Raw genomic sequence first — 257,225 nt, 5'->3', positions numbered from 1 at the left:
TGTGTGATGAGGACCCCCAGGAGTAGAGCAGGATCTCAGGGCCAGCTTCTAGCACAGTCCAAAACCTTCAGAGGAATAAGCAAAGCAGGAATACCAGACTAAAAGGGAGCCTACAATTCTGCCACTCTAAAGAAGTACAGCTTCCCAAATGGTTAATAGCAGTAGTCTAGAAGCAGTCAACCGACCATTGCTCACATTCAAACTGAGGTCAAGAACTTTTAGAGCACAGAACAGGATGGGGGGGAGGGGGCAGTCATCAGACTTTTCCCTGTATCAGACCACTATGAGCTACTCCTGAGATCACACAATGTTCAACACCCAAGAAAGCAATGGAAAGTCCCACTCTAAAAAGCTAATATGCACTTGACGCTCACTAGCTGTGTGACCCTGGGCAAGTCACTTAACCTCAGTTGCCTAAAAAAATACAAATTAAAAAGCTAATATGATGGCAGAGATCCTCAAGACACAAACCTAGAAGAAAGAATGACCTGAAAACATTCGCAGGCAAAACCTCAAAGAAATTTAATTTGGAACAAATTCAACTACAATTCGGAAGAAATGGAATAAGTGTAAAAAAAAAGAATTTTTAAATATTTTTGTCAAAGAAATAAGAGCACTACAGGAAAAAAAATGGAAAATAAATGAGAGCTATAGAAGAAAAACTTAGAAAGGGAATTAGTACCTTGGCACTGGAAGTATAAAACCTCACCCAAGCAAAAAGACCTCCCTGAAACTTAGAATGGACTAAGTAGAAGCAAATGACTCCTTGAAACACTAAGAAATATTAAAGCAAGATGGAAAAAAGAGAAGAAAATTTAAGATATAGCAAAAACAACTGACCTAGAAAATATATCAAGGAGAAAAAAATTTAAGAATTAATAAACTATTTGAATATCATGACCAAAAAAAAAAAAGCTTAGTTATCATATTTCAAGAAATCTTAAAAGAAAACTACCCAGATCCCTCACAACCAGAAGACAAAGTGGAAATAGCATCTGCCGGTCAACTGAAAGAAACCTTAAAATGAAAACTCCCAGGAACATCAGAGCTAAAATCTAGAGCTTCCAGGTCAAAGAAAAAATACTGCAAAGCAGCCAAAAAGAAATATTTCAAATACAAAGGAGCAACAATCAAATCACATATGATTTGGCAGCTACCACTATGAATGAGTGGAGAGTTTGGAATATGATGTTCCAAAAAGCAACAGATCTAGGCTTATAACCAGAATAAATTACCCAGAAAAGCTGAATAATAGTACTAGAGGAGGGAAATGGACCTTTTTTTTCTTTTTAGGCTATACATTTACATTCATATTAAACATATTTTCACATTAGTGATGTTGTAAGTAAAAATTAAAACCAATGGGAGGAACCATCAGAAAGAGGAAACAAAACTCAACAGAAGAGAAAAAAAAATAGCAATTCGACTTCCATAGTTCTTTCTTTGGGTGTGGATAACATTTTCCATCACAAGGCCTCTGGAGATGTCTTAGATCCTTGTGCTGCTGAGAAGGGTTAAGTCTATCAATATTAGTCATTACACAATGTGGCTGTTATTGTCTACAACTTTCTCTTGGTTCTGCTCACTTCACTCAGCATCAGACTATACAAGTCTTTCCAGATTTTTCTGAAGTCAGCCTGTTCATCATTTCTTATAGCACAATAGTATTCCATCACATTCATATACCACAACTTGGGAAATGGACCTTTAATGAAATAGAATACCTCCAAGAATTCCTTATGAAAAAACCAGAGCTGTACAGAATGTTCAAACACAGGAGGTAAGATAAATATTAAAAGGTAAACACAAACAATGATAAACAACTGAGGGAGGATAAACAGCTTACATTCTAACATGAGGATATGATACATGTGTCCTCTTTGAACCTATCATCACCAGGGGTCATAGAGGAAGTTTAATTAGAGGACCTAAGGGTGTGTTTTGAGATCTTGCTTCCTACACCAATTGTGTTGAGATAGTCCGCTGTACATAGGGTTCCTAGTGACCTTTATTTTCTACATGTAACTGGGACTCGCAGTCCCCCACCCCACCCCACCCCAGCGTAGGTTTGGCTGTCAATAGGTTAAGTCCTTTTCAGTGTACTGAATTCAGGTGCTCAGAATAACCTGTAAAACAATGGGAATCAGTTTGATTCAATGCTTTATTGCAAGCAATAGGGAAGAGGGGGAAGGGGAAAGAGGAAAAAGGGACCTATCATACTACTCAGGTATACAGACTAACATAGAGTATAACTCACATAAGGGTAATGCTGTGTTGGACAACACAGAGACACAGGTCCATTCAGCAGAAAGGGAGTGCTCCAGTAGGAGTGGGCTACAGCAGGAAGGGGTACTCTTGCTTGAGGGTAAAGTGAGCTCCGGCAGGAAAGGATGCTTCTGTTGGAGGGGAGGGTATGCTCTAAAGTGCTTTTCTGAGGGTGAGGTTCTTCTACTATGATTTTGGATGACCTCCTTGGAACTGGCCAAATTGTGTATCAAGGGTTAGGGCAAAATATTATTGAGGTGGTGGGGATAATCAGGGAAAAAATGACAATTATTTTGGGGGTTTCAGGGGAGAAAACCAAGCCTGTATTAGATAAAATATTATTGGAGAGACACAGCTGTGCCAAACCTCAAAAATATTATTGTTAGTATTTTTCCATGAGTATGTTGTATAAGCTTACAGCCTCCCTTAAGGGGAGACTGTCATGGTGGCTTCAAATCCATCAGGCCTAATGTTATAACAATGGTTTTCATGCACAGATTCTATAAGTTATAGCTTCTCTTAAGGGGAAACTGTCATAGTGGTCTCAAGATCACTGGGCCCGATCTTATAACAGTGATTCTGTTATATTTTGATGATTTTAAAATAATTGTCTCACATAATTAGGGTCTGCAAATTCATATAAACAAGGAGGAAGGGGTAAGGGGAGTGGATAATACTTGAACCTCACTCACATCTGACCTCATCAAAAGAGAAGAGAATACATACACCCACATACACACACACACACACACACACACACACACACACACACGAGTTGGATACAGAAATAAATTTCATTAAGAAGGTAACAACCGGGAAAAGGGAAAAGGGAAAGGAGAAATAAGAAGACGGGTAAGTAAAGAAAAAGATTAGTCTCAAGCAAAGCAAGCTCCAACTAAGATTGTACAAAAATATTATAACAGCTTTTTGTGGTAGCAAAGAATTGGAAACTGATGGGGCTCCCATAACTGGGGAATGACTGAATAAGTTATAGTATACAAGTGTGATGTGAGAAATGATGAAGAAGATTGTTTCAAAGAAACCTGGGAACACTTGTATTAACGGATTCAGAGTAAAGTGAGCAGAACCAGGAGAACATTTTATACAGTAACCACAACATTATAAATACATATAACTTCGAAAGACTTTAAAGAATTCTGATCAGCATAATGACTAACCACAGTTCTAGAGGACTCATTTTAAAATATGCTATCTACTTCCTGAAAGAGAAATGAAGGATTCAATGCAGAATGAGACATTTTTTTGAACATGGCCTATATGGGAATTTGTTTTGTTTGACTATACATGTTTGTAATGAAAGTTTTGTTTTTATTTCTCAATTGAATAGAAAGAAGGCAGATTTTTTGCTGAATTAAAAAATAAAATTTAATTTTTACAAGTATTTGTAGATAAGATGGAGATATATGACATAGCTGATAGCATGGTAAAGTGTATTCAGAATTGGTAGAATGACTGAACCAAAGTTCTGTGATTGGTCAATGCTACCTTGGAGGAAGGCTTCTGATCTAATACCCAAGGATCTGTCCTTAACCCTATGTTGTTCAACATTTTTAGCAGGGACTTACTTTAATAAATCCGGGAATGGCTTATTTATCAAATCTGTAGATGACCAAAATTTGGAGGAATAGCTATTATTATTTTGGATGATAGAGTATATTCAAAAAGATCCCGATGGATAAGAATGATGGATCAAACTGAATTGGCTAAAATTTAATAAGGATAAATGTGAAGTTCTACACATGAGTTCAAATAATCAGCTTTATAAACAGGATAAGGAAGATATGGCTAGACAACAATTTATATGAAAAAGATGTAGAGATCTTAAGGGACTGGGATTAGAGCTCAATCTGAGTCAACAGTGTGACATGGTATGTAAAAAAGTCAATATAATCTTTGATATTTTGATAGATCAGTGGGCTCACTGGTGTGGGTACTCTTTCCACCAGTAAAGATTTCAATCTAGCCACACTTCAGCTTGTGCGATTCTTGTCTATGTCTACATAAATTCTCCATCGAAGACTCAAAGGTTGTACTCAAGGCCTGCCTCTGCTCCATTTATCATTTCACAGCTAAAACACTAGAGCAACCCAGGCAATAGGTGAATTATTACTCTTGCTACATGACCAGACTCCTTCCTTTTCTAATCACAGAATCAAATATGATCCCTTGTTTGATGACGTCTTTTATTCTATTTTCACACATCGATCTTTAGTGGCAATATGCTAGTGCCTTCCCTCTGGGATTATCACCAATTCACCCCTTTTATATCTTGTTTCTTATACAGTTGTTTACATGTTTTATTCCCCATTAGACTGTGAACTCCTTGAGAGAAGAGAGAAGAAGAGGAGAGAAGAAGAGAGAAGTTTTTGCCTTCCTTTGTATCTCCAGCACTTAGCATAGTGCCTGGAACAAAGTAGCCACTTAATAAATGTTTGTTTACCTTTTGAATAACATGAGTTTTTAAAAATAGATTTTCACTCATATATGTTGTTTTTACATTGCCCACATTTTCCCTTATGTTCCTTCCTTACTTTCTAGTAAGTCACCCCACAAATAATTTTTTAAGAGGAAAATTAAAAAAGTAACCAGCAAAAACAGTCAATATACTGAAAAAATAATTGACGTTATATACAATGACCCATACCTGTGAACACTTACTTCTGCAATGGAATGGAGGGAAGCTGCTTCTTATATCACCTCTTCAGGGCCAAGTTTGTTCTTTATAATTTCATGACATTCTGTTTTGAGTGCTTTGTGGTAGGTGTTTATATTTTTATTGTTGTAAACAATTTCTGCATTATTTCTTTGTCCTGCTTAGTTCATTTTGCATCAGTTCATAAAGACCTTTTCATGCTTCTCTATGTTCATCATTTATGTTGTTTCCTTCAACATCATCATATTCCATTTTATCCACGTACCACAATTGGTTTAGCCATTCCCTAGTCAATGAGGATCTACTTTGTTTCCGGTTCTTTTCTACCACAAACAGTGCTGCTATAAATATTTCAGTATGTATATGGAGCCTTTCTTTGTGTCAGTGATTTCCTTAGAGTATATGCCTAGCAGTGGAATCTCTGGGTCAAAAAGCGTAGGCATTTGAGTCACTTTATTTGCATATTAACAAATTGCTTTCCAGAATGGTTGGGCCAATTCATAGCTCAACTAGCACTGACTTAGTGTGCCTGGCTTTCTACAACCACTCCAACATTGACTCTTCCCATCTCTTGTCACCTTTATCGATTTGCTGTAAGGTAGGACTTAGGACTGTTTTAGTAAATATTTCTCTTATTATTAGTGGTCTGGAGCATTCTTTCATGTGACTGTTAATACTTTGCAATTCTACTTTTGAAAATTGTTTATTTATAGCCTTTGATCAACAAGCAGTTTTTATACTTCTATAGTTTTCATATTCCCTAATTCACAGCCATATGGTATCATCCAAAGAACACTAGTATTAAAAAGATGGTCTTGTGTGATAATAAACATCATGGAATCATTGAAAGTACAATGTAAGTTCTCAAATGATTTTGATTCAAAAATCCTACTCTGATACTTCATAGAATCATAGAATTTTAGGATTGGAAGTGTCCTTAGTTGCTATCTAATCCAACTCAATACCCTAAAAGCAATTCCTCTTCAACCTACCCAAAAAGTGGTTTTATCCAGCCTTTGCTGGAAGACCTCTATTGAGGGGGAATTCGTTTTGAAGCAGTCCATTCCATTTCTGAATAACTCTATTAGAAAGTTTTTCCTGACATTAATCCTAAATTTCCCTTTCCAGATTCCCTTTATTGCTTCTCATTTTTCCCCATGAAGCCAGGCACAAGAAGTCTACTCCCATCTTCATGATAGCTCTTCAAATATTTGAAGATATATATTACATTCCTTGTGCTACAACTTGGTTTGGCAGTGACCCTTTTTGTGCTAAAGTCATTAGTTCTAAACTGGCATAACAGTGAACTGGCCAATGAACCTAGCATGCTCATAGTAGTACTGATGAAATTCCCCATGTGGAAGAGAATAGAGAACCTGCCTGTGAAAGTCATGATAATGTGTAAAGGAAATACCTTGGAAAAACTTTGAAGCATGCATAAACATCCTATAACTGGTTCTGGTCAGCAACACTTGTGGTGGACAGCAACTTCTCTGAGTATAGGTGTAGATCTAGAACTGGGGAGGTCTTCAAAAAGCTTTGGTTGGCCTTAACATCTTAGTCTTCCATTTGGACTTCTCTTCATTTAACTCCTTTGCTGGAAGTGACTAGTGAAAAACAATGTTGTAAGAAGAGAGGTCTCTGGCCCTCTTCCAAGGGAGGCTACCATATTGTCTCATGAGTGCAGATATTGGTTCTCTTTCATTTCAGGTGAAGCTGGAGACTATAACCTATGAGTTTTAAAAAGTCAAGAAAATAAGTAATCTGGGAGTCAAATATAAGCCAGGTTTTGCTGCCAACTCAGTAGTGACCTTAAGGATGTCAGCCCAGACATATCTGAGTAAAGGACTCATCCCTGAGACAAGAACTCATCAAGCAGCAATGCTATATTTGAATGTAAACTTGATAAGACAAGTGCTATGTAGAAACTGAGTAAAGTCTGAGCCCACTCTCCTTGGGGATCAAGGCATTACAGGGTAGTGTGCTGCAAGGTATTGGAAGAAATGTTTGTACTTTTGTGCTTGCTATATATTTGAAGTAAATATCCTTTTGTAAAAGCTAATTGATGTTAATTGATTAAATGGAACTGGGGCACCAGTCACTGGTGGAAGGCAACACACCCAGTGGAGGGAAACCCACATGGAATGGGAGGTCAGGAACATTAGAGAAGATACCCCCCCCAACTACTCAGTGGTACCCCAGAGCCCTGATCAGATGTCACATGCCTCCTTCTAGGAGAATAAGGTCAGAGCATACTTGCTACAATGGAAATATTGGGAACAGATTGTATCTGCTTGTCTCAGACCAACCTATCTAAATACAAAGCAGTTGATTAGTGATTTACATTTTTGACCACAGCAATCCATGAATCATAGGATTATAGATTTACAACTGGAAAGGACCTTAGAGAATATCTAATACAATGTCCTCATTTGGCATATGATGAAACTGAGGCTGAGAGGTGGAGTGATTTGCTCAAGAATCACACAGGTAGTGTCAAAGTTGAGCTTTGACTCCTATCTTTCCTTTGACTCCAAATCCATTGCTCTTTCTAATGTATTACACTTCCTCAATAAAACTGGATTACCTTTGGGAATATAAATTTAGATTGCATAAACAGAGGCAGAATGTTCCAAGCAAAGAAGGTGATAGATAGGTGTGCTGTGTTCTGCCCTTATTAGACTTCGTCTGGAGTATTCTGTTCATCTCTGGGTGTCATATCTTAGGGAAATATTAACAAGCTGATCTATGTACAGAAGAGCACAACTAGGATGATGCAATGATGCAAAATCATGCTATATAAGCATAGGTTGAAAGCACTTGGGATGTCTTATCTGGAGAAGAGAAGACTTGGAAGCTGGGTTGAGGTGGGAGGGTCAGGTTATGATAATTTATGTCAAATATTTGAAGGGGTATCATATGGGAGAATTAAATATGCCTTGTTTGGCCTTAGAAGTCAGAACTAGGAAGCAATCAGTAGAAATTGCAGAAATGTTTCAGCAATTAGAATTGTCCTAAAGAGGAATGGAATACCTTGGGACCAAATACTGGAGGTATTCAGGCTAAGGCTGCATGACCACTTGTCAGAAATGTTGTAGAAAAATTTCAGTTAAGGTGTTTTTGAGCTGGGGGCAGCGAGGTGGTGCAGTGCATAGAGTGCAGGGTCTGGAGTCAGGAAGACCCATCTTCCTGAGTTCAAATCTGGCCTCAGACACTTACCAGCTAAGTGATCCTGGGCAAGTCACTTAACCCTCAGTTTCCTCATCTATAAAATGAGCTGGAGAAGGAAATGGCAAACCACTCCAGTATCTCTGCCAAGAAAACCCCAAATGGGGTCACAAAAAGTCAGATACAACTGAACAACAACCAACAACAACAACAACAAAAATATTGAGTCACAACCATGGAGAACACACCACAAAGGTATAGTGTCTAACTCCTGGTACTGGAAGTCCTTTCTTCCTTCATGTAGTCCTTGTGCAGTTCCTATGGTTGTCCTTGATACATCTTTCTATTCTTAGTTGCCCTGGCTTCATTTGTGCAAGAACTTTTTAATTTTATGTAACCAAAATTGTCCATTTATCTTCTGTAATCTTCTCTACCTCTTGTTTGGTCATGAACTCTTCTGTTGTCCATAAATCTAAAAGGTATTTTCTTCCCTGACCTTTATTTTGTTTATGATCTACATCATGTATCCATTTGGAGCTTATATTGGTATCTGCTAGGAAGTGCTGGTTATAGGCTATATTCTAAAGCTTAGTAATGAAAAGCAAGAGAGAGATGAGATAGATGGTATCTCAAGAGAAAAGGAGAGTTAAGCCAAAGAGTTTGGGACAACCTTCAGGAGGGAAAAAAGTTCTTTCCCTCTTTTTCCTCCCCAATAAGCATCCTTTTGTAGCTGTAGCTTTTGTTTTGACTATGGTTATCCCCTTTCTAACTCTATACTTCCTCTCAGAACTTCACTCTTCCCTATCCCTGGTCCATCCTATGCCTATTTACTTTAAATAGTATTTAATTTTTTCCCCAAATTCAAGTAAGGACAATTTTTAACATATATTTTTTAATAAAATTTTGAGTTCCAAATTTTCTCCCTCTCCCACTCCCCTCCTTCCTTCTGAAAATGGTACGCAATTTGATATGGGTTATATATGTGCAATCATGTAAAACATTTCCATATTAATCATGTTGTGAAAGAAGAAACAGAACAAAAGGGAAAAAAAACAAAAAAATAAAGTGAAAATAGTATGCTTTGATCTATACCTATTTACTGTACAATATTTCTACCATTATACATTCTTTTCTAACCTTTTTTTTTCTTCTTTGCCTAGTTGCAGGTAAGAGGTTCATGACATCTCCACTCCCTGCAACTCCACCTCCCTATTGGATCAGGTATCTTCTGTCACGTCCCAGTTAAAGGAAATAACTTTTTTCTTCCTAGAGTTTTTCTTTCTTTTTTTAGTCAGTCAAGAACAAGAAGCCTTCATTAAGTACTCTTAAGCACTCTTCTAGGCCCTGGGGGTACAAAGGCAAAAATGAAGAGCATCCCTACTCTCGAGGAACTTTCATCTATACCCCAATATTACCTTTACTCATGAACTCACTTCCCCCTGTTCTTTCTCCTACCTTCCTGCTCGTTCTTAGTCTCCTTTTCTGGATCTTTTTCCAGGCTGTGCCCCCTAACTTTCAGAGTCCCTGAAAGCTCTGTCCTAGGTCTTCTTCTCTTCAGCCTCAATGTAGTCTCATCAGCTCCTGTGGGTTTAATTATCTACACAAAGGATTCCTAGTTCTACATATTTAGCCCCTTAACCTCTCTCTCCTGAGATCCAGCATCTCATCACCTAATAGCCCCTTGAACATCTCTGAACTTCACAGATTGAAATCTTTCCCTGATGACCCCTAAGTAACCAGGTCTTTAGGATCCTAAATTCCTCACTGTCCCTCACCCCTCACCCCACATATCCATTCTGTTGCCAAATCCTGTCCTTTCTAGCCTTACAGCCTTTCTAGGTTTCTCTGCACTTCCACAGCCACCACCCTGGTGCAGACACTCACCACTTCATGCCTGGACTGATGTAATAGACTTCTGGTTGGCCTCCTTGCTTCCAGTCTCTCCCTCCTACAATCCATTCTCCACTCAGATGCCAAAGTGACTTTCCTAAAGAATATTTCTCCTACTCAATAAACTCCAGTGGCTCCCTATTACCTCTAGGATCAATAATAAAATCCTCTTTGGGGTTGTTAAAGCCCTTCACAGCCTGGCCCCTTGCTACCTTTCCACTCTTCTTATACTTTACTCTCCTCCATGTATTTTATGATCCAGTCACGTGAATTGATTTTCTTGCTGTCCCATGAGTCTCCTGACTCTGTGCCTTTTCTCTGGCTGTCCCCCATGCCTCTAATGCTCACCCCCCTCACTTCTGCCTTCTGGCTTCCCTGATTTCCTTTAATACTCAACTCAAACCCCACGTTTTGCAGAAGGCCTATTCCAGTTCTCTTTAATGCCGATGCCTTCCCTCTGAGCCTTCCCCTTCCATTTAAAGTATTTCTGTTAGTATGGACCTTAGTATTAATGCATATTGTCTTCCCTCATGAAATGTGAATTCCTTGAAGTCTGGGCCTGTGTTTTTTTTTTGCCTTCTTTTGCACTAAGTACAGTGTAGGGTACCTAGAAAGTACTTACTAAATGCCTATTAACTGACTATTGAGTAACACCATCAAGTGCAAATAATAACCAAGGGTGAATTCAAAAGTGTGAAATAAATCTATAAAAATCTCTGATATTTAACAGAATGCTAATGCCCAGAATGTGCTAAGACATCTTAGTCACTTCCTTAGTATAATTCCAACTAGCTTTCCACAAAGGTTGGACTAATTCAAAGCTCCACTAACATTGTACTGACGTGACCCTGTCTTTTCACATTTCCTCTAACAATGCATTCAGTCTTTTTATTAAATGTTCCCATGTGCTGACTTTACCATTCCTTTTATTCTGTAAATGCTAATCCTAATGAGAGACAGCATGTAGTCTCATTTCCTGTGTTGCCTAGCAGTGGTTGACATCAAACAGTGAGACTAAGAGGTTTTGCCGTGCACAGCACAGCTGCAGAAAAGAAGAAATGTTGTTAAAGGATATTTTTTCTCAATAGCATTTCATTCTGGAAAGAAAATTAAATAAAGACTTAAGCATTTAAAAAATTAAGTATTAGTAGTACTTGTAACTAGATTCACATACAATATAAATATTTTCAAAATGGCTTGTGAATGTATCTGGAAAGGAGTCACAGGTCCTACAATTTAAGGAAATATATGATATAATTTAAAATATCATATGTTTTAAAAAATTAATTAAAAACTTAACCTTTCTACTATAAAGTAGGAATAGCAGCATGGGATAATTTCTTCCAAAGACTGTACCCCTCAATCCTAATTCCCCAATCTATCCATGACAATTCAACACATATACATGGTTTAGATATATATGTAAGCTTTAGCATAGTTTGAAGCAATCTGGGTAAAAGCTTTAGCTGTACATTATAAAAACTTGATTTCATGATTCTCTTCGCAAAGGCTTAAATCACTAAGCAATCTTTTCCAGGTACTTCCTGTTGTTAATCTCTTTTAGTCTGACTCTTCTCTGGAGGTTATAATTCTTGGCAGTTATAGTTTTTTTTCTTTTTTCTTTCGTTTTTTTTTTTTTTTTTTTTTTTTGGTGAGGCAATTGGGGTTAAATGACTTGCCCAGGGTCACACAGCTATGGTTAAAGTTCTTTTGCAAATTGTCTACACTTCTACTTTGAGATTAAAGTATTGCCTTTAGGCTCACTTTTGAACTCCAAGGAGTAAGCTCTTTCTTCTTTTGGTCCAAAGTACACTCCTACTTAACTGGTAAAAAAAAAAAAATTGATGCTGACTTTAAGGCCACCTCCCTGACTAGCTCAATTGGTCTCCACCTAGTTGCCCTCCTAACCATCCTAAGTTTTCTCTTCTCTTTTGGCTTGTACTCTCTTCAAAGTTAACAATGATCTTTTCATTGCTAAATCTAATGGCCCTTTCTCTATCTCATCCTTTTTGACTTCTCTGCAGCCTTTGACACTATTGATCACCCTCTTTTCCTTAATACTTTTTTCTCCCCAGGTTTTCATGACTCTACTTTTTCCTGGTTCTCCTCATACCTGTCTGACTGCTCCTTTTCAGACTCCTTTTCTGAATCTTCATCTAGTTCATGTCCATTAACCATGGAAGTTCCTCAAGTTTCTGTCCTGGTCCTTCTGATTTTACTTGGTGATCTCATCAGCTCCCATGAATTCAACTATTATTTTTATCATGTGATTCTCAGATTTATTTGTCCAGCCCTACTCTCTCACCTAATATCTACTTTTACATCTCCAACTACCTATTCAACATCTCAAACTGAATGACATCTTAAATTCAAGAGGTCCAAAATTTAACTCGTTATGTTTTTCCCCAAACCCTTCCCTCTTCCTAACCTCCCTGTTATTGTGAAGGCTGCCTATTCTCCCAGTCATCTAGACTCCCAACCTATGTATCATTCACAATTCCTCATTCTCTCTCACCCTCCATATTCAAGCAGTTGCCAAGTTCTGTCTTTTCTACTTTCATAAGATCTCTCGTATGTATCCCTTTCTCTCCTCTAACACTATCACCCTCATGCTATCCTTCACCAAGTCATGCCCAGACTACTGTAATAACCTAGTCATCTCTCTCTCTATTCAAGTCCACCCTCCATTCAACTGTCAAATTGACCTTTCTAAAGAATAAATTGGACCATTATTCCCTTATTCCAACAAGTCCCAGGATCAAATATAAAATCTTCTATTTGGCTTTTAAAGCACTCTAGGCCCCTTTCTACCTTGCCAGTCTTATACCTTGCACCCCACCTCTATACTCTGTAATCTAATGACACCAGTCTCCTTGCTAGGCCTTATACATGATACTCCCTCTCTCAATTCCTCCTCATCTCTCCTCCCTCCCTCTTCCCCTCTCTACCTGCCCAGCCCTAGCATCCCTGGCTTCCTTCAAGTCTTGGCTGAAGTTCCACGTTCTACAAGAAGCCTTTCCCAGTCCTCCCTAATCTTAGTGTCTTCCCGCTGAGGTTATCTCCATTCTACCTTGGGTATATCCTGTTTGTACATTGCTGTCTGCGTGTTGTCTCTTCCCTTGGGCTGTGAGCTCCTTGAAAGCAAGAGCTTTTTTTTTTTTGGCCTTTCTTTGCATCTCCAACACTTAGCACAGTGACTATAAAATGGTAGGTGCTTAATAAATGCTAGTTGACTGACTGAATCCCTGATTTCAAATTATTCCTTAACCCTGTATTCTGGATCAAAATATTAGAGCTTTTCCCATAATTTCTCTATCCTCTTCCCTCCAGTTTGACACAGTCTCCTTAGAGGCTGTTGCTAAACTCTATACTTGTGATTTGCCATCTTGGACCTTTTAATTACTCTTTTTTTTTTGTCTCTTTCCGGTGTTAGACTATACTGGTTGGCTCTTTTCCTACCTCTTCATTTCATATCTGCTGCTCTTTAAATTTCCTTCTGTTCCAGGCTCAGTACTCTGTCTTATTCTTCTCTTTTCTTTCCAAATTCTCAATCCTCATCCTTCTCAACTTCTCTGTAACATTTGACACTGTTGATCATCCTTTTCTTCCTGGATATACTCTTTCTCTGGATTTCCATGACACTGTTGTCTTGGTTCTTCTGCCTGTCCACTGGTCACTAAGGATTTATTAAGCATTTACTCTGTGCCAGGCTTTATGCTAAATACTAGGGACATAAAACTTCTCAGTCTTCTCAGTTTTTGTGATTATCATCATCCATATGCCCTCTAACTCTTGGTGTATTCCCAAGGCTCTGTCCTGGGTCCTCTTCTTTCTACACTCTTAATGTGGTGAATTCATTAATTCCTACAGGTTTATTTATCATTTCCCTTCAGACGATTCTGAGATCTATCTGACCAAATACCATCTTTCTCTTGAGTTCCATTCAGGTACCACCAACTATCTATTAGATATTTTGAATTAGGTATATTATATACATCTCAAATTCCAACTCCAAAACAGAGCTCATCAGATAATAGAAAGGACCTCAGGGGATAATCAGGTCAGAACCCTCATTTAACAGACTCAGAATAAGAGGTTAAGTTACTTGTCTAGAATCATACAGATAGTAAGTAGCTGAGATAGGATTTTTTTCTTCTATGTCTTTTTTTCAGTCAGAGAAAAGGTGCCTTCTCATTCTCCTACCCCAACCTTCCCACTCACCCCCAAATTGAGAAAGAAAAAAAAAAGTTATAAACATGTATAGTCAAGCAAAACAAATTTCTGCATTGACTATGTCAAAAGAAATTGTCTTATTCTGTACTCTGAGTCCTTCACCTCTCTATCAATAGATGGGTATCATATTTCATTAACAAACCTCTAAATTCAGAGTCATTAATTACTCTAATAAGAGTTCTTAATTCTTTCAAAGTTGTTTATCTTTACTATATTGTTTTATTGTATAATTCATTCTATAAATTCTTTTCCTGGCTCTGTTCCTTTGCATCTGTTTATAGAAGTCTTCCCAGGTTTCTCTGAAACCATCTGCCTCATCATTTCTTACAGTACTATAGTATCCCATCTCATTTGTAAACCATAACTTGTTTAGACATTCCTTAATTGATGGGCATCCCCTCAGATTCCCATTCTTTGCAACTTCAAAAAAAAAAACTATACATTTTTGGTATATCCTTAGAATTTGTTTTGCTTAGGACAAATTCCTCTCTTAATCTCCCTTCCCTCTAATTCTCCCTTCTCCCTTCTCCCCTTTCTCCTATTTTTCTGTTGAGTGAAATGTATTTCTGAACCAAACTTGGTAGGGGTATTTTCCCCTCCTTTGACCACTTCAAATGAAAGTGAAGTTTAAGTGTCAGCCCCTCCCTTACTCCTTTCTCCTTGTTTGTATGGACAAGGGTTAGCTAGGTGAAGAAATAGATACAGCACTGTATCTGGAGTCGGGAAGACTTGAGTTCAAATTTGACTTCAAATACTTACAAGTTATGTGACCCTAGACAAGTCATTTAACCTATTTGCCTCAGTTTCCTCATCTGCAAAAGGGGGATCATAAAAGCACCGGCTTCCCAGTGTTGTCGTGAGGACCAAATGCAATAATAATTGGAAAAGTGCTTAGCACATTGTAACTGCTATATAAATGTTAGCTATTACTATTATTTCTATTTGCCTACTTTATTTATGTGAGATAAATTTCTTTAACTTTCTTTTGCCTTCTCTCACTATCCCCAATATATTCCTTTTCCCCTATCTTTCCATTCTTCTCTTAAGACAATCATGGTATAATAGAACCACTCCAAGATCTTCTATCTAATTAGACTCCCTCTGTGACCCCTAATGAAAGAAATTATTATTAATAACCAATGATTTGGGGAGATCCAGAGTTTCCCCCTTTTTCTAAAGTCTTGATTTCTAAGACTCACCCAGGTGGAGTAGCTATTGTATTTCTCAGGCTTGGGTGGGGCATAAATTCTTTTAATAGATTGCCCAAGGCTGGGGTGGGGGGGCTTAGAAATGGATGACAACCAAAGTTTAGGTCCAGCCCCTCATTGTAATATTCATTCTCTCACTAATTGTTAACCAATTAGGGTTGATTCCCAACCTGGGGAATACCTATTCTTTGAAGGGTATATAAAATGTGAGCCCCAAGGCACCATTATTATCTTTGGTCTAAAAGAGACAGCCAAATGACCATCATTTTATTAATCAATGTGCTGGTCTTATTAACAAAATTATTAAATTACCCAAAAACCATGTCTCTTGAACTTTTTAATCACCACGCTGATAATGATAGAATTAGAGCAGAGATAGAGAACCTGTGGCCTTGAGGCCACAAGTTCCCCACCCCTGATTTAGAGACTCCATACTACTCTTTCTATATTTAAATGTAAATAGTTCTGCATTATTTAGTCCTTTATCATTCATTCATTCAATATATATTAAGCCACCCTGAATACCCCCAATATATCCCACCTCAGATCTAGATCCCAGAAAGGAAAAACCCTGGACTTTCCCACAAGGCCAAATCTCTGTCATTCAGTTAAGGCTATAATCCCATCAACTGGCCTTTCATTGTGGCTACACCCAATCTCCCTTAACTCTGTTACCCTTACTCCCTTAATACTCCCTTAATTCTGTTACCCTTAACCTAGCCTAGCCCTCCATTGTTTTACCTCCCTATGGCCCCTGGTCGTTTCCCACCCTTAATCCTAACTAGGCTCCATCCTCCCTTGGCCTTTAATTAGGTCCAGGTCCCAAATGTTCTGTTCACCTCAGTTTACTGGCCACTTCCATTCAGATTTTCCTTAGACCTCTCCTCCAATCACCCCAAGCTACTTGACCACTCCTCCCACAATCTTTCTGTATATAAGGTCCACCTTGTCTCCATTAAGGTGCTCAGATTCTTAAAATCTAGCCAATAGCTTACTAATGTTCAGACTCCTTAAGAGTCTACTCAATATAACAGATTCTAATAAACCTTGTCTTTGGCTGAAAAAAAAAACCCCCCACCTCAACTCAAGTCTCTCCTATTTGATCTCCCCCAACTGCTAGTGGCCTTCCCTCTCAAAAAAATTGCCTTTTAATTTAATTTGTTTATGCATATTCATAAATATCTACGTGGCATCTTCCCCAATACCATGTAAGCTTTTTGCTCAGGACTGTTTCATTTCTGTCTTTGTTTACCCTACACAGGGAAAGGAGGCCAGATCTGTAATTTAATTCATAGAAAGAATTTCCAGGTAAGAAAAAGGCTTCTACCAATACAAGTCAGCATTTTGAAGACATCTTGGAGACAAGTTGCTAAGAGTATTGAGAGATTATTAATCAAAGTCTTCTTGGCTTTGAGGCTGGCTCTTTACCTACTATGCCAAATTGCCTCTAGCACAGAATAGGCACTTAATAAGTGATTGTTAATCATCGGAATTTCTATATATTACCAACAAAGCCCAACAGTAAGAGACAGAAAGAGAAATTCCATTTAAAGTTACTTTAGACTTTATAAAATATTTAGGAGTCTACCTACCGAAACAAATCCAGGAACTGTATGAACACAATTACAAAACACTTTTCACACAAATAAAGTCAGATCTAAATAATTGGAAAAACATCAGTCACTCATGGGTAGACTGAGTTAATATAATAAAAATGACAATTCTACCTAAGTTAATTTACTTATTCAGTGCCATACCAATTAAACTACCAAAAAATCATTTTATAGAGTTAGAAAAATAATAACAAGATTCATTTGGAATAACAAAAGGTTCATAATATCAAGGGAACTAATGAAAAGAAATGCAGGGGAAGGTGGCCTAGGCATTCCAGATCTTAAATTGTATTATAAAGCAGCAATCATCAAAACTGCTTGGTACTGGCTAAGAAATAGAGTGGTTGATCAGTGGAATAGGTTAAGTATGCAAGACACAGTCAATGACTATAGTGATATATTATTTGATAAACCCAAAGACCCCAGCTTCTGGGATAAGAACTCACTCTTTGCCAAAAACTGCTGGGAAAACTGGAAAAGAGTATGGCAGAAAATCTCACACTATATACCAAAATAAAGTCAAAATGGGTTCATGATTTAGATATAAAGGCTGATACAGTAAGCAAACTGGGAGAGCAAGGAATAGTTTACCTATCAGATCTATGGAGAACAGAAGAATCCATGACCAAACAGAAGATAGAGAACATTACGAAATGCAAAATGGATAACTTTGATTACATTAAATTGAAAAGTTTTTGCACAAACAAAGCCAATGCAACCAAGATTAGAAGGAAAGTAGAAAATTGGAAAATAATTTTTACAACCAGAGTCTCTGATAAGAGGCTCATTTCTAAAATATATAGAGAATTAAGTCAAATTTATAAGAATCAAAGTAATTCCCCAATTGATAAATGGTCAAAGGATATGAACAGGCAGTTCTCAGATGAAGAAATTAAAGCCATCTACAGTCATATGAAAAAATGCTCTAAATCACTATTGATTAGAGAAATGCAAATCAAAACAACTCTGAAGTACCATGTCACACCTATCAGATTGGCCAATATGACAAAACAGGAGAATGATAGATGTTGGAGAAGATGTGGGAAAATTGGAACACTAATGCATTACTGGTGGAGTTGCAAAACTATCCAACCATTTTGGAGAGCAATTTGGAACTATGCCCAAAGGGCTATAAAAATGTGCATACCTTTGACCTAGCAATAGCACTTCTAAGGCTATATCCCAGAGAGATCATACAAATAGGAAAAGGACCCACATGTACAGAAATATTTATAGCAGCTCTTTTTGTGGTGGCAAAGAATTGGAAATTGAGAGGATGCCCATCAATTAGGGAATGGCTGAATAAGTTGTGGTATATGAATGTAATGGAATAATATTGTGCTACAAGAAATGATGAACAGACTGACTTCAGAAAAACCTGGAAAGACTTGTATGGTCTGATGCTGAGTGAAGTAAGCAGAACCAGGAGAACACTGTACATAGTAACAGCCACGTTGTGCGATGATAGACTTAACCCTCCTCAGCAATGCAAGGATCTAAGACATATCCAAAGGTCTCATGATGGAAAATGCTATCCACAAAGAAGAAAGAACTATGGAGTTTAAATGTAGATTGAAGCATACTATTTGCTATTTTTTTTCTTCTGTTGTATTTTGTTTCTTCTTTCTGGTGCTTCCTCCTATTGGTTCTAATTCTTCCTTACAACATCACTAAGGTAAAAATATGTTTAATAGGAATGTATATGTATAGCCTATATCAGATTGTGGCCATCTTGGGGAGGGAGGTGAGAAAGGAGGGGAAAAAAATTTAAAACTCAAAAGCTTATGGAGGGGGCAGCTAGGTGGCACAGCGGATAGAACACCAGCCTTGGATTCAGGAGGACCTGAGTTCAAATCCAGCCTCAGACACATAACACTTACTAGCTGTGTGACCCTGGGCAAGTCACTTAACCTCATTGCCTAGCCAAAAAAACAAAAAACAAACAAAAAAAAAGCTTATGGAAATGATTGTTGATAATTCAAAATAAATTAATTAAAAAAATAAGTGGTGTTGATTGAGTGATCTTATAATAACTTTACCAAATAGTTTACTCAACAGACCTTTTGAAGACACCTAGATATCACAGTACATGAAACACTAGGCCTGAAGTCAGGAAGAATTGAGTTTAAATCTGGCCTCTGATATTTATTAGCTGTGTGGCCCTAGGTAGATCACTCAACCTCTATCATTCTCAGTTTCTTAACTGTATGCATGGGGATAATAATAGCACCTACCTCACAGGGTTGTTTTGAAGACCAAATGAGATACTACTTGCAAAGTGCTTAGCCTAGTGCCTGGCACATAGTAGGCCCTTAGCAAATCCTTGTTTCCTTTCTTCTTAAAGGTCCCTTTTCTCTCTTCCTTTTTGTCTTCACTCCCCCAATGCCCCCCTCTCCCATGCCTTTATATTATCCTAATTCAGGAATTCACTATGCATGTTTACATATTAATGGAAGCTGCTTAGGTTCCTGTTTAAGATAAGACTTTTTGCAATAATATGTCATTAATAAAAAGGTTATTTGAATTTCCCACACTTATAAGTTGAGTTAATAGTGGTCATTGTAAATTGAATTACTAATTCTCTTTCGTCAAAATGGAACTGTTCCTTTTCAGAGAACAGCAATTTTCCACAGGCAAGAGTTTCTTTATAAATCATATATAACAGACTTAGGCATGGTTACAATTTTTTTTTCCCTAAAAAGAGGGTTGCTATTGTTGATAGTCACAGAAGGAAGAAGATAGAATAGTCTATATTACATAGTCCAGCTGAGAGTAATCACTGTTTAATTCCTCCATACTCCTACAACACCATTTAAATAGTAAAATATCTAGGAAAAAAGGGAGAGGCAAAATAAGAAAGGAAAGATTTAGCAATACTAATTTGACAAAGAATTGTAAAGAGAAATACTTACCTAACAAAAAAGGCAAATATGGTGTAGTAGAAAGAATGATAGACTTGCAGTAACAGTAAAGACCTATGTTTGAATCTTTTTCTGCTTCTATCTGTGTGACTATGGGCTATCACTTAATCTTTCTGAGCCTTAGTTTCTTCATCTTTAAAATAGGAATGATAGTAACTGTGAGGGATTGTCTGATGTTGGCTACGTGCCACGTGGGGGTTGTGGCAAGATGGGATAGGAACTGGATACGGGGAAGTAACCAGAGCTCACGCTCCCAAGGCAGGGGGCTGTGCCATGTGGAGTTGTGGTGAACTGGGGTAGGAACAGGATATGGGGAAGTAGCCGGAGCATGTGCTCCTGAGGCAGGGGGCTGTGCCACATGGGAGTGGGACAGCAGAGAACGAGCTCCCTTTGTCACGTCCTCTCCCTAGGTGCAGCGCTAATCCCAGACGTCTCCTTCCGGTATCTGGGCCTAGCTTCCTTTGTCACGTCCTCTCCCTTGGTGCAGCGTTAACCCCAGACGCCTCCTTCCGGTATCTGGGCCTAGCTTCCTTTGTCACGTCCTCTCCCTTGGTGCAGTGCTAACCCCAGACATCCCCTTCTGGTATCTGATCCTACAATCAATCACTAGTAGGCGGGCTGAGGAGGAGGGGCTAGGAAAGTATATAAGGGGCGGTAGGATCGGAGCTCGCTCTCTTGCTCCTGCTCTCTTGCTCCTGCTCTTGCTTTCCTGCTTGGCCTTGCTGTGATGGCCTCTGAATAAAGTTCGAGTGCTTGCACCTCCCGATCGGCTAGTCTCTATGTTTATCCAGGTGGGCTCCGAAGACTGGTAAGTATGACCTTGGCAGCCTGCTCCTGTTAGAAGGAGAGTGCACGGGGCGACCGGCACAAGTAACAATACCAATAGTATCTACCATATAGGATTATTATGAGATCAAATGAGATAAAGAAACTACACAATTGAGGCTCTTGTCATTGAAATCCATCATCTTGGAGGAGCCAAGGGACAACAGGGAACTCTAAGCCCACCGAGTCATTTTAGGGCAGTCCCAAACCAGTGAATGAAACTTAATCAGGAGTTGGCCTTTGGACTCCTGACAAGGTGCCAGTGGAAGTGCCCACAAACTTTATGGGAAGAAGTATGGAGAAATAAAGATTGCAAAAAATGGCTTATCAGATTAACTCTAATTACTATTAATAAAGAAAACACATTTTTTTCCCAATACATTTAAGCATGCCTATTTATAGATTCTTCTTCTGAATTCATAGTTCTAATTGAGATACTCCCTGATCAAAAACCTTCAATGGCTCCCATTGCCAACAAAATAAAGTCAAAATCCCTTCTCTTGACATCCAAAGCCGTATGCAATTTGACCCCAATTTACCTTTCTAGCCTTATCTCATACGTGTCCTCTTCATGCACCACACTATCCAGTTGAACTCAGCATTCCTTGTACACCTCCTATGTTTCTACCCTCTTGAATTAATTGATATCTCTCCCTCATCTAAGGGTATTGGAGTTTGACTGGTCCCCTAAGGCCCTGTTCAATGAAGTCTTCTGCATCTCCTTCAGACTGACTTAATCTCATAACTCTTCTGAATTCAAGACAGAAATAGGTATAATTTGTGTACTTATAGTTATTTGAATATATCTCATCTCCCTTACATAGCACGGTAGTGGAAAGAATACTGGATTTGAAGTCAGAGGACCTGGGCTGGAATCCTTGTTTCATCACACTGAGTGACAGAGGGCAAATCATTTAACTTCTCTAGAGTTTAGTTTCTTCATCTATAAAATGAAGAAGTTGAACTAGATTATCTCTAAAGTCCCTTTTAGCTCTAAATCTTATAATATGTAAAATGGGAATAATAATTACCTTTATTACTTAACTCATGAGGTTGTTGTGGGGGGAAAATGCTTTAAATACCTTAAAATATGAAAATGTGAGCTATGAGCACTTGGAAGAGAAAGATCATGTTTTCTCTTTTTCTGTATCCTCTATATCAGAGGTATTACACATGACTTTCAGGCTATATGTAGCCCACAATACTCCAGACTATGACCAGAACCAAATTAAAATGTCATTGGAAAATATTTGGTATTCTAAGATTAAAAAAAATGATCCTTATGTATGATTTACTGGCTTATTTCTTCTATTTAAGTTTGACAGCACCACTCCACAACTGACTAAACCTGTTATAAAGTGAACATCAAATTGTATTCTTTTTTTTTTTTAGTGGGGGGAGGCAATCAGGGTTAAGTGACTTGCCCAGAGTCACACAGCTAGTAAGTGTCTGAGGCTGGATTTGAACACAGGTCCTCTTGACTCGGGAGCTGGTACTCTATCTACTGCACCACCTAGCTGCCCCATCAAACTATATTCTTGACAATATTATTCCCTATTTTCTCTTGCAAGCACATGTCAGAGGTTATAAGATCATAGACCTAGAGCTGAAATGGACCTCAGATATCATCTTTTTTTTGAGGCCCAAGGTCACACAGGTAATAGGAATGACAGGGACTTGAACCTTGGTCCTCAGACTACGGAGGTAGCATTCTTCCCATGATAAACTCATAATCTGAAATCTCATCATGGAGATCATTTCAGCTTTGATACTCAACACCTCCCCAGTGCCCTCAGTTCCCTCTCCCTTCTGATTGGTTCCTCCAAAGCCTCCCTTTATAAAGGGCTCAGAATTTTGCAGCAAGCTTCATTTTCCACCAGCTTATGTAAGGGCTTGGTTCCTACTCCAAAATTCTTTTGTGTTTGTCTTCTTCTATTAAATTACTCCCCCCCCTTCCTTGAGATCAGTGATGGTTTTCCTTTTTTCTTATTTCTATCCTCAGAGCTTAGCACAGTGTCTGAAACATAGTAGGCACTTAATAAATGTTTATTGACTATTGACTATTTTACCAAGTTCTGGAATCCTAACCCAAAAGAGCATTATTCCCTTTTAAAGTAATCCTCTCAAGAGTCCACGCCTTTCTTTGTTTCTGAGTCAGACTGAAAAATACTGTTTCATCATGTTAATATTTCTCTCAAACACAAATTTTGTTCCTCTTCCCCAGAAAGATTAAGAACAAATATCATTTCTTCATTGCTTCTGTTAGTCAAACAATGTGAAACAACCTGTTTAAAGTGATCCTATCACCCCAAATTTTCTTTCAGGTTGACTCTGCTAAAATATAAATCTCCCCAATTCTCATACTGCTCTAACATTTTTTTTCAGTCCTGTAAATGAGTTTAGAACTGCATTATGTATTATCTTTAATGTCTTTTTTTTTAAACCTTTTGTTATTAATCAGAAATCCCACCTCTAGATAGCACCTTTTGTTCCATACACTATCCCAGTGTTTCTAATCAAAAAAACTTTTCTCAGGCCACCCTAAGCCTTTGGTCTCCCTGACCAGACTGTAAGATCCTTACCAGCACAGACAGGCTACCTTTTCTATTTATCAAATTATTTGTATCCCTAGGACTTAGCACAGAGCTCTGAGAGTAAATGATTAATACATGCTTTTTTATTCATTCTTTGACTTTGCTAAACATATGTAACATCTAACATTATCATTCATAGACTTAACTACACTCAGAATTTCACACTGTCATTACCTGTTGCTTGGAAGACTATTCCAATAATCCCCTAATTGGGCTACTTGTATCTTGTCTCTCCCCTTTCCCATCCATTCTCTGTGCAGCTACTAAAGTGATTTTCCTAAAGCTCATTTATGAAGGTGTCACCCCTCTGATCACAAAACTATAGCAGTTTCCTCTTGGCTTTGGGATAAAATAAAACTTGTCTGTTTGGTTTTTAAAACTGGCCACCACCTGGATCTAGCCTATCTATACAGGGCTGACACATTTTCTTTTCCTTTTAACACACCTTAAGCTCTAAATTCCACTTTGTCTCACTAACTTCCTCCTCAAAAAGTCTCCTACTTTTCTGCAAAGTTCAGCTCAAATGCTGCCTCCTTATTTGAGCAGTTACTATTGTCCTGCCCTTGAAAATTATTTTGTCTATATTTTGTATTTAATTTTCTATACCCATTGCTCCCTCCCCTTCCTCACCCCTGGTAGTAGGGGCAAGGACTGGTTTTTGGTTTTTTGCCTTTGTATCCTCAGCACCTAGTACATTTGGACTAGACCTATGATTTTATTGATATGTGGAATTCCCCAACAGGAAACTCCTGCCAACGTAGATAACTCAGGTTATTAAATGCCAAAGAGAGGAGTTTATATTTGATCCTAGAGGTAATAATGAACCACTAGAGATTAGTGAGTGAAGAAGTGACTCAGGTCAGACCTTTGCTTTAAGAATAGTCAACTGCCCTACAACTTAGAAGGAGGGAATAAGCATTTATGTAGCACCTCCTATGTGACAGGCACTGTACTAAGTAGTTTTTACAAATATTATCTAATTTGATTCTCACAACAATCATGCAAGGTAGATGTGATTATTATCCCCAATTTATAGTGAGGAAACTGAGGCAAACAGAGCTTAAGTGACTTGATCAGGGTCACATGGTATCTGAGACCAGATCTGAACTCATGTTTTTCTGACTTCAGGCCCAGCACTCTATTCACTGTTCCATGAACATAGTAGTAATAAATGTTCACGCAATTGAATTTTTTTGTGTGTTGTGAAACAATACATGCTTATCTTAAAACAGTCTATGGCTAATCAACAAGCATTTCTTATATGCTTAAGCAATGAGTAGTGGACAAAGAGCTGGCTTCTGAGTTAGAAAGATCTGGGTTCATTTCCTATCTCTACTACATACTGGCTGTGTGACCTTAGGCGAGTCATTTAACTTCTCAATGTACTAGGCAGGGGTTCTCAAACTTTTTGGTCTCTGGACCATTTAACATTCCTAAAAAATATTGAGTACTTTTGAGTCCTATTTGACTAAAGACTATTGAGCCTTTGTCCATGTGGTTTATCAATATTTGCCATATTAGAAATTAAAAGTTATTCATTCTTCAATATTTAATTATTAATTTATTTAATATAGCAATAATAAACCCACTACATGCTAATATAATAGTTTTATTAAAAGTAACTATATTTTCCAATTGTTTTACATGTTTTTGCAAATCTCTTTAAAGTCAGATTTACTAGAAAGCTAGATTCTCATATCTGCTTCTCCATTCAGTCTGTTTCAATATGTTGTTTTGGTTGAGGTATATGAAGAAAATCTGGCCTCATGTCTCATAGTTTGAAAAGGGAGGAATATAATGGGCAATGTCTTAGTATTATTATGAAGATAGCTTTGACCTCGAGGATCCCCTAAAAGAATCTCAGGGATACCCAGGGGACCATGGATCACACTTAGAGAATCATTGCTCAGAGAAGGTGCCTACTTGCATTGGTAGAAGGAGTTTCCTCATCTGGGAGTTCCCTATATCAGGTAAATCACAGGGCCTTTCCCTACCTCTATTTCTATGTACCAGGCACTACAATAAGTCTTTGGGATATAAAGAAAAAGAGAAAGCAGTTCTGACCCTCAAGGAATTTACATTCCATTGAGGGAGACAATATTATTTAAATAGGTGTATAAGAAACAGGTGGCCCAGGGGATACAACACAGCCCCTGGAGTTGGGAGGACCTGAGTTCAATTCCAGCCACAGACACTTACTAGCTGGGTGACCCTGGGCAAGTCTCTTAATTTTATTTGTCTCAGTTTCCTTATTTGTAAAATGAGCTGAAAAGGAAATGGCAAACCCCTCTAGTATCTTTGGCAAGAAAACCCCAAATGGGGTCAGGGAGAGTTGGATATGACTGAAATGACTCATCATTGGACAACAAAAAAATACATATGGAGTAGATAGATAGTACCTTTAGAGGGCACATCCCTAAAAGCTTGGGTGGGGAAGAAAGTGAGTAAGAGGTGGAATGGGTAATGGGAAAAACATCTTATAGAAGGTGATGTTTGACCTGAGCCTTAACAAAGAAAACAAGGGATTGCTTCTAAGAGACAGAGGTAAGAAGGGAGAGCATTCTAGACATGGAAATAGCCAGTGCAAAAATCACCAAAATAGGAAATGGCATGTGTGAGTAAGTAAGTAGGCTAGTATGACTGGGCCTTAGATTACTAGAGGGAATGATGTATAAGAAGAATGTAAAGATAAGAAGGGGTTAGGTTGTGCAGGAGCTATTGCAATAGTCCGTGCAAGAAGAGATGATGAGATGCTGAACCAGGGTTATGGCCTTGTAAGTGGAGAGAGCAAGAGATGTCACAGATATATAAATACAAAAGCAATGTCACAGAAATCGTAAAATTTTGGATATGTGATGTGAGAATAGGCAGACCAAGATGACATTGAACTTGACAACCTGGGTAAGTAGGAGGATGGTGGTGCCCTCTACATTGATAGGGAAGTTCAGAAAGAAGCAGGCTTTAGAGGGGGAAATAATGAGTTATATTCTGGACAAGGGGAGTTTGAGATGTTTATGGGACATCCAATTTGAAATGACTAGTAGACAATTCACAAAGTAGTACTAGAATTTAGGAATTAGGAATTTAGGAATTCGGGATGGGGATATAATTGGGAATCATCTGTATATAGACAGGATAATTGATCCAATAGGAGCTGATGAGATCACCAAGTGAAAGTGTAAGGGGAAAAGGAAAGTAAGCTGGGTAAAGTGTTTTGGGAGTAAACCAACAGTTAGTGCTCATAATGTGGATGAAGGTCCAGCAGAAGAAAATGAAGGGTAGTGACCAAAAGTGACCAAAAGAAAGTCAATCCAGAGAAGAGGTGATCAACAATACCAAAGGATGCAGTTAGGTCAAGAAGTATGAGGATTGAGAGACTTATTAGAATTAGCAATTAAGAGATCATTGGCAACTTTGGAGGACAGAAGTCAAATTATATGTGTTTTAAATGAGAGGAGAAAAAAGTAGAGGTACTATTTTCTCAAGAAGTTTAACTGATCAGGGAAGGAGATATTGGGAGATAGCTAGAAGGGATGGTTCACTAACTGCTAGTGCCAGCACTGTGTCAAGCAGTGATACATAAATACAAAAGCAAAGATAGTCCCTGCCCTTAAGGAGCTTACAAATTCTAAGGGGAGAAACAAAACAAATAAAGGAATGGTGACCTGAGAGAAGCACTTTGGTCTTGAAAGTTACTGGAATGGTGAGTGGGGCCCTAGAAGAGTAGATGTCATACTCCATACAGAAACAATGGCAGTGTGGATTTGATTCTGGCTAATGGTCCCAGAAGTGGAAAGTGGGGCTAAGGGGAAAGAGAAGGGTCTATAAATGGGAGGTTAGGCTATGTAGCAAAAGAAGGAGTGAAGTGAAGCATAAGTGGAGCAGCTGTCAATCAAGAGAGTGAATTCCTCCTAGCAGAAATTCCTCCAGTGAATGGTATCTGGAAATGTGAGAGATGAGGAGGTTGGCATGAAGGAGGAGACAGTAATATATATTAAGGGTACAAGATAAATTGGAGCCATACTATAAATGGCACAAAAGCCAAACAAGAGGGAAGAGAAAGCTAATAGAGGTTTTTAACTGAGGAAGTGACATGTCTAGACCTGTCCCTTATGAATATAATTTTGATAATGGTGTAAAGCAATGATGTTCATGATATACAGGCATACACATTATATTTTTAGGCAGCTGTCAAGATTAAAATATGCTATAATAATTTATTATATATGGTTACTATGATATAATAGTTACTGTTCATGCATGTAGTAAAATCAATTATTTAATTATGATTATTTAAATCCTTGTTTATTAATTATAATTCAACATTATTAATTATTAAGAAAGAAAAGTAATAAGAAAAACAAATGACATACAATTAAGAGGATTTAGCCCGATTTAAGCCAGCTTTTGAAAATAAAAAATGAGAAATGGACAATAGAAATATAGTTTATCTATAATCATTTCATCTAGAAGTTAAGCCAACGCAAATTAATTGCTACCTGGAGACCAAAACAGCCCAGAAAGCCCCTTAATCAGCAAACATTTTATTTGTCAAACAGAGAGATAGCTGTCAAAGAAAGATAAAAGGTTACAATAAAAACTTATTTATAAAATCTTACAAAGAAAAATAATGGACCATTATGAATGGTGTAATTTCATAAAGGAGAAATAGTAGAGGATAAAAACCAGTCTAAATAAAGCTCAGCAAGATATTTAACTAAGCAAAGTCATCCCAAGGGCATTCAAGGTTATAGATAGAGAACTACGAACAGAAGAAAAGTGGAAAAGACTTGCAAAAATTATAACAATAAATGCTGTCTTCATCAAGAATAGAAGAATTACATCACTTGGAACCAAACATCATAATTCCTGAGGACTGCTTATAAAGGAAATCGTAATGGTACTAAAGAGAATGTAGATGGGAAAAGCAACTTGATTAGAACAAGTAGAGATTTGTGCTGAAGGAGATACAATTGTGAGGATGTAAAGGGATCAATTTATAAGGTGTTTTAAAAGGAAGGGAAGATAGTTGCATGCTTCAGCCAGCTTGTTCTGGCTTGAGAGAGTTTTGGGGAATTTGGTGACCTTACATTCATAAGACACAGCCAGAGCACACACAGTTTAGTCAACTCCTGTACCTGTAGTGTTATTTGTTGTTTTAAAAGAATTAGTGTCAGCCATAGCTGAATGTATTTTCAATACATTATGATCTACTTTAAATTTCTGCAGACTTAATAGTGAATAATTGAAAGTGAACTTACTTTTCATTTTGTACTGATGGTGCTAACACAATACTCAGAAGAAAGTCTGGAGTAGCTACAAAGTTGTAAGAAAAAATTTTAAATTATCATCTGGTACTGCATAAATCATTGGTTGTTATTATTAATAATGATAATAATAGCTAGCTTTTATGTAGTGCTTTTTTTTTTTTTTTTTTTTTGGTTAGGCAATGGGGTTATGTGACTTGCCCAGGGTCACACAGCTAGTAAGTGTTATGTGTCTGAGGCCGGATTTGAGCTCAGGTCCTTCTGACTCCAAGGCTGGTTCTGTATCCACTGCACCACCTAGCTGCTCCTTATGTAGTGCTTTAATGTCTGCAAAGCACTTTTCATATTGTTAACCCATTTAATCCTCAGGAGATAAGTACTACCATTATTTCACTTTTATATTTGAGAAAACTGTGGCACTTGAAGTTAAGCAACTTGTCCAGGGTCACAGAATGAGGGAATGCCTGAGGCAGGATTCAAACTCAGGTCTTTCCTGGCTCAGTCTTGTGCTCTATCCACTGAACCATAGCTACAATTATCACCGAATGATTCAATATAAAAAATAAAACAAGTTGATTGTTTTAAAATATTTCTGCATAAAATTTATTCTAACATTACCAGTCTAATAAAAATCAAAGTGAATTAGAAACTATAGCTAAATTATTTAATTTAGAATTATTAAAATTGATGGAATATGGGGCAGAGATGGGTGTCATGCAATTTGTGAGCTCCTACCACTGTATGGCATGAATGCCCTGCCTTATATGTGTTTCTTTCTCTTCCTTCTTATTCTGGATTGGCAAAAAGATGAGTTAATATTAACTTCTTGCAAATCCTCTCTTTATTAATTGACATTCTTGAAGAATTTTTCACTACTTTCAACTGCATTACAGTCAAGATCAAGTAACAGTTAGAAAGCAGAAAAATTAATTAAACATATTACAAGAACTTTGGAAATTTCAAAGATTGGTACTAGAATACATGACTTTCAGATTGAAGATTTTATTGTCAGGTAAATTTAGAGACATTGCATTTAATAAAAATAATAAATGTAATGTTCTTTTTAGGAATGTTACTAGAAAATATAATTCATCACATAAACTTACATCTTTTTTTGGACAGCAACATCAATAAAAGCATCTTTATTAGACCCATCTAATAAATGTTTAAGTGCCTTTTTGTTGTCATTACAGTTGTTTTTCAGTTGTGTTCAACTCTTCATAACCCCATTTGGGGTTTTCTTAGCAAAGATACTGGAGTAGTTTGCCATTTCCTTCTCTAGTTCATTTTACAGATAAGGAAACTGAGGCAAATAGGGTGATGTGACTTGCCAGGGTCACACAGCTAGTAAATGTCTGAGGCCAGATTTGAACTCAGGAAAATGAGTCTTCCTGACTCCAGGCCCAGTACTCAAGCCATTACACAACCTAGTTGCCCCTACTTGGCCTTATGAAAACCTAAATTCATCATGAATAACTGTTGAAAAAATATATATCATTTAAGTGAAATTATAAAAGATTAAATTGATTTAAACAATTTTCTGAACTTTGTAGATAATAATGTAGAATCAACTATTCCAATTCCTGAAACTTTACAAAAAGCTAAAAAGATAGTTAGCATGCCTTTGATTAGTAGTGCTGAAGCTAAAAGGTTTCTGAACATAAAGGTTAATGAATGCAATTTATGCAGGAGGACATGCTCCATGTTGACTCCAGATCCATGAGTTCAGCAAAAATCAAATGCACAAAAGTATCCTGTGAGAATCAACTGACTAAATGGAATTTATAATAAAGAGTGTTGTATGTTTTATTATTATTTGTAAATCATATACTACAGACTTTATATCAGTAAAATTTATAATAAGTATACATACATATATAAACATATATGTATATGTATGCAGTTTTTCAAGAGAGCCAGTTGTTAAACATTAACCAGCACACTACTGGAAGATACCAAAACTCAGAAAAATCTCTTACTTTTATTGACTTAATAAAAAGGTGATATAGGAAACATTAACAACCACCTATATGCCTATTTTCCAACCTATACAACATCTATATAAGGGTTATTTATACATGAACTGAGGGATCCTCAATGAGTAGGGAATAAGCAGGATTTCATAAATGACAATCATATCTTGATCTTCTCACAGCTGATTAAAAACAGAGAATATGAGATCTCATTTTGCTTCTTGTTTGTTGATTATGAAAAAGCAATCATTCAGTAGAAAAAAACACCACTTTATAACAGGATATTTCCCATTCATAAAGCAAAATCATTCAAAGATGATCTAACAGAAACAACCCTGTCCAATAACAAGATGACATATCCTCACCAAAAGTATCCATCATAGTGAAAAAGGAGATCCAGCTCTGAGTTCAGGTAAAGAAGGGATTCTTGTGAATGGTGAGGAGATATCCCTCTTTGGGAATGAGGTTGTGTTGATTCCATCAAGTCCTAGGACATTGCAGTCTCCTGGAAGAGATCTGTGTTGATTTGAAGGAGCTTGAGTCTTTCCATACACACAGGAAAGATCTTACAGATGAAGTATATCTATTGCCCAGAATTCAACATGCATCTGAATGCACAATCTATAGAGTTTTTACAATGGTATGTATATCTGCAACAAAAAAAAAATGTAGGTGGATAATGAGCTAAAAAGAAAGAGGAAAAAAAGTGAGCAGGGTTGATTTTGGTTCACTGAAAAGCACTTTTATTGATCCCAAGCTTCTTTAAACAGCAAAGGTGCATCTTTTTAATACAAAGACTTTACCAATGTTGCTATATGGCAGTAAGACCTATGACAACATTGTCTCTGAAGAACTCATCAGAGGGCAATGGAAGGGCGCATGGTGGATACGAGCAGCCTGCAAGAGCAAAGAGGAACTCTGAAGAAGAGCAAGATTAGGGGGTGTCACCCAGGACCTCACAAAGTTGGAGGGGCCAAGGAGCTTGATGTGTCATTGATGGTGTCATCCTCAAGCGTGGTAAGAGTGAGGGGTAACAAGTGGAAGTCGGAGTGTTCCACTGGTATGCTCATAATGCTGAGAGAAGAATGAGGAAGGCCTCCAGGATACTGGGTAGAATTTTTGTGAGGCTATAGATGAGAGTCACAGAGGACAGGCAGGCATGGATGGGTTGCAGTCCACACAGGTGGCAACTCCTGAATTGATAAGTTCCCAGATACAGTTGAATATCTGAATAAAAAATGGAGGGGACAAGAGATACTGATGGCAGGGAAACTCATTAAGACCCTCTCCTCTCCCCCTTTTAGTCTTCCTTTCAGAATCTGGAATTTTGTTTTGCTTGTAACTTGTGATGTTATTTCTTTCTTAACCCATTCCTTCCAGTGGTGGGAGCAATATACTAATCCCTTCGTCCATAGAAGTTAGGCTAGTTTTTTCTTAAAAGGTATTGAAACCATCCTTGAGATTTGATTGGCTCAGGGGACTAAAGACTCTGGCTATTGACATCACCTCCTAGTTACCTCAGTACAAAACAGCCATGAGGAACTCAGTTTAATCAACTCAAAATGTCCTCAACATCTATTCCTGGTTGAATATTCTTTTCCTAAGGCTAAGCAAATTTCCTTTAATTAAGTGTTGAATAATGTGTGAATGTCTAATTTTTCCCCAATATCAAACATAAAATAAAGAAGGACTGAACTGAATCAGGCTCAGCCCAGAATACTCCTTTATGATGCTTTGTTTCTCTGTTGAGTTTAATATATTTTTACATCAAATTTTGTGTCTGTGTGTTCAACCCTCCTCTATCGGTTTCATATAAGAGTCAGGTTCGTTTGCTCCTCAATCACCCTTAGCCCTTCCTCCATATTTTTATATTTATCTCACATATTCACTTGCTATGAGAAATAGCAAGTTCTACTCTGTTCTTCCTTATTTCTAAACTAGTATATTTCTCCTTTTACTTTTCCTCCTTCAAATTCTCAGTACAGAATCAACTTGTACCCAGGTTCTGTGTTTTTCTTATGTAACTCTTTTAATACTGGTTGAAGATGTCCTCAACACCATTTGAAGACATTATGATTCTGAAGGGACATTTGTTTCTACTCCCCCATTAGAATGTTAGCATTACATTATCAAGTGAAAAAAAAAAAAAGGCATGGTTTTCAGGGAGTCCAGTGATTCTTGACCTGTTTTCCAGGTCACTGTTTTTTTTGTATCAGATAGCTTATATTTTCTTCTACTTTTTAGTCTTTTGATTTTGTTCTAATATTTTTCACTATTTCACAGAGTCATTGATTTCTATTTGATCTATTCCAGCTTTCAAGGAGTCCCCTTACTTGAATAAGGTTTATAGACCTTTCTTTTCTAAGCTACTTATTCTCTTTCCAATTCTTCAAAGGCTATTCTTTCACTTTTTATCTCTTCTATCATTTCTTCTAGGTATTAGTGTATTGTGGAAAATCCATTTCTTTCCTTTGGATATCTGATTGCTGATGTCATGGAGTTATATTCACAATAACCTTTTTTTAATATTGGATTTTTAAAAATACTCATCTCCTGAGCTTTAGTTTATGAATTAGGCTTTATGCTATTACTAGACTCAGCCTTATGAAGCACTTTTGGGTAGGCATGGTTTACTCAACTTGATCTTGCCCTGGATCCCTTCAGTTCTTGAACTGATCTCTACCTCTCAGGGTTTAGCTTCCTTGGATATTCAAGGTTATCTCTGGACAGCATTATGGACTTTGGAGTTCTTGGGCCTACGTTGTCCAGATCTATGCTTTATAACACAGGGTGTGGTTGGTACCTAAGCTGGTTATTTCCCACTATGGCTCCCTGTGGTTTCCAGGGTCCATACCTTGAGGGTTTTTTTGATCATTCTGGGACTTATAAAGGGGAGGCTTATTGTAGCCCTTGGATACAGAGATTTGTAGGCTACCTATATCTGACCTCTGGTTATGCTGGTATTCATTTTGCCGGAGGGATTCCCTTTTCCTATTGCCTCTGGATTCCTGACTGATGTTTTATGCAGTTCAACAGAGGAAAATGTCATATACACACATTCTCATTAAAATTCTTGGTCATTTATTTGGTCTGGCATGAACTTCAGGTTTGTAATAGCCATTTGGCCAGAATATCAGTGGTCATTTCTCAGGTGATTGCCTCGGAACCAGATACTCATGGAAACATCAGTGGTAAAGTAGAAAGATCAAAGACCTAGGATCCAATCCTAGCTCTGGCCTTTCAAAATTGTTCTTTTGAAGGACACCAAAAAACTTCCTAATCACCAAATACAATAGCATTTTTCCAGTCCTCATCTTCCATGACTTTCCTACAGCTTTGACATTGTTGGTCCCACCTTTTCTTGGCTTTAAAAACACTACACTCCTAGTTCTCCTACCATCTAATTGTTCCTTCTTTGTTTTCTCCTTCTTTCACTAGCTTTTTATCCTTTTCCTGACATTTTAATGTTTTCTTCAAGTATCTATTCCATCTTCTGTCTCTCTGCCTTTGCACATACTTGGAATGTACTCCCTTCCTCACCTTGACCTCTTAGAATCTCTATTTTCCTTTAAGACTCAGTGAAAGTGCCACCTTCTATATGAAGTCTTTCCTGATCCCTCAAGAAGTTAGTACCTTCTCTCTCAAGTTGCCTTTATATTTATTTGGTATTGTTCGAGATGGGCCTTATGTTAGCACTCTCTTCAAGCTCAAGGATGAGATGAAATGAGGCACTTGCAAGTCATTGAACAGTTAACAAAAGGAGTTTTAATTTTTCCTAACACAGTAAGGATATACAAGGATACAAGGGCACTAGGCTTTTCTAGACATGCTGTCTCCCCTTCCTCTCCTTAACCCCCACCTCATCTCCATACAGAAAACTCTTCTGTCAATAGAACAGGGTATGGTGATTTGAGTGATCTTCAGAAATCCACCAAATTGGAGCAGTCAGACTCCCCATAAGTGGGACTTTTAATGCCCTCAGGTAACCAGGAAACTGTGTCAGAAGAGGCAGAGGCCAATCAAATCCCAATGACAGCTTTGTTGGCTGTCGTAGAAAACCAGTTCCTATTCATGGAAAAATAAAGAAACCTGGTTCTATCACACATGTATACCTAAAAGATATGTACATGTTTGTTTCTCCAGGTAAACTATAAGCTCCTTGAGGGCACGGATTGTTAAACTTTTATCTATGGATTTCCAGTGTTTGGCATTAGTGTCCAGCACATAATAAGCACTTAATAAATGATTGCTATATTCTCTCTTTGGCAATTGTCATTGTCTCCCAAAGTTTTAACTGCCATTTCCATAGCGATGACTCCCAAATATTTATTTCCAGTTCTTACTTCTCTTATGAATACCAGCCTAGTCCTGCACCTTCAACTGCCTACAGTATAGTTGATTCTCCTGATTTCAGTCTTTGTTCATGGCATTGCCCACAAACATGTTTGTAATATTGGGGTCGCCTTTGACTTTTCCTGCTTTCTACCTCTCCATATCCAATTACAGGTCTTACTGATTCATTTTCTCTAATTCTTGTAGGTGTGGCATCAGTTTCTATTCTTCTTGATGTACTGTTCTAGTACGAGTCTCCTTCCCTAGATCACTCTAATAGCCTCCTCTAGGTCTTCTTATGTTTGCTTTCTTCCTTATACAATCATACTTAGTGTAATTGACGAAATAATTTTTCTAATGCCATGCCATTTCTCAAGAGTTTACATTGGTTCCCTGTTCCCTACTTTATTCAAACTGCTTATCCTGGCACTTAAGGACCTTTAGGTATCACCTTATCTTTTCAGCCTCAAACAGAGTCTTTTTGTCCTTCCAAAACATTCACTGCACTGTCACACCTCTAGACCCCTGTTCATATTGTTTCCTATGCTGGAATTAATTCCCTACTTCTTATCACATATTGCTTATCATTTATAGCCTAACTCAAATGATTCCTCCTTAAGTAACCTTTCCCTGGTTTCTCCAGTTTGTAATGACTTTTTCCTTCAGATATCACAGAGAACTGTTCTGTAATTCCATAATGTACTTAGAGGTAATATATGGTAACAACAGATCCCACACTTGGGCCCAGAGGAGCTGAGGCACTTGCTTTTCCCCCAAAGGGGCTCCTAGTTCTCAGTTCGTGCCTGAAGATCAAATTCAGTCCCAGAGGAACCTGGCAGAGCTCTATAAACAGGGCTTATGCTCTTTCTCATTGTCTCTGGCTTTTTATGCTCCCACCCTGGAGTCCTGGGGAAAAATCACTTAAAGCTCAGGTATGGATCATATCTAGGATGTCCTCAAAAAGAGAATAAAAAGGTACTCAATGTTAAGTCAAGAATCAATTTGTTTGCCAAGTACTGTGTGGTTTAGGACAGTTATTTATCACCCCCTCACAAAAGAATGAATGCTTAATACACAAAAGACTCACAAGCATTAACTGATAAAGACTTAATGCATAATATGATACTCTGTGAGGGACTGTCACGTGCGGCCAGTTCAATACTCCATAATTTCTATTATACTCTCCCTGGGAGTTTGGTACTTTAAACATTAATCAATTAGTGAGATTACAGAGCAACTATTTCACCTTCACTTTGGCTTTAGACTTTAAAATCTACTGAGTGTGTGGTTCTTTCAAGTTCAGTGGTTCGTCTTTTTTTTTTTTTTTTTTTTTTGGACACCTGCATACTTTCCAGTCATTGGGAGAACAAATAATGGGATGATAGCAACCTAAAGAGAAGCCCTTCAGCACTGAGCCAAATGTATCGTTAATTACCAGGGGAGGAGCGCAGCTCAGTTCCAAGGCTTTGCCCTTGGTTCACATGCAATAATATATGATATCTGTTAGTGGTCCCCATACTAGGATAGTGGAAGGTCCTCAAGGGCAGAAACTGTCCTAGCCACATTTGGAATCTCTCTCAGTACCTAACTCAGTGTTCTGTACACTTAATGTTTGCTGCATAGCATTGCCAATCTATCTCAGCCTCAGTTTCATCTGTTAAATGGATAAAACACCCAGGCCACCTGCATTCCAGGGTTGTAAGAATCACATTCATGTATGTAGTAAACCTTAAGGCATTACAGAAATGTAAACTGTTAGTATCATTATGACAGGAACTTCTATCCATATTATATTTCAGTCCTCAAAATTGATTGGAAGTATCCACATTGATATGCCTCTGGGATCTTCCTAATATTAAGATAGCGTATGTGTATGTATGTATGTATGTATATATGGGGGAACTTATGTACATGGGTTATTGGGAGGGGTACATATGCACATGGGTTACAGCTAAAGAAGGTAGGACTGAGGGAGGGTAACTTTTACTTTCTTGTTCTTACGTTTTCAGTGTCTTCAAACAGTCCATGAGTTTATGGAAAAGCAGGGGGAAGAAAGAGAGATTAGTTCTACTTCTTGGTCACATTTTATTAATTTTAGAATAGTGGAGGCTATCCTTAACTAAAGGAACAGAACCCAGATTTTCTGAATCCTGGTTCAGGGCTTTCCACTATATCACTTTTGTCCTTCTCCAGCTACTACAACTTGAAACATGTTGGAACTTGTCCTTCATATCAACATTGCCTCCTTGGTTTCCATGAGTAACAAAAACTAGCTTCTTTTCTTCATGATTATAGCTTCTATAGTGAAGTACCATAATATGGCTTTCATGTTGTTAACTTCAAACATGTATATACCTATATACAAACCAAGTAAAACTGGATGAAGGTGTCATTCTAAAATAATTTTTAAAGCTAATATGAATCAGATTTTAAAAATATTTTCCCTCAATTACATGTTAAAACTATTTTTTACTTTTTTTTTTGTTTTGAGTTCTAAATGCTATCACTCCTCCTTACCCTCCTCCCTCTCTGAGACTGTAAGCAATCTGATATAGGTTATACATGTGCAATCATGTAAAACATTTTCATAGTTGTAATTTTGTACAAGAAGACTTTAAAAAAAAGGTTGAAAGAAAATGAAAAATAGTATGCTCCAGTCTGTATTCAGACAATATCAGTTCTTTCTCTGGAGGCAGAAAGTGTGTTTCATCATGATTTGTCTCAGAACATAGTATTGCTTAGAATAACAAAGTCATTCACAATTCATCATACAATATTGTTGTTACTATGTACAACTTTCTCCTGGTTCTGCTTACTTCACTTTGCATCAGTTCATGAAAGTCTTTTCAGGTTTTTCTAAAATCATCCTGTTTGTCATTTCTTATAGCACAATAATAAAGCTAATGAATCAGATTTCTAAATTAGTCATCAATCAGCATTTATTAATTGCCTACTATATGTTTGGCACTGTGGTAAGCACAGATGGGCTAGTTACAAAGACAGAACAATAGTGTCTGCTTTTATTGGGAAGAGACAACATGTACACCTAAAAATATATATGGAATGCATAGAGAAAAAACTTTTTATGGTGGGGAGGCATAGCAGCTGGAGGGACCAGGAAGGGTTTCATGTAGAATGTAGCATTCAAGCTGGCACCAGCTTGGGGGATACCCGATGCAAATGTATGGAGAAAGGAGATGTAAAGTTGTGTGAAGACTAGTAAAACTAGTTGGGTTGAATTGTAAAGATCATGAAGGGAAGTAACGTATAAAGCTAGAAAGAGATTGAAGCCAGGTAGGGAAGGGTTCTAAATGTTAAACAGAGAAGTTTTGTTTAAAATAAGACTGGTAACTTTATTTCTAATTACTTCATAGCAATATTGAAAAGGACAGGAGCTGGGCTGAGGCTGGGCTGGGCTAAATGTTTTAAAGAGGGGAGTTTAAGTACCATTTTTCAAATTTGTCTAGGTGCTTTGGGGTCTTCTCTAGGTTGAAGCTTTCCAGTTTAATGAGAAGAGTTACTAACAGATTAATTACTAATAAAAATCATTATGGTAGCTATTTGAAGCAGAAGAGAGATTTGAGGCAGGAAGACGAGTTAGAAGTCTTTTTCAATAGTTGAGTTGATAAGAGCCTAAACATGGTGGTGGCCCTATGAGTGAAGAAAAGGGGACAGGTGCTAAGTGTTTCTAAAATAAAAAAAAAGACGATTCCAAAGGGTGAACTTCTGAGGTCAGTTGTTGCCTTATGTGGGAAGAGTTCTTTGTGCTCCCACCATTTTGGCAAACCACTCTGTACTTTTCTATCTAATTGCCTAGAGTCTCTTTCTAAGGGACTACTCAATAGTTTAAGGACAGGAATAACCAAAGCAAATGATTTTAATCAAATTTGGTACACTTAGGGTAATAACTAAGGGTAAGATAACTTAGGTTTGATGTGTGGTTCAGTTCACTACCTTGAAACAAAATAGTTAACCAATAAACATTTATTAAGTACCTATTATGTACCCCATGCAGTTCCTGCCATCAATGAAGTCACATTGTAATGAGGGAGACAACAAATATGTACAAACTACATACAGAATAAATAGGAAATAATTAACAGAAAGTACACACTAGAATTATGAAGGGTGGGGAAAGGCTTCCTATATTAGATGTGATTTTAGTTGGGACTTAAAGGAAGCCAGGAGAAAGAGATGAGGAGGGAGAGCATTCCAGGCTTAGGGGAAGGCCAAAGAAAATGCTTGGGGGTGAGAGATGGAGTATAATTAAAGTTTGTGGAACTGCAAAGGTTTTAAGTAAAGTATGAGAAGATTAGAAAGGTTGGAGGAGACCTAGTTATGAAAGGCTTTGAATACCAAAGGATTTTATATTTGATCTTGGAGATGACAGGGAGCTGCTGGAGTTTTGAGTATTTACTTACTAATAAAAGTTTTCATTGTGCATATATCACCTATAATTTTAGCAGATCTATATTAAATTTGTCATGTGCACAAGTTAAAGAGATATCTTAAAAAAAAGAGAAAATAAGTACAAAGGACAACATACATAGTAGGTAAAAACTATTCCTTTAAATATTGTGATAGATTATAGGATCACAAATTTAGGATTGGAAGGAGCCTTAGAAGTCATCCAATCTAACCCCCTTATTGTATGTATAATATATATTATCCAGGGGTGGGGAACCTTCCTTCTCCAGGCCACATGTGGCCCTCTAGGTCCTCAAGCATACAGTAAATCTTCCTTACTTACAAAATTTGCAACACATGCCATTTTATGTGATCATACTAAATAATGTTACAGAGTAGTTGATAGAGATTGCAGAAGCTGTAAATTTTGGGGGAAACCTGTGTACTACTGAGCTCTAATTAAAAAAAAAAATTCTGAACTTAACACAAGGATTGCTTATGACCCTTCAGATCTCTATTATGTATCACTTTTTTCTAAGTATATAAGTTCAAATCATATCTTTCAAAGCTATCTTGCCTGTCTGTGCTTCTTTCTAATCTTCCTTTTGTTCTCTGCATTAAAAGTCTCAATGACAGTCTTTTCTTTTTTTCTTTGCTACTCTCTATCCCTTCTCATCCTTTTATCTCCCATGAAGATGGAAAAAGTCCTTGAAAAAATAGGCGCAGTTAACCAAAAAAAGTTCCATATTGGCTGTCTGAAAATGTTCTGTATTTTGAGTACATTTCCTGTTAAGTTGTGGGTAGCATACTTCATCATTACTCCTGTTAATAGTCAATAAACATTGAATACCTATTATATGCCACACACTAGGCTAAGGGCTGGAGATACAAATAAAGATGAGATCCCTGCTTTCAAGGAGCTCACAAGCTTAATGGTGGAAACAATGTGTGAACAACTGTATACAAGCAGACTATATATAGGATAAATAGGAAATAATGAACAGAGGCCAGACACTACAATTAAGAAAGATCAGGAAAGGCATGATTTCATCTGGGGACTAAAATTACCCAGCTAGTAGCCACAGTAGTCAGGAGGGAGAGGAAGGAAAGCATTCCAGGCTTAGGGTGGGGGTTGCAGGGTAGAGACATCCAGGGAAAATACTCTGGGGTGGGAGATGGGAGGGAAGTGTGTGAGGTACAGCAAGGAGGCCAGGGTCACTGGATGGAAGAGTAAATAGAGTTTGGGGGAAGGGGATTATAAGGTATAAGAAGACTGTAAAGTTGGGTGGGGGGCAGGGTAGATTATGAAGGGCTTTGATCGCCAAACAGAAGATTTTATATCTAATCCACTGGTGTTTACTCTTACTCTGGATATATAATTAATATAATATAACATAACATAACATAATATAATATGTGCATGAAAGAGACATGGTAAGGCCTGCATTTTATAAAGATCACTTTGGCAGTTGAGTGGTATGTGGTAGAATCATAACTTCTTGTTTTCACTGACCAGAATAAGCTGATAATGCAGTATTTATTTATTGTCGAAACAACTGGGATTAAGTGACTTGCCTAGGGTCACACAGCTAATAAGTGTTAAGTGTCTGAGGTTCAATTTTAACTCAGGTCCTCCTGACTCCACTGCTAGTGCTTTGATCCACTGCTCCACCTAGCCCCTAGAGCAGTATTTTCAATAAATATGATAGTTTCTTTTATTTTGAGGCTGGTTTGCAAACCTTACAACATAAAAAGGTATAAGTCTGCAGCTAGGTGAATTCAAATCCAACCTCAGACTCTCACTAAACTAAAACTGTGTGCCCCTAACCAAGTTACTTTACCTTTTTTTGCCCCAGTTTCCTCATCTGTAAAATAGGGATAATAATAACACCCACTTAATGGGATCGTGAAGATCAAATGAGATAGTAATTGTAAAATGCTTAGCACGGCACCTTCCACACAGTAAGCCATGTATAAATGTTAGTTATTATTACTACTAGTTGTAGTTGTGACTAGCTTATATTTTATAGTGGAAAATTCAACTTTAATATGAATGGCTTGCATATGTACGGTACTAGGCAACAAGGAAGGTTACATAGGAAATAAATACCACAGAGCTTTGTCTCAGAGAATTTATCTTCTCATAGAGTAAATGCAAATACAGGTAAATGGTAACTGCCAAAAGCAAATTTAAAAATACGATTGAAAACGAACAGTACAAACTTGCATACATTTATATAGGAAGATGTTTTCCAAACAATTCAGAATCTTAGCACATCAGGAAAATCGAAATTTGTTCGGCATCTGTTAAAATGTAGCAGACCTCTACAAGCCCCGACATATCTCGGACTGGTGCTTTGGGTATTTATATACCTATTTGAACTCATTCATTCGACAAAATAAAAACAAAACTGGCGCCTCTGTACTTCGTTATTTTGTCAAGTGGGCTTTCGTTGAAAAGACGGCTTATTGTTTCTAAGCGCTTCACAGCAATATTGAAAAGGGGCGAAGGTTGTAGTAAACGTTTTAAAAAGCCAAGTTCAAGTGCTTCTCCCACGATTTGCCAGAATGCAAGTAGGGCGATTTATTCGGGGCCAAAACCAAATGCAATAATGCGCTCAGTTTTGCCAATTCGATGTGGCCACGAATGACCAGGCAGTTTCTGCATTAAGGAGACTGAGGATAAGGCAGGAGCTACTCTTTAGAGTAGGAGATTTTAACCTAGGATCTGTGAATTTATGATAAAAGTAACTGGTTTCATCTGTAATACTGAGCATTTTATACATTTAAAAACATTGAGGCGTCCATAAGCGTCACCAGACTGCTAAAAGGGTCCACGAGACAAAAATACGTTAAGATCCTCTTGGTTTGGAGGGGCTGGGGTCACACCGGTATTAGCCAGCACGTGAAAGCGAGTTCACCTAAAAGGAATGCAGAAACACTGGGTTTCTCGGGAAAGGGCAGGTGAATGGGGATAATGGAGTTGTCTAAGCATCTCCCCCTTCCCCAAGGCGGGGCGGGGTCTTCTCCTGGATCCAGAGTCGGGAATGAAGCTGGGCAGTGGTGTGGCGGAGGAGTGGGGATGGGGTCACCGCCGGGATCGCGCCACGCCCCCATCCCCCACAGCTCCAAGAAAACGATCAAAGAGCCGCCATTGGGCGCAAGACGTCAGCGCCGGCCACGTGGCGTGGCAATGCTCGAGGCCGTCCGGGCGTCTCTTGCCCCAGCCAAATCAGGAGGCCGGGAGCGGCGAGCGAAGAGCCGGGCTGGAAGCTACGGGCGCCGGGGCCTCCGGTGGCTCGGAAATGTCGGGCTCAAGGCGGCTGGCCTCCCCTTTTCGGCCCTGGCCCTCCGCATCGCAGGATCCTACGCGCTAGACTGGCTTTGCCCTCCCAGCCTCGTGGGGCCGCGCTGCTGCCGTCTAACAACAACCTGTCATTCCCCTCTTGCTCCGCTAGGGTAAAAGGGGCGGGGCCCGCCAAAGCTCCTCCTCCTCACGGAGGAGGCCTAGTCTGGGCCTCCACCGCCCCTGCGGGGCCTGCGGGACTAGCTCCGCCCCTTCAGCCATCGCCGCCGCCGTGTCCTCCTGCGCCACAATCGGTAGCGGCCGCGCCCCCCGCCGCCTCCGCTAGGAACCTGAAGCTGACGCGCGTCCCGGTGCGCAGTGAGGTTCGGCCGCGTGCGCGTGGAGGCTTGGGAGCCCGTCGTCTCTTCGGATAACTGCGTTTCCTCCCCGCGAAGGAGCGCCGAGGGCGCGGAAGTGACGTGAAGAGATGGGGGAGAGACTCGTTTGAATCCGTTCCCGGGTGATCCTCGCCCGCCCCTTCGCCGCCGCTGCCTCTTCGTTTCCCTCCGGAAGGTCGGCAGCCGTCGCGTCGCCTCCGCCGCCAAGGCCGCGGGTCCTCGGTGGCTGGACCGCCGCTTCTCCCCCCCCCCCCCCCCCGCCCCTGCCACCGGCGGGCGGCTGGAGCTGTAACAGGCGACGCCGCGAGGGGAGCTCGAGCTGCGGCGCCACTGAGAGGGGCGGCCTCCGCCGCCGCCAGCGCTCCCGTCTTGTCTCCTCCCCCCAAATATGGCAGCGGCAGGCGGCGGCGGCGGCGGAGGCGGCGGCGGCGGCGGCAGCGGCGGCAGTAGCAGCAGCAGCGGCGGGCCGGCTGGAGGCGGCGGGAGCGGCCGCCGCACCGTGTTCCTGTTCGACCGGCGCGAGGAGAAGTCGGAGGTCGGGGAGCGCGCGCTGCACTTGGACGAGGGCGCCGTCTTCTCGAGCTTCCGCGGCGCCGTCTGTCAGGTGAGGAGGCAGCGCAGGAGGGGACGGGGCGGACGGGCGAATGAGGTGCGGAGCCAGGCTGCGGCCCGCGGAGCAGCCTAGCCGGGCCCGGGCCATAAACCTGTCACCCGTGGCATCCCGCCGCACGCCCCCGGGCCTGAGCTGCGGAATGCGCGGCGGGGAGAGGGAACCTGTCTACGTCCTGCGCGCCCCGCGGCCCCAGCGCGCCGAGCACACGGGTCTCCCGGCTTGGAGGTGGCGGGCACGCTTTGCACCTTTCTGTGGTGTATTGCGACCCTTGGAGACCTTGGGGGAGGAGAAGAAGTGTGCCAGATGAAGGGTGGCTTACCTCTTCATCCCGCGTGCCAGCGAAAGTTGTTTCTTGGAGGTGTCCCGACTTCAGCAAGTTGGCTTTTCTCGATTTAGCGAGCAACTTTTTCATCGAGTAAAGAGGAAGTTGATTTAGTCTGACTGAGAAATAAGTGTGATGTTGCCTTAAAAAAAGAAGGGAGGTGGTGTGTTTGGAGATTGAAAGTATCCCGTGGGTTCTCAACAGTGGTGGTTTTTTTGTTTTTGTTTTTTGTTTCCCCCCCCCCCATTACAGTTTGGAAGTTGCAAAATCCCTGTGAGGCATGTTTGCCACAGGGTTACTGAATGATGCTGTAATTTCTCCACTTTGCTGGGCCCATCAGGCTCTTGGGCCATCATCACCTTGCAGAGATGTCTTATGAAGGATAGAGGAAAAACTTTGTGAAACCTAGCACCATACTTGGGACCTTTTTAGAATCTGCAGCCTGATGCTAAGGTTTTCTGAAACTGGACGCTGCTTCACAAAGAATTAAATCCAAAAGTGTCCACAGGCAGCTACCCCTCTCCCCTAAAACCCAAAACAAAACATTGAATACCCATACGATCTGGTATTTATTTTGTGTTAAGAGTTGTTTAATAGAAATACCAAGTTCGCTGGTAGGCAAAGTGTTGAGGTGTTTTTGTATGTTTCGGTTTCTTTAAGAATAATTTTAAGCTTAAAACTTTCTTGTATTTCCATTACTTAAAAAAAAAACCTTGTGTTTTTAGACTTTAGAGGGAGTTTTCATGTTGCATGGTTTGTAGACAATAGCGTAAGATTTGTTTTTTCAAAACAGATATGTTGTATTATCAAAAAGGCTTACAAGGCCTTTGGATGTTAATTAATGCCAGTTGCTTGATTGGGCTCTATGAAAGATAAGGTAGGATTATGACTTTTGGAATTTTAAATTTAGAACACCAAGCTTTATGGGACAAATTTTGATGAAGTGAACAGCTACTACAAAAACCATGACCACGATTTTCAGCAGCCATTTTACCACCACCACCATCTTTTAAAATACAATATTTAATTCAACAAATGATAATACAGTAAAAATTTGGTAATATGCACAATCCCTTGGTCAGTAGGAATTATACTTTCAAACATGGATATGCAACTGCACACACATTGAATAATTTCTTATTGCATTTCAAGGGTTTTGGGGAAGTTTAGTCAGCAGTTGTCATTCTGCTAGGTCACACAGGCAAAAACAATCCCTGCCTTCAAAGAGCTCACTTTCTAAGGGCAAGAAATCACTGGTATCTTTGGAGAGAGCAGTTTCAGTTGAAAGAAGAGGTTGGAAAACAGGAGAAAGTGAGAGGAGAGGACAGGCAATCATTTAGTGTGGGTGGTCTTCTGAAGGAGTTTATCTGAGAAGGGGAGATAGGATATATAGGACAATAGTTGGTGGTATGGTAGAGTCAAGTGAGGGGTTTTTAAAGTTGAGGGAGAGACATGGACAATGTTATAGAAAGTAGGAAAGGAATCAGCATGTAGATAAGAGCTGGTACAATAATTATGGCAAGCTGCTGGAGAAAATAGGCAGAGATGGGACATGGGACTAAGGGTACAGGTAGAAGTGTTGGCATTCACAAAGGAAAAGGTCCACCTCATCATCAGACACTGAAGTCGAGGAGAAAATAATGGGCTAAGATGTCCTAGTCATGTGAGGGAGAAAAGAGTGAGCTTTTTGTGAATGACCTCAATTTTTTTCCCATGAAATATGAGCTTGTCTTCTTCTGAGAGGGTGGAGGGAGGAGGAGGTGAAGTGGGAGACTCTGAAGATAGAATAAAAGATTTGGAGTAGCCATTGTGTAGAGTAAGAGAGAGAGTCTATTTGGCGGGAGTAAGAGGATTGCCTTGATCCTTTGAGGGACCAGTTGAGGGGCCATATTTATATTGGATTCAGTCAGCATGGTTTTCTGATTTTTTCTAGTTTGGTTCAGCAGCTTGTGAGTAGGAGCAAAAGAGGTTATTGGTAGGAGTAATCCAAGAATAGTTTGTGATAGGACAAATGGGGCAGAAGATTCAAGAGTAGGGATTAGTGTAGAGTGGACCTGGTTTATTAAGGGGTCAATATGGGGAAAAGGAGAGAGTGTGTTATTGCAGGAGTTGTGGCTCTGGAAACAACAGAGGGGTATTGGGAATGGAGGTCTTGGTAAGGAGAAAGAACAGACTTAGGTATAGTTAGTAAGGCATATGGAAAGATGGAAATGATAAAATATGATCAGATAAAGAAATTTTAGAGTGATAGTAAGGCATATAGAAAGATGGAGTGATAATAAGATTATGAATATCAGATAATGTAATTTTAGAGATCATGAATCTAGAAGTAGAGAACTTCTGGATGACAAAAGCATATATTTTTGAGGTAGAATGGAGGAGTAGGTCATGTGAACTGGGAAGTTAGGGTATTTGAGGGAATATCAACATTAAAGCTCCGTATTATGAAGGCAGAAGTTGGGATGGAGCAAGCCACTGGTGTGAGTCAGGCACTGAACTCTGAATGAAGGAAGTACAATATGCTAGTAGTAGAGAGATAATCATCACTAGAATCTGGATAAGGTGATAAATTTGGATATTGAACCCCAAAGAGGAGAGATTTCTGAGTGGTGGTAGTAAAGAGGGAGAGGGTCTAGAAGTGTTCATGGGAAACAAGGAGTTTTCTGACCCTCCTGCTTGTGACCAGTGGATTGAGGTATGGGGGTAGGGAATGGGGCAAAGTGTAGACAGCACTGAAAAAGTAGTGAGACAGTTAGTGTCTCATCGAGTCCCTCATTGAGAGGGAGCCAGGTCTGAGTGAGCGCCAAAAATGGAAGGAGTGAGAAAGAATGAATTTTAAGATGAAGGGAGTTTGTTAATTATGGATCAGGTATTCCAAAATTCTAAATGCCACAGTGGAAGGAATAGTAAATGTGGAGTGGGACATTTGAAGGAGGGGGAGGGGTTGAAGGGGATGGGAATAAGTGAGTGGGCAATGAGGGCTGAAAAATGGAGGATGAGGAAAAGAGTTTGTGCAGTATTTAGCTGGGAGGGGTGTGTGTCAGAATCACTGGGATAGTGACAGTATAAGAAGATGAGACAGTATGCTAACCGTTGAGGAAAGATTAGTCCAGGCAGAACAGTATCACTGGTTGGAGAAAGATTCCTTTAGAGAGGCGGGCAGATGGTTATTGTTCAAGACTCCTTCAGGCAGGTAGTGATGTACTCTGTGAGTCCCACCTTAGAATAGCAGGAGCAAGAGGAGATTATACTAGGAATCTGGGGACCGTGGCAGGAAGCAGGAGATAGAGGTCCAAGGTAGACCTGAAATGGGAGAAGACCTTGAGAGGGCTGATTTATTTTGTTTTTGTTTTGGATGGTATATAAAAAGAAGGCATCCGCTGATTCTTGTTGATTTTTTTTTTTCATTTCTGAAAATGTCTCATTCTGTGCCTGTGGACTAATATCTTTCAAGAGGAGTAAAGCAATAGTCATCATCAGTCTTCAGGAGGCATAGTTGATCATTGCATTGATCAGAGTCGTTTTCTTTTACAGATGTTTCTTTACAGTATTGTAGTCATTGTATAAATTTTTCTACTGGTTCTGCTAATTTCATTGTATCATATCATACAAAGTCTTCCCAGATTTCTCTGCATCTGCTCTTTCTTGCCATCTTTTAAAATAAAATTTTATAAATGAGTTTATATTCTAAATTGGTGATACACTTGACTACCACTGACATATCTCTTTGCTTGGCAGATAGTGCAAGTGTTTGCTGACTCTTGCTCTGCATGCTTCTGTTAATGCTACATTCTATAATCATAATAGTGATAATGATGGTGATACAGCTCAAGATTGTATTAGATTTTTTTTTAGCTGTTATGTCATACTGTTATGTCTCCTTCAGGGAAGGAGAAACCAGAGTGTTAACATTTTTTTTCCCTAGGCAATTGGGGTTAAGTGACTTGCCCAGGGTCACACAGCTAGTAAGTGTCAAATGTTGGCCTGAGGCTGGATTTGAACTCGTTCCTCCTGACTTCAGGGCCGGTGCTCTATCCATTGCGCCACCTAGCTGCCCCCAAGTGTTAACATTAAAACGCCATATTATGAAGGCAGGATCTGGGATGGAAAGAGCCACTGGTGTGAGCCAAGTCCTGAACTCTTGATAAAGGAAGTAGAATGTTTTGGCAGTGGAGAGATAATGGTCATTAGAAGAAATAATATATGGTAGAAATAAAAATATGAATATAGTGTCACAGAAGTTAGAGGGGAAACTATTATTAAGAAATGGGTGTTGGTAGATGATGTTGTCCAATGCAATAGAAAAGTGAAGGGATAGAAGGTTACTGATTATTTTTGAGAGAATAGTTTTAGTATTGTTCAGTCAACGTCTGACTCTTTATGACCTCACTTGGGGTTTTCTTGGAAAAGATACTGGAGTGGTTTGCCATTTCTTTTTCCAACTCATTTTACAGATGAGCAAACTGAGGTAAACAGGATTAAGTGACTTGCCCAGGGTCACACAGGTAGTAAATGTCTCAGGCCAGATTTGAACTCAGGAAGATGAGACTTCCTGATTCCAGACTGAGCACTCTATCCACTGTGCCACCTAGCTGCCACTAGTTTTAGTACTAGCTGAATCTTAAATTTGTGGAGTGAGAAGTAGAGCTATCTAGCATAGGCTTTGTTTTCTAAATTAAATTATACTTATTTTTTCAGTTAACAAGCATTTTCCCTTTATCTCACCCCTCCACCCTGGGGAAAAAGAAAAAGGAAAATACTTGTAAAAATCATCTATATAAGGGGCAGCTAGGTGGCGCAGTAGATAGAGCACCAGCCCTGGACTTAAGAGGACCTGAGTTCAAATTCGGCCTCAGACAAGTAACACTTACTAGCTGTGTGACCCTGGGCAAATCATTTAACCCCATTGCCTAGATTTAAAAAAAAAATTATATAGTCAAAGCAAAACAAATTCCCACATTAGCCATGTCCAAAAATGTATGTCTTACGATGTCTCCTTACCACTGCCTTCAAATATATTCACGGATACCTCATCCATAAGAAACCCTTTATTAGATCCCACCACTTCCCAGAACTATCATTTAATATTTCTCCTCTCTCTCAGACAAATTCCTAGGAAAAACAAACTGTCCACTGCCATGACTTCCTTTCCTCTCACTCACTCCTCAATCTTTGCAGTCTAGATCCTGATCTCATCACCAAATGGGAATTGTTCTCTCTTCAAAGTTCAGTGATCATTGAGGTGTTGAATCTGATGTTCTTTAATCAGTCTTTATCCTTCTTGTTTGGTTAATTGCTGCATTTGACACTGTTGATCACACTCTCTTCACTGGATTTTTGTGACACTCCTTTTTCCTGGTTCTCTTCCTTATGTGATCATTCCTTCTTAATCTCTTTTGCTTGTTCATCCTCCCTATTAAATACACCTAATTATGGGTGTTCTTCAAGGCTATCCTAGGCTTTCTTCTCTCTACTTACTCTTTCTTGGTAACCTCATTTGTTCTCTTGGGTTTAATTATCATCTCTTCAGATGACTCACATCAGCCCTAGTCTCCACTGAGCTTCCCCTCTGTATTACTACTTGCTTATTTGGGCATTTTCAACTGGATGGTCTGGACACATGTCTAAAACAGAACTCATTTTTCCCTCAAAACCCAACCCTCTTCTAAACTTCCCTATTTTTTCATCCTCATTTTTCTATTTTTCTAGTTGGGAAGTCAACGGTATAGCCTTTATATAGTGCTTAGTTTTAAGGTTTTGTAAAGTACTTTACCTAGGTTATCATATATCTTCATCAATCTGCCTTTCTTCTAGTCAGCAAGTCAGTAGTAAGCTAGCATTTATATAATGCTTTTTAAGGTTTGTAAAACATTTTACTTGTGTTATTTATTTAATTTGATCCTCTCAACCACACTATTAGGTAGAAAGGAAGGAAACAGGCACTTACTATATGCTAGGGATTGTGCTTTACAAGTATCTCACTTAATCCTTATAACAGTCATTAAGGGAGATGTTATTATTGATTATCCCCATTTTACTATTGAGGAAGCTGAAGTTGAGAGAGGTTAAATGACTTGCATATGGTCACACAGCTGGAAAGTGTCTTGGGCAGGTCTCAAAATGGTCTTGACTCCCAAATCCAGTCCATAGTGCTTCCTAGCTGCCAATATGCATTTATTCAGTGTTTACTGTGTGTCAGGCACTATGCCAAACTCTGGTGAAATAAAGAAAGGCAAAAACAGCCCCTGCCCTCAAGGAGCTCACATTTTAATGGTTCATAAATTTATTTTATACGTCATCACTACTCACTCTCCCTTACACTAAATATCCAGTCAGTTGCCAAATCTTACCCTTTTTATCCCCATAAAATCTCTTATATATGAACCATTTTCACTATTCACAAATCTACCACCTTACTTCCAGCCCTTATTATTTCTCACTTAGATTTTTGTAACATTACTAACTGTTCAAGTAAAATTACTAGCTGGTCAGCTGCCTCATCCAAGTTCTTTTCTATGAGTGGCAATTTGATCATATAATTTCTCTACCTACTCAACTCCAGTGGCTTCCTGTTGACATTAAAATGAAATAAAAAGTCCTCTGTTTAACTTTTAAATCCCTTCATAAATTGGCCCTGACTTAATCTTCAGCCACACTACACTTTACTCCCTTTCCCTCACACTCTGATCAGCCAAACATGTTCTGTTTCTTACACATTGCACTTGATTTCCCCGTTTTTGTTTTTTTTTTAATTATCCCTCTTGACTTATTTGCACTGTCTTTTCCCCTCAGTCTTATAAAATTCTCTTCAAGATGTCACTCAAGTTCTGCCTTCTCTCTTTTTTTTCCAACATTGAGATAAGGATAAACTTTTAAAAGAAAATAAATACTTTAAAAATATTAACTGTAACAAATGTTTTCATTTCACTTTTATTTGCTTTCTAATGTCATATTTACTCCCATGCCATAAGCTTTTGTTTCTTCAGTTTCTTCTGGGATATCTTTTTCTTTTGAGCGACCTCCTCTTCTGATTTAGGAACAATTTGTTTCTTTTCAGTAAGTATCATCTCAGTATGGCAAGGAGAACTCATCTATGGGTTGATCTGATCATGAGCCCTGTAAGTATGCCATCGCATTTTAGGAGCCTTGTTAACCTAGATATGCTCAATGACTAGAGAATCCACATCCAAACCCCTCAGTTCTACGTTATTCTCTGCATTTTTAAGCATATGCAGCAAGAATTCAGCACTCTTTTTGGGCCAATGACCCTGTGTCCAATCCCACCTGCCAATTCCACCATTATATTGTCTGAAGGGAGCACATTGTTTCTTCAATGTGACATCTTTCAAATACCTGGTAGCTTTTCGGATATGCAGGCCCTTGATAGCTTGGGCTGTTTCTTAGGTGTTCTTGAAGTGGACCCGGAGATTTGAACCCCCCTCATTTGCATGATTTTGTGGGGTTCTGTGGACCAAGAGAATACCTCACCATTTTAAATGATTACCTAGGAAGGGTCAAAGGAAGAGCCTGAAACCTTTTCTGATTTTCACTCCCTCCACTCCCCCCACCCCCTTCACAAGTGCTAGGTTACCTTCTTGCCAAAAAATGTTGTATTTAACTTTTTTATTTACAACTAGTTCTTGCTTAACTTAATGGGACATTCCACAGATCTCACACAGCCCAGAGTAGCTTCAATGGCTGGGTCCCCTCTGCAGCTGGAGCTGCTTCAGTACCTGGAGAGAAGGACCTCTAGTGCAGTGTGCTGCTGCTGATGCTGCTGTTACCGCTGCCACATCCTGCCAAGAGCAGAGACCTGTCCCAAACCCCTCCCTCCCAATTTTAATTTGCATAATGAGAATTTATGCAAGGGAGAACTATTTATATTTATTCTCTTTGTATTTGGTATATTCTACATATGTTTGTTTCTCTATTAGGATGCAAGCTTCTTGGGAGAAGTGATTGTTTAATTCTTTGTATCTCTAACACTGCTTAGCACAATGTGTTTGATGTTTTTTGATTAATTGCTGCCTTTGCCTTTCAAAGACTATGTCAGGCTCAGGAATGGTTGGAATTCTTTCAGATGATTTCAAGAAAAATCAATTTCTTCCCATCTAAGATGATGTTTAGATTTGCAGAATAAGTTAATTTGGGGCAGAAGCTCTTTTCCTTTGCTTTTTTGGAATATTGGGTTCCAGGCTTTTCTATCCTTTCCCTTACTTGATGTGGAGTCCTTTATGATTGTCTAAGATTTTTTTTTAAAATTAATTTATTTTGATTTATCAACAATCACTTCTATAAGCTTTTGAGTTTTAAATTTTTCTCCCCCTCCTTCCCCACCTGTCTCCCCACCTTCCTCCCCAAGATGACACGCAGTCTGATAGGATTTTCTTTATATATGATCTTTTCCCTCTTGGTTGCTTGAAGAATTTTTTTTTTTTTTTTTTTTTTTGACTTAGGAGCCCTGGACCTTGGCAAACCTATTTTTTCGTATATTATAACTAGAAGTTTCCCTCATGGGAAACTATCCACTGCACGACCTAGCCGCCCCCTATAGTTTATATTTTTTTTAAAGTACGTATGTTGAGCACATTAGTTTCAGAGCTTTCCTTATTATTTGTCCCATTTTGAACTTCTTTCTCATTTCTTCTGTGTATTAAAAAAATGGACACTTTTTGTTGTATCACTAATCAGTCATCCTCAGATACTACCATACCACCTTCCCCCCCAATTAAATAAAAGCCTTTTCTTGTAATGAACAAGCATAGTCAAGCCAAACAAACTCACATTGGCCATGTCCAAAAATATATGTATCATTCAGCATATCTGGTCACATCACTGCTCAGGACTGTGAATAGCATGCTTCAACATTGGTCCTCTGGAGTCTAATACTAACATTCTGTATTGCGGTAAGCCATGGCATAAAACAGTGTCCAAAGAACTAAAAATCACTGTCACACAGAAGACAGCAACAAGATGCATGGTGGATATGAGCAGGTTATGACATAACAAACTTCAAAGAATAGCAAGAGTAAAAGATGTCATCAAGGATAGGAAAGAGAAGATTGGCTGGTCACTGGGAGAAAAATAACAGATTGACAGTGGCCAGAATGCCCCACTGTTGTCCTTGAAGAGTTAGGAGAAAGTGAAAAAGAAAAAAATCAATACTGTGGTATACCACAGTAGTTGAATAGGTTGGGCAGGTATGGATGGTTTATAATTCACATATTTGGAGGAATGCCTAGATCTTTGGGATCATAGATCTATTTGAGTAATATTTTTCTAGGAACCTGATGATTCTTTGATTTTTTTCCTCTGTTTCAAGTTGTTTTTGATTCCAGAAGTGAGAACACATGTTACATATACCTATAATATTTTTTGTTGTATCATTGTATTTTTTGATTTTCCATTCTTTTTTTCCCCAAGCATCCATTACTTAGGTTTTTCCAGTTTTTGTTACACATTTATTATTTTCTTTTTCATGTTAGAGCTCTTTTAAGAGCACTTAATTTCATATTTACCTCTTTACTTTTATTTCTTTTTTCAAATATTTTTAGTAGTTATAACCATTCTATTATTTTTTTCTGGGATTCTGCTTGTGATTTATTTAGAATTATTATTATTTCTGTTTTTTGTAGTTAACTTCCTGGGGTCGTCTTAACTCAGTATTTCTTTAAAAAAAAAACAAGTTTTTATTGATGTTTTCTGTTTCTTATATGTTTATGCATTTTGGAGTTTTTTGCTTTTTGGTGAGGTAATCGGGTTAAATAACTTGCCAGGGTCAAACAGCTAGTAAGTGTCAAGTGTCTGAGGTCAGATCTGAACTCCTGACTTCAAGGCCAGAGCTGTATGTGACAAATAGTAATTTTTTAGAGAGGAAAAACAGCACAACTATTGATACATTGGAGCACCCTTGGAGTCAGGAGGACCTGAGTTCAAATCCAGCCTCAGACCAAACACTTGACACTTACTAGCTGTGTGACCCTGGGCAAGTCACTTAACCCCAATTGCCTAAAAAAAAGAAAAAAGTCAGAAAATATGTGCAAAGTGTAACAGCTGTGGACCTGCCACTTCCATGAAGGGGTAGGTTGGGAATGTGTTTTCATCTCTCTCTTCATTCAATTCCTGTTTGATCTTTATAATTTTGTATTGTTCTTTCTGTTTACATTGTTGTAGTTGCTGTATATATTGATTGTTTTCTTGACTGTTTACTTTGCATCAGTTCATATAAATATTTCCATGCTTTTCTCTATTCATCACGTAATATTCCATTACATTGTTGTACCACGGTTTGTTTAGCCATTTCACAATTGACGAGCGTCTATCTACTTTGTTTCCACTTTTTAGCTATCACAAAAAATGTTACTATAAATTTTTGGAATGTATCTAGACTGGGGGTGGGGAACCTTCATCCTTGAGGCCTCAGGTGCAGCCTTTTGACTGAGTCCAAGTTTTACAGAATAAATCCTTTATTAAGGGGCTTTCTTATGTGAAGTTTGGATTCAGTAAAGGGCCGTACTTGAGGACCTAGAAGGCTATATGTTACTCGAGGCCACAGATTCCCTACCCCTGATCTAGATTTTTTTATTATTGATGGCTTCCTTGGGGTATTAGCTCAGTAATAAGAGTTTCTGGTTCAAAGATTTTGGATAATTTAGTCATTTTATTTGCATACTTCCAAATTGCTTTCAAAATGGTTGTATCATGTTACTGCATCACCAGCAAAGTGTGCCTATCTTTCTACAATCCCACCAACATTGAATGTCGAAATTTTTTGTCAATTTTGCCCATTTGCAGAGGGTGACGTGAAACCTCAAGGTTGTTTTGATTTACATTTTTCTTATTATTAGTGATTTGGAGCATTTTTTATGTAGTTGTGAATACTTTGCAGTTCTTTGAGATCTGTTTGTTCATATCCTTTGACATTTATCTATTGGGGAATGGCTATTAGTCTTATATATATATATTTATTGTTTATGTATCTTGGATATCAAACCTTTATCAGAGAAATTTGATATGAAGATTTCCTCCCCCCATTTGACTACTCCCCTTATCCTATATGCATTAATGTTGTATGTGCAGAGAAATTTTTCAGTTTCAAGTAATCGAAGTTATCTGTTTTATCTTTGTAATTGCTTGTATATATTGTTTGGTTAAAAATACATCTCCTACCCATAGTTGTAGGATGTATATGATCTGTTTCTCCTCTGATTTTTTTTTTTTGTAGAATGATCTTTAATATTCAAGTCATGTGTCCATTTAGACTGTATTGTAGAGTATGGTGTAAGATATTGATCAGAGTCTACTTTCTGGCAGGCCCTGCAGGTTTTTTATTTTTGTTTTGTTTTGTTTTTTGCCTTTTTGGTGAGGCAGTTGGGGTTAAGTGGCTTGCCTAGGGTCACACAGCTAGTAAGTGTCATATGTCTGAGGCCAGATTTGAACTCAGGTCCTCTTGACTCTAAGGCTGGAGCTGTATCCACTGCACCATCTAGCTGCCCCTCCCCTGCAGTTTTTAATCAAATAGGGAGTTTTCCTTAGATTTTTCCATGTTATTAACTTGGTTATTGAGTTCTGTTGTTTCTAAATCTACTTTAGTCTAGTCTAGTCTAGTCTAGTCTCTCTGTTCTTTAACCAGTACCAGAAAGTTTGGATGACTACTGCTTCATGATATGGTTTGAGGTTGGGAAGTGCTGTTTCTCCTTCATCTTATTTTTATGATTTCCTTTAATATTCTACATCTTTTGTTTTTATAAATTAATTTTGTTATTTTTGTTAAGCTCTATAAAGTATTCCTTTGGCAATTTGATTGGTATATCATTCAAAGTGTAAATTATTCTTGGCAGTATTGTCATTTTTACTATTTTGGTCCAGCCTAGCCAGAACATTAAATATTCCTTGAGCTGTGTAGGTTGATTTTTTATTTCTTCCAGGGGCACTTTGTAATTGAATCTATACAAGTTTTGTATGCTTTGGGAGATTGATCCCCATGTGTTTATGCATTTTGTAGTTTTTTGCTTTGTGGTGAGGTACTCGGGTTAAATGACTTGCCAGGGTCAAACAGCTAGTAAGTGTCAAGTGTCTGAGGTCAGATTTGAACTCCTGACTTCAAGGCTGGAGTTCTATCCACTGCACCACCTAGCTGCTCCCATTTTGTAGTTATTTGGAATGAGATTTCTCTTTCTATTATTACTTCTTGTACTTTCCAAATTACTTTCCAAATAAACTCTTATATCATAATTAAATAGGAATATTTTTATCTCCTCTTTACCTGTCTTTATGCCTTTAATTTCTTTTGTTTATTCCTGTTGCTAGTGTTTCCAGAATTATGTAAAAAAAACAAATGGTAGGGAGAGTGGTCATCCTTCTTTCACTCTCCTATTTATTGCAAAAAGTTCTAGTGTATCCTCATTGCATGTGATTCTTTTTTATATTAAAAACAAGTCCTTTTTGACTATTCTTTAGAGGTTTTTTAAAGCATAAATGAGTGTTGTGTACTTTGTCAAAGCCTTTTTCTATACCTGTTGAGATAATGTGCTTTTGGATGTTTTAGTCTTTAATATGATTAATTATGTTGATTATTTTCCTGGTATTGAACCATACTTAGCTCTTTGGTAAAAATCTCACTTGGTCACAATAAATGATTTCTTGGAGAAATCCCTGTAGGTTGTTTAACAGGATTTTGTTTAAAAGTTTTGATTCAGTGATATTAATTAACATTGGCTTATGGCTTTCCTTCTGTGTTTTACCTTTCCCTGGTTTTGGTATTAGGGCGATATTTGCCTCATAAAAGGATTCTGATAGGGTCCTTTCTTCTCAATTTGTTGAATGTCCATCTTTTTTCCTGTATGGTTAAGCTCAGATTTGCAGAGTAGATCACCTTGGGCTGCATCCTGAGGTCCATTGCTCTTTAGAACACATTATTTCATTCCCTCCTATGTTTTGTAGTTGTTGCAGAATAATCTTGTGTGATTTGAATGTCCTTTCCTTTGTATTTGAAGGTCTTTTTTCCTGATAGCTTACAGAATTTGTTTCTGAGTGGCATTGTTAAATTTAACTACTGTGTGTATTGGAGTTTGCAGCCTTGAGTTTTTTCCTGGAGGTGATATATGAATACTTTAAATTAGAACTTACTGTTTTATGTTCAGGAGTTCTAGTTAGCTCTCATTATTTTCTTCACTATGGTGTTAATGTTTTTTGTCCTGTTGTGTTCTTCTGAGAGACCTATGATCCTTGGGTTTTCTTCATGCGTCCTATTCTACTTACCCAGTGACCATATTTTATTTTAATATTAATCTTTTTTTGCTTCTCTTCTTTTAGGTTATCCTTCTATGTATTTGAATTCCCAATCTGTTCCCTTTTTTGTTTCTTTGAGGCTTGCGCTAGCAGATTCCAGTTTTTCTGTTTTGCCCATTATATTTTTGCTGTGCTGGACATAAATTCTTCTCTCTTTGGTGTGTTGTGGCTCCATGTTATCATCAAATTCCACAAGAGCCTCTATTTCATCAAATTCATCTATCATTTCCTTTGTTTTACGGTATTCTGCATTCATAGATGTGTGAATTTGTTTATATTATCTGGAGGTCCAGTGTTTATTTTAGTTGTTACTCTTAACTGTTTTATCTGTTTATATTAAAATCTTTCAATAAATCTTTGGTTAACTTAAGCCTTTTTTTCCTCTTTATTTTCCCTATCACTCATTTTTATGACTCTTTTCTAATGTGGTTTCCTTGAGGACTGGATCTGAAAGTATCTGTCTTTTCCCTTGCTGGGTAATTCAAGGTTTACCAATCTAGGTTTCTGCCCCAACTGACTTTTGGGTTAGAATTGGTCCCAACTGGATACAGTACTCTCTCCCTCAGTCTTGGTAGATGGCTGCACAGTCTCACCTCTTTCCCCTTCAAGCAAGCTCATGGTGTCGTCTTGGTGACCTTTTTCACTCCCTGTGTTCCTCAGTTCTCTGTTTCAACACCAACAGTTCAGAGCTTTGCAGCACTAATTCACTGGGGTTGCAGTCTCTGGGAGGTTTTTCCTTCTTGATAGGATGTGGCCAAGCTGGCTGTTTTGGCCTGAGCAAACTTCTGTAACCTAGAGCCAGGGTGTGGGAAAGAAGTACTGGGGACTGGGGCATAGGGGCTGGTTTTATTGTAACCATGTGGCATGTCCTTGGGTCTGCTAGTGCAACCTTGCTTGTGGCAATGTAGAAAGTGGAAGAGGGTTGCTGATTGAATTCAGCTTCAGTAAGCATAATTCCAAGTTTTCTTTTTAACCTTCTTTTGGATCTTGGTTGACCTAGACCATGGAGACAACTGAAATTGTTTTGTCTTTGGTGTATAATTTCTATGAGATCATAGAAATCAGAGAAAATGTCTTTTTCCTTCACCTTGTTGCTTACATGACCCAGAAGTCAACCCATAGTATTTTCTCATTGTATTAGGAGTTTTTGTCTGCTTATTTTCTCAGTTCCTTTACTTTTTAAAAATTACTGGTTTTTTCCCTTATGGTTCTTCATTTCTGTACTTACACCTTTTTGAGGGCTGGAGGATTCTAGTTGAATTCCAAGGAGACAGTCTTTTAGGCATGCCTGTAATTCTTCCCTGCCTCAGTCTGCGTTTTTCTTTCAAACTTGATTGTACAGGGGCACAGTGGATAGAGCACTGGCCTTGGAGTTAGGAGGACCTTGGTTAAAATCCAGGGTCAGACACTTGTCACTTACTAGCTGTGTCAAGTCACTTAATCCCATTGCCTAGCAAAAACAAAACAAAACAAACAAAAAACTTGATTGTGGCTGCTGGAACTGTTAGTGTGTGGAGTCTTTCAAGGAATGTCTGCAGATAAGGGGGTTGGTGAGTGGTAGTAAACTCTACCATATGGAGCATGTCTTGTAGTAGCCACATGGAGCCCTGTGCATAGATTCCCTAGCAAGGGGACTAGAGATGGGAGTAGAAAGCAAACAAGTCAATAGCAACCCAGCCCAGTATGTTTAGCTCTTAACTCTCAGTGTAGGACCTGGAGTTGGGGTGGCAAGGAGGGAACAGATAGCAGTCATGTAGAATCCTCTAGGGCATCATGTGGCCTGGGAAAGAAGTAGAACCAGGGACTCAAAATTAAGGCCCTTCCTTTTTTGGGGTAGAGGAGGGAGGTCGGATTTAGTGGATAATATAAGGAAAATTTTAGGAATTTCTATTTCTCCTATTTCAGTTATTGAAATTTCATTTGATTTATTATGTCTTACCATTTTTGAAGTTCTAATAGAGGATGTTTGTTTAGGCTAAAACTTTTTACCTTACTATTTTTCTGAAAGCCCGCCGTTATTTTTTTCTCATAAAAATTTTAGGCTTATAAACCTTTTTTCAGCTTGACTGACTTCTAGAAAATCTGTGATATTTGATAGTCTGTGGTGTCATTGATAGGACTCTTGTCTATAGCCTGTTAGTCTTCTGCTAAGAGCTTTCCTCTGGTACCTTGACATTGGTTGGACACTAATGGAGCATTGTCCATGGGTTATTTCTCTTCTTGGCATGTGCCTGACACTTTTATTTTTTTGATCATCCATTTCTACAGTATACTTTTCAGTGTTTCTCTCGTGCATTTCTTTGCTTGTGATGTGTTGTGATGTGCTTACGCAATATTTATTCCTGTTGCTTTTGAAGTAACTTTCAAGTTTTAATGTTTCAGAAACTAGTGTTCTGGAACTTGCGGCTGTATAGTATTGCTGGATTATTATTGGTGTTAAAAAAGATGGCTGTTTTGGTTTGAAAGAAGATTGTAGGGGTATCATTAGAAGTAATGTGTAATTTCCCAAATACAACGTAGATCACTCAGTTCTGGACCCATCTTATTTAAGTCTGTGTGAAATCTTTCTAAGGCATTTACCATTCTATTTATTTTCCATTTAGCAGAATATCATAATTTGGACAATGGTATCATTCATGTACTTGGCTTTTTTGATGGATTTGTGTTACGCCAAACTGAGTGATTATAGATTTTATTTAACAGATTCTTCTCATGCATAGTGTCATCCACAAACCAGATCATCTGAAGGATCTCATTATCTCTAGGAAATGTGTTCCTAAATAGATTCTGTACAGATGTAATTAGTGACAATGTCAAACCCTTTTGGCAAGGATATGTCTACTTGTTTTCTTCCTCACTCAATATGTTTAGTAAGGAGAACCATCACACATTTATTTCTGTTTCATTTTTCTAGGACTTCTGTAAGATTTCATCATATGTGGGGGTCACACCTTTTTGGAGGAGAGGCTTTAAGGAAGTAGTTTATAGAATTATGTTTTTTATAGTCAACAAACAATAAGCACAATAGACTCTCTTATTAACATCCTTTAGGCAGTTGTGTAATTGTAGAAATGTAATCTGCTTAGTGAAAGTCTACCTTTTCAGGGGCAGCGAGGTGGTGCAGTGGATACAGCACTGGCCCTGAGGATCTGAGTTCCAATATGACCTCAGACACATAACAGTCACTAGCTGTCTGATTCTGGGCAAGTCACTTAACCCCAATTTCCTCACAAAAAAGAAAAAAGGAAAGTCTGTCTTCTTAATACATGTGTAGATGATTCTTAAAACACTTTCTGGAGATAAGAAAATATGCATATGGCTTTCAATAATATAGCAATGAAGTCTGACATTTTTTCCATAGATTTTTTTTTTTTAGATATCCTACTATCTTCAAGATAACTTGAAAACCAATTCTTCAACAAGCTAAAATTTATTGACTTCAGAAAGGATTTTTTTGTGTGTGTATCATCTAGTCTATAGGTTAAGTTTTTTTGTGTCGTGGACTGCATTTGTAGTTTGGAGCCTGTGGACCTCTTCTCAAAATAGTTTTTTTAAATGCATAAAATAAAATACATAGAATTACAAAGGGAACCAGTTATTGAAATAGTTATCAAAATATTAAAACAATTATGAATTGAAGGTTAAAAACTTCTGGTTTAGTCTGACTAGTTTTCCCATCTTTTTCTTACACTTCTACTTTCTCATGTATTACAGTATGGATGTGTGGTTTCATTGTCATTGATGGTAAAAAAGAGTTAGCTATTAAAATCTTCACAGGTGTGTGTGTGTGTGTGTGTGTACACGTATGTAAATATGTATTCTCTTTGTAGTTTTATCTTTAAATTCCCTTGGGATGACTTTGCTTATTTGCATTTTCCATCAAGGTTTCTTAAAGTTTGTTTTTCTCTCAACTTCTCTTTTCTCTTTTTTCTTTTTTCTTTTTAACTTTTTCTTTGTTTTTATCATGGTCTTAACAAACACCAAATAAAATGAGCATTTCCATAGATAGAAAAGAGGATTATACCTGAAATTATAAATCTTTTATTATGTACAGCTTTGTTTTCCTTTTAAGTATATAATAAATTTGATATGTAACTTTCAAAGTCGTCTTCCTTATCTGTTCTTCTTTCTGTTCTTTTCTGGAAATGCTTTTCTTTTTCTTTAGTTCCCTCCATCTCAACTCTTCCTGACTCCCTCCCTTCACACTTCCCCTATTGAAAGAAAAGATAATCCCTTGTAACAAATATTTATAGTCAAAACAAATTCTTCTATAGACTGTATCCAAAAATATGCATCTCATTCTGCACCTTGAATCTATCATCTTTTTCTCCTGGAGCTAGGTAATATGCATCATTATTTGTCTTTGAGAATCATGGCATTGGACACAATTCTTAAATTTTTTTTTCTTAATGTAACTTTCATTTTTCGGATTATTAGTTAACAAGCATTCATTTTCTTTGTCTCCCCCATCTCCAGTTATTGTAAAAACAAAACAAAATTCTTGTTAACACATGTGCATAATCAAGCAAAACAAATTCTCACATTGGCCATGTCCAAAAATGGTCATTCTGCATCTTGAGTTCATCATCTCTTTTTTTATTTTTTTATTTATTCTTTTTTAGGCAATTGGGGTTAAGTGACTTACCCAGGGTCTCATAGCTAGTAAGTGTTGAGTGTTTGGTCTGAGGCCGGGCTCAGGCCCTCTTGACTTCAGGGCCGGTGCTCTATCCACTGCGCCACCTAGCTGCCCCGTGAGTTCATCATCTCTTGCAGGAGGTGGGTAGCATGCTTCATCACTGAACTTTTCTAATCGTGATTGATCATTGGATTGATCAGAGTTCCTAAGTCTTTGCTTCAGCTGAAGCATAATAGATTTTGCTTTAGCCACTTATTTTGACTCTGTGTTTCAAGTGTGTATCTTTTAAAAACAACTCATCGTTGTATTCTGCTTTCTAATCAATTCTGCCACATATTTAATGGGTAAGTTCATCTCATTCACATTCACAATAATGATAATTGATTGTATATTTCCCTCTATTCTATTCTTATATACTTTTTCATTCTGTTTCCTCCTCCCTCTTTATAAAAAACAAAAAGGTGGTGAGAGAAGAGTGTGCTTAGTGCCAGTTCTCCAGGCATGTTGGCCTCCTCTTCAGGAGGCAAATGAGTGTTGCTCAAGTTTCAGATAGCAGTGATCCTTTGTGGCATCCACTGGGTGAACCCAGAACACCTCTGCTGTGCCAGCAACCACAGGGCTGGCCCAAACTGGTTCATGCCAGCTCCCAAAAGAGCTTGCACAAACATCCTGATTCTGGGTACTCTGTATTCTTCCGATTCTCCTGCTTCCCTTTGTTGTAAAACCATATAAACCACCCTCTAAAACCCCGATCTTTAGAGCAGCAGTAGACTGAGTTCTTTTATTCTCCTTCCTGTCTGCTTTACTCACCTGGTACATGCTTCAGAGTTTTACACTTGGAGTGTGCCTCTGTTCAGGGATGCTGTACCCCAGTTAATTGAAATGCCAGTTAATCAATGCAGATCTCTCCACATGCACGTGATCCCGTTTTGTGTTACCTTCTCCAGGAGATTGCTCTTTTTATCATCTCCACTTTCTCACAAATTTTCAAGTTGTTCCTGTCTACTGGCTGCTTTCCCGTTGTCTACAAACATGCCTTTCTCCCTGATAGCTATTGGTCCTATATCCCTCCTCCACTTTTATGGCTAAATTCCTTGAAAATACTGTTATCATCAGTCCATTTCTTTCCTCTCACTCTTTTACCTCTTTGAAGTCTGGCTTCCCACCTAATCACTCAACTGACATTTTTCCCTCCAAAGTTACTAATGGTGTCATAATTGGAAGATCTATTGGTTTTTTTCCCTCCTCAGTCCTAGTCTTTCATGACATCTCCACAGCGTTTGACACTCTGAATCACCGCCTTCTCTTTGTGACACTGCTCTCTCCTGGTTTTACTACCTGTCTTTGCAGAATCTTCATCCATGTGACACCTGTTGGGTGTCCCACAGGATTCTGTCTTGAGCCCTCTTCTTTACTCCCTCTATACTATTTCACTTGATGACCTCATTAGCTCTCATGGTTTCAGTTATCATCTTTTGCCAATTCTCAATTCTGTTTATCTAGTTTTAATTTTTTTCCTATCATTAATGTATCTGCAGTTGCTTGTTGGACATTTCAAACTGGACATTGTATAAACATCTTGAACACAAATCTAAAACTGAACTCATTTGTCCCCAAACCCTCCTGTCTACCCAGCTTTTCTATTAGTGTCAGGGGCACCACCATCCTATCAGTCACCCAGGATTGTAAACTAGCTGTCGTATTTGACTCCTCCCTCTCTCTCAAACCCTAATTCCCCTTTTCCAGTCTGTTGCCAAGTCTAGTAGATTCTGCCTTCCTGTATAGTTGCATTAGATTTGTACTTAAACATTTCTCAAATTAATATAATTATAAATTATAATATAATTATAACATAACATATTATACACATATAATATCCATTTATATATCTATATATTATATATCTATATATATAATACATATATAATTAACGTAAAATATTTGTGCTTAAAATTTCTTAGTTTTATGTAAACAAAATTGTCCATTTTATCTTCTGTAATCCTTGTTATTCCTTGTCTGATAAGGAACTCATCCTTTGTAGATCTGAAAGATAATTTCTTCCTTGATTCTCTAATTTATAAATGATATCACTCTTCATATCTGAGCCAGGTACTGATTTAGAACTTATTTTGCTATTCAGGGTGAGATATTGATCTATATTTCATTTTTGTCACAACTGCTTGCCAGTTTTCCCAGCAGTTTTTGTCAAATAGTGAGTTATAGTTTTGTCCATAGTTTCTTTTATACGTTGTGTACCTAATCTGTTCCATTGAGACCTTCCTATTTCTAAACTAGTACCAATTCGTTTTGATGATTACTCTTTGAAGTATATTTGAGATCTATTATTGTTATGCCTCCTTCATTTCCACTTTTTTTCATTATCTCTCTTGTGGTTCTTGACCTTTTGTTTCTCCAGATTAATTTAATTTAATTTTTTTTTCTAGGTATGGCACTAAGTAAGTAAATTAGGTAGTGTTGTCATTTTTATTGTATTGGTTCAGTCTATTCATGGAATAATGAATTTACTCTGTCTATATTTTTATAAAGAGTTTTTTTTTTCAGTTTTATTCATATAGTTTCTATATGTGTCTTAGTATTTTGTATACTCTAGTTACTTTAAGTATAATTTATTTTTTAGCTTTCTGCTCATTTTGGTTGGTAGATATGCTACCTGTGTCCACGTTAAGTGATGTTGTATTTTTGTAAAGACTTTGTAAAGAATTTTGTAAAGACTTTGCTGCTCAGTGGACTTTTATATCAAGCCATCAAACAAGTGCTTAATTAAATGACTTCTGTATGCCAGGTACTGTGCTAAGCTCTGAGGATATAAAGATAGGCAAAAACAGCTCACTGCCCTTGAAGAGCTATAAACTAATAAACTCATAGGGAGACAGCATGCAAATACTGTAAGGATATAGACGTGATAAATTGGAGATAATCTAGCTGGGAGGTCATTGGACTCAAGGGGGAATCAGGAAAGGCTTTTTGTGAATAGGAGGGATTTTAGTTGAGACTTCGAGGAAGCCAAGAGGCAGAGATGAGAATGGATGGGATACCAAGCATAGGGGACAGTGAGTGAAAATGCCATAGAGGTGAAGTGTCTTGTGTGAGGAGTAGCATGGAGCCCAGTGTCACTTGATCATCTAGTAAGAACATAGGGCTGGTGCCGGTGGAGTGTGATGTTAGAAGATTGAAAAGTAGAAAGGGTCCAGGTTATGAAGGCCTTTAAAAACCAAATAAAGGATTTTATATTTAATCCTGGAGGGAATAGAGAGCAACTGGAGTCTATTAAATAGGGACATGATTGATGTGACCTGTGGTATTTTCAAGTTGAAGTTCGTTATTTTATCATAATTTGTTCAGCCTTCATTTATTGCCTCATTGTGGCATGCAGGCAACTGTTCCCAAAAACAATACCAGTGAAACTGAAACTTGTCAGGTTCTTGCATTCTGAAAAAAGTGTCATATGTAGGCCTGTTGTCTGCAGGTCTAAGGTTAAGGCCTACGTCTCTGGCCTTGCTTCAACCTAGGCTAGGTTTTATAGTTTAGTCATCCGTCAGGTTAGATGCCTTGGGCTGCCAAGCAATTTGCATATGAGTTTGTATATCACTTGAGGTTTGGCCACCAGGACATTTTCATTTTTGGTCACAAGAACTTCTTAAACTGTTAATAAGGCAGTGGGGCCGTGATCTTCCTTCACTGAAGGTGCATACTCTCAGTACTAAAATCACTGATCCTTGAAATAGTTAAGTAATTGATATGCTGTGTGCAGGATAGGACCATTTGTTACAAATTGGCATTTGTTTACTCAACCATACCATTATTCAGATGATCATCATCAGCACTGTCTTCAACTTCATAGGACAATTTAACATGTTTGAAGTTTAAAGAACTGAAACTTAAACTAGTGAACACAACTTAAACATCCAAATGAATGTTTCCCTTTTAATGTAGTCACATTAGAAATGAATGATAAAGCATTTATTTTTTTTCTGACTTAATTTATTTTGATTTGTCAACAATCACTTCCATAAGCTTTTGAGTTTAAAATTTTTTCTCCCCCTCCCTTCCCCCCTCCCTTTCCAAGACACTGCACAATCTGATATAGGCTATACATATACATTTCTATTAAAAATATATTCACCTTAGTGGTGTTGTAAGGAAGAATTAGAACCAATAGGAGGAACTACCAGAAAGAGGAAATAAAACAAAACAGAAGGAAAAAAATAACGAATAGTATACTTCGATCTGCATTCAAACTCCATAGTTCTTTCTTTGGATGTGGATAGCATTTTCCATCATGAGACTTTTGGAGATGTCTTAGATCCTTGCATTGCTGAGAAGGGCTTAGTCTATCGACATTAATCATCACACATCGTGGCTGTTACTGTGTACAGTGTTCTCCTAGTTCTGCTAACCTCGCTCAACATAGACCATACAAGTCTTTCCAGGTTTTTCTGAAGTCTGCCTGCTCATCATTTCTTATAGCACAGTAGTATTCCATTACATTCTTATACCACAACTTGTTCAGCCACCCCCCAATTCATGGGCATTCCCTCAATTTCCAATTATTTGCCACCACAAAAAGCTGCTATAAATATTTTTGTACATGTGGGTCCTTTTCCCATTTGTATAATCTCTTTGGGATATAGCCCTAGAATTCTAGTGCTATTGCTCGGTCAAAGGCTGCACATTTTTATAGCCCTTTGGGCATAGTTCCACTGACAATGCATTAGTGCTCCAGTTTTCCCACATCTTTTCCAGCATGATAAAGCATTTGTTAAGCCCTTACTATTTATCAGCACTGTGTTAAGCACTGTGTAATCAAGCAAGCAAGAGAATCCCTAGCCTTCCAGTAGCTTACATCCTAATGGCTAGAAGACAATAATAACAGAACTAGAAAGCATGTATGTGGGAGGAGCATGCATGCTAATAGGTTTGAAAAAGGCTGGAAAGTGATATGAAGACCTGATTCAAGGCAAGATGAGGTATAAAGGCACTTGAGTCCAGTGCCCCAGGGCCACAGAGTCTAGGATTCTAATAGATGGAGGATAGAGAAAATGCCTGGAGTGCATGTACCATGATAGAGAAATGGCTAGTAATTCTCCCCATCTCTTCCAGGATGTTGTCATTATTGGAACTCTTTTTGTAATTGCCTTCAGAACTTACAGCATATTTTTTTTTTAATATATCAAAACAAAGCAGATTGTTTTTACTTTGGATGGGGCCTTGATTTTTGGTAATAGGTAAAAGAACTCCATAGCTAGATTTGATTGAAGAAGGTGGATGAGCTGGGTAGTAACGTTTTTGGTCAAAAATTGTTAGACATTAAGAACACTGTGAACTGGAATGTTGTTTTATTATTATTTATTGAAGAGACTAATTATTGAGTCCTATGTTTTACGCAACGTTTCAGACAGTTCAGAATTTCTGAATTTCAGACATGATTGTTTAAACAAAATAAATTCTGTCAACTTATGAACAATCAATATCATAGAAAGGTGACATTGTATTGTGTTTTGACATACAAAATCTCTTGGGTCCAAGAGGGATAACAGCATATTGAAGTTTTTATGTCATAGTTTGTTTCTGGGTCACATCAGAAATGACATTTCCTAACTTGTTATTTTTTGCTGAAATGTTTTAATTTTGTCTTGCTTCCTTTGAAAGATAACAAACCTTAAGTCTAGTCTCTCTTTGAGGTTTCTATTCATCATTAAAAGTTTGTTGTAAACTTCTGTTCTGTCCAAGTTTTTTTTTTCAGAACAGATTTTTCTAATTTAATTCATTTTCACAGTACCTATTTGAATTAAATCTTTGATTAGTCATGAACATTTTCAAATGTTCTAAGATAGAGGACCGTTTTGTATATCATAAATACATCTAAAATAGAGATATTCCAAGTTACTATATTTAGATCTGCAAGGGAATTTATGGATTATTTTTAGTCCAACTCCCATATTTTAGAGATGAACAAAGAGGTCCAAAGAATGTAAGTGACTTTTGCAAAATCGTGTAGGCAAATAAATAGTATAGTTTGGATTTGAATTTAAAGTCCTCAGACTTCACACCCCATATTCCTTTTGGACTTCTCTTTTATGCTAGTCAGAGATTCTTGAGCTAAAAATTACTAGTCCCTGTAAGCTTCTTTTAGCACACCATAGGCTTTCTTTGCAGGTTTACTGTTAAATAAAATTTGGTATTTAAATAATTGTCACTCTTTTTTGCTGACTTGCAGTAATAATACAAACCTCTTGTTTATTACATAAATAGTACATATTACCTCTAGTTTATTGACATGATTGACTCAGAGAAAGGCTACTTCAAATGTTAATCATTGTTGAATGCTTAATTCTGAAGGCCTTGCAAGACCAGTCTCATAACTTAATAGTCACCAAGATACTCAAAGCATGGATCTCTCATGTTACTATTTTACAGAAGCTCAATTTGCATAATAAGTAAGAATGCTTTTATAAATAAATTGAGGTCAAGTAATTATAGTAATTGTTCAATTCTCTGTTCTTCTATGAATTTAAATTTATCATTTACTATATATAACTGGCTTGTTTTCCCTTTCTTGCTAGGCACTTGGGATTTCATCTGGGGAGAAGTTTGTTATTACAACAACCAATAGGAAAGAAATTACTGTTGATAACTTCAGTAAGTAATGTTCATAAGTTCTTCATGTTTCTACATTTAGCATGTTAAAATACATGACAGGCAATAAAATTATGTAATACATAGTGATAAATATATAGTGGTTGGGCTTTTATGATGTAAATACTGCCTTTGTCTCCAGATTTTACTTTATCCCATGTTTTTGTAATGGTTTTAAAAAGCTAGAATTTAAAAATTGATATAATTTATTTTGGCACCAAAGTTGTAAGACCCCAGCATGTATCACAGTATTTTATACATATTAGGTAGTTACGTTGATTAAATGAATAAAAGAATTTAAAGCTTAACTTTTGTTTTTCATAGATAATTAAATGGCATAAAAGTATATTCTGATTGTATGCTAAAGTCTTTTTTTGTGTATTGCTTTTTGAGAGATATTTCATAGTTGTTGAAAAGTGTTAGAAAGTTCAATTTTTACAAAGTTTTTCTAAATGCTAGCTGGGCATTTCAGATTTTTCTTCTTGGTTATAGATGAAAATGTTCAAGACGGGGTCACTTTGTACTTACTTCAGTCAGTCAATCAATTACTGCTTTCTGCGACAAAGGAACGAATTGACTTCTTACCACACTATGACACATTGGTTAAAAGTGGCATGTATGAATATTATGCCAGTGAAGGACAAAATCCCTTACGTAAGTATTCCACTTCAGTCCTCATAGAATTCTTTTTGGTTACTTCTACCTTTCTTTTTCCTACAAGTCTTAGTCACACCTGTTGCAATACTTTCAGTTTCTACAAATTACCTTTCCATCTAATTTTATTTAAAAAAAATTATTATAATCAAGTGTATTATGATTTACACTTAAATTATCTTAAAGAATTTAAACAGAAGACAATTATTATTTCTGTCTTCTTATATTTTATCTAATTCATTTCTGTATTTGTGTGTATGTTTCTTCATCTCCCTACAACATTTTGTCATTATGATTATTCTTTCATTGCTTTATGCTTCTTAATATTCCTATTTTCATAATTTTAATTGAATTATAATGTTCATTTTATTAATAATTTATTCAGCAGTTTGAAGACAGGCATAATGTCCTTTCTATGCTCCCTCTTTAAAAATGTAATTTTATTTTTATTCTGAAGTTAAACATGAAATGAAAATGAGCATTTCCGTCTATGTTGTAGAACTAAAGGAGAGCATTGCATGTGAAATCACAAATTTCTGCTATTTAGAACTTGCTTTTCTTTCTAAATATGTATAATAAATTCAGCTTGTAACTTTTATAGCTTCTCTTGCACATTTGTGATTCTTCTAAAAATAGCTCTTCTCTAGGCTAAATATCATCCCTAGTTCCTTCAGTTCTTTATATGGCATGAATTTAAGACCCTTTACTTCACTGTCATTATGGTGCCCCTCTAGGTGTTCTCTAGCTTATCAATTCCCTTCCTGATTGAACACAGTGCTCCAGATGTGATCTGACCAGGTTCTGATTCCTGGAAGTTGTGCTTCTTAGCACGTTGAAGATTATATCAACTTTATTAATTGCCATATCACTCTTCCACTCATATTGAGCTTGTAGTGTACTAAAATCTTCAGATGCTTTGAGTTTAATTGCTTTTTAGCAGTGTTTTTTCCCTCTCCTGTATTTGTAAGGTTTATTTTTTAAACCCAAGTTAAAGAGTTAACATTTATTCCTATTCACTTTATTCTTAACTTTGTATATTTGTAAACTAAATTTTTAATGTCTTTTTTTTTACATCGTTTATATTTCCTAATGTATCTTTCCTCCCTCTCCTTCCCAGAAAGTTAACCCCCTGTGCTTACGAGGGGAAAAATAATTTTTGGCAAAACTAACCAACATATTAAAAAAGTCTAGCTTTATTTGCAGTGTTCTACACCTATAGTTCCACACTATTGCAAAGAATTGGGTTGAGGTACCTTCTTCTTTGGGGCTAAACATGTTCATTAATTTTGTGGCATTTATTCCCCTCTCTTTTTTTTGGTTTTCGCTTACATAGTTATCATTGTATATATTGTTTTCTTGCTTATTTTATTTTCCATCAGTATCTTATGCTTTTATTTGCTTCTCCATGCTCACTTGTTGTTTCTTATGGTACAGTAATGTCCATTACATTTGTGGGCCACAGCTTATTTAGCCATCGCTCAATGTGTTGGTTTGTGTACTATTGTTTGTTTCAGCAAAAAATGCTGTTATAAATATTATGGTAAATCAGGCTTTTTTTTTTTTTTTTTTTTTTTTTTTTTTGTCATTGACGCATTTCGGGGGCACGTCCCTAGCAGTGGAACTTCTGGGTGAAAGAATATAGACATTTGATCACTCTCTTTGCTTAATTTCTAACTGCTTTCCAGAATAATTTCTATCAATATTGCATTAATGTACCAGTCTAACATCTATGATTCCCATTATTTTTTCTCCTTTTTTATGTTTTATCTCCTTTGGGTCACTTATCTATTGAGGAGTGACTTTTGAGCTTTGACATGTTTATCTTGGATCCTAAACCATTTTTGGAGATTATTGATATGAATTTTCCCCCCCCTTTTCTCCCCTTTTATTCGTGGAAAGGCTTTTTAATTTCATGTAATTAGAATTATCCATTTTCTCTTGTAATTGTCTAATCCCTGGTTTGATTATGAATTCATCCCTTGTGATACCAATGAAAAGTATTTCATATGATTCTTTTCTAAATTTTTAATGGTGTTATATTTAAAAATGGTATCCCCTTCCCCCCCTTTTTTTGGTTCAATAACATCTATTCAATCAATATTCAATCAGATCAATAAAATCTAATCTAATTTTTAAAAAGCCATGTCTCAAATTTGCAGATGACACAAACATGGGAGTGATAGCTAACGTGATGCATTATAGTGTGAATCCTTGTAAATGTGGATGAGCTAGGCCACTAGGATACTAAACTTAAGCAAAGTAAGACAAATTTAATGGGGATAGATGTAAAGTCTTAGACTTGGGTTAAAAATTTAACTTAACAGATATTAGATATGGGGAGATAGGGCTATATAGTAGTTTCTTTGGACTCTTAAAAAATCTAATACAGAAGGTCATGGTGGGGGTGGGAGACACTACAGCTGCCTACAACTGTTCACCAACTTATATGACCATAAAGAGTAGCTACAGGGTAGAATGAACTATGATAGAAGAGATAGCTATAAATTCGTAGAAGACAAAAATCTAAGAAAGAAGCCTGCAACTGAAAAGCAAACAGAGTCACCAAACCCTTAGCCTCAGGCATCTACTTAGTTGTGAAAAAGGATGCCTTCCAGAAATTATATTTCTAAGAAAGAAAAAAAAACTCAGGCTGAATTTAAAGTGTTTAAGTATCACCTAGCACATTTATGGGGGGGGGGGGGTGTGGTTAATGCACAAGGAGATTTTCAGTTAAAACCAGTGCATGTTTATCAGCTATAAATCCTTTTGCTCTGAGAGGTAGGAAGGCCCCAGGAAGTATTATGGTTAAGACCTGTTATTTTATAGATAAAAACTGACCCTGGGAAAGTTTAGGTGACTTGGATAAGGTCATGTAGAGACAGTATTTATATTTTGGATTTTTGAATAGTTTATTCAATCTTCATCGTCCTTTAGATTCCTATAATTGTGATTCTTTGGAGACTGATGTTTCAAAGTCTCTCTGAAGAGACAAAGAGTGAGTATAGGCTACTGTGTTGCTACCACCAATAAGGGGTTATCCCAGGAAATTGCTTAAAAGATCCCCTAAAAAAAGATATCAAGGTCATGTAGTGACATTAGTGGGGTAACAGATGGACAACCCAAGTACTTCACTGTTATCCTCTGAATATTAATAGATCTAGAGTAAGGGTATTGGTTCTCTGTATGATTTATGAAATGACATGGAGAAGAATTTCTCAGAATGAGAAAGCACAGATGGTTTGTGATTTCAACATTTGGAGAGAATGTCTATTTCGTTGAAGAGTGAAGAATTAAAAACATGAAGTATTAAATCTTGTTTAGCTTTAAATTTAACATCAGTCTTTTAAAAATATTTTTATTGAAATCTTTAGTTTTTACATCACTACATTTCTCACTACTTTCCCTTTCCCCTCTTCGTCTGAGAGCCATTGCTTATGTAAGAAATATATAAGGAATATCTATATCTATAGATGTCATATAAAGAATAAAAAAGAGAAAAAAAGAAACAGTTCATCAGAAGTAAACAACATATCAACCAAGTTGAACATCATAAGTGGTGTTTCATAGCCACCGTCTCTTGTCTTTGCAAAGAAGATGATGATTTATTCTCATATCTCTTTGGGTCCAAGTTTGGTTCTTATATAATCGCACAGCGTTCCGTTTCTTCTGTTTATTGTTTTTACATTGTTGTTGTTATTGTGTATATGTTTTCTTGGTTTTTCTTAACTTTATTTTGCATCAGTTAGAATAAGTTCCATGCTTCTCTGTATTCATAATCATTATTTCTTAACACTGTAGTAATATGTGCCTAAAGAGTCATTATAACCTTTTTTAAAAGGCGTATTGAATAAGGAAGAACTACTTTTTTTTTTTTTTTAGCTTTAACATTTTCAGTCTCTTAGCAATTTAGTCTACTAGCAATAACTTGGATGTAGATAAAGGTATATATTTTTAAAAATTGTCTTATCTCAGTGCTTCTGATAATCTGAGTATGTTGAGAAATTTTTGTTTATGGATTAAACTTTTCATTCAAATGGCCAATGTTTTGCTACTATTAGCATGACTTTCAGTGGTTTCTTAGTAAAAAGTTGTTTTTAAAGCTTGGGGGAAAATAAGTATTCATGAAACCTTAATGAACTAAGAAAATTAGCTTTGAACCAACCCTTTTCAGAGGATAGTGTGGAATCAAGCGGAAATGGTTTAAAAGAAGCTTTTAGAAGTGGAATTGTCCCTTGGCTTTTTAAGATGATTGGAAAGGTCTAACTATTGTTCTTCTATCACCAAGTCTGTATTAACAGTTGTAGTTAGGTTGTGCTTCTGTGTTGGAGAGTAGGAATGTACAGTTTAGGTGTGTCACCTTTCCTTTTTAATTAAGGAGGTGACTACAAAGAACAACTCATGCTTACTGAGATGAAACTTGCTTGATGTCTTTACCTTGAACTAGGTAAAGCACATTGTTAAACAAGAAGACAGATATTGTGTTAGTGGTAGTCAAATAGATAGTAATTGAGAATTTAGGGGAAGATAGGAAGATAAATGAAATGGAGATAACAAGATTTTGGATGCCTTTCTATGTGTTAAGTAGCTGCTGTGAGATAATCTTGACAGCGAGCTTCCATAATTGTTGGATTGTCCTGCCCTAGTCCTGATTGTCATCTTAAGTTACGTTTTATCCTTACCCTAAAGATATTTCATCTTTGCCTCCATACATATTAAGCGTTTATCTGTGACCACACACAACAGATATTCATTAAGTACTTACTATGGTCCCGGTTTTGATTTAAATTTTTTGGCTTACATATGTATAAGGCAAAAATTCTCTCCAGGTTGCACTCTTAACTCCTCTCCAGAAGACTTTGTCTTCTGGGTCATAGAAATCTCTTCACTCTGGAAGTTAATTATACCCCGACCCCTTTGTCTTCTGATTAGCCAGTTCCTCCCAGAATCTCCTTTTTTTCAGGGAGGGGGGCTAGGCAATGGGATTAAGTGACTTGCCCAGGGTCACACAGCTGGTGTTATGTGTCTGAGGCCGGATTTGAACTCAGGTCCTCCTGAATCCAGGGCCAGTGCTCTATCCACTGTGCTACCTAGCTCCCCCCCACCCCCGAACTTCCATTTTAAAGAAAGGCCCAGGCCAACCATGTCACTATTTTTCTCCATATTATGCTTCTCACTTAACACCACAGGACTTTATCTACCATGTTCTCTTGTCAGGTTCTCCCCTGCCCCCCCCACTTTTTTCTGAGGCAGTTGGGGTTAAATGACTTGCCCAGGGTCACCCAGCCGGTAAGTGTCTGAGGCTCGATTTGAACTCAAGTCCTCCTGACTCTAAGTTTAGTGCTCTATCCGCTGCCCCTCCTCTGCCCCTTTGCTGGGTACTTTCATTTTCCCTGCTGTTCTCCCCTCATGTTGTCTTCTTCCATTAGAATGTAATCTCCTTGAGGGCAGAGACTTTCTTTCTACTTGTATTTGTATTCTTATTGCTTAGCACAGTGTCTGGCACATAGTAAGTACTTAATAAATGCTTGTTGAATCACTGACCTAATGTATATATCTATTCATATTAGGTGGTATAGAGGGTAGGAGACTGGATCATAGAATCAGACAGTCCTTAGGGACTGTGTAGTTCAGGCTTCTCATTTTACAGATAAGGAATCAAGATCACAGATTAAGTGACTTACCCAAGATTAACACAGATAGAGTAAATGGTAGAGTCTACATTTTAACACAGGTTTTCTGACTGCAGTGCTGGTATTCTTTGTACTATACCATGTTTCCTTCAGTCCTATAAAATTCTTTCTGTAGTTAGGCACTTAATAATTAATAATTTATTTTCTGCACTATTGTAATAAAAAAAAATCTTGATTGACCCATACTGAATTCTTCAATGTGCGGTCAAGACTTTCAGGGTAGAATATCTGATAGGAAGCCTTCTGATTCTTAGCACAAAAAGAAAGATTGGTTTCTTTGCGGCGTGGGCTCATGAGGAATTCTATATTCATTTAAATAATCATTGTTCAGGTGTCTGTATTTCTATATATCAATTCTTTTCAGTATGATCTGCTTAGAATTTTAAGCTTTTGTTTAGAGGTTGGGGATTGTGCTTGTCTTACTCACTATTATGGCCCTGGCATTGAGGTCCATTTAAATGAGTGATAATTATTTTTTGATCATAGTGATGATGCCACCATTGAGAAATTTATGTCTAGGAATCAGTATCACTTTTAAACTGGTTTTGGGGATAAATGATTTAAGGTACTTCTAGATATTTCTAAGTTTACATTATTGTAATAAGTATTTTTTCATTGAGTTCAACCTATTCCTAACAAATAATCAGGGTACTTAGAAACATGATACATGATATTTCCACCTTTTTCATAAGTTTTAGAGGGTGATAATTGGAATTATAATATTGAATCTGCCCCAAAATTCCTTTTAAAGTTAAAAGCTAGAAGTTCTCATTTCTTGTTTTCTGGAGTCATTGGGACTCTTTACTTAAAAACATATTGGAGTTGAAAAGTGGTGCTATAATTGTTTTCTTAATATTTTCTAGCATTTGCCCTTGCAGAATTGATTGATAACTCACTCTCTGCCACTTCACGTAATACTGGTATTCGAAGTATTCACATCAAATTGGTAAGATCATTGTCCAGACTTAATTGTATTTGTTTGAGATTTAATTTTGCATGTATTCATAATTCTTTTTGAACATACTATTTCTTCATAGCTTTTCGATGAATCACAAGGAAAACCTGCAGTTGCAGTGATTGATAATGGAAGAGGAATGACCTCTAAGCAGCTTAACAACTGGGCTGTATATAGGTTGTCAAAGTTTACAAGAAAAGGTGACTTTGAAAGGTTAGCCTTATTCACTATTTTTGTGGGAAATTGTGTTCTTGAAGATAAAACATTGAAGTCACGAATTTAGATATATAAATTAAATTGTGGAAGATCTCAAGTGTTTTGATACATATGTAGTTATAAATAGAGGGCCTAAATTCAGAAACTGTATGTTTTTATGTAGATATGTTTGATATGAAAATGTTTCCTATTAGAATTTTAGTTTAATGGTAACAAAAATATTTTTAAAATTTCAAAGTTTTGTTAATACCTGCTATCCTATTGTCTTCTCATAGTATCATGGGATTATAGATTTAGAACTAGAAAGCAGAGATCATGTAGTCCAAGCCCCTCATTTTTCTGTTGAGGAAACTGAGGTTAAGTGACTTAAAATGTCGCATAGTCCATGTCAGAGCTGGGATTTTGACTTGGGCCTTTTAGTTATAAATCCACTCTTTCCACTGTACCATAATACGTTTTGAGGGTGAAAAAATGTTGAGGAGAAGGAAGATTGATTCATAATTCTAGAGTGGTGGTTGCTTAGTTTTCTTAGTACATATTTCACATGATTCCTTCCTAGATCATTACAAGAAGTCAGATGAAGAATTCTTGGAATCATACTACATCTCTGTATTTCTTTAATGCCTCTGGTTCACTGCAGTGTGAACTCTTGAGAAAAAATGTTACTGAAATTAAACATTTGGAGACATTTAATGATAGTTTCCTAACGTATTAGGGGTCAGATTGGTTTGCAGAGCTAGCAGTGTGCTTTTTGTCTTGATCCTGTTAAGGAGTTGGGCTTGAATTTGGGTCCTCCCATCTGCTGCTGACTGAGGTTTTGTGGTTATAGTACAATGAGTCCAGTTCAGTCCAGTATGGCCAATATCTGGGACAGGAAGAGGATACAAAAAAAGGTCAGAAGGAAAGTGAGCCCATTCAAATAGAGGATGAAGTAGATGCCAGATTTTTAACAGAAAGTCTGAGAAGTATTTGAAGTAAAGGGTATGTCTGTATACCTTACTAGAGCAGTTATGGGAAGGAAACCTTGGAATCTACAGTCTGAAACAAGCTATTAAGGACAAAGTGAGAGTCAGAAAAACCAGTAACATATCAGGTCAAAGAGAAAGTCTGCTTGAGTAGTGTCAAGAAAGTCCTGCAATTTGTATGGTGTATGAACTGAGAATATTCTTAGGTTTTTAAGCATGGGTGTGTAGGACTTGCCTGACCCACTTGATATCTCAAGTGAAAGCATAGTTCTGTATCCTCTTAAGTAGGAGACAACTGTGTTAGAGGGAGCTGTAGATTGAAGTTAGTATTGGCTTTATTTGGTTTCACATTTATCAAATATTAGATGCTTATTATAAACAAGGCCTTGTGATAGGTTTACAATAATAATAGATAGGATAAAGAACCTGACAAATATGACATTGTAATTCATTAGAGGTGGGGAATGAGGAATGCATGAATAGCTATGATATAAAGGAAAATGGATAAGTATAAAAGAATAGACTATGAAAAATGATACGGAGGATTTAAGGTGTGATAAATCACTTTCATGTGGGAAGATTGGGCAAGAGCTCATAAAATTTTAATAGTTTGAGGTAGGCCTTATAGAAAGACATGTCAAAAAGCATAGAGAAGTATATCAAAAGACACAGAGGTTTGGGAGCATCCATCCATCTTAACCACGAAAGAATGATGTAAGCAAAGGCATGGTGAAGAAGGGGTCAGAATAAGAATAGGTGACAATGAGCACTTTCCATTCAGCTTGACTGTAGAGTGCATAAAGGGGAAAGTAATATAGATAAGATTGGAAAGATTGGAGCTAGATTGGTGTAGTGTCTTGAATGACTAGATAAAGAGATTATGCATTTAGTAATGAGGAGCCCTAAAGAATTTTGAGTAAAGGAATGAAATAAGTTGTACATTAGGAATATTATATAGGAACATGAAACTTGTATTGGAGTGGGAGTAGACTGGAGGTAAGAAGGAACAATTAAAGAAGCTATTGAAATATCATTTTCTTCCTTACAGATGTAATTTTGTTTGGTGTTGTTTTGGGGGCCTCATTTTGCAGTATAAAGCATTTACATTATTTAAAACTAATGGATAATGGGCTAGCTGTAAAAATAATTTGGCAAAAAATAATCTGAATGTTATGCATGTAAAGCAAAGGAAAATATGCTAGTAGGTATTAGAGTGATAGGTTTCCATATTTGGTATTCCTGGAGTAGCCAAGAATTGAAGGCATTAAATATCTTTATTTACTTGCCTTTTTTTTTTTCTTTTTTTCTGGTGAGGCGATTGCCCAGAATCACACAGCTCGTAAGCATTATGTGCCTGAGGCCGGATTTGAACTCAGGTCCTCCTGACTCCAGGGCCAGTGCTCTATCCATTGTGCTGCCTAGATGCCCCTGTTAACTTGCCTTTTGAGCTATCTTGGGCATCTCCTTTTATTGTTTGGAATAACTGTATACTCCCTAAGCTGTGAGGGGTCTGAGTTTGTCAGGGAGAGAGATCATTGGGTTCCTATTATCTAGAATGTGACATTCTTTATGCCACTTTTCATGTGCAATTCTTGAATTGCAATCTGCTCACACTAACATGTGACTCTCCATTGCCTTTTGGGTGACTTAAAGTTTAATTATTTGTGGACTAGTGGCATTTTGTAATTTGTAGCTATTTATGTATCCGGAAGAATATTGTTGTTAGAAAGATGTATTTTTTTCATTGGAGGAGCTTTGGGGTCATTAAAATTGTATGATTTCCCAAAGGCAGAGCAGCCAAATTTTCCTGTTCTGCTATGGGCCAGGCTCACTGTCCAACCATAGTTTTTATCCAAGATACATGTATTAACGGGCCAATTCTATGGTTAGATAAATGTCAGAAAGGATGTCACCAGAGGAATTTATGACCAGAAAATAAGGTAGGGGCTAGTCATATGACAGAAATGAGGAATGACCTGTGGGCAACTCCCTTGCTCCACTGGTTTCAGTGCAAAGTTAGAAGAACAAGTAGAAGGACCCAAGCATATCAAAGGGAGCATTTTGGAGGATTCTTTGGAGAATATAGACAAGAGTCACCTAGGATGAAGAGACATAGATGGGTTAGGAGTACTCGTGCTAATGAGTTCGCAGATCCCTCAAAATATGGAAAAAATGATAGTACTTACCTAGCAACATATAGTAGGCAGAAAATAAATGTTAGAATTGAATTGAATACTTTGAATTTGAATTGAATGGAATTGAATACTCGTAATTTAGCAGATCTGTCGTTTAACTTGTTAGAATTTCCTCCACTGGAGCTAATAATCAAAACTCCAGGTTTTATCATCCTATGTGAATCTTTAACCATTTTATTATTTTTTGTCTTTAAAAGTGTTTTATTGATGCTTTCTATCTTTTTAATCATTGTCACTTCCTAATAATCATAATCCTACCCCTCAAAAGTTGAATGAGTTACCTCAGGAGGTAGTGGAGTGCATTGGAGGTCTTCCAGTAGACACTGGATGGCCATTTATTGGGTTTGTTGTGTAGCATGGATTCTTTTTTAGGAATGGATTGAACTAGAATGGATGCTGATGTTTTTTCCAACTGAAAAATTTGAACTGGTCCAAGTAGAAATAATGTTGAAGAGTTCTGATGTTTTAATATTTTTCAGGAGTATGTTTTAACTAAATGTCTGATTTTGATATCCTTCTTGTCTATTTTTCCTATTTTAAATCATAATAGAATTGCCACGATTAAAATGCCATCTCAAAATTTTAGCCACCTAATATAGAACTAGTCCAGATAAAAAGACTTCACTCTCAAGAATCTTTTCATCTTGGGGCAACTAGGTGGCGAAGTAGATAGAGTACCCGTCCTGCAGTCAGGAGGACTTGAGTTCAAATCTGACCTCAGGAACTTGACACTAGCTGTGTGACTGTGGGCACGTCACTCAACCCCATTGCCTAGCCAAAAAAACAATGACAATCTTTTCATCTTTATTTGGGTGATGAAGTATGTGGAGATTGGTGTGAGATAGCAAGATCTTGTAGATCAAGGAAGGAAGTTAGGAAACAGGCATTCCTGAAGTGCCTTACATACATTATCACATTTGATTCTCACAAAAGACTTAGGAAGTAGGTGCTGTTATTGGTCCCATTTTATGGTTGAGGAAACTGAGACACAGATTAAGTGACTTACACAGGGATCACACACTAGCAAGTGTCTGAGGCCATCTACCTCTTGCAAGAGGAACATTGAGGCAAGTTGGTAGTAAATAAAAAATTGGAGTGCTTTGATATCTCGCTTCTCTCACCCTATTTCCAACCCTCCCTCCTTCCCCACGCTCTTCATATCCCTCCCCACTCTCTTGAGGAAATGTGGTTCCGAATCAGCCTGGACCACATTTAATTTTCTTGTGTTTTCTCAGTTTTGGATCCCTTTGTTTTCTTCTCTCCATTTTCTTTTTACTTTTGACATTTATTGTCCCGGTGTCCCAAACTTGGTAGTAAAGTAACATCATTGAGGATAAATGAAATGGTATTTGTTGACTGTTTTTGCAAGTGATAGCTGCTTCCTTTGCCAGTAACAAGCTTGGTGTTGCCACTGAAACAATTCTTTGTAGTTTTTTATCTTTTTTTACCAGAGATATGGTTCAAGAATATTTAATATTTCATAGTTTTCATCTGTATTCTGTATGCCCAGAAAGGGGATAATTGAAGCTTAATTTTTTTATATACAAAGAAATGTTGCTTTGCTCTTTCCTCCTCTAAATAGAGGTTAAGCAAACAGAAGAGTACTTGATTTTACAAAATATGCATGGCAATAATACTTCTTTCACCAAGAGAGGTTGTAGATTTCCCCCTGAATAGTAAAAAGAAAATCAGTTGGACAGATGGCATTTCATTTGTAATGGTATAAAAACAGTGGAGAAGTAGTCAGAGGGTAAGGCAGTGAGGTGTTGAACTAGATGATGCCTGGACTCATAGTTCTGTCTTCAGACAGAACTTTTTTTCAGCTTGAGGAATATTAGGTATAAAATATAGTAATTCATACCTTAGCAATAAATGTATTGCTTATACACAGTGTACTAACCTAATCTTTTATTTTAGTGATCATTCCGGATATGTACGTCCATTACCAGTGCCTCGTAGTTTAAATAGTGATATTTCATATTTTGGTGTTGGGGGCAAGCAAGCTGTTTTCTTTGTTGGACAATCAGCCAGAGTAAGTAAAAAGATTGTTAAAGACCCACATCAAATTTTTAATGTTTTAACTCTAAATTTTTTTTAAAAGGTATTTATAAATTTTTTTTAATTCTCAACAGATGATTAGCAAACCTTCAGATTCTCAAGATGTTCATGAACTTGTACTCTCTAAAGAGGATTTTGAAAAGAAGGAGAAAAATAAAGAAGCAATATATAGTGGATATATTAGAAACCGGAAGGTACAGTCTGTTTTGAATGAAATGTATTCTTTCTCCTGAGCCTTTTTCTTACGAATTTAATTTCTACCTTAAGGTACCAAGATTGTCACTTATTAGCATTTTAAATAATGAGTTCCTTAATTATACTGGTATATTCATTGTCCTTTAAGTCACAGAATGATGAAATTGGTGATTTCTGTGCTTTCTTTTAAAGATCTTTTAGAAAATGGTACTCTGTAGACTTATTGATCCAACTGATTTAGAATTTCGAAATTAATTACTTTTTAAATTATTCACATTGTATTATGTTATTATTTTAAGGCAGCATTCTAGTGGCAGAGTGGCAAATGATAATGAGATGTTGGATCATCACTTGATTTTTTTAAAATGTTTATAGACTTGTGAGGGATTGTGTTGGTATGTAGGGGTGGAGAAGGGGTCCAAAGAGGATTGAAACACAGAAGTTAGATACTCTGAACAGATTCCCAGAGTTACTACTACTTTGTCTCATCATTGTCCCATCTTTTCTCCATTCTTCCTTTCTGTTATCATCATTTCTAAGAAATGAAATTGGGGAGAGGACATAAGATTTTGTACGTGCTTGTGAGAAGCTTATTTTATTTGTAAGGCTAGGATAGTTTTTTTTGGAAGTTGGATGTTTTGAATTCTTTTACCATTTCTGCTATATTTATAATTTACATTTGAATGATGCTTTATCATTTACAAAATACTTTTTATGTATACATTTTCACCTGATACTCATGACAATGCTATATGTTTACCAGGTTTTGTGGTAAAACCACTCTTGTAAATAACACTGTAGCTAAGTGATGAAGCCAGTATTCAGAACACCAGTCTTTTCAGTATTCTTAATGTTATTTCACCATATCACATCCTTTTTAAAAACTGACTTTGAGCTTAGCAATAATTAGTTTTCTTTGATTTTGCAATATAAACATAAACTGCATCTCGTTCAAGAATGTTATGGAGATTAATGATATATGTATTAAGTAATAGATGAATATTTGGTTTGTTCTGATATCTTTTAAGGATCTCTTAAAGATCTTTTGAGGAAGTTGTATTAGTTGAAGTGTTTGCACTGCAATTATAAAAACTAGTCCCTATATGTTGGCATGCATGGTCTTTTCAGTAGTAGCTAACTTAGCATCCTCTAAAAATAAAGATATCAAACTTGTGGTTTACAATATTCCTGAACCAGATTAAAATGTAATTGGAAAATATTTAACAAAATAAATAAAAATACAATAAAATTAAGATAATTTGTGGTTTTCAAAGTCAATATGTGGTCCCCGGTGATCCTTATTTATGGTTTAGTGGCCACCTTTTCTATTTGAGTTTGATGCCACTGCTTTAAAACATCTCTTCTAAACTATAATTTAGCAAAGATGTTGAAAATTCAGAAGAAATTGTTTCCAGTTATCTCTTACTAAAAATTATAAACTTTACAATAGAAACTCTTCTAGAAGTTCCCATGTAGATTACTTTTCCTGATTGAATTTCCAATTGAATTCCTAAATTTTTTCTTTCTTTTTTTTAAATTTGCTTTGATTTATCAACAGTCACTTCCATAAGCTTTTGAGTTTTAAATTTTTCTTCCCTTCCCTCTTCCCCCCCACTCCCCAAGATGGCACACAATCTGATATAGGCTATCCATATACATTCCTATTAAACATATTTTCACATTAGTGATGTTATAAGGAAGAATTAGAACCAGTTGGAGGAACCACCAGAAAGAAAAAACAAAACAAAAGGGAAAAAATTAGCAAATAGTATGCTTCGATCTGCATTCAAACTCCATAGTTCTTTCTTTGGATGTGGATAGCATTTTCCATCATGAGACCTTTGGAGATGTCTTAGATCCTTGCATTGCTGAGAAGGGCTTAGTCTATCAACATTAATCATCACACATCATGGCTGTTACTGTGTACAATGTTCTCCTAGTTCTGCTAACCTCGCTCAACATAGACCATACAAGTCTTTCCACGTTTTTCTGAAGTCTGCCTGCTCATCATTTCTTGTAGCACAATAGTATTCCATTACATTCTTCTACCACAACTTGTTCAGCCATTCCTCAGTTGATGGGCATCTCCTCAATTTCCAGTTCTTTGCCACCAAAGAAGGAAAGTATTTTTGTACACATGGGTCCTTTTCCCATTTGTATGATCTCTTTCGGATACAGCCCTGGGTCAAAGGGTATGCACATTTTGGGTGTAGTTCCAAATTGCTCTACAAAATGGTTGGATCGTTTCACAATTCCACCAGCAATGCATTAGTGTTCCAATTTTCCCACATCTTCTCCAACATTTATTGTTTTCCTGTTTTGTCATGTTGGCCAATATGATAGCTGTGATGTGGTACCTATTGTTTTGATTTGAGTTTTTTTTATTGCTTTCAGTTGTTTTGATTCGCATTTCTCTAATCAATAGTGATTTAGAGCATTTTTTTCATATGACTATAGATGGCTTTAATTTCTTCATCTGAGAACTCCCTGTTCATATCCTTTGACCATTTATCAATTGGGGAATGACTTGTATTCTTATAAGTTAGAATTAGTTCTCTATATATTTTAGAAATGAGGCCCTTATCAGAGACACTGGTTGTAAAAATTCTTTCCCAGTTTTCTGCTTCTCTCCTAATTTTGGTTGTATTGGCTTAGTTTGTGCAAAAACTTTTCAATTTAATGTAATCAAAATTATCCCTTTTGCATTTCATAATGTTCTCTATCTCCTGTTTGGTCATGAATTTTTCTGTTCTCCATAAATCTGATAGGTAAACGATTGCTTGCTTTTCCAGTTTGCTTACAGTATCACCCTGTTTATCTAAATCATGAACCCATTTGGACTTTATTTTGGTATATGGTGTGAGATTTTGGTCTATGCCTAGTTTCTGCCATATTCTTTTCCAGTTTTCCCAGCAGTTTTTGTCAAAGAGTGGTGGACTTATTATTAGAACCTTTCTCATACCTCTCAATTTTTCCTTTAGGTTGTTTTATGTTTTGTTCTATTTTAAGTAATATATCTAGACCACCCTCATTTTATAGAGATTTAAATGATCTCAAAGTTGTGTTTTGTAACTGCAAATAAAGCATATAGACAGATCTGTTCTATGTGTTTATTGTAGTCTCTGTGTAACATATAAATATATTGGGGTTTTTTTTTTTGTTTTTGTTTTTTGTTCTTGTTGTTGTTTTTGGCTAGGCAGTAGGGTTTATGACTTGCCCAGGGTCTCACAGCTGGTAAGTGGTTTGGGTCTGAGGCCTGATTTGAACTCAGGTCCTCCTGAATCCAGGGCTGGTGCTCTATCCACTGCACCACCTAGCTGCCCCAATATATAAATATATTGACAGATTTTTATATCTGGAACATGGGTTTTTGAAAATGCATGATGCTTTTTTCCCCCCACTTTATTAAGATACTTTATTTAAAAAAAAGTGGAGTGTTAGAGATCCCTTGCCAGAATGGTTTGGGTTGTACAAAGTTACTTTTGGCCAAGCTACGTGTGTTAGGTCTGCCTTCTACCTTTTAGCTTTGTCATAATGACCTGGGGATTAGCCCCACCCTAAGCTTAAGGATTGGGGAACCTATAGAAGGAACTCTAACTTTCTGGGTAAAATTTACCCCCTCCCTTTTCTCTATATGCCTGCTAGTATTGATTCACTGTTTAATTATTCTCATGTTGATACCCCAGTAACTCAAGTTATTAGCAAGTTGTTCTGTGATTGTGTTACCCTACCAGTCTCTAGATGGGGCTTCTTGCTCATCTAGTGATAGTAATAAATGAAGTATTTATTAAGCTTAATATATGCAAATCACTTTGAATACTAAGGATATAAGTAGAAAAGAAAGTCCTTATTCTCAAGGAACACGAGACAGACATATATGGGAGGTTTCAAATAGAAAGGTCCCATGGTTCTTGGTGTTTAGCAGGAAAGCAGTTGGTAGTACTTTTAAAATGTCATTTTCACTGATAAAATCATATTAGTTTCTTGTGTTGAACCATTGGATAATGGACTGAAATTAGCTTAACATCTTAGCTTAGTTTCCCAGTGCAGGTTTCTACATAGGCCCAGATTAAGTTTCCTTACAGCCATAAATTTTGATTAGCTATACTTTTGTTCATATAATTTCAATCTTATTTTTAATAGCATAACACAGTGTGATGATTATATTCACTTTTTTAGCCCTCAGACTCTGCTCACATCACAAATGATGATGAAAGGTTTCTACACAGTCTTATTCTTGAGGAGAGAGAAAAAGATAGCTTTACTGCAGTGGTTATTACAGGAGTGCAACCAGAACACATACAGTACTTGAAAAATTATTTTCATCTTTGGACGAGACAATTAGCGTAAGTCAATTTTAGTATTTTATTTGGAAATATATTGTGTGGGGTTAAAATTTTGAGAATTTTTTTTGTAAGAATAAATGGCTTTAAATCCTTTTTTAAAATTCAGTCATTAAATAACCTATTTGAGTATCTTCTTATAATTTGGAGGGAGTCATTGGATTTCAGAGGCAGAGCAGAAATTTTGTAAAGTCCTCCATGGCTCTAGACTGGGTATGGGCAATCAAACAATTGTGCACCAACCTGGGTAAGTTTAGAGAGAGTTCATCACAGTGTGGTTGGCAATCAGGTTATTAATTTTTTTTGGTGGAAGAGCCAATGTGGCAATACATTTATGTCATAGGTTTCAATCCTCATTGTTAAAGGGTATATTTATATTAATGAAATAATGGAGCCCTCAAATACTAAGGTATGGGAAGGAAACTAGCATTTAATACGTTCTTAATGGATGCCTAGTACTGTACTAAATACCAGGGATCCATATAAACAGAGAAAAAGAAAGAAAAGTCCTTGCCCTCACGGAGCTTACATACTCTAATAGGAGGGGTGTTAAGACAGCTTACCAAAGGGAAGTGTAAAGTGGGGTAGGGACAGTACCAGGAATGGGGCCTAGAGGACGCTAAAGGCAGACCTACCCTTTTGCAAAATGAAACCCTAGGAGAAACTCTCTAATGGGAGAAGTGGAGTGGACCTTGCATGGTGAGTGGGCTTCTGGAAAGGTAGGCAGTTATAGGGTGAGGAGACTTACTTTGGGTGCTAAGGGAAGTTTTAGGATAAGCCACCAGTAAGGGGAGGGCAATGGTTTTTAAGTCTAGAGTAAGTCAAGAAAAGCCTGGGAAGGGGGAATGTGTAAATTTAATAATCTTTGTATGAACTTATTTGATTAGAATAGAATCTGATGAGTGCCTGGAAGGTAATGGCCTTATTCTAATTGTTTTATTAGGTATATCTTTTGGAATAGACATATTCTTGAAAAGTTGGTTATAAAGTTATATCCTCTCAACCAAATCATTTTCATTATGGGAATTTCAGATTTATTCTTTTGGAAAAAAAATTTTTGCCTCAAGATATGTCATACATAAAAATTTATCAAGCCTTTTAAAATAACAGAGTATTACTGATTTAGCAGAAGTAATACTTAGTTATACTCAATTATAAAGTTTTAGAGGTGGAAGGGACCTAGAGATTTTGTACAGCTATTGTACCAGAACCATAGTTTCTTTCAATTATACCTTAATCTACAGTATCCCATTGGAAAGAAATATATTTAATAAGTAGTGAATAGCTTTCTTTGGTATACTTTGCTATATAAGTTGTCTTTAATGATGACCATTGAATTTTTTTTTAATAACCCAAGTAGTAATGTATCATTTTTATAATAGTTTCCTAAAGTATGTATTTATGCATAGAGGATTTCTGTTGTATACCTAAACAGATTAATTTATAATACTGAGGTTTATTTACCACATTCAACACATAAAGATCTATTGTTGAATTTCCATTATTTTTATGGGTACTTTTTGTTTTTATATGCTTAAGTAATTTTTTCTTGTTTAAAGTTCATTGGAAGAATACTGAATGAACAGTTTTCATCTTTTAAAAAGTTTATATTGCCTACAAACCAAAACATTAAATTAGCACATAGTTGTTTTCATACCCCTAAGGATTTTAGTGAGGGGCATGATGGTTTGGTAATATTGATGGACTTGGAGTTAGCAAGTCTGGGTTTAAATACGTCTTTTGACACTACCTATATGACCCTCAGTATTTCAGGTAATCCCCAGGACTCATCCACCTATGAGAGGGGTCATAGGAATTGCCATGCCCCCATTTTGATAAAATTGCAGATCATTCATTAAGACTTTGTATATGAAATATAAAGGTTGCAGTTTCAAAAGTTAAGTTGGGTCTTTTAGTGTGTACGATAGGCCATGAATTTCCATGTCTGAACCCTGACACATACTGATGTCATGACCCTGGTATGTTAGGGACTCAGGTGACCTTGAGACTCTTTAAGTTGCATAACAGTTGAGGAGCATGATACCAACAACATCATCAGATCCTTTGCCCTTAACCTTGACCCCTGTGAAAAAGTTCACATAGGCCTACTTGTGATTTGAACAACAAGAGACTATTTTTGTCCTCTGATTTACAAAGAACTAGTGTCTGCTCCCTGCTTAAAATAATTACCTTCCAAATGTGCATTCTTTATTCCATTAAAAATATAATTTAGTTCTTCATGGGGGTTAAGTTAATGAGTAGCACTCATTGTTATATTATACCATTAATGAAGAGTTAAAGAAGAAGTAGATTTGGTTATAGGTGATTCCACATTACTGCCTTTTTATTCAGTTGCATTTTAAAAAATAGCTGGGGTTCCAGATTTAATTAGTAGTCTCTTTATTCAAAATATGGAGAACTAGTAATTGTGAGATTTTCCTGGAAAAGCAGCTAAAAATCCAGGCACACCTACCCTGTATTGATTCACTAAGATTTAAATTTTGTATTTTGAACATGAAAATAATTGTAGGAAGAGGTTCTAAAATGTCAGGACTTAGTGAGGCACACTTAAATACTTCAGTTTTATTTGTTTTTAGAATACTACATTTAGGTAAATAGATGTTTGTCCCAAAGTTTGAAGACTGATAATTGTAGTTCATACAAAGCTGAGATAAAACTCATAATGACTGCTTTTTTATAGAAAATTGTTAAATGAAGTAATAATTACATATAACTCAATATAAAGTTGTTGTTCTCAATTCTAGACATATTTATCATTACTATATTCATGGACCAAAAGGAAATGAAACAAATGCTGCAACAAAAGAAGTTGGACCATTCAACAACATTGATATGGAAGTAAGATGTAAACACATTCCAAATATTTCAGTTTATAAGGTCTCTTTTCCTAGATTATGATGACTAGATAACAAAAACACATGGGAAATTCTTTTTCCCTTTTTTTTCTTTTACCCAAGTAGTTTGGTGAACTAAGGTAGTAGGAGGGTATCATTCTCAGAATCTTAAATGTTGCAAGGAACTGCATAGAATCACAGAATTTCAGAGTTGAAAGAGACATCAGTGGTTATCTAGTCCAAGAATCCCCTCTACAACATACAGAATAAGGGGCTATTCAGCTTTTGCTTGAAAATTTGAAAACTTTCAAGGGAGGCCCTCCTGACCTCCAAGGCAACTCATTCTACTTGTGTGTAGCTCTGTTTATTAGGAAATTTTTCCTTCCATCAAGCCTAGATTTTCCTTTTTGCAGCTTTCACTCCAGTTCTTTTTACTCAGACTAAGCAGAATAAGTCTAATCATTCTTCTAAGTGACAGCTAATAGTTTATCCACTGGAGTCAGTAGAACTTCTAACACTCTTAAACTATCCACATAGTTTAATAGACATGCTATTTATATCTTTCTCATTTATCACAATATTAAATGGCAAATGGCCAAGTGCAGATTCTTTGGATACTTCTACAAGAGACCACCCTTGAAGTTGATTTTGAAACATTAATAACTACTCTCAATTACTAACTGCCATTCAATGTGTTTTAAACCCATTTACCTGGATTATTTGCTAATTTGCCTCTCTCCATCTTCTCCCTAAATATAACACAACAGGTTTATCAAATGCTTTTGTAAAATCTAGAAACACCCTTATCTTCAACGTTTCTTGGATATAATAGACTAGTAACCTAACCTTATAAAGAAAGAAAACGAGGTTTTTGGCCTGACCTTTTTTTGATGATGATACGCAGTCTGGATTTTTGTGATCTTATTTTTCTTTTCTAGATATTCCCTAACCATCACTCTTGAAGTGCTTTTTCACGTTTTGTTAGGAATACGAATCAAGCTCACCAGCTATAGTTTCCAGACTTCATTCCCATCTCCCCATCGTTGACAATGGCTTGGTCATGTATCTACCAGTTTTTTCATACCTGAGAATCTAAATGGTCTGAGCTTCATTAGGTGCTCTCTCACTGTTACTACTTATCTTAGTCTTCCTGTTAACCATTTAACAAACATTTAGTAACTTTTCTTCCTGTGCTTTCATTCTTTGTGTATTCTACTTCTTCTGACCATAAGGTTTTAAGACTTCCTTAGAATGTAGTGGGTTGGTTCTCCCTGGAAGTCTTCAAGCAAAGCTTGGATGACCACTTGTGAGGTATCTTGGCCAGATTGTTCTTACCACTTCTGAGATGATTCCATGATTCTGCTGTGGATGCTGACCAGCTGCACTTGGTTAACTGATGTTTTCCTTTTCTTCAAACAAATACTACTGGTGAAGTAGAAGCTTCAGAGCGCTCAACATTTTTTGCCTCCATTGAAGGAGACAACATTGTGGAGAGAACCCTTCACTTGGAATTAAAGAACCTGGAGTTAATTCCAGGATGTGCTATATTAGCTATTTGACCTCATGCAAGTTATTCAAATACTCTCAACTTCAGTTTCTTGATTTGTAAAGTAGTACTTGGACTTTGTATTATAGGATTTTTTTAAGGATAAAATATGATCATGTATATAAAAAGTCTTTTTAAGCTACAAATACTGTATAAATGTGAATTGCTAGTATCATGATGATTGTCATCACTGCTTTTCATCACTAGTAGAACTACCTTCTATTAAATGTAACTGTTATTTGTGTTCACTTGTAATTTGCTTCCTCCACTATTGCATATAATTTCCTTTTCTAAACTTTAATTTCTTTTTTGAGCTAGATGATTAAATATTCACTTAACATTCTTAATTGTGCCATACCGTATTGAGTGATGGTTGGGTACAAGCAATGAGTTTTCACATTTAAGTTGTATTTAACACTTATTTGATTGTTTATTTTTGTTAATTTTTGTTCTAGATTTCTATGTTTGAAAAAGGGAAAGTACCTAAGATTATCAACCTTAGAGAGATCAAAGATGACATGCAGACTTTATATATAAATACGGCATCAGATAGTTTTGAGTTCAAGTCCCACGTAGAAGGAGAAGGTGTGGTTGAAGGAATCATTCGTTATCATCCTTTCTTATATGATAAAGAGACTTATCCTGATGATCCCTGTTTTCCATCAAGTACGTTGGTCCTGTATCCTATTTCTACAAAGTTGTGGTTCAAGAAAAGTGTTTGGGTTTTAAAATGAAGAGTTGGAGAGGTTATTAGTTGGATGTCTATGCGTAGTGTGTGTGTGTGTGTGTGTGTGTGTGTGTGTGTGTGTGTGTGTGTTTGTGTGTTTCTGTGTTTGTACACGCTTGTACCCAATAACAAAATGGGCACAAAGAACTATGTTTTTCTGAACTCTTGCATTTTTGGTTTGGTTTTGTTTTTTGCTTTTTTGGGGGGGGGGTGAGGCAATTGGGGGTAAGTGACTTGCCTAGTGTCACACAGCTAGTAAGTGTCAAGTGTCTGAGGCTGGATTTGAACTTAGGTCCTCCTGACTCCTGTATCTTTTAAACATTATTTTTTGATTTTTCTGTTACCTTAACTGTAAGGCTATAGTTTGTAATTTAGCAAAGTGCTTATTTTATAATTTGTTCCTTCCAGTCTTTTGTGGACTGGGAAATGAAATAACTCTGTTTGGATTGTGTCTAAATTTAGAAAAAAATTGTTTTCATTTGAAGGCCTGCACAGGAGATCTAAAACATTAGGTTCGTTATGCTTCATTGTATAAACTTTGACATCTCATTTGGTAGATCGTTTTTTTCTTTCTGGTTTCTTACTTGTTTGTAGCCAGATTCTCCAGACATTTTGGATGTTGAATATGTTATCTGTGGAGGGGTGAAGTATTGTTTCATCTGTATCATGCCTGGTCTCATTTAGAGCAGATAGGTAGTTGTATTCTGTGGATGGATAAATTATTACAGCATAATAAGATATTCTGTAGCATATGTAACTATACATAATTCATGATTATTACTTGAATAATCTGAGCTTGTTTAAACTTGTTTTTTTTTTTTTTTAAATCAAGATTAGGACTAACATCTCCATTAATTATAGTTGTTTTTTTCCCACCTAGTTAGGAAATGAGATTACAGATACATACCACCACCATTTCAGTGTGAAAATTCCTGAAAATGTTGGCAAAATTGTAGAGTAACAAAGGGATAGATAAGCCTTTTCAGGTTGGAGGGTCTAGCCTTTTGTACCGTTATTACTGAAGGTGAAATTATATTTATCAATGAACAGATTTAATCAAGTGCTTCCATTCATTGTGGTTAAAAACACAAAGGACACAATATTTGTCCTGAGGTGCTTACATTTTGTGAGGAGAGGCAACCTGTACACATATAAGTACATATGAAATGCATAGGAAGTGTTCAGGAATCACTGGTAGCTTGGGGGCATCAGGAAAGGACTTGTGTTAGAAATGACATTAGAGCTGAACTTTGAAGGAAATTAGAGGGGTAATAAGAGAGGACATCCTGGGCATGGAGGTGAGAGAAGGGGAAAGGAAGAGAATAAGCATTTGTTAAGCTCCTCCTATGTTTGGCACTGTCCTAAGCACTTTATGAATATTATTTTATGTGGTTCTCATGAAGTAGATGCTATTATCCCCATTTTACAGTCAAGGAAACTGAGGCAAGCAGATTGCCCTGGGTCACCTAGGGAGTAAATTTCTGAGTCCAAATTTAGACTCAGATCTTCCTGACTCTAGGCCCAGCACTCTATCCACTGCACTACCTTTCTCCTTTGCAAAGGCATACGGAAGGGTAATAGAATATCAGGTATGAGGAACATGAAGAAGGACATTTTGACCAGACCATGCTGTGTATGAAAAAAAAAATGATTTATAATGAAACTGGGAAGGTAGATTGGAGCCGGGTTGTGAAGGGCTTGAGGTGACTTAGGAAGCGTTTATATTTCATCCCAGAGGTCATACGATATGGACCTAGAGGGGAACCTTAGGGACTATCTAATCCAGTCTCTTTGTTTTATGGATTAAGAAACTGAGGCCCAGGGAAATTACTTTGATTTGCTCAAGGATAGCAAATATCAGATGTTATCTATATTATAGGGAGAAGAGAAGGGTGCCTAGGATAGACCCTTAGGGAACACCCACAGGGGAAGGAAAGGAAAGATAATAGCCAAGCAAAGGAGACTGGGAAGGAATGGTCAGAAAGTTCAGTAATCTAGAGATAGCAATGTCGTGAAAACTTAAGATAGCTTTTGGATTATTTTTATGTGTTTTTATGGGAACCTAACCATTATTCTTAATCCAGTAAGAAAATTCATTTTAGTACCAAAACGGTTGACTTAGAATGAACTTTTAGGGTAAGTTGGGGACTGCTGTCTGGTCCAACCCCTCCCTCCCCCCATATATATACAAATATACATAGAAACACACATAAATATCTCATTTGGATTTTTGAAACTTTTTTGTCTCCATTACCACCTACAGTCTTTTTTTGAGACTTGGTAGCTGTTTCAACAGAAGTTATTGCAAATCTTATTTGTAAGGTCTTTTTAAGCAATAATCTTTTTTTGTTCTGATTTTGTCTAGAATTGAAAGATGATGATGATGATGATGACTGTTTTATAGTAGAAAAAGGAGCAAGAGGGAAAAGACCCATTTTTGAATGTTTTTGGAATGGAAGATTAATACCTTACACAACTGTTGAAGAGTAAGTTTTGCTTTTCTCTTAAACTTAAATCATGTTGTGTCTTAGAATCCAGTGCTTCTACTAAATGATTTTCTTTTCTGTTTAAGCTTTGACTGGTGTGCTCCTCCTAAGAAGCGAGGCCTTGCACCAATTGAATGCTACAATAGAATTTCTGGTGCATTATTCACTAATGATAAATTTCAGGTCAGCACAAATAAACTGACCTTTATGGATCTGGAACTAAAGCTGAAAGATAAGAACACTCTTTTTACAAGGATTTTTAATGGACAGGTAATGTTTTGTATTTTGAATTATATATTTGTTTACACAATTGTTCTAGTTTAAATTAGAAAAATTCCAGTGCTGTAGTGCATTTTATGCCATATTTTCTACTTTGTTTCTGTAACTTACATTTTATTTCTGATAGTTACTAATAAAAGTACTGCCCTTTCTTTTTCTGTGGAGAGGCAACTATGAGTACTTTTGTATAGTTTTTATTTTATCGAATATTTTCCCTCAAAATTTTACAGGAGCAGCGAATGAAAATTGACAGAGAATTTGCTTTGTGGTTGAAAGACTGTCATGAGAAGTATGACAAACAAATAAAATTTACACTCTTCAAAGGAATAATTACACGGACAGACCTTACTTCTAAAAGAATGCAAAGTCCATGGGCTACATACTCTGCAATAGAATGGGATGGAAAGACATACAAAGCAGGGCAGTTGGTAAGTTTACATTTTGGCATGTATGTTTTTATTATTCCTAAATTCTTTCTTTAAAAAAGAATTAGGAAACAAAATAGATTATGTGGAACTTTAAAACCGTAGCTAACATTGACTTAAATCAGGAGTGGGGAACCTGCGGCCTTGAGGCCACATGTGGCCCTCTAGGTCCTCAAATGCAGCCCTTTGCCTGAATCCACAGAACTGTTCTGTGAAGTTTGAATTCAGTCAAAGGGATGCACTTGTGGACCTAGAGGACCACATGTGGCCTTTAGACTGCAGGTTCCCCACCCCTGACTTAAATGATGACTTTTAATAGTATGAAGTTTTAGAATATGTCATATTTTCACATACTCTGTAAATACTATGTTCTAAATAGACTTTTGAAAAATATTTATAGTGAAATAATTATCTGTAATTGGTATTAGCTGGTTTTCATCCTGAATTGGATTAACTAAATATGTAGGGTTCCCTTCTCCCCCCTCCCCCCCATCCTAAATTTTACAATGTTATGCTCTAGGGAAAAAATTATAATTGTATTAAAGAAGCCAAATCTGTATAATGGTTATTACCCCTCAGCTAAAACTTCTGAAACAGGTGTTAACTTTTTATCACTTTGAGTTTATTCACAGTGCTCTTTGTAGCAAAGATTTTATTAAGATAAAATTTTTGTGTTTTAATATTCATATCAAGCAATATTTTTTTTCAAGTTTTTTCAATTTTTTAAGTTTTTAGAATTCATATATTTCATTTCTCATTTTCAGTGTATGGGTCAGGTAATATTCTTGTTGGGTGGATCTAGAAACAGAAGAACATGTATATTGTCAATTATTTTTAAATGTAATGAGAGTCTCACCAAAGCTAGAATGTAAGTTTCAAACCCAGTGCTTTTTCTCTCTGGCATTATATTAATTAAGAGACGGTGTGTGATTTGGGGTGTGGGCATAGTTTTTGGACTTGGAGTCAGAAAGATTTGGTTTAAAATCTTGCCTTTAATGTGTATTAACTATGTGATGTGGGCAAGTCACTCAACCTGTGTGCTTTAGATAGCTCCTGAAGACTCTACAAACTAAGTCTTTGGAGGAGTTGCAGTAACAGCCAGAGTTTCCTACCCTAATAGAATTGCAAATATGAAAAGCTAGTTCATATTTGAGTTTTATATCAGCTATTATAGATGCATATATTTGTGTGTGTAATTTATATTTTCATAACATGAATTATAAGTGAATACTGTGAGTATTAATACTGTGAGTATTAATACTGTGGTGTTTTTTGTTGTGTTTTTTTTTTGGTTACTGAATATTAGGTTAAGACAACCAAGACACTTCCACTCATTTATGGAAGCATAGTAAAATTTTTTCTTTATGGTGATCACGATGGAGATGTATATGCTACAGGAGGGGAAGTTCAGATTGCAATGGTAAGGTAACAAGGAATGAACGAAAATTATCAAAATTCTTTTGGTACTTTGTGCTTCTGGATTCAGTAAATGTTTTTTTTAAAAATCTTTCATTTTTATTTTCTTTTTGCTTAGTATTGTCCCATTTTCTTGGCTCATCCTTACGTGGAAGTCAGTAATAGTTTTAGAGTATCTCAGATATGTCTCATCAAGGTTGAAAGGCATTAAGTATGAATCCATTAACAGTGTTTTCTTAGGACCAGTTAATATAAGTGTGAGAGGGTCATCATTGGAAGGTTGAGCTTCATTAAGTTACGTTTTGTGGTCATAGTACCAGATTTGGTCATAGCCTTCCATTAAGTTGTTGAGGGCTTGGGTGATACATGGTTAAATGAATACCCTATCTGAAAAAAAAACCCAAAAAACCTATGCATCTTTTGGAGTACTGAATTAAGATTATTGCATAATACTAAGCTTAGGTGCTGTCAATGATGTAATTTTTTTTCCCAAATCAAAATGTTTCATTGTTGATGAGATCATAAAGTGAACCACATAGAGCTTTATAGTCATTACAAATGCTGTATTCGTCCTGGTTAAATAGCTTTTTGATTAACATTATATACCAGGATTTTGGTTATATAAAGAGGTTATATGATTGCAGTTTTTTTAGTATAATATAGAAATATCTGGTAGATATTTTAATATTTAACTAGATTAAAGTACATTTTTATGGAAGTTAAGTTCTTCATTTTAAATAAATACAACTTTTTTTGAAAGCCTGCTAATGATAACATTCATTGATTTTTATGTACTTAGGAGCCTCAAGCTTTATATGATGAAATTAAAACTGTGCCTATCACGAAGCTTGACAGGACAGTAGCTGAGAAAACTGTCAAAAAATATGTAGAAGATGAAATGGCAAGGTAAGATTCATTAAACATGAATGATATTATTAGTCATAAGTGTATTTAAGTGATATTTTTCAATTCTGTTTTTATAATAGGGCAGTTTATATGCATTATTACATCTTTGTTAAAACAGTATTGCATTGCAAATCTAAGTTTGTATTGGAAATGTGAAGGAAAAGCATTTCATATTTACAATGTGGATTAAATTTAAGAATACTGCTAGAAAATTTTTTACAATATTGTTAAAACTTAGCAGAATGTCTTTTCTGGGGGTAAAAAATTAGAAGTTGAGAGGAAGCCCATCAGTTGAGGAATGGCTTGAACAAGTTGTGGTATGTGGTTATGGTGGAATGCTATTGTATTTTAAGAAATGATAAACAGGGTGCTCTCAGAAAAACCTGTAAACACTTGCATGAGGTGATGCAAAGTGAAATGTACTGAGTACAAAGTAACAATAATATTGTGGGATGATCTGCTGTGGACGACTTAGTTATTCTCAGCAGTACAATGATCCAAGACACTTCTGAAGGATCTGTGATAAAAAAAATGCTATCCATCCCCATACTTTTTATAAACCTTATTTTATTTTCTTTTTTTTCTTTTATTTTTTTTGTCACTTGGGGTCAAGTGACTTGCCCACGGTTACACAGCTAGTAAGTGTCAGGTGTGTGGTCTGAGGGCAGATTTGAACTCAGGTCCTCCTGACTTCAGGGCCGGTGCTCTATCCACTGCGCCACCTAGCTGTCCCTAAACTTTATTTTTCTTGAGTTTTTTTGGTCTCTGTTTTCTATCACAACATGACTATTATAGATATGTTTTGCATGACTACACGTGTGAAACCTATACTGAATTGCTTGACTCTCAAGGGGAGGGGATGCGAAGGGAGGGAGGGAGAGAATTTGGAACTCTGTTGTTTATTTTTATTAATTTTATTTTGATTTATCAACAATCATTTCTATAAACTTTTGAGTTTTAAATTTTACTCCCCCTTCCTTCCCACCTCCCTCCCCAAGACAGCGTACAGTCTGATATAGGCTTTACATGTACATTCCTATTAAACATTTTCACATTAGTCATGTTGTAAGGAAGAGCTGGAACCAATACGAGGAGCCACCAGAAAGAGGAAACAAAACACAACAGAAGGGAAAAAAATAGAAAATAGTATGCTTCAATCTGCATTCAAATTCCATAGTTCTTTCTCTGTATTGGGATAGCATTTTCCATCATGAGACTTTTGGTGATGTCTTAGATCCTTGCATTGCTGAGAAGTGCTGAGTCTGTCAAAGTTAGTCATTGCACAATGTGGCTGTTACTGTGTACAGTGTACTCCTGGTTCTGCTCATCTCACTCAGCATCAGTCCATACAAGTCTTTCCAGGTGTTTCTGAAGTCGGCCTGTTCATCATTTCTTATAGGCCTGTTCATCATTTCTTATAGCACAATAGTTTCCATTACATTCATATACCACAACTTGTTCAGCCATTCCCCAGTTGATGGGCATCCCCTCAATTTCCAACAACAGCTTCTGGGCTAAGAACTCACTATTTGACAAAAACTGCTGGGAAAACTGGAAAAAAGTATGGCAGGAACTAGGCATAGACCAAAATCTCACACCATATACCAAAATAAAGTCAAAATGGGTTCATGATTTAGATATAAAGGCTGATACCATAAGCAAACTGGAAGTAAGAAATAATTTACCTGTCAGATTTATGGAGAATAGAAGAATTTATGACCAAACAGGAAATAGAGAACGTTATGAAATGCAAAATGGATAATTTTAATTACATTAAATTGAAAAGTTTTTGTACAGACGAAGCCAATGCAACCAAGATTAGTAGGGAAGCAGAAAACTGGGAAAGAATTTTTACAACCAATGTCTCTGATAATGGCCTCATTTCTAAATTATATAGGGAACTAATTCTAATTTATAAGAATACAAGTCATTCCCCAGTTGATAAATGGTCAAAGGATATGAACAGGGAGTTCTCAGATGAAGAAATTAAAGCCATCTATAGTCATATGAAAAAAATGCTCTAAATCACTATTGATTAGAGAAGTGTAAATCAAAACAACTCTGAGGTACCACATCACACCTATCAGATTGGTCAACATGACAAAACAAGTAAATGATAAATATTGGAGATGTGGGAAAATTGGAACTCGAGTTTTATTTTTTTTATTCTTTTTTTTCCTTTTTTTAAATTAATAAATTTATTATTAGTTTTAAACATTTACTTCCACAAGATTTTGAGTTCCAAATTTTCACCCCATCTCATCCCTCCCCCCACCCCAAGATGGCATGCATTTTTGAACACGCTTTCCCTGCTGTCTTTCCCCCCCTTCCCCTTCTGTTTTCCTGTAGGGCTGAATAGATTTCTATACCCATTTCCTGTATTCTTATTTTTTTAAAGGAACTCGAGTTTTACATGTAACTGGGGGAAAATAAAATACTAAATAAAAGCTAAAAAGCCCTTTAGAATGATTACCAAATGGGACTTTATTTTTGACATAGCTGATTTTTTTTTCACTTAAGCATCATTAAGTTTGTTTCCTCAGTATTGTATGGTACAGTAATGAGTAGAAATAAGAGTTATTTTTCGGGTTTCTCTACTAAGCTTTTTTGTTCTTTAGGGCTTCTTTCAGTTCACCTTTGTTCTTAAATATGTTTAAAACAAAAGCTGTGTCAGTACTAAAAATGATAAGCGCCATAGTCTTAGAATGCATACTTTCACCAAAAAATAATCCCTAGGTTAATGAAAATTATATAAAATAAAACTAAGTACCTGCACATACATTCAATCTTAATCTCACTGTGTTTCCAAATTTCTCTTTGATGGATAACAGATTTATATTGAGGGGAAGATGGTTTCTACTGAGAGTAGAAATTTTTGAGAGAATAGTAGAAATTTTATCATCTGCCTTAAAAAGAAGTGTTGACTCAGTTGGACACGGAATTTTTTTCCTGTTCATCATTATAGCATATTTTATAAATTGGAATTGTGATATGTTGTTTTGGTCATAGACTTCCAGATCGTTTGTCTGTAACTTGGCCTGAAGGAGATGAATTGTTACCAAATGAAGTCAAGCCTGCTGGGACGCCTATTGGTATGATTTCTGCCTAGTATTAAACAGGAAACTTTTTTGGCTATTTTAGTATCTTAGTGTATAAGCATGTTAAGGAAGAGTTTATAATTCAGTCCTTGCCCCAACTCACTCTTTGCTTTAGTCCATGCTCTACGGTGTAGTCTACACAGTTACCAAAATGATTTTTCTTAAACTTTTTTGATTACATCCCACTCCTACTTAATAATCACTTGTAGCTCCTGTTGCTTTTATAATAAAACATAAGCTCCTCATTTTGGCTTTTAAAGACCTTCACAGCTGTGGCACAACTTACCTTACCAGCTTCATTGTGTATTATTCCACTTCTTGCATGTTTGTGTAGTACAGCCAAACTAGCCTTTTCACCATTCTTCACAGTGAGGACTTTCCATCTAACATTCCATCTCCTATTTCTGTGCCTTTGTATTGGTTATTCCCCAGTACTGAAATTCTCTCCATTACCTCTGCCTCAGAGACTTTGTTACATCGTACTTCAAGACTAAACTCCAGCATTACCTTCTATATGAAACATTTCCCAATTTCCTCCAACTGCTCCTGCCCTGCCTTACAAAACCACCTTGTACATATTTTGTGTTTATACACTATATATTATTATATATGAATGTTTCATCTCCCTTGAGATAATATAATTTCTTTGAGAGATTGTTTTTATACCCCTAGTACTATATATAGCATATAGTACTGAAGAAATGTCTGCTGATTGATTAACAGTAACTATTAACTTGAGAATCTTGGTTTGTAGCTTTATGAATATAATTTTTCCTTTAATATTTCATTGATATATAGGTGCTTTAAGAATCGAAATACTGAATAAGAAAGGAGAAGCCATGCAAAAGCTTCCTGGTACAAGTCATGGAGGATCAAAGAAACTACTAGTTGAGCTGAAGGTTATTTTGCATTGTAAGTAAACAAATGGACATTGTAACTTTGTTCCTTTTTTTTCAGAGGTAGTATAGATTTGCAAATTTTAAGTTCATCAAGTATTAAGGGAGCTTTTAAGAAATTTTCTTTGACCTCTTGGTGAGATTTAGGCCTACAGTGATGTAATCTCCTTAAAGTCATGAACTCTATTTTCATCTTTATTTTGCCAGTATCTAACTGATGCCCTACACATAATAAGAGTTTAAAAGATGTTAATTTTTTTTTTTTAGTGAGGCAATTGGGGTTAAGTTACTTGCCCAGAGTCACACAGCTGGTAAGTGTTATATGTCTGAGGTCACATTTGAACTCAGATCCTCCTGACTCCAGGGCAGGTGCTCTATCCACTGCGCCACCAGCTGCCCCTAAAAGATGTTACTTTGCTACTCCAAATAGAGGTGCTGTTTTTGCACATGTGGATACTTTTCCTCTTTGGGATATTGACTTAATATTGGTATCACTGAGTTGTGATATTTGGGGCATTGCAATTGGAAAAAAATACTCCATTTTAGGATTTTGGTTGTCACAGTTTCAAAAAAAATGTCACTAGAACTTGGTATAGCTGTTATTCTGATTCTGACTTGATCATAACAAGGCCTTTGAAAGAAATCTGGGGGTGGTGGTGAGTTATTGGGATTTGGACCATGGGCTCTTGTTATGAGGTAGAATCATAATAGAAAGAGATGTTATAGTGATTGACCAAGAGGTGATTGGCATAGGTCAGTAAGTGAAAGAGAAGGGTTATAGATGTGTTGACAAAGAGGACTATATTCATGAGATTATGTACTACGAGTCACTAGGCTTTAGAATCTAGTCTGACCTCCCCATTATTTAGCTATGTGACATGAAGGAAATCATTTACTCCAGTGTTTTTAGTTTTCTTCCTCTGTAAAATGAGGAGGATTTGATTAGATGACCTCTAAAAATGCTTTTTTAGATTTCATTACCCAACATATGTCATCATGAAGTGCGGTTATAGGAGCAAAAGTGTTCTAAGAGGGTTTGGTGCTTGACTCCCTCCAATGACCCACTTTTAGCAGGGCCAGAATAAGGTATCACTTACCCTCCTAAGTCTCAGCTTTTGCATATGTTTTTGCCCACACACCTGTCCCCTTCTACTCCCCCAGCAACAACAACCAAGTCACTAACTTCACTATCTTGGCTAAAGGTCTTATGACAGAGTATGTCTTGAAGGATGGCTTGATAGCAAAGTTCACTTTTTCCTGAGGGCTTTCCTCTGATTAGAGTGTGCAGGTGGCATCTAAGATACAGTCTTATCTAATAAGCGCGTTCACTAGTATTTTCTGTGTACTCAGTGTGTGTGTGTTCAGCCCCAGACTATCAAAGTGCAGAGAATTTGAAGACCTTTTCCTTGTTGGGGAACTTAACAATGCAAGTAGACAGACAAAATCCATAAAATAGCTTTTGAACATAGGTAAATAGCTTCTCATAAACCAGCTGACTCTAATTTTACTGTTTCCTTAGGAAAATCATCAGTTTCTTTTCACCTAAAAAATGAAGTAATTGGACTTGAGATCTGCCAAGTTTCTTCTCTAATATAGCTTGGTTCTATGGAACTAGACTGTTAGATTTAACTTGATAAAAATTTTAAATACTGTTAACCAAAAATGACCAAGGCATCCTGGTTCATACAATTAGAGTTTTTATTGTTCTATGTCTCATTATGTGATCTCTGTGACTGAACTGTAGAAGGAATGAAAGTTTAAGAAAGTAGTGGGAGGCACTTCATATGTGTCTGCCTTAGCTTGAATCTTCTCAGAAGCTTGGTAAATGGTTCAGGTGGAACATGTGGGCTATGTGGACTCAATTAGAACAATGGAAAACTTTAATAGAGGAGGGAATATCATAGTTAATGTGTTCCCTGGCTTTTTCATCCCTTGAGTTTTCACTTCTAAGTCATTGTGAAAGTAAGGGAACTAACTGCTTGTTCTTTTTCCTTTTTCATCCTCTCCCTCTTCCTCTTCTTCTCTCCATCTTCTTCTCCATTTCCTCTCTTTCTCCCTTAAAATGTTGTATTAGCTGCTAATAAATATGCTTACAGTTAGCACAAAATATTCTATGATAAAAAGAAATATCCTTGTACATTTGTCTAGAGATTAGCAAGTTCAAGGAGAAAGTCATGTTTAATTAGGTAAACATTTCCTTTGTCTCTAACATATCCACTAATAGGTTGTTTTTTTTCTATTTTCATATTACATATAACAGCAGTTGTATTTCTTGATATTCCTAAAAATAATTTTTAAAAAAGCTTTTTGTTTAACATACCCACTAAGTTCAAAATTAAGCAGTTTTTATTTTGATTGTAGCTTATTTGTGGGAAATATTTTTTGGTGATAAAAAGAAATGCTGCTGTGCTATAGCCTTTTTTTTTTTTAAATTTTTAATTTAATTTCTTTTTAGTTTTCAACATTCACTTCCATAAACTTTTTTTTTCTTTTTGGTGAGGCAGTTGGAGTTAAGTGACTTGTCCAGTCACACACAACTAGTGATTGTTATGTGCATGAGGTTGGATTTGAACTCAGGTCGTCCTGACTCCGGGGCCAGTGCTCTATCCACTGGGCCACCTAGCTTCCCCTTCCATAAGCTTTTGAGTTTTAAATCTCTGCCTCTCTCCCGTCCCCCTTCCCCCCGATGGTATGCAATCTGATATAGGCTCTACATATATGTTCTTATTAATTTTTTTTTTTTAGGCAATTGGGGTTAAGTGACTTGCCCAGGGTCATACGGCTAGTAGTGTCAAGTGTTTGGTCAGAGGCAGGATTTGAACTCAGGTCCTCCTGACTTCAGGGCCGGTGGAAGAAACAAAACAAAAAAAAAGACAGCAAATAGTATACTTCTATCTGCATTCAGACTCTAGTTCTTGCTCTGGATGTGGATAGCATTTTCCATCATTAGTCTTTTGGGGTTGTCTTAGATCCTTGTGTTGCCAAGAAGAGCTCAATCTGTCAAAGTCAGGTGTCACACAATGTGGCTGTTACTGTGTACAGTGTTCTCCTCGTTCTGCTCCTTTCACTCAGCATCAGTTCATTCAAGTCTTCCCAGGTTTTTCTGAAGTCTGCCTGCTCATCATTTCTTATAGCACAATAGTATTCCATTTCATTCTTATACCACAGCTTGTTCAGCCATTCCCCAACTGCTAGGCTCCCCTACAATTTCCAGTTTTTTGCCACCACAAAAAAAGCTGATATAAATATTTTTGTATATGTGGGTCTTTTTTCCATTTTTATGATCTCTTTGGGATACAGCCCTAGAAGTGGTATTACTGAGTCAAAGGCTATGCACATTTTTATAGTCCTTTGCTATGCTATAGCTTTTAAAAAAGTTAGGATGATTTGCATTAGTGTTAAAAATGAAAGCATTATTGAAGAAAGTTCATTATTGCTGTTTTCTTTCTTATGAGGATATTTTCATTTAGTTTGGGACTTGTTAAAAAATGAATAAATGAAGCTATATGGAATTCATTGGCTGAATTCATAATTCCAATTCTTCTTATATTATATTTTCTTGTTTCTTGATTATAATTGTAACTTTTTTCCTCTTTTATGATTGATTAAGCTTCAAGTGGGAATAAAGAAATAATTTCTCATATCAGTCAGCATGGGGGCAAATGGCCTTACTGGTTCAAGAAAATGGGTGAGTTATTCTTCAAATGTTAAGAAACTTAATATTTTGGTGACTGGTTAGTAATAATCTTTTTTTTTTAAACTTACATCCAGAAAATATTCAAAAATTGGGCAATTACACATTAAAATTGCAAGTCGTATTGAATGAAAGTAATGCCGACACTTATGCTGGCCGGCCATTGCCATCAAAAACATTTAAATTTTCTGTCAAAGGTAAGTAAAGCTTTGAATTTCCTTTGAATTCTTGTAGCTCACTGAAATACCATTTTAAAATAAACTGGAAGATAGACTTATCTTGTAAGATATGGAGATACTCATATAAGTTTACATTTAGAAGATAACCGACACTGAGTACATCGTGTTTTATCCATTTGGGACTATTCTATAATTTTTCATTCAGATAGGTCTCAGTCACTTTCTTAATCTTCAGGGGACAGTTGAGTTCTAGAGTCATTGTAGTAGTTCTGGAATCGAAAAGAATTCCTGCTTAAGATTAGAATGTTATTGACCACAGAAGCACATGTACAGTAAATCCTCAACTTTCATAGGGGTAATGTTCCTCGAAAATGGTGCAAAACTCATGCAAATGTTGATACACTGAACCTATGGGAAATAGGGGGTTAATGTTCTGCAAGCACCAAAAACTGCAAATTTTTGCTAGTGATTGCTGAAATTACACTCTTCTGCACACAATTTTTTATAGCAAAACATTATTTCTGATAATATGCATTTTTGTAGCTCAGTAACTGTGAAATAACCCATAAAATGCAGTACACAAAATAAAATTTGTAACATGCAAAACATTTTTCTTGCCAAGTCATTACCTCGAATTCTGTGATCTTTTGTGTTAACATGTCAGTTTTTAAAAAACGACTTCTGACAATATTCATTTTCATAATACATGAAATCTACAGTATCATAAATACTGTACTGCAAATGAAATTCTTAAAACTTAACCATTTTTGAACCTTCCATTATTAATCTTACATTCCATTGTGTCCTATGACAGTGGAGAGTGTTGTACTGTATATTATACTGCTGTAAACTTCTATCTTGTCCTCTGTCTGAAAACCAAGGGAGATGTTGCTGGGACTTTAGTTCCTGCTTACCAGAAGACACCAAGACTGGAAAGGTCTTGATATGCCCCAAGGACTTGTACTATGTTTTGGGGCATACTTGTAACACAAAACTTGAGTTTTAAAGGCAAACGATGAAAATACGCAATGAGTGTGCAGGAAGCTCTTTTACAATGGTAAGATGAATAAGACCAGTGAAGGGCCTAGTAGAATACCAGCCACTCTGCACGTTTATGGGCATCACACCTCATTTTTTCTCTGCTGCGCATAGCCATTAATATGTGTGGTTGCCATCATGAAAGTGAAAATGAAGTTAGTTGCTATTAAAATCAGGAGAACGCTTGAGAACTTTATTTAATGTAATCAGGGAGCAATTAGTGGGTGTTCTCTCACCAAGTTAAATAGAAGCAAAAATAAGCACCTCTTTCTTTGGAAATTTGAATATAATTTTATTCCTTAACATTTGCCATGGTTCTTTCAGATACCTGACTAGCATGATATAGCTTAGCTACATTGCTCAACATTGCAGGTTTTATGAAAATTATTCTTTATTCTCAGCTACATTTGTGGAAAATCAGTGTCTTAAGTTCCTTATGGATTAAAAAAAACCCTACCCTTAAGATTAATGACAGTTTATAAATGACTTTGCACATCAGTTGTTATGTCAAAATTATTTTACTACTTTTATATTGTAATGAAGATATTCATTAAGATAATTTTCAACTCAATTGTTCTTATATGAAAGAGGGTAAACCAGAGAAATTTTCAGTGGGCCTTTTGGATCCTCCATTTCGTGTTGGAGTCCCATTCAATATTCCCCTGGAGTTGCAGGATGAATTTGGTCATACTGCTCAACTGGTAACTGATGTTAAGCCGGTTCTTGAAGCAAGGTAATTTGAGAAAATAAACTTTAATTTTCTTTCTTCATCATATTTATTCTGTACTTAACTTTGTTCTTACGCTGTTTCAAATAATAGTACAAAACTTTTAAATTTTAGTGTCTCTTATATATTTACTTTTGTTTAGGTAGAGAACATTTTGTCTTCTGGTTCCCCAGTGCCTTACTTAAACTTACTATCATTCCTCTGTTATGCAGATATTCTAAAGTCCCGTTGATAGGTCTAGAGAGGGATGGTTCCAAATGGGGGGTGTCTTCTCCCTCCCCCATGCCAGGCTACTCAGATCCCACTACCAACCTTCTTTCCAATACTTCCTTTTTCTTTTCCCTACTTAATGGACAGTGACTTCCTTGTTCCCACCTTTGCTGAAGGGAGCTCAGAATTCTCACTACATTTGTACACTTTGGTGCACTTCCTAGTGGCAGTGGGCCCATTCCTTCCAGGCTCCCTGTCCTGTTGAGTAGACACCTAGATGATTTATCTGTTGCCTTGTGTTATTTGTAGTTTTAAAACGTTATATTTTCTAACCTGCATTGTAAAATCATGCTTATAGGCAAAGATTCTATATTACGACTTTTGTGTTTTTTACAGTGCTTTTTTGTACAGTATAGGCATACAAGGCACAGTATAAATTTGTTGACTTATAAGCTAGTCATGGCAAATCAAAATTTACAGAATGGAAGACAGATATACTCTGTTCAGTGTTCAATTGACAGGTTATAGAAATGGTTAATTCTGTCACTGGGTAGTGACATTGCTCATGGATTGGTAATAATGAGTGTGATTGTGTGATCCATAATATGACACGGATACATAAAACAGATCTCTTAGGATTTTATTGTAGGTATTTTAGGATAATAAACATAACTTTGTTTTTTTTTTGTTTTTGTTTTTGTTTTTTAAACAGTGGCTTGTCTTTACAATATGAAGACATAAGCAAAGGACCAAATTGTGTAATTAGGGGTGTTACTGCTAAGGGCCATGTCAGCTCTTATCAAGGCAAGGTAAGCCATGTATCTTAATGTTATATATTTAATCAAATTTATTGATGAAGCAATATCATGTGAGAGTAAAATATTCTTATTTGTGTCATACTGATTTTTGAACATTTCTTAGAATAGCTATGATGTTTGGTACTTGAAAAGAAGTCAGTTTCATACGTCATCAGTTTCTTAGCACTTAGGAAATGATGGCTAGTGAGTCCAGGTTTTTTGCTATGGAAATATGTTATTTTTGGCGGGGGGGCAATTGGGGTTAAGTGACTTGCCCAGGGTCACACAGCTAGTAAGTGTCAAGTGTTTGGTCTGAAGCCATATTTGAACTCAGGTCTTCCTGACTTCAGGGCCAGTGCTCTATCCACTGCGCCCCCAGCTGCCCCAAAATATGTTATTGTTTAGAATAAGTATTGTTACAGTAGAAAAAAAGAAAAGAAATTAATTGATGAATTGAAAATTCCCTTCATTGTTTTTCACATAGTGATTTTAGCTGCTTTTCCTAAGCCTTATTTCTCTTAGCATTGGCTATAACCTTTACCAAGCTTATTTACAACTTCTTCCCTAATTATCATCTAGAACAAGTCTTTCAACTCTTAAACTGAATTCTTTTGTTTTCATTCTCCTGAATAAATTATTGAAATGGGATGAGCTTGAATTTTTCTCCTTGGACCGATTACTTGATCATATAAGTTTAGGTAACTTTTAAAAAGCCCTCCAAAGAGATCTAAAAGGCAACAGACTGAATCTTGGTGGGAAAATACAGAAAAAATTGATGGTGAGTTATTTTTTCAGTCCAACATAGAGAGACAGAGAAGAGATATCTGCAGGTAACTAAGGACTAAGGTCATTGTAGGAGAATGCCACGTGCTGAGCCCTCCCAAGAGAGAGGCTGTGCACCAATGCAAGAGGATGTCCAAAATTTTGACTGGGGCACTCCCAAACCCATGCCAGTGTACTCTAACAGGGAAAGGTTCCAACTGGTAGCTTTGTCAACTACTATATACTTCCAGGTCACAAATCGGGGGCAGAGGGAAAAGGGGACTTGCACAGGGGAGTAGCATCTGTTAGCCAGCACCGTGGTGTAGCTCAAACTCCATGGGTAGAAAAGGGTCTCAATTCTAGAATCTAGTCTTCTTTCAGAGGAGCAGCCACCAATATAAAAGGACAAAGAACTTGGAATATGAAATGCCGGAAGACACAGTATATGGGCTTAGAGCCAAGACAGGGGAGAAAAATGTATCTTTAGTGAAATAGATGCTTTCAGCATTTCTGATGAAAAGATTAGTCAGGGGCGGCTAGGTGGTACAGTGGATAGAGCACCAGCCTTTGAGTCAGGAGGACCTGAGTTCAAATTTGGCCTCAGACACGTAACACTTACTAGCTATATGACTGGACAAGTGATTTAATCCCAATTGTCTCTCCACCCCACCCCCGCCAAAAAAAAACAAAAACAAAAAAAGAAAGAAAAGACTAGTCAATAAACATTAATTGCCTGCTGTGTGCCAGGCACTGTACTAAGTCCTGGGAGTACAAAAAGAGACAAAAGACATTCCTGCCCTGAAGGAGCTTAAAGTCTGAGACAGCAAGCAAATATGTACAAATACTCTACAAATAAGCTACATGCAAAATATATAGGAAATAATGAAGAGAGGGTTGCACTAGGGTTGAGAAAGACTTCTTGTAGAAGAGGGGGTTTTAGTCAGGACTTGAAGGACATTCAGACATAGGAGTGAAGAGCAACCTAAAAAGGTAAACATGAATGAAAAAATGATAAAGGACTAAATAAGGGTGGACTACTTACATTCAAATAAGGGGAAATGATAAATGTGTCCCCTGTGAACCCTGTCATCATCAGAGTTATTAGAAAAGTCCTGGGAGTGGCTATCATATCTTGATGATTTTAAGAAAAGAATGGAAAGAGAGAGGAAGAGGAATACCCTCGAGGTATGGTGGGGAAGGGAAAAGAAGGTTAGGGGAAATTATCTCATGTAATGTGCACAAGTTATCTGTGCATAGGAGGAAAAGGGTGGGGAATAGCTTACACTTGAGTATCACTCTCATCTGAACTGATCAAACAAAGGAAGAATTCATTCTCCTCATTCTCCTGGCCCACCCCCTCACCCCCCTACCCCTCACCCCTCACCCCCACACACACTATAAATATTTCACTCCACTGGGAAATAGGAAGGAAAAGGGAAGGGTGTGAAGAGTTATGAAGAGAGGGTAGGTTAAGGGGAGGGATTAATCCTAAGCAAAACAAACTTTAACAATGCACAAAAATATTGATAGTTTTTTTTGAATTGGTAAAGAATGGGAAACTGAGGAGGTGCCCATAAATTGGGGAATGGATGAACAAGTTATAGCATATAAATATGATGGAGGGTCCATCATGTAGAACTCTTATTAGTGACTGAACAGGATTCCAGAGCTAACGTGAAAACATGCTGCCCAACTCTTGATAAGAGGTGAAGGACTCAGAATGCAGAATGAAGCTGGTTTTTGAACATGGACAATGTGGAAATTGGTTTTATACAGGTTTATAATGGGTTTGGGTTTGTTTTTTTTTTTGTTTTTTTTTTTTGTTTTTTGGTGTGTTTTCAGTTGGGGTAGAAAGGCGAGAAGACATGATTAAAACAAAATACTTTGAAAAATAAATTATGTTCAAAATTTTAAAAAATCATCTATCAGTACATATAGTATTGGACAAGGTAAAAGGAGAGAGAAGATAAGAGAAGAAATTAGCTAAGGAAATGCTAGTTTCAGGTGACTTTTAAGGTAGGCTTTTAATTTAGAGATTAACAGCTCTGAAATTAAAACCTTTCATAAACCGAATAATTTGTACCTTCTCCTGCAGACTTTGTTCCTTGTATTTTGCTTCTCTACACCTTAGTTGCTTTCGTTATAAAATGAGGGAGTTGTATTAGATGATCTTTAAAGTCCTTTCTAGCTCTAACATTCTGTAATTCTTTCACTTAACCTTGGTATATACTTTATAAAAATTTTTCACCATTATGGGATGTCACTTTCTTTCTACCATATATTTGAATGTAAATAAATTGAGAGGTTAAAAATTTCCAGGAAAAAAAATTGTACTTTTTTGTAATGTTTAAGGGCACTGGGAAAAATTCTGGCTGCTGACACATACCATGTAAACCTGGGCAAAGCACTTCATCTCTCAATGACCCCAGGCAGCTCTGAGCTATTAAAGGGAGGCTACTACATTGGTTGAAGGAGTTTTCTCACTGGACATTTCCTCTACCAGTGAAATCAAAGGTCCAGTCTCTTTTTCCAGTGGGAATTTTACTTATCCCAACCAAAGGCACTAATACTATTTATTTTATTATTAGAGTTATATGCTATTAATCTACTTGCTCTTTAAGTTTTCCAGACTTTTTCTTCCTCAGTGATTAGAAAAACATGTAAATTGGTAACAAGTTGCAAGCAAAGGTGATAATATTTTGATCTGGTCCACTTGTATTTTTTGACTTACCTCACCTGATACATACTCAATGCTAATTTTGGTTCTTAAATCATTTGAATCAGCTTTAATTCTGCATGTTTTACATGGATGTATACCAATTTTAGTAAATATCAAATTACTGTTAATTTTCTGTTAAAACATCATTGAAACATAAAATAATTCAAATTGCTTTTGGAGACAGCATATTATTCAAATCCTTGTGAATTCAATGTTTAATTTATTAAATGTTCTTTTTCAACAGAACTTTAGTCTGAAGGTTATTCTACCAGGTTTGAAAGAAGAATCTCAGATTTTGAAAATTAGATTACTTCCTGGTAAGTACTACTTTTAAGAAACATTTCTAATAGTATGGTTATAAATGTTTAAAAGTGCATTTGACTTTTCAATAGCATTCTTTTTTTTCTGGGAAAGTCAAACAATAATCTTGAAAATGTTTTCTTCCCTTTCCCAATCAATTTCTGGAGATGAATATAATGTGAAAGAATATTTTTTTTGTAGAAATGAACTGTGAATAAGGGTGGTTGGAGGTATATTTTTGTTTATGAACTTTGAAGAGGAAAGGTAACTGTGGCTAGCTTTGGAAATTTTCAGCCTGAGGCTGGGTTCTTCATCAGGTACAGTTTAGAGTGTATGACCTCTGAGATCCCTTCAGACTCTTAGATTCTTTGATGGGGAAATAGCTTAGTTCAAGTATAAATTTTTAGGCCCAAATCCATTTATTGATTGTTTTCTAATTTCTCTTTTAAAGCTATTGTAATGCAAGCATTTTGTATTTAAGCCTTATAATAGTCATGGTCTTACATGAGATCTTTCTTGTTCTTCAGTGGATAGAGTGTTGACTGTCGAGTCATAGGCCTTATTTCTTAGACCTACTGCCTTTGTGATCTTGGAAAGGTTACTTGGAAACCTCCTTGTCCCTAAAATGGTATTATCATCTCAAAAATCACAGAGTTGGAGTAGATGGTTTCTGAGGTCCCTTAAAACTGTGATATTATCTCAAGAAAAAAGGCAGTCTTTACTAATATATTATGGAGTCTTTCATACTTATGATCTAAATAACATCAAATTAGTCATGAAGAAATTAGAAAGTATGTTGAACTAAAATTGTACAAAAAGCGTTGACCAAATTTTACAAGGGTTTGGCTTCACATCATTCTTGTTTTGGTCTATATACTACATTGTGCATTGGTTTTAAGATGATAACTAAAAATGATCATCATTTGACATACATTAATTCAGAAATACTTAATCACTTTCAAGTTTCAGGTTATTGAAACAAGAATGTAATTGTGGAATATTTCTAGAAAAGTATAATTAGAGGCATATTTGGGAAAGAGCTAATTAAATATTGCTGTTTTTACATATAAAATACTAAACTTTTGTAAATTTCTTTGCTGGCTAAATACAATAGTGACAATTAGGGAATTACTTAAATTTTTCCTTTTGGAGACTTTTTTTTAGATTTTTAGACAGAAACTTCTAAAGTAAAAATAACTGATTTCCAGTGGCACTTTTTTTCTTTTCATTTTCTTTTTTTGTAAGGTAAGTTTTTCTATTCAGTGTTGTGGTTGCTTCGTATTCCTTGACAGTTTTAGTATTGTTTTGAGACTTTGAATTTGAATGATTTCTGGAATTAGTTAATACATTTATTTATTGCAACATAGCTTAACATAGTGGATAAAATGCCATTTTTACAGCCAGTAAGATCTAGGTTAAAATTCTACTTCTAACATGTCTTGGCTCTGTGACTCTGGAAAAGGCACTTAACCTCATAGTATTCTAGGTGACTCTCAAAGATTACAATTTGCAGAGAAGATACCACCTTGCATTAGCATACCTATAACAAATTTCTATTTCTATACCAAATCACTCACTTGTCTAGTCCCCATTCCCTATCATTTCTTAAGAAAATTATAGAGGAAAAATAAAATTACAAAAAGGACAAATTTCAGCCTATAAATAATATATATTAATGCATGGAATATATATACAGTATATTGCACTTGTCATTTGGATACAAATGATCATATATGATTTTTTTCCTTTGCATCCTTGAAATTTTTTTCATCTTATGAATATAAGTACTTTTAATACATGAAATAATAGTTCCATATTTCAAGTTTTAACTTGTTTCTGTTCTGGGGTTTTTCTTACAGGCCCTCCTCATCAATTGAAAGTGAAACCAGATTCTGATATTCTTGTTATTGAAAATGGAACAGCTTTCCCATTCCAGGTAGAAGTTTTAGATGAATCAGGAAATATCACAGCACAACCCAAATTGATTGTTCATTGTAAGGTAAGTTGTATGTTAAGCATGGGTTTTTATCTTTATTTTATAAAGTTGGTGATGTTTCACACAGTGACAGTACTTGCTGTATGTCTGCATCTTAAGTTATTCCATAGACTGTGTGTGGAAAGAATACTAGGTTTTGATTGAAAATACAAATATGGTCATACTATGTCTTTAGAGATAGTGCTCAAAAAATCGATAATAAGTCCATTCAAATTCTTAGAGTTCTACATAGTTCTTTCAAGGAAGTGAATATTTGTGGAAAATAATATTTTTGTGTTTCTGACAATTGCATGGCAATTTCTTCACTATAAAGATTTAGGGTAGGAAAGAGAAGAGATGTAGACATAAGAGAATGGAAAGAGAAATGTAAAATTAGTGAAGGTATGATTTCTATTTTCAAAAATTTTTTTTGAGCTTGTTAAAAATTTCTTTCACTTCAAAATGAGTTCAAACTTATAAACATTTCAGATTTAAATTTTCCAATTTTAGAAGTAAATATACGTATTTTTATAGATAATGTATACTGGGTTTTTAATTCAAGAAATTTTACTAGAATTTTATGAATAATGATTTAATTTCATTTTGGATTCTTAAATTAGTTTGTATATCCCATATAGTTTTTAGGTGCTCCAAACCTTCCTGTCTACAGTGTGGATTGTAGTAATGCTGGAACTAGTATTTTAACTGGACCTCCATTTCATGTACAGAATATAAAAAAAGACCACATACTGAAAGCAAGGATTGAAATACCAGTAAGTTGTTATTATTGTTATTAACAGGTTTTTATATTTTGGTAGCATTTTATACTTATAAGCATCTATTAATCTTATAAATTTATATCATATATCTATTATAATATGAGTCATTTTGAGAAAATACAAGTATGATTTTCCCATGTATATCCATTTCCCCCCCTTTGTTTTCCTGTTTTCAGTTGTGATCAGTAAGCAGGTAGTTTGCAGAATTTCACTATCTCTCAGTGTTGATCATTGAAGCCCTAGTGTAGCCATTTAGATTCAGTATTAGTATTATGTATAAATGTTGATAAATTTACAATCAAATCTTTTAAAGCTTTTTTTGTATTTCATTTTTTAAATTACATGTAAAAGCAATTTTAAAGATTAGTTTAAAAAATTTTTGAGTTCCCTTCCTCTTCTTTCCCCTGCTTGAGAAGGCAGACAATTTATACATGTGCATACGTGATCATACATTTGCAGTCATGTAAAACATATTTCCATATTGGCAATATTGCAAAAGAAAACACAGATTAAAGAAATCCCAAGAAAAATAAAGTTAAAAAAGCTATGCTTTAATTTTCATTTAGATGCCGTTAGTTTTTTCTTAGGAGGTAGATAGCATTTTTTAATCATAAGTCCTTTGAGATTGTCTTGGATCATTATATTGCTGAGAATAGCTAAGTCATTCACAGTTGATCATCATACGGTATTACTGTTACTGTCTACAGTTTTCTCCTGGTTTTGCTTACTTCACTTGGCATCAGTTCATATAAGTTTTCCCGGATTTTTCTGAGATCCTCCTGCTTGTTGTTTTTTTAAATATTTTATTTTTTTCCTCAATTACACATAAAGACAATTTTAACATTCTTTTTTCAAGTTTTGAGTTCCAAATTCTCTCCCTCCCTCCTCCCCCATTAAGAAGGCAAACAATTTGACATCCAGCATGTATTTTTAAAAGGTTAGAAAAGAGCTTGGGAGCAGGGAAAAATGGGGCTAGTTTGAGGCATACAGTATCTCCCTTTGCCCCATCATCATTTCTTTTTTTAAAAATTAATTTATTTTTAGTTTTCAACATTGACTTCCACAAGATTTTGAGTTCCAATTTTTCTCCCCATCTCTCTCTCCCCCCACCCCAAGACAGTATGCACTCTGATTACCACTTTTCCCAGTCTGCCCTCCCTTCTTTCACCCCTCCCCTCTCCTTATCTCCTTCCTCTTCTCTTTTCCTGTAGAGGAGGATAGATTTCTATACCCCATTGTCTGTGTATCTTATTTCCTAGTTACATGTAAAAACAATTTTTGACATTCGTTTTTAAAATTTTGAGTTCCAAGCAATTCGATGTCAGTTATACATGTTGTAGTTATGCAAAACACTTCCACAGTAGTCATGTTGTGGAAAACTATTTCTCTTTATGCTATCCCACCCCCTGTTTATTCTCTTTTGACCCTGTCCCTTCTTAGAATAGTTTATTTCTGATTACCCCCTCCCCCAATTTGCCCTCCCCTCTATTATCCCCCAACTCTCTTCTCTCCCCTTCCTCTCTTTTTTCCTGCAGGGTAAGATAGATTTCCATACCCAATTGAAAATGTATGGTATTCCTTCCATAAGCCAAATCCAATGAGAATAAGATTCATTCATTCCCTCTCACCTTCCCCCGTTTCCCTTCCACTGTAAAACCTTTTCTAGTCTGTAATATGTGAGATAATTTACCCCATTCTACCTCTTCCTTTTTCCTTCTCCCCATATAATTCTCTCTCAGCCCTTAATTTTATTCTCCAGATATCACCCCTTCATCATCAACTCCCCCTGTGCCATCTCTGTCTTTCTATCTGTCTGTCTGTCTATCTATCTATCTATCTATCTATCTATCTGTCTATCTATCTATTCATATAATTTTTTTCACCTTCAACTACCCTGATACTGACAAAGGTCTCATAAGTTACAAATATCGTCTTTCCATGTAGGAATGCAAACAGTTCAACCTTAGTAAGTCCCTTATGATTTCTCTTTCTTGTTTACCTCTTCATGCTTCTCTTGAGTCTTATATTTGAAAGTCAGATTTTCTGTTCAGCTCTGGTCTTTCCAACAGTAATGCTTGAAAGTCCTCTATTTCATTGAATGACCATTTTTTCCCGTGAAGGATTAAACTCCGTTTTGCTGGGTAGGTGATTCTTGTCTGTAATCCTGTCTCCTTTGACCTCTGGAATATTGTATTCTAAGCGCTCCACTCCCATAATGTAGAAGCTGCTAAGTCTTATGTTATTCTGATTGTGTTTCCACAATAATTGAATTGTTTCTTTTTGGCTGCTTGCTGTATTTTCTCCTTGACCTGGGAACTCTGGGATTTGGCTGTAATATTCCTAGGAATTTTCCTTTTGGGATCTCTTTTAGGAGGTGATTGGTGGATTCTTTCAATTTCCATTTTACCCTCTGTTCTAAAATATCAGGGCAGTTTTCCTTGATAAATTTCTTGAAAGATGATATCTAGGCTCTTTTTCTGATCTTGGCTTTCAGGTAGTCCAGTAATTTTTAAATGATCTCTCCTGGATCTGTTTTCCAGATCATTTGTTTTTCCAGTGAGATTTTTAACACTGTCTTCTATTTTTTCATTCTTTTTTTTCTTTTTGGTGAGGCAATTGGGCTTGAGTGATTTACCCAGGGTCACACAGCTAGTAAGTGGCAAGTGTCTGAGGCCAGATATGAACTCAAGTCCTCCTGACTCTAAGGTCAGAGCTCTATCCACTGTGCCACTAGCTGACCCTTATTTTTTCATTCTTTTGGTTTTGTTTTACAATTTCTCTATTTCTCGTAGAGTCATTAGCTTCCATTTGTTCCATTCTGATTTTTAAGGAATTACTTTCTTCAGTGAGCTTTTGGACCCACTTTTCCATTTGGCCAATTCTGCTTTTTAAGACATTCTTCTCCTGATCAGCTTTTTAGACCTCTTTTGCCATTTGAGTTAGTCTTTTTTAAGGTGTTATTTTCTTCAGTATTTTTGGGTCTCCTTTAGCAAGCTGTTGACTTGTTTTTCATGATTTTCTTGCATCACTCTCATTTCTCTTCCCAATTTTTCCTGTACTTCTCTTACTTGCTTTTCAAAATCCTTTTTGAGCTCTTCATGGCCTGAGATCAATTCATATTTTTCTTGGAGGCGTTGGATATAGGAGCTTTGACTTTGTGGTATATTTTGATCTTCTTTGTCACCAAAGTAAGATTCTGTAGTCTGAGGTTTTTTTTTTCCTGCTTCCTGCTCATGTTTCTACCCAGTTATTTGACATTTTAACTCTTTGTTAAGATAGGCTCTCCTTCCAGTGTGGAGGGTTTACTGTCCCAAGCTTCAGGGGTTTTGTGCAGTTGTTTTCAGAGAAACTTCTAGGGACCTGTAAATTTTCAGTTCTTCCAAGGTGGTGTGTTCAAAGGAGAGGTATTTACTCCTTTCCTGGCCTGTGCTCTGGTCTATGAGTGACCGCAAGACTCCTTTCTGCCTTGGAACTGTGAGGAGGATTCCCTATCCACCACCACCACAAACTCCGCCATGCCAGCACTCCTCTTCACCCCAGGACTTCCACCCAAGAACTGGGACCCAGATCCAAGCACAGGCAAAGCAAGAGAATCCTGCCTCAGTGCCATCAAAGAGATTCCCCTTTGATCACCCATTTGTCACGCCCACCCCCACCCCTCCCTTCTGTCTGTGGGCCAAGAGCTCTGGAATCAGTTGCTGCTGGACCACATTCCTCTGTCACCTAAGTCTGACAGACCTTTCCTACTAACCTTCTAAGTTGTCTTTGGAATTTGTGGGTTGAGAAGTCTGGAAACCAGCACAGATACCAGTGATTCAGTCCCCTGAGACTGACACTGGGTTTGCTGGGGCCCTATGCTGAACTGTACTCTTCTTCTAGCCCAGTGCAACAGAACTTTCCCATTAAGTATCCAGGTTGTCTTGGGCTAGAAGTATGTTTCGCTCTATCTTTTTTGTGGGTTCTGCTGCTCTAGAATTTGTTTAGAGTAATTTTTTACTGGTATTTGGAAGGGTTTAGGGGAGAGCTCAAGCAAGTCACTGCTTTTACTCCGCCATCTTGACTCTGCCCCTGTCTTTTTTTTTTTATTAATTTATTTTGAATTATCAATAATCACTTCCATAAGCTTTTGAGTTTTAAATTTTTCTCCCCATCCTTCCCCAAGATGGTGCGCAATCCAATGTAGGCTGTATGTATACATTCCTATTAAACATATTTTCACGTTAGTGATGTTATAAGTAAGAATTAGATCCAATAGGAGGAACCACCAGAAACAAAACACAAAAGAAAAAAAAATAGCAAATAGTATGATTCGATCTACATTCAAACTCCATAGTTCATTCTTTGTGGATAGCATTTTCCATCATGAGGCCTTTGGAGATGTCTTAGATCCTTGTATTGCTGGGAAGGGTTAAGTTTATCAATATTAGTCATCGCACAATGTGGCTGTTATTGTATACATCATTCTCCTGGTTCTGCTTACTTCACTCTGCATCAGACCATACAAGTCTTTCCAGGTTTTTCTAAAGTCTGTCTTCTCATCATGTCTTTCTTTCTTTCTTTTTTAAATTTTTAAATTTTTTTTATTTTTAGGCAGTTGGGGTTAAGTGACTTGCCCAGGGTCACACAGCTAGTAAATGTCAAGTATTTGATATGGGGCCAGATTTGAACTCAGGTGTTCCTGACTTCAGGGCTGGTGCTCTATCCACTGTGCCACCTAACTGCCCCCTGCTTATCATTTCTTATAATACAATAGTATTCCATTACATTCATATACCACAACTTGTTCAGCCATTTCCTAATTTATGGGCATCCTCTTAATTTCCAATTCTTTGCCACCATGAAAAGAGCTGCTATAAATATTTTTGTACATATGGGTCCTTTTCCCATTTGTATGATCTCTCTGGGATATAGCTGTAGAAGTACTATTGCTGGGTCAAAGGGAATGCACATTTTTATAGCCCTTTGGGCATAGTTCCAAATTGCTCTCCAAAATGGTTGAATTATTTCACAACTCTACCAAAAATGCATTAGTGTTCCAGTTTTCCCACATCTTCTCCAACATTTATCATTTTCCTGTTTTGTCATGTTGGCCAATCTGATAGGTGTGATGTGGTACCTCAGAGTTGTTTTGATTTGCATTTCTCTAATCAATAGTGATTTAGAGCATTTTTTCGTATGACTATAAATGGCTTTAATTTCTTCATCTGAGAACTGCCTGTTCATATCCTTCGACTATTTATGAATTGAGGAATGACTTGTATTCTTAGCGTTTGACTTAGTATTAGAGAGACTAGTTGTAAAAATTCTTTCCCAATTTTCTGCTTTCCTCCTAATCTTGGTTGCATTGGCTTTGTGCAAGAACTTTTCAATTTAATGTAATCAAAGTTATCTGTTTTGCTTTTCATAATGTTCTCTAGCTCCTGTTTGGTCATGAATTCTTCTGTTCTCCATAAATCTGATAGGTAAACTATTCCTTGCTCTCCCAGTTTGCTTACAGTATCAGCCTTTATATCTAAATCACGAACCCATTTTGACTTTAGTTCGGTATATGGTGTGAGATTTTGATCTATGCCTAGTTTCTGCCATACTGCTTTCCAGTTTTCCCAGCAGTTTCTTACAATACAATAATCTTCCTTCACAATCATATGCAACTTTACAATCAGTTCTTGATACAATATAGGCTGTGAAGCCTTGCCACAGTTTTTGATTTTTTTCCTGGAATTTAGTTTCCTTTTCAGTCTTTTCACAGTGACCCTTTAACATTTTTTGGAAAGGCTCATATATTTAGGTTGTTTCTACACTCTGTTTTGCCGTGACTAGGAAATCTGAAAGATATATTTAGTAGTTCTGCTTTTCTCTTTAAAGTAGGGCTGAGATTTTTCATTAAAAGTTTTATCTAATTCTTGATTATCAGCTGTAATTGATGGAAAGAATGGTAAGGATAGTTCAGTACTGAATGTGTAATTTAAAAGTCTCATATAATCATTTATATTATACTGAGGTCCACCAAATTTTTTGCTAAAGCTGATATTTAAGGTTTGATTTTCATCTTATTTAATTTTCTAAATTCTGAGAAGGAAAAATAAGCTCAAAAGCTGTACCCTGTATAATCTGCTTCTGGGGAGTCTACTATAAATAGAATTATAGAATATTAGAATAAAAAGGAGAATGGAGTCTAGACAGGCTTAAGGGTGTGAAATGACCAGGAGCAATGGGGAGCTAGGAACAGAATTGGGAGATTGGGTTTAACCTCAATGAAAGGCCAGTTGAGTGGATTACAGCCTCAGGCAAACACCAGAGACATGGGAAAAATCCAGGGATTTTCTTTTTTAGGGTCCAGATCCCAAAGACATGGTCTTTTCCTGTTAAGGGTTCAGATCCCATCCTCTTCATTCCCCCCTCAAATAAATTGGACCCCAATTCTTTTGGGGTAAGGGAGTGAAGGTCTTGGCTTCTGAAACTGCTTTCTGCTAGCAAGGGGTGTAGAGCTTGTCCTTGTCTTGAGGGTGTCCCAAAGAGGAGGTTGACTGGAACTGAGCACAGGCTGTATCCAGGGGATGATGGAGGGACATTGGCTGGTACCTGCTGTTTGCTAGCAACTGTAGGTGAATGGCCTGTAGTCTGGAAGACACAAATCTGAGAGAAAAGACTGCACCAGATATTGGAAGAAGTAAAAGTGTAAGAGCCTCATTAAAATCATTTACATTTGACCTGCAGGATTATCTGATCTCTGTACTTTTTCAAAAGTTTAAGTAACACTTTTGCAGGTAGAAGTGTTTCACCCCTGGGTTCAATAGTTACAGAAATGAATTTGCCTAGAAACTGACTTTCACTTCCATTATCACTGAAATTCTGCTCCCCAAACCAAAGTGAAGATGTTTCTGATTTAATTTCAGTTGTTTTGTTGAGGTTTAGAGGTTTAGAGGTGCTGGGACCCCAAAATCACAACATGGGGACTGCCGGAAAGAATTTGACCCAAGCCTTCTTTCAGCCAAAGACAAGGTTTATTAAATATCTGCCACATTGGCCAGATTCTCAAGAAATCTAAGCATTGTATTGCTAATGCAAGCAGGCCAGATCTTAAGAATCTGAGCCCTTGGCTAGACACTTAAAGAATCTCAGCTCCTATAGTTTTTCTTGATGATATTAACTTCCATAGGTTCAAGTCTCATTTCTGTGGAAGTGACTTCAAGACCTGTGTATCACCAGCTGTGGGGCATTTCAAACTGTCCCATAGATGACTCAATCTCAATATGTTCAGAACACACCTTATTATCTTTTCTTCTTTCACACCCCTCTGGGGGACTTGTGTTCAAGTCTACCTCAGTCACTTACAACTCTGTCATCTTAGACATCACTTAACCTCTGACTTAGTTTCCTTTCAATAAAATGAAGGTAGCAATAGCACCCACCTTACAAGGTTAGTGACGGGATCAAATGAGATAATATTTCTAAAATGTAGTATGATGGCTGGCACATAGGCACTATGTAAATATTAGCTATTATTATTGTTATTATTTCCCCTTAAATCCCATCTTTTGAAATTTCCTCTTATTGGCATATCACAATACTTCCAATTAACTTAGTATCAAAGAAGAAAATATAATACTAATACTGACTCTGAATTTTTAGGCTTATCTATCAGAAACAATTTAACTTAATGCTAACTTACTGTCAGATCATTTCTAGCTTAGAGACAGAGGTGTCTAAGGTGGCATAGTTCTGCCTTGCATTCAGACATGACTGCCCCAAGACAGTTTCAGGTAAGGAATTTTGATCAGGAAAAAAAGATCATAATATGTAAGAATACAGTTTGGGTTAATGTTAGAATAGTTGGGTAACAATCTCATTTTCTCCTAGACCACTCCTCTCACTCCTAGATTACATTATGAGTTCCTTGAGGACAAGTCCTGGCTTTTGCCTTTCTTTGTGTCCTTTGGCACATATTAAGCATTTAATTAATGCTTATTAGCTGACCTTTCTGGGATAGATATTTTTCTTAGTTGAAAGGTATGAGTTATGGCTTCAATCAACTCTAGTTATGAGGTAGGCAGTGATTTTATCTTTGTAAATCTTAAATTTGATTATTCTTTAATCAGTTTCCTTAAGAAAGACCTTAAAGTTTCTTCTACCTACTTTCCTAAGGGGAAAAATCTGGAAGTAGTTTTAGGCTGAAAAAATATAATTTCTTAATTTTAATTTCTAGAGAAGCTAAAAAGGAAGTTTGTAATATACTTCTGTTGAGGTTTAGGGGTTTAGGGGTGCTGGGACCCTAAAACCACAACACGTGAGTCCTGCCTGAAAGAATTCCACCCAAGCCTTCCTTCAGCCGAAGACAAGGTTTATTAGAACATTTGTCATATTGGGCAGACTCTTAAGGAGTCTGAATCACAAAACCTCTTGAATCTGCCAAAATATTTTTAGCTGTTCTAACTTTTCCCTGTAACCTCCATGAAGGAGGATTCAGCAGTGTAGAGGGAAGGGAGTAAGCAAGCCTCAGGGAACTAAAAAGCAACTGCAGTTTTCCCCAATTCCCTAGCCCTGAGAGAATTGATAGAATTGGGCATACACTTCCAGATAGGGCATCTGTCCTTGTCCTCTATGCTGCGGAAGGTGTATCCAGGTCCATGGCCTCAAACTGATCCAGTGGACCAAGAGCCTGAGAGTGTCAGGCTGAGTGCAAGAGAGCCTCATAACTGTCTGCCCAAAAAGCACTTCCAAACCTTAGTGCTTGGAGAGCAACCCCAGCTGCAGAGCAAGAAAGGAGGATAGGGGAGGCTTACGTATCTTCCACTCTTGGCTGGAGAAGAATTTGGCGTTAGGCAGTTTCCCTGTATGGGCCACCAAAATGTTGAGGTTCAGGGGTGCTAAGACCCCAATATCACAACACACGGATCCTAGCCAAAAGAATTTGACTCAAGCCTTCTTTCAGCCAAAGACGAGATTTATTAGAACATCCGTCATGTTGGGCAGACTCTTAAGGAGTCTAAATGTTAGTGAGCTGTTGGCTATATTGTAAGAATCTAAGCCGTGGCTAGATTATAAGAATCTGAGCACCTTAATGGAGACAAAATGGACCTTATGTACATGAAAGATTATGGGAGGGATCTAGGAGTAGCCAAGTAGTGTGTAGGGACTGTGAGGTAATAGAAAGCCATGGACCTGGACCAAGTGGCCAAGGAAGAATGGGGCCTAGCTAGGATTAAGGGTGGGAAATGGGGATGGGGGGAGGAAGATGGGGGGGTACCCTAGGGAGGTAAGACAATGGAGGGCTAGGCTAGGTTAAGCGTAACAGAATTGAGAAATTAGGTATAGCCACAATGAAAAGCTAGTTAGTTGATGGGATTATAGCCTCAGAGGAACACCAGAGATTGGCCATGTGGGAAAGTTCAGGATTTTTCCTTTTTGAGGTCTAGATCCCATCCTCATCACTTCACATTAGGTTCTTAACCCTGATGTCTTCCTCTTCAGTTACTCAGTCTTTTTGTTTAGTCTTCTACAACATTCCCTAAATATCTCCTTTTTCTTCTTCAGTGATCCACCACTGTATTTCAGATCCTCATCGCATTTTCTCTTTATTATTGCAATAACCTTCTAATTGGTCTCCCTACTCATAGTCTCTTCCTACTCCTATCTTTCTTTTATCTAACCACCAAAATGATTTTCCTGAAAGCACAGATTTGACCATATCAGACTGATACCCTACACACCCACCCACCCCAGGCCCAAGCTGGCTGTAATTCCAGTGGCCCCATTTTACCTCTAGGTTTATAAATGCTGTTTTTAATTTAAAGCTCTTTATAGCCTAAGACTCTACCTTTCCAGTCTGTCATTTTCCTTCACACACACACTATGGTTCAGCCATACTTAACCTATCATACTTATCTTCCTTTTAGAGGCTGCTAAATGATGCAGTGGGCAGAGTACTGGGGTGGAATCATAAAGACCTGAGTTCAGATGTGGCCCCAGACATTTACTAACTTAGTGACCCTGGAGAAATTGCTTAACCTCTATCTGCCTCATTTTCCGCAACTGTAAAATGGGGAACATAATTGCATATACCTCAGCAGGGTTGTCATGTATCCATTGAGAGTATTTAGAAAGTGCTGAGTACAGTGCTTGGCATATAGTAAGTACATAACAAATGCTTATTCCCTTCCCCCTCCTCCCATCTCTGTCCCTTTGCACTCTCTTCCTCATTCCTTGAATGTTTTCCTTCCCTCCTTCCCTTCTTTCCTCCTCTGGTTTCCTTCACTACTCAGCTCAAGAGCAGTCACTATCAGGAGCCCTTTCTTGGTCCTCTAACCTACTAGTGTCTTCTCCAAGTTTACTTTGAATTTTGAATGTATCTTATTTATAATTTTTTTGTGTGTTTTCTCCTTTAGGATGTAAGTTCTGTGAGGCCAGTTACTTTTGTTTTTGTCTTTGTATCCCCAAGCACTTAGCATAATCCTGACACATAGTAGTCGCTTAATAAATGTTTGATTGATTTATTTGTTAATGAAATAACTGTTAAACCAGAAGTAATTGCTGCTTCTTGATCTCTTCTCTCCTCTTCCTCCTCCCCCTTTCCCCTACCATCATTGTTTCTCCTTCATATGCATTTATATCCTGTTTTTATATCTATCAGCTGTACAGTTAGGTTGTAAACTCCTTTAATAAAGAAAATGTCCCAGTCATCTTTCTATCCCACAGTACTTTGCACAAAGTAGGTGTTTAATAAATGGTTATGTTGAATTTAATTCAGTTCCCCCCCACACTAATTACAGGAAATGGCAGTCTAGTGTATGATAATAATAACTTTAAATTTGTATAGTGCTTTGAAGTTTACAAAATTAAAAAAAAATTTTTTTTAATTTAATTTCTTTTTTTTCTCCAGTTAACAGGAGTATATTTTCTCTCCGTTCTATCCACCCCTTCATTCCTCCTCTCCCTCCCCCACCCCCCTTTGGGAAAACAAAAGAAAAACAAAACGGTTGTAATAAGTATGCATAGGAAGTGAAATATGGTATTGACTGTGTCGAAAAAAGGTAATGCTGAACTCAGGGGGTAAACTCAGTGCCACTTTTTTTGGATAAGGCCAGTATCATGTTGGGGGGAAATTGAATTAAATTCAGCATAACCATTTCCCACAAGGAAAATGTCTCTCTAGTTGGTTAAGTTACTTGCTCAGTCACTGCAGGTAGAAATTGCCAGAGGTTGGTTTGAGCCCATATCTTCTTGGGTTTCAAGAAAGAATTCAAATCCAATATTCTGTACTGTTACACACTGGTTGGATTGAAGATTAGAAAGCTTGTGTTCTAATCCTGGCATTCGTTTCTCTGTTACTCCTGCTACTTGGGCATATCTTAATCTCTGTGGGTCTTGGTTATCTCACTTATAAAATGAGGAATTTGCACTAGATGATTTTTAATGTCCCATTCCATTTCTAAATCTATGTTCCTATTTTCCCCATACTCCCCAGCAAGGCATAATTGGCAAGTTAGGTGGAAATCAGATAGTATCTACCATTAAATAACAAATCTTTTCACTTTTTAGGTGATTTTCTTTTTGGTAATGATTACTCTTGATTTATTGATCACCTCCTGTGTGCGGAGTACTGTTCTGGGTTTTGAGGTACAATACTATTATAAATAGGTTTAGACAAACAAAAGAGGAGTGGGAATTGGAACTGGAAGGGAATTTTATAAACAAAATTACTTGAGGAAGGAATAGTGATCAGAAGTTTATTTAGATGCAACCAGTAGATCATTTTATGTAGAGTAGTGGGTTCTTTTAGGGCTTAACCTTTCGTTCTTGATCTTTTGTGTATATTTTTCACCTTGGCCAGTCTGGGGAAGCCTCTGAACTCTTTCTCAGAATTACATTTTAAATTAAAAAATTAAATATGGAAAGTTACAAGGAAAATCAGTTATATTAAAATAGTTATAAAAATATTTTTAAAAATAAATTTCCTGACTCCAGGTTAAGAACTTGGGCTCTAGGGAGAATAATGGATTATGAGGTTGGGAAAGGGTGAAGAGGAGACAGATTTGAGAAAAGCTTAATAAGTTTAGACTTTCTTGGGGTGGTGTTTTGAGGTATTGCAGGGTTTTTTTTAGAAGAGAAGTTTATATGGTCAAATAAGATAAATGAGATAATTAAGGTGCTTTGAAATGTAAAAAAATGTAAAACAGAAAAACAAAAGAAAGATGGTTAGTGAACCATTTTTTAAAATACCAGAAAAGAACTAAAGGGAGCACAAAGCAGGATGGATTTGAAAGTTACATGTTGGATTTATTATAGTTTTTTTTTTTTTAAGAAAGCTATACATTGTAGAGTACACTTTATGTATAATACTCTTTTTCTGCTAATGTTCTGCTTTGTATATGGAAATGTTACATTTTGGTGTTGATTAAATTAAAATGTGAAACAAAAAATTTCAAAGTAGTAAAAGGAAATTGTAAAATGCTATACATCAGATTTATAATGTTGATGAAGAAAGTAGTTTTTTCAAGTGAATTAAAAGTTAGAAGGAAATATTCTTTCATAGAATGGTCAGCTGTTAATCAGTTTTGTGCTTTAATTATTTTTTCCTGCTAGAGTTGTAAAGATGTGCCAGCTGTAGAGAAGACTATTAGATTACTCCCCAGTAGCCATGTTGCAAAACTGCAGATATTCAGTGTAGAAGGACAGAAGGCAATTCAGATCAAACACCAGGATGAGATCAACTGGATAGCTGGAGATGTCATGCATAATCTCATCTTCCAAATGTATGATGAAGGAGAAAGAGAAATTATTATAACAGCTGCATTAGCTGAAAAAATTAAGGTAAGTCTCAGTTATATTAAGGTAAGTTATCCCAAAAAAGTTACAGTTACTACAAACACTTAAGATAGAGTCTCTTTACAATCAGTGATATACTATCTTATTGGGAACAAAATTGGTACCAAATAAAATTCCAGTTCAGATGTAGCTTTAAAAACAAATTTGAGGAAAAGGCTATTTGTGAATTTTGTCATTAGGCTATTTGGTTATATAATTTACCAGAAATTCTTAGTCGAATTGTAATTTGATACTTTTAACATAATCTTATTTATTTGCATTTTGCCTTTTATTAGTTTCTTTATTTCCTAATGTAATATTGTTACTGGTTGTGGTAGCACATGGGATGATGAAACAGGTGGATCATTTGAGTTCTAGTACGGCCAACGGAAACTGATTTGGTGGTTACACTTAGTCCAGCATCAGTATGGTGAACTCCTGAGGTTGAGTAGGGTGTGTAGTGTGAGTGAAGAAAGAACAATTATACTAAGAAACTTGACGGTCAAAGCTTCCATGCTAATCAGCAATGGTATCTCAGGTCTGTGAGTGTCCACTACTCTTAGAGACTGGGTCAGTTCAGGAGATCCAGACTCAAAGAAATGGGGGAAAAAAACAAGAAGAAAAGCAAGAGAATTGTTATTATAGCAATTTCCAGGTAACTATATTATCATAGACAAATAGTAGTTGAGTTTTTTATGTTTTGGACCCTGTGACTTGTAAGAAGTTGAAGAAAAGGGGGTTGATGGATGGTTTATGAGAAATGTCTTCAAAAAATGTGATTTGTTTAAAATATATGCTTAGTGATTATTAGTATGTTGCCTTGATTTTTCTGAGTAATGCAAAGTTGTAGAGCTCAATTTCATGCTACCCTTTTCCTAAATATTTAGGGTAGCAAATGTCTGCCTTTGTACCTAGAACATGTTTTAAATTTCTTTCAGCTACAAAAGAAGTTCATTTTTGACAAATGTAACCTAAGTTTTTCTAATCCTATTACCTTGGATGTATTTGTCCATATGAGCATGTTTATGCATACTTCAGTTTAGGATACCAGTGACCTAAACCAATTTTCTGAACACAATTAAATGGATTTCTTCTTAAATGGTCATTTAGTTAGCACTCTTTTTTTTTTTTCTTTTATGGTATCTCTGTATCCAGGGTACTTGAGGGATGTAGACATATTTGATTAATACAGGCATACCCAACATATTTCACTGATTGCATTTGCGTTTGATGAGACTTTATAGGACAGTGATAGTGAAGAAAATACAAAATCATTTTCCAGAGAATAGTAAAGAGTGGTTTGGTGTTTGCTGGTTACCACCATTACTAATCTGTTAATGAGTACTTTATATTTTCCATTTTACAAAATATTTATTGATTTTTTTTGTTTCATTTTTACATCACCTTTATTTCCAAATACATTTTTCTCCCTTTCCCATCTTCTAACGCTTGTAACTATAATTTTTTTCATTTTTTAAAATTTATTTTATTTTTTTGGTGAGGCAGTCAGGATTAAGTGACTTGACCAGGGCGATACAGTTAGGAAGTTTCAAATGTCTGAGGCCAGATTTGAACTCAGGTTCTCCTGACTCCAAGGCCAGAGCTCTATCTACTGCTCCACCTCGTTGTTCGTGTAATTTTTTTTTTAAAGGAGAAAAAAGTAGTTCAACAAAACTAACTGGCACATCAGGTGATTTTGTCAATATATACAGTGTTTATAACCATAGTTTTCCTCCTCTGAGAAGAAGTGAGGAATTTTTCATCTCTTATTTACATTTGTCATCTCTTCTTTAGGCTAGGTTTGGTCATAATGTGGTTCTTTCTATTTACCTTACTGTCATAGTGTATATAATTTTCCTGGTTCTGCTTATTTCACTTTGCCTCAGCTCATTTCAGACTTCTCATATTTTTTCTTATTTTCTTTCATATTCATTGTTTCTTGTAGTATAGTAATATTCTATTATATTTAAATCTTACCATTATTATAGCCCTTTCCCAGTCAACAAGGCATCTACTTTATTTGAAGTTCTTTGCTACTCAGTACTTTATGTAAATTATGTTACCTCATATCTTTGCAACAATCATTGTTGGCTATGTAAATATTATAATTCACATTTTACAGATATCTCTTATAGATCTTTATTAGTTTGTTCAATGTGGCATAGTTAGAATTGCCTTTCAGTACAACAAACATTTGTTAAGTACTTAATATATGCATGATATCATGTGAGACATCAGTTGTTGAAAGAAGAGTAAAAGGATTTCCTGCAAATTCTTAATCTTAGGGTTTAATAGTTTTTATGACTGAAAGTTCAGTTATTTCCACTATACTGCATGTCTAGGTTTCCTCTCTCGGAATTCTGCTTAAGCTATATCTCCAGGAATATAACAGTTGTACGTGCATATGTATCTTGTCTTTCCACATAACCTACACAGATGTGTATTTTTCCGTCCTAGGTTAATTGGACACCTGAGATTAATAAGGAACATTTACTGCAGGGTTTGCTACCTGATGTACAAGTACCAACATCTGTGAAAGATATGAGATATTGCCAGGTTTCATTTCAAGATGATCATGTGTCATTGGAGAGTGCATTTACTGTAAGGTCTGTGGGTTTGTCTGTTTTTCAAGTATTTTTAAATTAGCATTTTTTAAAATGGTGAAAAAAAGATTTGTTCTTTATTTTTAATATATACTCCTATTTGTACTAAAATATATTTAAAATGTACATAGTAAAAATAATGTATCAGTTGACATAGAATACAGTGGGTTACTTTTAGAGCTTTTCTGGAAAATTTTTTGAAAAGTAATTTTGGAAAGTCATATAGTATCTAATAAGTTAGGAAGACTTTATTTCCAAGGTATTATAATAAACCATGTTTGGAACATGGACTTCTAACGTTATTAACAAAAAAAAAAAAGCAAATCTTGATATTACCAAAGTTTAAACAAAATTAGTAAGTCCTTACCTTCTAGGGGCTTACATTGTAATGGACAAAAATACAGAATCTACAAAGAGAAATTTACCTGAAAGTAGGAAATGATGAGAATAAAAAAGAACATTTAAACAATATACTTTGTTAAGTGTTGGAGGAGAAAGAAAACAACAATTTTGATACATAAAGCATCTGGAATGATAGGGGGAATATTTTTTGGGGGCGGGAAGAGGGAATTTTTAAAGGTGGAAGAAAGGAAGGATTATATTCTAGGTGCTTAAGCTGGTATGGAGATGAGAAATGTGTGAATACTTGGAAGTTGGAATAGGTTTTTGAGCTCAGGGAAGAGGAGGATATAGTTCAGTTAAGCTAAAAAATAGAATATGTGAATGGGAGTAATGTGAAGAAAGATTGGAGCCATATTGTAGAGGGTAATAAGTACAAATCTGAGTAGTTTGTATTTCATCTCAAGGGCATTACTGACAAGTCATGTCTTTTGAGGCAGTAACTCATAATGGTCAGACGTTTACCATAGGATGATTATTTTGGCCTTAGAAGGATTGATTAGAAGTAGTAGACATATCAGGCAAGAAGATCAGATAGGAGAATATTACAGTAGATGGTGGTAGAACAAACATCTGAAAATGGTAATAGGGAAGCAAGGAATAAATTTTAATTCTTGGTCTTGGTAGAGTATGTTTCAGATAGGAGGAACACGAGAGATAGAAGGAAGAGGTATTGTAGAAGGTGGCAGAGAAATCAATCATTCAATCAACTAGCTTTTCTTTTCTTTTCTTTTACTAAGCAATGTGGTTAAGTGACCTGCCCAGGGTCACACAGCTAGTCATTGTCAAGTGTCCAGAATTGAACTCCGCTGCCCCTGACTCCAGGGCTGGTGCTGTATCCACTATGCCACCTAGCTGCCCTCAACTAGCTTTTCTTAAATGCCTGATATGCCAGGAGCTGTGCTAAGCCCTTTTGATTCAAAGAAAGGAAAAAACCAGTCCCTGTTCTATAGGATCTTATAGTCTAAAAGGGAAGACAGCAGGTAGAAGACTATGTACAAACATGATAGAAACAGGATATATTGGAGGGAGTCTTAAGGAAGATACTAAAATTAAGAAGGATTGAGAAAGCCTTCTTGAAGAAGGTTGAACTTTAGCTAAGACTTGAAGAAAGCCAGCAAAGCTAAAAGGCAGAGATGTGGTATGAGACAATCGCAGGCATGGAGGAAAGCCAGTAACCAATGAATAGTATGTCAGTCAATAAATATTTATTAAGTGCCTGCTATGGGCCAGGTGCTGTGCTAAGTATTGTATTGTGCAAAAGTTGTAAGTGTACAAAAAAAATATAAAAGACAGTGTCAACCCTCAAGGAACTCATAGTCAAAGTGTGGGAGTAGATGGGCAAACAGATGGGTACAAACAAGCTATATAAAAGATAGGTAGGAAGTAATTAAAAGAATGAAATCAGTAGAATTGAGATGGGTTGGGAAAGGCTGCTTGTAGAAGATGAGATTTTTAGTTGGGACTTAAAAGAAGCCAGGGAAGCTAGTAGGCAGAGAGATGAGGAGTGAGTACATTCCAGGCATGGGTGATAGCCAGTAAGAATGTCTGTAACCCAGAGATGGTATGTCTTGTTGATGGAACAGCCAGCAGGCCAGTCTCGTTAGATCAAAGAGTATGTGATTGCAGGCTGGTAAATAAGTAGGAAGAGGCTAGGTTATGAAGGGCTTTGAACCCCAAACAGGATTTTGTATTCGATAGCAGAGTTTATTGTGTAGAAGAGTGAATGATTGTAGCTGTGCTTTAGAGGAATCACTTCTGTGGCTGAATGAAAGAGGGACTGGAGTAGGGAGAGACTTGAGGCAGATAGAACCAACATCAGGCTACTGCAGTAGTCCCAAGCATGAGATGATAAAGGCCTAGCCAGAATGGTGACAGTGTTAGAGGAGAGAAGAGGGTGTATTTGAGAGATGTTGCAAAGGTGAAATTGACAGGCTTTGTCAACAGATTGGATTGGAGGGGTAGGAGGGAAGAGATAGTGAGGAGAAAATGCTGATGACTCTTAGGTTGAAATCCTGAGAGAAGATAGGAAGTGGAGAGGGCTGGGGTGGGGGGAGCTGGAGGGGAGAGAGCTGGATATGGAATTCTATTTTGGACAGGTTGAATTTAAGATGTCTGTTGGACATCCAGTTTGAGATTTCTGAAAGGCAGTTGGTGATGCCAGTTTGGGACAGGATAAGTAGATTTGAGAATCATCAGTATAGAGATGGCAATTAAATCCATGGAACTGATGAGGTCAACCAAGTGAAATAATAGAGGAAAAAGGAAGGCCTAGGACAAAACCCTGAGGAACATCTAAGGTTAGCAGCTGTGATCTATCAGTCAGTCAATAAACATTTACCTACTGTGTTCTAGGCACCCATGCTAAGCATTGAAATGAAGATCCAGCAAAGGAGACCGAGGAGTAGTGAGATAGGTAGAGAACTAGGAGGGACTGGTGCCCAGAAAACCTAGAGAGAAGAGAGTATCAAGGAAAATATGGCAGTCCATAGTTTCTGAAGCTGCAGAGAGGTTGAAGAAAATGAAGATCGAGAAGAAGCCATTGGTTTTGTTACTTACGGGATTATTGGTAACTTTGGAGATAGCAGTTTTGATGGAATGATAAGTTCAGAAGCTAGATTGTAAAAAGAATAGGAAAGAAAATGAAGGCACCTATTGTTGAAGGCCTTTTCAAGAAATATAGTCACAAAAGGAAGAGATACAGGGTGATAGTGGGCCTGGAAGGATCAAATGAGGGTTTTGAGACAAAGCTCCAAAGCTTGGAGACATTGAGTAACAGAATAGCCTAATTGCAAGATTTGTAGGCAATAGAGGAGGAGCCAGTTGCCACGAAGAGATTGAAAATAAGTGATAGAGTAGGAATGACAGAGCGGAGCAGTCAGTTGGAGGAGGTGAGATGGAGTGAAATTGCTTGAGGAGGTAAAGGTTTGCCTTGGTAAGGAGTAAGACCACCTCTTCATGAGAGACAACATGGAGTCCAGAAATGGAGTATTATGTACAAGGAATGGTGGTGAGGTCATTGTCACTGGATTGTATAATACATGTAGGGGAATAAGGTGTAACAATATTGGAAAGATAGGAAGGTCTTTAAAAACCTAACAGAAGGTTTTTTACTTTATCCTGGAGGAAATAGGGAACCACTGCAGTTAATTGAAGGTTACATCTATGCTTTAGGAAAATCCACCTTAGTTGGAGGATGGATTTAAATATGAGGTAGGACTTATAAGCAGGGATACCAACCAACAGGCTGTTCCAGTATTGAAGATGTGATTCAGCTACAATAGAAGAGGAGAGTTTTGGGAGAGGTAGTATAGGTGGGTCATTTCTGCCTTGTAAACAGCAGCTCTGAATCTCAAGAATTACAGTGCAGGAAGTGGGTATTTGCTTGCCATGGGATAAGGGAAAATTTATTTGTTCATTAGAAAGCTTACTTGATCAGAGCAGGGCAGATGGTAGTGACAGTCAGGATGGTAATGTAGTGAAAGAGGGTACTAATAATAGGCAGTCCATGGTAGCCATTTCATTCTTCTGACCTCTCTCACAGTCCTTGTGTTGGTGAATACAGGAATGTCATGTGGCAAAGGAGACCTCTAATCTTGGATGACACAACCACTTCATTGTCTTCAGCACAGTTGTCATGAGTGTCTGTGACTTTGTCCAAGACCTGATCATCAATGTCTGTGGTAGTACCAGTGTTTCTTCCTTCTTTCTCAGCCATGTGCATGAACAGATTGCCCTTCATTATGATTTTTTAATGGGATACCTTGCCTATACCAATGGTAGCTGAATGGATTCTCTCCTGAGGAGGTCTCCAGCCCTTGTCAGAACCTAGGGCTGATATGAAGACCCTGTTGGCAATGTTAGCAGTGACATTCTCCTTAGCAGTGGTTGTCCCTACCTTCTTGGGAGAGACTGTTGATCTCATACCAGCATTGTAGGTGAGAATCGCAGAAAAGATGAGCCAAAATAAAAGTGTACAGAAGAGAGAAAATTGTATTGTAACAGAAAAGTCAACAGAGTAGAATATGTCTGTTGGGTAGTCAAAATCAGACCCAAAGGCAGCTATGAGGAGTGAGCAGCTGTTCTGCATTATTCCTTTAGAAAGACGAAATGGAGAAGAGATTACCAAACTCAAAACAGCTTTTTAGTTTGAGGCATTAGGAGAGCAGCCTAAAGCCCTACCCACCTCATATTCTTCCCAACCATGCTGTATAGCTTTAAGTCCTTGAACACTATGATTTCAGTGGAATCAAAGTTTCAAAGGGCAATGGAAAGAAAAATGATGAGCATAATCAGCCTTACTTAATCCATGATGATTTATTTATGTGTAAAAAATATCATAAAAGACACCAGGCACATAGATAACTAGAAAAAGTGATAGGCTATTTGTGAGATGACAGTGAAAGATGACAAGTTGTACAGTCTGATACTATTCTGGTTTCTATAAAGTGTTAAATTGTACTAGATTGCAAGCTCAGTGTGAGTCAACAGTATGACAAGAGAGGCAAGAAAGCTACTAAAGTAACAGACTTCATTATGTGTTTGAGATGAAGAATGTTAAGAGTTCCACCATACTCTAATTTGTTCAGACCACATCTAAAATTCAGTTCTGGATAATACATTTTAGAAAAAATGCCAATAAGTTCATGAGCATTCAGACGAGTGTGATCAGGAAGATGAAGGGCTCTCAGATTGTGCTATATTCGGTTCAGTATATGGCAGTATTTTTTTTTAATTAATTTATTTTGAATTATCAGCAATCACTTCCATAGGCTTTTGAATTTTAAATTTTTCTCCCCCTCCGTCCTCACCTCCCTCCCCAAGACTGTGCACAGTCTGATAACAGGCTATACATATACATTCCTATTAAATGTATTTCCACATTAGTGATGTTGTAAGTAAGAATTAGAACCAATAGGAGTCTTTCCAGGTTTTTCTAAAGTCAGCTGCTTCATTATTTCTTGTAGTAAAATAGTATTCCATTACATTCATATACCACAACTTGTTCAGCCATTCCCCAATTGATGGGCATCCTCTCAGTTTCCAATTCTTTGTATGGCAGTATTTTTTAAACACTTAATGTAAATACAAGGTAGTACATGAAGTTCAGAGGATATAACCCGAAAACAATAAGTTTACTTTCAAGTGAGAATTAATTGAAATAACTGGTGTTTAACCTTGTGAAGGGAAAACTGGCGGGGGGGGTGGGGTGGACATAGGTATTCAAGGCCTTGATGACTGTCAGCATGAAAGAGTAGACTTGTTCTTCTTAGCTTTGGAGAATAGAATTACAAGCACTGGATGGAAGTTTCTTTTTTTTTTTTTTTAAAGGCAGTTGGGGTTAAGTGACTTGCCCAGGGTCTCATAGCTAGTAAGTGTCAAGTGTTTGGTCTGAGGCCGGATTTGAGCTCAAGTCCTCCTGACTTCAGGGCCAGTGTTCTATCCACTGTGCCACCTAGCTGCCCATGGAAGTTTCAAAGCATCAAATTTAGATTTGATGAAAGGAAAAAATCCTAATATTTACAGCTATCCAAAAGTGTGCTAGGCGCCTTAGAAGATATGAGTTTTCCCCTCACAGGATGTGGAGGCTGGATAATCACTTGTTAGATACTTGGTAGAGGTTGGATTATTTGTTCAGGTATGGCTTGAACTAGTTGGCCTCTGAAATCTGTTCTAATTTTGAGATTCAGTGATTTAAGGGAATTTATTCAATTGCGTTGAAGAAACATTTATGAAATGTAAGTACTTTTTCACAAAACACTGGAATACAGGGACAGATAAAACAAAAAATTATCTGTGTCCACAAGGAGCTTAAATTCTACAGGGAGAATATACTATTTATACAGATAAATAAATATAGTTTTGATTATTTGAATAGAGAAAGGTCTCTCACAAGTGTGGGCATCAGGGTAGGCTTCTTGTAGGAGGTGGCATCTTGTTTGAGCCTTGAAGGAAGCTAATGAGGAGAGGTAAGGAGCAATTTCACACATTTCCAAGATGAAAAAAGGAGGAGTCCAGTCTGTACCAGTGCAAGGAAAACCCATAGTGATAAAGTTTTGGATCCTTGTAAGTTTTCTAGGCAGATTCCTTTTTTACTTACTTCTGGGTTTATACCTGTATGTACTTATTTGAGTTGGGGAGGGGATGTCATTGATTTATTGATGTTAAGTCGTTTTTTCAGTCTTGTTCAACTCTTCATGACCCTATTTGAGGTTTTCTTGGCAGAGATACTGGAGTGGTTTGCCATTTCCTTCTCCACCTCATTTTCCAGATGAGGAACTCAGAAAAATAGGGTGAGATGTCTCAGGCCAGATTTGAACTCATGAAGATGATTTTTTTCAGATTCCAGGGCTGACACTCTATCCACTGTGCTACCTTGCTGCCTGCTATCTTTGATAGGTCAATGTAAATTTCTAAAAATTTCCTTTGATTCATGACTTAAGGAAAGTTTCATAATTTGTGAACTAATTTCAGACCGCTGCCTGATGAACCAAAACAACTTAAATGCAAGTTAAAAGGAGGAAAAACAATACAAATGGGTCAAGAACTCCAAGGAGAAATAGGTTAGTATGGCATGCTATTCTAAACAATACTTAAATTCAGAATTTCTTGTTATAAAAATACTGAAGGGTTGTACATTCATTATTTTTTAATTAGAATAAATTATAGCAAATCGAATAAGGCAATGAGTATGGTAGAGATCATCTAGGCTCATAAGAATGTATGTAAGTGTAAATGGCACATATTGTTGATTTTTAAAACATTAAATGAATATAGTGAAAAGAATACTAAACTATCAAGGGAACTGATTTTTTTTTTCTTGATTCGAGTAGTCCTACCTGTGTAACTTTGTGGAATTCATTTAAATGTGTATGAGTCTCAGTTTCTGAACTATATATTAGGGATAAAAATACTTATGCTACCTACCTTTGTTGTGAGGTGCAAATGACAATAACGTTCAAAGCATTTTATGCTAGTATATTTCATTTTGTTTTGGTCTAGACGTGGGACCTCATTGGTGTAGAGAACTCATAAATAAGGAACTTCCCTTCACCTTTGCACATCAGCAATTGTTCTGCAACTTAAAGTCTTAGAGAACTAGTTGACTGGAGTGTTGAGATGAGAAGTGACTTGCCCAGGGTCACAGAACCAGTGTGTTTCACAGTCAGAACTTGAAGCTGGATATTCCTGACTGTGGGGCCAGTATATATCTCCTACTTCATATGATTTCAGTGCCTCATACTGTCGTGATAGCTGTAACAAAAATCTAACAAACATACATTGGGGCACTATATCTACTTGAATATTTGCAGGTTAAGATTTTTCCTTCTTTTGGCCACGTTCTAAGACCTAACTTGAAGAAGTGATAAGTAGTAATTTGAAATAATCTCTGATGCCCTGAGAGGCTGCAAGGCGAATTGGCTAGAGAGCAAGATTCAGGAGCAGGAAAACCTTGATTAAGTTCTTGTGTCTGATACATATTGGCCATGTGAATGTAGGCAAATCACTTCTTTTCTCAGTGCTTAACGCACCTCTAAGCCCATAACTTGTTGAGCAGGTAAGGACCTACACTGATACGGGGAGTTCTATATATGTTAATGAAATTACAGGTCCAGTCTCAATTCTTATTCTTATCATATTCAGTTTGTGTCAGAATGGGTAACTTTTTAGAAATGATTTCATTAAAATAATCATGTCAATGCAAAACATTTTCCTTTTGTTTTTAAAGAGGTAATAATTACAGATCAGTATGGAAATCAGATACAGACGTTCACATCAAGTTGTTTAACTTCTTTGGGAATTTCTGGAAATGGACTTGATAAATCCAGTTTGAAAATTAGTTGGCAGGTAAGACTGACTTTCTAAAATATTTGTATTTGATTTATTTCACATTATGAAAAATGGATATAGTTTAGAAAGTGGCACCTGGGCATTTGATCCTTTTTTCAAATGAGAACACATTTGAAAATGGATTATCAGGTAGGTTTTCTCTGGCCATATATTTTTAAAGATTTATATATGATGGGGAATGGAAGAATATAGCTGTGCAATAATGCATGATTTGAAATTATTTTAAAAATAAGGAAATTGGTTATCTTATTGAGACAAATAACTGTGGAAAACCTTGATGCCATTTGTCACTAGTGGTAAACTTTTAGAATTCAAATAATAGAATCGTTGACTGGCCTTACTTTGCCAGTGGTAGGAGACTATGGATATGGAACACACAGTATTCTTTCTAAAATTCCATCTTCATTTGTTATATGTCCCTTCAGCAGCTCCCAATGGTTCTTTATTGTCTACTTTGTAAAGTTCTAACTACACTACCTGGCTTTCAAGGCCTCAATCTATTTATTCAAATTTATTTTTCGATATTCTCCAGTAACCACTTGTTTTTCCTCTGCACAGCGCATGCTTTTAATTAAGTCGACTGAACAGTTTTTGATAATGCTATTCCTTACCTGAAATGTCTAAATTCTACTAATCCACTATGGATCAAGTTGTCTCTGACTACTTCAGACAATGCTCCTTTCTCCCTTCTCTGGATCCTAACACTTAGTACAGTGCCTGGTACATAATAGACACTTAAAAAGTGCTATTTGACTGATTAGATTCCTGTTGCTCTTATAATTAGTACCTTTTGGTTTAACATTTAATTTTATTATTTTTTAGTGTCTACCACAGGGAATTCTACATGATTCAAGCTTAATAAATAGTAAATGAATGTATTTTTAAATACATTGGTACGGTCTCTGAAGGCTTTGGGACCATGTCTCTTTTTGTGTCGAGCATAGTGCTGAAAAGATACTTACTGTTAAGTTTTAATTGAAGTCTAAATAAGAAATAATTAATTCCTTTGAGTTAAAAAAGACTTTAAGCACATTTTTCTTTTTTTAACTTATCTTTATTATTAGGACAGCACACAGACTATAATTATAAAAGGCATAAAATTTAACCCAGGTCCTCCTGGAAGCAAGGAGCTCTGCTTTGCGTGGCGTGAGTTTTCGGACTTTCTCCGGGTACAGCTAATTTCAGGACCACCAGCTAAACTTCTCCTGGTAAACTGGCCAGAGTTAAGAGAGGTAAGTAGGATTTCTGACTTGATCCAGTATGCTTGATATTGAATGACTGTATTTTGAGTATGGTTTTCAGTAATTTGAAGGCATGTAAATCATAATATCATTGTTCTAAAGCTGGAGGGCACCTCACTGGTCATCTAGTCTAACCATCTCATTTTACAGATGTTGAGATAGATTATTTGGGATTCTTTAAGTAATGGAGTTTATATTTAACTCTTTAATAGCTTCTTTTGGGCAGGTAAAGTTAAAACATTTGCTTCCCATTTGCCTTTACTGGCTGAAATGAACAGTGAGTAAGGAAAGGGAAAGGAAAGCATACATTTGTGTTTAAGAACTTTTGGGAGGGAAAAGATACCAGTGACTGGCCCTGGAGGTCTTATTTTTTATTTTTATTTTTTAAATTTTCAATTAATTTATTTTGAATTATTAACAATCAGTTCCATAAGCTTTTGAGTTTTAAATTCCCCCCCCTCCCTTGTCATCTTCCTCCCCAAGATGATGTGCAATCTGATATAGGCTATACATATATATTCCTATTAAAAATATTTTCACATTAGTAATGTTGTAGGTAGGAATTAGAACCAATAGGAGGAACCACCAGAAAGAGGAAACAGAACATAACAGAAGAAAAAAAAAAGCAAATAATATGCTTCGATCTGCATTCAAACTCCATAGTTCTTTCTTTGGATGTGGATAGCATTTTCCGTCATGAGGCCTTTGGAGATGTCTTAGATCCTTGTATTGCTGAGAAGGGTTAAGTCTATCAATATTAGTCATTACACAGTGTAGCTGCTCTTATGTACAGTGTTCTCCTGGTTCTGCTCATTTCACTCAGCATCAGACCATACAAGTCTTTCCAGGTTTTTCTGAAGTCAGCCTGTTCATCATTTCTTATAGCACAATAGTATTTCATTACATTCATCTACCATAACTTTTTCAGCCATTCTCCAGTTGATGGGCATTCTTTGAATTTGTAGTTCACAATTTGCCACTACAAAAAGAGGTGCTATAAATATTTTTGTACACGTAGGTCCTTTTCCCATTTATATAATCTCTCTGGGATATAGCCCTAGGAGTGCTGTTGCTGGGTCAAAGAGTATACACATTTTTATAGCCCTTTGGGCATAGTTCCAAATTGCTCTCCAAAATGGTTGGATCGTTTCACAACTCCACCAACAATGCATTAGTGTTGAATTTTCCCACATCTTCTCCAACACTTATCATTTTCTTGTTTTGTCATGTTTGGCTCTGGAGGTCTTCAGGCTGAGGCTGGCTAATTGCATGCTGGTTTGAGGCCGAGGATTCTTGTTTGGGTCTTAGTTCGCAGATGAACCTGAGGTCCCTTCAGATTCTTAGATTCTGTGATAAGGGAAAAGTTTACTTTATTAGGTTTTTGTCTGGCCCATATCTGTTTATTGATTATTTTCTACATCTCCTTTTTGAAACTACTGTGCATACATTTCACATTTTAGCTTCATACAGCCACTTTCTAATATGAGATCTCTCTTTGTGGTACTATGGAAAGCCCCTACCTGTAGAGTCAGAGGGCTTGACCTTAGGTCTTATTTCTGATGCTTACTACCTAGTGATCCTTGGGCAAGCGACTAAACCTTCTGGGGCCTCATACTGATCTGCAAAAAGAGGATATCTGGTTAGGTAATCTGAGGTTCCTTTCTGCTCTAGAACTATGATCCTTTGATTATGTGTTTCAGCTTTGCTTTGAGGTGCGAGAACAGAGAGAATAACTATAACTTCCATATGCCTTGTTATCATTTAATTATTGATCATGTTTCTGATAATTCTTCTTAAAGGAGAATCCCTCCCTTGTATTTACATGCTTCATTACTCATGGAAAAGTACCAAATAATAATTAGAAATTGGAGGCTTTAAAACAATTTATTCATACCTAAATTTACTTTCCTAAACTTGTTTTTGAGTAAACATTTTGTCTACATAGATTTAGTCTTGAATTGTGAACACTAAGTTTAGTAGTGAAATCTTTTGCTCTACCACGTTAGATTTGTTAGTCTGGGCCTTTCATTTAACCTCTTAGAGCCTCAGTTTCCCCATCCATAAGGTAGGGAGGATAATAACTCACTAATGACCTTGTATAGTTCTTGTGAAGAAATTCCCTTGTAAAGCTTGGCATTGTTATTTTTTTATCTCTTGAGTCATGTACGGAATTATGAATTAATAACGGTTTTATTTTTAAGTAATTATTGGAGTCACTTAATTTCTTTTTGTAAATAGAGGTGAAAATCTAATTGTTGTAATTGGAATGATTTTCATAAAGCGTTTCAGCTAAGAATACTACAGATGTACTTTAGTTCTTGAAAGAACTATAGAAATTAGGATTTACAAATCAATTAGGTGTAATTATTTGCTGTATAAAAGGATTTTTTAATTTTTAAAATGATTCACTGAGAATTCTTGAAACTAGTAAGCTATTTTTTTGAAAATACAATTATACAATACAAAAAGATCTATGTGAATTGTTTAACAGTGTATAAATTTATGATATTGATTTTAATATGTCCATATAGCAGGTGCTGGTGTTATATAGTGAGATTAATTTTAATTATTATAGCAAGTGTATTTATTTTCATATTTAAGACCTTTTGTCCTCCATAAAAAACCATTTGTTAAAAAGTGGCAACCCGACTATTCCTTAAAGATACTATCTACTGTCTTTTGTTTCACAGCAAAATTCCTAGAAAAAACTACCCTTGTTGCTTCTATTTTTTCAGTTCACACGTGCACCTTACAATTTTGTTTCTCCTCATTCCTAAACAGAAACCTTGTTTTCTCCAAAGGTACACCAATGACCTTTTATAAATTGTTTTTTTTTATTTTTATATGGTCTTCATTTCTGGATATATTTTACCCTTTTTTCTTGCTCAGGGTACCTTGTTTTGTAAGAGTGACAAGAAAAAGTTAACTGAAAAGTAGCAGTTGAAACTGACCAACCTATCAACTAAATTTGGTACATATCTTGCCCATGACTTTCTCCTGAACTCTATAGCCCTTTATCACCAGTTGTGTTGGTCCTTTCTAACTGGATTTCTTAAAGATATTTCAAAAGTATCCAATCCAGAACTCCTTATCTCTTCTTTTTTCATATTTTAAGTCTTCTTGCCTTCTGCTTTGCCCTTTCTGTTAAGAGCACCACTAATCTTTCAGTTACCCACATTTACAACCTTGGAGATATCCTGGCCTCTTCCTGCGTGTGTATGTATGTGTTAAATATGCATGCGTGTGTGTGTGTGTGCATGTATGTGTGTGTGTGTATACATACACATGCATGCAGGCATACACACACATTCACTCCCTTGAAATGAATCTGTTTCCTCTCTATTCAGGTTTGATCTTTTCTCACTTGGACTATTGTATTGGCATCCTAATTGATCTCTTAGCCTTCAGTCTTGCCTTTATTCAATTTGTCTTCCACATAACAGCTGTTAAATTATTTCTAAAGCACAAATCTGTAATCATTCTCTTCCTTTTTTTTAAAATTAATTCTTCTAATGAACAGAAACTTAATTTTCTGTCCTTCCTACCTTCCCCTCCCCCCACCCTTGACAAAGAAAGAAAAACAAAACTCTTGTAATATGCATAGTAAAGGAAAATAAAAATTTTTAATTACCCCTCCTTTCAAAATATGAGCTCATCATCTTTCTATCAAGGTGGGTAGCATGTTTGATCATGAATCCTCTAGAATCATAGTTGATCGTTTCATTTATCAAAGTTAGTTTCTCTATCTTTCTTAATTAAGTTTTATTTCTTGCTGTTGCTTTGTCTGAGATTATGATAGCTATGCATGCCTGTTTTGTTTCAGCTGAAGTATGGATACATTTTTTATTCCAGTTCTTTATTTTAACTTTGTGAGATTATTGATACTGTCATTACTGGATTATTGATTCTTGTTATTATAAATTGATTTTGTTAAATTCTATTTTCTGATCCGTTCTATGATATTCTTATGAATGAGTACATCCCATTCATATAGTTTACATCAGTAATGCCCTTGGCAATCATTAAACCTTAGTGTCTTTTTAAAAATCTCATTTACTTTTCTGAAACATCTGATACTGTTTGCTACTATTCTAGCCTTCCTTTGATTTCATTGCATATTGGAAGCCTTCTTCTTTATTGATTTTTTTTCTCTCCTTTACAAGATATTGTGACCATCCTTTTCCTTATATAATAAATACTTGATGACTTTATACATTTCTATAGATCTACTTATTATTGCTATACAATCATCTCTCAGACATTTGTCTGTAACCTTGATACTCACCTGAGTTTCTGTTATACATTTCTATTTCCTGCTGAGTTTTGTACTTGAGTTTCCTGTTGTCATTTCACATCCATTTTGAAGAAATGAGTTCAATATCATAATGTCCATGCAAATCCAATATATGATCAGAAATCAAAAGGATAAATTTTATTATGAAAAATGTAAAAAAAATTCTCAAAAACTGACTCAATAATATCATTGGCCCAGTTACACATTTTTGTTGGCTTCCATAGTGTTATGATGATTAATTAAAAAAACCCAACAGTAAAACCAGAACTGGATTATTAGGCATTTAGTTGGCATAATGGATGGAGTGCTGCTGGACTTGGAGTCAGGAAGATGTGAATTCAAATCCTGTCTTAGATATTTGCTATAGCTAGGTGGCTAGTCACTTATTAGTGCAGGGCAAGTCACTTAACCTTACAGCCTCAGTTTCCTCACTAAAAAAAATGGGGACAATATCACCTACTTCTCAGGGATGTGAGAATTAAATGATATAATACCAACAGTTCTTACTTTAAATAAGTGAACTATTCGACAGATGATTCTTTTAATGGTAATTTTTATTTATTTTTTTGTTTTCAACATTTACTTCCACAAGATTTTGAGTTCCAAATTTTCACCCCATCTCGCCCCTCCCCCCACCCCAAGACGGCATGCATTCTAAATACATAGTCCGCCTTCCCTTCTATCTCTCCTCCCCTTCTCTTATCCCCTTCCCTTTCAATTTTCCTGTAGGGCAGGATGGATTTCTGTACCCCATTTCCTGTTTTTCTTATTTCCTAATTGCATGTGAAAACATTTTTTGTTTTTAAAACTTTGGGTTCTAAATTTTTTCCATTCCTCCCTCCCCATCCACCCTCATTGATAAGGCAAGCAACTAAATATAGGTTATATATGTGCAGTGATGCAAAACACTTCCATAGTAGACATGCTGTGAAAAACTAACTCTATTTCCCTTAATCCTATCCCACCCATCCATTTATTCTATTCTTTCTTTTGACCCTGTCCCTCCTCAGAAGTGTTTGCTTCTGATTACTCCCTTTCCCAATCTGCCCTCCTCTCTATCATTCCCCTGCTCTCTTGTCCCTTTCCCCCCCGTTTTCCTGTAGGGTAAGACAGATTTCCACACCCAATTGAGTCCACAGACGATTTTTACCTAATGTGAATTTGCCTGTGGAGGTAGGGAAGGGGACCACAGAACTGGGGGGAGGGTAGCACATGTTTTAAGGACGTGGGGGTCAGGAACAGAGATGCAAAAGCAGGAGGACAGGAACATGTGGGAGCTAGGCTGGCCATGTGGGCAGGAAGTAAGAGGAAGAGCATGGGTGGTGGGGGAGAGACACATGAGACTGAGTGCAGATGGATGGAAAATAGACATGTGGGGCCAGAAATATAGCTGATGGGCAGAGTAGGGCAAAGATCTCCTCTCCCTGTCTCAAAACAAGCCCCAATTAGGTGGCAGCAGTGGCTGTCTCTCTGCATGTCTGTTCTTTTGCTTTCATTTGGAGGTTTTTCATTTGTTTGTTTGTTTGTTTTTTATTACCACTGAAACAACTGAATGACAACAACAAGAAAGAGCTGTTTACTCTGGTAGTTTTATCTTATTCCAATCAGATTAGCAAACTAGACCAAAAAGCAAAGTGACTTATGCTGGAGGAGTTGTGGGAAAACAGGTACATTGATGCCTTGGTAGAGCTATGAGCTGATCCAGTCATACTGGAAAGCTTTTTGGGACTATGCCCCAAAGCTATTAAATTGTGTATACCTTTGACCTATCAGTATCACTATTGAGTCTATACCCCATAGAGATTAGAAAAAGATGAAAATGTCCCATGTGTGCAATAATATTTATTATAGCTTATTTTGCATTGGCAATGAATTGGAAACCCAGGGAATGTTCATCAGTTGGTGAATGGCTGAAACAGTTATGGTATATGAATGTGTTGGAATACTTTGTTCTGTGAGACAGAGGTCAAATTCTGTGTTGTCAGGATGTAAGGGCCTACAGGACTGTGGAGTTCTGCCTGAACTAGATTGAAATGTAATTGGGAAATATTTAAGAGAGTAAACATATGATACAACGTAGATAATGTTAATTTGTGTTTTTCTAAATCAATATGTGGCGAAAAGGGATCCAGGTTTTTGTTTGAATTTAGCACCATTGGGCCCCCGCCCCCACCCTCAAATTAAAGGAGTGGTTATAAGAGAAACCTTGGAAGACTTACATGAACTCAAGTGGAGTAAGGAGCAAAACTAGCACAATTCATCTGATAACAGCTTTGAAAGACTTTGAACTTTAATCAATGTAGTGAACTACCACAGTTGAAGAGGAATGGAATAATGCATGCTTTCCACCTCCTGGTTGAGAGTTAATGGACTCAGTGAAGATTGAAACATTGTTTTCCAGCATGGCCAATGTGAGAATTTGTTTCACTTGACAATTTGTGTTTATAACGGGTGTTATTTTTCTTTCCTACTCAATGTGGGGGGTGTGAGGGGATAGGAGGGGAAAAGGTGTGACCTTCATTGATTTAAAAAAATTTAAAAGTAGTGTTTTAATTTGTTACTTTTATGGATCAGTGTTTTCATTGGTGTGGGTAAACCTTCCAGTGATACAACCTTTTTGTACTGTCTCCTCTTCATGAGCTGAAAATACTCTATAGGGATATGCCTGATATGTCTGGGGCTGTCCTTAGTTCTCTTGACATTTCATGAAGACCAATGAAACATATGGTTTATCTACCAGTTATCCATTTCTCCTGCCACATAAGTGGTTCGCCCGATTTTCTGTTAATGCAGCTCTGAGTATATATTTTATATTTATTTCTCTTACATGAATCTTGATTGCTAATGTCTTGCAACAGTACTCAGACCAACTATATAGTCTTCTCCATTTTTCTTTGAGTGACCCTTAACTTTGGTACTTTGGAGACTATGATATCACATGATTTTATCACCATTAGTACCACTGGAAGTAATGTGATATTCCTTTGTATCACTAATAAACTTGGGGTCATTAAAAACATGTGGTTTTCCACAAGTGATCCATCTTCCCTGTACTTCTGTTAATTCTGGTATAACTTTACATTAAAATCTGAACAATAGGCATTCTTCATCAACTTTGTTTGTCCTTTGAGAAAGTTAGGCCTGACTCATTTGAGTGATTATGGATCTCATTTAGGAGGCTCTATAGTCTTCTTTGTCCTGATGTAGTTTAGAACAATGTTATCTAGCAATAGGAACAGTTGAAGACCTTTTCAATTTCAGCTCTGTACTGGATTTCTGACAGTGGCAAAAACTTTTGGTGCCTTTATGTTTGTTTTATGCTTTTGTAGTCATAATTAGAAAGCTATTGGACAAAGTTATGTCTGTTACATATGTCAAAGACTCCAGCAGGATTTTGGAATATATGTGAAAAATGAGTTTTGGGAAGAGAGCCCTTAAGACAGTATTTTCCTCTACCAGATAAAATAATTTTTATAGTCAACAAACATTCAGTTGACCTTGAATTTTTTATTTTTTAAATTAATTTTGTGATTCTAAAGTTGTTTTCTTGAGACTATCATTTGCAAAAATCATTCTGTTCTCATATTTTCTTTAGCTGATTTATTACCTTTAAAATTTTCTTGAAGTGGGAAAGGACAAATGCATTAATAATAATATTCTCTTGGTCATTTATTTTGGTAGTAATAAAATATTTTTTTTCCAAGCCTTTAGTATACTCCCCCTTTTCAGTTACCTTGAGAATTACTTTCTCAATTTCATCAAAATTGTGTTGCTTCCAGCACATAGTTCTCTGTGTATACTTGGTCTAGGCCAGTGGTTCTCCCTGTCTTTATTTTCTTGAGACTGTTCCTATTAACTCATGCAATCAAGGGTTGGGATGTTAAGTTCAATGTGGTAGTTCAATTGTCAGTTATGGTAAATATAGCTATAAAGCTCTTTAGAAGTTCTTTTTCTTTTTTGCCTGTTGTCCATCCAGTTTCATCCTTAATTGTGTTTAGAATGAGTCTCTCACCAAGCTTTATTAAACTTCTCTTTCCTTCTGCTGTTTCACATTGTTTGATAAAATTATACTGCTCATTATCTTCCACCACCCCCCTCTGGGAGGTCTTCCAAACTTTTTTTTACTTTTAAATTATGTTACTCTAGAGTCCAAGGGTGGTGAATTGGTGTCTGAGAGGCCACATGTGGCCCTCTAGGTCCTCAAGTCCTCAAGACCCTTTGACTGAATCCAAACTTCACAGAACAAATCCCCTTAATAAAAGGACTTGTTCTGTAAAACTTGGACTCAGTCAAAAGGCTGCATCCAAGGACCTAGAAGGCCACATGTGGTCTTGAGGCTGCAGGTTACCCACCACTGCTCTGGACTGCTTATTCTCCTTGGAATCTTGTGGGGGGTGTGTGTGTGTGTGTGTGTGCGTGCGCGCGCGCATGCAGAAATGATTTCTAAGCTCTTTTGGTCACTTTGGGAGGATTAGCCTTCATATTCATTAAACTTTCTTAGGAAATGGTAGTAATATGTGTCAATGCCTGTTCTCTTAATCATTTTTCATTTGAGGGGGAGGGTCAACACCACTTTGTTTAAATAGGTTTGGTTGAATTTGCCCCAGCTTCATCCCTTATCTGTATTATGATCTTCCAGTTTCATTGATTTCACTCTTTCCTCTAACAAGTTGATCATCTGACTATACAAAGCTAATTTTGGAAAAGAATGCTACCTTGTTGACTTGTCATTTCCTTTCTCTTAAAAGCAAACATATCTGAAATTAATTCTGTTTAATATGGAGCTTCTTATGTTGTTGACCTTCTAATTTTTTAAAAGTGTTCGTAATACATATATGTCAGGCTTCTGATGAGTCAACAGTCCATTGACTTCTTTACTTTATTATTCCAGAGTCATGTTTTCTATTAACCCTTTTTGCCATTTTCCCCTATGGCCACTTGTGTGTTTCCATTACTGGATAGCAAAGCATGCTTTTATTGAATTTTGAGAGTCTTTTGGAGTTCTTAGCAAAATTCCCTCATCTCTTCACCCTCTCCTACGGACAGTTCTCCATGCTCTGCCATTTTCATGGTAGTCTCTTTGCAAGCAATCTTATATTCATAAGATTCAGTATCATGCAGTATCACATGGAATGATACTTCTTTTTTGGATGAACATACAGTTCAATTCCTTTATTTGCCTCTTCAAGGAAAACTTGTCAGCCACTCTTCCATTTAGCTACAACTTCATTGTGGTTTCTGGTTTTATTTATAGTAAGAATGTTGGATGGATATGATTCCATTCCTTGAGTAGTCTGTTGATTCACTGGTCATTAAAAGAGAATCTCACATTTGGAGTGCTGATTAGATGGGTTCATATTTATGTATAGTCTAAAAACTGCAATCTAAAATTCTTCTCCTTTTTCTGCTATTCTGCCTCTGTCACTAAAGAAATTCAAGGTTACTGCATAGGACCAAACTGGGTTTTGCATTTTTCTTTCTTTGTGGCACCCATAGAATAAAGAATTCATCACCAAGTCCCCAGAGAAATGATGTTTAACTTTTTGTTTTTAACTATACTGAGCATCCCAGGTTTGCCTTAAAACCAAGATGGAGACATCTGAGTACAACTATGGATGGTTCTGTTTGTCAAGATTAGGTTTGTAGATTTCAAAAGGTGTGTGTGTGTGAGAGAGAGAGAGAGAGAGAGAGAGAGAGAGAGAGAGAGAGATTGATAGAGGTCTGTATAAGCCAATATTGGTTAGTTAACCCTACTCTTATTTTCTCCCTAAGTTAGAAAGTAATCATCAACATAAAAGTTGTTCACTTGGGAGGATATTTGCTTTGGTCAGTTCTCCATTTTATTGAAGAGGCCATTTGCTGACTCTTGAGTTGGGGAAGAGGTATCTTTCACAGGAACTACTTTTAGAAATCTGGTTCTTGTAGAATTCCAGAAGTAAGAACAAACCAATATAACATTACTTTAAAGTGATCAAACCTCTCTTTTGGTGAATAAAAAAAATGACCATATACCATGAAATCTGGTACATTATTTTTAGTATTGCCTAAAATATTTTTCTGTATTTCAGCCTATTCCAGTGATAAATGGAAAAGAATTACCAAACCCCCTTACAGTTCAGCTTTGTGATCAGTGGGAAAATCCTTCCCCAGTACCACTAGTTAAAATAAGTCTTGTGAAAGCAGCCATCTTAAAAGTAAGTATCAATCTTTGAGTATTAAGTATGTTAGGATGATAATTCTGAATTGTGTCAAATCTTGTTTCTTTGTAACAGTTTTATGTATTGTAATGTAAACATTTATTTCCCTACCATATGGTCTAAATGAGGCAAGAACAGTTTTCATGTCTCCTCTCCCTCACAAAACCCCACCTGGAAGTTTTAATGCTCATGAAGTATGTAGAATGGTCTTTTAACAGGATTAGTTCAGTGCTTTTTACTAAGTACTAATACTGAGAATTCACATTAAAGAAAACCCCAGTCATGAGGTTTTTTTTAAAATTATTCATTAAGTTGAACTGATGGCCTGAACCTCCTTATATGATGCCAGAGTAAATTCAACATATTTGCTCACATATATTTTTTAAAGTGTACAATTTGTTAAGTGATATGGGTCTTCAATTTGTTGCTTAGCGTCAGAGAGTAAATTTCAGGATCACTGAAAGATAATGGTTCTCTTCTTAAATCACATACCTCTTAGATTTGTCTTGAGGCTTCAGTGAGATCTTGTTTATAAAGATTCCTCAGGGATGGGTAACCTGGGGCCTCAAGGCCTTCTAGGTCTGTGGGTGTGGCCTTTTGACTGAGTCCAAGTGGGTTTAAGTGCCTTGCCCAGGGTCACACTGTCTGAGGCTGGATTTGAACTCAAGTCCTCCTGACTTCAGGGCCTGTACTCTATCCACTGCACCACCTAGCTGCCCCTCTCTGCATCTTTTGACACTGGGTATCATTCTTTCCTGGATAGTCTTTCCTCTCTCGGTTATCCAGTCTGTTATCAAGTCTTGTCATTTCTACCTTAACCTACCCACCTATTCCTACCTTCTACCTCTACCTACTCTTGTATATTTCCTCTTCTTTTTACTCAACAGCTGCCATCCTGGTACACTTCCTGTCTAGAGTATTAGAATAAACAAATGAAAAGGCAATTTATCTTGCTCTGGTAAAACCTTCTAGCCACTTCACTAGACATTATACACTTCAAAATACTAACAGATAAACAATCATGCTTCTGGTTTTCAAAGCAATTCTAATCTTAATATTTTCCAACATGAATAAGTGGTGTTTTATTTAAGGTACATAATTACATTGGATCCAGTCCAGTATAGAATGAACAGTCTAGAATGGTAATGACCTCCCTGTAATTGCCAGTGCTACAAATATTTGTTTAGATGATAGTTTTGTTAACTACTTGTCAAAAGATATTGTCTAAAAGATTCCAGTTTTTGCAGCGTTTGTAGACTAGATGAATAAACGAATCAATAACCATTTGTCAAAAGCCTACTTGGTGCCAGAAGCTTGGGATAAAAAAGAAATAATGAAAGTCCTTCCCTTTAAAAGGATTTTATATTCTATGGGAAGAGACTATACAGAACAAATATGATATAAATGGGAAGTGATTTTACAGAGGTAAACAGTAAAGACTTTATGTAGACGATCAAATGAGCTATGTTTTGAAGTATACCTTATATTCAGAAAGGAAGAGATGAGAAGGGTGAACATTTCTGTGCCTGTGTGAGAAAGGATAAGTGAAAGGCATGGAAATTAGAAATGGATTATTATACTTGAGAAACAGTAAAAAGGCCAAATTTTTGCTGGATCATAGTAGAGTGTACAAAAGGTAATGATAATGTAATAAACTAGAAAGAAATGTTGGCTCCTGGTTGTGAAATACTTTAAAACTCAGCAGAGGAGTTTATAAATGATCCTAATGATAATAGATTGCTGCTGGTATTCATTGAGGAGGGAGGCAAGTGAAATGATTAGACCTATTCCTTAGGAAAATCACTTTGTTAGCTAGGAGAGAATGGATCAGAGTGGTAGAAGATTCAAGATGGGAAGACCAATGGGGAGGCTATTGCCATAGTACAACCCAGAGGTTATCAGATATGGAGATGGATGGAAAAAATATTGTGGAGATAAAAATACTATGGGAATTGTTTGGATATGTGGGGCGAATGAGGTTCACAGTCCTTCATTGGAGGATTTAGAGGTTTTCAGGAAGATTGTAAAGAATCTGGGTGCCTGGAATGATACTGGTGACCTTGATAACTATGGACAAGTTGGGTAGAAAGATGAATTTTGGAAAAAAAGGAAATGATTTTTGATTTGAACACATTGCATTTTAGATGGTCCCAGTATATGGAGTTTGAAAGCATCTCTGAGTAATTGGTACTGTGGGACCTGAGTTCAGGAGACAGACTAAGGCAGAATATATAGCTCGATGAGTCATTGGTATAATGATTAAATCGATGGGGTTAATATAGTTACCATAGAAGAGTGAAAAGAATGGGGCCTAGAACAGAGCCTTAGTTATATCCACAGTTTGGGATCCAATGATGTAGCAAAGGAGCCTGAAAAACAGTAGATAACTGAGAGAGTGATGCCACAAAGAGTCCAGGATGACAGGGTAGTTAGTAGCATTAAATGATATTGAAAGATCAAAAAGGATGAAGTTTTATATAAGGCCATCAAATATTTTAGGAAATCATTGGTGACTTTAGAGCATAGTTTCATTTGAGCCATGAAGTTGAAAGCCAAGTTGCAAAGGATTGAAAAGTGAATGGGACAAGAGAATTGGAGGCCAAAAATTTTGCTGATACAGGCAAGACAGATAGAGGATGACACTTTGATATGGTTTTTTACAGTTAGGGAGGGCTTTTAAGGTTTAGGAAAGGAGGATATCTAAGTATATTTGTAGGAAGCATAGAAGGAACCAGTACATAGGGAAAGACAATGTAAGGTTAGGGAGAAGGTGCTTCTAGAGAAAGATTGTGAATGAGACTGTGGAAGAATACATATAGGTAGTTTGACCTTCGTTACGAGAAAGGCCATCTCTTCATCAGAGATTGGAGTAGTCTTTACTTAAATAAAGGCAGAAAGAATGGAGGTTGATAATATCAAAGTTTTAGGAAATGGCAAGGTTTCCATTTTCTCAGTATAATTTGAAGTGAGGCCTTTGGATTAGAGGGATTGGTGAGAGACCCTTGAGAAGAGTTTTGAAATAGTTCCTGTAAAACGAAATGGAAAAAAAAATTAAAACAATATATTTCAGAGGATTTCTTTGCTACAGTGAGGGTCAAGTAGATAATATAAATTTGTAATGGACTCAATTAACATGGCTTTGTGAGTTCTTCCTGTTCTATTTAACTGTATGCAAGTCAGAAAGGAGGAGGTGGATGGTGGGAGTCATCCAGCACTGGGGTTTGTCAGGGGAAGAGAGAGGAGGTAACAGGGGCTACAGATTCTTGAGTAGACACTGTAGAACTAAACTGGGTTACTCTTAGGGTCATGATTAGGCATGGAGTTATGTAAAGCCATATCAGGAGTAATAATACTGAAAATACAGGAAAATACTGAAGACTGTAGGAATTAATTGTGTCAGCTACATATATAGGATTAAAGCAATGTTGATTTGGTGGACATTAATCAGAAAATAATTTGTGATTCAATTGTAATAAAATTGTTGGCAAAAATAGAAAAAGAAAGTTGTTTCTAGAGTAATTGCGAGTTTTTTTGTTTGTTTGTTTGTTTTGTTAACTGTCAGTTATTTTCTTTACAGCTCAGCCCTTCAAATCAGCAGCATAAAACTGATGACAGTGGCAGGGCTGATTTGGGAGTTTTTACTGTTTCTGCCCCTAGGTAAGTATCAAATTGTTTTAAGAAGTAGTGCAACTATATAGCTTCATTTTCCTTAGGAGTTGCTGAATAAATAATCTCTTCGTTGTGCACTTTGATCCTTGTATTTGGTATTAGAACATAACTGCTTGGAGGATGAAGAGCGTAGTCCTTTGGTACAAACTGTATGTTAAGGGAGGTAATTTATATCCTTTAAACTCTATCTCTTCCATTTTGTTATATTTCAGAAGAATAATCCTATATATAAACATACATGTTGAGATTTTTCTCTTTTCCCATGTCTTCCCAGTAAAGGATAACTAGTTTGAACATTACCATTTAATAATATGAAGCAGCCTAAAACATTGGAAATGCAAATAAATGGGTTCCCTAAATGGAATGTGTTTAGATAATTTCATAATTTTTGTATGATAACTATTGTAACTCAATTTTTTTTAAAGGGGAGAACATACTATACAGATTAAAGCAACCTACAACAAGAATTCCCTAGAAGGACCTATAATTAGGCTAATGGTTCTTCCAGACCCTGAAAAGCCAGTGCGTTTGAATGTTAAATACGATAAAGATGTTTCTTTTTCAGCAGGGGATATTTTTACTGGTGAGTAAGTCTCTATATTTTAAAATTATTTTTTACTGTTATAAAATGCTTTAGTGACTTATTTAACTTTTATTTCAAAATCAATTGAAAAATTTAAAAGATCTGTGTAAATAGTAGCATTTTACTTAGTTGCTTGATTTTCATTTCCTATGATTGGTGAAAGGCAGTTAACAGTATGTTTGGGGAATGTGGAACTGTACTTTGTCCACTCTATCAAGGGATTATTTTAAATTTTTACTTGTGTTCTCCAAAATTTTTGACTTAGTGGATTGTTTTTTCTTATACCAAAATGTCTACAATTTTATAACAAAAGCTAATGGAAAAATTTTTTTTTCCTTTATACTTAGCTCTTCTAGATTGGAATGAAGGATTCTAGTAATTTTGTTTAAGGTGTGACTGAAAATGAATGAAATACTAAATATTTGAAAATCTCTGTAAATAAAATGTGACTCTTAAAGGGTAGAACACTTCCTACAGAAGTTTTCCTGAATTAGTTTTTTCTGCCATTCTATAAATTAATGAACCAACCACAGCAGGAGTCTGTAGAGCAAAGTGGAAACAACATTGGAATTGGTTGACCTGGCTGTGCCATTTATTACTGTTTTGACCCTTCAGCAGGTCACTTGACTCTTCTGGGCTTCAGTTTCCTTGTCTGAGAGGATGGGATAAATGAATAGTAAAATTGGGGTGTTAGACTAGGTGACTTTTAAGGTTCCTTTAATCTATGAAAATTTGTTCTTAGATTCAGTGAAATAGATATTGAAATCAAAATATGCAGTTAGTATTTTGTCAGCATTCAAATAAATTGTCACAGGAAAGTCTGTAGGAGTTCATCGATTCTGGGAACAGAGGCCTTTTAGTGCAGTAAGTCCATAGGTTAGTTCAGTGTCAAAAAATTTTGTGTACTTGGAACTTAATAGCCTGGAAACGAGTTCTGTGCAATCCAAGTGGGCTTGGCAAACAAAGAAGTGTATGGGCAGGAAGCAGATTACAACAGGGAAATCACCAACAATATACCCCAGTCTACCACCAACAGACAACTACATTGCAGCAGTATAATGAGATTCAAAATTTTCTTTTAAAAATTATATAATTTTCTTTCTCAGTGAACAAAAATCTATTTTCTCTCCTTATTCTCCCAAATCAAGGGTGGAGATGAGGAGAAAAACCAAATCCTTGTATAAAATTTGAATAGTTAGGTAAAACAAATTCCTTGATTGACTATGAACAAAGAATATATGTCTAATTGCACCCTGATTCCATTAGTCAGGCAAAATCATTTAAGAGCCTGCTACATGTCAGGCACTCTGTTGAGGGATGAGAATGCAAAGAAAAGCCCTTGAAAGAGGGAAAAACATTTAGAGAAAACATTTTAACAACTACATACAAACAAGGCAGCTAGGTGGCTCAGTGGGTAGAAAACTGTATGTGCAGTCAGGAAAATATGAGTTTAAATTTAGTCTTAGACACTAGCTATGAATCCAGAACAAGTCACTACTTCTGTCTGCCTCTGCTTCATCAACTCCAAAATAGATACCATAATAGCACCTATAACCCAGGTGGTTGTGAAAATGAAATGAGATACTCGTTATGTGCTTAGCACAAAGCCTGGCACATAGACACTTAATAAATCTTTAGTCCCTTCTTTTCTCTCCTTTATACAAGATAAATAGGAAATAATCATTAGACGGAAGACAATAGAATTGAGATTGGGCAAGGCTTCTGTAGATAGTGGGGTTTTTATCTGGGATTTGAAGGATGGTAGGACGTGGAGATGAGGAGAGAGAAACATTCTAGGCATGGGGGACAGCCAGTGAAAATGCCCAGAGCCAAGAGAGAGATTGTCTTGTTCTAGGATTTGGGAGGCCATTGTCACCGGATTGAAGAATGGGGGGGCATTCAAGTTGTATGAAGACTGGAAAAGTAGGGAGGGGCTGTGTTATAAAGGACTTTAAACACCAGTTTTTTTATCTTTTTTTTTTCCCCAAAGGGAGACACTGGAGTTTATTTAGTAGGGAGGTCACATGTTCAGACTTGTGGTTTAGGAAGATTACTTTGACAGCCAAGTGGAGAATGGACTGGATTGGGGAAAGACTTGAGGCAGGGAAACCAATTAGGAGGCTGTTAGAGGAGTCCAAGCATGAGGAGATAAGGGTGCCAACCCGGGTGGTGGCAGTGTCAGGAGAAATAGGGCACATTAGAGAGGTATTGCAAAGATGAAATTGACTGGTCTTAGCAACAGTTAAGAGATAAGGGGTGAGAGAGAGCTCGGTTTTGAACCCAAGTATGAGGTGTGAAAGGAACATCCTGGTAGAGAGAGAGAACTGTTGGTTATTTGAGTGTAGAGATACAGATTTAGCAGTTATTCTTATAAAGGGTATTATTAAAGTTAACTTATTAGAAGGAGTGTAGAAATAGATGAGAAGATGAAAGACATCTTAGCATCTAGAATTAACAGCCACAAAAGACCTTAGAAAACATCTTCGTTTTAGAGATGTGGAAAATGAGGCTCAGAGAGGTTAAATACTTTGTGCAAGTTATAGACATAACTAGATGTAACTGTGTTTTGAACTCAGGTCCTTTATTACTAAGTCTAGTTCACTTTCTACTCTACCCAGTAATGGAACAGAGATTGTGGTTGTATGGTTTTTACTTTGTTCTCGAAGAGGAAAATGGCATCAGAAAGGTGATGCCATAACTTGCAAGTGAATTGGATTTGAGTGAGGGAAGGCTGTGCAAAGTCAGCAGCCTCACTTTCTCTTTCTGAGCCATCTAGGTCCAGGGGCCTGAAACAGAGGTAGAATCTTGGAAGTCACCCATATTTCAGGAGCACCTGTAGAAAGAAGTAGTAGAAGAGACTGGGGAAAAAAAAGTGGTATATAGAAGCCAAGAGGGAGGATCTTTTTGTGTTTTATTTGGCTGCCATGTCCATAATAAGTGCAGAAATTATGCCATTTCATACATGAGAAATCACTGAAAACTCGTGGGAAGTATTGATAAAACCCTGGATAAGTAGATACTCGGGTTCTAATTAGAATGTGTAAATAGCCTTTGCTGTTGAATTTGGACCACTTAACCTTTTTTTCTTCATTTGTAAAAGTTTTATTACATCATATACATGATCTCTTTTAAGAGTTTAATTTTTTTAAATATTAGATGATATATTTGTGAAGTACTGTTAACAGTTTAAATTTTATCTGATGCTCTCAAAGCATTCTCAAATTCAATATGCTTTGTGGTTTAAATCGTCGATATTTGTTAAACCATTATCTGTAGAGAGAATTTTCTTCTAGTTTCAGCAAAATTGTATTCAGTAAATATCTAATGCTATTAAGAGCAACTGAAAGAACAGTGCATAGAACTGTTTCTATGACAGAACCAACTCATAGAAAGATTTATTAATAATAAATTAGGCACTTTAGTGGAAATAGAGTTAAAGTCAGTAGACTTGTGTTTTAGTCTTGCCTCTGAATTTACTGGCTGTGTTAATGGGCAAATCTTTTATTGTTCCTGAGCTTCAAGTTTCCTCAACTGTAAATAAGGGATAATATTACTGCCTACCCATCAGGGTTGTTGTACAAATTTCCCTTTGCAAAGCTCAGCATTATATAAATGTGAATAATTACTATCATTTATTAGTTCTATTTCCATTTTTAATTCCTTTTAAATTGTCTCTGGCTTTTCAATATGTACCTGTTTAAAAACCTTGTTTTGTTTATTTTGTTTTTAAATAGGCAAAAAGAAATAATGCATCATGGTAACAAGTGGTACATTTCAAATGGCATTGTCAAAATAGTTTGAGTGGAACAGTGAAAAGTTCCTTAGGCCAGCAAGTTGGCTACCTTTGCTGTTCCTCATACATGGTAACTCTTTCTGCCTTTATACTGGCTGTCTCCCCAATGCCAGGAATTCAGTCCCTCCTAAATTGTTTCAAGGGTAGGTCGGGTGTAAATCTCTTGCCTGATGCTTTTGCTTTCTGCCTTTACACTGGCTGTCCACCCGATGCCAGGAATGCATTCTCTTCTAAATTGTTTCAAGGATAGGTCAGGTGTAATCTTCTGCCTGATGCCTTTGCTGATTCCCCAGCTGCTAATAACTTACGGACATATGGTCTCCTTTGACTTGACTGTCATTTCCTTGAGGACAGGAACTGTTTTCCCTTTTGTCTTTGTATCTCTCTGGTCCTAGAACAGTGTTTGGTGCATGCTAGATGCTAATATTTGCTTGTTGAATAGTGTTTTATTCCTGTAAGTAAAATACGTTTTGGGCACCATACATCATTTGTGGATTCCTTCACTTTTTTCGTTAGATGAACTTTTAAGGGTGAAGACTTTGTTGATGACTAAAATGTCAAAGAGAATGTAAATTATCTAGAAGTATAGTAGTGTAACTTGTCTTTCTATCATTTGGGATACACTGTTATAAATATCACAGCATCATTTTACATAGAAATCAAAAGAAGAAAGTAATGTTTAGGCATATTGGATTTGGAATATCACAGATTTCCTGTCAAATTTATTTACTTTGTAAAACCATATATTCCCAATCATTCTCTTTTTTACAATAAATGTTATTGATTTTGTTCTTATTTAGTGGAATTTGCTTGATAAGGGGGAGAAAAGAATATAGCCTGTCCCCTTTGCTTTTAAAAAGCACTTGAGGGTCATATTATGTTTACATTAAAATTTTTTAAAAATATTCATGTACACTTAAAAGAAATCCTGTTGTTTGGACTATCTTCTTTGCCTCTTAAAGTCCTAGTTAGTTGCCTGTGAGTACTGAGGAATTTACTCAGGGTCACACAGCCAACATGTTATAGACAGGAATTGAATGCAGGTGTTTGTGACTTCAAGACCTATCAACTATGATGCATCTTTTTTATTTACATTCAAAATAATAAATTAGAGTTAATACCGTTTTTTCATATGGGTATCCACTATAACAATTTTTAAAGGACATTGCTTTAAAACAAAGTTGAAATGTGACTTTGCAGTTTTTATTTTTTTTTAATCTCAGAGATTTAATTAGTTTATATATTATGATACCAAGGAAAAATGTCCATACATAGATACACATGTGTTTTCTGATTACTTTTCATAGCCATAAATAAATGACAAAATTGTAAGTCTCATAGGAGAACCAAAAACTTCCATTATAGCCTTTAGTATTTTAGAAATTTTTAGTGACAGTTCTTATTTAATTTTTGAAATATGTTTGACAAACCCTTATTTTCTTACTGTTTCTATCATATTTCATGGAAAGCTCTTTCCAGAGAAGTCTGCGTCATGGTCACAGTCCAAGGTGTAGTTATTTCTTCTCTCATAGCTTAGCTTATGTTTCCCTCACCTCCCTTCTTTTCCTCCACCCTTCCTACTAGCATCTTTCATTGGGTCAAGAGGATGAGTTAGCATACCTTTTGCTTCCTATTGCCAGTACTAATCCAATCCAGTGGGCAATTATTAAGTCCTTGTCATGTGCATGGCACTTTCCTAGGCACTAGGCAAATGGATGAAAATGAAAAATACTATTTTCAAGGACTTTATATTGTATTGAAAGAATATAATATGGAAACAGGTGAAGTGTGTATATGCTAAAATCAGAGAGGAGGGAGTAAACACTAAATAAGAGTAAGGGTATGCTTTCCCATAGAAATTGATATGTGAGCTAAGTCTTGAAGTTGAAGAAAGCTAGGGATTTTAAGTGGTAGAAATGAGAGGGAATAATGTATTATTCCATGTAGTAGAATACTCATCATCCTGAGTTCAAATCTGGCCTCAGATACTTACTAGCTGTGTGACCCTGGGCAAGTCACTTAACCCTGTTTGCCTCAGTTTCCTCATCTGTAAAATGAGCTGGAGAAGTGAATGGCACACAACTCCAGTATCTGCTAAGAAAACCACAAATGAGATCACAAAGAGTCAGACGTTACTGAAAAACGACTGAACAACAACAGAAGGATTGATGTGTAGCAGTGAAGATTCAGTTGAGATGAGATCTTTCTAACTGTAAGCCCAGGCACTTCCAACTACTGTATTACACTGGGTTAAGGAGTTGTCACCCAAGCAGCTTGTGACTCTCACCAGTTCTCCAGGCCAAATATTGTTTATCACAGTTAAACTATTTTTTTATGTTTTTATTTATATTAATGTTTTTGTTTCTTTTGCTCTTGATTCAGACTTTCTTCATGCATGTTTCTCTAGATCATATTATTTTTTATAATGTATTAATATACTACAGTTAATTCAGCCATTCCCTAAATTGATGGGTACCCATTTTGTTTTCTATTTTTTTATTATAATAGAGCATTGCTTTGAAGATTTTGATATATGTAGGATTTCTTCCTGTCATTGCCTTTCCTTAGGGTATGTGACCAATAATGAGATTGTTGAGGCAAAGAGTATGAACAATTGAGCAACTTTTCTAGTATACTAGTCTGTTGTCTTCCCACGACATCTCCAACATGGATTATTTCCTTTTTTATCAGCTTTATCAACAATTTGATGGGTATGATTTGAAACCACAGATCAACAGAAATTTTTATGAGAATCTTTATAGGGAGAAATAAATAAATAACTTAGTTTTGAAAGTTCAGGGAGTTTATATTCATGTTGGGAAAGGGACATAATTTTTTTTTTTAAGATAAGGGAAGGTATCTAAATGGTACATCTGCTAGGAAGTCCTCCAGTGCTTCATTGTATTATCTAAATGACCTTTTGTTTTCATCACCTAGGTAACTAGGTGGTGTAGGGTTGTTGTAATGATCTGTTGAAAAAATACTTAACATACTATCTCTTAACTCTAGGCATTTTCACTAACTTACCTTCACACCTATAATTCTCTCCCTCCTCATCTCTGCCTCTTGCCTTCCATCACTTCCATCAGATCTCAGTGAAACCTTCCCAGTCCTCCTGTATCTTGTACCTTTTATCTGAAATTGGTCTCACTTTAGCATATATATATGTGTGCATATGTGTGTGTGTGTGTGTGTGTGTGTGTGTGTGTGTGTGTGTGTATTTTCTGTGTAGTTATTTGTACATTACCTCCTTCATCAGGGCAAGGCCTCTCTGTTTTGCCTTTGAATCCATAATACTCAGCATCTGCTTTTAATGCTTAGCACTTGCCTGTAACAGGCAGGACGGAAACGTAACATATATTTATCAAATACTTTGCATGTGCCAGGCACTGTCCTTAAGTGCTTGATAAATATTATCTCGTATTTTCAGAATAACTTTGTGAAGTAGGTGCTGTTACTATCCCCATTTTGTAGTTGAGGAAATTGAGGCAGAAAGAAGTTCAGTGGCTTATTTAGAGTCACACAACTAATAAGTGTCTGAACCTGCATTTAAACTCGGGTCTTTAGTTCTTGTGCCACTTTTATTGCGTTGCATCAAAGTGAGCTAAAAGAGACCTAATAGATGCCTGTCTGTCTCTCTATTCCTCTCTCCTCCCCCACTCCCATTTCTCATCTTCTCTCTCTCTGTGACAGACAAACAGACTCTCTCTCTCTCTCTCTCTCTCTCTCTCTCTCTCTCTCTCTCTCACTACCATTCTGCAACTAATTCCTAGAAAGGTTAAGTGTAGGAACAGGGTTTTATTGGGTGAGTGAAAGGTCACAACTGCTAGATCTACCCCAAAGCTTCTAAAAAAAATGACCACAGAAAACACTGAACAGAATTCTGAACAGAAGAACCAAAAAAAAGTTTGTCATTTTTCCAGCTTAGGAAGACAGAAAGAAAAGTCTGCAGATAATAGGGTGGTGGTAGCTGAGAACACAGTGCAGTGGAAGCCACACTGTGTGGTGGCAACAGCAGTGGTGGGGAGCAGCTGTGGCAGCACCAGCACCCACAGAAAGAGATCCCAGGGTGCCATTTGGCAGCTCTGTTGCCTATTGCCAATTTCTAGGTCCCAGTTCCAGGGCCGAGAAGAGCAGTCACAGTCATAATAAAGCAGAACACTGACCAGGAAGTCTGTGACTTGATGTCTCCCCAGAGACCACTTTGGAAGCACCAAAAAAACCTACAGATTCTCAAAATGAACTGTGAAAACAGAAGGGCATACATAGTGTATAGAAGCTCAGGCCAGTCATACTCCCCAGAGTTGAACAGAGACCAACTCTAACAGAAAGTGCAAAGTCAAGAAGTAGGCTGTAAAAATTAACAAACAACAACAAAAAAAAGAACCTGACCATAAAAAGTTGCTGTGGTGGAAGGGAAGCCCAAGACACAAAACTCAGAAGACAATGACCTGCAAAAGCTTCAGAGGAAAAAAAATGAAGATTGGACAGGAGCCCAGCAAGAATTCCCAGAAGAGCTAAAGAAATTAAAGAGATTTAAAAAAAAAAAAAAAAAAAAGAGCAAAAGAATGATTTTTTAAAAATCAAAGGAGTGGTAGAGGAAAAATTGGGAAAAACAATTGAGACATGCAAAAAATTATGAAAATAGGGGCAGCTAGGTGGCACAGTGGATAGAGAACCAGCCCTGAAGTCAGGAATACCTGAGTTCAAATCCGGCCTCAGACCAAGCTGTGTGACCCTGGGCAAGTCACTTAACCCCAATTGCCTTAAGAAAAAAAAAAAAAAGAAATTATGAAAATAGAATTAATAGTATGGCAAAAGAAGCACAAGAAAATTGAAGAAAATAACTCCTTAAAAGTCAGAATTGGCCAAATGGTACTAGAGGTACAAAACCTCACTGAAGAAAATACTCTTTTTTTTTTTAAATACTCTTTAAAGTAAGAATTGGTTAAATAGAAGCTAATGACTTCATGAGACATTAAGAAACAATAAAATAAGGTCAAAAAATTAAGAAAGTAGAAGATAATATGAAATATTTTGTAGGAAAAATGCCTGAACTTGGGAAATAGATTGAGGAGAGATAATTGAAGAACTATTAGACTACCTAAAGACTTTAGTCATGACTATGAGATCGATCTATCTATCTATATATATGTTGTGTGTGTGTATATAAACATATATATATATACACACACACACACATATATATATATATACACACACATATATACACACACACAACAAAACCTAGCCATCATAGTTCAAGAAGGTGTAAAGGAAAACTGTCTAGATATCAGATATCTTAGAGCCAGAGGGCAAAGTAGAAATTGAAAGAATCCACCACTTACCTCCTGAATGAAATACCTGGATAAAAACACACAGAATTATTATAGCTAAAATCTGGAGTTCTTAGATCAAGGAGAAAATATTGCAAGCAAGCAGAAGCAATTCAGATGCTGTGGATCCATGGTCATGATCATGCAAGATTTAGCAGCTACTACAAAAGAGGAATGGAGGGCTTGAAATATGATTTTCCAGAAGGCAAAGGAGCTAGGCTTATAGCCAAGATTAACTTACCCACCAAAACTTAAGTATAATAGTACTGGGGGAAAATGGATATTTAATGAAATATGGGTCTTTCAAATATCCCTCATGAAGAGACTAGAGCTGAGTAGAAAATTTGCATCCAAATACAAGACTCAAACATAAAAAGGTAAACTTGAGTGTGAACTCATAATTTAACAAGGTTGAATTGTTTACATTTCCATATGGGAAGATGATACATGTAATCCCTAAGAACATTATCACTGGGCCAGTGAGAGGTAGTCTACTTAGCTTAAAGGGTGAGGGTGTGAGTCTGCTTTGTTGGGATAATGACAGAAGAAGAATAGAAGGGTCAGAAAAGGATGGGCTGGGAGAAGGGGGAAAGGAAAGGAATAGTGGTGAAAATTACATATGGTTGGCCTTCTTTTTCAAAGAGAACCAAAATGACATTACTATGTTATAGTCAAGCTACAGTTTGTCTGACTGGCTGATCAGACCAATACGAGCTTGGAATACCCTACTACAGGTTGGGCCCAAATATTTCATATGGACATTTGGGGTGGATTCTCTAAATTTGTGCATCTCACATTTCTTTTGAGCCACTGCAATTCTGCTTTGCTCATAGAGCACAGCACCCTCTTTGATGAGGGCACGCCATCCTGGGCAGTCTTGTGCCAATGTCTCCCATATCATGTAATCATTGCAAATTCTTCAGAGAGACCTTGAGAGCATCCTTGTATTGCTTTTTTTGACCATTATGTGAATGCTTGCTCTGAGTTCTCCATAAAATAGTCTAACATAAAAGAAATTTATGTAACATAAAAGAGGCATGCAAGGAAGAGTTTTTAGAGCACAGGGGAAAATGGGGAAGGGGGATCCAGTCATTGGTTCAGGAAGGTTATATTGTGTATTACACACACACACACACACACACACACACACACACACACACACACACAGTTGGGTACAGATAATCATCTTGCCTATTAGGGAAATTGCAGGGGAGGGGGTAGGAGCAATTAGAGGGAAGATAGATTAAGGGAGACAGTGGTTAGAAGCCAAATGGACTTTGAAGTTGGGGACAGACGATAAAAAGAGAAATAGAGAATAAGATGGAGAGAAATACAGTTCATAGTCATAACTGAATGTGGAATTGGGTGAACTGATCCATAAAATAAAAGAGGGTAACAGAATGCATTAGAAACTGGAATCCAACAATACATTTACAAAAGACACGCTTGAAATAGAAAAACCTATACAGAGTTAAAATAAGGGGCTTGAGCAGAATCTATTATGCTTCAGCTGAAGTGGAAAGGTCAGAGGTAGCAATTATCATCTTAGACAAAGCAAAAATAAAAGAGATAATCAAAGAATCTACATTTTATGCAAGCGGACCATAGACCATAAAGCAATATAAATACTGATCATACAGGCATCAAGTTCCATAGCATCTTGAAGGAAAAATTAAATGAGTTAGAGGAGTGTATGGAAAATTAAACCATTGTGGGGTACCTCAGTTCATTCCTTTTAGACCTAGGTAATTCTCAACCACAAAATAAAGAGGATGATAAGGAGAAAAATAACATTTTAGAAAAATTCAATATTGTAAATCTCTGGAGAATATTGAATGGGAATAGAAAGGTTTATACCTTATTCTCAGCTGTTTGTTACACCAGGAGAACAGTGTATATCATATAGATGGTATTGTAATGATAATCAACTGCAGTAGCTGATAATATCTTACATTTATATAGTGTTTTGTTGCTTGCGAAGTACTATACATATGTCGTTTGATTAGTATATATATGTCTCAGTATAATTTTAAAAGTATATATGTCTCAGTATAATATGTATATTGAGTACCTGTAGCTCAGTATAATCAGTATATTGTGTACCTATATGTCTCAGTATAATTTAAAAACAGATGCTTACTGAGTTTATAACTTGCCAATCATATATCTCTACTCTCAGAATTATGATGAACTGTAGAAAAAGCCTTAGTTGCATAATTAGACCAAGGAAAATAAAATATTTTTGTTTGCTCTGACAGATTTCATGGTTAGTGTTATTTCTGAAGATGAGAGTATCATTAAGAATATTAATCCCACACGGATTTCTATGAAAATGTGGAAACTCTCAGGCAGTGGAAATCGACAAACAGCCAATGTAAGTCACTAGAAAAGTATTTGTTACATATAAAGAGGGCATTTAGAAATATTAACCTAACTCCACTACCTTGATATTTCTAAAATGAAGATATTGGCTGGAATAGTTGAGGATTTTCTCAATTTTTAACATAACATTATCCATTTATATATTTGGTTAATGCCATCCTTTAGAAGGGCATCTTCTTTAAAATCTCATCAGCATCTTCAAGTAATTTTGTAGGAAGGGATAAAAAAATGAGAAAAGGAATGTGAACAGAAGTGTATGGATTTTCCTCAGAGGGCTAACTGGCAATTGCATATGAATCAGTATTCTGGGGAGAATAGTTCAAGAACACAAGTTTTATTATTTCACAGTGATTCATATCCTTTAATGAGTTTATCACATGTAATAGAGCAAATTTGGTCCAATCCTAATGTCCATCTCAACAGTTATCTGTATTTCTTTTTCCTCTCTTAATTTATATTTTGTATTGATCATAAGCAACCTTCAGTATGTAGCTATTTCAGAAAGGTCCCATATTTCGACTTTTTGAGTTAGAGAAGAAATATATTTACCCTGTATAAATTCTTCCGTCATTACACCTATGTATTAAAATGGAAAACATTAAGTTTATATAAATTTTTATTCTTTATGAGTCCTGTCAGTCCAGCCACATAGAAATTAAAATTGTATATTTGTCTGTATAAGGTTACTCTACTTAATATAAGCAGTGTTCCATTGGCTTTAAAAAATATATTTTTGCTAAGTGATATTGTTCAGAATAATGTTTTACATATAGAGTATCCCTAGTGGCATAATTTAAATTGTCTTCATTTAAATTTTTAATATGGGCTGCCTTATATACTAGCCATAGTATGTGAAATTTTTGTTTTTCTCTTCAGGTAGAAACATTTAATTGTAGTAAAATAAAGGATAATGACAAGGAAGAGGGCTTCTTTTATTTCAGGTATTTCTCAATTATTTTTGTAATTTGTTAATGAATACTTGTTATAAATTGGTTATCTTGAAAATATTTTTCCCACTCTGGGAAAATATTCCATGATAGCAAGTTTTGGAATTACTGGTTTCCATATCATTTCATTTTTAGTTCTTTACATGGAAGAAAGGGTGAAAAAAATCATCAAATATGTGAGCTACTGTTTTCTGTACTTAATTAGTGTTCATAATTATCTTATATAGAGAGAAAAAAGAATAACTTCTATATTATCATAGAGGATACAAAAAATTGTTCTGAATCTACTATCTTAGTAAGTGTTTATTAAACACTTTTCATGTGCCAGGCATTGTGCTTAGCGAACACTGGCATTAAAAAGAAATCCAAAAACAGTACATGCTGTCAAAGAACATACATTTGAATGGCGAAGACAATATTTAAATATCTAAGTACATAGAAGATGTAAAGAGAGTAGGTGAAGAAAATCTGAAAGAGCAAATTGGGAGGATCTATGGAAAGTGGGATTTGAGCAGAGTCTTAAAGGAAGCCAGAGAAACTTTTAAGAAATGGAGATGGATGGGCATATAGGTAGCTCCTTAAACATTCTGTGATTGGGAGACAGTACAAAAGCACAGAGGCAGGAGATGAAAGATTGTGGTCAAGTACCTTCAGGGAGGCCGGTGTAAATGGATTGAAGAGTGCTGTGGATAGGGGGGAACAAGAAGGAAACTGGAATGGAACGGAGGGGCCAGGTTATGAAGAGATAATTTAAATGATGTAGGAGTCGATATCTGATCTTGGAGGCACTGCAAGTAGTGTGTGTGAGACTTGAACAACACTATGATTTAGAAAAACAACTTTTTAACAGGTGAGTGTGGGATGGACCAGGGAGGGGTGGGGCAGGCAGAACAACTTGAGGCAGGGATGCCAGTTAGAAGGCTGTTGTTGCATTAGTCCAGGTTGAGAGGTGATGGGAGCTTGAATTAAGATTGTTGCTGTATGAGTGGAGAGAAGGAGGACGTAAATGAGAGATTGTAAAGAAGGTAATATTTGATAACGGGTTGAATAGGAGAGATGCATGAGAGTGAAAAGTCAGGCATGACACTGATGTTGTGAAGCTTGGATGCTAGATTGGAAGGATGTTGGTGCTCTTAACAATAAGAGGAAGTTTAAAGGAGGGGAGAAGAGTTAGCAAGAAAAGATGTTAAGTCGGATGAACCTATAGGTTGTCTAGTTCTGAAGGTCTGACAGGCATTTGGACATAAATGACTAGCTGAACAGGGAGACTAGGGCTACATATTTAGGATCTGATAATTATCAGTATAAAGATGATAATTGAATTGGTGGGAGCTGATGAGATCAAATGAGGTAGAGTAGAGTGAAAGACAAGGGAACCTAAAAGATAAAATAGTAGAAAAAGTGGCATCCTAGTGATTAGGAGCCTGAACCTCTCCTCCTTGCCTTGAAAAAACTGTATTTTTATAAAATAAGGTTTGTTAAAAGTTGTTAGTACATTAGACAAAAGAACAGTAGTTGATGTTGAAGTTGAAGTATACCAGTGTGGCATTTTTTTTCCCTAAATTAATGAATTCTGAAAATGCAAACCCTGGAAGAAAGGTGAGAAAATAGGAGAGAGCAAACAAATCCTATGACTTTAAGAAGTACAAACATTCGTTAGAATATTCAGGGATTTCTTTTATTTCACAAACACATGCTAGCAGAATTTAAAATCACAGAAAGAATTTTCTAATTTCTCAAAATTAATCACCCTACAATTTTGCAGTCTTCTATTTTTCTACAAACTGGACAGGAATGTTTTCCATCCAGAACAGATGTTTCTACAAAGAAAAACAGGAGGAAGCATTTCGAGAATCAAAATGTATCAACTAATGTTTGACTTTTACTCAGTTCCCTTTTATGGATTTTAGAAAAAGAAACACATAAACCCTAAATTTCTCTCCCTATTTAACTTTGAAATATTTTATCTTTTTAATTAAGGGATAAAGTGATTCCAAACAAAGTGGGCAGTTACTGCATCCAGTTTGCCTTTATGGTCGACAAATCTTCTGTTCTCAACAGTGATCAGGTTTGTCTTTAGCTTTTACATAGTACAATGTGATATGCGGCCTGACTGAAAACTGAAATTTTGGTATTAACTTGATATTCTGGTTCTGTACATTTTTGTGTATGTTATCAGTTTTAAAAAATACTTTTAAATTTAGAAAATGATAAAATGTTTTAGATTGTTATTTATGTCTCATACATTTGATTTGATTCAAAAGGCATTTTATAATTATGGATCTCAGCATCATGAATTTTAACCAATATTTATTGAGCTAATAGAATACATAAAACTCTGCATGTATAAATATTGTATGTAACATTTTTTAAAAATTCTGATTTATAAAGTTCCAAAAAAAAAATAGACTTCTGGATAGAATTGTAGTTTACTTTTTATATTGTAAATAATTGAAATGTCATATGATTAAGTTAATTTCCAAATGTCTTAAAATTTACAGTATTCCCTAATTAGGAAACATTAGAAACAAACTTTAGGAACCATTAGTTTTAGTACATTAATTTTTAAAATCAGTTTTTATTAGTTTTTAGAATGTTTTTCTGTGTTTTGGTGTCAGGCATTTCATTTTAGTCTTATTTCTTTTAAAATATTTTAACTGAATAAATAAATATCTTAGAATGTGAAAAAAAATTGGTTATAAGCCATCACTTCATTTCTTAATTCTAACTTATACATATGTGAGCAAATTGTTAATCAGATTGTTTTCCTTTTCTAAGATTTTAGTTGATGTCATACCTAATGAACCAGTCAAGTTAGTTCCTGAATGTCTGCCATCTACCCCGGCTGTTTCTAATGTTCCACCTATTGCCAATAGGACCTTAGTCAAAGACCTGTGCCTCAACATCGTGGTAATGTTTGCATTTTACAGAATTATCACAAAATAATTACTTTTGGTTTTATGTTAAATATATTGAGAAGACTGTATAAGGTTTTTAGACTAATAGAGCATTTTTGTAATAGAGCAATTTGATGACATGATAATTGAGTGACTCTTCCATCTTGAATATCTATTCTTAGACATAAGTAATCTAAACTAGCAGGTAATTTAAAGAGCATTATGTTTGACTTGGTAAAAATGGGATTTTGTCAACCATAGCATGGTAGCAATAGTAATCCTTTATTTATCCAGAAGTAATTTATTTGTTAATCTTAATTATCTTGTTCAGAAGAGCTAAGAACCTACGTTTTCAGGGATGGAAAAAAAGCTGACTATCCAAAAAAAGACATTGTAAAGTTTATGCACAAAACTCATATTTTATCATAGGAGAAATCCTTACTGAAAGTTTATTTACTCTATGCAGTGCTTTGCTTCCATGGAGATTTAAAAATGTATGGATGTGGGTGTGTATAATTGAATAACTTTCATTTTAGAAACAGTTTTGATAAGCTTAGCTATGTGGTTTTCCAGCCTGTATCAAATTGTAAAGGGGCAGAAGCTGTGAGTTGTTCATGCTGATACTAGTTCTAGGGGACGGCAGTGGAAGAGACAGAAAAACCCATCAGAAACACATGAGAACTCTTGCCTGATAATCTATAGGCATTTAATGTATGTAGGGATGTAAAGACTAATAGACCTCAGTAGACCTTGAGGATGTAACCATATTAAACTAAAATAATGAATGTATAGTACATAGTATGTTTTTTAAGAACTTTCACCACAGGTCATTAAAATTTTCTCAAAAGTTGATCAGTCATAAACCTCAGTAATTTAAAATATCTGCTTGTGCACAACAGTTTATTGTGCAATAATCTTGTTGCAATAATCTTGTATTGCATAAGCTTATTTTAGTGTTAGTATGAATTTGTTGAGTATGTATTAAATTGATAGTTGAAAAAATCCCAAAGTATTTTGGGGTAGATAGAGTAGTTTGTCTTAAAATGTTGTCCCAAGTATTTTGCCCCAAGATAGAATAATTAATTATTAAATATTTAGTATTAAAGTTCTTCAGTATCAGTTCTGTATTATGCATGTTAATGATGGGGAAGAGTAGTTCATTCCTTAAACGTTTCTTATCTTCCTTTATATTTATATTTCTACCCTCAAATTCACCTGGGGTTCAAATAAAGCTTGATGAAAAATCCTGAAGCCCCATACTATGAAGCCCTGGCTAAGGAACAACTGAAAAATTTGCCCAATATCCTGTTTTACACTTTGCTTCCCACTCTGTGCTGTTGATGTCAGCAGCATTATAGCTCATAGTGTCTTAAGTGTGAGCAGAGTTGTCTTTTGCTATATAGCTGATTATTACTTATCTTGAGGGCAGAAGGAGATAATTCACTTGTAGCTTGAAGGTCTGTCCTAATGGCTGTGTGTCCTGATGGCTAAAACTGGTTAAATGCAAGGGAGCTTAAATCTACCTGAGCGCTTCATGCAGCGTAAGAGTCATCACAGATGATAATCCATTTCACTTCCACTAACATATCTTAAGTTCCCGTTATGTGGAGGGTACTGTTTGCCCAGCAGGAAGGATTCAAGAATCTCTACCTTCAGGGAACTTACTTTCTGTCTTAGAAACCTTAGCTTTTTGTGGGTTGTGGATTAGATGGTTAGATGTAACTGAATAAGAACCATCTGGAAAGTTAATGACATAAGCTCTTTTTCCTTAATATAAGTTTCATTTTTGTGGTATTACATAGAGCATCTCCTTGCATTTAGCTGTACTTGATCCTGAATTAGTCATTTATGCCCTATTTGATTCACTGTTGAATGTAACATGCAAAAATGTTCACAAATTTTATGCTGTAGCTTGCCAGTACTATTGGCATTTTTCACACAAAGTCTTCAAATTTCCTCCATGTAGAATATCACTTTATATATTCATAGTGTATTATTAAATATTTATATATAACATATATATATATATAATATAATAATGGCTTTGGTGCCATTTGATGATGTATGCTGCATATACTATTCACATTTTTTTCCTATTTTGAAAAGCTAATAACCTTTTTATCCAGTACAGTATGCTTCAGTGATCCTTCTCAGTACTTAACAAATATTATACTATATTAGTGCAGTAGTTATCAGTGGAAAAGTCATAGTATCAGCTATTAGATATCAATTTTTTTTCATTTTTCCACATTTCTTGGCACCTAATTTTTACGTAGAATGATTATTTTAAGGTCACATACTGTAGGGTAAGCTAAAAATTATTACTAATGTAAATATAAAGTGATAAATCATTTTATGTATTTTCACATCAATATTTTGCAAATTTATTCATAAAGCTTTTCATAGGATCATGAGAGAGATGATTCATTGAGGACCCCTACTCAAACGCTAATCAATATTAGTTCATTATGATTCTATAAGGGATAATGATTGTTAGCAATTATCTTCGTATATTCATCTAGAAATACATATTTAGTCAGTCATCTAGTAATTGGTATAAGAATAAACAATGTATTAATCTATGTTTTGTGTAAGTTATATAGGAATATAGATTCTAATCAGAGGGCCCTGTAATAGTCCTCAAGCTTTAATGTAATGTTCATTAGTTTTTTTTTTACCAGCTATGGAGCTTACTTGTGTAACTGCAAGAATGCTGACATGGATATCTCCATCCTGTTTTGCTCAAATTCCATGACCAAACTAAGCATGGGTGGCATGGTACGGAAAGTCCCTCCCCGATATGTTTTTGGAGCATATGGTATAGCTTGTATCTCCTCTTACCTGACCATAGAGGAGCCCATCCATCTTGTGACCACCTAGTCAGTGGAGATATTCCTTGCTTCACTATGCTGATATATCAGTCTTGTTTATTTTAGTTTATGTGTCATGTCAACCAGTGGGATTCTATATTTTGTATAGCCACTTTAGAATGTTCAAGTAATAAATCTGCTATCAAACCCTGTTAAAATAAGGCACTGGAAGGAAGGGGTATCTCAAATTGTGAAGAAGGTCTGAGATCCACCTCATTAGAAGGGGCTGGGTCGCTTTAATAAAGTGCTTTGGCTCAAACCTCTGCCTCAGTTTCTCTTTTAGTCCTTTGGGGTGATTTTTGTCCCTAAAATCATGGACTTTAAGCTGGCAAGAATTTATCTTAAGCTGGCAAAGAAATTATCTTAGGTCCCTCCCCCTTCTCCCAACCCTGTGCCCCTGATTTACCATATAAATACCCTCAGGCTCATGTAGGTTAAATGACTTTTTGCCAAAGTGATTTTCTTTGTCCTACTAATAAATTCTAGTGGTACACTGTTAACTTTTAGGTCACTTTGTTGGTCCCCCAGCTACTAGTACTTTCTCTTCCAAAGGTTACCTTGTATTTTCTTTGTACATATCTCTTTATATATATATATATATATATATATATATATATTGTCTCTCAGTGGAATGTAAGCTCCTCGAGTGCAGATATATCACTTTTATATTCTTAGTGTCTGGCGTAATACCAAGTACACAGTTACGTTGCTCTTTATAAGTGCTTGATTGAATAAGTTCTCATGGGTAGTAGAGAGTAGAATGGCAGGTCTAAAGTCAGTGGTCTTTCCTTTCCACTACAAGCCTTTTTAACCTTGGTTCCTTTTTCTCAGTAACCCAATGAAATAGAGTACAATTATTGACTATATTGGGTAAAAAAATTAAAAAGAGAAAGTAAGTGAATTACCAGAAGGATGGTGCAGATTGGTGACAGTGTCAGCATTGACAGGTAAATTTAGAACCCCAGTTATGTGTGTAGTATCTTCAGTATCATTTTCTCTCATTGCTGTTTTTTTTTCATACCTTTTGAAGTTTTATGCTATAGCTTGCCAGTACTATTGCACTACAAATATCAGAAGGACAAATATGAGTCAATGTTTGGAGTACTGTACAAAATTCAGCATATCTGGGACTTGTCTGTCTCTTTAGATTTTTATTCCCAAAAGATTATTCTAATCAATTATGACTTTCTTTAATTTAAGGATGAACACAATAATCGCACTGGAACTAATTTGATTGGCAAGATAATTGCTAAAATTAAAAGTTCTAATGATGAAGATACTGAGATTCCACTTTTTAATGGGAAAGTTAAAATGGTTGAATTTCCATTTATCAAGGGATCAGCTGAAATCAAGGTAATTTTTCACCAATATTTTATGAAATTTTTGTTGGTATCTTTTCTATTTAGATCTCCTAAATTTCCTTCTCTATACCCTCCTTCACCTCTCCCAGAAAGCCTTCCCAAATAACAAAGAATATATTTTTAAAGAAAACAAAAGAAAAAGTAGATGAGAAAAAAAGTGAGCAAAATCCATTCTTGAAAACAAATGCAGTGTTCCATACCTATGGACTTCCCACCTCTGTAAAAGAATTTGGAGGAGGTGTCATCTTTTAATCTCTTTTTTGGGGTCAACGGTTTTTTTTTCTTGTGCAGCATTGTCTTTTGATTGTTTTGTGGTATTTCTTGTAGTTTATATAGTTATATCCTTTCTTCTCTCTCACTTCCCCCCTCACACACACACACACACACACACACACACACACACACACACACCTTTGCTTGACTTTGCACCAATTTATATCTTTTTATGCTTCTGTATATTATTCATATTCATTGTATCTTACAGCACAACAATATTTCATTACATTAATGTACTGTAGTTTTTTTTAGCTTTTCCCCAGTCGATGTGCATCAACTATATTTCCAGTTCTTTGCTTCTACAAAAAATGCTGCTATAAATATCTGCATATAAATTGGGGATCTCTTACCAAAGACTTCTTTGTGGTATATGCCTAATAGTGGAATCTCTGTGTCAAAGGGAATGGGCGTTTTAATTTTAATTTCTATAGTTCCGTTTGGCTTTCCAGAATAGTTGTACTAATTCATAGCTCTACCAACAGCTAATGTGCCTGTCTTCTTACATCCCCTCCACCATTAACTATTCCCATCTTTTGTCATTGCCAATTTTCTGGGTGTGAGTATATCAGTATTTTTTACATAGTAATCCAGGCAATGTATGTCATTGTATAGAACATCTAAATCAATGAAGTCATATCCATTTTAGCTTAAGTACACACACACACACACACACACACACACACACACACAACTTATAATTTTTAAAAAGTCAGCATGGTGTAGTGCAAGTCACTTAATTTCTGAGTGTGAAGCAATTTCCTAAGATTTAGCTACTAAGTTATAGATAAGTTTATGATCTTCATTCTTGGAAGGAGTTTCTATACTAATAGAATTACAGATACTTTAATTTAGTGACATATACTTCTTACGTGGGGAGAAATGTGAAGCTACTATTTTAGGTACTAATTTTCTTCATAATCTTGTGATGTTGCAGTGCTATTGTTCTAACTGAGATTTTTTAAAAAATAGAATGACAAGAAGATTTTGTGTTTTTTGCCAGTGCTTTTAAACCAATGATCCCTTAATTGCCAATCCATTGGTCTTTTATCAAACCCTAGCTTCCTTGTTTATGCAGGATTTGACATGGTTATCTTCTTGAGGGTAGGGATTATTTCATTGTTTTCCCTTTATATTCCTAGCACAGTGCCTGTCATGTAGTTCGTGCTTAACAAATATTGATTGATTGACTGTAATTTCCCATTGTATACTCTTTCTTCTGAATATTTATGACATTAATTTCTCTTGTTTCTTCTTCTACCTGTCTCCTCAGTCTCTTTCCGTATGTTCTCTAAATGTAGATTTGCTTCAGTGTTCTGTCAGGAACCCTCTTCTCTCTATATTCTCTCTTGGTGACCTCAGCTCCCATCAGTTTAGTTATCATCTTTATGGAGATGACCCTGAGATCTATATATTTAGCTCTGGTTTTTCTCTTAAGATCAAATCCTTTATTACCAGCTGCTTAGAGGACATTTCTAAAGATGTCTTCTATGGATCTCAAACTCAACATATCCAAGATGGGATTCATTATCTTTTTCTGTCCAGTGTATCACCGTCCTTCCACTTACCCAACTCTGCAACCTAAAAGTCATTATTAAATTCTCACTTTGCTACATCCCTCCAAAGTCTAGTCATTCTCTACCTTGTATTGATTTTGCACCAACATCTCTCACATCAACCCCTTTCTTTCCATTCACATAACACATCGTAATTCCAAGATTAGACTTTCATCATCCTTTGCCTGGATTATTACAATATCCAAGAGACTATATTTTGCCTTTTTTTATATCTAGCACTTAACACAACATTGATATTTAATAAATTTTTTTGACTGGTTATAAGTAGAACTTAGGGAAGGCTAGGTAATAGTGAAAAGGTGAGAGCTTATCTGTTTTAGTTAATTTGTAGAAAGTGCTGCCCCCAAATACATACATATTGTTAGATTCATTTTGAATTCTTAGTAATCATTGGATCTAGAAGGTGCCTCACATACTTAGGATATACTAACTTCTTTCTTCTAATAATCTCTCCAATTTCTGGTGCTGCTCCCCTTTCCAACTATCTTGTACTTAAATTACTTTGTATATATTCACATTTATTAACTTTATGCTGTATGACATTTTTATATGTACTTGTCTCTCCTGTTAGAATATAAGCTCCTTGCAAGTAGGGATTGTTTCATACTATGTACTTTTTTCCATAGCCTATAGTACATACACATGATGATCGATTGTATCAGATCTAGAGCTGGAATAGGCAATTCAAATGGAAGCAATTCAGTTTCCTGACATACTGTCCAGGTGTCGCAGGCATACAGCAGTGAGGTCAGCACAATGGACCTTCAGTTTGGTACTCAGTCTAATACTACTTCTCTCCCACATTTTTCCTTCAGAGCCTCTCATACACTGAGCTAGCTCTGACAATGTGTGTATCAACCTCATTATCAGTATTTACAACCTTGGAAAGTACACTACCAAAGTAAGTGAACTTAGCCACAGCATTCAAAACTTCTCCATTTGCTGTAACCAGTGTTTCCCTATATGGATGGTGTGGTGGTGGATGATCAAGCACCTGTGTTTTCTTGCTGTTAATTTTTAGGCCAGAATTAGTGCAGGCAGCAGAAAATCAATCCATTCTTTGTTGCTGCAAACAGAAAATCATGCACCAGCACTCTTTCCACTTTGGTCTTGGCTTGTAGCCTTTTCAAGTTGAAGAATTTACCATCAGTGTGATAGCTGACTTTGATGCTGTGATTGTCCTAATTGAAGGCATTTGACAACATGACTGAAAATATCATGCTTTTAAGCATGGGAGCAAGCACACAGCCTTGTTTCACTCCACTGGTGACTGGTGAAGCATAAGAGCATTGTCTATTATCCACAACCCAGGCAAGCATGCTGTCATGAAATTGCTGTACAATGCTGATGAACTTCTCCAGGCAACCAAATTTTGACATATTTTTCATAAGTCCTCACTACTGACAGTAGCAAAGGCCTTGGTCAGATCTACAAACATTTTGTATAGACCTCTGTCCTGCCCTTGGCATTTCTTCTAGAGTTGCTGAGCAGCAAATACTGTATCAATCATTCCTCAGCCCTTTCTGAAGCCACGCTGGCTCTTAGGTAGATGAGCATCTTCCCAGTGAAAGATCAGCCTATTCACTGGCAAGGACTCTGGCAAGAATTTTGCCAGGAGTGACTAAGAGAGGCGCCATGCGGTGCACCCGCATTGTCACAGGACAATCTATTTACTTTTATATGGAGGCATCCTTGAACTCCTGGAGGATAACCTCCTCTTGTCATGTAATGTGGAATTCAGTCAGGTTTTGTATGAGCGATGGACCCCCTACCTTGTATATCTAAGTTGGAATAGAATCAACACCAAGTGCTTTGCCACACAAAAGGAGCCTAATGGCGTTCAAAACCTCTTCAGTTGGAACTTCAGCTAGGGAGAGATTGAGTCCAACTTGAGAAATGGTCAGTGGCTTCAGCATTGATTGATGATGGTCTGTTGAGAACACTATGGAAGTGTTCAGTCCATCTCTCTAGGATCATGTCCTTATCACTAATCAATGTGGCTTCATCGGCACTGGTAGTTGAGATATATCATAAGTCTTTAGCCTGTAAATAGCCTTCAGGGCATCATAAAAGTACTTTGGATTGTTACTATCAGCATCAAACTGAATTTCATCTGCCTCCTTACTGAGACAAGAATCCTGTATCTCTCTCAGTTTTGCTTGCACTTTACTTTTGATGAAATTAAATGTTGCTTTCTTAGAGATACATGAACTTTCCTGTTGGTAAACCCTGTGGGGTTCTTGTTTTTTCATTTAGCAGCTTCTGAATTCTCTGTCATTTTCATCAAACCAGTCTTGATGTTTGCAAAGTATTCTGGTCCAGATGAGCAAATGCAGAGCTATACACCTAATCTCTTAAAACTGCCTACTCCTCTTGTGCTCCACTGTTGCCAACTCTATGTTGGCTCAACTTTCCCTCCAAATTAGCAACAAACTGTTCCCTGTCAGAGAGGAACTCTAATCTGTTCACATTAATTCTTCTGGTAGTCATTTTGTTTTGGGGACCTCGCTTTTATTGAATCTGAATATTTAGGTTGGAGAGAATAAGTCTATGATCAGTCCAACACTCTATGCCACACATTGCTTTCTCCACTTTCACAATTTGCCTGTCTCTTCCCCTTACGATCACATAGTCTATTAAATGCCCATGTTTGTTGCAAGGGTACATCCATGAAGTTTTATTGCGTTTAGGAAAATATAAGACAGCATTGGTAGTGAGAAGGTCATGAGAAGCTCAGGTCTTCAGTAGTAAGTTACCATTACCGTTGCTGTTTCCAACTACCTTCCTCTCCAGGACTCCTTGCCATGTCTGGTAGTCTGAGCCTACTCTAGCATTAAAGTTACCCAGAATTATAAGCTTCTCTTCTTTTGACACATTGATGATAACGGTCTCCAGGTCTTCATAAAATTTTTCTTTGACCTCATCAGGGTTCATCATAGTGGGAGCATAGGCACTGATGATGGTGACGTGACATTTTCCTATAACTGGCAATCGAATTATCATGAGCCTGTCATTCATTCCTTTAGGTAGGCATACAAGCTTGTAGACTAAATGAGCTGTGATTGTAAAACCTATACCAGCTTCGTGGCTCTCCTCTTCACTTCAGCTACTCCAGAAAAACATGTATCCAGATCTGACTTCAGTAAGCTGGACTTCATTTGCCAGCCTTGTTTCACTCAGGGCTGCTTTTGGATGCGATGCCTTCTGAGTTCTCTTACAATAAGAGCTGCTCATTTTTCAGGTCTACTGGATATTATGTTGTCTATAAGTGTGTGCACATTCCATGTGCCGATGGTGAGTGGAATCGTCTTTGCAGACGTTTTTGTTCATTTTTTGGGGGGTTTCATCCACAGGGTGGGTTCCCCAGCTGCCTGGCCAATTAGGCCAGGGTTGGGTAAACAGACAGTTTTTAGGACACCTTTTCTAGCCCCTTCCTCACACCAGGAGGTGAGCAGTGTGATCCTTAAAAGGCTGCTCAGACACCCAGGGGCTGCCAGATTCCACTGCTGCTTTCAGTAAGAAAAAGACCCTGTGACCTGGTCCACCCATGTGCAGGATTGTAACTACAGCTCCCAGTGTATCTGTATCTGCTGCTTCATCACTTCCCTGTCATCATAGGACTTTGAGATAGGTAAAAATGATGAAATGGTAAGGGTGATGTCTTTTGATTTATGTGTAAATTGGATTTAAGTGAGGCAGAGTTGCACAAAGTCATTGGCCTCACTCTGTCCTCTAGAGTTATGACAGTCCAGTGGCAGGAGAGAATCAAGGTGACTGGTGATGGCTCAAGATGCAGTGACTTTGGTGTCTTCAATGTCTAACCACAGTGCTCTCCACAGTGCCTGCTTCAGCTGCCTTCATGGCCATTGGAATAAATTGTTCTCATTAGCCTATTCCACCAGGGGAAGTCTTTATGTGCTTGGGGAAGACACCCCTCTAACTCACCAATGGGTTTGAGACCTCTTGGTTATCCTCTACTTGGTTTAGTTCATTTGCCGAAATAGTTTACCTGGGTGTGGCTGCTGCACATGCTACAGCTTTTTGGAGCCACAGGTGAGAGTTAGGTGGAACAGGTAGATATCAAAGGTGGAAAGCAGCCCTGAAAAGGACTCAGCAGCCTTCACGTCAGAAGTACTAGTTTTCCCTGAACACACCCTACACCTCCAAATCTGATAAGATTATTAATAAGGAAATGCTTCACTAATCTGTTTTACCAATACCAATCTAAGAATCCTAGGGGACCTCAGAAGTCTTTCAATTCAACAAAAATTCTTTCCATCATCTTTAAATGCTTTCCTTTGTTATCTTTTTTCCCTCAAAGATTTTAAACACTAATGTCCTGTTTCACTTTCCCCCTTACCCCCCATTCAACATTCTTTTCTACCAGTAATAAGTTATTTTATATTTAATTTACTCAAATATCAGTTGGGATTCAGAAAAAGGGAAAAAAAGCTTGGGTTTTTTTGGGGGGGGGACTATAGAGGGATAATTACTTTTCCTTCTCAGGAAGAATGCTATTTAAAAGCTAAATACATTTCGTCATTTGTAATCTTACTATTAAGACTGTTTGTTTTTGGTGAGGCAGTTGGGGTTAAGTGACTTGCCCAGGGTCACACAGCTAGTAAGTGTCAAGTGTCTGATCTGAGACCAGATTTGGACTCAGGTCCTCCTAACTCCAGGCCTGGTATTCTGTCCACTGCACCACCTAGCTGCCCCCTAGAATGTTTCTTTAAAACAACATATAGTATTATCAGTTTTTAAAATCTGTGTATTATTTTAGACCTGGGAGAATAATCAGAATAAAGTTCTTTTTCAAAAGAACATTTTACAAATTAAAACAGAGTGAGTCCACAAGGATTTGAATAATACATATTGTCTCATGAAGCAATCTGAATTATTTTAGCCTTCATTGATTTTTTTGTTCGATTTCAGAAACCCAATCAGTTAATCTCATTTTTACTAAAATTGGTGTACATCTACTTCAAGCTTGCACAGTACAAGTTAAGAGCCAAAATCAGCACTAAATATCGAGCAAATCATACGATTAAATATCCTTAGGAGCTGGTACAGCTCAACATATAACCACCTTTATTTGATTTATATTACCAACTTAAATGATTTCCCGTCACTAGGAAAGGGAAAAGAAAAGTCTAGAAATCTTAAGTGTAACTGGGTTATTGTCTTCTCAAATAATAAAGAAATTGTTGTTTGTAAACTAATAAGTAGGATCCCTAAGACCTGCTTTGAACAGTAAGTCTTGAATATAAGGTGATAGCATCTGGTCCAAGTAACTGTATGCTTAGACCCACATTTTGTTGGTTAATTTCCTCTAACCACTAGAGGTCTCTAGGTTCACTTGTAATATGGGACCAATCACAATAAAGTCTATTATAGAAACTCTACTCCTTTACATTCAGATTTTTTTGAAAAATAAATATAGGAGTCTTGTTTTCTGCCAAACAGATTTTGTTTCTCAGTGGATTTTATCCAACTCTGACATCTTTTTTGGATATGATTATCTCGTATTTTGTTAAATCTTAACACACATCCTTCTAAATGTATTTCCACATAGGAACACTCATTGTTCAATTTTTTTTCTCTTTTCAACCACAGATATTTTGTTTTAATATATTAAGTATTTAATGTTTATAGAGCACTATGCTTACAGCTGAGATCTATGAAAAGTGTTGAGAAAACAAAAGTTGCTGAAATGGAGCTTACACAGTCTAGCTAAGGAGTAATACACAAATATTTCAATGAGTTTGTTGTGTGATTATTGTGGGAACATCTATCAAATGTAGACTGCAGTTCTCACACACCTTCTCATCATGTTCTATTCTAGTCTTCCCTTAAATAATTTGTAAAGGATCTATCCAACATGCTGGAGGCCTTCCTTTTAGATTCTTTAATATTCCATTGGTATAATTCAGGATTCAGGCTGTTATCCTTCACTCTCATTACTCATCTTCTCCATCGACTTTTCAAAGCACATATTTCCTAGATGATATCTTTATTGCTGCTTCTTGTATTCAAGTAAGATACCACAGCTATATCCAGGATGCATCTTTCCCTTAAGTTGTTTCCATTTAATTTTTCTTATGTAATCTGTCTTCAGTGATTATGGATTTTTAGTGAGGAGAGATTAGTATTCCAGTGTAATACTACTATACTAACATTCTGGGACTTTCTATGCACTTGACATATTGTTATCTGGAAGGTTCTGGAGGACTTCACTATTTATGGGGAATCTCTCCCACTGTTGACTCTGTAGCATATCCTCTATGTCAGAGGCTCTATGGAACATATCAATCTCTGTCTTATACTTCATTTGGCACTGTGGGCAAAAAGTTATCTAGATTGTATCCATTAAGGAATCTTAGATCATATTCACGATACATGGGAGAAAACTTGTAGGAAGAGAGCCTTAGGGAAATTTTTAAAATTGTAAGTATCATGGGCTCTTGTAAACTATATGCCTTTCAGTCACTTATATTCATTTCAATAATTCAACTAATATTTAATAAGTATTTACCATCTTCATAAGTAGTTACCATCAGTCTTGGGCCCTGAGACCAGAGTCAGGAAGACCTGAGTTTAGATCCAGCCTCAAACACTAACTCTGTGACCTTAGCAAATCATTTAATCTCCTTTTCCCTCAGGGTTATTATGAGGATCAAGTAAGATGATGTTTGTAAAGTGTTTAGCACTGTGCCTGGAACATAGTAGGTGATATATAAATGCTAGGTGGTGATGTTATTGTTGTTATTTTTTCAAGGAGCTTATCTTGTAGTGGTTCAGGGATGGCTGAGAAGACTATAACTTCTTGTATACAAATAAATTATATAAACTATATATAAAATGATATAGAGTAATTTCAAAAGGGAGGTAGCATTAATAGTGGGCATCAAGAAGAAACTCAGGAGGGACTACCTCCTTCATCTGTGTCTTGAAGAAAGCTCAAGATTCTAAGATTGATATGAGAAAATTTAGCACCAATAAAATATTTATTAACTGCCTTTTGTATGTCAGGCATGCAAAATGCTAGAGATAAAAGTAAAAGAATGACATTCTTAGTCATAGGGAGCTTACATTCCATGTATGGGGGATGGAGGAGGAAGCATGAAGCATGAGACGAAGGTCATTTATGGGAAACAGCAGTACAGCATGTCTAGAATAGAGCATATGAAATACAAATGGGGGCCAGATTATGGAGGACCTTAGATGCCAAACTGAGAATTTTTTATTTCATCCTAGAGGCCGAACAGAGCCATTGAAGATTTTTGAGTAGAAATGTAAATGCTGTATATTTTAGGAGTATCAGTTTGATTGATAGCTGTGTGGAGGGAGAAAGAGACGAGAGGCAAGGGAATCAATATAATATTATATATCATTTTTCACGTGTTAACTCATTTGATTCTCAGGACAACCCTGTAAGTAGTATCATTATCCCCATTCTACCAATGAGGAAACTAAGGCATATATAGGTTAAGTGACTTGCCTCAGTCACCGTGCTAGTCAGAATCGGAGGCAGGATTCAAACTCAGATCTTCCTGACACCTACTTGTAAAGAGAAGGAATGGGAGTGATTGACCAAATTTGTCATTATTGAGGTGGTCTCGTAGAAAGGGCCCTAAGAAAAGGCCACTTTGCAGTGGATAGAGTACTGGCCCTGGAGTCAGGAGAACCTGAGTTCAAATGTGACCCACATTGACTACTTCCCCCCCCCCCCAAAAAAAGAGCCATTCAGTTTAGCACATAAGATGTCATTGATGGGGAAAGCAGTTAAGTTTTGTAAAACCAGGTTGGAAGGGATTGGGAAATGTGTTGGAGGTGAGGAAATAAAAGCAACTATTGTAGAAGTTCGAATGTGAAGAGAGAAGGGATATAGCTTTATTGTTTGAGAGGGTAGCAGATCTAGTTAATTATTATTTTAAGAATGAGAGCAACTTGAACTTAGATAAAACATTATATATTAGGTAAAGATAAATGCACTTACTGTGTGTCAGGCACTGTGCTAAGCACTGAAGATATAATTACAGGCAGTTGAGAAAGTGGGAGCTTCCACATTCTAATGGGAGAAGAAGACTACACATAAAAGGGAGCTGAAAAGTGGGGAAGGGGTAATGCACTATGTAGGTAATGACGTAATTTGGTATGGAGCCATAGTTTGGAGGCAGATCGTGGTTCTTGATGACATGAGGAGAAAACTACTTAGCAGAGCTCAAGTTGGTTTCACAAGTGGAATCCAAAATTCTTGTAGGAAGGAAAGAGGCAAAGATAATCATCACTGAAGTGGAGACAGCATGGTTTGGAGCTGATGGCCAGGAAATTAGGAGGAGGGTTGATTTCCAGCAAGTTTGTGTGACTGAACAGGTGGTGTTCTATTAAAAAAAATTATTTCTAAAAGTCTGTTCCTTATTTTCTTAACAAATGGTTATGTAGATCATTCTCAACCCTATAACATCTTTATGTGAAAATTGCTTAGTTAATAACTGCCCAGGAGCATGAATTTTATTACTGCTTTTCCTCCTGGATAATCTTTCTCAGAATTACTTCTCCTTTCCACTGATAATTCATATCCCATGTTATACCTTTTCTTGGTATCCAATTTGCCAGATTTCCTGAGTATCTTACCCTTCCTTTTTTCCTATTCTATACCCTGAACTGCCTGCCTCTTTTTATCCTATTTTGTCAGAGCCCAGGCTTTAATTAAGGAAAATGAGGGTTGAGAAAAGGAATAAGAAAAAATAAAATGGGGGGAGGGGTCGGAGAACATTTATTCTTATCACAGTGATAATTTTATTTTAAATTAAGGTTCTTTAGATCTCATTCTAAGTCTCAGAACTTTCAGTGACTGTATTTTCACTTCCTATCTGTGCTTTGGACATTATTGATATTTATTTAAAATCACACACACAAAGCTGTGCTTCTATTTTGACTGTGAATCATTTCGTACTGGTTTGGGGGCAGATTTGCTCTATGATAGGAATATTTTAAATATTATTTGCATTTTGTTTGTATTCTTTTTATTCTATTTTGTCATGTCTACTAAATATTGTATTTTAATGCATCTTTTAGAAATGTTAAGAAAAAACAACCCCGTGGGAGCACCTTGTTCAGTCACCTGGGATGTAGTGTCTGCTTCCATGGTAACAATTGTAACTGTAACTCAGCCATGGGAGTTTGGGATTTTTTGTATGTTTTACCTTCTTTCCTCTTTTGTTTGGTCTTAACCTTATGGATTTGAAAGATTTTGCTCCTAAGAACACAAGTGAACTCTGGTAATTCTGATTGTGTTTTTTGTTTGTATTTTGGAGAAAAGCAGTATTTCATTTTGGTAATTTTTAACAAGGTGATTTCTTATAAAATATCAGTTGATTTCAGAAATTATGTTTTGAAAAATCTTTTAAATTATAGATAATTTTTTGTTTAGAGGATGCTTATGAATTTTAAATCTTAAAGGCAAAAATTATAAAACTTATATATAAACTATATATTAATTACCTTGAAATAGAGTAAAATTTTACCTATGATAATGTAAGATGTAGAAAAATGCCTTTTTTAAACTTAGTTTCTCTTACTGGAGGTATACTTTTTTATTTGCATAGGATCTAGTACTGGCAGAAAATAGCCCTGGAAGGGACAGTGCTGAGTATTTTATTGTATTTGAACCTCAACTACCAGCTTTATCAAGAACATTGGAACCATACCGTCTATCATTTATGTTTTATAATGGTGAGTTTTTCATGACAGGGATACTTAAAACTTTAATCACTTCATGTTATTTTAATGTGCAGTATAGTTATTTCAGGTACAATCAGGCAAATTATTGTTTCTGTTACTCAGTTTTATTAAAAACATTAATTTTACAGCATAAACATTTAAATAAAATAAATAAGTTATTGTAATTTTTTTTATTAGACTTTAGGAAGCAGCAGCAGATGGCAGCACTTACAAAAGAGAGAGACCAGCTATCTCAGTCCATTGTTCTGTACCGAAATTTATTTGATGCCAGCCATCAGCTTATTAATGAAATGAAATGTAAGTCGTGTCATTCAAGTGTTATTGTAAATTATTATGGGGGGATGGCAATAGCAGTTTGACAACTATACTTAATAGCAAATGTGGTTTTGATTATACCGTAGAAGAAAATGTGATTTTATGCACCCAAACTAAGTAACTTAAGGAAACAAATGTGAATATATTTTGACAGTACCTCCACTCTTAACCCTAATGTACTTTAAAAATTTTTTTTTGGTGAGGCAATTGGGGTTAAGTGACTTGCCCAGAGTCCACAACTAGTAAGTGTTATATGTCTGAGGATGGATTTGAACTCAGGTCCTCCTGACTCCAGGGCTGGTGCTCTTATCCACTGTGCCACCTCGTTGCCCCCTCTAATGAATTTTTTAAAATATATTCTTTAATGATGATTTTCATTATACACACACATACTCATTAGGTTGTTTGCTTTCAGAATATTAATGAACCAAAAAACAAGGGCAATAATTTCTATTGTTTGTTCTATTGCTTTTTATGAAGGTAAAGCAGTCATAGCTTATTAGTTAAAAATATGACATATGTGGATAGATCATTTCTTTTTGATAGACTTTGACTTCTCGATTATAATAGTCACATAGTGTTTTGTATACACTGTCTACCTCATTTCATTAGCTTTTAGATGAGCACCTAGTAAGTCCTCTCCTTCTTTGGGTTTTGCCTTTTTGTTTTCTGATTGACTAATGTTTGAATGTTAAAATAAAGATTCTTTAATATTGGTAAACATTTTACCTTCTCTAGACATCAAAATATCATGATGAATCTAGTTCTAGAGTACAGGATAAAAATTACTATGTTGAATACATAGCTAAAACAATGTCATGATATTTTGGTGTTTTAGTATCAAGCATCAAAAACTTTTAAGACCTATAAAAAAATGAACAATTCTTACTAGACTGTGTTCTGGGTTATTTGTTTTATTTATTACTTAATTTAGGCCAAGCCCAAGAAGCAGGGTCAAAAGAAGTCCATTTGAGGAATGAACTAAAAAAACACCATATAAACATTCCAACACCACCACAGGTATGTTTGTCAAATGTAATTATAAACATACATGTTAAATATATATATGCATGTGTGTATATTATTCTTAAATCTGAAGCTTAGAAAATGGTTTATATCATACAAGAAATATTTTAACATTAATCTGAACTTAGTCTTAGCAGTGATAAGGGCACTGATTTTTTTTGGTTAATAAGGAGGGTATTGGTTATAGATTACAGTTGTAGTTTGACCAGATGTCCTAGATGAGATTATCCAAGTCTTATGTTATCATGTTCTCAAAGAAGTTCAATCAGCAAATATTTTTTACGTCTGTACAGGATCCTAAGTTATGTACATGTGATTCAACAACAATAATCAGTATTTGTATTAATGATTATTACTAGGGTGATAAACACATACACAAAAAATTATTATTGCCTTATCGGATCAGGAGTGAGTTTATGGAAATGATGCCTAAGCTAAACCTTAAAGTAATATATAGATTATGAGATATGTTATTGAGGAAATTCCCGACAAAAGTGGTGGGAATAGAAGATGGAATATTGAATTTAGTCTGTAAATATTTATTAAGCCCCTACTATATACTATCCACGGGTGGAGAACCGGCAGCCTCAAGGCCACATGTGACTCTGTAGGTCCTCAAGTGCAGCCCTATGAGGGAATTCAAACTTTACAGAATAAATCCCCTTGATAAAAGGATTTATTCTATAAAACTTGGACTCAAGTCAAAAGGCCACTCCCAAGGACCTAGAAGGCCACATGTGGCCTATACTAACGAAGACAGTCTCTGTTCTCATAAGGAGCTCATAATCTAATGGGGGCAACAAGATACAAATAACTATGTATAAATAAGCTATTTACAGGATGAACAGGAAATAGTCAGCAGAGAGAAGGCATTAAGGAGAAGGAGAGGCTTCCTGAAGAAGTTAGGGTTTTATCTGAAACTTGAAAAAAGTCCAGTATTTTTGGGGTATGGTAGCGCTAAAAGGTAGCCCATAGTAATACGATGCCCTCTGGGAAAAGCCAGATATCTTGTAAATACAAGAGGAGGGAAAGAATAAAAAGGCATCTCTAGAGACCACAATGAAAGGCAAAGGACTAGGAGAGTTCAGAGTACTGCCTTTCCCTTCTACTAAAGGCTTGTTCAAAACAAAGAAAAACTGCACATTTTTCTCATTACTTATTTACTGATTTACTTCTTTATTGATTCAGACATGTAAAATAAAAATTGTGTGAAATGCAACTATAAGATGAAAGTTATCTTAAATACTTTAGTTTCTTCTTTAACATTTACTAGTTTTATATAGAAATATTTCATCCAGCATTGATTTATAAGCCCAACAAATTCCACTTTTTTCTTACTTTACAGTCTTAAGAGATTTTTTTTTTCAAAATAAATAAGAAAAAGGCTAACATTACCTACTTATCTAGTTTAGATAAGCCTTAGTGAATTGTTCTTTGAGGTTAAGTACTTTTCTCCTGGCCATTCAGCCATATTCCAATAGAATGTAAATTCCTTGAAGGCAGAGAAAGTTTTTTTGTTTTGTTTTGTCCGTGCATCTTCAAGGTTTGACATAATACCTTGTATAGATAGAGTAGGCTTTATTGTTGAAATGAACCAAAGTGTGAGTGTCTGAACCTGCTATCTGACTTTATTCATGACCTGCACTCTTTTACTCTTCCAAATTCCCTCTTTTTGAGGCTATTTTTTAAATTGATGAAACAGTAGTCCCCTTTGATTGGAACTAAGTGTGTGATGGGTAGGTAATGGTAGGTTGCACCCAGATTCTGGAGGGCCTTTAATACCAGACAGAGGAGTTTTTTGGTTTTATCTTTGGAGATAAGCAGTTATTTGATATCAGAGGACCTTTATTTCAATCTTTGCTCTGTCATTTGTTAACCTGTGAATTCAACAAGTCATTTAACCACTCTGGGCCTTATTTCCCTATCTGTAAAATGAAGAGATTGGACTAAATTCTATCCTAAGTACACTTCCAGTTCTAAATCTTTTGCCCATGAAAGTTTTTGAACCGAGAGAAACATGGGTATTTACCTGTGCCTAATCATAATTGTTTTGACAGGTACCATTCGGGGTAGATTGAAGAAAGGAAAGCTTAGAAGCAAGTAGACTTAATCAGGGCATCTATTGGGGTAGTTCATGCTTACAGCTCTAGAGGACCTCAAATAGGGTGTTAGCTCTGTGAGAAGAGAAAGGGATGGATGCAAGACATGTTTAGTAAACAGAATTAACTAAACTTGATAACTTATTGATTAGATAATGGGGGCAGTGTTGAGGGCAAGAATGAAGAATTTTAGGAAGGCTCAATCCAGGTGAATAGGAGTTAAGGTATTAAGGGATACCCTTAACAAATATTGAAAAATTTAGAGGAGGGAAGATGGTGACTTCCATTTTACATGTATTGCATGTGATAGCATATACAAACATGTCCACATATCATTTAGCAGACATTTATCATCTACTTTGTATAAGTCTTTGATGATAACATAGGAATATGTATTAGACCTGTAATTTCATTGATTTAGGAAACTCCCAGATAAGGATCCCTCTTCCACCAATACAGGCCTGCATTTCTTTGCAACTTAAGAGTCTTACTGTGTTGCCTGTAGCTCTGAGAGGCTAAGTGACTTATGCCACCTCACATAGTCTTCTAGGTGTCAAGGGGTAAAGGGGTGAAGGTTAGGGAGTTGGTTACAACATATGCACACTTACATACAGTTAAGGTAATAGATGGTGATTTCATATGGGAGCAAGTGCTGGTAATTGGAAAGGAGTCATGTTGAAGATAGTACTGTACTTATATCTTGAAGAAGCTAGGATTTTAATAGGTATAGGTAAGTAGAAAGTGTATGCCATTGGAGGCCGCATGTTCAAAAGTGTGGGGGAAGAAATGAAAATATTGTATGTAGGAAATAACTATCGGGCCAGTTGACTGGAACAGAAAGTGAATGAGGGGGAATACTATTGTATAAGACTGAAAAGGCAAGATGGCAGCTAGATCGTAGAGAGTTTTAAATCCTGGATTAAGGCTTTTGTAGTTTGACCTAGAGTCTCTAGGGAGCCATTGAGGATTTTTGAATGAGGGGTTGCCAGTGTGATCAGATCTTATGTTTTACAGAACTTTTAAATAGCTTTATGGTGAATGGATAAGGCAAGGGAAAGACCGAAGGCAGGGAAACATGACTTTTATAATAGGCTGGGCAAAAGGTGATTAGGGTCTGAACTAGGGTAGAAGTTATGGAGGTAACCGTAAGACAACAGATGGAAGAGTTGTCTGTTTTGTCCTCTACAATAAAACTTGGCAACTTGACTGGATATTGGAGGGGATAAGAAAGGGTAAAGTCAAGGATCACTTGAGATTGGAATACCTCAGTGACTGAAAATACAGTGATGTATTCAACAGAAATGGGGAAATATGGAAGAGGGATGGGTTTTTAGGTAGAAAACTAATTTTTAAATGTTTTGCATTTGAACTTCTTGTGGGATGGTTGAAGATGTTCAACATGCAGTCAGTTATGTAGGACTAGAGGTCAGGAGAGAGTTGAGACAGATTATAGATAAACTCATGAGTCCATTGCAAAGTGATGATAATTGAATTCATGGCAGTTAATGAAATTATCAAAAGAGAAAGAGAATAAGATCCAAGCACAGAGCCTTTAGAAATGCGGTATTTTATGGATGTGTGGAGGGGGGTGGGGTGGTTATAATAATCTAGCAGAAGAGACTGAAAAGGAATAGTTGGAAGAGTAGGTGAATCAAGAGATCAGAGTATAGCCATGGAATCTAATGGAAGAAGATGAGTATCATGAACAGAAGTAGTTAACAATGTCAAAAATTGCAGAAAGGTCAAAGAGAGAATCAGGACTGAGAAAAAATGCCTTTGGATTTATCAATTAAAAGACAATTTCAGTTGAATGTTATGTTGGAAACCATATTGCGAAGCAGTGAGAAATGAGAGGGTGATGAGCAAATGGAGACAACTTGTAGACAGACCTTTCTAAGAATTTAGTTTTTTAAAAAAAATTTAATTAAAATATTTATTATTCCCTTCTCAGAAACCAGAAAGTTAAGAAAACAAACTGTATTTTTACAACCCACATAATCTGCAATTGAACCTAACTGTCTAGTTCATGTTTTCAAGAGAAACATCATGTTTAACCAAAGACAGAAGGGTGTACACTCTGCAAATGCAGAATTTATAGAGTGAAAGGTAGGAGAGAAAGAGGATGGTAGCTTGGGATGCAGAGGCAAAGTCAAGTGAAGCTTTTTTTAAGGACAAGAAAGATTTAAATCTTCAAGATTTTATTGAGAAATGTTCTAAAAAATAGGAGCCAGTCAATAGGGAAAGATTGAAGATTAGAAATATAAAGTATAGTTAATCCCCTCCACAGTGTGACTTTTCCCATCATGGTTTCAATATATCATGGGTCAGCATAAGAAATTACTGTCAATGGGAATTTTGGAGAAGTTTTGTGTAAGCTACAGATGACCTGTGAAGGCCTGCAGATGACTCAGAAGAAGTTTGGCATCCCTGAGAAGATACCAGAGTAAAAAATTTTAAAACCATTAGCTTTCTCTTAAGTGTAACAGTCTAAGCAGCTTAGCGAAGCTTTATTTAACAAAAGCCCTGAAAACTGAATTTTAGTGACTTCTACCTACTTCCCAAAGTGAATAATAAGCATGTAATGTTGGCTAAAGTACTTGAAAACAAGTTCAGTAAAAATGGAAGATTACTACAAAGTAGTAATCACAAAACTAAGGAATTTCAGTTTAATATCTTTTGTTATCCATATAGTATGTTCGGTATTATTTTCCCTAAATTTGTTTCATTTTAAAATTTTTTTCATATTTTGTATTTTCACAGTATTTTTACTTGACATTGACATATACATATTTGTGTGTGTGTGTGTGTGTGTGTGTGTGTGTGTGACACACATATATATATATCACTTATGACCAAATACTTAACCCACATTTAATAAGGTACTTTAAATGCCCTGTAAAAGAAAAAATTCAGACTTCTGTGATATGAAGGAAGGTTCAAAAATTTTTACACTTTACAGATCATGCCTCTAACCCCTGTGATGTGGAAGGGGATAAGTATAGATCATATCAAAGGCACCAGCAAAAGACAAGGGTCCTTTCATGCTCTGAACCTGGAATAAATAAGGAGAAGACTTATGAAAATAAAGAGAAATTTTGAGGTAGAAAGTACAGGAAAAAGGCAATTTGTGATGGATGAATTTGATTTTTTCTGTAAAGTAGAAGTGAGGTTATATGTTAAGAAAAGACATGTTGGCTAGCATTTGGCGAAGTGTCTGACACACAGTAGATGCTTATTAAATTTTTATTGATTGATTGGCTAGCATTGGATGCTAGTGGAGAGAGGTTTTTCAGTGAGGCATTCAAAGTGAAGAGCGTCAGGGATGCAAGGAAGATCACCATAGCAGTTGGTAGAACGACAGAGATAGTGGCCAAACAACATTGCGTATCAACCAGTGCAATTTAATAGCTTACTTTAGTTCAGAAGAAGGGACTCTTAAAACAGTGACATGGGGTAGAGGGAGAGAGAGAGAGGAAAAAAGGGGCATTTGCAGTGTAGATTTTCTAGTTCCTTACTTTACATGGATAAACCATTTCTCAGATAGAAAAAGAGCTGGCATGCACTTGCCTGCTCCACCACCCTAGGAATCGGGATCTCCTGATGGTTTGCTGAGATGTGGTTTGCTGCTGGCTTGCTGGAACGCCTCCCATTCTATGCTGGTCCCCTACAGCCACAGCATGGAGGACTTTTCCCGTTAATACCCCTAGTCCTTTGAGCTAAAAGACTGCTGTACCTCGTCTTTCTGCTGGCTTCACTATTCTAGGATTTTTTCTTGGGCAATATTCTCCAGGTTTTTCAAGGTCAATAAGGGAGGGTGAGAGAGACTGACTGCTTCCCTCTGCCATCTTGGCTCGCAGAAGTCAAAATACATCTAGCTAGTAAATATTTAAGACTGAATTTGAACTTAGGTCTTCCTGATTCCAGGTCCAGCACATTATCCACTCTTCCACCTAACTAACTCTGTAAGCAAAATTAGTTGCAGTACATTTCAGACAGTTATGGTTTTAAATAAAATATTTATTTAGTTCTATTTAGAACTATTTAGAACTATTTAGTTCTTCCTGTCTGCCTTATCCCACTGTGTTAGGTTTCCTTCCCTTATATTTCCAATTGTTATTCTGAGCACAGTAGACAAATCCCAGTACCATTAAAAGGGATGTCAGTTGACTGCCCAGTGGATCAACTGACATCCCTGTCATCTCTAGCTCAGATTCCATTCCTGGTCCACTACTCCCTTATATGGGCTGTCTCCTCCTGTTAGAATGTAAACTCTTTGAAGTCAGGGACAGTCTCACTTCCTAGTTCTTAGCTCTGTGCGTGGTACATAGTAAGTGCTTAATGGATGCTTTGTCCTTCATTTGTAATTTACAGCTGTCTCATATTGATATGCTTCTCAAACAAAAGTTATCAGAACAAGAGGGACTAAAGAAGCAACCTAGGAGATCATGTACTCTTCCAAACTGCCCTAAAGGCAATCCAGACATTTTAGGAAAGGTGAGTTTCTTTCTATCTTTAACTCTTTTGAAGAGTAGTTTAGGTTATTTTCTCTTCTTCTTCTTCATTTTTGTCTATTTGTATAATTAGCCCAGATAATAGCATGTCTCTTCCTTTTTCAGTGCTTGCTTTTGCTCTAGCCAAGTTTGAAATACATACACACCAATAGTTTCATAGTCTTGTTCCCAGTGATATATGTGGTAGAATTTAAATAAATAGGTTAGTTGTTCTTTTAGAGCTTTGTTCCTGTTTAGCTTTTCATTGGTTCATCAGGTTATAAGTAGGTGCTATCTTTATCAGTAGTTCAGATTTGAATGAAACTACAGAAGAATGACAAAAAGGATCGAAATTAATGTGAGTACTGAATCTGAAATGTTGTCAAGTGTGTTCAAAGATGCTCTGAGAATTTATTTTTATAAAACAAGTACAATTTGAATATGTTTCTTAATGACAGAAATAGTGAATTTTTTCTTTCTCTTATTTTTTTTTGTTTTTTCCTCTGTCAATTTTGCATCTTTCCAGGTGAGTAGGGTTATTTCCAGTTGCATATACTTAATTTTATGTATTTTCAACTTATAATAGGAGGTTCTTTCTCTTTCTAGTTGGGCTTGATCCTTTCCTTTACATTCTTTTTTTTTATTTTCAGTTTTTTCTTTAAATTTTTGTTTTATTTTGACTTTTCCTAGTGTTTATATGCATGAGTGTGTTTGTATCCCTTTTTTGCCTGCTTTTCTCGTCTTTGTCTGTACATCTTTTTTCTTCCTATTCTTTCCTCAGGCTCCTGAGTTCTGATTTATACTTCTATACCACTAAAACTGTTCTGAGCATGGTAATACTTACAGGTTGGAAGGAAGGGATGCACCTAGACTCAGTGCAACACTTCCTCCTTCTCTGCAGGTGATATTTACTCACAAACTTCTTGAGTGCCATGCAGGGCTGGACTAATGAAATTAATATGGTCAGGAATTGAGATGAGAAACTGTTCTTGATTTTTCATCAACTCTGGATGTTGGCCAGTTTGGCAACAAATTTCATTGTTGAGCAAGTAAAATAAATTCCTGCTTTGAGATTATTTATCAACAGTATGCCATAAAGTCAGACGGCCAGTTTTCTTAGATAGTAGCATTGAGTAGTTTGGGAATGTTCCTCTTTTCATTAGTGGCCTATGTAGAACCACATCAAAGAAGTGGGATAGTGTTTGCGTTAAGATTGAGTAGTCATCTTTATTTAAATCATTTTTAGTACTAGCTTAAAAAATAAGAAATTCTGAAAAAAAATTGAAAAAAATAGTTTTTCCAAAGCTTAAAATCCACACAGATTGTGGAACAAGATGTGCAGTTTCTTGGCGTTTTTTATCTTTGTAAAATATTCTCAGTAAGAAAATAGATTTGTAGAAATAGTTATTTATTCCTAAACATTTACAAGAGATTCAGTTTTCAGTCACTCAGGCAGAATGGCACCCTATTTCAAGTGATTTAAAAAACAGTCATAAAGCATGAGTGAGAGATAATTTGCCAAAGCTTAAATGAAGTTTAATACTAGAAGTGATTTAACAGAATTTTTAATCCATTAAAAAGATGTTTCCTTTTAACTTTTTTTATTCTTCTCACTGTAAGAAAAAAAATTAATGACATCCTGAGAGAGAAATTTCTATCCAAATAAGGAAACTAGGATTGAGAGTTGTCCACGTGTTACTGGACACCTTGAATCAAAGGAACAATGTGGAAATTATTTTCTCCTTTTCCTGGTGCATCTCAGTGCTGCTGAGATCAAACATAATGCCAAATAATCAAACATTATGTCACTTTTCCTAGCCACCTAAGATTGAGTCTTGAAAAGAGAGGCTTATACAATTTTAGTAAATGACCAGTAGCCAGTGCCAAGATAGAATCTAAACTCCCCAAACAACAGAAAAACTATTCCTCAGTTTAACGTCTTTGTCTTTCTTTTCTTTATTCGTTAGCTCCCTGCCTTCCTGACTTAGCACAAACGAATAAGGGAGTCTACCCTAGTCCTGGAGGGGGATGACTTGATTTAACCCATGGATGCTTCAGTAATTTTCTCCTCAAGTTAAAAATATTTGAAATTATTTTGTCTTTTCAGGGCCACTACCAGTACCACTAAATGATGAAAAATTAATAACTGAAGAAAATAGCAGTGCTAGCTTAGGTTATATTTAACAAAATAGAAGTTACTAAAGTTGGAAGGAACAACAATAGTTTTAATCTATTTTCAAAATTTGTATATAGACCTAAGAGTACTGTTTTCCTCCTCTATTTTGTAAATAAATGACATCCAAGCATTGTTTTTGCGTTTGATATAGACATCTTAGAACTTTTGACTTCTGGCTAACTCTGAATATGACAAGATGAATTGAAAGACCCAGCTTCTGCATGTATCTTCACCAACAACTGCTTTACTATATAGATGTCTTTTTGCTCACTCATCTACTAGGAAGTTAGCTTTGGGTTGTACCATGATTTCAAAAATAGTGACTACCTGTAAATGAAACCTAGTTATGTAACCAAGGTGAATATGAGTGTTCCACAATTGAAATCTGTCCCCTTTGATCATAAAGAAATAAGAACATTGGTAGTGCTCTTTCCCTTTCCTGCAGATATTCAGTTACTGTTGGGCTAGTTTCTCTCATTTTTTTCCTGCCTCCTTTTCCTTTTTCTCCTTGGTTAAATCCTGGAAAATTGTGATCTACGCATAATGATTTTGGTGACTCTCACAGTGGTGTGTGACAGGCTTTGATTACAAAGCCAGAAGTGGACAAAAGAACTGTTAGTGGGCAAGATGGAGCCAACTTTCACGACAGTGATATTCTAACATTATGTAAAACTTGAACTGGGAACTTACTGTTAAAAGGTAGACATTATGAGACCATAGTCTCACAAATAAGCAACATTTCAGGTGAAAGAACAGTGAGAATCTGCAGAATTTATTTTAAAGTAGATTTTTATTAATGTAATAAATATACAAATATTTGAGAAAGCTTTCTCAGCATCTGTATTTTAAATGGTTTATGAATTGTCTGTTAAAATGTTAAGTATCTTTTCATTTTTTCATTTGCCATTTTTTCAGATCTAAAGAATTTAACTATTTAGGGACAAAATTTTACAAAATTTTGAGTGTAAAAGATTTGAGCCAGAAAACAAATTTTTTTGACCCTAGAGTGTTATCAATACATTTTTAAGTGGATTAGAAAATGTTTGAATTTTCAGGATTCCTAAATTCAGGATACATCTTTGCAACCATTAAAAGTGATGTTATTTAGGCAATTGTACACTTGGATTTTTAAAATCTTCACATTTTTGTGCATTTTTAAAATTTTAGTTTTGAATGTGATTTATAGATTGCACACTTGGCACAGATTGAAGATGATGAAGCTGCGAAGGTTATTTCTTGGCATTTGGCAAGTGACATGGACTGTGTGGTTACTCTAACCACTGATGCTGCTCGTAGAATCTTTGATGAAACTCAGGGTCGACAACAGGTGTTGCCACTTGATTCTATTTATAAGAAGACTCTTCCAGATTGGAACAGGTTAGAAGAATGTGAACTTAAACATTTTACTTTTTCTAAAGTACATTTCTAAGCTGTTTTTCTTTTTTGGATAAAAATAATTTAAATTGAGGCCAATTTTTTAAAAGGCATTTAAAATAACTTACAGAATAGTAAATCAGTTAAATAATTGCAAATTTTGTCTTCATATTTATTGAACACTATTAATAAGTGCTTCATAGCTACTCTGCCGTTTTTATCAGTGCTAATATTGATAATATAGTGACACTGATCACATTTGAAATTTAATTTCTAAGGATTGTTACATTATATGTGTGTACATACCAATAAAGAGAGAGCAGATCCATAGTATTTGCTGAATACAAGTTTTTAACATTCCATGAATGGGGATATCCCACTAATACAGTGCTGTACATGATAGTATATTTCAAAGGAATAAGTAGGTTTCTCCTTTCACCCTTTCTTCTCCTTTTTGTGCTTTTCAGGTAGAGGAAAGGATCAAAAGACAAAAAATATACAGTAGAGTGACTGAACTAGACTAAGCTGGAAATGAGAATTCCAGGCTGTATTAGAGAGAGATAAAATTTACATAGCCCTCAAAACTTATTGATACTTACTGGATAATAACTCTTTGCTTCTTTTTTTTTTTTTTTCTCACCTGCAATCTGGCTTCTGAACTCATCACTAAACTGAAACCTCCCTCTCCAAAATTTTTTATAGGTATCTTTTGGGTTTACTTGACCTTTATTTTCTAATAAAGCCTTTCCCTACCCAGGGAACTATTCCTTATAAAAAAAGGAAAAGAAAATCTAACACATAAGCAGAGTCTAACAGCTTTAATATGTTCTATACCCACAATCTCCTATCTCCATGTAATTTCTCATTTCTTCCTTGGGACCAAGCTTGATTATTATGATTACATAGCTTTGAGTTTTAATTGATTTTATTGTTGGTCTTTCTATTTCTTTTGTTATCTTAATTTATATGGTTTTCTGGTTCTGCTTACTTCAATTTTATCAGTTGTTATAGATACTCTTGTCCAACTCTTCCCCCTGGCCCCACAATATCTCTTCATGTCCATCCCTTTCTTTCACTCAGCCACATCCACTTAATTCAAGGTCTCATCACCTTTTTCCTGTTCTATTACAGTGGCCTTCTAATTTCCATCTCAGTTTATCTGCCATTTCTTACATAATGACTAATTCTTCAACCCCCGCTTTCCCTACCAACCTATCTTCTCTACCAAGCTATTATTGCCTCTCTCCACAGATTACCTTATATTTATTTTTTGCCTGATTTGTACGTACTTATATGTATATATGTTGTTTCTCTCACCCTTTGAGGGCAGTAACTTAAAAAAAAGTTTGTGTTCCTACTGCCTAGCATAGTTAGTACCTATCACGTTGTAGATATATACTAAATGCTTATTGATTAATGCATTTATTTGAACACTAATGCTACCAGAAAACTAGGAGATACTTCAAAGAAGTCACTTTGTCTTTTTTATTCTTTTTTTGAACCTGTCCTTCTATGTTTCCTAGCTATCTGGTACCCTTCATTGTTTTTGCTCAACGGTCTAGATTCTACTCTTCCATTCTAAAATTTCTTTTCTTACTCCGAATCCAGTAAAATAAAAACAGAAACATATACTTGCTGAGTATTATTATCTGAATTTCAGTAATGACCTAATTAACCAATAATTTGTGCCTCTTTAACTGCTTGATTTTTATCTATCATGTAGATGAGACAGTGATCCTTGCTTCTCAGAGTGCATAGCCCAATATAATTATAAGGCATATACAGGGATAAATGTGTCAAATGCACACTTGTTGCTTTATAAAGGTCCCAGGTAAAGAGAGAGACGATTACTGCATAATGGTTGGATGGTAGAATATGCAAAACCTTCCTTTATAGGAAATGGCACTTGGAGACACTATCAAGGACTATTAGGGTTTCAGTAGGCAGAAGCAGCAGAACATTGCAGATATTGGGAGTGACCCATGCTGTGGTCAGCAAAGGCACCTGCAACATGAGACAGCAATCATTCAATCAGCAAACATTTATTAAAGCCATATAATATGCCAGGCACTGTCCTGGAAGCTGGGGATACATAGACAAAGAATGAATTAATCTCCACTCTCAAGTAGCTTATATTCTAATGGAGGAAACAAAAAGCACATGTATAATACATACAGAAGAAATATAAAGAGAAGAAATACAAGTAGTTTAAAAAGGGAGGGCACTATCAGTTGGGGGATCAGTAATTATTTAGAACGTGGTGCATGAACAGTGTTTTAAAGAAAGGAGGATTCTGTGGGGAAGAAGTAGGGAGGCAAATAGATTCCATGCATGGGAGACAGGCATAGCGAGGAGATGACATGCCATTTGTGGGTAATCCAGAAGTCAGAGAGAAGTAGGCTGGAAAAAACAGTTGAGGCCAGATTGTACCAGATTATAAAAGGCCTTGAATAACTGGCTAAGGATCTTGGCAATAAGTAGTTACTGAAGGATTAAAGCAGGTGATAATCAAATCTATTCATGATTGAAGGAGAGAAAATGGGTGTAAGAAAATTGGACAGGAGCGATGCAAGGAGGGTCTGTACTAGGGTGATGTGTAGAAATACGGAGTTCCAGAAGGGACAGATGTGAGAGATACTGTGGAGGTAGCATCGATAAGACTTGACATGTGATTGGATATGGAAGAAGTAAGAGTCAAAAAGGGGAGAGGAGAGTCTAAGACTGAACATCAAACTTTGGAAAATGGGTCAATTCTGCTATATATGGAAATAGGGAAGTCAGAAGCTAGAACAGTTTTTGGGGAAAGATAATAAACGTGACTTTTAGATATATTTTAAAAAGTGTATTCTGAACTTAATGAAAAAATATCAGCATTTTCATATATGAATTAAAATCTCTTCCACATTCATTGCATTACTTTCAAAACTGCTGCCTGTATATGTTACCTTTTGTACCACTGTAAAATTGTTTAAATATTTCAGTGACCCTTCTCTTCTATCATTCCTGCTTTTTTTGTTGTTACACTAATTTCTCCCCACCCCATCCCCATCCCTATTTACTTCAATTTAAAATAAAAAACAATAGCATTGTAATGAATAAGCACAGCTAAGCAAAACAAATCTACCCAGTGGCCATGACCAAAAATGTTATGTCTGTCTCTTTCTGCACCTTAAGTCTATCACCTCTCTGTCAGAAAGTTAGTATTTAGTATTATAAGTCCTTTGATGTGCTTTGATCAGAGTTCTGAAGTCTCTCAAAGTTTTCTCACTGGATAAATTATTCTTGTTCTGCTCACTTTATTCTCCATCATATCGTATTTGCCAGGATTTTCTGAAATTATCTCTAATGTCATTTCTTACAGCACAATAATACTCTATTACATTTATTTACTGAAATTTTTTCAGCCATTTCTCAATTGATGAACACCTCCTTAATTTCTAGGTCTTCCTCTCCACCCCCTTTTAATCTACTTCCCTCAGTATCAGAAAGTTTGTTTTGCTTGTAATTATCCCCCCCCCCCCTTTTTTTTTTTTCCTTCCCCCCCCGCCCCCCCCCCCCCCCCCCCCCGGTCCACTGTCCACCATCTCCCATTCCTGCTTGTGCTGAGTTTGATGTATTTCTAGGCCAAATTTTGTGAGCTTCATTTGTGAGTTTAATTCCCCATTATCCAGTGCAGAAAAGGGTGAGGTTCATTTAATATCTGCTACTCCCACCTGTTTCACCATTTTGATATATCTTTCTTCTCACATACCCAAGTTCTTAGGAATAATAAGTTCTAGCCCTTCTCACCCTGTAAACTCACTGTACTTCAACAACCTTCTCTCTTTGGAAGGATCCTCCTTCCCTGCACCTCCTTCCCCTGATTGCTTCCAATTGCTTCCAGAAACCTCCATTTTAAGTGGAGTACCCAGACCAGCCATGTTCACTTCTTTATTCCTCTCTGGGCTTTGTTGCTGATTCTATGGCTTCCTTTCTCCACCAACCCTTTATACTATTTGTTGTCTTCTGCCATTACAAAGTAAGCTTATTTAGGACAGGGAATACGTATCTTTTTGTTGTATTCCTAGTGCTTAGCACAGTCCTTGGCCCATAGTAATAACTTAATAAATGTTAACTTATTCTTCCTTTTTATCATGATACAATCCTCCTTTCTACACTAATGTAGTTCTCCTTTTACTGTCCTTTTCCTTTCTCTATTTTCTTTTTTCTTTCTTTCTTTTTTTTTCTTTTTTGATGAGGCAGTTGGGGTTAAGTGACTTGCCCAGGGTCACACAGCCAGTAAGTGTCAAGTGTCTGAAGCCAGATTTGAACTCCTGACTCCAGGACTGGAGCTCTATCTATTGTGCCACCTATTTGCCCCTCTTTCCTCTCAAAGTCCTCAGAACTAAACCAAACCACCTCCAGATCTTCTCTTTTTTCTTATTTAAATCTGCATGGCCTTTGAAAAAGTTTTTGAGGGACTCTTCTCCTCTTACTAGAAAGTGAGCCCTTCACTATAATACAGCACTTTCATTTGCTCAGATAATTTTGTTTTTCTAAATTTCTCTTGGATCTTGTGTTTGCATTTTCAAAGTTCTTGCTTAGCTCTGGCCTTTTCATTAGTAATGCTTGAAAATCCTCTGTTCTGTTAAAGGTCTTTTCCCTGTAGAATTATACTCAGCTTTGCAGATTAACTTATTCTTAGTTGTAAGCCTATTTCCTTTTTATTTTGCATTGTTGTTGTCTCAGATCTCCTCTTCTTCATGTGAGAAGCTGCCAAATCTTGTGTGATCCTGGCTGTGGTACTTGAATCCTTTTTTTTTCCTTTCTTTTTTTCCCCTCTGGATGCTTTCAGTATTTTGAGATAGGGATCTGGATTTTGGCCTTGACATTCCTGGCCTTTTCTTCTTTCGAAAGGTGATTGGTGAATTACTTCTGTTTTCATTTTGCCTTCTGATTCTTATAGACCTAAGCAGTTTTCATTTGTGATTTCTTAACATAAAGCACCCCATTTTTTTTCCTTTACTTTTGAAATGATGACTTTTAAGGAATCCAGTGACTCTTAAATTATTTTTTCTAATTTCTTTTTAAGTGTTCATGTAGTCCTTGTGGGAAACCATTTTTTCACTTTCAGTCTTTGCTTATAGTTGTTATGGTATTACTGTCTTGATTTAGAGTTTTGAATATTTTTGGATCCATTATAATTCTTCATATGGCCTACTTCTTTTTTGTATTACTCATTACTTTATTTTTAGAGGGAAGTAGGTATATCAGCTCTGCTTCATGTCTACCTTGGTCACTTGGGTTTTTTGTGTTGACCTTTACCTCCTTCAGTTTGGCCCCTCTAGATCTTTGAAGTTCATAGTAGTGATTTTCAGGCCTTCTCTAGCATCTCAAGATAGAGTCTGAGTATCCTAGAACCTTAGAATGTCTAGGCCAGGGCTGTCCTGCTTTAAGCACCATTGTGCTCTGACTGGTTGCTGCTGCTCTTGAGCCCTTATGGGTTTCCAACCACCCTGGGACTTTCTTAGGGAAGACCTCCTGCCCCCATATACCAAACCTTTCAGGCTACAATTGTCTCTGACCAGTCTCTCGTTATCTTGGGAGACCTTTGGCTTGTTTGCCTGAGTGTAGGCTCTGGCTTGGCTTGCAACACCCTTTCCTGTTGCCCATGGTTTTCTGGCTGACTTTTAGTGCATTTCAGGAGGGTAGAAATCACAGTAGTTTTTCATTTCATTTCTTGATCTGTGATTTTTTTTTCCCTGCAGTAGTTACATGGGACCTACCTCCATTCAAACTACTATGTTGGCCTAAAGTCTGCTTTAGATATGTTGGGTTTGAGTTGCCAGAAGAATATCCAGGGGTGAATTATCTTGGGAGGGGCCATATGGGGTTCAAGAAAATTCAAGGTTGGAGGGAATGATTTGAGAATCTGTCTGTATAGACTTGATTGGTTGTTGTCCTCCCTTCTTGAAGAGGACCAAAATGACATCACTATGTTAGTGTCAAGTTAGGTTGTGTCCAACTGTGGCTGTTTAGACCAGTATGAGCTCTGAATGCTCTACCATAGATTGGGCACAAATGGTCCATGTGATCATTTTGGGTGGATTCTCTAAATTTGTGCATCTTTTGAGCTATTTCAATTCTGCTTAGCTCATAGAGCACAGCATTTTCTCTGATGGGGGGAGGGGGCATGACATGTTGGGTGGTTCTGTGCCAGCATCTCCCATGTCACACAATCAATTCCAAAGTTCTTAAGAGAGACCAGTGTCCTTGTGTCACTTCTTCTGACCACCACATAGGTGCTTTGCCCACAAAATAGACAAGTGTACCTTTGGCATTCGAACAACATGGCCAGCCCATTGTACTTGTGCTTTCTGCAGTAGTTTGAATGCTTAGCAGTTTAGTTTGAGAAAGGACATCAGTATCTGGTATCTAATCTTATCCTGCCAGGTGATTTTCAGAATCTTCCTAAGACAATTCAGATAAAAGTGATTCAGTTTCCTTGCATGGCACTGGTATACTGTCTAGATTTCACAGGCAATATACACTTGAAAATAAAGCCATGAAAATGAATTTAATTATCATGGTGATATGAGAGAAAAGAATAGCGTCAGGGTCACTGCTTTAAGGACAAAGACATGAAGAGGTCTAAAAAAAGTATCCAGTAAAGGAGACAGATGATGGATATTTGTCTTTGTACCCTATAGTGCCTTGGAATATAGTAGATAGTTAAAAATTGTTAGATTGGATCTAGCATAAGATTTGGGAAGCCCCCTGACTATAATGTACTCAGCTTGCTTCCTTAGACCTTTTGAGAAGATTGTGACTCTAATTTAGGGTTTAACCTTATGTTGGGAACTGTAGTGTCTTATAAAGTATCTATCATCAAATAATAAATAGGCCCAGTCTGAATTTTCTCTGTAACTTCAGAAGATGAAATAGGAAAGACAAAACAAACATTTTTCTAATATTAATGTTTGAAGTCCTTAGTGCAGAATAGCTGAATAGTTTGAGAAACACTTGATTTAACAAACCCTCTCCAGATTCAGATATTTCAGAATTAAGTTATATGTGAACATTAGGGAGTTAATTATATGACTAAAATTATATACACTAGCTTTTCATTATATTTTTCAAAGTGATGATGAGAGAAATAACTCTAATGTTATATGTTGTTTTTCATCCAGGCCTCTTCCTCATTTACGAAATGGAAAAAATTATTTCAGACCTATTGGTAATCCAGTATTTGCCAGAGATTTGTTAACATTTCCAGACAATACAGATCATTGTCAAACAGGTAAAGGATGTTATTTAAATAGGGGTAGAGATACAAGCTATCTACTTGGCAAATGTATTACATATGGAATCAGGTCTTTGTTAGCAGTACTATATGAATTCATACTTCTTTTAATTTTCAGAAAACTGATTTGTCTGTAGAAGGCTATTATTAATTATTGATAGTTTTATTTGTCATTCTTAGTATAGGTGGAAGATATGGGATATAATTATAAAAATTAGCATGTTCACTTAATATATTTGCCATGTCTTTAATTTTATTTTAATATATTAATGGGGAAAGTTCTCATAATTTGAAATTAGATTTTCATTAATTTTCTGTTTTAGTGTTTGGGATGCTATTAGGAGATACCATCATTTTGGACAATTTGGATGCTGCTAACCATTATAGAAAAGAGGTATGTTTATTTATTTGAGTTTATATTTTTAATTTTCTCCTTATATTACATTTTTTTATAAATATTAAAAGGAAACTTTATTTATTTGCATAGAGATGATAGTAATTTTTATTTATTTTTTTGTTTTCAACATTTACTTCCACAAGATTTTGAGTTCCAAATTTTTACCCCATCTCGCCCCTCCCCCCACCCCAAGATGGCATACATTCTGAATACCCCTTCCCCTAGTCTGCGTTTCCTTCTATCTCCCCCCTTATCTCCTTCCCCTTCAATTTTCTTGTAGGGCAGGATGGATTTCTGTACCCCATTTCCTGTATTTCTTATTTCCCAGTTGCATGTAAAAACATTTTTTTTAAACATATGTTTTTAAAACTCTGGGTTTCAGATTTTCTCCCTTCCTCCCTGCCCCCCCACCTTCATTGATAAGGCAAGCAACTTAATATAGGTTATATATGTGCAGTTATGCAGAACACTTCCATAGTAGACATGCCGTGAAAAAACTAATTCTATTTCCCTTAATCCTATCCCACCCCCCCCATTTATTCTATTCTTTCTTTTGACCCTGACCCTCCTCAGCAGTACTTGCTTCTGATTACCCCCTTTCCAAATCTGCCCTCCTCTCTATCATCCCCTACTCCCTTGTCTCCCCCCCCGCCCCCCATTTTCTTGTAGGGTAAGACAGATTTCCATACCCAATTGAGTGTGTATGTTATTCCCTCCTTAAGTCAGATTCTGTGAGAATAAGATTCATTCATTCCCTCTCACCTTCCCCCATTTCCCCTCCACTGTAAGAGCCTTTTCTTTTCTGGGTTTTTTTTTTGGTGAGATAATTTACCCTGTTCTACCACTCCCTTTCTCCTCCTCCTAGTATAATCCTCTTTCACCCCTTAATTTTATTCTCCAGATATGACCCCTTCATTTTCAACTTATCCTGTACCCTCTATCTATCTGTCTGTCTATCTATATCTATATATACATACATATAATTTTTTCCCTCCAACTACCCTAATACTGACAAAGGTCTCATGAGTTACAAATATCATCTTTCCTGTTTACCTCTTCATTTTCCACTTGAGTCTTGTATTTGAAAATCAGATTTTCTATTCAGCTCTGGTGTTTTCATCAAGAATGCTTGAAAGTCTTCTATTTCACTGAATGACCATTTTTTCCCCTGCAGGATTATATTCAGTTTTGCTGGGTAGGTGATTCTTGGTTGTAATGCTATCTCCTTTGCCCTCCGGAATATTATATTCCATGCCCTGTGGTCCCTTAATGTAGAAGCTGCTAAATCTTGTGTTATCCTGATTGTGTTTCCACAATACTTGAATTGTTTCTTTCTGGCTGCTTGTAATATTTTCTCCTTGACCTGGGAACTCTGGAATTTGGCTACAATATTCCTAGGAGTTTTCCTTTGGGGATCTCTTCCAGGAGGTGATCGGTGAATTCTTTTAATTTCTATTTTGCCCTCTGGTTCTAAAATATCAGGGCAGTTTTCCTGGATAATTTCTTGAAGATGATGTTTAGGCTCTTTTTTTGATCATGGCTTTCAGATAGTCCAATAATTTTTAAGTTCTCTCTCCTGGATCTATTTTCCAGGTCAGTTGTTTTTCCAATGAGGTATTTCACATTCTCTTGTATTTTTTCATTCCTTTGGATTAGTGTTACAATGCCTTGATTTCTCAAATTCTCACTAGCTTCCAATTTCTCCGTTCTAATTTTTAAGGAAGTATTTTCTTCAGTAAGCTTTTGGACTTCCTTTTCCATTTGGCCAGTTTTGCTTTTTAGGGCATTCTTCTTCTCATTGACTTTTTGGACCTCTCTTGCCATTTGAGTTAGGCTATTTTTTAAGGTGTTATTTTCTTCAGTATGTTTTTGGGTCTCCTTTAGCAAGCAGTTGACTTGTTTTTCATGATTTTCTTGCAAAACTCTTATTTTTCCTCTACTTCTCTTGCTTCTCAAAATCCCTTTTGAGCTCTTCCAAGGCCTGGGACTGATTCATATTCTTCTTGGAGGCTTTGGATTTAGGAACTTTAGCTTCATTGTCTTCTTCTGGTTGTATGTTTTGATCTTCTTTGTCACCAAAGTAAGATAATATAGTCTGCCTCTTTTGGCGATGCTTACTCGTGATCCCAGCCAATTACTTGAGTTTTAAACTCTTTGTTAAGGTAAAAAATCTATTTCCAATGTGGAGAATGTACTGTCCCAGGCTTCAGGGGTTTGTAAAGCGGTTTTCAGAGCTACTTCTAGGGACCTGAAAATTTTCAATTCTTCCAAGGTGCTTTGATAAGGGGCAAGGTGTTTTCTCTCCACCGCCACAACAAGCTTCACCACACCAGTGTTCCTCCTCTCCCCAGGACCGCTCCTCAGAACTGTAACCCAGATCCAAGCACCAGTAAAGCAAAAGATTGCTGCTTTAGCACTGGCAAAAAGAACCCTGCAATCCCTCTCTGATCAGCCACTTGATTCCCCCTCAGTCTGTATGCTGGAAGCTCAGGAAACAGCCATGGCCCCGGGGACAGCTGAGAGGTAGCTCCTTCTCTCACCACAGTCACAGACTTTTCCGAATGACCTTCTAAGTTGTCTTTGGTGTTCAGGGGTTGAGAAGTCTGGAAACCTCCACAGCTGCCTGCGATTCAGTCCTCTGAGACCTGCTCCAAGGTCACTGTGGCCTGCGCGCCCTTGCCAAACTGCACTCCTCTCCCCGCCCAGCACGATATACCTTTCTGATCAACCATCCAGGCTGTCTTTGGCTGGAAATTTGTTTCACTCTGTCTTTTTGTGGGTTCTGCTGCTTTAGAATTTGTTTAGAGCCATTTTTTGTAGGTATTTGGAAGGGTTTGGGGGGAGAGCTCAAACAAGTCACTGCTTTCTCTGCACCCTCTTGGCTCCCCTTATATTACATTTTTAAGTAATGATTTTGCAGCTCACATGCAGAAAACAGACCCATTCACAGTTATAAAAGACAGTTATGGAACAATCAATCCTATTAGCAGTTTAAAAGAAAACAATGCAAAAAAACTTCACACCATTCAAAATACCTGAAGTGTCAATATGCTTTGAAAGTCTGGTCTGATAACATTATGCCTTTCCAGTACTTGTAAATATCATAAACTAAACAACATCTAATACATATTGGGAGAGATTTGAGTTTTGATAATTTGACTTTGATTTCAAGTGTCAAAGGAAGCAAACTAAGTTTATCTTGTTTTCCTAAAAGTAGACCCAACTCTTCTAATGGCTTAGAATTATCCTAAATTATTTTATACTATGGGAGTGGTTTGGTTGGCCTATTATATATGGATTTGTACAGCATCCCCACACGTAAATTTGCCACATGTGGGCTATAACATTTACAGTATTTTATTTAAAATGTCTTAGAAGTTTATTCCTTCATTACAACTCTTATCAGTATACAAGTTGCCTTAGGGGCCTTTGAAAGGGTTAATTGTTTACAGAATTAAAAACTAAACTCATTATCTTTCCCCAAACTAACTCTTCTTCCTAATTTCCTTATTAATTAGGAGGGTAGCATATCCTCCCAGTTTACCTATGTTTACAATGAAGGAGTCATCCTTGAATTCTCACTCTCTTTCAACCATCTTATGCAATCAGTTGTCAAATCCTGTCATTTCTACCTTTGCAACATCTCTTGTATAGGCTACTTTTCTTCTCAGACGTTGCCACCACACTAGTACAGGCCCTCATCATCTCACACTTACACCATTGTAATAGCCTGCTGGTTGTTCTTTGCTTTAAATCTCTCCCTTCTCCAACCCATCCTCCTCTCACTTATCAAATTGATCTTCCTAAAGCATAGGTCTGACCATTATGTTCCCTTATTCAGTAAACTCCAGTGGCTCCCTAGGACCTCCAAGATCAGATCTAATATAAAATCCTCTTTTGGCATTCAAAGTCCTTTATAGCATTGCCCTGTCCTACCTTTCTAGTTTTCTCCACACTTTGCTCCCTTTCACATACTCTGAGATTTTGTGACATTACCCTCTTTGGTATTTCTTACACAAGACATTTCATATTCCTTCTACAAGATATTCCATACCCTGCCTCTGGGCTTTTTACTGTCTGCCTTGCATGCCTAGAATTTTCTTCCCTCCTGGCTTTCCTGGCTTCCTTCAGGTGCCATCTAAAATCCAACCTTTTTTTTTTTTTTTTAATTAGGCAATTTGGGTTAAGTGACTTGCCCAGGGTCACACAGCTAGTAAGTGTCAAGTGTTTGGTCTGAGGTGGGATTTAAACTCAGGTCCTCCTGACTTTAGGGCCAGTGCTCTATCCATTGCGCCACCTAGCTGCCCCTAAAATCCAGCCTTGTTCAAGAACCCTTTCCTTATCTCCCTTAGTGATAGTTCCTTCCCTCTAAGAATTTCTCCAAATCTTTCTATGTCTTATTTATATATAGTTGTTTTCATGCTGTCTCCCTTAAAGTATATATATATATATATACACACATACCTACTTACATACATGCATACACACATACATACATATACATATATATCTATAGATAAATAAAATTTTAAAATCCCCTGGCATCTCCTTTAGAAGAAAAAAATAATTTGGAGGCTAATTATTTACCTTTCAAAGCTATTCTTAGTGTGGGCAAGTAGGCTCAGATTAACTAATAGATTATTACTGCTGAAATTGCCTCTTCCAGCTACTACTATGTGTCTTATTCTTCTCACTGCCAAATTGTTCCTCACCGTCCTCTCTCTTTAACCATCTGACACACATTCTTTCTGTTCTACTGCAACTACATTCTTGCAGGTCACTAGTGACCCTCAATAACCCAATTTATTGCCATTTTCTCAGTTGTTAGTGTTCTTTACAGCCTTTGACTTGATTATCTCTTTAAATCTTTTTTTCCTTGAATTTCTGTGTTGCTATTCAATCCAGGTTTCCTTCCTACTTCTTTGACCAGTCCTTAACTAGCTTCTTTTTTTTCCCCTTTCCATAAATGTGGTTGTTTCCCTTTAGCTACATCTTCTGCTTCCAGAGCTTCCACTCCTGCTTTTATGCAGATAATGCCCAAATTTATATCTCTAACTCCTCCATCTTTGTTGAACTCTGGTTCAACATGTGCAGCTGCCTTCTGGCTTACTATTACCTCAGATTCTTAACTGAGTTCCTTATCCTCATCCTCATCCTAACCGTTATCCAGGTTCCCCTTCTCAATTTCTGAACTTTTTTAAAGATACCATATAGTGCTCTTTGACTCTTTCTTTTTCTTCTATATCCAATCATTTGCCACGTCCTATCTACTCTTTTTTCATAATGAATTCCAAGCATACCACTTTATATCCTCATTTCCAGTGTCTTAGTTTAGATTCATACATTTAGCTTGCACTACTTTTTAGTTGATTATACATATGACTGTCATAGTAACTATCTTTATCATTTTTCCCTTTTCCCCTCTCAAAGAAATGGCAGCCGTAACTGAGCAGTCACTGTCTAGGATGTTTAAAAGATCATTAAGAATAGTATTTCCATACTAGAGAAGAGCAAATTGTGTCCTCATTTTCAACAATGGGAAGAGGACAGAATCTGACAACTAGAGTCCAGTGAACTTGACTTCAGTTTTCTCAGAAAAATCCAGATTAGGTCATTCATGAGATGGATAATGAGCTCCTAACGGTGATTGCAAAGATCCAACATAGTTTCTTCAGGTACCCCTCATATTAGACTAATATTAATTCCTTATTGGATGGGGTTATTAAATCGGTAGATCAAGAAATTCTGTACTTAAAAATACCTAGATTTTAGCACAGCATTGTTAAAATAATTCATACTGTCCTTTTGGAGAAGATGAAAAGATACGGGATAAATCGTAATACAGTCAGATAGATTTGATTGCGGTTGAGTGGATGAACTGAAAGTGTTTATTAATGGTTCAATGACACCTTGGCAGGAGGTCTGTAACTTTCTGCTTTTGTGTTTTATATCTTCTTTTCTTAATGCTTCAAGGTTTGCAAAGCACTTTATAATGATTCGATTCTCACAACAACTCTAGGATGTAGGTGGTGCTATTTTCATTTTAACAGATGAGGAAACTGAGGCACAAATAGAGGTTGAGTGACTTGTCCAGGGTTGCACAGTAAGTGTCTAAGGTCAGATTTGAATTCAGGTCTTCCTGACTCCAGGCCCATTGTTTTATCCATTCTCTTATCTAGGAGAGGTTCTGTATCTTAGTTTTATGTATATCCCCTCAGCATCCAACAGAGGAATTTTTTCATTGTCTTTTTATAACTAACTGATAGTGTCGTTTATTTACAATAGGTTGTTAAAATCACCCATTGTCCTACTTTGCTAACAAGAGAAGGTGATCGAATTCGAAGTAATGGAAAATTTGGAGGCCTTCAAAATAAAGCTCCTCCAATGGACAAACTTCGAGGGATGGTATTTGGTGCCCCACTCCCGAGACTCTATCAGACCCTGGGTATCCATATAGGCAAGTCTGTTAGCTATGTTGATTATCTATTTACAGCATACAGTGATCCTCAGTGTTGAATTTGATGTGAGATTCTAACAGAACAAATGTGAGTGATATCAGATATTGGCATGTGTTTTCACTGTGTTTTCAGCTTTGAGTATTAGCAGATATCTTTTTCTGTCACATCTCTCTTTGCCAAATAATAAAATAACACCACATTTACTCCATGATCACTTATCCAGCTATCCAGAAGATAGCCAGGAACAAGAAGGAAAGAAAAAAAAACAAACAAACAAATATCCAAACACCTGAATGTCATGCCTGGAGTTCTCTCCCTTCTAACCTCTACCTCCTGGCTTCCTCCAAGAAATCCAATTTTCTGCAAGAGGTCTTTCCCATCTCTCCCTATACCCCTGTACTCGTAGTGCTTTACATTTCGTATTGTCTCCCATTTACACTGTGTCTGAGTGTGTGAGTGAGGGTGTGTTCTTAAGCATTTCCTGTGGGCTAGGCATTATATTAAGTGACGTGTATTCAGAAAGAAACAGAAGACCATCCTTGCCCCTCAACGAGCTCACAGTCTTAATAGGGGAAACAACAAGCAAACAAATATGTACAAACAAACTACATATGGGCTAAATAAGACATAATTAAAACACTAAAATGGAGAGGTTGTTGAAGCAAGCCTTCCTGAAGATGATGGGATTTTTAGTTGGGACTTAAAGGAAAGCAATAGGCAGAGATGGGAAAGGAGAGGCATGAGATACAACCAGAGAGAATGCCCAGAGCTGAGAGATGGAGTATCATTCATAGAACAACTGGGAGGCCAGTGTCCCTTAATTGAAGAGTACATGGTGGAGAGAAAGGTATAAGAAACTTGGAAATGTATGAGAGGTTAGTTAATAAAGGCTTTGAACTTTAAGCTGAGGATTTTGTATTTACCTTGAGGCAATAGAGAGCCACTCAAGTGTGGGTGGGGTTTGACATGGTTGGACCTCTGCTTTAGGAAAATCACTTTAGTGACTGAACAGAGAATGACTTTGAGTGAGGAGAGACTTGAGGCAGGCATCACCAGCAGGCTATTGCCTGCACCAGAGTGGTAGCAGTGTCAGAGGAGATGCTGCAAAGGCAAAATAATAAATAAATAGATATTTGGATATATAGCTCTATCCATCTGTCTTTCTGTCTGTCTCTTCTGTACAGTGGTTGTTTGCATGTTGTTTCCATCATTAGCATATGAGTTTCTTGAGGACTGTTAGTGCCTTCCTTTGTATCCCCAGTGCTAAGCGCAGTATCTTCTATATCATAAACACTTGATAAATGTTTACTGACTTCACTTGATAAATTGCATATATTAAATGTTCACACATTTTATTTATACAGGAGCCCTTGAGACAGGATTAAAAGGATCAGAGAAAGCAGAAAGGAAAGATTTTTACTATGGCTCTTTACACCTGTTTTATACACAGTTGCAAATTTGGTGTTTTGGTTTTTCTTTAAATAACAGATTACAAGCATCAAGTCAGAGGCGACAGGGAGACCTACAAAAATAGTCACACTGGACAGGAGCAAAAATTGAAAGTTGACAGTTTGACAATGAGGCAAGACAAAAACCAAAAGAAATCCAATAAGTTAAAAATATGACAAATTGGGACCATGGAGGGTATGGGAAATTAACTACACACGCCTCAGCATGTGTGTAAGCATTTTATTATTGATCAGTGGTATGATAGATACTAGGCTGAGAGTTCAGGAAGACTGGTTAAATCCTGCTTCAGATACTTTTTGTGTGACCTTGGGCAAGTTATTTCAGATTTCTCTACTGGAAAATGATGAGGTTGAACTCTATGTCTAAGGTCCCTTCCAGTTTTACATCTATGATCCTGTGTTCATATCAATGATATTTATTTGCCAGTTAAATATTTATGGGGGGGGGCTAGGCAGTGGGGTTAAGTGACTTGCCCAGGGTCACACAGCTAGTAAGGGTCAAGTGTCTGAGGCCAGATTTGAACTCAGGTTCTCCTGATTCCAGGGCCAGTGCTCTATCTACTATGCTACTTAGCTGCTCCAGTTAAATATTTATTAAAAAGAATTCTATCATACATGTTTAAAGGCTTTTTTTTTTTTTAAAGTTCATGCTTAATGGAATCAGTCGCAATTATCTGGAATAGTTACTTCTATTCTATAGTAGTCCATTGTTGGAACCTAAAAAGGCCTTCATGGAATCAGATTGGCCAGTAATACAAAGCAATAGACCTTTTACATGGTGCTTTAAACTCACATGGGAAGGCAGTTTGGACTGAATGGAAACACCCAAGGGTAAAGGGTAAATTATGACAAGGGATACAGCCAGAATCTGGAAGATGAAGGGAACCTGGAGTCTCTCTGTTCATGTTCACTAATGGAATAGAGGTGAACCAGAATCCAGAGAAAGGGCTCCTTGCATGCTAAGCATCAAAGAGGGAATCCATAATATTCATTCAAGAAATGCTTCCAAGACTTTGTTCATTGTTAAGCCAAGTTTTTAATTATTCCTCCCATTGTCATGCATGCCATGTGTCAGTGCAGATTAAGGATGAACAGGGGACCAGATGTTTTATAATAGGGACAGTTTCAGGTATTTATGAATAGTTTTTTACCTCTGATATCACAGGGAGATTGCTTGGGAGTTGGAAGTTTCAACTGGTTTCAAAAAAGAAAGAAGGTGCCTGTCAGGATATGGTAGCATGTATGGAATAGCAAGGGCCTGTCCCAAGAATGTTCCAGGCCCCCCAAAACAGAACTTCTTTTGGACGTGCGTATATGGAATCTTTTTTCTCCCTTAGTAGGCTAGAGAATAGTGTTTTAGCAGTATAACCAGTAATTCTTTTTATAAAGGATCTTCCTCAGAAAAGAAAAAATTTTGACAGCTGCCCACAATGAGGAGTGAAGGGATCTTGATCTGAATGTAAGGAAAAAAATCGTGCTTACAAAAGTGAGATTGCAAATCCATCAAAATAGTTACTGTCCTTACCAATATTTTAATTAGATTTCTTTGTCTTCTGGTAGATCTTCTTCAGCAATATCGCTCAGCAGTGTGCAAACTCAATAGTGTGACTAAGGAGCTTAACGCTCAAATAGACTACCTTAATACTCCAGATATGCAGAAGAAAAAGCAGGAGCTTAGCGAACAGGAGAAAAATCTGGAACGAATAGAACAGAAACTTGGTATGTGTTCATTTTCTGTTAACACTTATTTTGTAGTGGAGATAATTATTTATGCTTTAGTTATTCTAAGAGTACTATGAAAGTATAGTGGGAAAAGATGGTAATGATGGACAATTCATCTCCAAAATGCCCAAGCGTGGTCCTTAAATCACTTTACCATAACTTTTAGAATTTTTTCCTGCTAGTACATGAATGGCATTATAAGTTCTATCATTCTGTCCTCTTTCCCCCTCTAGATTTCTAAGTAAGATTTGAGACTTATTTTTCTGAATTTTATAGCCAATTTGGTTAAAATAATCTTTTATTTTTAAATCCATCTTTAAAGGTATGACTCCAACAGGTAAATGTGAATTAGTCCGTCAGGCAGCTAAACTCAATATGTCAGACAGCCCAATCCCTCCTAAAAGAATGAGACGGGAAACAACAAAAAAACTAAATAGGTAAGTTTTTGTTTCCTTAAATTTAATTTGATTTGAATAATGATGATGGTTTATACACATTGACTCAGTACGTGGCAAGAGGCATAGAATTGATGTTATCTTTATCTAAAGCAGGAAATTGAGGAAGTGTTGATGAGAATGAAGAGCTTTATTGCTAGACTTGCCTTGGGTCATTCTGATTCTTTGAATTTTTTTTTTTTTTTTGTAGTGGTGGTGGTAATGGTTAATTACTTAGCAAAAATCACACAGAATCTATTTTGATTTCTTTATATGAATACTTGAAATGCCCCACCTTACTTTTCTACTTTTTTCTCCAAACATGGGGTATTCTGCTTTACAGAATGACCAGTTATTAGAATCAGCACCCTACTTGAATTAATGTGAAAAATCCAAACCATTTGTACATTGATATGTCATTGACATTTATAAATTTGCAAATTCATAGTCATGGTTTAGTGAATTGGGTGCCATTTAGATTTCATGTTGTGCAAGCTACAGAATCATCTTTGACCTTTTGTCCTCAAGAATATAATGTAAATGTCTTCTTCAGTTATTGTCTTTGAATTAACCAAATCAATAGGAGTATCTCATATCTGAGGTGGTTAGTGGGACTTCCTGTTTTAGGGTGACTGATTCAGTGCTTAAATACTAAATACTTAAAATGTCTGTATAATTTCTAAGAGACATGTAAGGGGGTGTTCACATGAGATGATCCCTGGAGCTAACTGAGCATTGTGTGCCCCCACTGCTCTGCTTTCAGTGAAGATTTTCTTTAGTGTCTAACATGCATTGAAGCAAGCGGGGGACTTCGAGGGAGTCAGCCAAGTTGTGTTCTTGGTGATGAAGTTTTTTCCCCCTAGAAACACATCTCTGAGTTATAATAGATTATATTAGATAATCTATTATAAATGATTCATGGAGTAGTAGATTTTTGTTATCTTGAAAGTACCTTTTTGTGATCACACAGCTCACTCCTTTTTTTTTTTTTTTTCACAGATGAAAATGTTGAGAGATGTTAAATTTTTTTTTCATTAATGACAAAACCTAGTCTTCTTATTTCCAGTATGTTACTTTTTCTTCTCCACCCATTATATAAAAATACTTTTATAAAAACTTTTTTGGGACACATTCGTCATTCAGCAAGATACATCTAAACAGGTGTTTCTAAACAGATGGTCTAACAAAAATTTTTAAATGCTATCAGTGTTTTTCCATTGATATGTCTTTTGGTTAAAACTCTGTTCTTAAAGAAAATCCTTTTCCTTGGGGGATATTTATATTGTTTGTAAATGGATCATATAGGAGTTGAAGGGAGTATTACGAAAATAAAGAAAACTGGCAATTCATATCAGTATGCAATAGTGTACCATATTTGTAGAGAATAAATATTAAAGTTATTAATAAAAGTATTTCGGGTACTTTTCCTGTTTTCTTATCAGTCAACATGTGTTTATCAGACACCATCATTATATCAGGCGTCATCTTAGATAGACCCTAGGGATACAAATAAAAATAATCAAACAGTAACATGCTTATCTGAGATCATCCAGTAAGGAATCCTTTCTTTACCAAAAAGGTCAATATGATCCTTTGAGGTCTGTTATTTTGAGTTGGTTCTAACCCTGACTTTGAAAGCTGTATCACTAATTTGGAGTCCAAAGGTAACTGTATAAGCCAGTGCTTCCTAGCCCTGTGGGCTGCAGATTCATGGGTGGTAGAAGTTATCAAATATGTCACCTGTCATGATGTACTTTTTCAAATAATCTATACTAGAAATATAATTACTTTTATGTAAGGAGATGCTGGTATGGACACTTCTAAAGAGTAGACCTTTTAAGTAGTAAAGACATGATTTTAGGAGGAAAATTAACATACTTATGAAAATAGCTTAAAATTTAAAATGAATATCATGGAAGTCAGTGGAAGGATAAGAGCAGGCTGGAGCATATAATGAATGAGGAACTTCAAAGAACAATAATAAAAAATATTCTCAAGGAAAGATATGATAGGAAGATAGGCTGGTCATACGGTGAAAGCAGGGGGAGAGAGTAGAGTACTCTTCAACTGGTAACGTTTCAATGTTAGCAGAAAGCCAAGAAGGCTTCCATTGGGTAGACAACGTGTATGGACAATAGTAGTGGGCAGGTATACCTGGTTAGGTTGCATCTGCATCATTCATGGGAATTATAAAATCTGTAAGGTAACATAATCTAAGTATTTCAAATTTTTTTAAGAAAATTAATACTTAAAATGTTACCAATATCCTATTTATACATATTGTTACGATTAAGATTCTTCTAATAATTAAATTATCCAAATTAATGTGTGCCTTGGAAAGTAATAGTATTTCTTAAAAGAAAAATCCGTACTTTGGATTTGTCACTAATTTAGAAAAGATCCCTTCCCCGCTTACATTTCCTAAAGGGTATGCTGTGTGTTAAATTGCCATGCAATAGGAGAGATTAGTAGCTCTTAAATCTGATCTATGATCAAAAAATAGAATGTTTTAATCAAGGTAATGAGCTAGTCTGTACCTGAAAAATACCAAATTTGTTAAAGCTAATATTTTTTCCCATACTTAATTATCTGCATAATTTAGACCTTGACTTATTATTAGTTTTGATCTTTAGCATGAACTCTTCATATTAATGAGATATATCAGGGGTTTTTTCGGGGACGGGGTTTGAACTTACTGAAGAACCAATAAATTCTTTCTACTCTTCTGGAAAATTTAGTTCCCCTTAACTTAATGTGAAAAAACCATATCATTTGTACATTGACACATACATCACTCATAATTATGGTTTAGTTAATTGATTAAAATTTTTCATTTGAAAAATTGATAGTATGTAATGATGTTTAAAGGGCAAGAAAGAAAATCATTATTTTGGTCTTAAACATTAATGAAATTTGACCTTTCTTTTTACTTTGTATTTAAGCTATCTTCTTTCTCCTTTTTACTTTTATTATTATTTTTCTAACTTGGATTCAGCAGCCAGAGGAGTAGTGTCTTCCCAGTGCCCTTAGTGACCTTAGAAAGCATGGTTTTTGGGTCATTCACTAAAACAGGAGGACTGTAGGTTTTCAGGTCCTTGCTCTAACCCTAAGTAACTCTGTGATCTTAAGCAAGATCCATATACTTTCTAGGCCTCCTCAGTTTCTTTAAGTAAAAAATGAGGGAGCTAACTAGACTAGATGAACTCTTACATTCTTTTCAAACTCTAAAATTTGATTCTGTAACTTACTAAAGTCAGCAGTTAAGGACAGAGTTTCCCGGGGTAGGCAGTCTTTGTACCAGCACAGTTCATAAAGCCTTCAAAAATTTAGTATGTTTTTTTTTAAATTGCTTTAGTAAAAAAGACAAATTACATGGTGGCCCACCTTTTGACCAATATACTTGTCTCTCTGAACTTATTAGCTGGGCTGATCCTTGAACTGTCGATCAGTCACCAGGCCCATATATAGTTAGGTGCACCACAGCTTGTACAAGTTCCTCTGGTATTGAACCAGGGTTTGGTTATTTCCATGCTACTATGAGTCATCGGAGTAAAACTTTAGAGGAAGTTGTGCTATGTAATGTAGTTAAATTGAATATTTAAGTAACATTCTTCATTAAGCCAACTACTTGTCTTCTGTGTTTGTTTTTTTGTGTTCCATAGTAATTTTTACCACGTTGAAACCAACTTTTTAAATGTTTTAGATGTTTACATTCTACACAGATCTAGTAATAGGATTCCAGTTCTGGATTCTGTAGTACTCTTATAACCCTCCTGAAGTTTTAACACTTTAGTTTCTCAGTTCTCTGCTAAGTTTCAGACCCAGCTCCATGTGGAACCTGAGTACTTACACAATTATATATTTTTATATACAATTATACCTGAGTACATTATACAAAAACTGAGTCCCACAGTTGAAACTCTGTGTGGATGTATTCTACTCTCCTCCATTTGAAATAGATGAAAAATGGAGACACCCCTTTGAGTGTTTACCTACATCTTTACATGACAAACTTACTTTGTAAGAAATAATACTATTAAATTTAATGCTTGCTTCACACCATGTGCATTATGCTTAGGGAGTGAGAAAACCATATCATTCTCTTATTTTAAAAAAAAGATTCAGTGGTTTCCTACTGCTTCCAAAACAAAATACAGACTCCTTTCTTTAGCATTTAAAGCCTTCCATAGTCTGGCTCCAGCCTCTCTTTCCAAAGTGATTTTACGTACTCATGCAATGTTCAGTCAAGCTGGCCTCCTTCTGATGTGCTCCCTTCTGCCTCTGAGTATCTTTATGAGGTTGTCGGCCTTGCCACCCCCATGCACCCTCCTCATCTTGACTCTTGGAACCTTTAAGTTGCTTCAAAGCTGAGCTAGTGCTGCCACCTAGACTACTTTGAACTGCCATGTATATATCTTGTACTGACTTATCTGTACACCTGTTGTTTCCCTCGCCAATAGCATGTAAGCTCCTTGAGGGCAGGGATTGTTTTCATTTTCATCTTCATATAACTGCTCCTGCAGGTGCTACAGCAACAGCTACTGAAGACCCAGGAAGGAAAGTTCTTGCTACCAAAGTCCTTGGTACTGTCAAATAGCTCAACATCAGAAATTGATAAGATGTCATCAAGGGATGTAACATTAAAGAAGAAGCATTAACATCTGCTTTGCTGCTGCACCCTAAGGACCATGGGACCTTTCCATCTGATTTGCAGTTGAAACCTTCCCTAGGTGTTGTCTCCATTAGAATGTGAGCTCCTTGAGAGCAGGGACTGTCTTATTTTTCTGTTTGTATCCCCAGTGCTTTGCACATAGTAAGCACTTAATAAATGCTTGCTTCATTCATTCATCTACAGATACAAAGAAATGTACATATATTTGCAGTTTTAACATCTTTAGAATTTATTCTTGTTCATTTCTCTCTACCTCATTCTGATTAAATGTTTCATAATTTCATGGAAATGAAGATGTGCATGTTAGTGTTAAGGCTGGCATATATTTCTGTCTTTCAACAATGTCTTCTGTATTAGAGGGGGAGTTATTTTCTTTTTTCCTGGCAGAATCTCTATATTCATGCTAGTATTCTGCATGTTTTACTTAACCAAACAGAACTTACATGTACCATTACAAAAAATAAAAATAAATGGTGGAATACTGCACTTAATTGGCACTAGTTACATTACTTGATAGCATTTATAAATAATACCTTTTTAGTTGACTTTTTCAGTCAGCCAGCAAACATTATGTATTAAGCCAGGTGCTATGCTAACTGCTAGAATATAAAGAAAGGCAAGAAATATTTCCTCTTTTCAGCTCGCAGTCTAATGGGGAGACAACTTGCAATTATGTACAGAGAAGATATATACAAGATAAACTGGTGAGAATCTTAGAGTGAAGTTTAAGGTTTACTAGGAAGGGATTCCTATAGAAAGTGGGATTTTAGCAGAGACTTGAAGGAAATTAGAAAGGAAATGAGGATCATTTAGTCAGGGTAAGCAATTCCTCAGTCTATTTCTTAGCAATTGAGCACTTTATCCCAATTAGCAAGCATTGATTAAGCACCAGCTATGTACTCTAGGCCGTGGTGATTCAAAGATAAAAAAGCCTTCTGCCCTCAAGAAACTTTACTTTCCCCCCCAAAACTTGTTTGGGATGGAGGAACATATATACACATATAAGTAAAAACAATTATTTCGAAGTTAGATACTACAAGATAATTTTGAGTTTAAGGGGCAAAAGCAGTAGCAGCTAGGAGTGATTAAGGTTTCCTATAGGACGTGACATGAGCCAACTTTTGAAGAAAGCTAGAAATTCTGACAGGTAAAAGTGGGGAACATGTATAAGACCTGGGGTACAGCCTGGACAAATATATGGAGATGGAAATGAAATGTTTTGTATGAGATATAGCAGGTAGGCTATTTTGGCAGGAATATGTTGTTTATTAAGGGGAAATAATAATATGTAATATGTCATGAAAGGTAGACTGGAGTCAGATTGATAAGGGTTTTGGAAGGGAAACTCAGGAGTTTGTATCTTTGCGTTAATAAATTATTGAAGCTTATTTAATAGTAGAGTGATGTGGTCAGATCTGTGTCTTAGTACTATTAACTTGGCAGCTGTTCAAAAGATGGATTCTAAATGGGAGAGGGTGAGTAGAGAGAACAATTACGTAGCTTGACCAGTTGGCCAGGCAAGAGGTAAAGACCTGAACAAGAGTGGTATTTTGGTATGAGTAGAGAGAAGAGAATAGATGTGACATGATGTGAATGTAGAATCAATCAAAAAGACTTAGAAACTGATTGGATATGTGGTGGAAGGTAGGGGAGAGAGAAGGAGGAATTCAGGATGACTCCAAGGTATCAAACCTGGAAAACTGGAGGGCGCTGTTATTCTTTACAGCCGTATATAGATTGACAATTTGCTGTGCACTGAAATTCACAAGCTTTTTTACCTTCATAAATGTGTATGAGAAAATTATTACTCTTATCCACAATAGTTCGCATGGATATTGAGATATAATTCTGCTGGCCAAAAGTCTCCCACTATGATGAAGAGCTTCCTTTTTCCTTCCCTCCCTCTCTCTCTCCCTTCTTTCACCTTTTCCCCTACCCATGAAGAAAGCAAGAAGTACAGTAGCCATTTTACATATGAAGTCAAGCAAAACATTTCCATTTTGGTGATGGTGATGGAGAAGTAAGAAGAATACAGAAAACAAAAAATAAAAATGTTTCAACTGCCTCAATAGTTCATCATCATTTGTATTATGAATCCTTTGGAATTGTCACAGATCATTTTTTTGATCACGGTAGCTAAGCCACAGTTGATTGTGAAAATATTACTGTTACTGTGTACAGTGTTTTCCTAGTTCTGCTCACATCACTTTGCATCAGCTTATATAATTCTTCCTTGTTTTTTCTGAAGTCATCTCCATCATTTCTTACAGCACAGTAGTATTCCATCACATTCATGTATCATAACTTGTTCAGCCATGCAGCAGTTGATGGGTATCCCCAATAAGGGATTTCAGTAAAAACAAATCTGTGGTACATCAAACCTGATATATTTTCTTCTCCACCTTGACCAGGCTCATAACCAAATCAGATGTGTGAAAGTTGACAGAGGGGCTGTTGGTCTCACTAAGAATGCACTCACTTCTGCAGCTCTGCTTCAGGAGACCAAGAGGGTGACTTAACCAGACTGAATATTTCTGGGGACAATTCAAGTACCAAGGATATGAATTTCCATGTCTGTCCAGATGGGGCTGGAAGCATCCATTCAAAAGAGGGAATTTCGTTGGACAACATGGTCTTACTGGAAGTATCCCAGTCATCTTACTGCTTATTTGTGATATGTTGCAAATGTGTCAAAGGAGAATGTTAGGTCTACACTGTGCAAATGTGGCAGTGATTATAAACCTGACACAAGGCAGTTTTTCATCCTGAAGAAAATACATGCTGAATTCCAGTATAATTACCATGGATGTTGTGGAGAGATGTTTAATGATGACAGACTTTTCGAAAAACTGGACTAGGTTGAACTTAATGAAAATGTTTCAGTTATTGTGAACTAGAGGAATTACTCCAGAGATGAGGTGTTATAAGGTATGAGAGGAAATCGTTAATGCAGAGTTCAGGATAAGAATGTAAATCCGCAGGTGTCTGGTAATTCAGATGTTATGATGCTTCAAAAAACCATGAAAGTGACCACAGTGCACATGCAGTGTGGTAGTGTTTTAGATTCTAGCTGCTTATCCTAATATGGACAGTATGTGCAGTGTGCTCAATTTTTATAAGGAATCATTTGACTTGATGCTTGTTTTTATAAATTCTCAGCCTTAATGCTACATTAACATTGTTTTTGTAATTTTTTATTACTCTTTTTTAAAAGGTCAGGGAAAGTAAAATTACACATTAATGCAATAAATTGATGTTAAAAAACCCATTGCTGAAACATTTATAATGTGTTGTCCAGCTAGTATGTAATAACAGTATGTGGAATCTTTGTCCACAAAAGCAGTTTTCAAGTAAAATCAACTGTTATGTGTATTTATCAGGAGTTATTTCGGGGGGACATTTATGCATCCCAGCAGATGTGTGGTTTTCGACCTTTCTGAACATGCAGCAAAATTAGAAACAGTTATGTTTTCTGTCTTTTGAACAGGTACTGTTTGTTTTAAAAAAAATAAAAATTTGAGATCACCAAGTCATTGTGGTTAGAACCATTGCAAGATGACTTACTCTATTCTTGTTTAAGCTAGTAATATTAAACAACTCTTACTATTTAAAATTATTTAACTATTTAACTTAAATTTACATATCAGTACAGCAATAATAGTGAAATATTCAATCTTTATTATAGTTTTGTTCCTTTGATGTTAGAAAAACCTAAAAACTGTCAAGCATAAGAAGCATATCATTGCTTATGACCAACATAAATTTTAGGAGCTGTTTCCCTAAGATCTGAAGGTTGTTGCTTTTCATCATTTACCTTTGGTATCCAGGTTCTCCTACCTATAACTATGTGCTAAATCATAATATCTTTAGAAATTTCCCCATGGTCACCTAAAATTTTGTTTGATAAGTATAAAAAGGTATCTTGTGTCACCAGTATGGGGAGTTAAATATTGCTGAAAAACATTAGATTTTATTAATGCTTCCAATACCAAACAAATCTAAAGCTTTATTGCATTTTTTTAAATTAATGAAAAATGACGTCTCAATGGTCATGCAAGACTTGATTGTTAAGATTTGCCATCCAGTCAAGAAAGATCTTCTTTTCCAATGGCATTTGCTGGGGGAGAGAGGGAAGAGTGTTTCTGTCGTTTTTGCATTTGAATGTAACTGAAAGTCGTATTGTGTGTAAGTATTAAAATACTGTATACTATGTTCTAAACTTGTAAAAAAAAAAAAAAAAAGTAGAAATGATTTTATTTATATTGTACCAGAACCAATAATAGAAATTTGGCTTAATTGTGGGAAAATAAGCAGAAGCACCAGAATTTTATTTCTGTTAATTAAGTCTTAAGTTCTCCTTACAAAAGAAGAAAACTGGCAGAAGTGAATACTTTAAAGGTAGCATTCACACTGCACTTTTAATACTCATCCAGACCAATGAACATTTATCATAATATTTGTCCTAATAAACCTAATATCTATCATAAGTACAATAAAGAAAAATGGACCAACATGTTTTGAATATCAAAATGAAGATTCTTAGTAGTAAAATGTGTAGATTTTGGAAACAAGAACTTGTTTTGTTCTCCATAGTTAAAGATAAATTTCTGGTGTGTATTTGTCGTTACTGGCCTTCCATCACTTCTTTTGCATATTATTCATGTCATTTTGGGTATATATATTTGTGCAGCTTTACAGTAAATTTGTACTTGTATAATTGAAATTATATTTATTTAATTTTCATTAAAAGAATTCAATATTCTAAAGAATATTATCATCTGTTTTAACAATGGCTGTACAGATTGTTAGTAAGAGGGGAATGTTTGGTTTTTAAAATTATGTGGGTTTATGTTTAATTGCTACTTAAATATCAGTACCCCAAATAGTAAGAAATTTCCTTTTTATATTTTTAGCCCCTTTGTAACCTGGTCACACAGTCACTAGGAAACAAAACAAAAAAAAATTATATTTTTATTACATAATTTTGAAAGGCTAATGCTTCAAGTACAGTGTTTGAAATCTGTGTAGTTTTATATCATCAAAGTGTCATTAATGCTTACTTTGTGGATATGATAGTCGTATTCCAAATATTTCACTTGTTAAATATTTTCATGCAAAAAAGAGAAATCTTCGTTACATATATAATCATTTATAAAGATGCTTGTTTTTTGCCTATAGCTGTGAAGTACTTGTTTTTGTAAGTTTATTTTCTTGTGCATTGTTCTTTTGACCCCCCCAAAAAGATGTTGAAACCTAATGTTACAAATGCGTGGCTACAGTGAAAGGGAAACAGCTTTACTTAAGCTTACTGTGAGAGCAACAAATCAAAAAATTAGGTTCTTATCAAACAGAATTTTTTTTTGTGGTGGATCATTCCATTATAGATTATTTTTAAATTTAAACCCATTAAAATTCAGAAGTATTATTATTAAAATAATTCTCTTTTGGAATCAAACCAAATGTGCAAACTTTTGAAAGTAGAAAAATTTTCAAGGTGGCAAGCTTCTCGACACAAGTAGCCAGTGATACAAGTTGGCACAACTTGGAAATGCCATAGAATTTTAAATCTTCAGACTAGCGGCATCTTAAAAATTTGGGTTCTAGATTGAAAAAAATGGTAATATTCAACCTATAGTTAGCAAGACAATTTACGTCATTTTTGTCACTAAATCTTAAATTACCATAAGATTAACAAATACCAGAAGTCCCCACTCTTGCCCACCTGATTTTCTACGGTGAAACTTTTAGTTAAAGTGTTCTGGGCCTCACTGTCTACCCTTCTCTACATCAAAGGTGTCAGATTCATGGCCCGGTGCATGTAAAACTCCTGAGGTAGGGAGGGGGGAGTACCACTATCAAAATTTTGGGGAAATATTTGACAAAATAAAGATGCAACACAACATAGATAATATTAATATGTGGTTTTCTGAGTCAGTATGCTACCCATAGGATCCCTTTATATTTGAGTTTGCTGTATGTATTCCAGATTTCTCAGCACTGTTAATCTTACCTGATAACCTAAGGACTTCAGGGTTTTACCCTCTGCCCTGCAGTTGAACTGTTGTTTATTTTTTGTATCCTTTCCCCCAGTTAGAGGGTGAGCTCTTTGAGAGCAGGGACAATGTCACTTTTCCTCTTTATATCCCCAATGCTTATTACAGTGCATGGCACATAACATGGTAAGCGCTTAAATGCTTATTCATTCATTCAATAAACACATTACATTAATGTTAAATCTAGTGGAATAAGTTTGCCTCCAAGTATAGTTTTGTAAAGCTTCATTCTTCTAGCGCTTAAATTGAAATTCTTCCTGTTTGCCCTAGGGAGCTTCTTTTTCTCTGGTCTCTGAGTATTAGAATACAAAAGTATTTAATTTTAACCTTCTGTTAATAGGATTTACTACCTTCATTGCCCTTTTCCCCTCTACATTTATGTCTTTCATTTTATCAGGTGGGCTTACATATTCATTTGGGTTCTTAAAAAAGGTCAAATTGAGTTTAACTTTGGATATTTGTAGACACCGTGTTCAGTACATGTAAATGAAAAATCAATTGTAACTGAAACAGTAAAACTAATTAGAACGTGTGCTTAGCAAGAACAGCAACTGATGTAGAGTGTTCTGTTGTGTTGGTCTAGAGTCAGTTGTAATATTTTAGAACTGGAAGGGTTATCTACCTTATCACCCTTTCTCATTTTTTAAAGATACATTTCTGTGCTGAAATTAACTCGGATTAACAAATTGCTGAGTAATAAATTTCTTCTTCGTGTTTTCAGATGTATTGTGGAATTGTCTGTTTTAAATTGTGAAATGTAAGGTATGTTTTTCCTCTTCTAGTAGTTCCAAAGAGTGGATTACATCTCTCTAGAAGAAGCAGAAAATCCACATACAAACCCTTTCACTGGCATTTAATGAAAACTCACGGAAGAGAAAGCATAAAGATACCAATTAGATTGGTTTAAAAACATCTTTGTATTGACTTTATGTGAATATATTATATATATAATTAAATGTTCATGTTGTTAATTGTCTAAAGATTCTTATACTGATAGAAATTAGTTTTTTGTTGCTAATAACTACTTTGGGGGAGAAGTTTTTAAGTAGGTTTGCCTAAGTTTCTGTAATTTTCATTTCTGAGAAGTTAAGATGTCTTGGGATTTTGAATGTGAAATAAAGCTTCAATCTACTCTTTATTTATGGAATATTAAAAGCTTTTCAATAAATGACAGTGCAAACATAGTTATTTAAGTTTCTTAATATAAATTGAGTCTTTCTTTAAAATTTCTTGATCAACCTCATTTTATAAATGAGGAAACAGCGAATTAATATGACTATATGACTTGCTCAAGATCACTAATAATAAGCCCTGGAGCCAGAATTCAAACGCAGGTTGCTAAATCACATAACTTCGGAATTGGAAAGGACATCAGAGACCAAGTCCAATGCATACCTGAAAAGGAAGCCACCCTTCAATATGGCTGACAAGTGGTCATCCAATCTTTACTTGAAGACCTTTAGTACCTAACTACTAAGACAATCAATTTTACTTAGACATAACTTTAATTGGTTAGAAATTTTTCCTGAAACCAAGTTTGAACTTGCTTCTTTGCTGGTTCAACATATTGCTACTGGTTCTGCCTTCTGGGTCCACACTGAAAAAGTGTTGTCATTTTCCACATGATAGTCCTTCAAATGCATGAAGGATCACTATTATGTCTTAATCTTCTCTAGGGTAAACATCCCTAATTTCAGAAACTGATACTTATAACATGAGATTAAGGCTTTTCTCCTTGTTTCTTTCCTCTGAATACAGTCCATCTTACTTGTGTCCTTCCAAAATGCAGATAGTAAATAGTAAAGTCAGAATGTTAGGTTATAGAGTCACAAAATTTTAAATTGAAAGAGACCTTAATGACTTATCTAATCCAAGCTATTGCAAAAAAGGAATCCTCACTGACACATACTCAATAGCCAGTCCCCAAACAGGAACCATGATCTTACCAGTTGCCTATCCACTTAACGCTAGTTGCTCTTCTAAGTCCAAAGACTTTTTGGAGCCTTTCTACCCAGGAGGAGATGATGTACTCAACATTAGAGGGGGGCTTAAGGCAGACCTTAGCTGACTAAAGAGGATGAATACTTCCGCTATATGTCACCCCTCTATAACCAACCACGCCCTAGGACTTAGGTTTGGTCATCATGGAGGACCACGGAGTCACCAGCCATGTTGCTGACACGATTTTTATATCCCAACTTGCTCAGTGAATGATGATCAGATCTACAGCACCATTGCTACTGTGAAGTGTGGTATTAGTTGCTCAATGACTCTACTCAGAATCCTTCATTTTCAAAGTTAGATTGAAACTCTTTCCTCACTCAATCTGTTTCCTCGTGCATATCCACGTCAGACCTATTTTTTCCAAGTTCTTTGCTGTACTTTTCTATTGTACCCTCTAGAACCATTGTTTGATCTTTAACAAACTTTCTTTCATCTGTTTTTTCTCACACTCATTGCACTCTCAGAAACATCTATTTTCCCCTTTGCTTCCCCCCTACCTCCATCAAAACAGCCCCTAGAAGATACTACATACCTAGCCACTTGTCTAGTACTGTATGCAACTTGCTTTCCCTAAGACAGTAATCTAGGAGGAGGAATATGCATATTTTTTTATCCTTACCACTTTGAATCTTCCTGTTATCGCTAAGCAACTCATTATCCTTTGAGGGCCCCTCTATCCACATATTACCCTGTCCAGATGCCAATGGATGACTTCCTCCCTCCCCTTTTTTTTTTAAAGGAGTTCAATGTTTGGTTCATTGTCTTTCACTTCCTCAACCTCTTCACCCTACACATTTAATGTCCTTTCAGATACCCCTTCTTTCCAATTCATAGACCTCTTCAAAATTCATAATCTGCACCTTTATCGCTGCTGGGGAAGAGTAACTTTCAAGTGTACTAATTCTGCTATTCATAACTGGTATTCTTTCTGACTGTAACTTCCCTATCCTTTCATTTCTCCTTGTGCTTCATTCTATCTCTCCCTGCTTTATAATGCCATCCCTCCTACTATTACCTCCCTTTCCTCCTTCAAAACTTGGATTTACAGTTAACCAGTTCAGTTTTATATTGTATTCTACCCTTGAGTCCCTTGCCCCATGTCCTGCCCTTGCTCATCTCTATCCAAACCCTACTACTATATCTGCCTTCTTTGTTACTATCCATTTCTGCTGAAATCTGATGGAGGAATTTGCCCGCGCCGCTGAATGCCCATCTTTTTCCTTCTTCCAAATCGACTAAAATCCTTTCTTCCCAAACCAATTATACTACCCCACCCTCTACATCTCAGTAGAAATGCTTCCATCTGCATTCAGACCCCAAAATTCTTTCCTTGGATGTGGATAGCATTTTCCATCTTGAGTCTTTTGGAGTTGTCTTAGATCCTTGCATTGCTGAGAAAAGCTAAGTCTGTCAAAGTCAGTCATCACACAATGTGGCTGTTACTGTGTACAGTGTTCTCCTGGTTCTGACTTCACTGAGCATCAGTTCATGTCTTTCCAGCTTCCATTACATTCATATACCACAACTTGTTCAGGCATTCCCCAATTGATGGGCATCCCCTCATTTTCCAGTTCTTTACCACAACAAAAACAGCAGCTATAAATATTTTTATATATGTGGGTCTTTTTTCCTGTGATCTTATTGGGATACAGACCTAGTAGTAGTATTGCTGGATCAAAGGGTATGCAGTTTTATAGCCCTTTGGGCATAGTTCCAAATTGCGCTCCAGAATGGTTGGATCAGTTCACAACTCCACCAACAATGCATTAGTGTTCTAATTTTCCCACATCTCCAACATTTATCATTTTCCTGTTTTGTCATGTTAGCCAATCTGATAGGTGTGATGCGGTACCTCAGAGTTGTTTTGATTTGCATTTATTTAATCAATAGTGATTTACAGTATTTTTTATATGACTATAGATAACTTTAGTTTCTTACCCTGAAACTGCCTGTTCATATCCTTTGATCATTTATCAATTGGGGAATGACTTGTGTTCTATAAATTTGACTCAGTTCTCTATATATTTTAGAAATGAGGCCTTGGTTAGAAATACAGGCTGTAACTTTTTTCCCCCCTAGCTTTCTGCCTACCTTCTAATCTTGGTTGCATTGACTTTGTGCAAAAACCTTTCAATTTAATGTAATCAAAATCATCCATTTTGCATTTCATAATGTTCTCTATCCCTTGTTTGGTCATAAATTCTTCCCTTCTCCATAGATCTGACAGGTAAACTATTCTTTGCTCTCCTACTTTTCTTATAGTATCAGTCTTTAAATTGTATCCATTTTTACTTTATCTTGGTATAGGGTGTAGGGTGTAAGATGTTGTTCTGTGCCTAGTTTCTGCCATGCTATTTTCCAATTTTCCCAGCAGTTTTTGTTAAATAGTGAGCTCTTATCCCAGAAGCTGGAGTCATAAAGGTAATTCTTAAATTTGCTCTTTGTGTTTAATCAGACCACCAACTTTTTAGAGATATTTTCACAATCATTAAATTAGAGAAGAAATAATGAAAATAAAAATAAAAAGATATACTCCGACACAGTCTATTTAAATGTACTGTCCATGTTGGAATGTAGAAAATTGATAAAAATAAACATCAAACATACTATAATTTCCTAAGGACCTTTAAACCACAATAAATAATTTTTTCATAATAAGGAAACTGAAGTAGTGTAGAATCTCCATCCAGTAAGTATGAATTATCCTTGCCATTTGGAGAAATATGCTAACTGAAGGCAACACTGGCTTAGAACATATATTTGTTTTTAAGCATGGTGGAAGATCATGAGCAACATTATTTCATGAAACAGCAAGAAGCAGCAGAGTAAAGATTAGTTTACAGAAAACTTACTGAGAGACCCAACTAAGCAAAACCATCTGAAAGATATTTAAAGGCTATAAAACTGGGAAGATAACAAACAGATAAAAAATGAAAATAATCCAATAGAAACAAAAGTTCCAATGGAAATAAAAGTTCAGTAACAATCAATCTTCTCCATTGACAGTAGGGCCAACAATTTGAACTTTTAAACTTTATATTCCCTGTTGTACAACATAAAGAAGTAGAAATGGCAATAAAGAAAACAAAGCTGTGAACAGCAGCTGGACTAAACCAAGTATATAAGGAAGAGTGCCATACTGGAGAAGAAATGATATTGAGAGAATTGAGGGTTGATTCTCAAGCTATCTAAAAGAAACAAGGGTATCAATGCTTGAAGAAAAATCTTGGACTTTATTCTTACCAAAAAAGATAACCAAGAAAATATACCTACTGAAAACATGCCTACTTTTCATTTAATCTGCACAAAATATTCATTATAATTCTCTACATCACATGAAGGAATGCCTTGATGAAAGTTTGAGAGGAGAAGAGGCAGGCATTTGCAAATAGCATAACACCCATTGCAAACTACATATTTATAGTCACCCAGGTGATTGAATGGTAGAGAGAATACAAGATCCCATTGTCCTTATTGTTTGTTGATAGTAAAAATGTTTGACTTGGTATATTAAAAAGCCATCTTGGCAAATTTCTTCCAACAAGGTATCTCCTGTATATGTTAACATCATAAAATATTTCATGGAAAATTTAACAGAAAAACTTAATTCTCAATTATTATTAAACAAAGCAAAGAAATGTATGCGTGCCAAAGGTGTTCGCAACTGTCAACACAAGATGTTCAGTAGAGATTTCCAATGGAAAGGGGATCCTGTGTAGATGAAGAGGTGCTGCAAGTGCTCTTGTTTGCAGGTGACATGCTGATTGTAGGGGGAAAGGAAATGGAATAAGCATTATTATATAGCACTTACTATGTGTTAGGCACTGTGTTAAACACTTTAATAACCCCGTGAGGTAGGTGCTATTATTATGAGCCCTATTTCATAGTTAGGAAACAAACAGAGAGATGTTAAGGGATTTGCCCAGGGTCACATAACTAGTGTCTCAGGCGATATTTGAGTTCATATCTTCCTGCCTCTAGGCACAGTATACTCTTTACCACCAGCTATCTCGTGTGGCAAGCTGTATAACATTTGAGAGCCTTATTTATGACAACTGTAGCCTAGCCTTATGCAGTTTGATGAACAATTCACCAACCTGATCAATCAGTATATATATCTTGAAGCATTGTGTATAAAGAATGAGCTGACCTTAGTTCTGAAGAGGAGAAGGAAAGCATGCTAGATTACCTTTGGGACCATGCATGGTGCTTTTAATGGCTCCAAGTTTTTCCTTGAAGCAGAGACCCCTCTTTATAACTTCTGTATGTTTTTCGTGATGTAGTATGGCAGCAAATCATTTAATATGCTACAGTCTTCAAAGAGTTAACAACAAAGGTCACCCAAAGGACAATGGAGAAGTACATGGTGGATGGAGTAGAACATAATGCTTATGATGAATTACATAGGAGAAACAATAAAGAATGTCATTAGAGAGGTGTGTGACTGGTAAAAGAAGTGGACTGGTCATGTAGCCAGACTGAACAGTTATCAGTGGGCAACTCACATGTTCTCTTGGTAACCATGCAATGTTGAGAGATTGTAGGATTTCCTTTTATACCTTTCTTTGTATCTCCAGTGCTTAGCACAGTGCCTTGCACATAGTAAGCACTTAATAAATGCTTGGTGATTGCCTGACTGACAGAGGAAGGCCACCAGGAAATTGAGTGAACTTCATGTAAAGGATTTACTTTTATAAAAGGACTTGAACGATTGTCACGTAGGTTTTTGAATGAATGGCTTCCTTGTAATTTGCATTATTCACTTGATAGATTCATCAAAGTGCTAATTTTATAAAATGGAACGTGGCAATGGAATAGACACAGACTTTTTACAATTTCCTACGATAATATAACCAACATAAAGTAATCACCAAAAAGAGGCCAAAAAACCTAGAAACCATCTCATTTAGCAAACACCTGATCTTCTTGCCAATAGCAGAAATGATAACAGTTAAGGAAAATACTGGTGTAGAATATAAATTCATTTGAAAAATCTTAGAAGAAAATGAAAAATTATAACCAATGTAGCCTCGTGAAACTGAAAAATCATGGAGGGGAAAAAATGAGGCTACACAAAGCTTTGAATGGACTCACTTAGATCATCCTGAGATGATGAAAGCACAGCAATAGAAGAAAAATGGAAGTGTTCTATAACAAACTATTTTCTATGAAAGCACCATTTTTGGACTCTGCTGTAGCCCCTGGTTTTTTATATGAAGAAGTGGAAATAGCACTAATGAAGGCATACATAGGAAGATCAGGTAGAATACGTTAAATACACATACTTTTGAGGTAATTGAGGGATTATAGATTCTCAAGATATTTAAGCAAGGGAAAGCACTAAAAACTATGAAAAATTTGTACCACAAAAGGAAAAATAAGGTTATCAATAACTAGAGATCTGCATCTATTTTCTACAAAATTTGTGTGGTAATCATGTGTTTGTTAAAAGACCATTATTGATGAAACTATGAGGAGACTTTTACCAATATCATACAATAGACCGTATAATTCAGGACACACAATCCCATTCTGTAGATTACTAAAAAAGTATTTGATTCAATAGAATAAAATGCAGTCTTTAGCTCTACTCCGGGGTGTCTCCCTTGTCTGTATTAAGGTCATTTGGGACTTTTTAATGGATGCAACAGTCATCTATTAAAGTGAAACTAACTTTCTTTGATGATCTTTTGATTATTATAAAGTGAAACAATAATAACAGGTAACAGTACTTTAATCTTTGTGAAATATTTTGCATATGTTATCTCATGTTGCTCTGCACAACAGTCTTGTGAGGTCATGCTATTATTATCTTTTAGAAATAAGGAAACTGAGAGAGGTTAAGAGAATTGGCTCAGGATTACTCAAATAGTATTTAAGACAAGATTCAAACTCAGTGCTTCTTTTTTTAAATTTTTTTTTTGGGGGGGGCTAGGCAATGGGGTTAAGTGACTTGCCTGGGGTCACACTGCTAGTAAGTGTTATGTGTCTGAGCCTGAATCTGAACTCAGGTCCTCCTGAATCCAGGGCCAGTGCTCTATCCACAGTGCCACCTACCTGTCCCTTAAACTCAGTGCTTCTTGACCCCAAATGCAGAGTTCTCTTCACTAGGCTGCCTAGCTGCATTGAAAAAGGAGATGTGTATTCACCAAAGATATTTAAAGTATGTATTTTATTTCATTAAACATTTCCTGATTATATGTTAAAAAAAACCAACATTTATTTATTTAAATTTTGAGTTCCCAGTTCTCTTCCTCTTGCCCAATCCTCCCTCACCCCATGAGAATGACAAGCAATAAGATAGCACTTATACATGAAGTCATGTAAAACATTTCCACACATCAAAGGTATTTGTCACTGTTACGCAGTATATACAGTACAGCATTCACAAGGAAGAAAGATTTGTTGTAAATATTAAAGCTACACCCTTCCTCCTACTTGTAGGTGACATTGTGTTAATCAAGTCCTGGAACATTATAGAGCCTCCTAAATGAGACTTGTGGTCACCATAAAAATTTAACTTAACTCTGTACGAAGGAAAAACCAAGTAGATGAAGAAAACTTACTGTCCAATTGAAGTTGGATGGACAGTCCATAGAGCTTGTCTGTCAGGATATTTATCTTAGAAACAGACTTTTGAAAGACAGCCACTTCGGAATTAGAGTAGGAGGATTTGCTTGCATCATGAAATTATGCCATGCTTTGTGACCCCAAGTTTCTCTCTGACTCAAAATGTAATAACTGTATCCTTCTAGTAATATTATATGGCTGTGAATAATGATATGTACCTCAGTCATTGAAGAATCCAAACTCCATCAGCCAAAGAGCAATGCAGGGCTTGGTGACTTTAAGGAGACTTTAGCTTATGAATGGTGGATTGTGTTCACAAAGTGGCATAAAACACCAAAGGGGTATAAGACCAAAAAAGAGAGAGAGAGAAAGAGAGGAAAACAATATTATTCTAAAATCACTATAGGTAATGAAACTGTGTTATTATTAAACTTACAGTGATCAGTTGTAATCTGATCAGTGATCAGATTCTAAATTCATAAAGGAAAAACTAACCAAATTACAAAAAGACAGCAACAATTACTTTAGGGGATCCAAATGTTCTATTGTAGCTGATAAACTGATAAACTGAACAGGATGATAAAAAGGAAGATAAAGTATATAATTATAAAAGATTAGAAAAATTTGTCACCTTCTAATGAATATATCTATTTTCAGCCTCAAACAATACCTTTCTGAAAATAGACCTTGTACCAGAGCACAAAGAAACCAAATGTTAAAAAGGCAAAAATATTAAACACAAACTATAGACCATAATCCAGTTAAAATGGTATTTAGAACAGAGGATGAAAGCAAAAGATATTGACATAAATGGAAATTAAGTAATGCTTTCCTGAGCAAATCACAAGAATAATAACCATTTAAAACAACATGATAGTAATGAAATAATATACTAAAATTTGGAGAGAGGTACCTAAAGCTGTCCCTGCAAGGGAAAAAAAATCTGAACGTACATGTTAGTAAAATACAAGAAAGTTTATTAAACTGAGTTTGCAATTTGAAAAAAAAAACTAAAAGAAGTTCACGGAGCAAAGGAAGAAACTTTGGAAACAAGAGAAGAAATAGATTCAATTGAAAACAAAGACCATAAAAATGATCAACAAAAATAGTAGCTTAAAAAAAAGTTTTAGAAATCCAATGAGCAAAATCAAACTTCCAAATTAAAAAGTTCACAATTCACAATAAACATAAGAAAAAAGAAAAATGATATATACAATTATATGTCTGCAAAACTTGAGAACATAAAGAAAATAGTTTATGGGGAGCTAGGTTGCACAGTGGATAGAGCACCAGCCCTGAAGTCAGGAGGACCTGAGTTCAAATTTGGCATCAGACCAAACACTTGACACTAGCTGTGTGACCCTGGGCAAGTCACTTAACCCAAATTGCCTAAGGGGGAAAAAAAAGGAAAAAATGTGAAAAAAAATTAGTTCATACTGATTAATTGAGGCTCAGCATCCATCTGAATAAAGGGAATGGAGGCACAATTCAAGTGCCAAACCTCGAAGCATTTATTGAACGAGCATAGCACATGTGTGGGGGAGCAGTAGACCTAATCTGGGTTGCTCTGAAGATTGGGCCTTAGGGAGAGGTTTATATGGTTTTACAGTAAAGGGAGGCAGGAGAATAGGAGGAGTACAGAGTACCAGGAACCAGGATGTTTTGGCAAGTTCTACTTGGGGCTGATAGGAACCAGTTTGAGCCAGCCCTGTGGTCACTGGCATAGCAGAGGTGTTCTGGGCTCACCCAATGAACACTGCAAAAGATCACTGGTATGTCAAACTTGAGCAATGCTCATTCTGCCTCCTTATTGGCTAATTTTAATTCCCAGGTTACTTCCGCTTCTCCTGGATAATAGTGGAGCTCAAGCAAATCAAGGTGATTTCCACATTCCCTCCTTTTGGTCAAGATATCTGAAGACTGAAGGGGCAAAATTTGCTGGAACATGACTTTGTTAACTATTGCAGTAGAACAGCATGAAGCAAATGCGAAAAGGCACTTAATGATATTAGTTTGATGAGAACAACGGGAAAGCCAATGAGAATAGAGTGGAGAAGAGAGCCTGTCACTCTGGGGAGCCAGCTAAAGATGTTTAAGTGAAGCTGTTGGGCAAACCTGTGGAGGGAGTGGTTCAGTGGGTGTGGGGCACACCAACAGCAGAAAGAAACTTGAAATCCCATCAACAGGGAAATAAGGATAAGCCCCTGGGACTTGTGAGGACCTAGCAAGATGGTGGGAGCAACCAAGAACAATCTGATTAGGAGAATCATAGTAAGGGCTGGTAGATGGAGATTCCCAGGAGGTAAGAGACCAAGGTAATAAGGAATAAGACAGACATGGGAGCACCAAGGATTCACATCAAAAGATGCAAAAAGGCAATAACAAAAACATAATGGCAAGGCAAGATAAAATATTAAGCATTACTCAGCCCACATCCTGAGTTTTGGGACTGCTGTCTACACCAAATGCCATTGGCTTTGTCTCTTGGGAGGAGCTGTTTACACCTGCAGTGAGCAGCTTCTGGCCCTTCCAGGTGACTGCAGTCAGGTCAACAGTGGGCTTGATTGTCCAAAAAAGAGCGGGAGCGTTCTTCACATGGGAAAGGTATATCCAGGAATCAACCTCTTGTAATTCAGCAGCTGTAGGGGTGGCCATCAGCACCTGGTAAGGTCCTTTCCACTGAGGCATGAGAGAGTGCTTCCTCAGAAGCCATTGCCAATACACTTGGTCAACTGGCTGGAGTTTAGGGATGCCACAGGGGACTGGATTTTCTGAGAGACACCTCTTCTGGGAGAAAAGTAGCTGGACTGAGTGTTTGTTTCACCTTCAGATAATTTAGCTTGTCTTTATTAAAACAGCCCCACTGTGGCCAAATAAATTTAAGATAATCTGAAATCATGTCTGTCTAGAAAGGTACTTACAAGTTATCAGGACTGCATTGCCAAAATATGTATTGGGCTGCCATCCAGATGGGAGGACAATTATCAATCAGTTTCGTAGAGCTATTATTACCCAGGGTGTGAGACAGATGTTTGAACAAGCTCTGTTTGGGGCAATCATGAACCAGTTTGAGCCAGTTCTGTGGTTTCTGGAACAGCACAGGTCTTCTGGGTTCACCCACTGAACACTGCAAAAGATCACTGGTATGTCACCATGCCCAAAGGGATATAAAACTGTGCATATCCTTTGCTCCAGCAATACCACTGCTAGATCTGTATCCCAAAGAGATCATAGACATGGGAAAAGGACCCACATGTACAAAAATATGTATGGTTGCTCCTTTTCTGGTGGCAAAGAATTGGAAAATGAAGGGATGCCCGTCAATTGGGGAATGACTGAACAAGCTGTGTTATATGAATGTAATGGAACCTGGAAAGACTTCCATGAACTGATGCTGAGTGAAATGAGCAGAACCAGGAGAACATTGTACACAGTAACAGCCACATTGTTTGATGACTGACTTTGATAGACTTAACACTTCTTCGCAATGCAAGGATCTAAAGCAACTCCAAAAGACTCATGATGGAAAATGCTATCCACAAAAATTAATTACATGGGGCTTGGTGGCTCAGTGGATAGAGCTCTGGCCTTGGAGTCAGGAGGACCTGAGTTCAAATCCAGTCTCAGACACTTGACAGTTAGGAGCTGTATGACCCTGAGCAAGTCACTTAATCCTGGTTGCCTTGCCAAAAAGCAAAAACAAAACAAAAACAAAACAAAAAAAAAAAAACTTAAATCACAATAAGTGAGAAAGAAAGAATTTGTTTTACCAAAACCCTTATTATGAGGCAAATATGGTGCTGATAACAGATGTAGGGATTGATAAATCAAAGAAAGAACTACACTAATTATTATTGTTGTAAAATTTAAAAATAAGATCCTAGCAAAAAAAAAAAAAACAAAAAAGGACTACAGTAATATATCCAAAAGCTATTCACTATGTACTGTGTTCAAGTTGTATTAATGCCAGAAATGCAAGGATTCTTTAAAAATTGGAAAACTATTAACATAATCATTATAAGCAACAAATAAAAGCAGTTATATCAATAGATGTAGAAAAGGTATTTGATGAAATGCAGCACTTATGTTAAAAATTATAAAAATCATTGGTATGGGTAGGTATTTTTAGATAATTAAAAAGTGTAGATGTAAAATGAAAACTGCTTATAAAGAAGAAATATTGACAGCTTTCCCAGTAAACAGAAGAATGCTATTCCTCACTGTAAGTATATAGTTTTGAAATGCTAATCTTAGTTGTAAGACAAGATAAAAAGGCATAAATATTGTCACATAGGTGACAAAAATATTCATATTTGTAGATAATATGATTTACCTAGAAAACTCCAAAGAGGAAATAAATTAAAGTGATTAATAGGTTCAGTGAAGTAACTGAATAATGAAACCACAAAAATTGAGTTTAGAATAATTACAAAATTGATAAAATGCTTTAAGTACCATGATACTTAAGAATTATAAAAATGCAATTTCAGATCACTCTAGAAAGAAAAAAATTATACATAATTGGAGTGATAGTCATTGGTCAAATTGAGCCACATTAGTATACTAAGAATTATTATATTGTTTAAATTAATTTATAAATGGAGTGCTTTGCTTTTCAGATTACCAAGAGGTTTAGGTTTAGATTAGCATTTCACACGATGTACCACAGAAAGTTTGTATGTGTATGTGTATGTATGTATGTATGTATGTATACATTTATATCCCAAGTTTTAAACATCATCAGAAAAAGGAAAGAAGAACAGGATGTACTTTTCACAAATAAGTCAAATCTGGAAATTAGCAAACAAGGGATAGCAGAGATGATAAGAGATAAAATAGATCATTTTAATTAAATTGGAACCTTTTGTATTAGCAGAATCTTTGGAGTTAGAATAAGAAGAGAACCTGTTGGGGGCAGAATAAAACTATCTCATTAAAGTTTGCTTTCTCATTTAGAGGTGTCAATAGAGAACTGATGAATACATAAAGCTGGTTTTTTGTTTTTTGGGGGTTTTTTGGCCTGAACTGTTATAGTAGCCTTCTAAATGGTCACTCTCCCTGAAGTCTCTTCCCTTCTCCAATCTATCCTCCATTCAACTGCCAAGGGAAATTTTAGAAATACTTATTTTATTTCAATATACAAGCATTTCTCTCCCTCCCACATTCCCTTAATCAAAAGCAACAACAATAAACCTTTGTTTCCATAGTCAAGCAGGACAAATCATTGGCCATGTCCAAAAATGTCTTTCTGCATCTTGAGTAAATCACATTACTATCAAGAGATGAATAGCATGTTTCCTCATTTGTCAGGGAGATTTTTCTATCTGACCACGTCATCCCTGCCCCACCCCTGCTCTTCGAGCTCCCGTGGCATTCTGTTGCTTCCAGGATCAAATATTAACTCATCTTGCATTGAAAGCCTTTCGTAACCTTATTCCTTTTATCATTTCAGTATTTTTACATCTTACTCCTGCCCTCCAAGTTCTCTGATTTAGAGTACTAGAATACTGGGCTATTTTTGGTTCCTTGTTCATTATTTCCATTTTGCATTTCTGTGTGTTCTCACTGACTGTCATTCATGCCTTGATTACTCCACCTCTTAGTTTCCTTCAAGATTTAACTGAAAGCCTACCTTCTTTTTTTTTTTTTTAAGGCAATTGGGGTTAAGTGACTTGCTCAGGATCACACAGCTATTAAGTGTCAAGTGTTTGGTCTGAGAGCAAATTTGAACTCAGCTCCTCCTGACTTCAGGGCCGATACATTATCCACTGCGCCACCTAGCTGCCCCGAAAGCCTACCTTCTTAAGGAAGCCTTTTCTGGTTCCTCTTGCTTTCCCCTAGTCTTCCACTTTGAGATTACCTTCCACCTATTCTTAAAGATCTTATTGGCACCTACTTGTTTACATTATTTACCTAACTCGTCTCCTCTATCAGAACTATTGTAACATACATTCCTTGAGGGCACTAATTTTTGCCTTTCTTGGTATCTCCAGCACTTAGTATGGTGCCTGGCTAATAGAAAGTGCCTAATAAAAGCTTGTTGATTGTCATCGTTCAGTCATTCAGTCATGACTGACTTTTTTGTTGTTGTAGTTGTTGTTGTGGTTGTTTTTGGTGAGGCAATCGGGGTTAAGTGACTTGCCCAAGGTCACACAGCTACATGACCGACTTTTGTCTTCCACTATCTCCCAAAGTCTGTCCAAGTTCATGTTTGTTGTTTCTATGACACAGTCTCATCTTCTGCCATCCCCTTTTTCTTTTGCCTTCAATCTTTCCTTAACATTCTAACATTGTCTTTTACAATGAGTTCTGTCTTCTCACTATGTGGCTAAACTATTTAAGCTTCAGCTTTGGTATTTGACCTTCCAGTGAATAGCCTGAATTAATTTATTTAAATAGTGACTGATTTGATCTCCTTACTGTCCAAGGGATTCTCAAAAGCCTTCTCCAGCACCACAATTGGAAAGCTTTGATTCTGTGGCAGTCAGTTTTCCTTATGGTCTAGGTGCTATCAGAATGGTATCACCTGTATGTCTGAGATTGTTGATATTTCTTCTGGCAACCTTAATTCTGGCTTTTGATTCATTCAGCCTGGTATTTCTCATGATATACTCTGCATATGAGTTAAATAAATAAGATGACCCTTGTCATACTCCTATTCTAATTTTAAACCAACCAGTTGTTCTATATTTGGTTCTAACCTTGCTTCTTGGCCCCCATGCAAGTTCATCAGGAGACAAGTAAGATGATCAGGTACTCTTGTCTCTTTGAGGACTTGCCATATTTTGTTGTGATCCATCCAGTCAATGGCTTTAGTGTAGTCAATGAAGCAGAAGTAGATGTTTTTTTTTTCTGGAACTCCTTTGCTTTCTCCATAATCCAGTGAATTTTGGCAATTTGGTCTCTAGTTCCTCTGTTTCTTCAAAAACCAGCCTGCTCTTCTGGTAATTCTCAGTTCATGTACTTATGAAGCCTAGCTTGCAGAATCTTAAATATAACTTTGCTGGCATGTGAAATGAGCACAATTGTTTGGTAATCTGAACATTCCTCAGCATTGCCTTTCTTTAGGATTGGGACATAAACTGATCTTCTCTAATTCTCTAATTCTGCTATTATGTTTTCCAAATTTGCTGGTACATTGAGTGCAGCACTTTAATAGCATCATCTTTTAGGATTTTATATAGCTAAGCTGGAATTCCATCACCTCCACCAGCCTTACGGTTAACAATGCTTCCTAAAGATAACTTGATTTCATTCTCCAGGATGTGTGGCTCTAGATCAGTAACTATACCATTGTGTTGATTGACTGATAGATAAATGGTCAAGGGATATGAATAGTTTTCAAACAAATTTCTAATTATCAACAACCATATGAAAAGTACTTCAAAATGTTAATAATAAGACACAAATTCAGAGAACTCCCAGGTTTCACCTCACACCTGGCAAAATGATAAAAGGTAAAAATTGTGAGTGTTGGAAGGGACATGTAAAGACAGGTGCACTGTTGATGCATTGTTGGTAGAACTTTTGATTTTTCTAGTCTTTTTGGGAAGCACAGTGATCAAGCTATTCATACCCCTTAGCCCAGTGATTCTGGTACTGGGTATATGCCCTCAAGGAAGTAAAAGACAGATATCAAAATATTTATAGTAGCATTATCTATGGTAGCAAAAAACTAGAAATGAAGTTGATTTGGGAAGGCTGAACAACTGTATTATGTGAATGTAGTAGAATGTTACTGTGCCATTAGAACTGACATGTAAACAAGTTAGAAAAAAATTAGAAAAGTACAGGGAAGTTTGTGTGAATTGGTGTAAAATGAAGTAAACAGAATCAAGAAAACAATATATATAATGACTACATTAACATTTTTAAAAAGAATATTAAAAGGAAGCCACACTTTGAGTAACTATAATGACCAATCTTAGACCTAGAGAACACATGACAAAAAACACACCTCGCTCCTTACAGGTGTGGAATGTTGTATATATTGTCAGATCTGGTCTTGTATCCATTGATTTTGCTTCATTATTTTTTCTTGCTACAAGAGAGGGCTTAGTTTGGTTTGCTGGAGGTTAAGGGTGTGTATAATTACCTGCTGTGATAGAAAAACAAAAGAAATTAATAAAATATTTAAAAAATATTACACTAATTGGGGCTACAAGGTATTTGGCTAGAGAGAACTATCTATCTACTCCCTCTCTCTGGTCTCCGCCTTTGTGTGGGTGGAATCACTCCCAGCTTCTCCCTTCAGACTTGATCAGTGCAACTCTCCTCAAGAGTAGGGGTTTCCTTGAATCTGCCTCAATAGGGGTGGGGAGTTGTCACTGAGATGACTGAGTCAGAGGGGCCATCTCCTACTTCTACTTACTAAGCCTCTTCATACCAGTACACTATTGGCTCATTTTGTTTCTATATAAGACCTCCTAATTGGTTTCCCTACCTCGGGTCTTTCCCTCTCCAATTCATCCCACACAGCTGCTAAAGTGATTTTTCTAAAGCACAGGTTTGACCATGTCATTCTCCTACTCATTTTAACTTCAGATGCCAACTGCTAAGGGCTCCTTCTTACCTCTAAAATCAAATAAATATAAAGTCCTTTGTTTGCTGTTTAATGCCTTACACAATCTGGCTCCAAGCTTCCTTTCTGAATTTACTATACATCATTTCCCTTTATTCTCTCTGCATTCCAGCCAAACTAGACAATGTTCCTCCTATGTGGCACTGACTTTCTGTTTCTGTGCCTTTGCATAGGGTTTCCCCCATGCCTGTGATAGAGAAGCCTCTTTTCCTCTTCCATTTAGTTCCCTTTAAAGCTCAAGTCATGGATAATTAAAACCAGTGGGAGCTGACGAGAACACAAAAGCAAAATTGTGTTGATGGAAAACAAAAGAGGACCCAGGACATTAGGGTCTCCCCTGGAGAAGGGAGATTACAGAGAATTTCAGATCAGACCTTATCTTCCTGCAAGCTGCATTTAGACAGATTCATAATATACATGGGTAACACACATACCTAACAGGTATATATGTACATAGGATCATACACTTAGAGCTGGAAGTGACTTCAGAAGCTACCTTTAACTTCCTTCGAGGCTCAGCTAAGGTGCCAGCTGCTTTGGGAAGCCTTTCCTAAGTCCCCTAATTGTTAGCAACATTTTCTTTTTCAGGTTATCTTTCATTTATTTATCTATGTACATATTATATCCCATAGTAGAATGTAAGCCCCATGGAGGCAGAGGTGGTTTTGTTGTTCTTTCTCTGCATTCCTGGAACCTAGTATGAATATCTTGCATTGAATGAAGGTGCTTAAAAAATACTTGTTGAATAGATGAAAGCTGGGAGGTACATTTACTAATGGTGGCCTCTAATTCCAGGCAGCCAAGGCTTGGGTCACTAGAATGTCATTTCTCCTCGGTGGAAGTGATCCTTTCCCTATGGCCTCTTTTCCCAAGAAGAAAAAGGTCTCAGGACAATTATAACACATGCCATCATGGGACAGTGCAAGAATCTTGTTAAGAATCTTTTTAAGAAGAGCAAGAAGTATGCCTACTCCTTCTCTTCTGTATTTCCCTGGGTGACTCTGTCTTCTCATTTATAGAACCACTGTCCTAGAGCCCTTGATGCTCTCCTGATTGATAAATGCTTCCTACTCTATTTAATTGTCTGCTGCTATGCCTCACGTTCTACTCTAGACATTTTCTTGCCATTTGTCTTGCATGTTTCTATACCTTAATCTAGACCATGGAGACCTTGCCATAATCAAATTGGTACTTCCTTTGTTTCTAGAAAGGGTGAGCCAATTAACTCTGCAGTGACTTCCTAAGCCACCTCTCCCTATCACCACCATCCTTGTATGTATGGTCTCCCCATTTGAACATGAGCTCTTTATAGGCATTGATAGTCTCAGTTTTGTGTTTGTATACTAGCACAGTTCTTTGAATATTGTAAGTGTTTAATAACTGCTTTTTTTATTCATTCATTTATCCATCCATCTAATCTTCCTCTTTGCTTGGTGTCTTAGGGAAATGAGTGAAGCTATTTCCAATACTAGAGAGGATGGACAAAGACGCATATCTTCTAGGTGGAGTCAGATATTTGTGACTTCACAAAGTTGGAAGGTGCATGCGAGGAAGAGGTCTAATAGGAAGGGCTGCCTGCTGACATCAGAAGTGGAACTCCATAGGACACAATGGAAGGAAAAGGCAAAGTGTAATAGTGACACTGGCGAGATAGAGCTAATGTGGATGGGGATGGGGGAATGGAGAGCGATAGCCAAACATAGGGATTCTGAATTGAATTATAGTGTTGTGCCCTTCTCACTAGCAGTGTGGTTTGGTTATCTAATCATTTACCAAGCTTGTCTATTCTACCTCCATGATATCTCTCAAATCCATCCCTTTCTCTCCCCAAAATGGATATTAGCCTGTCTGATGCTGTCATTGTTGCTTACCTGAACTATTGGAATTACCTCTTAATTAGTCTGCCTCTCCTCTCTCCAATGTATCCTCTTTCTCTTGTTCAAAAGGCTTCAATGACTCTGTTATTCCAGAATAAAATGCAGACTCCTCAGTTTGGCATTTAAAAAAAAAAATCTAGCTAAAGATTTAGAAATTAAACCATTATCATTTAAAATTTTTTTCACAGTATGTGAAGGCAGAGATCACTTTCATGTGGGGCTTTTCACTGATCACAACATAGATATCCATTGCCACCTGCTATGACCAATTATCCATAAATGCTGAGAACCAGGTTGGGAAAAGCCTAGCTGCTATATACTGACCCCACAGTGAGGGAGGATTTCTGTCAACCTTAAAGAATTAACTGAGATTTGAACAATCATTTAGCAAGGTCTTCATTGGGTAGAAATCTTTGTTCTAGGCTGAGAGAGATACAAAGTTTAGATAAGACACAATATCTACCCTCATGGAGTTTATAGTCTTAATAGGATGATATTTCACATACATGAATATAGAACAAAATAATACATGTCAAGTGTAATAGAGAGTAGACAGCAGGACTGCTTCTTCGCCCCACTATTGTTTGATATAGTTCTAGAAATGCTGCCTACAATAAAAGCAGAACAAAATCAACGGGGCAAAAGAGAAAACAAATTTATCCCAATTTGCATGAGATGTGATTGGGACACTTAGGAAAACCTAGAGAAAAGCAAAGAAACAAATTGAAAGAATTAATAGTTTCAGCAAGATAGCAAGGTAAAAAAGTAAATGCATAAATATTATCACTATTTCTATATGCTACTATGAAAGACAGGAAAAATAAGAAGAAGAGAAATTCCATTCAAAATAGCCATAAAATAGAGTATCTGGGAGTTATCCTACCATCATACAAAAGATTTATATAACTACAACCATCAAATCCTCTTGATAGAAATAAATATAAATGATCATAAAGACATTCACTGGCTACGTTTGAGTCACAATAATATAAAATAAGATAATACCTAAATTAATTTACTCAGTGGGATACCATTCAAATTGCCAAAGGCTTACATTTTAAGAACTAGATAAAATAACAAAAAAATTTTTGAAGAAATAATGGTTAAAATTCTCAAGGAGAGTAATGAGAAAAAGTACAAATGAAGGAGCCAGAGCATTACCACATACCAAACTCTATTATGAAGCAGTAAACTATCTGTTATTGGTTAAAAAAAAAAACAAACAGAAAACTAGATCAGTGAACCAGATGAGATAAACAAGAAACAGACAGAACTGGAAACAGTAATCCAGTGTTTGATAAATTCAAGAACATAAACTAATTGGACAAGGACTTCCATCATTTGTCAATTTTGACAAGAATTGCTAGGAAAACTGAAAAGCATTTTGGCAGAAATTAGGTTGAAATTAACTTATTATGCCTTAACCCCAATAAGCACTCATATCGTTGTATGACCAAATCCTGGACCTACTGACCCAGAGCAAGGTAGCTTACATCTCCCTTTCAGAGTTCTAGTAGTGCTTCTGATGAGTCTGGGGTGAAGAACTTTTTCTAATACTATCAGCTGGAAGTTCCCGTTCTGGTATGTTCTCTCTGAGATTAACTACCAGTGATCAGTGCTCCAGGTACATTTAACCAACTAACTAAATTGCCTTTTTAAAAGGAGTTCTTTTATTTTTTTATTATTTTTTATTTTTTATTTTTCAAAAATTATTTAGCATTTTATTTTTCCCCAATTACATGTAAAAACCATTTTTAACATTTGTTTTTAAAATTTTGAGTTCCAAATTCTCTCTCTTCCTCCCTCCCCACCCTTCTTATTTGAGAAGGCAAGCAATTTGATATAGGTTATACATGTGTAGTCATGCAAAACATATTTTAATGTTATTCATATTGTAAAAGAAAACAGACCAAAAAAAAAACTCAAGAAGAATAAAGTAAAAAAAATATGTTTTGATCTGTATTCAGACACCATCAGTTCTTTCTCTGGGGACAGATAGCATTTTTCATCATAAGTCCTTCAGAGTTAGTTATCTTGAATAATTGTATTGCAGAGAATAGTTAAGTCATTCAGTATAGATCATCATACAGTATTGCTATACTATGTACACTGTTCTCCTGGTTCTGCTCACTTTACATTGCATCAGTTCACATGTCTTTACAGGTTTTTCTGAGAGCATCCTGCTCATCATTTCTTATAACACAATAGTATTCCATCACAATCATATACCACAACTTGTTCAGCCATTCCTCAATTGATGAGCATCCCCTCAACTTCCAGTTATTTGCCACCAGAAAATAGCTGTTATAAATATTTTTATACATATGAGTCTTTTCCTTTTTATCTCTTCTGGGATACAGACCTAATAGTGGTATTGCTAGGTCAAAGGGTATGCGTGGTTTTATAGCCCTTTGGGCATAGTTCCAAATTGCTCTGCAGAATGTTGAATCTGTTCAAAACTCCACAATGTGCATTAATGTTTCAGTTTTGCCATTCCTCCAACATTTGTCATTTTCCTTTTCTGTTCTATTAGCCAATCTAATAGGTGTAAGGTAGTACCTCAGAATTGTTTTAATTTATATTTCTCCAATTAATAGTGATTTAAAGCATTTTTTTATATGGCTATAGATAGCTTTGATTACTTCATCTAAAAATTGACTGTTCATATCTCTTGATCACTTACCAATGCGGAATGCCTCTTATTTTTATACATTTGACTCATTTCTCTATATATTTGAGAAAAGAGGCCTTTATCAGAGAACCTTGCTTCAAAATTTTTGTCACAGTTATGATTGCTAACTGTATTTCCCACCATCCTATTCCCCCCCCCCCATTTATTCTATTCTCTTTTTCCTTTCACCCTGTCCTTTCTGAAAAGGGTTTTGTTTCTGGCTATTGCCTCCCCCATTTCACCCTCCCTTCTATCACCACTACCCCTCTTCTCTTATCCCATTCCCCTCCTACTTTCCTGTAGAGTAAGATAGATTTCTATACCTAATTGAGTATGTATGTTATTCTGTCTTTGAGCCAATTCTGATGAGAGTAATGTTCAAGCATTCCCTACCACCTCCCCATCTTCCCTTCTACTATAAAAGCTTTTTCTTGCATCTTTTATGTGAGATAATTTACCCCATTCTTCCTCTCCCTCTTCCTTTCTCCCAGTGAATTTCTCTTTCTCATCCCTTAATTTTACTTTTTTAGATATTATCCCTTCATATTCAACTCGCACCTATGCCCTCTGTCTATATATATTCCTTCTAACTGCCCTAATAATGAGAAAGTTCTTGTGAGTTAAAGTATCATCTTCCCATGTAGGAATGTAAACAGTTTAACCTTATTAAGTCCCTTATGATTTCTCTTTCCTGCTTACCTTTTTATGCTTCTCTTGAGTCTTGTATTTGAAAGTCAAATTTCTGTTTAGCTCTGGTCTTTTCATCAAGAATGCTTGAAAGTCTTCTATTTCATTGAATATCCATTTTTTCCCCTGAAGGATTATACTCATTTTTGTTGGGTAGGTGATTCTTGGTTGTAATCCTAGCTCCTTTGCCCTCTGGAATATCATATTCCAATCCTTCTGATCCTTAAATGTAGAAGATGCTATTGTTATTCTGACTGTGGCTCCATGATATATGAATTGTTTCTTTCTGTCTGCTTGCAGTATCTTCTCCTTGACCTGGAGCTCTGGAATTTGGCTGTAATATTCCTGGGAAGAACACTGTACACAGTAACAGCAATGTTGTATGATGATTCTACTATGAATAACTTAGCTATTCTCAGCAGTACAAGGATCTAAGACTATTCTGTAGGACTTATGATGAAAGATGCTATCCATTTCCAGAGGAAGAACTGGTACAGCCTGCATGCAGATCAAAGATACTTTTTCTTTACTTTATTTTTCTTGCATTTTTTCCTCTGTATTTTCTTTAACAGAATTACTTATGTGGAGGTGTGTTTTGCATGACTGCACATGTATAGCCTATGTCAGATTGCTTGCCTTCTTAGTGAGGGGGGAGGGGAGGGAAGGAGAGAATTTGGAACTCAAGATTTGAAAAAAGGAAATATTAAAATTATTTTTACATGTAGTTGGGAAAAAATAAAATATTAAATAAAATTGTTTTCATTTTGGGATCTCTTTCAGGAAGTGATCAGTGGATTCTTTCAATTTCCATTTTATCCTCTGGTTGCAGAATATCAGGGCAGTTTTCCTTCATAATTTCTTGAAAGAAAATTTCTAGGCTCTTTTTTTGATCATGGCTTTCAAGTAGTCCAATAATTTTAAATTATCTTTCTGGGATCTATTTTCCAGGTCATTTGTTTTTCCAATGAAATATTTCACATTGTCTTCTATTTTTTCACCCTTTTGGTTTTGTTTTATTGTTTCTTGATGTCTCATCAAGTCATTAGCTTCCATTTGCTCAATTCTAATTTTTAAGGAATTATTTTCTTCAGTGAACTTTTGTATATCTTTTTCCATTTGGTCAATTCTACTTTTCAAGGCATTCTAATCCTCATTGGGTTTTTGTACCTCTTTTACCATTTGGCCTACTCTGTTTTTTAGTGTGTTATTTTCTTCAGTATTCTTTTTTGCCTCCTTTACCAAGCTGTTGACTCTTTTTTCATTATTTTCTCCCATCATTCTCATTTCTCTTCTCAGTTTTTCCTTTACCTCTCTTACTTGATTTTTAAAATCCTTTTTGAGCTCTTCCGTTACCTGAGACCAATTCATATTTTTCTTGGAGGCTTTGGGTGTAGGAGTTTTTACTTTGCTGTCTTCTGAGTGTGTTTGCTCTTTCTTGCCACCATAGTAATTTTCTATGGTCAGAATTTTGTTGTTTGCTCATTTTCCCAGCCTATTTCTTGACTTTTAACTCTTTGCTAAGATGGGGCTCTGCTTCCAGAGTGGAGGGTACACTGGCCCAAGCTTCAGGGGTTTTATGCAGCTGTTTTCAGAGATACTTCTAGGGACCTGTAAGTTTTCAGTTCTTCCAAGGTGGTATGATCTAAGGAGATGCTTGGCCTGCACTCTGGTCTATGAGTGACGACAATCACTCCTTTCTGCCCCACTGTTCTTTCTGTGACAAGGGTCCCAGCTCTATTGCAACCACAAGCTCTAGTGTGCTATTGCTCCTCCCCCCCGAGATTGTTGTTGAGGATGGCAACCTGGATCTGAATATGGGCAATGCAACAGAGTGCTGCCTCAGTGCCAGCAAAATGGCCCCTGTTATCTCCTCTTACCATCTGTGGGCTGAGAGCTGCAGAAGCAGCCACTGCTGCTGCTGATTCAGTAATTCCCAAGACCTGCTACTTCTTTGCCAGGGCCAGTTTGTGCTGGTGCAGCCTGCACTGAACTATGCTCCACTCTCACCCTGCTGCTACAGATCTTTCTCTTTTTTTAAAAAAAAATTTATTTTTGGGCAATTGGGGTTAATTGACTTGCCCGGGGTCACACAGCTAGTAAGTGTCAAATGTTTAGTCTGAGACCGGATTTGAACTCAGGTCCTCCTGACTTCAGGGCTGGTGCTCTATCCACTGTGCCACCTAGCTGCCCCATGACAGATCTTTCTTGCCAACCTTCTAAGTCATCTTTGGTTGGAAAATTATTTCACCCCTTCCTGTGGGTTCTGCCACTACACAATCTGTTTTAGGACATAATTTAAAAGTGTTCAGAGGGGTTTTGGGTAGAGCTCAGGTGAGTCCTTACCTTTTTTCTGCCATCTTGGCTTGACTTCCAAGAGTTATTTTCTGGGAGATATAGCAAGGACAAAAATATACCCCCTGCCTCCCTCCACAAAAAAAAAAAAAAAATAGATGGTAGAATATTCCCTTCCATATCACCTTAGTCCCTAGAGAGAGTGAACACAGACTTAATTCAGTTTCTTTACAGCATTTACTCTACCATCTTCACTTCCAAATGTGGCATCATAAGTGGATGGACGAGTTAGCATCTCTGCCACAGCTGGTCTAGGTCTGGTAGATCTTTAGGGACTTTAGGCCTCAGTGTCTGGCTTCTGGAAAATCCCAATGTGGACATTAGTTCCCAGGTCTCTGGTGGGTTGCTCTCTGACCTTTTAAAACTCACAATGTCATAGATATTTCCAATCTCCCTCACCTAAAATAGGAAAGAATAAACACAAAGAACTGAAGAACAAGGGCTTGTTTTCATATGTCACAAGCCACATATCAGCCTCGGACAGCAAGGGCCCAAGGCCTTTTCCCTTGCAGAATTGCCTTTCTTGCTGCATTCCAGGAAGGGAATGGAACTCAGCCAGTCAAGAAGAAGACTGATCAAGGACCCAACCTTGGCTGAATCCACCCAGCTTCCCATTGTGCAGCCATTCAACAGTCTGTCTCTTCCCCATATCGTTAGCAGACTGAAGCCAGTTACAGAAGGTCTGCTCATGCTCCAAAATAGGAATCGTGGCACTTCTATTGCATGTCATCATTCCCTTCTGGAGTCACACTTCCCAGCCACTTTCAATTGGGGATCACCCTCTATTACATGACTTTAAAAGGCCACATCAAAAAACGAGAACTGAAATGAGGTACTTTTCACAACTGTAACCAGGGGGACAATTTTTAACTAAAGAAGAACTAGAGCAGATCATAACAGATAAAATATGTAATTTTTATGCCTTAAAATTAAAAAGTTTTTGTACACACACACACACAGCACACACACACAAACACACACACAAATAATGAAGATAGAATTATCAGAGAAATGGTAGAATAGGAAATTACATCAAATATTGCCTACAAAAGTATAATAGGGAATATAGAAGGAAAGACATAAATATATAAGACCAAAAGCCATTCCAAATGGATAAGTGGTCGAAGGATGTTAATAGTTTTTGAAACAAAAATTGTGAACTATAAATGACCACATGAAAAAATGCTTGAAATCATAAATAGAGAAATGAAAATTAAAACAACTTGGAGGCTTCATCTTACACCATGCAAATTGGGAAAAATTTTAAAAACATTGGAAGAGTCAATGTTGAAGAGAGTAAGGAAGACAAGCACACTAAAGGTGTGTTGGTCAAGCTGTTCAATGGTTCCAACCATTCTGTATTTTAATTTGGAATAATGCAAACAAAGTGACTAAAGTGTTCATACCCTTTGACTCAGCAAGTTCACTTCTGAGTGTGCTCCCCAAGAAAATCAAAGACAAAAATGACATTTCAACATGTACCAAAATATTCATTCTTTGTAGTAGTAAAGAATTGAGAACAAAATGAATGCTCATTTATTGGAAGATGACTGGAAAAACTGTTGTGTAAGTGTTGAGGAATATTATTTTGTAGTAAGAAATGATGAATATGAGGAATTCAGAGAAATGTGGGAAGATTTCTATGAACTGATGTTGAGTAACATAAACAGAACCAAAAGAACAATATAAACAATGAGATAATGAAAACTGTCTCCTTCCTCATGTCAGAGAAGCGAGGGTTGAGGACAGAGTATTGCCTGCATTGTCAGATGAGAACTCTGTATCAAAATGCTTTTGCCTAATTATCTTGAGAGAGAAAATATGAAATTATTTTGACATAAAGGAAAAGGACATCAATAATATCTTAAAGAAGCATATTAGGGAACTACAAGGTGCAATGTGAGGCCTGAGGGAGGAAAAGTCATTACTGACTGGGAGATCAGAAAAAAAGAAGTCATTTGAGTAATGCCTATAGATCAGAGGTGTCATGCCTGCAGCAGCCTTAAAATTAAATCAGTGTGCAGGCCACAGGGATCCCTACTTCAGATTTGTTTCCACCTCTCCCACTTTCTATTTGAGTTTGACACCACTGCCTTAGATAGTATCTGAAATGGACCTTGAAATGAATGTTGTGCTATGCTTGGCAGTTTGGTGTTAAAGAGCAAGAGACTTATATATGACCAAGAAATTACTTAAGCTAAGGCTTAAAAAAATCTTTCCATATTTTTTCATATTGAAGAATCTAGTTTTTCCTGAGTCATGCTTTCATTATAAATCTTCCCATTTCTCACTTTCACTGCATAAACTCTTTCATGTCCCCAAAGCTCTAATAGGTGCTATATTGGTTCCCCTAATGTGGCTATCTTATTTTTGTCCTATTTAGACCCAGAAAGTCAAATCCGTTGTTCAGCAGTTTCCATCTTGGTATGTAATACAGATATGTGGAAATGTACAAGTTCCATCTCTCTTAAATTTAAGTTTGCTCACTATTTCCAGGGCATATTGCTATCCATTGAATATTTAAAATGAAATTGTTCTTACTGTAACATCCTACTCATTTTTAAGTAAAATATTAAAAATCCCTAGAGAAGAGCATGACTATTCCGTCTGTGTGATTTCACTGCCAGAACCACTAGTGTGCTAAGCAACTTTGTATGCCAAATGATTTAGTAAAAATCATTATGCTGCTCAGAGTTTATTTTTAACATAATGAGATGCATTTGGCTGCCAGTTTCTGCATGTGTGTGTCTTTTTAATATATGGCAAAAATAATTGAGGCCAGCAGTGTTTCTCCTGCCAGTTAGATGCTAAACTTCAATAAAAACCAAGTGGCCAAGTAGACAAAAGGGGCTTATATGCATCAGGAAGCAGCTCTTTACTTCAAAGGATTGACAAAAGGACAGATCAGTGTGTTCAGTACAGAAAAACGTGGCAAAAAACTTAAAGTAAAGGCTTATTAAACAAGTAAAGGCCAAGATCAAGAATGACGTTAGTTTAATTGTGAAGCTGTTCAATTTACAAAAATTAGATTTACACTCAACTTTTTAGGAACATATTCCTAATGCATTAGGATTGGATTTACACTCAACTTTTTAGGAACATATATCTAATGCATCAGGTGAGGAACACGCACAAGCAGAAGAGGATCCTGGGTGTTAAAGAGTGCGTCAAGCTCCAGAATAGTAAAAAGCGGTCAAAATGATATTGATAATTGATAAGCTTAATTATCTCTGTTGGAAAAACCAACGGGATGAGAAATGCTTAATGTCTGTATCAGTAGCTTCTGAAGGTTGGAGGGGGAAACTATGGCATGACACCAAGGAGGGGTGTTATCAACCAATTAGAGGGTGAGAAAGGTCATTCCCACCCTCACCCCCTCCTCACAGTTACCAATGATGTGGTGAAAATCACACCTACTTTTCACTCATTATTTTTAACAATTTCTCACTCTGCTCCTTCCTTAAACTATCTGTCTATCTGTCTGTCTATCTATCTATCTATCTATCTATCTATCTATCTATCTATCTATCTGTGTGTATTCTCCTAAGTTCCCTTCTTCTCTGCTATGTTTCATCCTCCCCAAGATGGTTAAAACCTAAACCCTGGCAGCCATAGCAACAGCCGGCATTAGGCAAACTGGCAGGGATGGTTCAGCTCACCTTATAGCTTTAGAAATTGTCTTCTAATTGATCTCCCTGCCTGGAGTCTCTCCCTATTATTCCAATCCACGCCTCCCAATCATGCTTTTTCCTAAAACAAAGATCTGACAATATCGCTCCTCTCCTCAGTAAACTGCAGGGACTCCCTGTTGACTCTAGAATCAGTACTGACTGGCTTTTAAAGTTTTTCACAGCCTCGCTCAAGGAACCTTTTGTCAGCTTCATTCTACACGTGCTCCCTTCCTTACCTCTATGGTCCAGGCAACTGGGCTTTCTTCCTATTTCTCATACTCATCTAAAAACACAATTAAAATGTTCAAGCACTCTTTGGAAATGAATGTATGACATCCATCAAGCAGAACCACATAAAGAAAGACAAACTTTCTACTGAGCTGAAATCAGAGACAAGTTTCTCTTTTCGCATTGTATATGGTCATTATCTATACTGAGAAGTGTGACTTGCTGAAAGAGTATAATATTTACTTATTATTGTATTGTGTTTTTCTTTTTATTGAGGGCAATTAGGATTAAGTGACTTGCCAAGGGTCACATAGCTAGTAAGTGTCAAGTGTCTGAGGCCAGATTTGAACTCAGGTCCTTGTGACACCAGGGCTGGTGCTCCATCCACTGTGCCACCTAGCTGCCGCGAATTGTGTACTTCAGTTAAAAAAATCTACAAAAAAGAATTCACCCACTTGACTGGCTGTGTTCATCAAATTAATCATTTGCTAATAATCATTTTACAAATTTTACAAATTTTTACAATTTTACAAATTTTCCCAAACCAAAAGCACAAAGACAGGATTTATTTTTTTGCGGGGGGGGGGGGGGAAAGGGAGGGGCGGGGCAATGGGGTCAAGTGACTTGCCCAGGGTCACACAGCTACTAAGTGTTATGTGTCTGAGGTCATATTTGAACTCAGGTCCTCCTGACTCCAAGGCTGGAGCTCTATCCTCTGCCCCACCCAGCTGCCCCAAGACATTTTTTTTAAAAAATGAAGCATAGTCAATTATATTAATCTTACCAAAAATACTATGATTAATGGTATTTTAGTGAGAATAAAAAAAGGTTTTTGATACTATTATTAAATTTGAAATTCTTTTTAAAATATTGTTTATTTTATCCCATTCTTTTAAAATGTCTACTTTAGCATATGGTTTAGAATGTATAGAATGCATTAATGTAGTAGTTTATATATATAATTTACACATAAATAAATATATATACTTTTGCCACATGCTTAAAAATGTTTTACTGATATATAATCAAAGAGGTTTAGAAACCACTGGTATAGACGATGATATATAATTAGGTGGATAATAATAGAAGGTTAGCTCTTTTGAATTATCTTGGACAGACACTAAAAATAGACAATGAGCTGAGGCCAAAATTGAGTATTAAAAGAAGAGCAACATTAATTCACTTCACAGCACTTTTAACAGCCCTTAAGCTTCTCCCTAAAACTGGTCAACATTTTTTAACAACGGTATTCTGGACAAGCAGTTTAGCTTAGATTCAGGAAGTCCTAGATTTCAACATTAACCCTAATAGGTTATAAGTGTGTGATATTCATCAAGTTACTTAATCTCTGTCTCAGGCAATCTTTAAGTCTTCTCTACTAAAGTAGACAGATGACTTTTATGTTCCTTCACTACAAGTGATAGAATACCACAGTAGCTGAAGAATTAAAGTTGAGCTAACCATCAGACGATGAAGAAATGCATGGTGGACATAAGCAAGCTATAACATGGTAACAACCAAGAATTGTGCACAAGCAATTGCATTAATAATATCATCAAAGAAATGTTTGACTTAGGAAAGAAGATGGGCCAATCATGTGGTGAGGATGAAAGAGAACCAATTTACTGGTATTCCTAGATTGTCAACAGAACTAGAAAAAGATCTTGAGTATTTTGGGTAGACCCCTTGTGAAACTATGTGTAGACATGGAGTCACATGGGATAGACAAGCATGAATGAAAGTTGCAATCTGCCTCATTGAAAGGGAATATTTGTATAGATGAGCTCACAGGAAAAGCCTAATGCAATAGGGAAGGATATCATGTGACACTCCTTTTGTTGGTGGAGCACCTTCTTCATTTTGTCTTAATTAACAAATGGATTTCTATTGTGGATACACTGGGAAAAGGTTTGCAATGAGACAAACCATTCAATTGGAAGAATTGTATTTAATCAAGACTCATTTTTTTTTATTTGAATTCAATACATACCAATATACCTAGACTATTCCAGTAGTCAGTATTTTCAGTCAAATCAAGCGTGTTCTATCTCAGTTAATATCCAGGAATGATTTATTAAAGTAGATTGAAGAAATATGTCACAGAGGGTACTGAGGCTCGGAGACATTAAATGATTATCATGATAAGAACAAGTCATTGGAGTCAATACTTCTGACTCTCAAGTCCCATGTTCTTTCCAATATTACATGCTTCCTTATTGAGTTCACAAATTTTGCTTGAGAGCAAGATTAAATGAGGATTTGCATATGGACTTTTTGGGGAAGTTTTTTTTTAAGCTCAATACAATCATTCAGAGCTATTAAAGACAATTCTATAAAAGTCTACGGTGCCTTGGTGGATGCATGGCTTCAGTGGGCCAAGTTGCAAACACCCATCTTCTCCCCCATCAACCTCCCCACCTCTTAACCCTGGATGGCACAGAGGATTATGCAAAGTGACTATGGTCCTACACCAAAAGTCCTTGCCTGGCCACAATATCTCTTTGAGACTTCGAGAAATAGTTATTCATGGGCCACCTGGTACTGTCCCTATATCTAGCAAATTTACTCCCCTTTGTAATTCTCCTTATTCGTGTATTACTCTAATCATTAGTCATCTAGGATCAAATTATCTTGAACTCCTACTTCCTGTTCTTTCATTCCCATCCTCTTTAACTCTATCCCCACCTATATCCCACTTCAGCTCTGCCCACGCCCTCCATTGTGCCCTCTGGAATTCCTGTTCCACAGTAGACAAACTCCCTTCATTCTCACCTGTTCCTCTGATACTTCTTTCATCTGCTTGGTTTTACTAAGCCCTGGTTTCCCATAGATAACACTGCATTCTTGACCATCCTTTCCAGCACTGACTATACTTTCCTCTGACACACTGGTCCTCAAGGGAGAGTTTAAGTACTCCTTGTTCTACTTCTAGACTCTCCCTTTGTCTTCACTCAGCAACTAATTTGAAAGCCACTTGATTTAAAAATTTCCATCCATTCAAATCATGGTGGCCATTATATACCGACCCTCAGGTTATTCTCCTTTCTTTCTCAAGGAGTTTGGCACCTGGCTCACTGTCTTCTTCCTCTCCTACCCAACTCCTGCCCAACTCCTGCCCTATACTAGCAGACTTCAACATCCATGTTGATGCTCTCTTAAATTTCTTAACCTTCCAATTTTTCAGTCTCCTTAAATCCCATGATCTACACCTTCATTATACTCAGCCACAAATAGGGAGAGTCAAACACTGGATCTCACCATTATCCAGAAGCATTCTACTTCCTTAATCAAAGACACTTTCTATTGCTCTACCTGATCATAACATCCTATAATATTATAACATTTCTCTCTACACCTCACCCTTCCCAAACCTATCATTAGTCCTCAATCCCTTCACCCCTCAGTCCTTTCTCAGGCCAGTACCCCTGTTCTGACTTCAATTTTCTTTCCTTCCTAAAATCAACTCTTTAATTAATTCCACAATTCAAATCCACACTGACATGCACTCTTGAATTTCTCACCATTTTGTCCTGTTACCCCTTACAAAACCTTAACCTTAATTTACTCCCACTGTCCACCTCCTTTACTCCTACTCAAGGGCTGCTGAATGGAATTGGTTAAAGGTGCATAACCATACTTCATACATTGAGTCAGTGTACTATGTAACTCCTTACAGAAGCTATTTCAAACCTTTTCAGTCCTCAAGCCTTCTGTATTGCCCTATTCAGAACCTTGCCTCTTTTACTGAAAACATTGAAGCTGTTCACCATGAGCCACCCTCTTTTTCCTTTCTCTTCATCTCAAAACCCCTTGACATTGTCCATTCTTTCTTCCTTTCCCCCAGTCTCTGGTAAGGTCCGTTCTTCTTGCCAAGGACAACTTACCTTTGATCCGATTTTCTCCTGTCTTCTCCAGCAGATTGCTTCCTCAATCATTCCAACCTTCAACTTCTCCTTGTCTACTGGTTCCTTTCCTACTGATTTCAAACATGCCTATCTCTCCTATTCTACAAATCCTCAAAACTTCATCATGTTATATTTCTCTTCCCTTTCTCTGGTAATCTAGAAAAACTGTCTACACATTGCCTCCACTTCCTCTCCTTTCATGCACTTCTCAGCCCTTCATAATCTCACACTCAC

General features: G+C 36.5%; 1 protein-coding gene across 3 annotated transcripts; it reads left to right on the top strand.

The window, feature by feature from the left end:
* Window positions 1–43,442: 43,442 nt before the first annotated feature.
* Window positions 43,443–225,616, top strand: LOC114054253 (structural maintenance of chromosomes flexible hinge domain-containing protein 1-like). 3 transcript variants are annotated; one of them, XM_027877431.1, is made up of 48 exons: window positions 43,443–43,658; window positions 68,500–68,575; window positions 69,065–69,226; window positions 75,780–75,862; window positions 75,954–76,084; window positions 81,165–81,279; window positions 81,380–81,499; window positions 85,680–85,846; window positions 88,609–88,702; window positions 90,700–90,910; window positions 93,337–93,457; window positions 93,544–93,727; window positions 93,967–94,164; window positions 95,468–95,581; window positions 96,377–96,483; window positions 99,493–99,575; window positions 100,380–100,493; window positions 104,088–104,165; window positions 104,249–104,368; window positions 105,977–106,121; window positions 107,038–107,134; window positions 110,848–110,920; window positions 112,763–112,902; window positions 113,517–113,651; window positions 126,240–126,467; window positions 128,919–129,067; window positions 135,938–136,026; window positions 137,193–137,311; window positions 138,379–138,546; window positions 148,918–149,043; window positions 152,624–152,703; window positions 153,141–153,298; window positions 164,686–164,801; window positions 165,686–165,750; window positions 167,737–167,824; window positions 168,535–168,666; window positions 172,724–172,876; window positions 184,343–184,469; window positions 184,656–184,775; window positions 185,728–185,813; window positions 192,290–192,412; window positions 195,771–195,961; window positions 203,128–203,237; window positions 203,564–203,634; window positions 209,923–210,094; window positions 213,125–213,283; window positions 213,609–213,723; window positions 220,804–225,616. In XM_027877431.1, exons 1-48 carry the CDS (start codon window positions 43,443–43,445, stop codon window positions 220,826–220,828), a joined length of 6,054 nt encoding a protein of 2,017 aa, XP_027733232.1. In that variant the 3' UTR covers window positions 220,829–225,616. The 3 variants fall into 3 exon arrangements, with proteins under 3 accessions (XP_027733232.1, XP_027733233.1, XP_027733234.1); XM_027877432.1 differs by lacking the exon at window positions 220,804–225,616 and adding an exon at window positions 218,244–218,878; XM_027877433.1 differs by lacking the exon at window positions 220,804–225,616 and adding an exon at window positions 214,720–218,878.
* The last annotated feature ends 31,609 nt before the right edge of the window (window positions 225,617–257,225 follow it).

The sequence above is a fragment of the Vombatus ursinus genome, unplaced genomic scaffold (assembly GCF_900497805.2).
Source record: "Vombatus ursinus unplaced genomic scaffold, bare-nosed wombat genome assembly UNPS02014812.1, whole genome shotgun sequence".
NCBI lineage: Eukaryota > Metazoa > Chordata > Mammalia > Diprotodontia > Vombatidae > Vombatus > Vombatus ursinus.
This window is presented reverse-complemented; position numbering and strand designations above follow the sequence as displayed.

What these genes read in the sequence shown, in the direction of transcription:
- LOC114054253 (XM_027877431.1), top strand. Translation starts at nt 43,443, where the DNA reads ATGGCAGCGGCAGGCGGCGGCGGCGGCGGAGGCGGCGGCGGCGGCGGC. An exon ending in AAGCCGGTTCTTGAAGCAAG is followed by an intron (nt 106,122 to 107,037) that starts GTAATTTGAGAA and finishes TTTTTTAAACAG; the next exon opens with TGGCTTGTCTTTACAATATG. An exon ending in ACATTCCAACACCACCACAG is followed by an intron (nt 185,814 to 192,289) that starts GTATGTTTGTCA and finishes TGTAATTTACAG; the next exon opens with CTGTCTCATATTGATATGCT.